Source organism: Pseudophryne corroboree, chromosome 4 (genome assembly GCF_028390025.1).
Source record: "Pseudophryne corroboree isolate aPseCor3 chromosome 4, aPseCor3.hap2, whole genome shotgun sequence".
In the NCBI taxonomy this organism is placed as follows: Eukaryota; Metazoa; Chordata; class Amphibia; order Anura; family Myobatrachidae; genus Pseudophryne; species Pseudophryne corroboree.
The window spans coordinates 522,305,007-522,545,572 of NC_086447.1; the positions used below are offsets into that span (position 1 = coordinate 522,305,007).

At 48.3% G+C, this 240,566-nt stretch overlaps 1 protein-coding gene across 2 annotated transcripts; it reads left to right on the top strand.

Moving 5' to 3' along the window:
- Window positions 1-8,028: 8,028 nt before the first annotated feature.
- On the top strand, window positions 8,029-162,596 carry LOC134909889 (heat shock factor protein 2-like). 2 transcript variants are annotated; one of them, XM_063917245.1, is made up of 12 exons: window positions 8,029-8,227; window positions 44,014-44,122; window positions 55,979-56,106; window positions 56,224-56,348; window positions 63,253-63,328; window positions 79,967-80,028; window positions 80,125-80,209; window positions 108,025-108,170; window positions 116,057-116,311; window positions 123,449-123,548; window positions 160,542-160,626; window positions 161,371-162,596. In XM_063917245.1, exons 1-12 carry the CDS (start codon window positions 8,135-8,137, stop codon window positions 161,634-161,636), a joined length of 1,530 nt encoding a protein of 509 aa, XP_063773315.1. In that variant the 5' UTR covers window positions 8,029-8,134; the 3' UTR covers window positions 161,637-162,596. The 2 variants fall into 2 exon arrangements, with proteins under 2 accessions (XP_063773315.1, XP_063773313.1); XM_063917243.1 differs by having other exon boundaries at window positions 8,030-8,227; window positions 123,449-123,554.
- The last annotated feature ends 77,970 nt before the right edge of the window (window positions 162,597-240,566 follow it).

Here is a 240,566-nt window from a genome sequence, read left to right on the forward strand (position 1 = left end):
GACTCCAGCCGTCCTGGAACATATTTTCAGGGCCCTGACAACATCTAGCAACTTGGAGTCCTCCAAGTCCCTAGTAGGTGCAAGGCACCATAATAAGCTGGTTCAGGTGAAACACTGACACCACCTTAGGGAGAGAACTGGGGACGAGTCCGCAGCTCTGCCCTGTCCGAATGGACAAACAGATATGGGCTTTTTTGAGAAAAAACCACCAATTTGACACTCGCCTGGTCCAGGCCAGGGCCAAGAGCATGGTCACTTTTCATGTGAGATGCTTCAAATCCACAGATTTGACTGGTTTTAAACCAATGTGATTTGAGGAATCCCAGAACTACGTTGAGATCCCACAGTGCCACTGGAGGCACAAAAGGGGGTTGTATATGCAATACTCCCTTGACAAACTTCTGGACTTCAGGAACTGAAGCCAATTCTTTCTGGAAGAAAATCGACAGGGCCGAAATTTTAACCTTAATGGACCCCAATTTGAGGCCCATAGACACTCCTGTTTGCAGGAAATGCAGGAAACGACCGAGTTGAAATTTCTTTGTGGGGCCTTCCTGGCCTCACACCACGCAACATATTTTCGCCACATGTGGTGATAATGTTGTGCGGTCACCTCCTTTCTGGCTTTGACCAGGGTAGGAATGACCTCTTCCGGAATGCCTTTTTCCCTTAGGATCCGGCTTTCCACCGCCATGCCGACAAAACGCAGCTGCGGTAAGTCTTGGAACAGACATGGTACTTGCTGAAGCAAGTCCCTTCTTAGTGGCAGAGGCCATAAGACCTCTGTAAGCATCTCTTGAAGTTCCGGGTACCAAGTCCTTCTTGGCCAATCCGGAGCCATGAGTATAGTTCTTACTCCTCTACGTCTTATAATTCTCAGCACCTTAGGTATGAGAAGCAGAGGAGGGAACACATACACCGACTGGTACACCCACGGTGTTACCAGAACGTCCACAGCTATTGCCTGAGGGTCTCTTGACCTGGCGCAATACCTGTCCCGTTTTTTGTTCAGACGGGACGCCATCATGTCCACCTTTGGTATTTCCCAACGGTTTACAATCATGTGGAAAAAACTTCCCGATGAAGTTTCCACTCTCCCGGGTGGAGGTCGTGCCTGCTGAGGAAGTCTGCTTCCCAGTTTCCATTCCCGGGATGAAACACTGCTGACAGTGCTATCACATGATTTTCCGCCCAGCGAAAAGTCCTTGCAGTTTTTGCCATTGCCCTCCTGCTTCTTGTGTCGCCCTGTCTGTTTACGTGGGCGACTGCCGTGATGTTTTTCCCACTGGATCAATACCGGCTGACCTTGAAGCAGAGGTCTTGCTAAGCTTAGAGCATTATAAATTTACCCTTAGCTCCAGTATATTTATGTGGAGAAAAGTCTCCAGACTTGATCACACTCCCTGGAAATTTTTTCCTTGTGTGACTGCTCCCCAGCCTCTCGGGCTGGGCTCCGTGGTCACCAGCATCCAATCCTGAATGCCGAATCTGCGGCCCTCTAGAAGATGAGCACTCTATAACCACCACAGGAGAGACACCCTTGTCCTTGGATATAGGGTTATCCGCTGATGCATCTGAAGATGCGATCCGGACCATTTGTCCAGCAGATCCCACTGAAAAGTTCTTGCGTGAAATCTGCCGAATGGAATTGCTTCGTAGGAAGCCACCATTTTTACCAGGACCCTTGTGCAATGATGCACTGTTTTTAGGAGGTTCCTGACTAGCTCGGATAACTCCCTGGCTTTCTCTTCCGGGAGAAACACCTTTTTCTGGACTGTGTCCAGAATCATCCCTAGGCACAGCAGACGTGTCGTCGGGATCAGCTGCGATTTTGGAATATTTAGAATCCACCCGTGCTGTTGTAGCAGTATCCTAGATAGTGCTACTCCGACCTCCAACTGTTCCCTGGACTATGCCCTTATCAGGAGATCGTCCAAGTAAGGGATAATTAAGACGCCTTTTCTTCGAAGAAGAATCATCATTTCGGCCATTACCTTGGTAAAGACCCGGGGTGCCGTGGACAATCCAAACGGCAGCGTCTGAAACTGATAGTGACAGTTCTGCACCACGAACCTGAGGTACCCTTAGTGAGAAGGGCAAATTTGGGACATAGAGGTAAGCATCCCTGATGTCCCGGGACACTATATAGTCCCCTTCTTCCTGGTTCGTTATCACTGCTCTGAGTGACTCCATCTTGATTTGAACCTTTGTAAGTGTTCAAAAAATTTTTTAGAATAAGTCTCACCTAGCCTTCTGGCTTCAGTACCACAATATAGTGTGGAATAATACCCCTTTTCTTGTAGTAGGAGGGGTAATTTAATTATCACCTGCTGGGAATACAGCTTGTGAATTTTTTTCCCATACTGCCTCCTTGTCGGAGGGAGACCTTGGTAAAGCAGACTTCAGGAGCCTGCGAAGGGGAAACGTCTCGACATTCCAATCTGTACCCCTGGGATTCTACTTGTAGGATCCAGGGGTCCTGTACGGTCTCAGCGCCATGCTGAGAACTTGTCAGAAGCGGTGGAACGCTTCTGTTCCTGGGAATGGGCTGCCTGCTGCAGTCTTCTTCCCTTTCCTCTATCCCTGGGCAGATATGATCTTATAGGGACGAAAGGACTGAGGCTGAAAAGACGGTGTCTTTTTCTGCAGAGATGTGACTTAGGGTAAAAACGGTGGATTTTCCAGCAGTTGCCGTGGCCACCAGATCCGATGGACCGACCCCAAATAACTCCTCTTCCTTTATACGGCAATACACCTTTGTGCCGTTTGGAATCTGCATCACCTGACCACTGTCGTGTCCATAACATCTTCTGGCAGTTATGGACATCGCATTTACTCTTGATGCCAGAGTGCAAATATCTCTCTGTGCATCTCGCATATATAGAAATGCATCCTTTAAATGCTCTATAGTCAATAAAATACTGTCCCTGTCAAGGGTATCAATATTTTTAGTCAGGGAATCCGACCAAGCCACCCCAGCTCTGCACATCCAGGCTGAGGCGATCGCTGGTCGCAGTATAACACCAGTATGTGTGTATATACTTTTTATGATATTTTCCAGCCTCCTGTCAGCTGGTCCTTGAGGACGGCCCTATCTATAGACGGTACCGCCACTTGTTTTGATAAGCGTGTGAGCGCCTTATCCACCCTAAGGGGTGTTTCCCAACGCGCCCTAACTTCTGGCGGGAAAAGGTATACCGCCCATAATTTTCTATCGGGGGGAACCCACGCATCATCACACACTTTATTTAATTTATCTGATTCAGGAAAAACTATGGTAGTTTTTTCACATCCCACATAATACCCTCTTTTGTGGTACTTGTAGTATCAGAAATATGTAACACCTCCTTCATTGCCTTTAACGTGTGGCCCTAATAAGGAATACGTTTGTTTATTCACCGTCGACACTGGATTCAGTGTCCCTGTCTGTGTCTGTGTCGACCGACTAAAGTAAACGGGCGTTTTAAAAACCCCTGACGGTGTTTTTGAGATGTCTGGACCGGTACTAATTGTTTGTCGGCCGTCTCATGTCGTCAACCGACCTTGCAGCGTGTTGACATTATCACGTAATTCCCTAAATAAGCCATCCATTCCGGTGTCGACTCCCTAGAGAGTGACATCACCATTACAGGCAATTGCTCCGCCTCCTCACCAACATCGTCCTCCTACATGTCGACACACACGTACCGACACACAGCACACACACAGGGAATGCTCTGATAGAGGACAGGACCCACTAGCCCTTTGGAGAGACAGAGGGAGAGTTAGCCAGCACACACCAAAAACGCTATAATTATATAGGGACAACCTTATATAAGTGTTTTCCCTTATAGCATTTTTTATATATTTCTAACGCCAAATTAGTGCCCCCCCTCTCTGTTTTAACCCTGTTTCTGTAGTGCAGTGCAGGGGAGAGCCTGGGAGCCTTCCCTCCAGCCTTTCTGTGAGGGAAAATGGCGCTGTGTGCTGAGGAGATAGGCCCCGCCCCTTTTTCGGCGGCCTCGTCTCCCGCTCTTAACGGATTCTGGCAGGGGTTAAATATCTCCATATAGCCTCCGGAGGCTATATGTGAGGTATTTTTAGCCAAAATAGGTATTCATTTGCCTCCCAGGGCGCCCCCCTCCCAGCGCCCTGCACCCTCAGTGACTGCCGTGTGAAGTGTGCTGAGAGGAAAATGGCGCACAGCTGCAGTGCTGTGCGCTACCTTTAGAAGACTGAGGAGTCTTCTGCCGCCGATTCTGGACCTCTTCTTACTTCAGCATCTGCAAGGGGGCCGGCGGCAAGGCTCCGGTGACCATCCAGGCTGTACCTGTGATCGTCCCTCTGGAGCTGATGTCCAGTAGCCAAGAAGCCAATCCATCCTGCACGCAGGTGAGTTCACTTCTTCTCCCCTAAGTCCCTCGTTGCAGTGATCCTGTTGCCAGCAGGACTCACTGTAAAGTAAAAAACCTAAGCTAAACTTTTCTAAGCAGCTCTTTAGGAGAGCCACCTAGATTGCACCCTTCTCGGCCGGGCACAAAAATCTAACTGGCTTGGAGGAGGGTCATAGGGGGAGGAGCCAGTGCACACCACCTGATCGGAAAGCTTTACTTTTGTGCCCTGTCTCCTGCGGAGCCGCTATTCCCCATGGTCCTTTCAGGAACCCCAGCATCCACTAGGACGATAGAGAAATTGGTCTTACCGAGCCGTCCGGCTTCGGTACCACAAATAGTGTGGAATAGTACCCCTTTCCCTGTTGTAGGAGGGGTACCTTGATTATCACCTGCTGGGAATACAGCTTGTGAATGGCTTCCAATACTGCCTCCCTGTCTGAGGGAGACGTCGGTAAAGCAGACTTTAGAAAACGGCAAGGGGGAGACGTCTCGAATTCCAATTTGTACCCCTGAGATACCACCTGAAGGATCCAGGGGTCCACTTGCGAGTGGGCCCACTGCGCACTGAACTTCTTGAGACGGGCCCCCACCGTGCCTGAGTCCGCTTGTAAAGCCCCAGCGTCATGCTGAGGACTTTGCGGAGGCGGGAGAGGGCTTTTGTTCCTGGGAACTGGCTGTTTGTTGCAGCCTTTTCCCTCTCCCTCTGCCACGGGGCAGAAATGAGGCGCCTTTTGCCCGCTTGCCCTTATGGGGCCGAAAGGACTGCGCCTGATAGTATGGCGTCTTCTTAGGTTGAGAAGCTACCTGGGGTAAAAATGTGGATTTTCCAGCAGTTGCTGTGGCTACCAGGTCTGATAGACCTACCCCAAATAACTCCTCCCCCTTATAAGGCAATACTTCCATGTGCCTTTTAGAATCCGCATCACCTGACCACTGCCGCGTCCATAAACCTCTTCTTGCAGAAATGGACAGCGCGCTAACTCTTGATGCCAGTCGGCAAATATCCCTCTGTGCATCACGCATATATAGAAATGCATCCTTCAAATGCTCTACAGTCAATAATATACTGTCCCTATCAAGGGTATCAATATTTTCAGTCAGGGAATCCGACAACGCCAGGCCCGCACTGCACATCCAGGCTGAGGCTATTGCTGGTCGCAGTATAACACCCATGTGAGAGTATATACATTTTAGGATATTCTCCAGCTTTCTATCGGCAGGTTCCTTAAGGGCGGCCGTATCAGGAGAGGGTAGTGCTACCTGTTTAGACAAGCGTGTGAGCGCTTTATCCACCCTTGGGGGTGTTTTCCAACGTGCCCTATCCTCTGGCGGGAAAGGGTACGATGCCAATAACCTTTTAGGAATTATCAGTTTTTTATCGGGGGAAACCCACGCCTCATCACACACTTCATTTAATTCCTCGGATACAGGAAAAACTACAGGCAGTTTTTTCTCACCAAACATTGGCCCTCATTCCGAGTTGATCGGTCGCAATGCGAATTTAGCAGAGTTACACACGCTAAGCCGCCGCCTACTGGGAGTGTATCTTAGCATTTTAAAATTGCGACCGATGTATTCGCAATATTGCGATCACAAACTACTTAGCAGTTTTAGAGTAGCTCCACACTTACTCTGCCTGTGCGATCAGTTCAGTGCTTGTCGTTCCTGGTTTGACGTCACAAACACACCCAGCGTTCGCCCAACCACTCCCCCGTTTCTCCGGCCACTCCTGCGTTTTTTTCCGGAAACGGTAGCGTTTTCAGCCACACGCCCATAAAACGCCGCGTTTCCGCCCAGTAACACCCATTTCCTGTCAATCACATTACGATCGCCGGAGCGATGAAAAAGCCGTGAGTAAAAATACTTTCTTCATAGCAAAGATACTTGGCGCAGTCGCAGTGCGAATATTACGCATGCGCACTAAGCGGAATTTCACTGCGATGCGATGAAAAATACCGAGCGAACGACTCGGAATGAGGGCCATAATACCCTTCTTAGTGGTACTTGTATTATCAGATATATGCAATACATTTTTCATTGCTTCAATCATGTAACGTGTGGCCCTAGTGGAAGTCACGTTTGTCTCCTCATCATCGACACTGGAGTCAGTATCCGTGTCTGTGTCTGCCATTTGAGGTAACGGGCGTTTTAAAGCCCCTGATGGCGTTTGAGACCCCTGGACAGGCACAAGCTGATTTGCCGGCTGTCTCATGTCGTCAACTGTCTGTCGTAAGGAGCTGACACTGTCACGCAGTTCCTTCCACAAGCTCATCCACTCAGGTGTCGACTCCCTAGGGGGTGACAACTGTATAATAGGCAATTGCTCCGCTTCCATCTCATTTTCCTCCTCAAACATGTCGACACAATCGTACCGACACACCGCACACACACAGGGAATGCTCTGATAGAGGACAGGACCCCACTAGTCCTTTGGGGAGACAGAGGGAGAGTATGCCAGCACACACCAGAGCGCTATATATATACAGGAATACCACTATCAAGTGTGCTTTTCCTTATATAGCTGCTGTTTATATAAAACTGCGCCAAATTAGTGCCCCCCCTCTCTTTTTTACCCTTTTCTGTAGTGCAGGACTGCAGGGGAGAGTCAGGGAGACGTCCTTCCAGCGGAGCTGAGATGGAAAATGGCGCCCGTGTGCTGAGGAGATAGGCTCCGCCCCCTTCTCGGCGGCCTTTTCTCCCGCATTTTTGGTAATTCTGGCAGGGGTTAAAATACACCCATATAGCCCTGGGGGTTATATGTGGTGTATTTATGCCAGCCAAGGTGTTTTACATTGCTGCTCAGGGCGCCCCCCCCCCTAGCGCCCTGCACCCTCAGTGACCGGAGTGTGAAGTGTGCCTGAGTAACAATGGCGCACAGCTGCAGTGCTGTGCGCTACCTTGTTGAAGACTGATGTCTTCTGCCGACGATTTTTCCGGACCTTTTCTTGCTTCTGGCTCTGTAAGGGGGCCGGCGGCGCGGCTCCGGGACCGAGCTCCGAGGCTGGGCCTGTGTTCGGTCCCTCTGGAGCTAATGGTGTCCAGTAGCCTAAGAAGCCCAATCCACTCTGCACGCAGGTGAGTTCGCTTCTTCTCCCCTTAGTCCCTCGAAGCAGTGAGCCTGTTGCCAGCAGGTCTCACTGAAAATAAAAAACCTAAACTTAAACTTTTCACTAAGAAGCTCAGGAGAGCCCCTAGTGTGCACCCTTCTCGGCCGGGCACAAAAATCTAACTGAGGCTTGGAGGAGGGTCATAGGGGGAGGAGCCAGTGCACACCAGGTAGTCCTAAAGCTTTTACTTTTGTGCCCAGTCTCCTGCGGAGCCGCTATTCCCCATGGTCCTTACGGAGTTCCCAGCATCCACTAGGACGTCAGAGAAATTGGGGTTCCCGGTCACTCAACGACGAAAACGACACCAAAAAAACATTAAAAACTCATTTTGACCTTTTTCCATGTCGACCAATTGGTGTTGACCTAAGGTGTGTCGACCTTTTTGTTCTCGACCTGGAGTCCCAGACCCGAGCACGCTACCTGTCCCTCCACGTGAGGTTGTGCCCGTTATGTAAAGTTATGTAAAGTAGAGTCCGACTCGAGCCGCACACTGTCAATTGTCCTATAATGGCTTCATCATTAGGGGGGCGTGTCCTAGAGGCGGGATGCTAGTGTGTACAGACTGCGCAGGCGCAGTAAGTCAGTCCTGCTCGCGCATCGCTCCGGGAGCTTGTGGTGTCGGCCTCTCAGTCAGTGGCGGCGCTGCCCGGGACAATGAAGCAGAACTCTAACGTACCGGCCTTCCTAAGCAAGCTTTGGACGCTGGTAGAGGACTCGGACACCAATGAGTTCATCACCTGGAGTCAGGTAACCGCCCGGGCCTGTGTGCCATGGCAGGACTACCATTTTGTCCCAGTGGCCTGGGCGCAGACATATTGGTACCTCCAGGCTCTGGCCCAGGTCACACTCTGCAGCTCATAGTAATGGCAGCGGTGCCTGCGGCCGCAACCTTACTTAGATGCAACTGTTACGGTGCCTGTATCTATCATGCAATGTGGGAGGGTTGATCTGGCCGCAGATGCAGTGCTCGTGCTCGCTAATACCGGGGCCCGCAGCCTGTTACCGTATACAGGGCCTGTCATACTCCGCGGTCCCCGCACACCACGCGCTCTGTTACTAGGAGATGAGTGACGCTGGCCGGCCTGAATGCTCATTCAGGTGACCTGTCAGGCGCCGCATCATTCTGCCCCAATAGGAAGATGGTGGGGGGACACATTAGCAGACTGATGCCTCCCGTCGCGGCGCTGTGCGTATACGAGCATGTCTGACTGTCCCGCACAGCACTGGCCGTATATGTGACCTTGTTGTGGGCTGAGCTGCCGGGTGCAGCCTGTGTGGGCACTTGTGTGTGTTTTTTTTTCTGCCAGTTATCTTACCTGGGTTACATGTATGACAAATACTGTCCATAACATACCCACGAGTCCTTCAGTGTGCCTTCTGCTCAGCACCACACCTGCCTCATACAGAAATGTTACCTTAAGCCTGGTACTCACTGAGATATGTCGTTTGATCCGGCGTTTTGGACCGACATATCACCTACATCTGTGTCTATGTTCAATATGTGTGCTCCCGTGGTTGTCGGGTTTGATGTGCTGCACATCAGACCAAGCTATATCGCTAGCGAATTGCTGCCTGTCATGCAGTGACTTTGCACTGCCAAACAGATGTCTTGACGATATTTCCATTATTTAAATTAGCCAGCGATCATTCTAGTGTGCCAACTTTCTGCCCACACCACATACAACGCAATGAAATGTGGCCCACCACAGCCAGATGAGTTACTGTTGGCCTGCCTGCGATCACTGCAGCATTTACTGTTCTGCACATGCGCAAGAAGATAGTGATAGAGATGGGGATATGTCCACGGGGGGTGTAGTGTTGTATGCCGGCGGCCGGGCTCCTGCCGACCAGCATACCGGTGCCGGGATCCCAACCGCCGGCATACCAACAGCGTGGCGAGCGCAAATGAGCCCCTTGCGGGCTTGCTGCGGGCACGGTGGCGCGCTATGCGTGCCACACTATTTATTCTCCCTCCAGGGAGGTCGTGGACCCCCAAAAGGGAGAAAAAGTGTCAGTATGCTGGCGCCGGTATTTTGTGCGCCGGAATCCCGACAGCCGGCAAACTGAAGACCACCCGTCCATGGGGGAGCTGCTGCACATGCCCGGCTGCCTTTGCAAAGCTCTGCCCCCTTCGCAGCCTGAAGCCACCACACCCTGCAGGTGTGTGTTCCCGACTGCCCTGTATTCCCAGCTGCCCTACTTGTAGGAGGATTCTTCTGGAATCTGGATAGAATGTCTTTCAATGAAGAAGGTAAATTGGATGGTGCTGGCACAGGGGTTGGAGGCTTAATAGACACAAGGAGGCACAGGGGGCTCTTGGCTGGAGGGGACACAAGGAGAAAGAGTAGATACCATGGGGCATGTGGCTGGAAAGGAGGGGGTAGAGGGGGGCTGAAAGTGACACTTTTTACTAGCTCACACTGATACACGTGTTATAGAGGAGTGGGGAACGTGCAGTGATAAATGATGGGGAATAACAAAGCTCCCAGCTAACACTGTTTAAAGTTGTTTTCTTCCTCATATTTGACATCTCTTTGATTACACTTAAGGGCCCTATACACGGGAGAGATGTGTGCTGAGCGAACCGCTCAGCACACATCTCTCCCGCCGCTCAGCACAGCGCGATGTGTGCTGGGCGGTGCGGGGGAGGACGGGGGGCCGCTCATTTCACCGGCAGGCTCAGTCTAGCGATGGCGATGTGCAGGGTCGCGCATCGCTATCGCTGAGGGGGGTACACACGAGTGATCTGTGCTTAAAATCTAAGCAATCTAGTCAGATTGCTTAGATGTTAAGCATGGATCTCTCTGTGAGTACCCCCCTTAAGTTTTTATTTCTTTCTTTCTGATAAAACCTTTCAAAATTGCATATTTTTCTCGCTTGTTCAGGGCTCAAGAGAAATTGTCGGGAAAGTGAGATTAATTGGCTGGTTGTTCCAGTATGTTAAGCTGCGTACACACTGGACCTATGTTTTTCCAAAATGCTATTTTGGAACTACCTATCGCTTCTATCACTCAGTGGGGTCGATTCAATTCACAGAAGTTGAAAGCTATTCAATACAGCGTCAAGTGTCACTCAATTGTCGGGAATTCTTCTCTCACCCCCGGGGATGAGAGAAGAAATCTGACAAAAGTGCTTCTGCGCGAGGCTGATTCTGTCGAGATTCAGCATCGCGGCGGGGAGTTAAGTCGGAGAATGCCCGTTTTCCTGACAATTCAACCTGTTAAGTCCGGGAGAACGGTCCTTCGCCGACTTAACTTGAGCTGAATTGAATAGCGACGGGAGCTAACTCCCGGCGCTATTCAACTGTCGGTGAATTGAATCGACCCCAGTGTGTATGCAGGATTGCAAATGCCTGCAACAGTCGCTAGGTTTGATGTTCTACACATCAAACCTAGTGATATCGCTAGAATCCTTGTTTATGCTAATGAAGGACAGAACGTGATTGTTCCATCCTTCATTAACATCGCTGCAGTGTGTAACTGCAATCTGAGTTGACGGGCATTTCCCAAATGCCCATCGTCCTGGTGTGTACTTAGCTTTTAGTGTGTATAGAACCTGCTCTTCCCACTCCATGGGGTCAATTCTATTCAGCGACAGTTGAATAGCGCCGGGTATTAGCTCCTGACTCTATTCATTTCAGCTCCAATTAAGTCGGCGATGGCCCGTTCTCGCAGACTAAACAGGTTGAATTGTCGGGAGAACGGGCATTCTCCGACTTAACTCCCCGGCGCGAGGCTGATTCCCGACAGAATAAGCCTCGCGGCGGCACTTTTGTCGGGTTTCTTCTCTCATCCCCCGGGGATATGAGAAGAATTCCCGACAATTGAGGGTAACTCGTCGCTGTATTGAATCCCGAGTTTGCTCCCGGCGCTTTTCAACTCTCAGTGAATTGAATCGACCCCCTTGTGTGTTATTGGGCTAACAATAATAAACCTGCTATTAGTAGAGCGATGTAGAGCTCATTTATTATTTTTAGGGGATGAGGTGAGAGGTTTTGCACAGTCTATAAATAATGCTATACCCGGGATTAGCGTTTTAAACCAAATGATTTCTTAAAACAATAAAAACACTCTGGTTTGTTTTACTATGCTGTGACAACTGGCTCAGTGCCGTGACATCTATTTTTTTTTATTTCTCTATCGTCCTAGTGGATGCTGGGGTTCCTGAAAGGACCATGGGGAATAGCGGCTCCGCAGGAGACAGGGCACAAAAAGTAAAGCTTTTCCAGATCAGGTGGTGTGCACTGGCTCCTCCCCCTATGACCCTCCTCCAGACTCCAGTTAGATTTTTGTGCCCGGCCGAGAAGGGTGCAATTCTAGGTGGCTCTCATAAAGAGCTGCTTAGAGAAAGTTTAGCTTAGGTTTTTTATTTTACAGTGATTCCTGCTGGCAACAGGATCACTGCAACGAGGGACAGAGGGGAGAAGAAGTGAACTCACCTGCGTGCAGGATGGATTGGCTTCTTGGCTACTGGACATCAGCTCCAGAGGGACGATCACAGGTACAGCCTGGATGGTCACCGGAGCCGCGCCGCCGGCCCCCTTGCAGATGCTGAAGTAAGAAGAGGTCCAGAATCGGCGGCTGAAGACTCCTGCAGTCTTCTAAAGGTAGCGCACAGCACTGCAGCTGTGCGCCATTTTCCTCTCAGCACACTTCACACGCAGTCACTGAGGGTGCAGGGCGCTGGGGGGGGGCGCCCTGGGAGGCAAATGTAAACCTATATAAAGGCTAAAAATACCTCACATATAGCCCCCAGAGGCTATATGGAGATATTTAACCCCTGCCTGTATTCACAAAATAGCGGGAGACGAGCCCGCCGAAAAAGGGGCGGGGCCTATCTCCTCAGCACACGGCGCCATTTCCTCTCACAGCTCCGCTGGTCAGGACGGCTCCCAGGTCTCTCCCCTGCACTGCACTACAGAAACAGGGTAAAACAGAGAGGGGGGGCAAATTTAATGGCAATATCTTGATATATATAAAGCAGCTATAAGGGAGCACTTATTATAAGGCTATCCCTGTCATATATAGCGCTTTTTGGTGTGTGCTGGCAGACTCTCCCTCTGTCTCCCCAAAGGGCTAGTGGGTCCTGTCTTCGTTTAGAGCATTCCCTGTGTGTCTGCTGTGTGTCGGTACGTGTGTGTCGACATGTATGAGGACGATATTGGTGTGGAGGCGGAGCAATTGCCAAATATGGGGATGTCACCTCCTAGGGGGTCGACACCAGAATGGATGCCTTTATTTATGGAATTACGGGATAGTGTCAACACGCTAAAGCAGTCGTTTGACGACATGAGGCGGCCGGACAATCAATTAGTGCCTGTCCAGGCGCCTCAAACACCGTCAGGGGCTGTAAAACGCCCTTTGCCTCAGTCGGTCGACACAGACCCAGACACAGGCACTGATTCCAGTGGTGACGGTGACGAATCAACCGTATTTTCCAGTAGGGCCACACGTTATATGATTTTGGCAATGAAGGAGGCGTTACATTTAGCTGATACTACAGGTACCACTAAACAGGGTATTATGTGGGGTGTGAAAAAACTACCTATAGTTTTTCCTGAATCAGAAGAATTAAATGACGTGTGTGATGAAGCGTGGGTTGCCCCTGATAAAAAGCTGATAATTTCAAAGAAATTATTGGCATTATACCCTTTCCCGCCAGAGGTTAGGGAGCGCTGGGAAACACCTCCTAGGGTGGACAAGGCGCTAACACGCTTATCAAAACAAGTGGCGTTACCTTCTCCTGAGACGGCCGCACTTAAAGATCCATCAGATAGGAGGATGGAAAATATCCAAAAAAGTATATACACACATGCAGGTGTTATACTACGACCAGCTATAGCGACTGCCTGGATGTGCAGTGCTGGGGTAGTTTGGTCAGAGTCCCTGATTGAAAATATTGATACCCTGGATAGGGACAATATTTTACTGTCGTTAGAACAAATAAAGGATGCATTTCTTTATATGCGTGATGCACAGAGGGATATCTGCACACTGGCATCACGGGTAAGTGCTATGTCCATTTCGGCCAGAAGAGCTTTATGGACGCGACAGTGGACAGGCGATGCGGATTCAAAACGGCATATGGAAGTTTTGCCGTATAAAGGGGAGGAGTTATTTGGAGTCGGTCTATCAGATTTGGTGGCCACGGCTACAGCCGGGAAATCCACCTTTCTACCTCAAGTCACTCCCCAACAGAAAAAGGCACCGACTTTTCAACCGCAGCCCTTTCGTTCCTTTAAAAATAAGAGAGCAAAGGGCTATTCATATCTGCCACGAGGCAGAGGTCGAGGGAAGAAACAGCAACAGGCAGCTCCTTCCCAGGAACAGAAGCCCTCCCCGGCTTCTACAAAAGCCTCAGCATGACGCTGGGGCTTCTCAAGCGGACTCGGGGACGGTGGGAGGTCGTCTCAAAAATTACAGCGCGCAGTGGGCTCACTCGCAGGTAGATCCCTGGATCCTGCAGATAATATCTCAGGGGTACAGGTTGGAATTAGAGACAGATCCACCTCGCCGTTTCCTGAAGTTGGCTTTACCAACGTCCCCTTCCGAAAGGGAGACTGTTTTGGAAGCCATTCACAAGCTGTACTCTCAGCAGGTGATAGTCAAGGTACCTCTTCTACAACAAGGGAAGGGGTATTATTCCACTCTATTTGTGGTACCGAAGCCGGATGGCTCGGTAAGGCCTATTCTAAATCTGAAGTCCTTGAACCTGTACATAAAGAAGTTCAAGTTCAAGATGGAGTCACTCAGAGCAGTGATAGCGAACCTGGAAGAAGGGGACTTTATGGTATCCTTGGACATCAAGGATGCGTATCTCCACGTTCCAATTTACCCCTCACACCAGGGGTACCTCAGGTTCGTTGTACAAAACTGTCACTATCAGTTTCAGACGCTGCCGTTTGGTTTGTCCACGGCACCTCGGGTCTTTACAATGGTAATGGCCGAGATGATGATTCTTCTTCGAAGAAAAGGCGTATTAATTATCCCATACTTGGACGATCTCCTAATAAGGGCAAGGTCCAGAGAACAGCTAGAGATGGGATTAGCAATATCTCAAGAGGTGCTAAAGCAGCACGGATGGATTCTGAATATTCCAAAATCCCAATTAATGCCGACAACTCGTCTGCTGTTCCTAGGGATGATTCTGGACACGGTTCAGAAAAAGGTTTTTCTTCCCGAGGAAAAAGCCAAGGAGTTATCCGACCTGGTCAGGAATCTCCTAAAACCAGGAAAGGTGTCTGTACATCAATGCACGCATCTTCAGATGCACCTGCGGATAACCCTGTCTCCAAGGACAAGGGTATCTCTTCTGTGGTGGTTGCAGAGGGCTCATCTATTGGAGGGCCGCAGATTCGGCATACAGGATTGGATCCTGGTGACCACGGACGCCAGCCTGAGAGGCTGGGGAGCAGTCACACAAGGAAGAAACTTCCAGGGAGTGTGGTCGAGCCTGGAAAAGTCTCCACATAAACATTCTGGAACTAAGAGCAATCTACAATGCTCTAAGCCAGGCGGAACCTCTGCTTCAAGAAAGACCGGTGTTGATCCAGTCGGACAACATCACGGCAGTCGCCCATGTAAACAGACAGGGCGGCACAAGAAGCAGGAGTGCAATGGCAGAAGCTGCCAGGATCCTTCGCTGGGCGGAGAATCACGTGATAGCACTGTCAGCAGTGTTCATCCCGGGAGTGGACAACTGGGAAGCAGACTTCCTCAGCAGACACGATCTTCACCCGGGAGAGTGGGGACTTCATCCAGAAGTTTTCCACATGCTAATAAACCGTTGGGAAAGACCAATGGTGGACATGATGGCGTCTCGCCTCAACAAAAAACTGGACAGGTATTGCGCCAGGTCAAGAGATCCGCAGGCAATAGCTGTGGACGCGCTGGTAACACCTTGGGTGTACCAGTCGGTGTATGTGTTTCCTCCTCTGCCTCTCATACCAAAGGTATTGAGAATCATACGGCAAAGCGGAGTAAGAACGATACTAGTGGCTCCGGATTGGCCAAGAAGGTCTTGGTACCCGGAACTTCAAGAGATGGTCACGGACGATCCGTGGCCTCTACCTCTAAGACAGGACCTGCTTCAGCAGGGACCGTGTCTATTCCAAGACTTACCGCGGCTGCGTTTGACGGCATGGCGGTTGAACGCCAGATCCTAAAAGGAAAAGGCATTCCAGAAGAAGTCATTCCTACCTTGATTAAGGCAAGAAAGGAAGTCACCGCGAAGCATTATCACCGCATTTGGCGGAAATATGTTGCGTGGTGCGAAGATCGGAGTGCTCCGACGGAGGAATTTCAACTGGGTCGTTTCCTACATTTCCTGCAATCAGGATTGTCTATGGGTCTCAAATTGGGATCTATTAAGGTTCAAATTTCGGCCCTGTCAATATTCTTCCAAAAAGAATTGGCCTCAGTTCCTGAGGTCCAGACTTTTGTCAAAGGAGTACTGCATATACAGCCTCCTGTGGTGCCTCCGGTGGCACCGTGGGATCTAAATGTAGTTTTAGATTTCCTCAAATCCCATTGGTTTGAACCACTAAAAAATGTGGATTTGAAATATCTCACATGGAAAGTGACTATGTTACTGGCCCTGGCGTCCGCCAGGAGAGTATCTGAACTGGCGGCTTTATCTTATAAAAGCCCTTATTTCTCTATCGTCCTAGTGGATGCTGGGGTTCCTGAAAGGACCATGGGGAATAGCGGCTCCGCAGGAGACAGGGCACAAAAAGTAAAGCTTTTCCAGATCAGGTGGTGTGCACTGGCTCCTCCCCCTATGACCCTCCTCCAGACTCCAGTTAGATTTTTGTGCCCGGCCGAGAAGGGTGCAATCTAGGTGGCTCTCCTAAAGAGCTGCTTAGAAAAAGTTTAGCTTAGGTTTTTTATTTTACAGTGAGTCCTGCTGGCAACAGGATCACTGCAACGAGGGACTGAGGGGAGAAGAAGTGAACTCACCTGCGTGCAGGATGGATTGGCTTCTTGGCTACTGGACATCAGCTCCAGAGGGACGATCACAGGTACAGCCTGGATGGTCACCGGAGCCGCGCCGCCGGCCCCCTTGCAGATGCTGAAGTCAGAAGAGGTCCAGAATCGGCGGCTGAAGACTCCTGCAGTCTTCTAAAGGTAGCGCACAGCACTGCAGCTGTGCGCCATTTTCCTCTCAGCACACTTCACACGCAGTCACTGAGGGTGCAGGGCGCTGGGGGGGGGCGCCCTGGGAGGCAAATGTAACCTATATAAAGGCTAAAAATACCTCACATATAGCCCCCAGAGGCTATATGGAGATATTTAACCCCTGCCTGGATTCACTAAATAGCGGGAGACGAGCCCGCCGGAAAAGGGGCGGGGCCTATCTCCTCAGCACACGGCGCCATTTCCTCTCACAGCTCCGCTGGTCAGGAAGGCTCCCAGGTCTCTCCCCTGCACTGCACTACAGAAACAGGGTAAAACAGAGAGGGGGGGCAAATTTATGGCGATATTTTGATATATATAAAGCAGCTATAAGGGAGCACTTATTATAAGGCTATCCCTGTTATATATAGCGCTTTTGGTGTGTGCTGGCAAACTCTCCCTCTGTCTCCCCAAAGGGCTAGTGGGTCCTGTCTTCGTTAGGAGCATTCCCTGTGTGTCTGCTGTGTGTCGGCACGTGTGTGTCGACATGTATGAGGACGATATTGGTGTGGAGGCGGAGCAATTGCCAAATATGAGGATGTCACCCCCTAGGGAGTCGACACCAGAATGGATGCCTTTATTTATGGAACTACGGGATAGTGTCAACACGCTAAAGCAGTCGTTTGACGACATGAGACGGCCGGACAATCAATTAGTGCCTGTCCAGGCGACTCAAACACCGTCAGGGGCTGTGAAACGCCCTTTGCCTCAGTCGGTCGACACAGACCCAGACGCAGGCACTGACTCCAGTGGTGACGGTGACGAATCAACCGTATTTTCCAGTAGGGCCACACGTTATATGATTTTGGCAATGAAGGAGGCGTTACATTTAGCTGATACTACAGGTACCACTAAACAGGGTATTATGTGGGGTGTGAAAAAACTACCTATAGTTTTTCCTGAATCAGAAGAATTAAATGACGTGTGTAATGAAGCGTGGGTTGCCCCTGATAAAAAGCTGATAATTTCAAAGAAATTATTGGCATTATACCCTTTCCCGCCAGAGGTTAGGGAGCGCTGGGAAACACCTCCTAGGGTGGACAAGGCGCTAACACGCTTATCTAAACAAGTGGCGTTACCCTCTCCTGAGACGGCCGCACTTAAAGATCCATCAGATAGGAGGATGGAAAATATCCAAAAAAGTATATACACACATGCAGGTGTTATACTACGACCAGCTATAGCGACTGCCTGGATGTGCAGTGCGGGGGTAGTTTGGTCAGAGTCCCTGATTGAAAATATTGATACCCTGGACAGGGACAATATTTTACTGTCGTTAGAACAAATAAAGGATGCATTTCTTTATATGCGTGATGCACAGAGGGATATCTGCACACTGGCATCACGGGTAAGTGCTATGTCCATTTCGGCCAGAAGAGCTTTATGGACGCGACAGTGGACAGGCGATGCGGATTCAAAACGACATATGGAAGTTTTGCCGTATAAAGGGGAGGAGTTATTTGGAGTCGGTCTATCAGATTTGGTGGCCACGGCTACAGCCGGGAAATCCACCTTTCTACCTCAAGTCACTCCCCAACAGAAAAAGGCACCGACTTTTCAACCGCAGCCCTTTCGTTCCTTTAAAAATAAGAGAGCAAAGGGCTATTCATATCTGCCACGAGGCAGAGGTCGAGGGAAGAGACAGCAACAGGCAGCTCCTTCCCAGGAACAGAAGCCTTCCCCGGCTTCTACAAAAGCCTCAGCATGACGCTGGGGCTTCTCAAGCGGACTCGGGGACGGTGGGTGGTCGTCTCAAAAATTACAGCGCGCAGTGGGCTCACTCGCAGGTAGATCCCTGGATCCTGCAGATAATATCTCAGGGGTACAGGTTGGAATTAGAGACAGATCCACCTCGCCGTTTCCTGAAGTCTGCTTTACCAACGTCCCCCTCCGAAAGGGAGACGGTTTTGGAAGCCATTCACAAGCTGTACTCTCAGCAGGTGATAGTCAAGGTACCTCTTCTACAACAAGGGAAGGGGTATTATTCCACTCTTTTTGTGGTACCGAAGCCGGATGGCTCGGTAAGGCCTATTCTAAATCTGAAGTCCTTGAACCTGTACATAAAGAAGTTCAAGTTCAAGATGGAGTCACTCAGAGCAGTGATAGCGAACCTGGAAGAAGGGGACTTTATGGTATCCTTGGACATCAAGGATGCGTATCTCCACGTTCCAATTTACCCCTCACACCAGGGGTACCTCAGGTTCGTTGTACAAAACTGTCACTATCAGTTTCAGACGCTGCCGTTTGGTTTGTCCACGGCACCTCGGGTCTTTACAATGGTAATGGCCGAGATGATGATTCTTCTTCGAAGAAAAGGCGTATTAATTATCCCATACTTGGACGATCTCCTAATAAGGGCAAGGTCCAGAGAACAGCTAGAGATGGGATTAGCAATATCTCAAGAGGTGCTAAAGCAGCACGGATGGATTCTGAATATTCCAAAATCCCAATTAATGCCGACAACTCGTCTGCTGTTCCTAGGGATGATTCTGGACACGGTTCAGAAAAAGGTTTTTCTTCCCGAGGAAAAAGCCAAGGAGTTATCCGACCTGGTCAGGAATCTCCTAAAACCAGGAAAGGTGTCTGTACATCAATGCACGCATCTTCAGATGCACCTGCGGATAACCCTGTCTCCAAGGACAAGGGTATCTCTTCTGTGGTGGTTGCAGAGGGCTCATCTATTGGAGGGCCGCAGATTCGGCATACAGGATTGGATCCTGGTGACCACGGACGCCAGCCTGAGAGGCTGGGGAGCAGTCACACAAGGAAGAAACTTCCAGGGAGTGTGGTCGAGCCTGGAAAAGTCTCCACATAAACATTCTGGAACTAAGAGCAATCTACAATGCTCTAAGCCAGGCGGAACCTCTGCTTCAAGAAAGACCGGTGTTGATCCAGTCGGACAACATCACGGCAGTCGCCCATGTAAACAGACAGGGCGGCACAAGAAGCAGGAGTGCAATGGCAGAAGCTGCCAGGATCCTTCGCTGGGCGGAGAATCACGTGATAGCACTGTCAGCAGTGTTCATCCCGGGAGTGGACAACTGGGAAGCAGACTTCCTCAGCAGACACGATCTTCACCCGGGAGAGTGGGGACTTCATCCAGAAGTTTTCCACATGCTAATAAACCGTTGGGAAAGACCAATGGTGGACATGATGGCGTCTCGCCTCAACAAAAAACTGGACAGGTATTGCGCCAGGTCAAGAGATCCGCAGGCAATAGCTGTGGACGCGCTGGTAACACCTTGGGTGTACCAGTCGGTGTATGTGTTTCCTCCTCTGCCTCTCATACCAAAGGTATTGAGAATCATACGGCAAAGCGGAGTAAGAACGATACTAGTGGCTCCGGATTGGCCAAGAAGGTCTTGGTACCCGGAACTTCAAGAGATGGTCACGGACGATCCGTGGCCTCTACCTCTAAGACAGGACCTGCTTCAGCAGGGACCGTGTCTATTCCAAGACTTACCGCGGCTGCGTTTGACGGCATGGCGGTTGAACGCCAGATCCTAAAAGGAAAAGGCATTCCAGAAGAAGTCATTCCTACCTTGATTAAGGCAAGAAAGGAAGTCACCGCGAAGCATTATCACCGCATTTGGCGGAAATATGTTGCGTGGTGCGAAGATCGGAGTGCTCCGACGGAGGAATTTCAACTGGGTCGTTTCCTACATTTCCTGCAATCAGGATTGTCTATGGGTCTCAAATTGGGATCTATTAAGGTTCAAATTTCGGCCCTGTCAATATTCTTCCAAAAAGAATTGGCCTCAGTTCCTGAGGTCCAGACTTTTGTCAAAGGAGTACTGCATATACAGCCTCCTGTGGTGCCTCCGGTGGCACCGTGGGATCTAAATGTAGTTTTAGATTTCCTCAAATCCCATTGGTTTGAACCACTAAAAAATGTGGATTTGAAATATCTCACATGGAAAGTGACTATGTTACTGGCCCTGGCGTCCGCCAGGAGAGTATCTGAACTGGCGGCTTTATCTTATAAAAGCCCTTATTTCTCTATCGTCCTAGTGGATGCTGGGGTTCCTGAAAGGACCATGGGGAATAGCGGCTCCGCAGGAGACAGGGCACAAAAAGTAAAGCTTTTCCAGATCAGGTGGTGTGCACTGGCTCCTCCCCCTATGACCCTCCTCCAGACTCCAGTTAGATTTTTGTGCCCGGCCGAGAAGGGTGCAATCTAGGTGGCTCTCCTAAAGAGCTGCTTAGAAAAAGTTTAGCTTAGGTTTTTTATTTTACAGTGAGTCCTGCTGGCAACAGGATCACTGCAACGAGGGACTGAGGGGAGAAGAAGTGAACTCACCTGCGTGCAGGATGGATTGGCTTCTTGGCTACTGGACATCAGCTCCAGAGGGACGATCACAGGTACAGCCTGGATGGTCACCGGAGCCGCGCCGCCGGCCCCCTTGCAGATGCTGAAGTCAGAAGAGGTCCAGAATCGGCGGCTGAAGACTCCTGCAGTCTTCTAAAGGTAGCGCACAGCACTGCAGCTGTGCGCCATTTTCCTCTCAGCACACTTCACACGCAGTCACTGAGGGTGCAGGGCGCTGGGGGGGGGCGCCCTGGGAGGCAAATGTAACCTATATAAAGGCTAAAAATACCTCACATATAGCCCCCAGAGGCTATATGGAGATATTTAACCCCTGCCTGGATTCACTAAATAGCGGGAGACGAGCCCGCCGGAAAAGGGGCGGGGCCTATCTCCTCAGCACACGGCGCCATTTCCTCTCACAGCTCCGCTGGTCAGGAAGGCTCCCAGGTCTCTCCCCTGCACTGCACTACAGAAACAGGGTAAAACAGAGAGGGGGGGCAAATTTATGGCGATATTTTGATATATATAAAGCAGCTATAAGGGAGCACTTATTATAAGGCTATCCCTGTTATATATAGCGCTTTTGGTGTGTGCTGGCAAACTCTCCCTCTGTCTCCCCAAAGGGCTAGTGGGTCCTGTCTTCGTTAGGAGCATTCCCTGTGTGTCTGCTGTGTGTCGGCACGTGTGTGTCGACATGTATGAGGACGATATTGGTGTGGAGGCGGAGCAATTGCCAAATATGAGGATGTCACCCCCTAGGGAGTCGACACCAGAATGGATGCCTTTATTTATGGAACTACGGGATAGTGTCAACACGCTAAAGCAGTCGTTTGACGACATGAGACGGCCGGACAATCAATTAGTGCCTGTCCAGGCGACTCAAACACCGTCAGGGGCTGTGAAACGCCCTTTGCCTCAGTCGGTCGACACAGACCCAGACGCAGGCACTGACTCCAGTGGTGACGGTGACGAATCAACCGTATTTTCCAGTAGGGCCACACGTTATATGATTTTGGCAATGAAGGAGGCGTTACATTTAGCTGATACTACAGGTACCACTAAACAGGGTATTATGTGGGGTGTGAAAAAACTACCTATAGTTTTTCCTGAATCAGAAGAATTAAATGACGTGTGTAATGAAGCGTGGGTTGCCCCTGATAAAAAGCTGATAATTTCAAAGAAATTATTGGCATTATACCCTTTCCCGCCAGAGGTTAGGGAGCGCTGGGAAACACCTCCTAGGGTGGACAAGGCGCTAACACGCTTATCTAAACAAGTGGCGTTACCCTCTCCTGAGACGGCCGCACTTAAAGATCCATCAGATAGGAGGATGGAAAATATCCAAAAAAGTATATACACACATGCAGGTGTTATACTACGACCAGCTATAGCGACTGCCTGGATGTGCAGTGCGGGGGTAGTTTGGTCAGAGTCCCTGATTGAAAATATTGATACCCTGGACAGGGACAATATTTTACTGTCGTTAGAACAAATAAAGGATGCATTTCTTTATATGCGTGATGCACAGAGGGATATCTGCACACTGGCATCACGGGTAAGTGCTATGTCCATTTCGGCCAGAAGAGCTTTATGGACGCGACAGTGGACAGGCGATGCGGATTCAAAACGACATATGGAAGTTTTGCCGTATAAAGGGGAGGAGTTATTTGGAGTCGGTCTATCAGATTTGGTGGCCACGGCTACAGCCGGGAAATCCACCTTTCTACCTCAAGTCACTCCCCAACAGAAAAAGGCACCGACTTTTCAACCGCAGCCCTTTCGTTCCTTTAAAAATAAGAGAGCAAAGGGCTATTCATATCTGCCACGAGGCAGAGGTCGAGGGAAGAGACAGCAACAGGCAGCTCCTTCCCAGGAACAGAAGCCTTCCCCGGCTTCTACAAAAGCCTCAGCATGACGCTGGGGCTTCTCAAGCGGACTCGGGGACGGTGGGTGGTCGTCTCAAAAATTACAGCGCGCAGTGGGCTCACTCGCAGGTAGATCCCTGGATCCTGCAGATAATATCTCAGGGGTACAGGTTGGAATTAGAGACAGATCCACCTCGCCGTTTCCTGAAGTCTGCTTTACCAACGTCCCCCTCCGAAAGGGAGACGGTTTTGGAAGCCATTCACAAGCTGTACTCTCAGCAGGTGATAGTCAAGGTACCTCTTCTACAACAAGGGAAGGGGTATTATTCCACTCTTTTTGTGGTACCGAAGCCGGATGGCTCGGTAAGGCCTATTCTAAATCTGAAGTCCTTGAACCTGTACATAAAGAAGTTCAAGATGGAGTCACTCAGAGCAGTGATAGCGAACCTGGAAGAGGGGGACTTTATGGTATCCTTGGACATCAAGGATGCGTATCTCCACGTTCCAATCTACCCCTCACACCAGGGGTACCTCAGGTTCGTTGTACAAAACTGTCACTATCAGTTTCAGACGCTGCCGTTCGGATTGTCCACGGCACCTCGGGTCTTTACAAAGGTAATGGCCGAGATGATGATTCTTCTTCGAAGAAAAGGCATATTAATTATCCCATACTTGGACGATCTCCTAATAAGGGCAAGGTCCAGAGAACAGCTAGAGATGGGATTAGCACTGTCGCAAGAAGTGCTAAAACAGCACGGGTGGATTCTGAATATTCCAAAATCCCAGTTAATGCCGACAACTCGTCTGCTGTTCCTAGGGATGATTCTGGACACGGTTCAGAAAAAGGTTTTTCTCCCGGAGGAAAAAGCCAAGGAGTTATCCGAGCTTGTCAGGAACCTCCTAAAACCAGGAAAGGTGTCTGTACATCAATGCACAAGAGTCCTGGGAAAAATGGTGGCTTCTTACGAAGCAATTCCATTCGGCAGATTCCACGCAAGAATTTTCCAAAGGGATCTGTTGGACAAATGGTCAGGGTCGCATCTTCAGATGCACCTGCGGATAACCCTGTCTCCAAGGACAAGGGTTTCTCTTCTGTGGTGGTTGCAGAGTGCTCATCTATTGGAGGGCCGCAGATTCGGCATACAGGATTGGATCCTGGTGACCACGGACGCCAGCCTGAGAGGCTGGGGAGCAGTCACACAAGGAAGAAACTTCCAGGGAGTATGGACGAGCCTGGAAACGTCTCTTCACATAAACATTCTGGAACTAAGAGCAATATACAATGCTCTAAGCCAGGCAGAACCTCTGCTTCAGGGAAAACCGGTGTTGATCCAGTCGGACAACATCACGGCAGTCGCCCATGTGAACAGACAGGGCGGCACAAGAAGCAGGAGTGCAATGGCAGAAGCTGCAAGGATTCTTCGCTGGGCAGAGAATCATGTGATAGCACTGTCAGCAGTGTTCATCCCGGGAGTGGACAACTGGGAAGCAGACTTCCTCAGCAGACACGATCTTCACCCGGGAGAGTGGGGACTTCATCCAGAAGTCTTCCACTTGCTGGTAACCCGTTGGGAAAGACCAATGGTGGACATGATGGCGTCTCGCCTCAACAAAAAACTGGACAGGTATTGCGCCAGGTCAAGAGATCCGCAGGCAATAGCTGTGGACGCGCTGGTAACGCCTTGGGTGTACCAGTCGGTGTATGTGTTTCCTCCTCTGCCTCTCATACCAAAAGTATTGAGAATTATACGGCAAAGAGGCGTAAGGACGATACTAGTGGTTCCGGATTGGCCAAGAAGGACTTGGTACCCGGAACTTCAAGAGATGATCACGGAAGATCCGTGGCCTCTACCTCTAAGGAGGGACTTGCTTCAGCAGGGTCCCTGTCTGTTTCAAGACTTACCGCGGCTGCGTTTGACGGCATGGCGGTTGAACGCCGGATCCTACAGGAAAAAGGCATGCCGGAAGAAGTCATTCCTACTTTGATTAAAGCAAGGAAGGAAGTAACCGTGCAACATTATCACCGAATTTGGCGAAAATATGTTGCGTGGTGCGAAGATCGGAGTGCTCCGACGGAGGAATTTCAACTGGGTCGATTCCTACATTTCCTGCAATCAGGATTGTCTATGGGTCTCAAATTGGGATCTATTAAGGTTCAAATTTCGGCCCTGTCGATTTTCTTTCAAAAAGAATTGGCTTCAGTCCCTGAAGTCCAGACCTTTGTTAAGGGAGTGCTACATATACAGCCTCCTGTGGCACCGTGGGATCTCAATGTGGTTTTGGACTTTCTAAAATCTCATTGGTTTGAACCACTAAAGAAGGTGGATTTGAAATATCTCACATGGAAAGTGACCATGCTTCTAGCCCTGGCTTCGGCCAGGAGAGTGTCAGAACTGGCAGCTTTATCTTACAAAAGCCCATATCTGATTTTCCATTCGGACAGGGCAGAACTGCGGACTCGTCCGCATTTTCTCCCTAAGGTGGTGTCAGCATTTCATCTGAACCAGCCTATTGTAGTGCCTGCGGCTACAAGTGACTTGGAGGACTCCAAGTTACTGGACGTTGTCAGAGCATTAAAAATATATATTGCAAGGACAGCTGGAGTCAGAAAATCTGACTCGTTGTTTATATTGTATGCACCCAACAAGATGGGTGCTCCTGCGTCTAAGCAGACGATTGCTCGTTGGATCTGTAGCACAATCCAACTTGCACATTCTGTGGCAGGCCTGCCACAGCCTAAATCTGTAAAGGCCCACTCCACAAGGAAGGTGGGCTCATCTTGGGCGGCTGCCCGAGGGGTCTCGGCATTACAACTTTGCCGAGCAGCTACGTGGTCAGGGGAGAACACGTTTGTAAAATTTTACAAATTTGATACTCTGGCTAAGGAGGACCTGGAGTTCTCTCATTCGGTGCTGCAGAGTCATCCGCACTCTCCCGCCCGTTTGGGAGCTTTGGTATAATCCCCATGGTCCTTTCAGGAACCCCAGCATCCACTAGGACGATAGAGAAAATAAGATTTTACTTACCGATAAATCTATTTCTCGGAGTCCGTAGTGGATGCTGGGCGCCCATCCCAAGTGCGGATTATCTGCATTACTTGTACATAGTTATTGTTAACTAATTCGGGTTATTGTTGAAGGAAGCCATCTTTCAGAGGCTCCGCTGTTATCATACTGTTAACTGGGTTTAGATCACAAGTTGTACGGTGTGATTGGTGTGGCTGGTATGAGTCTTACCCGGGATTCAAAATCCTCCCTTATTGTGTACGCTCGTCCGGGCACAGTACCTAACTGGAGTCTGGAGGAGGGTCATAGGGGGAGGAGCCAGTGCACACCACCTGATCTGGAAAAGCTTTACTTTTTGTGCCCTGTCTCCTGCGGAGCCGCTATTCCCCATGGTCCTTTCAGGAACCCCAGCATCCACTACGGACTCCGAGAAATAGAATTATCGGTAAGTAAATTCTTATTTTTTTTTTAAAGGCTATTATACTAAAAAACTAGTGTTTTTATTCAAAATGGTTAATGCCAGTGGCATGCCCAGTACTAATGCTTAATTCCTCCTTTTTTGCGTGTTTCTCTCAAAGTGCTTTTGCATTTTCCATTTTGTATTACAATTCAGATTTATTAATTATCATAAGTAATAAGTAGGACTAAAGGTGCATACACACTAGACGATATTTTAATGACATATCGTTATTGTACAGTCACTGTATCATTAACGATGTGCACTCCTTCGGGTCGTTAACGATATCACTTATCGTCCGAACATGCAGGTCAATCTGACGATATCGTCATAAACTGCATGTTCGGGGATGTGGCAGGGTGACGTCACTGAACTATATCGTTCAGTGTGTATGCTCTTTGTTGTTTGCATGGAAGTTCGAAGGCATACACTGATGGTATCGCTCATGGATATCCTCTACCTTTTACACACTCTGTGTGTACCCAGCTGTGACCCCTATGACCTCCTGTGAGGCGGGGGCGGCAGCGGTGGGTATGGCTCCTCTGCGGATCGGGAGGTTGTATTTACAGCTAAGATGCGACCTCCCGGCCACGACCGTTGCAGGAGTGTTTTAAGCTGTTTATTGGTTAACACTCCTGCATTGGTACAGAGTACACACATATACAATCAATGGCCATCCACCTGATATTGGGAGAATGGGCCGACGTTTGCATAGGGGTGTACCCAGCTTAAGTGTACTTTATATGTATAGTCTAGCTACACATATTCAAATGTAATAGGAATAATAGTAAAAAATTGGTTTTATTGAAAGATGTAGAATAAATCATATCAAACCCTAATAACATTATTAATGTTGATCAAGGTTTCTAATACATGATTAAATGTGTCCCCCCCCCCATTTAAACATTAATGCTAACGAGCTATTCCCACTCGTGGGTGTCCATGACCCCCATAGAGTGGGAATAGAAACCTGTGGTGAGTGCAGTGAGCTACCAAGCCCGCAGAGTAGCGAGCCCACAACGGGCCCTGTTGCGTTTGCACCCCCTGCTGGCATTCTGGCTGCCGGCATCCCATACACAACGCGTCTTGGATGTTGCTTTGTTATTTCTCTATCGTCCTAGTGGATGCTGGGGTTCCTGAAAGGACCATGGGGAATAGCGGCTCCGCAGGAGACAGGGCACAAAAAGTAAAGCTTTTCCGATCAGGTGGTGTGCACTGGCTCCTCCCCCTATGACCCTCCTCCAGACTCCAGTTAGATTTTTGTGCCCGGCCGAGAAGGGTGCAATCTAGGTGGCTCTCCTAAAGAGCTGCTTAGAGAAAGTTTAGCTAGGTTTTTTATGTTACAGTGATTCCTGCTGGCAACAGGATCACTGCAGCGAGGGACTGAGGGGAGAAGGAGTCAACTCACCTGCGTGCAGGATGGATTGGCTTCTTGGCTACTGGACATCAAGCTCCAGAGGGACGATCACAGGTACAGCCTGGATGGTCACCGGAGCCGCGCCGCCGGCCCCCTTGCAGATGCTGAAGACAGAAGAGGTCCAGAATCGGCGGCTGAAGACTCCTGCAGTCTTCTAAAGGTAGCGCACAGCACTGCAGCTGTGCGCCATTTTCCTCTCAGCACACTTCACACGGCAGTCACTGAGGGTGCAGGGCGCTGGGAGGGGGGCGCCCTGGGAGGCAAAATGAGTACCTATAAAGGCTAAAAATACCTCACATATAGCCCTAGAGGCTATATGGAGATATTTAACCCCTGCCTGATTTCTCAAAATAGCGGGAGACGAGCCCGCCGGAAAAGGGGCGGGGCCTATCTCCTCAGCACACGGCGCCATTTCCTCTCACAGCTCCGCTGGTCAGGACGGCTCCCAGGTCTCTCCCCTGCACTGCACTACAGAAACAGGGTAAAACAGAGAGGGGGGGCAAATTTATGGCGATATTTTTATATAACAAAGCAGCTATAGGGGAGCACTTATTATAAGGCTATCCCTGATATATATATATAGCGCTTTTGGTGTGTGCTGGCAAACTCTCCCTCTGTCTCCCCAAAGGGCTAGTGGGTCCTGTCTTCATTAGGAGCATTCCCTGTGTGTCTGCTGTGTGTCGGTACGTGTGTGTCGACATGTATGAGGACGATATTGGTGTGGAGGCGGAGCAATTGCCAAATATGGGGATGTCACCTCCTAGGGGGTCGACACCAGAATGGATGCCTTTATTTATGGAACTACGGGATAGTGTCAACACGCTAAAGCAGTCGTTTGACGACATGAGACGGCCGGACAATCAATTAGTGCCTGTCCAGGCGACTCAAACACCGTCAGGGGCTGTGAAACGCCCTTTGCCTCAGTCGGTCGACACAGACCCAGACACAGGCGATGACTCCAGTGGTGACGGTGACGAATCAACCGTATTTTCCAGTAGGGCCACACGTTATATGATTTTGGCAATGAAGGAGGCGTTACATTTAGCTGATACTACAGGTACCACTAAACAGGGTATTATGTGGGGTATGAAAAAACTACCTATAGTTTTTCCTGAATCAGAAGAACTAAATGACGTGTGTAATGAAGCGTGGGTTGCCCCTGATAAAAAGCTGATAATTTCAAAGAAATTATTGGCATTATACCCTTTCCCGCCAGAGGTTAGGGAGCGCTGGGAAACACCTCCTAGGGTGGACAAGGCGCTAACACGCTTATCTAAACAAGTGGCGTTACCCTCTCCTGAGACGGCCGCACTTAAAGATCCATCAGATAGGAGGATGGAAAATATCCAAAAAAGTATATACACACATGCAGGTGTTATACTACGACCAGCTGTAGCAACTGCCTGGATGGGCAGTGCGGGGGTAGTTTGGTCAGAATCCCTGATTGAAAATATTGATACCCTGGACAGGGACAATATTCTACTGTCGTTAGAACAAATAAAGGATGCATTTCTTTATATGCGTGATGCACAGAGGGATATATGCACACTGGCATCACGGGTAAGTGCTATGTCCATTTCGGCCAGAAGAGCTTTATGGACGCGACAGTGGACAGGCGATGCGGATTCAAAACGGCATATGGAAGTTTTGCCGTATAAGGGGGAGGAGTTATTTGGAGTCGGTCTATCAGATTTGGTGGCCACGGCTACAGCCGGGAAATCCACCTTTCTACCTCAAGTCACTCCCCAACAGAAAAAGGCACCGACTTTTCAACCGCAGCCCTTTCGTTCCTTTAAAAATAAGAGAGCAAAGGGCTATTCATATTTGCCACGAGGCAAAGGTCGAGGGAAGAGACAGCAACACGCAGCTCCTTCCCAGGATCAGAAGCCCTCCCCGGCTTCTACAAAAGCCTCAGCATGACGCTGGGGCTTCTCAAGCGGACTCGGGGACGGTGGGCGGTCGTCTCAAAAATTACAGCGCGCAGTGGGCTCACTCGCAAGTAGATCCCTGGATCCTGCAGATAATATCTCAGGGATACAGGTTGGAATTAGAGACAGATCCACCTCGCCGTTTCCTGAGGTCTGCTTTACCAACGTCCCCCTCCGAAAGGGAGACGGTGTTGGAAGCCATTCACAAGCTGTACTCTCAGCAGGTGATAGTCAAGGTACCTCTTCTGCAACAAGGGAAGGGGTATTATTCCACTCTTTTTGTGGTACCGAAGCCGGATGGCTCGGTAAGGCCTATTCTAAATCTGAAGTCCTTGAACCTGTACATAAAGAAGTTCAAGTTCAAAATGGAGTCACTCAGAGCAGTGATAGCGAACCTGGAAGAGGGGAACTTTATGGTATCCTTGGACATCAAGGATGCGTATCTCCACGTTCCAATTTACCCCTCACACCAGGGGTACCTCAGGTTCGTTGTACAAAACTGTCACTATCAGTTTCAGACGCTGCCGTTCGGATTGTCCACGGCACCTCGGATCTTTACAAAGGTAATGGCCGAGATGATGATTCTTCTTCGAAGAAAAGGCGTATTAATTATCCCATACTTGGACGATCTCCTAATAAGGGCGAGGTCCAGAGAACAGCTAGAGATGGGATTAGCACTGTCTCAAGAAGTGCTAAAACAGCACGGGTGGATTCTGAATATTCCAAAATCCCAGTTAATGCCGACAACTCGTCTGCTGTTCCTAGGGATGATTCTGGACACGGTTCAGAAAAAGGTTTTTCTCCCGGAGGAAAAAGCCAAGGAGTTATCCGAGCTTGTCAGGAACCTCCTAAAACCAGGAAAGGTGTCTGTACATCAATGCACAAGAGTCCTGGGAAAAATGGTGGCTTCTTACGAAGCGATTCCATTCGGCAGATTCCACGCAAGAATTTTCCAAAGGGATCTGTTGGACAAATGGTCAGGGTCGCATCTTCAGATGCACCTACGGATAACCCTGTCTCCAAGGACAAGGGTGTCTCTTCTGTGGTGGTTGCAGAGTGCTCATCTATTGGAGGGCCGCAGATTCGGCATACAGGATTGGATCCTGGTGACCACGGACGCCAGCCTGAGAGGCTGGGGAGCAGTCACACAAGGAAGAAACTTCCAGGGAGTATGGACGAGCCTGGAAACGTCTCTTCACATAAACATTCTGGAACTAAGAGCAATATACAATGCTCTAAACCAGGCAGAACCTCTGCTTCAGGGAAAACCGGTATTGATCCAGTCGGACAACATCACGGCAGTCGCCCATGTGAACAGACAGGGCGGCACAAGAAGCAGGAGGGCAATGGCAGAAGCTGCAAGGATTCTTCGCTGGGCAGAGAATCATGTGATAGCACTGTCAGCAGTGTTCATCCCGGGAGTGGACAACTGGGAAGCAGACTTCCTCAGCAGACACGATCTTCACCCGGGAGAGTGGGGACTTCATCCAGAAGTCTTCCACATGCTGGTAACCCGTTGGGAAAGACCAATGGTGGACATGATGGCGTCTCGCCTCAACAAAAAACTGGACAGGTATTGCGCCAGGTCAAGAGATCCGCAGGCAATAGCTGTGGACGCGCTGGTAACGCCTTGGGTGTACCAGTCGGTGTATGTGTTTCCTCCTCTGCCTCTCATACCAAAAGTATTGAGAATTATACGGCAAAGAGGCGTAAGAACGATACTAGTGGTTCCGGATTGGCCAAGGAGGACTTGGTACCCGGAACTTCAAGAGATGATCACGGAAGATCCGTGGCCTCTACCTCTAAGGAGGGACTTGCTTCAGCAGGGTCCCTGTCTGTTTCAAGACTTACCGCGGCTGCGTTTGACGGCATGGCGGTTGAACGCCGGATCCTAAAGGAAAGAGGCATGCCGGAAGAAGTCATTCCTACTTTGATTAAAGCAAGGAAGGAAGTAACCGTGCAACATTATCACCGAATTTGGCGAAAATATGTTGCGTGGTGCGAAGATCGGAGTGCTCCGACGGAGGAATTTCAACTGGGTCGATTCCTACATTTCCTGCAATCAGGATTGTCAATGGGTCTCAAATTGGGATCTATTAAGGTTCAAATTTCGGCCCTGTCGATTTTCTTTCAAAAAGAATTGGCTTCAGTCCCTGAAGTCCAGACCTTTGTTAAGGGAGTGCTGCATATACAGCCTCCTGTGGTGCCTCCAGTGGCACCGTGGGATCTAAATGTGGTTTTGGACTTCCTAAAATCTCATTGGTTTGAACCACTAAAAAAGGTGGATTTGAAATATCTCACATGGAAAGTGACCATGCTTCTAGCCCTGGCTTCTGCCAGGAGAGTGTCAGAATTGGCAGCTTTATCTTACAAAAGCCCATATCTGATTTTCCATTCGGACAGGGCAGAACTGCGAACTCGTCCGCATTTTCTCCCTAAGGTGGTGTCAGCATTTCATCTGAACCAGCCTATTGTAGTGCCTGCGGCTACAAGTGACTTGGAGGACTCCAAGTTACTGGACGTTGTCAGAGCATTAAAAATATATATTGCAAGGACAGCTGGAGTCAGAAAATCTGACTCGTTGTTTATATTGTATGCACCCAACAAGATGGGTGCTCCTGCGTCTAAGCAGACGATTGCTCGTTGGATCTGTAGCACAATCCAACTTGCACATTCTGTGGCAGGCTTGCCACAGCCTAAATCTGTAAAGGCCCACTCCACAAGGAAGGTGGGCTCATCTTGGGCGGCTGCCCGAGGGGTCTCGGCATTACAACTTTGCCGAGCAGCTACGTGGTCAGGGGAGAACACGTTTGTAAAATTTTACAAATTTGATACTCTGGCTAAGGAGGACCTGGAGTTCTCTCATTCGGTGCTGCAGAGTCATCCGCACTCTCCCGCCCGTTTGGGAGCTTTGGTATAATCCCCATGGTCCTTTCAGGAACCCCAGCATCCACTAGGACGATAGAGAAAATAAGATTTTACTTACCGATAAATCTATTTCTCGGAGTCCGTAGTGGATGCTGGGCGCCCATCCCAAGTGCGGATTATCTGCATAAGTTGTACATAGTTATTGTTAACTAATTCGGGTTATTGTTAAAGGAAGCCATCTTTCAGAGGCTCCGCTGTTATCATACTGTTAACTGGGTTTAGATCACAAGTTGTACGGTGTGATTGGTGTGGCTGGTATGAGTCTTACCCGGGATTCAAAATCCTCCCTTATTGTGTACGCTCGTCCGGGCACAGTACCTAACTGGAGTCTGGAGGAGGGTCATAGGGGGAGGAGCCAGTGCACACCACCTGATCGGAAAAGCTTTACTTTTTGTGCCCTGTCTCCTGCGGAGCCGCTATTCCCCATGGTCCTTTCAGGAACCCCAGCATCCACTACGGACTCCGAGAAATAGATTTATCGGTAAGTAAAATCTTATTTTATCAGTCAAGCAGGCAAAGGGTCTGAAGTTGATTCCAAGGGGTAGATTTACTAATGATTCTAAAAATGAAAAATGTTGGCGTTGCCCATATCAGATGTTAGCTTTCATGTTTATACTGTATCTTTGAAAACAATAGACTCTGGTTGTTATGTGTTACTGCTGCTTTTTATTTTTTAGAAGCTTTAGTAGATTTACCTCCGAGTCTGACGTTTGTATTTGGAAACTGTTGCCGTGAACCCACAACATGCGGTCAAAGGAGCTCTTCGTGCAAGGCCATCCTTAAGCTAAAAAAAAAAAAAAAAAATTAATCAGTGAGGTAGCTGGGACCTTAGGGAGGAATTCAATTGTTTGGCAGGTGCCCAACAGAGCAATTCAGGTGTTGCCTGTTTGGGTTCGTATGAGTCGGGAGGACACATTTCTGCCCGCATTCTCCTGAGGTGCTGAGCAGAATGGTGCAAAAAAATCTGTAGCTAGGCTCAACCTGATCTATTTGGGCGTGACAATTGATCCATGGGGCGCCCATTAATTATTGCACCACTGGCAACAATTTATTCACAATTGGAAACCACTGTGATAAAACAAAACTGGATATTAACAGTTATTATATGTAGGAAGGTACTGCTTACAAGCTATAGGGAAGTATGCATTGATACATAAGCATAGGTGTTAGCTATTGCTCCAGATTGCAAAGTTTCTTGGTGGGCTGTGTCGTAGCAAGAATTATGAGATACGCCAGGATCAGATGAAAAAGCATATATGGTTTATTCGCATCTAGGCCCAGATGGGTGTCAAGAGAGCACGCAGGATCAGTGAGACAATTTGGTTTACAGGGCTCACAGTTTATATAGTATATAATACACATTACATCAGCAATGGCTATGTGACAGAACACAATCCATCTTTATTACTGTCATCCAAATACAATACTTATTCTTAATTATGAGCATGGAAAGACCCCTGGGCAGTCACTTAGGGGCCACGAGTTAGTAATAGAGCACTATCCACCACTCTCTGCCCCCTAATGACGGAAAGAGGCCCTTTTTAGTAAGTTATGCACAGAAAGCATAATTAGCAGAAAACGGGTGGTCTTCAGGTTGCCGGCGGCCGGGCTCCCGAAGACCAGCATATCAGCGCCGGAATCCCGACATCTTTTCTCCCTCTTGGGTGTCCACGACCCTCCTGGAGGAAGAATAGATAGCGTGGCGAGCCCGCAAGGGGCTCATTTGCGCTCGCCCAGCTGTCTGTATGCCGGCGGTCGGGATTCCCGGCGCTGGTATGCCTGCCGCCGGAAGCCCGACCGCCGGCATCACATACTACACCCGCAGAAAACAGGTGCAGGGATCGATGAACACTTTTATATATGGTTCAGAATACATGTTTCTTGCACCCAGAATTACATTGATACACCTAGCTTAACCCTGTAACCATTAAGTCCCAATATAAGGGGTCCAAATTTCTGACAGCTGTATGATATCGCCACACAGCAATGTTGACCTGGGGTAAGGGGGATGATAAAATTGAATAAAGAGAACTGTATGTTAAGATCTGTGGACTGTACAGAGGAAATGTAATTAGTTTTCTCTAACGTCCTAGTGGATGCTGGGGACTCCGTAAGGACCATGGGGGGGAATAGACGGGCTCCGCAGGAGACAGGGCACTTTAAGAAAGAATTTGGATACTGGTGTGCTCTGACTCCTCCCTCTATGTCCCTCCTCCAGACCTCAGTTTGAATCTGTGCCCGGACGAGCTGGGTGCTACTTAGTGAGCTCTCCTGAGCTTGCTAAAAAGAAAGTATTTTGTTAGGTTTTTTTATTTTCAGAGAGATCTGCTGGCAACAGACTCTCTGCTACGTGGGACTGAGGGGAGAGAAGCAGCCCTACTCACTGAAGATAGGTCCTGCTTCTTAGGCTACTGGACACCATTAGCTCCAGAGGGATCGTACACAGGATCGCACCCTTGGTCGTCCGATCCCGGAGCTGCGCCGCCGTCCCCCTCGCAGAGCCGGAAGACAGAAGCCGGTGACAGAAGCAAGAAGACTTCGAAATCGGCGGCAGAAGACTCCAGTCTTCATATGAGGTAGCGCACAGCACTGCAGCTGTGCGCCATTGCTCCCACACTAAACCCACATACTCCGGTCACTGTAGGGTGCAGGGCGCAGGGGGGGGCGCCCTGGGCAGCAATTAGAGACCTCTTGGCAAAAGTGGACATATATACAGTTGGGCACTGTATATATCCATGGGCCCCCGCCATATTTTTACACAGAAACGCGGGACAGAAGCCTGCCGCTGAGGGGGCGGGGCTTCCTCACCAGCGCCATTTTCTCTCCACAGCTCCGCTGAGAGGAAGCTCCCCAGGCTCTCCCCTGCAGAATCACGGTAGAAGAGGGTAAAAAGAGAGGGGGGGCACATAAATTTGGCGCAAAAACAGTATATACAGCAGCTACTGGGTTAACACTAAGTTACTGTGTGATTCCTGGGACATATATAGCGCTGGGGTGTGTGCTGGCATACTCTCTCTCTGTCTCTCCAAAGGGCCTTATGGGGGAACTGTCTTCAGATGAGCATTCCCTGAGTGTGTGGTGTCGGTACGTGTGTGTCGACATGTCTGAGGTAAAAGGCTCCCCTAAGGAGGAGATAGAGCAAATATGTGTGTGTGAGGGTGTCTCCGTCGACAACGCCGACACCTGTTTGGATATGTGTAATTAAGTGCTAAGGTGAATTTATTGCACAAAAGATTAGAGAACAGACAGGAAATCTACCCATGTCTGTCCCTATGTCGCAGAGACCTTCAGAGTCTCTCAATGCTCACTATCCAAAATAATAGACACTGATATCGACACGGAGGTTGACTCCAGTGTCGACTACGATAATGCAAAGTTACAGCCAAAATGGCAGAAAAGTATTCAATATATGATTATTGTAATAAAAGATGATTTGCATATCACTGATGACTCATCTGTCCCTGACACAAGGGTACACATGTTTAAGGGGAAGAAAGCTGAGGTAAATTTCCCTCCTCTCATGATGAAAAAGAGCGGGAATCTCCAGACAAGAGACTGCAGTTTCCCACAAAGAATTCTCAGCTATTCTCAGGGATCCTGCAGATAGCGTGCACATTCTGGTACACTACTCAGACCGGCGATTGTGTCGGCATGGGTTTATAGCGCTGTGGCAGTGTGGACAGGTACCTTATCAGCAGAGATTGAGACCCTAGTATGTGTATGTGTGTGTGTGTATATATATATATATATATATATATATATATATATATATATATATATATATATATATATATATATATATATATATATATATATATATATGTCTTAAGAGATATATATAAAACATGCCCAAGGAGACATGAGTATACTGGGTCCTAGAGTCAAAGTTATGTCGATTTCTGCTTGACGTGTCCTGTAGAATATGCAATGGACAGATGATGCCGACTTAAGAGGCGTATGGAAGGCTGAGGATTGTGTGGAGAAGGGTTCTCGGACCTGGTCTCCACAGCTATAGCTGGTAATTCTGATATTTTGCCTTATATTCCTGCACAGCCTAGGAAAGCACGACATTATCAAATGCAGCCTTTCGAACAAAGAAACAAGAAAGTCCGAGGTGCGTCCTTTCTTGCCAGAGGCGGGGGCAGAGGAAAGAAGCTGCACAACACAGCTAGTTCCCAGGAACAGAAGTCCTCCCCGGCCTCTACAAAAATCCACCGCATGTCGCTGGGGCTCCACAGGCGGAGCTAGGCCCGGTGGGGGCACGCCTTCGTAAGTTCAGCCACAAGTGGGTTCACTCCCTGTTAGATCCCTGGGCAATAGATATTGTGTCTCAGGGATACAAGCTGGACTTTGAGAAGATGCCCCCTCACCGACGGCCCTGCCGGCTTCCCCCCACGAGAGGGAAACAGTGTTAACTGCAATTCACAAATTCTATCTTCAACAGGTGGTGGTCAAGGTTCCCCTCCTTCCCCTTCAACAAGGAGGGGGTTATTATTCGACCATGTGGTAGTCCCGAAACCGTACGGTTCGGTCAGACCCATATTGAATTTAAAATCCCTGAACATATACCTGAAAAGGTTCAAGTTCAAGATGGAATCGCTGAGAGCGGTCATTGCAAGCCTGAAAGGGGGAGATTTTATGGTGACTCGGGACATAAAGGATGCATACCTTCATGTCCCCATTTATCCACCTCATCAGGCGTACCTCAGAATTGCGGAACGGGATTGTCATTACCAATTTCAGACGTTGCCGTTTGGTCTCTCCACGGCCCCGAGAATGTTCACCAAGGTAATAGCGGAAATGATGGTGCTCCTGCGGAAGCAAGGTGTCACTATTATCACGTACTTAGACGATCTCCTCATAAAAGCGAGATCAAGAGAGCAGTGGCTGAACAGCGTATCACTTTCTCTGTAAGTGTAACGGCAACACGGCTGGATTCTATATATTCCAAAGTCTCTCCTAGGCATGATCCTAGACACAGACCAGAAAAGGGGTTATCTCCCGGTAGAGAGAGCTCAGGAGCTCGTGACACTGGTCAGGAATCTATTAAAACCAAAACAGGTGTCAGTGCATCACTGCACTCGAGTCCTGGGAAGAATGGTGGCATCATACGAGGCCATTCCCTTCGGCAGGTTCCATGCGAGGACCTTCCAATGGGACTTACTGGACAAGTGGTCCGGATCACATCTTCAGATGCATCGGTTAATCACCCTATCCCCCAGGGCCAGGGTGTCTCTCCTGTGGTGGCTGCAAAGTGCTCACCTTCTCGAAGGTCGCAGATTCGGCATTCAGGACTGGGTCCTGGTGACCACGGATGCAAGCCTCCGAGGGTGGGGGGCAGTCACATAGGGAAGAAATTTCCAAGGGCTGTGGTCAAGTCAGGAGACTTGCCTTCACATCAACATCCTGGAACTAAGTGCCATATACACCACCCTACGTCAAGCAGAGTCCCTGCTTCGCGACCAACCGGTTCTGATTCAGTTAGACAGTATCACCGCAGTGGCTCATGTAAACCACCAAGGCGGCACAAGGAGCAGGGTGGCGATTGCAGAAGCCACCAGAATTCTTCGCTGGGCGGAGAATCACGTAAGAGCACTGTCAGCAGTGTTCATTCCGGGAGTGGACAACTGGGCAGCAGACTTCCTCAGCAGGCACGACCTCCACCCGGGAGAGTGGGGACTTCATCAAGAAGTCTTCACGCAGATTGCAAGTCCGTGGGAACTGCCACAGGTGGACATGATGGCATCCCGCCTCAACAAAAAGCTACAGAGATATTGCGCCAGGTCAAGAGCCTCTCAGGCGATAGCTGTAGACGCACTAGTGACACCGTGGGTGTTCCAGTCGGTTTATGTATTTCCTCCTCTTCCTCTCATACCAAAGGTGCTGAGAATCATAAGAAAAAGAAGAGTGAGAACAATACTCATTGTTCTGGATTGGCCAAGTAGGACTTGGTATCCGGATCTGCAAGAAATGCTCACAGAGGACCCATGGCTTCTGCCTCTAAGACAGGACTTGTTGCAACAGGGGCCCTGTCTGTTCCAAGACTTACCGCGGCTGCGTTTGACGGCATGGCGGTTGAACGCCGGATCCTTGCAGAAAAAGGCATTCCGGATGAGGTCATTCCTACGCTGATAAAGGCTAGGAAGGACATGACGGCTAAACATTATCACCGTATATGGCGAAAATATGTTGCTTGGTGTGAGGCCAGGAATGCCCCTACGGAGGAATTCCAGCTGGGCCGTTTCCTTCACTTCCTACAGTCGGGAATGACTTTGGGCCTGAAATTGGGTTCCATTAAGGTCCAGATTTCGGCCCTATCCATTTTCTTTCAAAAAGAGCTGGCTTCTCTACCTGAAGTTCAGACGTTTGTAAAGGGAGTGCTGCATATTCAGCCCCCTTTTGTGCCCCCGGTGGCACCTTGGGATCTTAACGTGGTGTGGAGTTTCCTGAAATCCCACTGGTTTGAACCTCTCAAAACGGTGGAATTTAAATATCTCACGTGGAAGGTGGTCATGCTACTAGCATTGGCTTCGACTAGGCGTGTGTCAGAATTAGCGGCTTTGTCACATAAAAGCCCCTATCTGGTTTTCCATGCGGATAGAGCAGAGTTGCGGACCCGTCCACAATTCCTGCCAAAAGTGGTTTCATCTTTTCATATAAACCAACCTATTGTGGTGCCTGTGGCTACTACTGACTTGGAGGATTCCGAGTTGCTTGATGTGGTCAGGGCTTTGAAGGTTTATGTAGCCAGAATGGCTAGAGTCAGGAAAACAGACTCTTTGTTTATCCTGTATGCTTCCAACAAGCTTGGTGCGCCTGCTTCAAAGCAAACTATTGCTCGCTGGATCTGTAACACGATTCAGCAGGCTCATTCTGCGGCTGGATTGCCGCTGCCAAAATCAGTAAAAGCCCACTCCACAAGGAAGGTGGGCTCTTCTTGGGCGGCTGCCCGAGGGGTCTTGGCATTACAGCTTTGCCGAGCAGCTACTTGGTCAGGTTCGAACACTTTTGCAAAGTTCTACAAGTTTGATACCCTGGCTGAGGAGGACCTTGTGTTTGCTCATTCGGTGCTGCAGAGTCATCCGCACTCTCCCGCCCGTTTGTGAGCTTTGGTATAATCCCCATGGTCCTTACGGAGTCCCCAGCATCCACTAGGACGTTAGAGAAAATAAGATTTTACTTACCGGTAAATCTATTTCTCGTAGTCCGTAGTGGATGCTGGGCGCCCGTCCCAAGTGCGGACTTCTTCTGCAATGCTTGTATATAGTTATTGCTTAAATAAGGGTTATGTTATGGTTGCATCAGGGTTGACCTGTTGCTCTGTTGTTGTTCATACTGTTGACTGGGTATGTTTATCTCAAGTTATACGGTGTGATTGGTGTGGCTGGTATGAATCTTGCCCTGGATTTCCAAAATCCTTTCCTTGTACTGTCAGCTCTTCCGGGCACAGTTTCTCTAACTGAGGTCTGGAGGAGGGACATAGAGGGAGGAGCCAGAGCACACCAGACTCTAAATTTTTTCTTAAAGTGCCCATGTCTCCTGCGGAGCCCGTCTATTCCCCATGGTCCTTACGGAGTCCCCAGCATCCACTACGGACTACGAGAAATAGATTTTCTAAAATCTTATTTTCTTAGATGCATGTAGCAAGATTAAGAGACAGATTGAATGTTGTAAACAAAGGTTAGTTCAGAGTCGATGATGACACCTAGGCAGCGAGCTTGTGAGGTAGGATTGTTTGTCGAGTTCTCAACAGTGATAGAGATATCAGGTTGGTAACTGCTATTGGTCGGTAGAAATATAATGATTTCTGTTTTGGAAATATAGGGCCTAATTCAGACGTGATCGCAGCAAATTTGTTAGCAAATGGGCAAAACCATGTGCACTGCAGGGGGGGCAGATACAACGTGCAGAGAGCGTTAGATTTGGGTGTGGTGTGTTCAAACTGAAATCTAAATTGTAGTGCAAAAATGTAGCAGCCAGTATTTACCCTGCACAGAAACAATATAACCCATCCACATCTAACTCTCTCTCTGCACATGTTGTATCCACCCCCCCTGCAGTTCACATGGTTTTGCCCATTTGCTAACAAATTTGCTGCTGCGATCAGGTCTGAATTAGGCCCATTAAGGTTGAGGTGGCGAGATGACATCCAGAGGAAACATCGGAATTCAGTGACATGGACCAATACAGATGGTGACAAATTTGGGGAGGATAAGTAGATATCAGTATCATCCGTGTACAGATGATACTGAAATCCAAAAGACTGATTAGTTTGCCAAGAGATGTGGTAAAGACTGAGAAAGGCAGCGAACCGAAGACTGAGCCTTGCGATACTCCAGCTGATAGAGGTAGTGAAGACGAGTTGGATTCAGGGAAGCGGACATCATCTCTAAAGACTGTGAAGAAAGGGTGATGTAACAGTATAAGCATACATGACTTCCAATGTCACTGAGGGGCCGATGTATTATAGCGGCACAATCCGTGCCGCTATAATACACCTGCCCCTCAGTGTCATTGAAAGCCATGTATGCTTATACTGTTCCATCACACTTCCTGCTCCGCCTCATTATCAAGGCGAAGAAAGAAGCCACATGACAAAATGTATTATTTTGTCTGCCGGAGCTGGGGAATGAAAGCTCCTCCCTCCGGCAATTCCTACCTGAGCACACAGCGCATCAGCTTAGTGCTTATATGCTGTGTCTCTCCCCAGGCCGTCTCCTCTTGGCATGCGTGAGAACTTGCATGCAGCCCAGAGCCAGCAGCCAGGGACAGCGCTGTCCCTGGCTGTTTTGTATGAGCAACGACATCTGCAGCTATCAAAGTCGCTATCTGCAGGTGTCGGACTGACCGTTCATACATTTCCCTGCACATTGGCTTGCTCTCTTACATGCGCCCCTGTAACTTAAGCACACACTGCCACTGTAATACATGGGGAGAAGCAGTATGACCGCATATAACATGAGCCGATACCACTTCTCCATATCGCAGGATAATACATATACCCCTAAGACACTAATTATTCATGATGTGAGAAGCAGCCAGAAAAATTCTGAAGTGTATAGGGACATACTTGCTGTCTGCCATTTAATCACCTGATGTCCTATCATTCGGGCGTTTCACATTCTAAAGGCAGAAAGACTCGCAAACAAACAATAACTGAAGTAGCTGCATTAAAGCACTGGCAAACCATAACAATGGAGGAAATCCAGCATTTGATGATGTACATGGGTTCCCGACTTCAGACAGTCATTGCCTGCAAAGGATTCTCAACAAAGTATTAAAAATTAACATTTTATTTATAGTTATGTTACTTTTGTCCAATTACATTTAAGCACATGCAAATAGGGGACTATGTATAAAAATGGTTGCAATTCCTAAACCAGAGGTTCTCAAACGCGGTCCTTGAGGCTCCCCAACGGTCCAGGTTTTAGGTATATTCATGCCTCAGCGCAGATGATTAAATCAATTTGACTGAAGTGCTAATTGATTCACCTGTGGATAAGCATGGATAAACGTAAAACCTGGACCCTTGGAGTGCTTTGAGGATTGCATTTGAGTACCTGTCCTAAACGTTTTATATAATATTTTTGTTCAACCCCTTGAATTAAAGCAGAAAGTCTGCACCTTTGTTTAATTTCAAATCCATTGTGGTGGCTTACAGAACTAAAATTATGAAATTGTATCAGTGCCCAAATATATATGGACCTAATTGTAGGCTATCAAGTGAGCTATTATCGTGCAGTGAGTAAAATAGCACCTGTAGCATAGGTGTGCGCAGGGGGGGTGCCTGGTGCGCACAGGCACCTCCTAATGTCTGGAACCCCGATCTCCCATGCCTGATGCAGCGATCGCTGAGCAGGCGGATTACTGTCCCCTCTGCGCTGCACCCTGTCAGGAATGCATTACTGACTGGATGCCTGGGTTAATCAAGGGTGCAACTGACATCGGCTTTCAAATTCCCATCTCCACCTCCATGTACAAAAACAGTGTGATGTGACGTGATTACGACATGCTGCTCGCATGCCCACCCGTCACACCCGCCACATACACACCTCTCTCCTTCTATGCTATGCCAACGCCAGCCACTGATGAGGAGCAGCATGCAGCCAGCGTTCCTCTTAGGAATACAAATTCAATACTAGCAGACGGCCGGCGGCAGCATTGACACGTCACTCATTTTTCCAGCAGCATCAGTACTTGTCTGCGACAGTCAGTGTCAGTGAGTGACTGACTTGTAAGTAAGCTGGTGCAGCTTGCAGGGGAAAGAGAGGGGGAGCCAGACCAGGCTGAGGAGGAGCAGTGTAATTGCAGTGAGTGCCATCAGGGGTGTTTGTTTGGTGCACACCACAACATCTGACAATGTATCTGCTTTATTAGGATTGGTACAAAGATGGATATTTTATATGTATTGACCATCAATAGATGGTACTAAACACGCCCAAAAGGCGGTGCTAGAGACACACACACACACACACACACACACACACACACACACACACCCCCCCCCCCCCGACGGTGCACCCCCTAATAAAATGTGCTGCGCACGCCAGTGACCTGTAGGTGATATAAATAGTAAGCTGGCTGTCATTCTATACTATGAGTGCATACAGTGGACATGGACATCCAGATGTTCAGAATATGGATTTTCTGTAGACCAGTATTCTGATCAGTGGCGGACAAATGGAAAGTGTTTGAAGCAGTACACAGCAAAAGTTTGTGTGAGAATATATTTTTTTCTTTCTTTAAATTACTTACATGGTAGGTTTGTCAGGTTTTGTAGGGCCACATTGTACATCATCATCATTTAGGGCAGTGTTTCCTAAAGTCAATGCTCATGCCATCTTAACAATCTAGGTTTTAAGGACAGCCATGTTGAAGCATAAGTAACACAGGAGCAGATGTATTAAACTGGAGAAGGCATAAGGAAGTGATAAACAAGTGATAAGTGCAAGGTCATAAATGCACCAGCCAGTCAGCTCCTAACTGTAAATCTGCATATTGGAGCTGATTGGCTGGTGCGTTTATCGCCTTGCACTTATCACTTGTTTATCACATCCTTATGCCTTCTCCGGGTTAATACATCTGCCCCTTAATTAGTACCTCACTCATTTTGATCTAACTAGGCTTACCATACTATCCCTTTAAACTGAGACACTCGTGAATTTCACAGGTTCTAGGTCTGATTAAAACCAGGTGAAATGCTGGCTAGAATTAAGCCAGCCACAGACCTTGTGTAATTCATAAGTGTCTGGGTTTAAAGGAATAGTAAGTCTAGGTTCCTGGGTAGTGCTGCAGTAGTGAGCAGGCTAACAAAATTAGGAGGTTAGACAGGTGGTTGCTACTTGAGACTAAAATATTTTTTTAAGAAAAACACACTTATCAATGCCAGGCAATTACTACCTTTTCACTCTTTTAAATATGCAAATATTTTTTGTTTTTAATTGTTTTCAGAATGGGCAGAGTTTCTTGGTCCTCGATGAGCAACGGTTTGCTAAGGAGATTTTGCCTAAGTACTTCAAACACAATAACATGGCCAGCTTTGTGAGACAGCTAAACATGTGTAAGTATTATGGTTAATTTGCACATTACATAATTATAAAAGTCTCCTTGAAGTTAAAAATGTAAGATGGGTAACTAGAAGGTCCAAAAAAATCACAGCATCCTAGTGTAGTAGTTAGGATTACTGTCTGAGGTCATGAGGAGTTATATTCCTGACAAAGGCCAGTATGTGTGTAGTTTGTATGTGCCCCTATTTCTCTTACGTCCTAGAGCAGAGGTTCTCAAACTCGGTCCTCGGGGGCACACACAGTGCATGTTTTGCAGGTAACCCAGCAGGTGCACAAGTGTATGTATTACTCACTGACACATTTTAAAAGGTCCACAGGTGGAGCTAATTATTTCACTTGCGATTCTGTGAGGAGACCTGCAAAACATGCACTGTGTGTGCCCCCGAGGACCGAGTTTGAGAACCTCTGTCCTAGAGGATGCTGGGGACTCCAAAAGGACCATGGGGTATAGACGGGATCCGCAGGAGCTTGGGCACACTAAAAAGACTTAAGACTGGGTGTGAACTGGCTCCTCGCTCTATGCCTCTCCTCCAGACCTCAGTTAGACTTTGTGCCCAGGAGTGACTGGATGCACACCAGGGGAGCTCTCCTGAGTTTCTCTAGGAAAATACTTTTTGTTAGGTTTTTTATTTTCAGAGAGCCCTGCTGGCTACAGGCTCCTTGCAGCGTGGGAGTGAGGGGAGAGAAGCAGACCTACTTCTGTGAGTTTCAAGGCTCTGCTTCTCGGCTACTGAACACCATTAGCTCCAGAGGGTTCGATCACTTGGTGCGCCTAGCTGCTTGTTCCCGGAGCCACGCCGTCACCCCCTCACAGAAGTCAGAAGTCGGGTGAGTATGAGAAGAACAGAAGACTTCAGGACGGCAGAAGACTTCAGTGACGGAAGGTAAAGCACAGCGGTAACGCTGTGCTCCATGCTCCCACACACACATCACCAACGCTTGTCACTGGGTGCAGGGCGCTGGGGGGGGGGGCGCCCTGGGGGGCATGTTACTGAGCCGGCAAAAGATCATAGGTGCCGAGGCACTTTATTACAGACCCCCGCCGGGCATTTTTTGTATGTTTAAATTTGGCGGGCCGAAGCCGCCGGGAAGGGGGCGGAGCGTCGGTCCTCTGCTCACTCGCGCGCCATTTTCTCCCTACACAGCACCGAGGGAGAGACGCTGCCGGGTTCTCCACGTTTTCTGCAAGTATAGGGGGCATCTCCAGTGGGGAGCCGCTGTGGGGTACCAGTTGTGAATTATAAGGCAGTGCTGGGTACACTTAATCTTCTGTGTCCCAATACAGGCGCTAGGGTGTGAGCTGGCATACTCCCTCTGTCTCCTCTTCTGGGCTGAATTGTGGGCCTGTCACCTTGCTGGGACGGTTCTGGGTGTTGTGGGTGTCGGTACTGCGTGTCGACATGTCGAAACCTGAATGTTATTCACCAGAGGAGGTTATAGGAGGTGGGGATGCGGGGCTAGAGCTAGCACTCCTTACTACAATAAATTCCAATGTAGCTTCTTTATCTAAGAGCTTAGATAAGTCTGAGTCACAGACCCAGGTGTGGAAGAAATTTATGGAGGAGGCTTTATCTCAGGTACAGACCCCATCCGGGTCCCATAAGAGGCCTTTTACTCAGGTGGGGGATACGGATACCGACACGGACTCTGAGTCCGAGGTCGATTTCACTGAGGCGGCATTACATCCACGTTTGGTTAAGAGTATTCAGTACATGATTGTGCCTATAAAGGATGTGTTGCAGATTTCTGATGAACCCGCGGTGCAGGAAACAAGGATTTGCTTATTCAAGGGGAAGAAACCTGAGGTAAACTTTCCCCCCTCTCATGAAATGAATACTCTTTGTGAAAAGGCTTGGGAATCGCCGGATAAGAAATGGCAGATTCCTCAGAGGATTCTTATGGCGTATCCTTTTCCCTCTGATGACAGGGAAAAATTGGGAGACATCTCCAATCGTTGATAAAGCTCTATGCCGTTTGTCTAAGAAGGTGGCGCTTCAGTCTCCTGACACGGCAGCTCTCAAGGATCCGGCGGATCGCAAGTTGGAGACGTGTCTGAAGTCCATTTTTGCTAATACGGGTGCATTGCTCAGACCTGCTGTGGTGTCGGTATGGGTGAGTAGTGCTATTGCTAAATGGGCGGAGAATTTAGCTAGTGACATGGATACTCTTGATAAAGATAATGTCCTTCTAACTCTTGGTTATATTAAGGACGCTGCAGATTACCTGAAGGACGCGGCAAGGGACGTCTGTCTCTTGGGATCAAGGACCAATGCCATGTCGATATCTGCCAGGAGGGCCTTGTGGATCCATCAATGGAATGCTGATGCCGACTCCAAGAGGTCTATGGAAGCTCTACCCTTTAAAGGTACGGTCTTGTTTGGGGACGGCCTGGCGGACCTAGTCTCGACCGCGGGTAAGTCCTCTTTTCTTCCTTATGTTCCCACACAACAGAAGAAGGCACCACATCAGCAAATGCAGTCCTTTCGTCACAATAAATACAGGCGTGGAAAGGGTTCGTCTTTCCTCGCCTCAAAGGGTAGAGGACGGGGAAGAAAAATTCCTGCATCTCAGGGGCACAGGACCAGAAGTCCTCCCCGGCTGCTACCAAGTCCACCGCATGACGCTGGGGCTTCCCTGGGGGAGTCCGGACCGGTGGGGGGCCGTCTTCAGGTATTCAGCCAGGTCTGGATTCAATCAGACCTGGATCCTTGGGTGTTAGAAATAGTGTCTCAACGATACAAACTGGAGTTTCAGGAGATGCCCCCTCACCGGTTCTTCATTTCGGCATTACCAGTGGTTCTTCCGGACAGGGAGGTAGTCCGGGGGCCGTTCAAAAATTGTGTCTACAGAGGGTCATTGTTCCCGTCCCTCCGTCCTAGCGGGGGGAGGGCTTCTACTTGAGCCTATTTGTGGTACCGAAACCGGACGGTTCGGTCAGACCAATTCTAAATCTAAAATCCCTCAATCCATACTTGAAAGTCTTCAGGTTCAAGATGGAATCCCTTCGAGCGGTGATTGCCAGCCTGGAGGGGGGGGATGTTATGGCGTCAGTCGACATAAAGGATGCCTACTTACATGTGCCGATATATCCTCCGCATCAGGCTTTCCTCAGGTTTGCGATACAGGATTCTCATTACCAATTTCAGACGTTGCCGTTTGGGCTTTCCACGGCTCCGAGGATTTTCACCAAGGTCTTGGCGGAAATGATGGTTCTTCTTCGCAAACAAGGGGTTTCAATTATCCCGTACTTGGACGATCTCCTGATAAAGGCGAGGTCCAAGGAACGATTGCTGACAAGTGTAGAGTTGTCTCTATCGGTTCTGCGACAATACGGATGGGTCCCCAATTTGCCGAAATCCCAGTTGATTCCGACCACTCTGCTTCCTTTTCTGGGCATGATTCTGGACACTGAGTTACAGAAGGTATTCCTTCCAGAAGAAAAGGCTCTGGAATTGCAGACGATGGTCAGAGAACTCCTGAAGCCGACGAGTGTGTCGATCCATCATTGTACTCGGGTTCTGGGGAAGATGGTTGCGGCATACGAAGCCATTCCATACGGCAGATTTCACGCCGGCGTATTTCAGTGGGACTTGCTGAGCAAATGGTCCGGGTCTCACCTACACATTCACCGGAAGATAAGTCTATCTCCCAGAGCCAGAATTTCTCTCCTGTGGTGGCTACAAGCTCATCACCTGCTCGGGGGACGCCGATTCGGTATCCAGGATTGGGTACTTCTGACAACAGATGCAAGTCTCCGGGGCTGGGGCGCAGTCACCCAAGGAAGAAATTTCCAGGGAAAATGGTCGCTGCAGGAAGCCTGTCTCCACATAAATGTTCTAGAGTTAAGAGCCATTTACAACGGCCTGCTCCAAGCAAGAAGTCTTCTTCAGGGTCGACCGGTCCTGGTACAGTCAGACAACATCACAGCGGTGGCCCATATAAACCGGCAAGGCGGAACGAGGAGCAGAGCAGCAATAGCGGAGGCCACAAAGATACTTCGCTGGGCGGAACAACACGTCAGCGCACTGTCAGCAGTTTTCCTACCGGGGGTGGACAACTGGAAGCGGATTTCCTCAGCAGACACGACCTCCATCCGGGAGAGTGGGCTCTGCACCAAGAGGTATTTGCAGAAGTGATAAGACGCTGGGGAATTCCGTTGATTGACGTGATGGCGTCTCGGCTCAACAAGGAGCTTCCGAGGTATTGTTCCAGGTCAAGGGACCCACAAGCCACGGCGGTGGACGCCCTGGTGTCTCCGTGGGTCTTCCAGTCGGTGTATGTGTTCCCTCCTCTTCCTCTCATTCCAAAGGTGCTGGGGATCATTCGTCGAGCAAGGGTTCAGGCGATTCTCGTCGTCCCAGACTGGCCAAGAAGGGCCTGGTACCCGGATCTTCAGGACTTACTGGTGGAAGATCCTTGGCCGCTTCCTCTAAGAGAGGATCTGTTGTTACAGGGTCCATGCGTGTTTCCGGACTTACCGCGGCATGGAGGTTGAGCGCCAGATCTTAGCTCGTAAGGGTATTCCCAGGGAGGTCATTCCAACTCTCATTAAGGCTAGGAAAGAGGTTACGGCGAAACACTATCACCGTATCTGGAGGAAATATGTTTCCTGGTGTGAGGTTAAAAAGGCTCCTGCAGAGGATTTTCACTTGGGTCGTTTTCTCCACTTTTTACAGGCGGGTGTAGATGCAGGCCTAAAATTGGGTTCCATCAAAGTGCAAATTTCGGCTTTGTCTATTTTCTTTCAAAAAGAGTTGGCTGCCCTCCCAGAGGTTCAGACTTTTGTAAATGGTGTAATGCATATCAATCCACCTTTTGTACCGCCTGTAGCGCCATGGGACCTTGATGTCGTCTTACGGTTCCTCATGTCTTCCTGGTTTGAACCTTTGCGGACAGTTGAATTAAAATTTCTCACTTGGAAGGTAGTTATGCTTTTGGCGCTGGCATCTGCCAGGCGAGTATCGGAATTGGCAGCTTTATCTCATAAGAGCCCGTACTTGATTTTTCATGCGGATAGGGCGGAATTGAGGACTCGTCAACAATTTCTACCGAAGGTGGTTTCGTCATTTCACATTAACCAACCTATTGTGGTTCCGGTAGCTACGGAAGATGTGGCAATTCCAAAATCTCTGGATGTTGTAAGAGCGTTAAAAGTTTACGTTTCTAGGACAGCTGTTACTAGGAAAACTGAAGCGTTGTTTGTTTTGTATGCGGCCAACAAGGTTGGCCATCCCGCGTCAAAACAGACTATTGCACGCTGGATTTGTAGTACGATCTAGCAAGCTCATTCTTCGGTGGGGTTGCCGGTGCCGAAGTCGGTTAAAGCCCATTCTACCAGAAAGGTGGGCTCATCTTGGGCGGCTGCCCGAGGTGTTTCGGCACTACAGCTTTGCCGAGCGGCTACTTGGTCGGGTTCGAACACTTTTGCTAAATTCTATAAGTTCGATACCCTGGCCGATGAGGACCTGGCGTTTGCTCAGTCGGTGCTGCAGAGTCGTCCGCACTCTCCCGCCCGTTCTGGAGCTTTGGTATAATCCCCATGGTCCTTTTGGAGTCCCCAGCATCCTCTAGGACGTAAGAGAAAATAGGATTTTGGTACTCACCGTTAAATCCTTTTCTCTATCGTCCTAGTGGATGCTGGGGTTCCTGAAAGGACCATGGGGAATAGCGGCTCCGCAGGAGACAGGGCACAAAAAGTAAAGCTTTACGATCAGGTGGTGTGTACTGGCTCCTCCCCCTATGACCCTCCTCCAAGCCTCAGTTAGATTTTTGTGCCCGGCCGAGAAGGGTGCAATCTAGGTGGCTCTCCTAAAGAGCTGCTTAGAAAAGTTTAGCTTAGGTTTTTTATTTTACAGTGAGTCCTGCTGGCAACAGGATCACTGCAACGAGGGACTTAGGGGAGAAGAAGTGAACTCACCTGCGTGCAGGATGGATTGGCTTCTTGGCTACTGGACATCGGCTCCAGAGGGACGATCACAGGTACAGCCTGGATGGTCACCGGAGCCTTGCCGCCGGCCCCCTTGCAGATGCTGAAGTAAGAAGAGGTCCAGAATCGGCGGCAGAAGACTCCTCAGTCTTCTAAAGGTTGCGCACAGCACTGCAGCTGTGCGCCATTTTCCTCTCAGCACACTTCACACGGCAGTCACTGAGGGTGCAGGGCGCTGGGAGGGGGGCGCCCTGGGAGGCAAAATGAAAACCTATTTTGGCTAAAAATACCTCACATATAGCCTCCGGAGGCTATATGGAGATATTTAACCCCTGCCAGAATCCGTTAAGAGCGGGAGACGAGGCCGCCGAAAAAGGGGCGGGGCCTATCTCCTCAGCACACAGCGCCATTTTCCCTCACAGAAAGGCTGGAGGGAAGGCTCCCAGGCTCTCCCCTGCACTGCACTGCACTACAGAAACAGGGTTAAAACAGAGAGGGGGGGCACTAATTTGGCGTTAGAAATATATAATAAAGATGCTATAAGGGAAAACACTTATATAAGGTTGTCCCTATATAATTATAGCGTTTTTGGTGTGTGCTGGCAAACTCTCCCTCTGTCTCTCCAAAGGGCTAGTGGGTCCTGTCCTCTATCAGAGCATTCCCTGTGTGGGTGCTGTGTCGGTACGTGTGTGTCGACATGTATGAGGACGATGTTGGTGAGGAGGCGGAGCAATTGCCTGTAATGGTGATGTCACTCTCTAGGGAGTCGACACCGGAATGGATGGCTTATTTAGGGAATTACGTGATAATGTCAACACGCTGCAAGGTCGGTTGACGACATGAGACGGCCGACAAACAATTAGTACCGGTCCAGACGTCTCAAAAACACCGTCAGGGGTTTTAAAACGCCCGTTTACTTTAGTCGGTCGACACAGACACAGACAGGGACACTGAATCCAGTGTCGACGGTGAATAAACAAACGTATTCCTTATTAGGGCCACACGTTAAAGGCAATGAAGGAGGTGTTACATATTTCTGATACTACAAGTACCACAAAAGAGGGTATTATGTGGGATGTGAAAAAACTACCGTAGTTTTTCCTGAATCAGATAAATTAAATAAAGTGTGTGATGATGCGTGGGTTCCCCCCGATAGAAAATTAGGGGCGGTATACCCTTTCCCGCCAGAAGTTAGGGCGCGTTGGGAAACACCCCTTAGGGTGGCTAAGGCGCTCACACGGTTATCAAAACAAGTGGCGGTACCGTCTATAGATAGGGCCGTCCTCAAGGACCAGCTGACAGGAGGCTGGAAAATATCATAAAAAGTATATACACACATACTGGTGTTATACTGCGACCAGCGATCGCCTCAGCCTGGATGTGCAGAGCTGGGGTGGCTTGGTCGGATTCCCTGACTAAAAATATTGATACCCTTGACAGGGACAGTATTTTATTGACTATAGAGCATTTAAAGGATGCATTTCTATATATGCGAGATGCACAGAGGGATATTTGCACTCTGGCATCAAGAGTAAATGCGATGTCCATATCTGCCAGAAGATGTTATGGACACGACAGTGGTCAGGTGATGCAGATTCCAAACGGCACAAAGGTGTATTGCCGTATAAAGGAAGAGGAGTTATTTGGGGTCGGTCCATCGGACCTGGTGGCCACGGCAACTGCTGGAAAATCCACCGTTTTTACCCTAAGTCACATCTCTGCAGAAAAAGACACCGTCTTTTCAGCCTCAGTCCTTTCGTCCCTATAAGATCATATCTGCCCAGGGATAGAGGAAAGGGAAGAAGACTGCAGCAGGCAGCCCATTCCCAGGAACAGAAGCGTTCCACCGCTTCTGACAAGTTCTCAGCATGGCGCTGAGACCGTACAGGACCCCTGGATCCTACAAGTAGTATCCCAGGGGTACAGATTGGAATGTCGAGACGTTTCCCCTTCGCAGGCTCCTGAAGTCTGCTTTACCAAGGTCTCCCTCCGACAAGGAGGCAGTATGGGAAAAAATTCACAAGCTGTATTCCCAGCAGGTGATAATTAAATTACCTCTCCTACTACAAGAAAAGGGGTATTATTCCACACTATATTGTGGTACTGAAGCCAGAAGGCTAGGTGAGACTTATTCTAAAAAATTTTTGAACACTTACAAAGGTTCAAATCAAGATGGAGTCACTCAGAGCAGTGATAACGAACCAGGAAGAAGGGGACTATATAGTGTCCCGGGACATCAGGGATGCTTACCTCTATGTCCCAAATTTGCCCTTCTCACTAAGGGTACCTCAGGTTCGTGGTGCAGAACTGTCACTATCAGTTTCAGACGCTGCCGTTTGGATTGTCCACGGCACCCCGGGTCTTTACCAAGGTAATGGCCGAAATGATGATTCTTCTTCGAAGAAAAGGCGTCTTAATTATCCCTTACTTGGACGATCTCCTGATAAGGGCATAGTCCAGGGAACAGTTGGAGGTCGGAGTAGCACGATCTCGGATACTGCTACAACAGCACGGGTGGATTCTAAATATTCCAAAATCGCAGCTGATCCCGACGACACGTCTGCTGTGCCTAGGGATGATTCTGGACACAGTCCAGAAAAAGGTGTTTCTCCCGGAAGAGAAAGCCAGGGAGTTATCCGAGCTAGTCAGGAACCTCCTAAAAACAGTGCATCATTGCACAAGGGTCCTGGTAAAAATGGTCGCTTCCTACGAAGCAATTCCATTCGGCAGATTTCACGCAAGAACTTTTCAGTGGGATCTGCTGGACAAATGGTCCGGATCGCATCTTCAGATGCATCAGCGGATAACCCTATATCCAAGGACAAGGGTGTCTCTCCTGTGGTGGTTATAGAGTGCTCATCTTCTAGAGGGCCGCAGATTCGGCATTCAGGATTGGATGCTGGTGACCACGGAGCCCAGCCCGAGAGGCTGGGGAGCAGTCACACAAGGAAAAAATTTCCAGGGAGTGTGATCAAGTCTGGAGACTTTTCTCCACATAAATATACTGGAGCTAAGGGTAAAATTATAATGCTCTAAGCTTAGCAAGACCTCTGCTTCAAGGTCAGCCGGTATTGATCCAGTGGGAAAAACAGCACGGCAGTCGCCCACGTAAACAGACAGGGCGACACAAGAAGCAGGAGGGCAATGGCAAAAACTGCAAGGACTTTTCGCTGGGCGGAAAATCATGTGATAGCACTGTCAGCAGTGTTTCATCCCGGGAATGGAAACTGGGAAGCAGACTTCCTCAGCAGGCACGACCTCCACCCGGGAGAGTGGAAACTTCATCGGGAAGTTTTTTTCCACATGATTGTAAACCGTTGGGAAACACCAAAGGTGGACATGATGGCGTCCCGTCTGAACAAAAAACGGGACAGGTATTGCGCCAGGTCAAGAGACCCTCAGGCAATAGCTGTGGACGTTCTGGTAACACCGTGGGTGTACCAGTCGGTGTATGTGTTCCCTCCTCTGCTTCTCATACCTAAGGTGCTGAGAATTATAAGACGTAGAGGAGTAAGAACTATACTCATGGCTCCGGATTGGCCAAGAAGGACTTGGTACCCGGAACTTCAAGAGATGCTTACAGAGGTCTTATGGCCTCTGCTGCTAAGAAGGGATTTGCTTCAGCAAGTACCATGTCTGTTCCAAGACTTACCGCAGCTGCGTTTGTCGGCATGGCGGTGGAACGCCGGATCCTAAGGGAAAAAGGCATTCCGGAAGAGGTCATTCCTACCCTGGTCAAAGCCAGAAAGGAGGTGACCGCACAACATTATCACCACATGTGGCGAAAATATGTTGCGTGGTGTGAGGCCAGGATGGCCCCACAAAGAAATTTCAACTCGGTCGTTTCCTGCATTTCCTGCAAACAGGAGTGTCTATGGGCCGCAAATTGGGGTCCATTAAGGTTCAAATTTCGGCCCTGTCGATTTTCTTCCAGAAAGAATTGGCTTCAGTTCCTGAAGTCCAGAAGTTTGTCAAGGGAGTATTGCATATACAACCCCCTTTTGTGCCTCCAGTGTCACTGTGGGATCTCAACGTAGTTCTGGGATTCCTCAAATCACATTGGTTTAAAACCAGTCAAATCTGTGGATTTGAAGCATCTCACATGAAAAGTGACCATGCTCTTGGCCCTGGCCTGGACCAGGCGAGTGTCAAATTGGTGGTTTTTTCTCAAAAAAGCCCATATCTGTTTGTCCATTCGGACAGGGCAGAGCTGCGGACTCGTCCCCAGTTCTCTCCCTAAGGTGGTGTCAGTGTTTCACCTGAACCAGCTTATTGTGGTGCCTTGCACCTACTAGGGACTTGGAGGACTCCCAAGTTGCTAGATGTTGTCAGGGCCCTGAAAATATGTTCCAGGACGGCTGGAGTCAGGAAAACTGACTTGCTGTTATCCTGTATGCACCCAACAAACTGGGTGCTCTTGCTTCTAAGCAGACTATTGCTAGTTGGATGTGTAATACAATTCAGCTTGCACATTCTGTGGCAGGCCTGCCACAGCCAAAATATGTAAATGCCCATTCCACAAGGAAGGTGGGCTCATCTTGGGCGGCTGCCCGAGGGGTCTCGGCTTTACAACTTTGCCGAGCGGTTATTTAGTCAGGGGCAAACACGTTTGTAAAATCCTACAAATTTGATACCCTGGCTAAGGAGGACCTGGAGTTCTCTCATTCGGTGCTGCAGAGTCATCCGCACTCTCCCGCCCGTTTGGGAGCTTTGGTATTATCCCCATGGTCCTTTCAGGAACCCCAGCATCCACTAGGACGATAGAGAAAATAAGAATTTACTTACCGATAATTCTATTTCTCGGAGTCCGTAGTGGATGCTGGGCGCCCATCCCAAGTGCGGATTGTCTGCAATACTTGTACATAGTTACAAAAATCGGGTTATTATTGTTGTGAGCCATCTTTTCAGAGGCTCCGCTGTTATCATACTGTTAACTGGGTTCAGATCACAGGTTGTACAGTGTGATTGGTGTGGCTGGTATGAGTCTTACCCGGGATTCAAAATCCTTCCTTATTGTGTACGCTCGTCCGGGCACAGTACCTAACTGAGGCTTGGAGGAGGGTCATAGGGGGAGGAGCCAGTACACACCACCTGATCGTAAAGCTTTACTTTTTGTGCCCTGTCTCCTGCGGAGCCGCTATTCCCCATGGTCCTTTCAGGAACCCCAGCATCCACTACGGACTCCGAGAAATAGAATTATCGGTAAGTAAATTCTTATTTTCTCCTAGTCCGTAGAGGATGCTGGGCGCCCGTCCCAGTGCAGACTATTACTTGCATTATATATATTCTTACTGGTTAAGTTAGTTTATACACGACTTGTGTATTGGTTTGTTGCAGCTGGTTGCTGGAGTTTTATGCATACTGTTATCTGGTTTGGCGTTATTCCGGTTGTACGGTATGTTTATGGTGTGGGCTGGTAATTTGGTAGCCCTTAGTTAAAACAAAAATCTTTCCTTGTAATGTCCGTCTCTCCTGGGCACAGTTCCTATAACTGAGGTCTGGAGGAGGGGCATAGAGGGAGGAGCCAGTTCACACCCAGTCTTAAGTCTTTTTAGTGTGCCCAAGCTCCTGCGGATCCCGTCTATACCCCATGGTCCTTTTGGAGTCCCCAGCATCCTCTACGGACTAGGAGAAAAGGATTTAACGGTGAGTACCAAAATCCTATTTTTTGCGTGGGCTTCCTCACACTCCAGGTACATACTGGTCGGTTCACAGGCTTATGACCAAAAATAACCCTAGTGTATGTTTGTGTGTGTGTCTGGAAAGTGCTGCATAATGTGTGTGTGCTATATAAATAAAACTTGATAATTTAATGAATTTATTTAGCATTTAATGAAAGTGTGAAGCTCGCAAGCATTGTGTGTCTGAATGTTAAGGCGAATTTGTATTACTTTAGTCTACAAATGACTTTTGTTCCCCTTAGATGGCTTCAGGAAGGTTGTTCATGTGGACTCTGGAGTTATGAAGCAAGAGAGGGATGGTCCGGTTGAATTTCAACATCCATTCTTTATTCAGGGGCAAGATGAGTTATTAGAGAATATTAAGAGAAAGGTAATCGTGCCTGTCTATCACATAAATGAGGGAAAATAAAACTTAATATCACTGATGTGTGTTTTTAACAAAGTGAACTTCTTTGCTTGTGGACATTTTCTAATTTCATATTACTAGGTATCCTCTACAAGACCTGAAGAAGCTAAGGTGAGACAGGAAGACATATCTCAAATCTTGAGCAGTGCTGCAAAAGTTCAAGTCAAACAAGACACAATTGATTCAAGGCTTTTTACACTGAAAAGGTACATAATGCCTAAAGACTCAATTTAAGAGCTTATATTACATAAAAATGGTAAGGGGGGCTGGACTGCACACCCTAATTATAAACATAAGAGGTGATACCATGCTTGAGACATGTAGTTTCACACAAGATAATGCAGGTGCACACTATAAACACTAGTAATCAGAACAATTACAATCAATTCTACAATTTAACATTAAGTACAATTGAGGTTTTTAGCATAATTTCTCTTACGTTCAAGAGGATACTGGGGTCCATTTAGTACTATGGGGTATAGACGGGTCCACTAGGAGCCATGGGCACTTCAAGAATTTGATAGTGTGGGCTGGCTCCTCCCTCTATGCCCCTCCTACCAGACTGTTTAGAAAATGTGCCCAGATGAGCTGGTCACGCTGAAGGAAGCTCCTGAAGAGTTTTCTGCATTTATTTTCTGTTATTTTCAGGCAGGGCTGGTTCGTGGGACTTAGGGGGGGGAACGGCTCAACCTCTTGAAGGGTTAATGGGCCCGTTCCCTGCTGACAGGACACTGAGCTCCTGAGGGAACTATTCGCAAGCCCCACCACAGCGAGAGCGTACATTCCCGCAGCATGCTGCCACCCCTAACAGAGCCAGAAGAATGAAGAGTGGCAAGTACTGAACTGGCATCTCGATTAGCAGAGCGCCGGTCATTATGGCGGCACAAGGGTACGGAGACGCACTGCTTCTAAACGGGGCGGAATGCGTCTCCAGACACTGTACACAACTGTGTCTCAGTACACTGTACACAGTACCCAAACTGGCAAACACAGCCTTAACAGTTCTGCTCCATTTTAAGCACAAAAATTACCTCAGCCAGTGTTAAAAAACGGGAAGACCGCACGCCATTGAAGGGGCGGGGCTTCACTATGAGAGGATCCAGCAGCTTACCAGCCCCATTTTCCCTCTGCAGTGGACACGGACACTGACAGACATGGACGCGCAGCTTCTCTGGTGTGACTCCAAATTACCTCAGCGGTACCAGGGGGTCATAGCAGGGGGGGGAGCGACTATTAGTGTATTAAGTCCTCTATCAGGGTACTTAGTCTGCGACCCGGCTAAGCTTGGCATTAGTGGTAAGGGCGCGGTGGGGGCTGGCTCCAAACAACTTGTGCTTAACCTTTTCCTGTGCGTGTGTACTGTCACATTTACATTGTCAGGCAAAGAGAGTGTTTCTTGTACAGCGGAGTGTTTCTCTTCACCGGGGGGCTCACTACTGGGTACTCAGGGTTTACAGAATAGCGGCGCTGATTCAGAGTGTGTTAATTCTCTTAAAGGAATGATCTGCACTCTTTCTACAAAATTGTCCCGCAATGAGAAAGAGACGCAATACCTAAAACAGACTGTGGATGAGTTTATGAACAGAGACTCAGTCCCCAAAACAGCGTCTCAATCCCCACCCATTTGTCCGCAAAAGCGCTCTCTGGCCCATATCCTGCAGTCTGACTCTGACAGGTCAGACATGGAGGAGGGTGAGGTGGTTTTGGAGGGGGGGATGCGGCTCTGTCACAGGGAATAGATGCTCTTATAGAGGCTATCAGATGTTCTGCATATTCCTGATAAGGTGTCGGAGGAGTGTGAGGAATCTTATTTAATGTAAAAAAGAGGTCCTCAGTCACTTTTCCCGCGTCAAAGTAATTGAATACCCTGTTCGAAAAACCATGGGTTAATCCTGATGATAAATTTCAGATCCTAAAATGTTGCTCTCATCTTTTCCTTTTCCTCTTAAGGCATGGATTGGGAACCTTCGGCCCTCCAGCTGTTGTTGAACTACACATCCCAGCATGCCCTGCAACAGTTTTTGCATTGCCAAATAGCAAAACTGTTGCAAGGCATGCTGGTATGTGTAGTTTAACAACAGCTGGAGGGCCGAAGGTTCCCCATCCTTGTCTTAAGGATAGGAAAAAAATGGGAAAATCCACCAATAGTGGACACATCAGTCTCTAGACTGTCACGTAAAATTGTATTGCCTGTTCCTGGTGCAGCCTCCCTGAAAGACACTGCTGATCGTAAAATTGAGACTACGCTCAAATCATTGTACACAGCTGCTGGGGTGGCCCACTATTGCATGTGCGTGGATCACAAAAGCCATTGCAAAATTGTCAGGTAACCTAATGGAGGGGTTAGAGTCCTTGTCTAGGGGGGATGTTTTACTCCTGCAACATACTTTATGGTGGAATCCATAAAAAAAATAGGCTTGCTTAATGCGCGCTCCACCGCTATGGCAGTGTCGGCACGCAGGGGCTTGTGGCTACGCCAGTGGACTGCTAACACGGACTCTAGGAAAGGTGTGGAAGGCCTACCATTCACAGGAGAGACCTTATTTGGAGATGAACAAGACAAATGGATCTCACAGCTACTGCGGGTAAGTCTACGTATCTTCCTTCCGCAGCCCCCCCAACCAAGAAGACTTATTCAGCTTCTAAGTTGCAGTCCTTTCGGACGGCCAAGTTCAAGGGCAAATCCAGAGGTGCTTCTACGTCCTCCAGCGGCGCAAGAGGTAAACCACGCAAACCAGCAACTGCCAGTGCTCGGGAACAGAGCTCAGGCTCTGCTTCCTCAAAGCCTTCAGCATGACGGTGGACCGCAATGCCTGGAAGGCTGTCAGGTGGGAGCCCGACTATAATTCTTCAGTCAGATCTGGTCAAGTTCATGCCAGGATCCCTGGGTTATAGATCTTATTTCTCAGGGCTACAGACTGGAGTTCCAAGAGCTCCCACCTCACAGATTCTTCAAATCAGGCTTACCAGTTTCACAAGAGGCAAGTATAACTTTACAGCATGCTATCCAAAAGCTGGTACAGACTTAAGTCATTGTTCCAGTTCCACCTCATCTGCAAAACAAGGGGTATTATTCCAACTTGTTTGTAGTACATAAACCGGACGGTTCGGTAAGACCAATTTTGAACCTCAAGTCGTTGAACCCGTACTTATGAGTGTTCAAATTTAAGATGGAGTCTCTGAGAGCGGTGATCTCAGCTCTGGAGGAAGGGGAATTCCTAGTGTCTCTGGATATCAAGGATGCGTACATTCACATTCCGATCTGGCTGCCTCATCAGGCTTATCATGTACTGCAGGACTGTCATTATGAGTTCCAGGCCCTGCCATTTTGGTCTCTCCACGGCACCGAGGGTGTTCACCAAGGTGATGGCAGAGATGATGTTTCTACTCTGCAAACAGGGAGTGAACTTAGTTCCGTACCGGGACGATCTCCTGATTAAAAGCACTGTACAGGTAAGGTTGCTGGACAGCTTTGGTCTCTCAACCAAACTCCTCCACGATCATGGGAACCTTTGGAAATCTCACCTAGAGCCATCACGGAGGCTCCCATTCCTTTGAATGATACTGGACACGGAGTTGCAGAAAGTGTTTCTTCCGCTGAAAAAGGCATTGGTAATCCAGTCGATGGTTCGGAATGTCCTGAAGCCAAACCGAGTATCTGTGCATCTTTGCATTCGCCTTCTGGGGAAAATGGTGGCTTCTTACGAGGCACTTCAATAAGGAAGGTTTCACGCAAGACCCTTCCAGCTGAATCTGTTGGACAAATGGTCCGGATCGCATCTTCAGATGCACCAGAGGATTCGTCTATCGCCAAAAGCCAGGATCTCCCTTCTGTTGTGGCTACAGACTTCTCACCTCATCAAGGGTCGGAGGTTCGGAATTCAGAACTGGATTCTGTTAACCAAAGACGCAAGCCTCAGGTTGGGGAGCAGTCACTCGGGGTGCAGTTTCAAGGAAGATGGTCAAGTCAGGAAGTCATCCTTCCAATCAACATTCTGGAACTCTGCACTCTCCCACCCGGTTTGGGAGCTTTGGTACATCCCCATGGTACTAAATGGACCCCAGTATCCCCTAGGATGCAAGAGAAAATAGGATTTTTATTACCTACCGGTAAATCCTTTTCTCGTAGTCCGTAGAGCAGGCATGTCTAAACTGCAGCCCTCCTGCTGTTGTGAAACTACATATCCCAGCATGCCCTGACACAGTTTTGCTGTCAGAGAATGCAAAAGCTGTGTCAGGGCATGCTGGGATGTGTAGTTTCTCAACAGCTGGAGGGCTGCAGTTTGGACATGCATGCCGTAGAGGATACAGTGCTTCGTTCTTCCTGCACTGTTACTTGGTTAAGTAATGTTGGTTTAGCAGTTGCTGTTCCGGTTTCAAGTTTGGCTAGCTTGGCTTTCCTCTTGGGGTGGGTATGTGTGTGTGCTGGTTCCTAGTCTCACCACTATCCTTATCTATGCTTCTCTCTACGTATGTCCATCTCCTCTGGCACAGTTTCCTAGACTGAGTCTGATAGGATGGGCATAGAGGGAGGAGAAGCCCACACTATCAAATTCTTAGTGCCCATGGCTCCTAGTGGACCCGTCTATACCCCATGGTACTAAATGGACTCCAGTATTCTCTACGGACTACGAGAAAGATTTACCAGTAGGTAATCAAAATCCTATTTTTGGACAAAAATATGGGCTCACTATGCCACGACCAGGTGACCTCATCTGGTGGGTCCCTAACATTCCTAAGGTTCAAGTCCAGAACACTGGAAACCTTTTCCAAAAATTATGCTAACATCAATTTTACTCCATTTGAATTTGCAGAGTTTATTATAATTGTCTAATTACTAGTGTTCTTAATGCTTATAGTGTGCACCTGCATTTTTTTTTTTTCTGTATATAAAAAAAAAAAGTGCAAATGAAACGGATATCGTGTAAGGCATATGTGCTTTTATGTGAGGTGTTTGGTATTCATTATTAAGGCCTGGCAAACTTGCTTTTAATGTTTATAGTGCAAGAAGTAATTTAAAGGTAGGTTTATGTACACTTTTTTTTTAATTTTATTTTTCGGACAAGCTTTTGCTTTGTGTCCATTTTTTTACTGGCAGTTTGTCCCAAGTTTTAACCCTTCATACAATATAGTACATTTCTATGGCATCACTAATTAAATACGTTTCTTCAAGGAGGATTTGGGAACACACTTTGCTGTTAGAAGTGAGGATAAAGAATATAAGATTTGTCTGTTTTTAACAGGCATTTTCAGTTCCAATATGTACAATGGTGCTACTGATCTTGGTGTTTAGTAAATTATGCGTTGACAATTACACGTGTAGGGTGTGTGGCATAAAGATAACGAACAGTATTAACCTGGAGAAGTCATAAGGAAGTGTTAAACCAGTGATAAGTGCAAGGTGATAAACGCACCAGCCAATGAGCTCCAATATGTAAATTAACAGTTAGGAGCTGATTGGCTGGTGCGTTTATCACCTTGCACTTATCACTGGTTTATCACTTCCTTATGCCTTCTCCAGGTTAATATATCTGCCCCAATACTTAAGCAAATATATCTGCCTTCTAAAACGTCTGTATGTGTATACAACATACATATACATTTCTTTAAAATGAAACATGAAGTAACTCTTTATACTATGACTAATTTAGAGCTAATAGATCTAGCATATACATACTAATAATAAAACAGGAGATGCCTGACAATCTCTTAGAGACAGATTCAATTAGCCGCAGGCATTTACCATGCAGGAAAAAACAGGGGAGGGGGTTAGCGTCTGGCTTTTGAAAAATGTGAAATACATTTGAAACGTTGGAAGTGTCCGCTTCTGCTGTGAGCTTTTGTTTCTGCATTAATCCATGGATTGCTGCCTTCAACCATAATAAATAAATATATAGTGTGTGTGTGTATACACTTATGTATATGCACTTCATAATGGGTATCGAGGCCCAGATTTATCAAGCCTTGGAGAGTGATAGATTTCACAGTGATAAAGTACCAACCAATCCGCTCTTAACTGTCATGTTACAGGTTGTTTGATAAATGACAGTTGGGAGCTAATTGGTTGGTAATCTATCATCGTGCAATTTATCACTCTCAAAGGCTTCATAAATCTGGGCCCAAGTATCCAGGGCCTTCAATACTCTAAGGCTTGGGCCACACATAGCGTTTTCGCTGGACCCGTTTCAAAGGACCTGTTCAACAGGAAGAAATCTTTAGGATTCGCATGCGTGCCTTTTCACTGGATGCCGCAGAACAGGATCCCGCCAGTGCTGTGACGGTATTTTAAGTAGAACACAGTGTGGCACTGCTGCACTGTATGAACACATACATTGAAATCCGGTCGTCCTGTCATCCTGCTCAACCGCAGCATGCTGCAGTTGGATCCGGCCGGTGTGGCACTGCCGCATATGTTTAGACGGCCAGATAGTAAACCAAGTGCAGGCTCCTTCCTGTTGAACGGATCCTGAGAAACGGGTCAGGCGAAAACGCTGTGTGTGACCCAAACCTTACATACAGGCAGCACCATATATAAATAATGTACTCATACGCATTCTATAAAGTATATTATTAAAATTTAATTGGAGAAGGTGCTGTCCATCAATATGGAGTTTACCACATTACCTTTTCATACAAAAGTGAAAAGCCTAGCAAAGACGGTGCTGCTGTATATAAAATCTCCTCACCATAAGAAAACAAGGTACTAGAGCCGGTAACTATGTTGGAATCCATATGTATTAACCAAAAACCTAAAACATCAGGGAGTCGTATGTAATTAAACTTAAAAAAACAGATCTTGACCGACTGTCAGGAACATAAAACAAAGTTTCAGCTATAATTTGCATGTTTGCAAACGACTTAATTTCAAAAGATACTGACTCATGAACGAAGAAGTTCCTCTTAAATCTGTGACAACTGGACCTGTGCTATATATTCTATACCAGTCTGAAAGATCCAGCTACTCACCTGTTGGGCCTAGTGACTAAATATGCCTGTGTAAAGGAAGTGTTTGTAAATGTTGGACTTAGCTGATTGTCACTAACTGTCTTGCTTACTTATTAATCTAGTTCTTGTGGTGTACTTACAGCTTTTTGTGTGTTTCTTTTGCAGGGAAAATGAGGCATTATGGAGAGAAATTTCAGAACTTCGCACCAAACACTCTCAGCAGCAACAGGTTATTCGAAAAGTAAGATTTTTTTTTTTTTTTTTTTTTTCCATTGTTTATCAGGAGAGAGAATGGATAACAAAATACTAAGAAGATAAAAGTTTCTAGTCAAAAAAGCATTTGGGTAACTGATGCATTGGGCTGGCACTCGACCTCCTGGCTGTCGGGATCCCGGCACTCTGCATACAGGCGCTGGGTTACGACAACTATTTTCCCTCTTGGGGGAGTCTACGACACCACTGGAGAGAGAATAAATAGCGTGGCGCTTCATTATGCCCAAAGCGAGCTCTCAAGGGGCTCTTCTGCGCTCGCCCTGCTGCCAGCATTCCGGCGGTCGGGATCTCCGTGCCGGTTTGCTGGGTGCCGGGATCCCGAGCGCCGGTAATTCGTAATACACCCGATACATTGTGATGTACTTGCAGTTGATACATTCAAAATGTTAAGAGAAATAATAAGTACCATCTGTTTCTCCCTGCTGTTGTGTAGTATTGCAGGTACAGTATAACTTCTTTTAAGTTGAAAGCATATTTCCATAACACACTTTCTGCTCTTCAGAGAAATCACATACTCCAATGTACTGTAACTCAATGCACAATCCAGCAATCACTGTGCTGTCACAGGCACCATGGACGGGATGCAATGAAGACCGAGATCGCGGGATGCCGGATGATCCCGGACATTTTTTTTTTTAAAGGGGCAATCCTTTACAAAGTATGGCCTTGTAAACGATTGCCCCTTTAAAAAAATAAAAGCCAGAGATCATACGACATCCCGCACGTCCGGCGACTCAGTTACATCTCGTCCCATATCTCTCTTGCTTACAAAAATCCACAATTACTGCTAACTTTTCTCCTGTAGACCTACAAGTTATGTTGTGTTTTTTTGTTTGTTTTTTACAGCTTTCCCAGAGCACTTTATACAAACCTTTTTCACATCATGTAGTCACCATAGTTGATTCCTACCCTTCCATCTAAAAACATTGCTTATCACAGCACGGCTTATCACAGACTGCTTGGGGTTTGGGCTAGTGAGTCATTGGAGTGTGAATTCCTCTAAACAGCACAATGGAACACCTCTTCCTGCAGTGGAAAATGTTGTTTAAATTATCAGCGAGACCTTTATGCAGTGGTAAATAAGTTGATGTTTTTTTGCTGGTGTGAAGGGAAGCTATAGGTGCTGAATGTGGACCTCTTCAGAAGCCGACTTGCTACTTACAGCACACCAAATTTCCAATCTGTACAGTTTTTAGGTCTTTTCTCTCCTAAAATGTTCCTATCAAGGATAATGGAAGCTTGCACAATGATAGGTATAACGATAACAAATTGGCAAGAAATTATCACACAGAACTTTTTCTCAGGATAAATGTAGTTATTTTTTACTTAAATTCACAATGCTTACATTGGAAGTACTGTATCCTTATGAAGGATTTCCTTTACTTAACCAGCTAAAAATAATTTCCCGAAATTGTCTAATCTTTTTAATGATCAAATTACATAATAAACCTGTTTTTGGTATACATTTATGAACAAACATGCAGATTTGTTAATACAATTATGCTAAATATATATTGTATACTCCATGTTTTACACACACATGGATCAGCCATAACAGGCATAGCTGACCTGTGGCTCTCCAGCTGTTGTGAAACAGCAGAGCATGCTGGGATGTGTAGTTTCATAACAGCTGGTTTGCCACAGGTTAGTTAGGCCTGAGATATAATATTAAAACAACCTGCCTAATGTGTAGTTCCCCTTGTGCCACTAAAACAGCTCTCCATGCTTCAACAAGAATGTGTTCTGTGGTATCTGGCACCAAGATGCTGGAGGCCAAGCTAATACTTTGAGCTCCTTGTCATGTTCCTCAAACCATTCCTTAAAAACATTTCAGTGTGGCATGATGAATTATAGTGTTAGAAAAGAACACTGCTGTCACTGAATACAGTTTCCATGAAGGGGTGTACATCGTCTGCAACAATGTTTATGTAGGTTGTAGTGTCAAAATAACATCCACATGAATGCCAGGACCCAAAGTTTCCCAGCAGAACATTACACAGAACATCACCATGTCTCCACTGGCTTGCCTTCCTCCCATAGTGCATCCTGGTGCCATCCCATCCCCAGGTAAATGACAAACACTCCCAATCTGACCAATCTGTGGCTATGCTCATATGTTTTTCCTGAAACCTTTCTATCATAGCCAGCATTAACTTTTTCAGTAGTTTGTGCTACAGAGGTACACAGGCTAGTCTTTGCTTCCCACGCTCATTAGTTAGCCTTGTGCGCCCATAACCCAGTCTCTGGTTTGCTGGTGTCCATCATTGGGCCATTTTTGGTAGGTACTAATAGCTGCATAGTGGGATCAGCACACAATGCCTGCAGTTTTAGAGATGCTCTAATAATTTAACCCTTGTCAAACTTAGATTCTTACACTTGGCCATTTTTCCTACTTTCAACACATCAACTTCAGGAACGAAGTTCACTTGCTGCCATATATATCCCACCCCTTGATAGGTGCCATTGTAAGGAGTCAAAGTTTGTTCACTTCATCTGTCAGTGTGTTTAATATTGGTAAGAGAAGTGGTGATCCTGCACTGGCCTGTGTAAGATAAATATAAATCGTAGTTAAAAACCAATATTGGACAATTTCAGTTGAAAGTTAAATTTCATACATGCGTCCACTTGGCGGTGCGCCCAGAGACAGAAAGCAATGTAAAACAAAGAACAAGAGAAAGAAGACTGGTTTGGGCACACTCCTTACTGTAATGGTCAAAATAATGGATAAGTGTTAAGGTGTGTACACACGGTGAGATAAATCTGTAAGATTTTGACTATATAGTCAAAATCTTATGAAAAGTTAGTGCATATCTCAAGGTGTTAGGCAGCTTGCGATACAGATTCGATCCCGATGTGCGCTCCCGTGGGGTCGGTATCGTAAGGCTAGATTGACTGCAGGCAAGTCAATCGTGACTATCTAGTATAGTCAAAGTTGGCACTTAGTCAAAATTGTACATAAACAAAATCTCAAGCACAGATAGCCAAAATCTGTACTATCTGGGCTCTGGGGGAGTTCAAGGGAAATGGCATAGTCAAAATCGCCATACAAACCCAAAGAAGCTAAGTGCATTAGGGTGGGCATCCTGTGGAACCCAGTGTACCTCGCAGAAAGAGATTTAACCATGGTAAGTCTTGCCATAAATTTTCTTTTCTGCAGCGGGGTACACTCTGCTCCACAAGGAATATCCTAAAGCAGTTCTTCAAGGGAGGGGATGCACCTTAGCGGGGTATGAGAACCTGGCATCCAAAGGAAGCATCCTGGGAGGCGGAAGTATCAAAGGCATAGAACCTAATGAACGTGTTCACTGAGGACCAAGTAGCCGCCTTGCACAATTGTTCAGCGGAAGCGCCTCGGCGGGCCGCCCAAGAAGGTCCAACAGACCGAGTAGAATGGGCTTTGATAGCAGCAGGAGCTGGGAGTTCAGCCTGCGCATAGGCTTGTGCAATCACCATTCTAATCCATCTGGCCAAAGTTTGCTTATTCGCAGGCCAGCCACGTTTGTGAAAACCAAAAAGTACACAGAGGGTATCTGACCTCCTGATAGAGGCAGTCCTCTCCACGTAAATATGGAGATCTCGTACCACATGCAAAGACCTTTCTTTGGAGGACAAACCAGAAGAGATAAAAGCCGGAACCACAATCTCTTGGTTAAGATGGAAAGATGACACCACCTTAGGTTCTAAGAACTGCCCGTTCACGGTGAAAAATGAAAAAGGGTGGACGACAGGACAAAGCGCCCAAGTCCGACACCCTCCTAGCAGCGGCAATAGCCAGCAGAAACACAATTTTTTATGTCCACAGACTCAAGAGGTTCAAATGGAGAGCATTCAAGACAACATACAGATCCCATGGAGCCACAGGAGGGACATAGGGAGGCTGAATCCGTAAAACACCCTGAGTGAAAGTATGAACGTCAGAAATAGATGCAATTTTTCTCTGAAACCACACCGACAAGGCAGAAATATGAACCTTGAGGCAGGCCAGATGAAGGCCTAAGTCTAGGCCTTGTTGCAGAAAAGCCAAAAGTCTCTGGAAGTTTTGAACGTGTATGCATCATAATTTTTAGCAGCACACCAGGCGAAGTAAGAATTCCTGACCCTGTAATAAATCCGTGCAGAAGCCGGTTTGCGGGCCTTCAGCATAGTTTGAATAACCACCTCAGAGAATCCTTTGGTATAGGAGTGAAGCCTCATGAGCCACGCCGTCAAAGCCAGTCTGGCCAGGTCTGGGTAGACACAAGGGCCCTGAACGAGGAGGTCTGGGCATTGAGGAAGTAGAAGAGGACACTCTATCGAGAGACCAATGCCGTCTGAGCAACGCTGGAGCGACTAGAAGTAGTATTCCTCCTCCTTGCTTGAACTTCCGTATTACCCTTGGCAGGAGTGACACTGGAGGGAACACGTATGGCAGCCGAAAGTTGCATGGAATTGCTAATGCATCCACGTACGTTGCTTGAGAATACCTTGTCCTTTCTCCAAAGACCGAAACTTTGTGATTGTGTCGAGACGCCATCAGGTCTACATCTGGTAGGCCCCACTTGTCCACTAGGAGTTGAAAGACTTCCGGATGAAGACTCCACTCTCCGGCGTGAACGTTCCCGGAGTCCCAGTTGAGGACTCCAGGAATGAACACTGCCGATATTGCCTCCCAATAAAGGATTATTGATACTTCCAGCATTGCCATGCGGCTTCGAGTGCCGCCTTGATGATTTATGTACGCCACCGCGGTGGCGTTGTCTGATTGATACAGAACAGGCCTGTTCTATCAGAGGCAGGGCAAGCGTCAACGCATTGAACACTGCCCACAATTCCAGAATGTTTATCGAGAGGAGAGAGTGTTGCTCCAACACCGCGCCCCAACCCCGCAGACTGGCGTCCGTTGTCAGTAGGACCCAGTTGGAAATCCAGAAGAGACGGCCCTGCTCAACTGTTGGTCTTGTAGCCACCAGCTCAGTGACAGACGAACCTCCGGAGTCAAGATCATTTGAAACCTGATCCGATGGGGCAGGCCGTCCCACTTGGAAAGGATTAACCTCTGCAGAGGGCGGGAATGAAATTAAGCATACTCTACCGTGTCAAAAGACGACACCATGAGGCCTAGTACTTGCATCGCCGAGTGTATCGACACTCTTGGGCGAGAGAGGACGTATCTGATCTTGTCCTGAAGTTTCAGGACTTTCTGTGGCGACAGAAACAGTCTTTTGACTGTGTGTGTCCAGCAGTGCCCCCAGATGCACCATGCTCCGAGCAGGGGCCACCAGCGAGGACTTTTTCCAGTTGATGAGCCACCCGTGGGCATGTAGGAATTGGACCGTCGTCTCCAGATGACTGAGGAGAACATCGTGGGAGTTCGCCAAGATCAGCAAGACGTCCAGATACAGCAGGATCCTGATTCCCTGACTGCAGAGAAGGGCCGTCATCATGGCCATGACCTTTGTGAAGATCTGAGGGGCCGTGGCCAATCCAAATGGCAGAGCCTGGAATTGATCATGGAGGTTGCCAATAGCAAACCACAGATATTGTTGATGCGATACGGCAATAGGTATGTGCAGGTAAGCATCCTGTATGTCCAGGGATACCATATAGTCTTCGGGTTCCATGGCCAGTACAATAGAGCGCAGAGTTTCCATAGGGAATTTGGACACTCTCGCAAATTTGTTCAATGGTTTGAGGTTGAGTATAGGCCGGAAGGACTTATTTGGCTTCGGAACTAGAAACAGGGTCGAATAGTATCCCCTGCCTCTCTGGGACAGAGGCACCAACACTACGACTCCTGTGTCTAGGAGGGATTGCCCAACCAAGTGTAGAGCTTGCGCTTTCAACGTATCCGAAGGGATAACAGTCGAGCAGAACTGGCGAGGGGGATGTCTCTTGAAAGAGATTGTGTACCCGTGAGAGACAACTTCCCGCACCCAGGTGTCCGAAGTGGTCTTTAACCAGGCCTAGGCGTACTGCAGAAGTCTGCCTCCCACCCTGGGGTCTCCCAGTGGGAGGCCCGCCCCGTCATGCAGCAGGCTTGTCTTGTTTGGAAGCAGGCTGGTGGGCGGCCCAGGATTGTTTAGGTTTGGGCTTAGTGGATTTGGAAGTACAAGCCTGTCTCGGGTACGCCTGACCTTTTTGCTTTCCCTGAAGGTCGAAAGGAACGAAAAGTGATGCTCTTTGCCTCCGATGCAGAAGGATTAGTACTTGGGAGAAACGCAGCCTTAGCAGTCGCCAAGTCAGTCACAATCTTATTCAGATCCTCCCCAAAAAGGATGTCTCCCTTGAAAGGCAGCACCTCCAATTTTTTTTTGGAGTCTAAGTCCACCTTCCAGGACCCCAACCACAGAATTCGGCGAGCCAGTATAGACGTAGTAGACGCCTTGGCTGCCATTACACCTGCCTCAGAGGACACTTCCTGAATATAGTGGGAGGCTGTGGTAATATGAGACAGATATTGTCTGGCAGTGTCAGAAATATCCTGAGGCAGCTCATCCTCTAATGCCTGAACCCATGCTTCAATTCCTTTCGCAGCCCCAGAGGCTGCTATAGTGGGTCTATGTACAGCACCGGTAAGAGAGTAAATAGACTTCAGGCATTCCTCCACATGCTTATCCATCGGTTCCTTCAGTAATGTGACTGACATAGTAGATGACACCACAAGACGGGCGACATGATAGTCCACCGGTGGTGGAGTTTCCCCACTTGTTACTCAACTCCACAGTGATAGGATAGTGAGCTAGCATCATTTTAGATGGGGAAAATTTCTTTCCTGAAGATGACTAGGAGTCCTGACGTATATCAATTAAAAGGTCAGAATGTGGTAAGACTACTTTAGTAACCTTCCGACGTTTAAATTTATCAGGTTTCTTAGACGCAGTAGTGGGATCTATCTCATCATCAATTTGTAGAATCGGCTTTATAGCCTCCACTAGGTCAGGAACATCAACCTGGGTTGTAGATTCTTCGTCAGAAGCGACTGTATCAGTGTCTGATGGATAAGTATATTGCCCATCCTCATCAGAAGAATTATCTGAAATATTACTGGATTGTGAGGAGGAAGCGGCCCGCTTAGATTGCCCCTTAGATGACAGAGTGTCCGCCCAGGGAGGATTAACTACAGGGACAATATGTGGCTGCAATGGCACAGGAGGTCCCACGGGGGGCGTAAAAAGTGTCACAAGCATATTCAGCATACTTGAGAACGCTGCCCAAGGTGGTTCCTGACTGGCCACAGGTGCTAAGTGCTGACTGGGAGATGTATGGCACCCAGTGCCTGAGCCATCAGCTAAAACTTCCCCCTCAGGTAAATCTTTGGTTCAAGCACTGCATGATGCAGATTACCCGCCCTGTGTGGCAGACATTATAGGGAATATAGCCTTAGAGCGTAACAGTACAATATAGCCAGACAAACACAATACCTGCAAATAACCCCCTGATTTATGTGACCGTAAATACAGGACACAAACAGAGAATTAAAGCGGTATGAGGTGACTGTAATACACGGTAGAAAATACCAAACAGTAGATACTGTGTAGCACTATATATACAGTATATATGAGACCCCGACGCACCTAGCCCCTCAAGGTACAGAATATAGGGGGTAATTCCAAGTTGACCGCAGCAGGAATTTTGTTAGCAGTTGGGCAAAACCATGTGCACTGCAGGGGAGGCAGATTTAATATGTGCAGAGAGTTAGATTTGGGTGTGGTGTGTTCAATCTGCAATCTAATTTGCAGTGTAAAAATAAAGCAGCCAGTATTTACCCTGCACAGAAACAAAATAACCCACCCAAATCTAACTCTTTCTGCATATGTTATATCTGCCTCCCCTGCAGTGCACATGGTTTTGCCCAACTGCTAACAAAATTCCTGCTGCGATCAAGTTGGAATTACCCCCATTGTGATAGCAGTAAGTGTGATACACGAGAATGAAATCCACACAGCAGCTACAGGCACACTCAGTCACAGGTACAATGCAGAAGTTATTACAGATAAACAAAACTGCACTGGACAAGTAAAAAAATTATATATATATATATATATATATATATATATATATATATATATATATATATATATATATAATATAATATATATATATATATATATTACACAGTAGATACTGGATGTATATCACAGAATACTTGTACTAAACATTCAGATAGCAGTATACTTGTTCTTACCTAACACTGTCTAGAATGACATGTAGAATACTTAAGTGCCTGTAACATCATAGCGCTGATGAGGCAGGCAGATTTATAGAGGAGACAATGCCCTGGAGTCCTGGAGATCAGCCGCAGCTACTTTTAAAGATGACGCCAAAATCTGTCAGGGAGTGAGGGAGAGTGAAATGCAGTTCCAGGGCGGGAACACCAGCAGTAGACTGTGCCCGGAGCTGGGGGAGGGGCTACATGTTAGCGCCTTATTCTTTAGGCTGGTCCTTACCACCGGGTACTGTGGAGCCTATGTAAAACGGATTATTCAAAATCCAATATGTGCACCCTGCCCTTGTAGATATAGTGGGGTCCCTGTGCAGTACAGTTTCCACGCCAGTTGTCTTTTTTTTTTTTTTTCCCTCCCTCCCCTTCTTTGGTCCTCACATTATCTCTTCCACCGTTTCTTTTAAATCAAGTACTTTTTTTATTTGTTTTTTTTGACATTTATACATAACTCAAAACAAACATTAGCATTCTATTAACTGTAACAATTGCCATCAATAAAATTATATATGTTAAAATTCAACATTCTGTGTGTGCGTCAATTATATTCACTTAAAGTTTCTTATCAAACGATATCTGTGTAAAGAAGGACTAGGTGTCCAGTATCGGTCTGCCCAACCTTGTGCTGCACCAACGGTCCCACTTCTCTGTAAATTGAGAGGAGGAACCCCTTATCTTATACATATATCTCTCGTGTCGTATTACTGAATTTACCAACGCCCTCCATTGCTCCACCCTAGGCATGTCAGCTGAGAACCAAACCCTGGCAATGACAACCCTCGCCAGCGTAGTGAGACACAGGACATATTTGTACAGTACCACAGAGTGTGTTTCCTCAAGATCTAATCCAAACAGGCATAGGCCGGGGTCTAGTACGGGGAGGGATGGGGCAGTCATGGTTATATCACCCCATACCTTACGCCAGAAAAGGGAAATTGCAGGGCAGTCCCATAACAAATGCCAGAATCCGGCATCGGTCTCCCGGCATCTGGGGCAGCAAGAGTTATCTCTAATACCAGCCCTCTGCATAGTGACAGGAGTTCGATACACCCTGTGCAGAATGTAAAAAAAGACTTGTTTATATCGTATACATGGCGTAGTATATTTAGTGGAGCCCAGGATCTGGATCCACTGCTCCTGGGATAAAGGTCCCAAATCAGTCTCCCATTTGATGCGAAGTGTATTCAAATGGTCGTGACCATATTTATTATTCAAAGCAGTATATATGACAGATATTTTTCCCCTTCGATTAAGAGAAGTGAGCAACGCCTTAACGGGTGAATCTGCAATTGGAGGTGGGCCATGAGGAAACTGGGTCTGCACAGCATGTCTAAGTTGGAAGTACCGAAACAAGGCAGTGTTAGGTATATCAAATTCGAGTTTCAATTGCTGAAAAGACTTGAGCACTCCATCTTGGTAGAGTTGTTTTAGAGAGATTACACCCTTAGTTATCCAAATATTATCTGGAGATATCTTGTACAACTCTGAATACGTACTATTAAACCATAGCGGAGTACTGGTATCCTGCCCCTCCCAATCATATATAGTATGTGCATAGCGCCAGATTAGCAAGGCTTGGCGTAACAAGGGAGGCAAACCAGAAGCCGCACGGCCAGAAAGAAGGAGTTGAAGAGGAGAAAAGGAGAAAGCAGGAGAGCACCTCGCCCGCTCAGCCAGAAGACCCCCCATTGTTGGATCCAAGGAATCTCCAGTCCACTCACCAAGATGGGACATTTGCGCTGCTACGTAATATAGTCTCAGATTGGGAAGACTCGCACCCCCCGAGAGTTGTGACCTGCTCAGCGTTTTAATAGAGACTCTTGCTGGTTTATTACCCCATATAAATGAGGACATAACGCCCTCAATTATAGTGAAGACTTTTTTCGGGAGGTAGACCGGAGAGTTATGTAGGGCATATAGGAACTTTGGTTGCATTATCATTTTGAATAAATTAACCCGACCTAGGATAGACAGTGGTAGTTTTTTCCAGCTATGAGCCCTCTCTTTAAATGACATCGTAATGGGGTCAATATTTTGGGCCACATAACTACGTGCCATAGGGGTGATCCAGATACCCAAGTATTTAAACCGCAGCGTCCACTGCAAGGGGTACACTCCCCGGGTATTTTCAGGGAGAAGACCAGACAAGGGAAAAATATGCGATTTATCCCAGTTGATTAGTAAACCAGAAAAAACTCCAAATTCCTCCACTACCCGCAGCATAGCCTGCAAGGAGCCCTCGGAGTCCTGTAAGAAAAGGAGCATATCGTCTGCATACAGGGCCACAACATCCACATGACCCCCAACCTTAATACCCCTAATCTCGTCATTAGATCGTAGCAAGGCGGCCAACGGCTCCACGGCAATTGCGAACAGCGCAGGGGATAGGGGGCAACCCTGTCGAGTGCCCCTCTCCAACGCAAACATCTCCGACGTGAAACCATTGGCCGTCACACGGGCCATAGGCAAAAAATACAATAACTGGAGAAATTTAATAAAACGAGGGCCAAAAGCAAACTTCTCCAGTACCCCCCACAAATATGTCCACTCCACTGAGTCGAATGCTTTGGCTGCATCTAGGGACACCACCACCGCATCCAACTCCCCCAGATCACGCCTCTGTAGGTGACAAAACAGTCTACGTAAATTTTGGGCAGTTGACTTACCTGGCATAAATCCCGTCTGATCCGGGTGAATGATTGTTGTGATAACTAAGTTCAATCTAGATGCCAAGATCTTTGCCAGTATCTTGACATCCGTATTGAGGAGGGAAATAGGTCTGTAAGATTCGGGGCGTAGGGGGTCTTTTCCCGGTTTCAGCAAGACAATTATATTTGCCTCGGCCATAGAGCGAGGGAGAGTCCCGCCCTCCAACAATAGGTCAAATAATTGTAGAAGATAGGGGGCAAAAAAGCTGCTAAATTTCTTATAAACTTCACCCGGAAGTCCATCACAACCCGGTGCCTTAGACGCTGGAAGGGACAGGATCGCAGCGTTCACCTCCTCCAGAGTAATTGGTGCATCTAGAGCCCCAGAGTCTTCCTGGGACAGACAGGGCAAATCCAGCCGAGCAAAATATTCCCTCAATTGATCAGTGGAGTAAGTGGCTCGGGATGTATATAGCGAGGAATAGTAACTACGAAATGTCTCAGACACCGCCGAGCCAGAGTAACACATTTGGTCGTCAGAGTTCCTCACACATTGAATCATTGTTCTAGTAGATTCAGACCGAGCCAAAAAAGCTAAATAACTGCCATTCATCTCCGCCTGAAAATAGTGTGCATGTCCCGTAAAAAGGAGTCTACGCCTGGACTTCTCAAATAAGCAATCGGACCACTCTTCCTGCGCGTCTCGCCACAACAGTTCGTCAGAACGTAAATGGGTAGCTATATATTGGGATTCCAATTGCTGACATAGGGCCTCCAGTCTTATTTCCTTCTTTTTACTAGATAATTTAACCTCAGATATTCGTTTTATGAAGGAGCCCCTCTGGAACGCTTTGAAAGCGTCATGTTTGACCGCCAGTTCGGTGCAAGACAGATTACAAACCTGGAACCCCTCCCAGGCATTAACCAAATCCGCACCCTCCCCTAATAAGGTTAACCAGAAGGGATTAAGTTTCCACATTTTTGCACCGCGCTCCCAACCAACACTTACTGTAAGTGATACAGGAGAGTGATCCGATATACCCCTAGGAAGATAGTCCACCTCCAACACATCAGGGGACAAGTCAGGAGAAATCAAGATCAAATCAATGCGAGAGAAGGCATGATAGGTAGCGGAGTGGCAGGAGAACTGATTAGCCGTGGGATTGCGACTCCTCCATACATCCACTAACCCCAGTTCCCCCACCAGTCGTGCAAATGGAGTAGGGGATACAGAAGGGGAGGGAGAAGCAACCGACTCTCTCCATCTGTCCAGGGCATGATCCATCACATTGTTAAAATCCCCCAAGCATATCACTGGGGCAGCAGGGGATTGGGCTAGAAATCGGGCTGCATGACGCAGAACCTCATTGTTATATGGCGGGGGGACATAGACAGCTAATATGTGGAATAGTCTACGATTAATATGTGCGCGCAGAAAGACATATCTGCCATATTGATCTGTTTCACAGGAGTCTAGGTGAAATTGTATAGATTTTCTAATTAGTACAGAGACACCCCTAGCGCTACCTGAGAAAGTGGAGTGGTAAACATGACTAATCCAGGGTTTCTTGAGTGCCAGCACCTTACTTCCAAACAAATGGGTTTCAGAAAGACAAATTATGTCTGCCTGGTATTTTTTAACCTGAGTCAAGATCAACGATCTCTTAATCTTTTCGTTCAAACCCCTGACGTTCCAGCTGAGCAGGCGAAGCCCCCTAGAAACAGCAGACATAGAAAGTAGGCGAGAAAAGGGTGGCAGGATATATAAGAGAGACAATTATCAGAGCCCGGCCGTTCCGGGTCGCAGAGCAGTGTAGGCTGTGAATAGGGACACCCAGTCCCCCCATGTCCCTGGAAGCCGAGGAAATCAAAGCAATATCGTTCGCAAACATCGCTACACAACAGAGCACACACATAAGCAAAAATTGATGGCATGAAAAAAAACAAACTAACCCCCCCCACTCCCACCCTGTATCACCTTGGGAACTTAAGGTATACCTGGATCCCATAACTCCCACCAAATTAACTAAACTAAGGGATAGGGGCCTAACCAAGAATCCAAAGAAAAGCCCCTACACTATCTTCGGCACAGGCTCTCCATAGTATACCTATAGAAGTAGTGCCCTAACCCTGAAAAAACATATCTAGCAGCGTACCTCAACAGTAATACCAACATCGATATTAGGCTGCCCGACATTGCCCCATCAAAGCATTGCATATGCACCCACAGTGTGACTAGCATAATAAGAATATGAGACAGTGAGGCTTAACATTAAGAGAGCAATAAACCAACAATTGTGCAGTAACACGTCATCGAGGAGGGTGAGGCTGTCGTTCCAGCCATGCAGCAGCATCTTGAGGAGTTGAAAAAAAGTGAGTGGTGTTATCGAACACCACTCGCAGCCTGGCCGGAAACAGCATAGAGTATTGTATATTACGGTCACGGAGTTGACGTTTAATATGCAGAAACTGTGATCTACTCTTTTGCACCTCCAGGGCAAAATCAGGGAAAACAGATATATTATGTCCATCCAGTTGGAAAGGGCCCTGTGTCCGGGCCAGACGGAGTATAGCGTCGCGGTCCTTAAAATGTAGGAAACGGGCAATAAATGTTCTAGACGGAGCCCCGGGTGGCGGCATTCTAGGCGGGAGTCTGTGTGCTCTTTCCACTGCAAATTGAGAGGTAAATGCTTCTCTGCCCAATAAACTAATAAGCCAGGTTTCCAGAAATAATTCCGGGGTGGTGCCCTCCGCTCTTTCAGGGAGTCCAACAAAACGAATGTTGTTGCGCCGAAGTCTCCCCTCTATATCGGAAATTTTAGCCTGCATAGACACCATCTGGGTAGACAAGTCGGCCACTTTCGTCTGTAGGGGTGACGTATTATCTTCCAGAGTCGATATCCGATGTTCAGTTTCACCCACTCTTTCCCGGATTTTCTGTAGATCTTGTCTAAGCAGAGAGACGTCCGCCTGTACCTGCCCAATCTTGTCTGTGACCCTCTGTTCAGACGCTGAAATGGCCTGTAGTATTTGCTGGGTAGAGTGAATTTGCTCAGCGGGATCAGAGGTAGCAACCTCTGTCGCAGGCGAGGATGGGTCAGTGTCACCCTGCTTTGCCGAATGAGACGGCTGCTGCGACCTAGCATATTTCTCCAGTTTCGCCGCGGCGTTAGCCGCATTCTGGCCTCCTTTAACCATTGCAGCACTGGGCGCGTAGTCAGGGCCCCGAGGATATTACAGCAAAAAAGTCTCCAATCAGTATGGGATCAGCACAGGGGGCCACCTGGGTCAGGCAGATATGATAAACAATAATATAGCAGAGCAGAGCAGGCTTATAGGCACCCTGCAGAATATTCTGTGTACAGGGAGTATTTCTGCACGGAAGCTGATTTACGGGCACATGTGTGGCTATTGCAGAGATGCAGGAATCGTTCACAGGGTGTATTCTCCCTTTCTCATTCTTCACCCCTCCCCTCTCTGCAGCTATATATATATTTCTTAATATATGTGGGGAACCGCGTACAGGGAACCCCTCTGTAATTGTCTATTAAGCCCAGGAAGGAGAGGGAGGGGCAGCCCCAGCCGCAGCTCACTCAGCCGTACAGCACCGCAGGACGGAGAGGATGTCAGGTGCAGGGAGAAATGTGCGAGGCTGCAAGATGGCGGTTTTTCGCGGGCTTTCCTGCCCGCACTCACCCGTCCCCAGCACCTCCGCGGGGTTCCAGGCAAGTGCTGCCGCGATATGCCCGTTAGTCAGAGCCCTCCCAGTCTCGGTCCCCCGGCCGGAGGATCACGGCAAGTCCGCCGCTACAAGCGCCGTCACGTGTCTTCCCGGATAGAGAGGCAGGGAGCCGGGGCGTCACGCCGGAGGTGTCGGATACAGGGAGCCGCGCTGCACACCGGACCAGTGCGGGTATGTACAGGGGCAGTACACCTTCTTATGCCAGCTGGCAGGTCACAGGAGCCACGGGTTAGGGGAAAACGGGTGTTTAAACAGGATTTCTATGGAGAGCTAGATCTTCCCACTGCTACTCCATGCCTGTCCAAGCCACGCCCCTCCTCTTCCACCGTTTCTTGGTCTTTTTTTTTTTTTTTTTGGCCTGAGTTGGAATTTCCATCCGACAATGGACCAATTTTTATTATATTGTGGTGCACTCTCAATGGTGTGTCAGAAATATCAGCCATATTGTCCTACTACCGTACCTCAACGCGCATGCCCAACATAGTCTAATCTTGGAAGCAAAACGGTGGCGGGCTGGGTCAGTACTTGGAAGGGAGACCTCCAGGGAATACCCAGTGTAGTAGGTAGGTTATTCTGACGTATACACCAACAGCAGGATTACCACTCTTCTTTCAGAACCTAAAAGCAACTTTATTCCATATATGCCTCATATAGAAAGGGACTTTAAATATTGCGAACCCTGTGATGTAAAACCTATACTCAATTCTGTATAATTATCTTTAGCCACATTGCAGTCCAGTGAGTGGGTCTTCCCTCACACTAATTGACCCTTTTGGGCATTATTAATACAAATCCATTTTGTACTGATCCAAGGCAGACGGAGGTAGCATTCTGTCATATCTACTCTCCTATCTGAAATCACCTAATAGGTGATAGGATCAGAACATATTTTATATTTATATTAAAATTTATATCTTTCTTGGCGCCTCTTAGTTACTGGATATTATCCTTATTTTATTTTATCTGAAGAACTATAAAAAGTTAAGTTTTAATTCTAACACTTATCCATTATTTTGACCATTACAGTAAGGTGTGCGTCCAAACCAGAGTCTTCTTAATCTTGTTCTTAGTTTTACAGTGTTTTTAATATTATGGCTGGTCAAGTTATCGGTGTGTGTATAAAATATTACACACACATACAGTATGATAACCCGGCGGTCAGGAGATAAACGCCGGGATCCTGGCAACGAGTGTAGCGTGTCCCCTTGCGGAGTTGCTGCTTTCATGATCTATTCCCCCTTGGGTGGTGGCGTGGACCACCACCCAAGTAGGAAAACCAGCCCCGACCGCCGGTATTTCATCTGGTGTCGGGATTCCGGTTTCTGTATCCTGTCCGCGGTCAATTGACTGCCTCCCATACAGTATAATGTGTCTGTGTGTGGATCGGCTATGACTCGCTGCTCGCCGATCACAGCAGCCCGCCCAGCAGTGCCTTTAGCTGTTGGATGAGCCACGGGTGAGCAATCTTTTTAGGAAGTTGAAGGGAGATTGTTGCGGCAACTGAGGGGTCAGCCGGATTGGCAGAGCTCAGCAGCTATTGCAAGATTAGCCCCTAGCTGCCACCAGCAGGCTCCTCTGACATTTTCACCATACTTAGCGTGGTCTCATTTCATGCTACCACTTCAGACAAATGGTTAAAAATTTAACTACTACATTTTGCCCTTTCCTAAATCTATTCTTTTTCACCATTCATTGGTAAAATGTAAAGTCCTTTTATAGACTGCTTTTTCAAAGTACACTAATGTTAAAACATTCTGATGGGAACAAGCTTATCTATGTTCAGATTGAAGGGAGCAGGCTACCGTGGTATATTGTGTGAGGGATAGTTGGACAAACTAGAGGCACTGGCTTGTCACTAAATACTTACTGAATTTGTTTTGTTTTTATGTGCGTGTGTATGTGAGTCCTTTAAAATTACAGGGGGCATTTATCACATTCGTGCCCTTTTGAGAATGACAAAATACATGAATTACATTAAATAATGTTCAGATGTAAAATATTTTTTAAAATTTGCAGATTGTGCAGTTCATTGTGACCTTGGTGCAGAATAACAGATTAGTGAGTTTGAAGAGGAAACAGTAAGCACCTTGTTTTTATAATTTATACTGAGTCCATGTGATATAATCAAACTGTGTCTAACTTATTCCCCATTTTTCTTTTTTCATCAACTGAAGGCCATTACTTCTGAACACAAAAAGTTCTGCCAAAGCCACCATTTTACAGACCATGGTTAAGGAAACCGTTGAAGACAGCCGTCACGTAAGTCTCTGCAGTGCCTCTTTATAAGTGAAGTTAAGCTCCATGCAAACTGTTTTTGTATAATTATGTGGTATGTATATCTGTGTAGTCTTATTTGATCTGTTAATGCTGTTTTTTCATACGTCCTAGAGGATGCTGGGGATGTTTCAAGATCCATGGGGTATAGACTGGATCTGCAGGAGACATGGGCACACTATAAGACTTTGAGTGGGTGTGAACTGGCTCCTCCCTCTATGCCCCTCCTCCAGACTCCAGTTAGATTCTGTGCCCAGTGAGACTGGATGCACACTGAGGAGCTCTCCAGAGTTTCCCAGAAAAAGACTTTTATTAGGTTTATTATTTTCAGGAAGACCTGCTGGCAACAGGCTCCCTGCATCGTGGGAGTGAGGGGAGAGAAGCAGACCTACTTCTTCTGAGTTCAAAGGCTCTGCTTCTTAGGTTACTGGACACCATTAGCTCCAGAGGGTTCGATCACTTGGTACGCCTAGCTGCTTGTTCCCAGAGCCGCGCCGTCACCCCCCCTCACAAAGCCAGAAGACAGAAGCCGGGTGAGTATGAGAAGATCAGAAGACTTCAGTGACTGCAGAAGACGGCGTTTGAAGTACCGCTCTGCGCGCCATGCTGCCACACACAACTCAGCGGTGCAGGGCGCAGGGGGGGGGGCGCCCAGGGCAGCATGTACACCAAAAACGCCACTGGCATAAGACCTAACAGTGCCTAGGCACCAGTTAAGGGACCCCCGCCAGTATAAAGATAATTTTAAGCGGGACTGAAGCGCGCCATGTAGTGGGCAGGGCTTAGCCCACACAGCTCTGACCAGCGCCATTTTCTCTTCACAGAAGCTGCAGAGATACTGGCCCTGATCTCCACACTGCTGTACAAGTAACAGGGTGCAAAACGGGGGGGCACAAGTAATTTGGTGCTAAATTATATATATTAAAAGCGCTCACAGGTCTGGGCAGTCTTGTTACTTGCTCCAGTACCGGGATTGGCGCTGGGTGTGAGCTGGCAGAACTCTCTCTGTGTCTCTCTTGCAGGCTTTATTGTGGGTCTGTATCCTATAGCCCCAGTATGGTTGTGTGTGTCGACATGTCTGAGGCTGAATGCTCTCCCCAGGAGGAGGCTGGAGTGGGGACAGAAAATACTTAGTGACTGTGTCGGCACCGCCGACGGATGATTGGGTGAATATGTTGAGTATTTTAAACGCAAATGTGACTTGGTTGACTAAGAGATTTGATAAATCTGAGTCTAAGAACCAGACATGGAGGAAATCCATGGAATATGCTTTGTCACAGGCCCAGACCCCTTCGGGGTCACAGAAACATACATTTACCCAGATAGCGACACGGACTCTGATTCCAGTGTCGACTATAGTGATGCCAGATTACATCCAAAACTGGCTAAGAGTATTCAGTACATGATAGTGGCGATAAAAGACGTATTGCATATCACTGAGGACCCTGCTGTTCCTGATACTAGGGTCTGTATGTTTAAAGGAAAGAAACCTGAGGTAACGTTTCCTCCCTCTCATGAACTGAACGCACTTTTTGAAAAGGCTTGGGAAAATCCTGACAAAAAGATACATGTTCCCAAAAGAATTCCAGTGGCATATCCGTTCCCCTCTGGGGACAGGGAAAGGTGGGAGTCAATCACCACGGTAGACAAAGCTTTATCGCATCTATCCAAAAAGGTGGCGCTTCCGTCCCCTGACACGGCAGCCCTAAAGGATCTGGCGGATCGCAAGCAGGAGACGACATTGAAGGCCATTTTCGTTACTACGGGTGCATTACTCAGACCTGCTGTGGCGTCGGCGTGGGTGAGTAGTGCTATTGCTAAGTGGGCTAATAATTTAGCTTCTGATATGGATACCCTTGATAAGGATAACATTCTTTTGACTCTTGGTTATATGAAGGACGCTGCAGATTACCTAAAGGATGCGGCGAGGGATATTGGCCTCTTGGGATCAAGAGCCAATGCCATGGCGGTCTCGGCCAGGAGGGCGCTGTGGATTCATCAATGGAATGCTGATGCCGACTCCAAGAAAGCTATGGAAGCTCTTCCTTTTAAAGGTAGTGTCTTGTTTGGTGATGGCCTTGCTGATTTGGTGTCTACCGCTAATGCGGGTAAGTCATCTTTTTTTCCTTATGTTCCCACACAACAGAAAAAGGTGCCCCATTATCAGATGCAGTCCTTTCGGCCTAATAAATACAAAATAGGAAAGGACTCGTCCTTCCTCGCTTCAAAGGGTAGAGGAAGGGGAAAGAGGTCACCTGCCGTGTCTGGCACCCAGGACCAAAAGTCCTCCCCCGCCTCTACCAAGTCCACCGCATGATGCTGGGGCTCCCCTGCGGGAGTCCGTGCCGGTGGGGGGCAGTCTCCGATTCAGTCTGGTTTCAATCGGCCCTGGATCCTTGGGTCTTAGACATAGTGTCCCAAGGGTACAAACTGGAGTTTCAGGAGATACCCCCCCTGCTTTTTCAAGTCGGCCTTGCCAGTTTCTCTTCCGGACGGCTCGTTCAGACCGATTCTGAACCTAAAATCCCTCAATCCATACTTGAAAACTTTCAAGTTCAAGATGGAATCTCTTCGAGCTGTGATCTCCAGCCTAGAAGGGGAGATTTTATGGCGTCAGTCGACGTAAAGGATGCCTACTTACACGTCCCGATATATCCTCCCCATCAGGCCTTCCTAAGATTTGCGGTGCAGGATTGTCATTACCAATTTCAGACGTTGCCGTTTGGGCTTTCCGCGGCCCCGAGGGTTTTCACCAAGGTAATGGCGGAAATGATGGTACTCCTTCGCAAGCAGGGGGTCACAATTATCCCGTACTTGGACGATCTCCTAATAAAGGTGAGATCAAAGGAAAAGTTGCTAAGAAATGTGGAACTTTCCCTGTCGGTTCTGCGACATCACGGTTGGTTTCTAATTTTGCCAGAGTCTCAGTTGATCCAGACAACTCGACTGCCCTTCTTGGGCATGATTCTAGACACGGAACTACAGAGAGTGTTTCTTCTGGCGGACAAAGCTCTGGAAATCCAGACCATGGTCAAAGAGCTTCTGAGACCTGCATGAGTGTCGATTCATCAATGCACTCGAGTGCTAGGGAAGATGGTTGCCTGGGTGTTTCAGTAGGATCTGCTAAACAAATGGTCCGGGTCTCACCTGCACATGCACCGGAAAATAAGTCTATCTTCCAGGACCAGGATTTCTCTCCTGTGGTGGCTGCATGGTTCTCACCTTCTAGAGGGACGCCGATACGGAATCCAGGACTGGGTCCTGTTGACCACAGATGCAAGTCTCCGAGGCTTGGGTGCAGTCACACAAGAAAGATGTTTCCAGGGAAAATGGTCAAGCCAGGAATCTTGTCTCCACATAAAAGTTCTCGAGTTAAGAGCCATTTACAACGGCCTCCTGCAGGCGAAGAACCTTCTTGTCTTCTCCCTGTCCTGATCCAGTCGGACAACATAACAGCGGTGGTGTACGTAAACCGCCAAGGTGGAACGAAGAGCAGGGCGGCAATGGCGGAGGCCACGAGTTCTCCGCTGGGCGGAACAGCACGTGAGCGCTCTGTCAGCAGTCTTCCTTCCGGGCGCGGACAACTGGGAAGCAGACTTCCTCAGCAGACACGATCTCCATCCAGGAGAGTGGGCTCTTCATCAAGAGGTCTTTGCAGAAGTGACAAGGAATTGGGGAATTCCTCAAATAGACATGATGGCGTCTCGCCTCAACCAGAAGCTTCTGAAGTATTGTTCCAGGTCGAGGGACCCCCAAGCCAGTGCAGTGGACGCCCTGGTAACTCCGTGGGTGTTTCAGTCGGTGTATGTGTTCCCTCCTCTTCCTCTCATTCCAAGAGTGTTATAGATTATAAGACGAACAGGGGTTCAGGCAATACTAGTCGTTCCAGATTGGCCACGGAGGGCCTGGTATCCGGATCTTCAGGAGTTACTAGTAGAAGATCCTTGGCCGCTTCCTCTACGAGAGGACCTGTTACTGCAGGGGCCCTGTGTGTTTCCGGACTTACTGTGGCTGTGTTTGACGGCGTGGAGGTTGAACGCCAAATCCTAGCTCGGAAAGGTATTCCCGGGGAGGTCATCCCCACTCTCCTTAAGGCTAGGAAGGAGGTCACGGCAAAACATTATCACCGTATTTGGAGAGAATGTGTGTCGTGGTGTGAAACCAAAGCGGCTCCTGCGGAGGAGTTTCATTTGGGTCGTTTCCTCCATTTTTTGCAGGCAGGCGTGGATGCATGCCTGAAACTGGGTTCCATCAAAGTGCAGATTTCGGCTTTATCTATTTTCTTTCAAAAAGAATTGGCTGCCCTTGCTGAGGTTCAGACTTTCGTGAAGGGAGTGTTGCATATCCATCCTCCGTTTGTGGCACCGTGGGATCTTGAAGTGGTGTTACAGTTTCTTGTGTCTCACTGGTTTGAACCTTTGCGAAAGGTTGAGTTAAAGTTTCTCACTTGGAAAGTGGTCATGCTTTTGGCTCTGGCGTCTGCCAGACGAGTGTCAGAATTGGTGGCTTTGTCTCACAAGAGCCCATATTTGATTTTTCATGTGGATAGAGCGGAATTAAGGACTCGTCAACAATTTCTGCCGAAGGTGGTGTCTTCGTTTCACATTAATCAACCTATTGTGGTGCCTGTGGCTACGGATGCCGTGACGGTGCCAAGATCTCTTGATGTCGTGAGAGCTTTGAAAATTTGTCGCCGTAACGGCTCTTGTTAGGAAAACGGAGGCTCTGTTTGTCCTGTATGCGTCCAACAAGATTGGAAATCCTGCTTCCAAGCAGACTATTGCACGCTGGATTTGTAATACGATTCAGCACGCTCATTCTATGGCTGGATTGCCGTTGCCGAAGTCAGTGAAGGCCCGTTCTACCAGGAAGGTGGGCTCATCTTGGGCGGCTGCCCGTGGGGTCTCGGCACTACAACTTTGCCGAGCAGCTACGTGGTCAGGTTCAAACACTTTTGCGAAGTTCTACAAGTTTGATACCCTGGCTGATGAGGACCTCATGTTTGCTCAATCGGTGCTGCAGAGTCGTCCGCACTCTCCCGTCCGGTCTGGAGCTTTGATATAGACCCCATGGTCCTTTTGGAGTCCCCAGCATCCTCTAGGACGTAAGAGAAAATAGGATTTTAATACCTACCGGTAAATCCTTTTCTCCTAGTCCGTAGAGGATGCTGGGCTCCCATCCCAGTGTGGACTGTTTCTTGCAGTTGTATTGATACTTGTTGTTTTCGGTTGCACAAAGGTTGTGTATCAGTTATGTTCAGCTTGTTGCTGCTGTTAGTTCATACTGTTATCTGGTATTCCTGCTAATCCAGTTGTACGGTGTGTTTGTGGTGTGAGCTGGTATGTATCTCGCCCTTAGTTTACAAAAATCCTTTCCTTGAAATGTCCGTCTCCCCTGGGCACAGTTCCTATAACTGAGGTCTGGAGGAGGGGCATAGAGGGAGGAGCCAGTTCACACCCAGGCAAAGTCTTTTAGTGTGCCCATGTCTCCTGCGGATCCCGTCTATACCCCATGGTCCTTATGGAGTCCCCAGCATCCACTACGGACTAGGAGAAAAGGATTTACCGGTAGGTATTAAAATCCTATTTTCTCAGGCACACCACTGCTGTCATTCTCCAGGATCGCGTGGCTGCACTAAAGGGAGGCGGTAAGAGGGTCTCCCAGGTGGGACCCACCGGTAAATCGCGATCCGTCGTGGTCCCAGGAAATGGTTCGCGCCGCTTGTGTGGACACTGTTGCACAGGGACCCCACTATATCCACCAGGGCAAGGAGCACAGGTCGGATTTCTTAAAATCCGTTTGTAAAAGGCTCCACAGCACCCGGTGGTGAAGTCCAGCAGAGGGGATAAGGCACTGACCTGTAGCCCCTCCCCCAGCTCCGGGCGCCATCTTCTGCTGGTGTTCCCACCCTGAAGTTGCATCTCTTTCTCCCTCAATCCCTGAAGAGATTTTGGCACCATTATATAGCTGGGCTGACACTTAAGTATTCTACATGTCATTTTAGACAGTGTTAGTTAAGAACAGGTGTACTGCTATCTGATTATTTAGTACAAGTATTCTGTGATATACATCCAGTGTTTACTGTGCATTGTTAGATCTGTATACATACATACTTATATGTAATACTAGTCCAGTGCAGTTGTACTGTTTATATGTAATAATTTCTGCATTGTACCTGTGACTGAGTGTGCCTATAGCTGTGTGAATTCCTTTCTTGTGAATCACACGTTTTGCTATCACTATATTCTCTACCCTGGGAAACTAAATGCGTCAGGGTCTCATATAATATATAGCGCTACACAGGGTATGCTCTTTGTATTTCTTACTGTGTTTTTCAGTCACTCCACACCGCTTAAATCCTCTGTCTGTGCTCTGTGTTTACTGTGACAAAACACAGTGGATTGTTTGCTGGTTTTTGTGTTTGTCTGGCTAAATTGTACTGTTATGCCCTAAGGCTACATCCCATACAATGTCTGCTACACAGAGCGGGATATCCGCGGACGCTCCTGCATCATGCAGTGCTGTCGTTACGGATTCACCAGTGGGGAAAGTGTTAGCTGCTGGTTCAGGCGCTGGGTGTCGTACATCTCCCAGTCCGCCTGCGGCCAGTCAGGATCCACCTTGGGCAGCTTTTTCAAATATGCTGACTACGCTTGTAACGCGTCTTACGCCTGTGGGGCCTCCAGTGCCATTACAGCCACACATCTATCTACCCAGTTACAGCAATTAAATCAGACTTTGGTTAGCCAAAAGTCCACCCCACACCCCTCTGGGGCCAAGGGGTCATCTAAAAGGTCCATTTCCTCCTCACAATCCACTAATATTTTGGATAATTCTTCCGATGAGGATGGGGAATATACTGATCTGTCAGACCGTGATACAGTTGCATCTGATGCGGAATCTAGAACCCAGGTTGATGATCCTGACCTTGTGGAGGCTATCAAGCTGATTTTCTAGATTGATGATGACATTGAGCCTCCTGTTACGTCTAAGAAACCGAATAAGTTTAAGCGCCAGAAGGTTGCTAAAGTAGTTCTACCACATTCTGACCTTTTAATTGATATACGTCAGGAATCCTGTTCATCTTCAGGAAAGAAATTTTCCCTGTCTAAAAAGATGCAAGCCCATTATCCTATTCCTGCGGAGTTGAGTAACAAGTGAGAAACTCCACCGCCGGTGGTGCCATCTACTCTGCCTGTCACCACTGCCACCTCACTGAAGGAACCGACAGATAAGCGTGTGTAGGGATGCCTGAAGTCTATTTACACTCTTACCGGTGCTGCACATAGACCCACTATGGTGGCCTCTTGGGTGGCAAAAGGAATTGGATGCATGGGTTCAGCCAATTGAGGATGAGCTACCTCAGGATTTTCCTGACACTGCCAGACAATATCTGTCGTATATTACCACAGCCTCTCACTATATTCAGGATGCAGCCTCTGATGCAGGGGTCATGGCGGCCAAGGCTTTTACTACGTCTATCCTGACTCGTCGGATTCTGTGGTTGAGGTCCTGGAAGGTGGACTTAGACTCCAAAAAGAACTTGGAGGTGCTTCCTTTCAAGGAAGACATACTATTTGGGGAGGATCTGAACAAGATTGTGACTGACTTGGCGACAGCCAATACTGCGTTTCTCTGACGTCCTAGTGGATGCTGGGTACTCCGTAAGGACCATGGGGAATAGAAGGGCTCCGCAGGAGACTGGGCACTCTAAAGAAAAGATTAGGTACTACATCTGGTGTGCACTGGCTCCTCCCTCTATGCCCCTCCTCCAGACCTTAGTTAGAATCTGTGCCCGGCCAGAGCTGGTTGCACACTAGGGGCTCTCCTGAGCTTCCTAGAAAGAAAAGTATTTGTTAGGTTTTTTATTTTCAGTGAGATCTGCTGGCAACAGACTCACTGCTACGTGGGATTTAGGGGAGAGAAGCAAACCTACCTGCTTGCAGCTAGCTTGTGCTTCTAGGCTACTGGACACCATTAGCTCCAGAGGGATCGAACACAGGGCCCGACCTCGATCGTCCGTTCCCGGAGCCGCGCCGCCGTCCCCCTTGCAGAGTCAGAAGACGGAAGAAACCGGAGGAAATCGGCGGCTGAAGACTTCGGTCTTCATTGAGGTAGCGCACAGCACTGCAGCTGTGCGCTATTGCTCCCTATGCACACCACACACTCCGGTCACTGATGGGCGCTGGGGGGGGGGGGGGGGCGCCCTGGGCAGCAATTAGAGTACCTTACATGGCAAAAAGCACATAATACAGTCTAATAAACTGTATATGTGCATAATCCCCCGCCATAAAAGTATATAAAAAAGCGGGAGAAGTCCGCCGAGAAGGGGGCGGGGCTATCTCCCTCAGCACACCGGCGCCATTTTCTCTTCACAGCTCCGCTGGAAGACAGCTCCCCAGGCTCTCCCCTGCAGTTTCCAGGCTCAAAGGGTAAAAAAGAGAGGGGGGGCACTAAATTTAGGCGCAAACTGAGTATATTAAGCATCTATAGGGAAAATTCACTTTTGTTAGTGTAAATCCCTGTTTATATAGCGCTGTGGTGTGTGCTGGCATACTCTCTCTGTCTCCCCAAAGGACTTTGTGGGGTCCTGTCCTCAGTCAGAGCATTCCCTGTGTGTGTGTGCGGTGTGTCTGTACGGCTGTGTCGACATGTTTGATAAGGACGCTTACGTGGAGGCGGAGCAGGTGCCGATAAGTGTGATGTCGCCCCCTGCGGGGCCGACACCTGAGTGGATGGATATGTGGAAGGTATTAACCGACAGTGTCAACTCCTTACATAAAAGGTTCGATGACGCAGCTTTGGGACAGCCGGCATCTCAGCCCGCGCCTGCCCAGGCATCTCAGAGGCTGTCAGGGGCTCAAAAACGCCCGCTACCTCAGATGGCAGACACAGATGTCGACACGGAGTCTGACTCCAGTGTCGACGAGGATGAGACAAATATACAATCCACTAGGGCCATCCGATGCATGATTACGGCAATGAAAAATGTGTTGCACATTTCTGACATTAACCCGGTTACCACAAAAAAGGGTATTATGTTTGGGGAGAAAAAGCAGCCAGTGACTTTTCCCCCATCTGATGAGTTAAACGAATTGTGTGAAGAAGCGTGGGGTTCACCAGATAAGAAATTAGTAATTTCTAAGCGGTTACTAATGGCGTACCCTTTCCCGCCAACGGATAGGTTACGCTGGGAGACATCCCCTAAGGTGGACAAGGCGCTCACACGCTTATCAAAAAAGGTGGCACTGCCGTCTCAGGATACGGCCGCCTTAAAGGAGCCTGCAGATAGAAAGCAGGAGGCTATCCTGAAGTCTGTGTATACACACTCAGGTACTATACTGGGACCTGCTATTGCTTCAGCATGGATGTGCAGTGCTGCAGCAGTGTGGTCTGATTCCCTGTCTGATAACATTGATTCCCTTGACAGGGACACTATATTGCTAACCATAGAGCATATTAAAGACGTAGTCTTATATATGAGAGATGCACAGAGGGACATTTGCCGGCTGGCATCTAAAATTAATGCGATGTCCATTTCTGCCAGGAGAGTATTATGGACTCTGCAGTGGACGGGTGATGCTGATTCTAAAAGGCACATGGAAATTTTGCCTTATAAGGGTGAGGAATTGTTTGGGGACGGTCTTTCGGACCTCGTATCCACAGCAACAGCTGGGAAGTCGACTTTTTTACCTCAGGTTCCCTCACAGCCTAAGAAAGCACCGTATTATCAAGTACAGTCCTTTCGGCCTCAGAAATGCAAGCGGGTTAGAGGCGCGTCCTTTCTGCCCAGAGGCATGGGTAGAGGGAAAAAGCTGCACCATACAGCCAGTTCCCAAGAACAAAAATCCTCCCCTGCTTCCACTAAGTCCACCGCATGACGCTGGGGCTCCACATGTGGAGCCAGGTGCGGTGGGGGCCCGTCTCCGGAACTTCAGCGACCAGTGGGTTTGCTCACAGGTGGATCTCTGGGTTCTACAAGTGGTATCTCAGGGATACAAGCTGGAGTTCGAGACGTCTCCCCCTCGCCGTTACCTCAAATCAGCCGTGCCAGCTACTCCCCAGGACAGGGAGGTAGTACAGGCGGCAATTCACAAGCTGTACCTCCAGCAGGTGATAATAAAAGTTCCCCTCCTTCAACAGGGACGGGGTTACTATTCCACAATGTTTGTGGTACCGAAACCAGACGGTTCGGTGAGACCCATTCTAAATTTGAAATCCTTGAACACTTATATAAGGAAGTTCAAGTTCAAAATGGAATCGCTCAGGGTGGTTATTGCAAGCCTGGAAGAGGGGGATTACATGGTATCACTGGACATCAAGGATGCTTACCTACATGTCCCCATTTACCCACCTCACCAGGTGTACCTCCGTTTTGTGGTACAGGACTGCCATTACCAATTCCAGACGTTGCCGTTTGGTCTGTCCACGGCACCGAGGGTATTTACCAAAGTAATGGCCGAAATGATGATACTCCTTCGAAAGAAGTGAGTTATAATTATCCCGTACTTGGACGATCTCCTTATAAAGGCGAGGTCCAGGGAGCAGTTGTTGGTCGGAGTAGCACTATCTCAGGAAGTACTACAACAGCACGGCTGGATTCTGAATATCCCGAAGTCGCAGCTGGTTCCTACGACGCGTCTGCTGTTCCTGGGTATGATTCTGGACACAGAACAGAAGAAGGTGTTTCTCCCAGAGGAGAAGGCCAAGGAGTTGTCATCTCTGGTCAGAGACCTCCTAAAACCAAAACAGGTGTCTGTGCATCACTGCACGCGAGTCCTGGGAAAGATGGTAGCTTCTTACGAGGCAATTCCATTCGGCAGGTTCCATGCACGGATCTTTCAGTGGGATCTGTTAGACAAGTGGTCCGGATCGCATCTTCAGATGCATCGGCTGATCACCCTGTCCCCGAGGGCCAGAGTGTCTCTGCTGTGGTGGCTGCAGAGTGCTCATCTACTCTAGGGCCGCAGATTCGGCATACAGGACTGGGTCCTGGTGACCACGGATGCAAGCCTCCGAGGTTGGGGGGCAGTCACTCAGGGCAGAAACTTCCAAGGACAATGGTCGAGTCAGGAAGCTTCCCTACACACAAACATTCTGGAACTAAGGGCCATTTACAATGCCCTAAGTCAGGCAAAACCCCTGCTTCAAAACCAGCCGGTGCTGATTCAGTCAGACAACATCACGGCGGTCGCCCATTTAAACCGACAGGGCGGCACAAGAAGCAGGATGGCGATGGCAGAAGCCACAAGGATTCTCCGATGGGCGGAAAATCACGTGATAGCACTGTCAGCAGTGTTCATTCCGGGAGTGGACAACTGGGAAGCGGACTTCCTCAGCAGGCACGACCTCCACCCGGGAGAGTGGGGACTTCATCCAGAAGTCTTCCAGCTGATTGTAAATCGTTGGGAAAGGCCACAGGTGGACATGATGGCGTCCCGCCTCAACAAAAAGCTAAAAAGATATTGCGCCAGGTCAAGGGACCCTCAGGCGATAGCTGTGGACGCTCTAGTGACACCGTGGGTGTACCAGTCGGTTTATGTGTTCCCTCCTCTTCCTCTCATACCAAAGGTACTGAGGATAATAAGAAAGAGAGGAGTAAGAACTTTACTCTTCGTTCCGGATTGGCCAAGAAGGACTTGGTACCCGGAACTACAAGAAATGATCTCAGAGGACCCTTGGCCTCTGCCTCTCAGACAGGACCTGCTACAGCAGGGGCCCTGTCTGTTCCAAGACTTACCGCGGCTGCATTTGACGGCATGGCGGTTGAACGCCGGATCCTGATGGAAAAGGGCATTCCGGTTGAAGTCATTCCTAAGCTGATAAAAGCTAGGAAGGATGTGACAGCAAAACATTATCACCGCATATGGCGAAAATATGTTGCTTGGTGTGAGGCTATGAAGGCCCCAACAGAAGAATTTCAGCTGGGTCGATTTCTGCACTTCCTACAGTCAGGAGTGACAATGGGCCTAAAATTGGGATCCATTAAAGTCCAGATTTCGGCCCTGTCTATGTTCTTTCAAAAAGAACTGGCTACACTGCCTGAAGTTCAGACGTTTGTTAAGGGAGTGCTGCATATTCAGCCCCCTTTTGTGCCCCCAGTGGCACCTTGGGATCTCAACGTTGTGTTGGATTTCCTAAAAACACATTGGTTTGAGCCACTTCAGACCGTGGAGTTGAAATATCTCACGTGGAAAGTGGTCATGCTTTTGGCCTTGGCTTCGGCTAGGCGTGTGTCAGAATTGGCGGCTTTGTCATGCAAACGCCCCTATCTGATCTTCCATATGGACAGGGCAGAATTGAGGACTCGTCCCCAATTTCTCCCTAAGGTGGTATCAGCGTTTCATTTGAACCAACCTATTGTGGTGCCTGCGGCTACTCGGGACTTGGAGGCTTCCAAGTTGCTGGACGTAGTCCGGGCCCTGAAAATCTATGTTTCCAGGACGGCTAGAGTCAGAAAAACTGACTCGCTGTTTATCCTGCATGCACCCAACAAGCTGGGTGCTCCTGCTTCTAAGCAGACTATTGCTCGCTGGATCTGTTGCACGATTCAACTTGCACATTCTGCGGCTGGACTGCCGCATCCTAAATCGGTCAAAGCCCATTCCACAAGGAAGGTGGGCTCTTCTTGGGCGGCTGCCCGAGGGGTCTCGGCTTTACAACTTTGCCGAGCTGCTACCTGGTCGGGATCAAACACGTTTGCAAAGTTCTACAAGTTTGATACCCTGGCTGAGGAGGACCTTGAGTTTGCTCATTCGGTGCTGCAGAGTCATCCGCACTCTCCCGCCCGTTTGGGAGCTTTGGTATAATCCCCATGGTCCTTACGGAGTACCCAGCATCCACTAGGACGTCAGAGAAAATAAGATTTTACTCACCGGTAAATCTATTTCTCGTAGTCCGTAGTGGATGCTTGGAGCCCGTCCCAAGTGCGGAATTCTGCAATACTTGTATATAGTTATTGCTTAACTATAGGGTTTTTTGTTCTGAGCCATCCGTTTAATGAGGCTCAGTTGTTGTTCATACTGTTAACTGGGTATAATTATCACAAGTTGTACGGTGTGATTGGTGTGGCTGGTATGAGTCTTACCCTGGATTCCAAATCCTTTCCTTGTAATGTCAGCTCTTCCGGGCACAGTTTCCCCAACTGAGGTCTGGAGGAGGGGCATAGAGGGAGGAGCCAATGCATACCAAATGTAGTACCTAATCTTTTCTTTAGAGTGCCCAGTCTCCTGCGGAGCCCGTCTATTCCCCATGGTCCTTACGGAGTACCCAGCATCCACTACGGACTACGAGAAATAGATTTACCGGTGAGTAAAATCTTATTTTCTCCCAAGTACTAATCCTTCTGCTAAGAGTACAACTTTTCGTTCCTTTCGGCTTTCCAAGTAAAGCAAAAGGTCAGGCGTACCCGAGACAGGCTCGTACTTCCAAAACCACTAAGCCTAAATCTAAACAGTCCTGGGCTGCCCGTTTCCAAACAAGACGAGCCTGCCGCATGATGGGGTGGGCCTCCCCCTTGGGGACCCCAGGGTGTGAGGCTGACTTCTGCAGTTCGCCCAGACCTGGTTAAAGACCAATTCAGACGCCTGGGCACGGGAAGTTGTCTCTCACGGGTACGCAATCTTTCAAGAGACGTCCCCCTCGCCAGTTCTGTTCAATGGTTATCCCCACAGATCCGTTAAAAGCGCAAGCTCTACACCTGGTTGTACAATCCCTCCTGGATACAGGAGTGGTAGTGCCGGTACCTCTGTCCCAGAGAGGCAGGGGATACTATTCGACCTTGTTTCTAGTTCCGAAACCAAATGCGTCTTTCCGGCCTAATCTCAAATCATTGAACAGGTTTGTGAGAGTGTCCAAATTCTGTATAGAAACCCTACGCTCTATTGTGCTGGCCATGGAACCAGATGACTATATGGTATTCCTGGACATACCGGGTGCTTACCTGCACATACCTATTGCAATTTCGCATCAGCAATATCTGCGGTTTGCTATTGGCAACCTTCATTTTCAATTCCAGGCACTGCCATTTGGACTGGCCATTGCACCCCGGATTTTCACAGAGGTCATGGCTGGGATGACGGCCCTTCTCCGTTGTCAGGGAATCAGGATCCTGCCGTATCTAGACGACTTGCTGATTCTGGCAAACTCCCAAGATGTCCTCCTCAGTCAACTGGAGATGGCGGTCCAATTCCTACAAGCCCACGGGTGGCTTCATAAAATTTGAAGAAGTCCTCACTGGTCCCTGCTCGGTGCATGGTGCACCTAGGGGCACTGCTGGACACACACAGCCAAAGACTGTTTCTATATCCGGAAAAGGTCCTGAAACTTCAGGACAAGATCAGATGCTTCCTCTCTCGCCTAAGAGTGTCCATACACTCAGCGATGTAAGTACTATGCCTCATGGTGTACTCTCAATTTCATTCCCGTTCTCTGTAGAGGTTAATTCTTTCCAAATGGGATGGCCTGCCTCATCGGATCAGGTCTCAAATGATCTCCTTGACTCCAGAGGTTCGTCTGTCACTGAGCTGGTGGCTATAGGAACAACAGTTGAGCAGGGGCCGTCCCTTCTGGATCTCCAACTGGGTCCTCCTGACAACGAATGCCAGTCTGCGAGGTTGGGTCGCGGTGTTGGAGCAACACACTCTCCAGGGTCGGTGGACCAGGGAGAAATCTCTCCTCCCGATAAACATTCTGGAGTTGCGGGCAGTGTTCGATGCGTTGACACTGACCCTGCCTCTGGTACAGAAACAGGCCTGTTCAAGTACAATCAGAAAACACCATCAAGGTGGCACTTGAAGCCTACAATCCTACAATGGGCGGAACGCCACCTGCCAGCCATATCGGCAGTGTTCATTCAGGGAGTCTTCAACTAGGAAGCGGACTTCCTCAGTCGTCAGGATGTGCACGCCGGAGAGTGGAGTCTTCATCCCGAAGTCTTTCAACTCCTAGTGGACAAGTGGGGCCTACCAGATGTAGACCTGATGGCGTCTCGACACAATCAGAAGGTTCCAGTCTTCGGAGCAAGGACAAGGGATCCTCAGCAGCGTTTGTGGACACACTGGCAATTCCATGGAACTTTCGGTTACCATACGTGTTCCCTCCAGTGTCACTCCTGCCCAGGGTTCTGCGGAAGTTCAAGCAAGAAAGAGGAATACTACTTCTAGCCACTCCAGCGTGGCCCAGACGGCATTGGTTCTCAGACCTGCAGGGTCTCTCGATAGAGCGTCCTCTTCTACTTCCTCAACGCCCAGACCACCTCGTTCAGGGCCCTTGTGTCTACACGGACCTGGCCAGACTGGCTTTGACGGCGTGGCTCTTGAAGCATCACTCCTGAGAGCAAAAGGATTCTCTGAGGCGGTCATTCAAACTATGTTGAAAGCCCGTTAACTGGCTTCGGCTCGGATTTATTACAGGGTCTGGAATTCTTCACATGGTGTGCTGCTAAGAATTATGACACATACACTTTCAAAACTTCCAGACTTTTGGCTTTTCTACAACAAGGCCTAGACTTGGGCCTTCGTCTGGCCTCCCTCAAGGTTCACATCTCTGCATTGTCGGTGTGGTTTCAGAGATAAATTGCGTCTCTTCCTGACGTTCACACTTTCACTCGGTGTTACACGGATTCAGCTTCCTTATGTCCCTCCTGTGGCTCCGTGGGATCTGTCTTCGTCTTAAATGCCCTGGAAGAATCTCCATTTGAACCTATTGAGTCTGTGGACCTTAAATGCCTTATGCTTAAGGTCGTGTTTCTGTTGGCTGTTGCCTCTGCTACGAGGGTGTCGGACTTGGGCGCTTTGTCCTGTCGTCCACCCTTTCTGATTTTTCACCGTGACAGGGCAGTTCTTCGCACTCACCCAGGTTATTTGCCTATGGTGGTATCTTTTCAGCTTAACCAGGAGATTGTGGTTCTGGCCTTCATCTCTTCTGGTTTGTTCTCCAGAGAAAGGTCTTTGGATGTGGTACGGGCTTCCAGTATTTATGTGGAAAGGACTGCCTCTATCAGGTCAGATTCCCTTTTTGTACTTTTTGGTTTTCACAAACGTGGCTGGCCTGCGAATAAGCAAACCTTAGCCATATGGATTAGAATGGTGATTGCACAAGCCTATGCGCAGGCTGGGCTCCCAGCTCCTGCTGCTATCAAAGCCCATTCTACTCGGTCTGTTGGACATTCTAGGGGGGCCCACCGTGGCGCGTCCGCAGAACAATTGTGCAATGCGGCTACGTGCTCCTCAGTGAACATGTTCATCAGGTTCTATGCCTTTAATACTTCCGCCTCCCAGGATGCTTCCTTTGGACATCGGGTTCTTGTGCCCGCTACAGTGCGTCCCCTCCCATGAGGAACTGCTTTAGGACATCCCCGATGTTATTCCCTGTGGAACACCAGTGCAGAAAAGGAGATTTATGGTAGACTTAACATTGTCAAATGTCTTTCTGCGAGGTACACTGGATTCCACAGGGCCCCACCCTGACACACTTAGCTTCTTTTGGGTTTGTATGGCATTAGCCGCTAGTCCCTTCTCCTGTCGTGAGAGTGTGGGTCTATGTGACTAACATCTACCGTCTCTCTTACCTGCTACTGCATTGGACTGGTTAACAAAACTGATCTCCAGTGCCTGGAGGCAGGGCTGTAGAGGAGGCGGTGCAGTGCATCCTGGGAACAGTCAAAGCTTTAGCCTGTTGGTGCCTCAGATCAAGATCCAACTCTACACCCCCTGATGATATTCCCTGTGGAATCCAGTGTACCCCGCTGCAGAAAGAGATTTAACAATGGTAAATCTTACCCTAAATCTCCTTTTCCTGGGCATAGCCTGGCAGGTGTCAGAACTGGAGGTTGTCTTACAGATCTTCTTAATTTTCTATCTTCTGCAGTAAATTATTATTTCTCTTACGTCCTAGAGGATGCTGGGGACTCCGTAAGGACCATGGGGTATAGACGGGCTCCGCAGGAGACATAGGCACTATAAAGAACTTTAGAATGGGTGTGCACTGGCTCCTCCCTCTATGCCCCTCCTCCAGACCTCAGTTAGATCCTGTGCCCAGAGGAGACTGGGTGCATTACAGGGGAGCTCTCCTGTTTTTCTCTGAAAGAATTTTGTTAGGTTTTTATTTTGAGGGAGCACTGCTTGCAACAGGCTCCCTGCATCGTGGGACTGAGGGGAGGAAAGCAGACCTACTTAAGTGATAGGCTCTGCTTCTTAGGCTACTGGACTCCATTAGCTCCAGAGGGTCGGAAACACAGGTCTCACCCTCGCCGTTCGTCCCGGAGCCGCGCCGCCGTCCTCCTCACAGAGCCGGAAGATAGAAGCCGGGTGAGTAGAAGAAGAAAGAAGACTTCAAAGGCGGCAGAAAACTTCAGTTCTTCAGTGAGGTAACGCTGCGCGCCATTGCTCCCACACACACACACACACACACACACACACACACACACACACACACACACACACACAACAGCGGGCACTGTAAGGGTGCAGGGCGCAGGGGGGGCGCCCTGGGCAGCAATTAATAGCCTCAAGGTACACTGGCAGATGTACAGATACTGCGGAGGCAGTATATTATTAACACCCGCCAGTCTGTTGATTATTTGAGCGGGACCGAAGCCTGCCGCTGAGGTGGCAGGGCTTGATCCTCCAGCACTAACCAGCGCCATTTTCTCCACAGCACATGCAGAGAAGCTGGCTCCCCGGACTCTCCCCTGCTGAACACTGTCACAGAGGGCAAAAAAGAGGGGGGGGGCACATGTAATTGGCGCAATGAGTGTTATTATATATATTTTTATATAAAAGTGCTGTCCTAACTGGGATTTTATTCCAGGGTCTGGTGGCGCTGGGTGTGTGCTGGCATACTCTCTCTGTCTCTCCAAAGGGCGGAACTGTCTCCATATAGTTATTTCCCTGAGTGTGTGGGGATGTTGGTACGTGTGTGTCGGCATGTCTGAAGCGGAAGGCTCTTCTAGGGAGGAGGTGGAGCATATGATTGTGGTGTCTCCGTCGGCAACGCCGACACCTGACTGGTTGGGTATGTGGAATGTTTTAAATGCAAATGTGGCTTTATTACATAAGAGATTGGACAAAGCAGAGTCCAGGGATAAAGCAGGGAGTCAATCCATGGCTTTAACTGTGTCACAGGGCCCTTCTGGGTCTCAGAAACGCCCACTGTCCCAAGTAGCAGACACTGATACCGACACGGATTCTGACTCCAGTGTCGACTACGATGATGCAAGGTTACACCCAAGGGTGGCCAAAAGTATTCATTACATGATTATTGCAATAAAAGATGTTTTGCATATCACAGATGACCCCTCTGTACCTGACACGAGGGTACACATGTTTAAGGAAAAGAAGCCTGAGGTAACTTTTCCCCCATCTCATGAGCTTGGGAAACTCCAGACAAGAAACTGCAGATTCCCAAGAGAATTCTTATGGCGTATCCTTTCCCGGCAAAGGACAGGGGTACGGTTGGAATCCTCGCCCAGGGTGGACAAGGTGTTAACGCGCTTGTCCAAAAAGGTGGCGCTGCCGTCTCCAGATACGGCAGCCCTCAGAGATCCTGCTGATCGCAGGCAGGAAACTACCTTGAAGTCAATTTATACACATACGGGTACCTTGCTCAGACCGACAATAGCGTCGGCTTGGGTTTGTAGCGCTGTGGCGGCTTGGACGGATACCTTTTCAGCTGACATTGATACCCTGGATAGGGATTCCATTTTATTGACCTTGGGTCACATTAAAGACGCAGTCCTATATATGAGAGATGCTCAGAGAGACATTGGCCTGCTGGGTTCGAGAGCCAACGCTATGGCGATTTCTGCTAGGCGAGCCATGTGGACCCGCCAATGGATGGGTGATGCCGACTCAGAAGCATATGGAGGTTTTGCCTTTCAAAGGGGAGGACTTATTTGGGGAAGGTCTCACGGACCTGGTTTCCACAGCTACTGCAGGTAAATCTACTTTTTTACCTTATGTTTCCTCACAGCAAAAGAAAACGCCACAATATCAGATGCAGTCCTTTCGGTCGCATAAGTCCAGAAGAGGTCGGGGCTCTTCCTTCCTCGCCAGAGGTAAGGGTAGAGGGAAAAAACTGCTGGCTACGGCTAGTTCCCAGGAGCAGAAGTCCTCCCCGACTTCTACTAAATCCACCGCATGACGCTGGGGCTCCGCTGAGGGAGTCCGCCCTGGTGGGGGCACGTCTTCGACTCTTCAGCCACGTCTGGGTTCAATCAGAGGTGGATCCCTGGGCAATGGAAATTGTATCCCAGGGTTACAAGCTGGAATTCGAAGACGTGCCTCCTCGCCGGTTTTTCAAATCGGCCTTACCAGCTTCCTCCCCAGAAAGGGAGATAGTTTTAGCTGCAATTCAAAAGCTGTGTCTTCAACAAGTGGTTGTCAAGGTTCGCCTACTTCAACAGGGGAAGGGGTACTATTCAACCCTGTTTGTGGTCCCGAAGCCGGATGGCTCGGTCAGACCCATTCTAAATTTAAAATCCCTAAACCTGTACTTGAAAAGGTTCAAATTCAAGATGGAATCGCTCAGGGCGGTTATCGCCAGCCTGGAAGGGGGGAATTTTATGGTGTCACTAGACATAAAGGATGCATATCTTCATGTCCCCATATATCCTCCTCATCAGGCGTACCTGAGATTCGCGGTACAGGACTGTCATTACCAGTTTCAGACGTTGCCGTTTGGGCTTTCCACGGCCCCGAGGATTTTCACCAAGGTGATGGCGGAGATGATGGTGCTCCTGCGCAGGCAGGGAGTCACAATTATCCCGTATTTGGATGATCTCCTGATAAAAGCGAGATCGAGAGAACAGTTGCTGCAAAGTGTGTCGCTCTCCCTAAGAGTGCTGCAGCAACACGGCTGGATTCTCAATCTACCAAAGTCACAGTTGGTTCCAACGACCCGGTTGACTTTATTGGGCATGATTCTGGACATGGAACAAAAGAGGGTTTTTCTCCTGATGGAAAAAGCCCAGGAACTCCAGAACTTGGTCAGAGACCTGTTGAAACCGAAATGTGTGTCGGTCTATCGATGCACTCGAGTACTGGGGAAAATGGTGGCGTCCTACGAGGCCATTCCCTTCGGCAGGTTTCATGCGAGGACTTTTCAGTGGGACCTTCTGGACAAGTGATCCGGGTCCCATCTACACAATCATCAAAAAATCAGCCTGTACCCCAGGGCCAGGGTGTCTCTCCTGTGGTGGCTGCAGAGTGCTCACCTTCTAGAGGGTCGCAGGTTCGGCATTCAGGACTGGGTTCTGGTGACCACGGACGCGAGCTTCCGAGGATGGGGAGCAGTCACACAAGGAAGAAACGTCCAGGGACTATGGTCAAGCCAGGAGACTTGTCTGCACATCAACGTACTGGAATTAAGGGCCACATACAACGGCCTGCGTCAGGCGGAGAATCTTCTTCGCGACCTACCGGTTCTGATTCAGTCAGACAACGTCGCAGCCATGGCTCATGTAAACCGCCAAGGCGGAACAAGAAGCAGAGTGGCAATGGCGGAAGCCACCAGGATTCTTCGCTGGGCGGAAAATCATGTAAGCGCTTTGACAGCAGTCTTCATTCCGGGAGTGGACAACTGGGAAGCAGACTGCTTCTTAGGCTACTGGACACCATTAGCTCCAGAGGGTCGGAACGCAGGTCTCACCCTCGCCGTTCGTCCCGGAGCCGCGCCGCCGTCCTCCTCCCAGAGCCGGAAGATAGAAGCCGGGTGAGTATAAGAAGAAAGAAGACTTCAAAGGCGGCAGAAGACTTCAGATCTTCACTGAGGTAACGCTGCGCGCCATTGCTCCCCACACACACACACACACACACACACACACACACACACGTGCACACACGCACGCAAAGCATGGGTGCAGGGGGGCAGCAATAAACACCTCAATTTAATCTGGCAGCAAGTTTAGATACTGCAGGGGCAGTATGTTATAAAACCCCCGCCAGTATAAAGATATGAGCGGGACCGAAGCCCGCCGTCGAGGGGGCGGGGCTTGATCCTCCAGCACTAACCAGCGCCATTTTCTCCACAGCATGCTGCAGAGAATCTGCTCCCGGACTCTCCCCTGCTGCACACAGTAAAAGGGGGCAAAAACGAGGGGGGGGGGGGGCACATTATTTGGTGCAAATATTATATGTTAAAAGCGCTATTTAGACTGGGACTATTGTTTTCGGTATATTGTGGCGCTGGGTGTGTGCTGGCATACTCTCTCTCTGTCTCTCCAAAGGGCCTTATTGTGGGTCAGTCCCCATATTTCAGTTATCCCAGTGTGTGTGGGGGTGTCAGTACGTGTGTGCCGACATGTCTGAAGCGGAAGGCTTGTTTAGGGAGGATGCAGAGCAGATGGTGATCGTGTCTCCGTCGGCACAGCCAACACCGGATTGGGTGGACATGTGGAATGTTTTAAAATGCTAATGTGAATTTATTACATAAGAGATTGGACGAAGCAGTGTCCAGGGACAGAGCAGGGAGTCAATCCAGGGCTTTGACTGTGTCACAAGACCCATCAGGGTCACATAAACGTCCCCTTTCCCAGATAGCAGACACTGATACCGACACGGATTCCGACTCCAGTGTCGACTGTGATGATGCACGGTTGCACCCAAGAGTATTCAATGTATGATTATTGCAATAAAAGATGTTTTGCATATCACGGAGGACCCCTCTGTCCCAGACACGAGGGTCTGCATGTTTAAGGAGAAGAAACCTGAGGTAACGTTTCCCCCATCTCATGAGCTGAACGCTTTTTGAAAAGGTTTGGAAAACTCCAGACAAGAGACTGCAGGTTCCCAAGAGAATTATTATAGCGTATCCTTTTCCCGCGAAGGACAGGTTACGGTGGAAATCCTCGCCCACGGTGGACAAGGCCTTGACGCGCTTGTCCAAGAAGGTTGCACTACCGTCCCCGGACGCGGCAGCCCTCAAGGATCCTGCGGATCGCAGACAGGAAACTACCTTAAAATCAATTTATGCGACTTCGGGTGCCCTGCTCAGACCGGCAGTGGCGTCTGCATGGGTGGGTACCGCTATTGCAGCGGGGGCAGATAACTTGTCATCTGACATAGACACCCTAGATAAAGATAGTATTTTGTTGACCTTGGGTCACATTAAGGACACAGCCTTATATATGAGAGAGGCTGCGAGAGATATTGGGCTGTGGGGTTCAAGAGCCAATGCCATGGCAGTTTCTGCTAGAAGGTCCCTGTGGACCCGTCAATGGACAGGTGATGCGGATTCACAGAGACATATGGAGGCTTTGCCTTACAAAGGTGAAGTGTTATTTGGGGACGGCCTCGCGGATCTGGTTTCCACGGCTACCGCGGGTAAGTCTTCTTTTTTTGCCTTAAGTTCCCCCACTGCAAAAGAAAACACCTCAATACCAGATGCAGTCCTTTCAGGCGCATAAGTTCAAAAAGGGTCGGGGCTCTTCCTTCCTCGCCAGAGGTAGAGGGAAAAGAACTCCAGCTACGGCTAGTTCCCAGGAACAAAAGTCCTCTCCAGCCTCTACAAAATCCACCGCATGACGCTGGGGCTCCGCTGCGGGAGTCCGCACCGGTGGGGGCACGTCTTCGGCTCTTCAGCAAAGTCTGGGTTCAGTCGGACTTGGATCCTTGGGTGGTCGATATAGTATCCCAAGGCTACAAACTGGAGTTTGAAGATGTGCCTCCACGACGATTTTTCAAATCTGCCTGGCCAGCTTCCCCCCAGAGAGGGAAATAGTTTCAGCTGCCATACAAAAGCTGTGTCAACAGCAGGTGATTATCGAGGTTCCCCTAGTGCAACAGGGGAAAGGGTTTTATTCAACCCTATTTGTGGTCCCGAAGCCGGATGGTTCGGTCAGACCAATTCTGGATCTAAAATCCCTGGACCTATATTGGAAAAGGTTAAAATTCAAGATGGAATCTCTCCGGGCAGTGATCTCCAGCCTGGAAGGGGGGGATTTTATGGTGTCACTGGACATAAAGGATGCATACCTTCATGTCCCTATATATCCGCCTTATCAGGCGTACCTGAGATTCGCTGTACAGGATTGTCATTACCAGTTTCAGACGTTGCCGTTTGGGCTTTCCACGGCCCCGAGAATTTTCATTAAGGTAATGGCGGAAAGCAAGCAAGGAGTCACAATTATCCCATACTTGGACGATCTCCTGATAAAGGCAAGATCAAGAGATCAGTTGCTAAAAAGCGTGGCTCTCTCCCTGAGAGTACTACAACAACACGGCTGGATTCTAAATCTACCAAAGTCGCAGTTGGTTCCGACAACTCTGCTGTCATTTTTGAGCATGGTTCTGGACACGAAAAAAAAAAAGGGGGGGGGGGGGATTTCTCCCAGTGGAAAAAGCCCAGGAACTCCAGAACATGGTCAAGGACCTGCTAAAACCAAAAAGAGTGTCAGTTCATCAGTGCACTCGAGTATTGGGAAAGATGGTGGCGGCCTACGAGGCCGTTCCGTTCCGCAGGTTCCATGCGAGAACTTTTCAGTGGGACCTTCTGGACAAGTGGTCAGGGTCCCATCTACAAATGCATCGGAGAATAAGCCTGTCCCCCAGGGCCAGGGTATCTCTCTTGTGGTGGCTCCAGATCAATGTGCTGGAGTTAAAGGCCATATACAACGGCCTACTACTAGCGGGGAATCTTCTTCGCAACCTACCCGTTCTGATTCAGTCAGACAACGTCACAGCCGTGGCGCATGTAAACCGCCAGGGCGGGACAAGGTGCAGAGCAGCAATGTCAGAAGCCACCAGGATACTTCGCTGGGCAGAAATCATGTAAGTTCTGTGTCAGCAGTCTTCTTTCCGGGAGTAGATAACTGGGAAGCAGACTTCCTCAGCAGACACGATCTCCATCCAGGAGAGTGGGGGCTTCTTCAAGAGGTCTTTGCAGAGGTAACAAGTCGTTGGGGACTTCCTCAAATAGACATGATGGCGTCACGCCTCAACAAGAAGCTTCGGAAGTATTGTTCCAGGTCGAGAGACCCTCAGGCAGTGGCGGTGGACGCCCTAATGACACCGTGGGTGTTTCAGTCGGTCTATGTGTTTCCCCCACTTCCACTCATCTCAAAAGTATTGAGAATCATGAGAAAAACAAGAGTGCGGACAATTCTCATTGTCCCAGATTGGCCTCGAAGGGCCTGGTATTCAGCTCTTCAGGAAATGCTCAGAAGATCCGTGGCCTCTTCCTCCCAGGGAGGACCTGTTGCAACAGGGGCCCTGTGTGTTCCAAGACTTACCGCGGTTGCGTTTGACGGCATGGCGGTTGAACACCAAATCCTAGCTAGGAAAGGTATTCCGGGGGAAGTCATCCCTACTCTGATCAAGGCTAGGAAGGAAGTAACGGCGAAGCATTATCACCGTATCTGGGGAAATATGTATATTGGTGTGAAGCCAAGAATGCTCCTACGGAGGATTTTCAGCTGGGTCGTTTTCTCCACTTCCTGCAGACAGGAGTGGATATGGGCCTCAAGTTAGGCTTCATCAAGGTGCAGATTTTGGCCTTATCTATTTTCTTTCAGAAGGAATTGGCTGCTCTCCCAGAAGTCCAGACTTTTGTAAAGGGAGTGCTGCACATCCAGCCACCTTTTGTGCCCCCAGTGGCACCGTGGGACCTTAACGTGGTGTTACAGTTCCTTAAATCACACTGGTTTGAACCTCTTCAAACGGTTGACTTAAAATTTCTCACTTGGAAAGTAGTCATGTTGTTGGCCTTGGCATCTGCAAGGCAGGTGTCCGAATTGGCGACTTTGTCTCACAAGAGCCCCTATCTGATTTTCCATGTGGATCGGGCGGAGTTAAGAACTCGCCCTCAGTTTCTACCTTAGGTGGTTTCGTCGTTTCATATGAACCAACCTATTGTGGTGCCTGTTGCTACGGGTGACTTGGAGGATTCCAAGTCCCTTGAGGTAGTCAGGGCCTTAAAAATGTATGTAGCCAGGACGGCTAGAGTTAGGACAACAGAGGCACTGTTTGTCCTGTATGCAGCCAACGAGGTTGGCGCTCCTGCTTCAAGGCAGACTATTGCTCGCTGGATCTGTAATACGATTCAGCAGGCTCATGCTACGGCTGCTACGGCTGGATTGCCGTTACCAAATTCGCTAAAGGCCCATTCCACTAGGAAGGTGGGCTTCTTCTTGGGCAGCTGCCCGAGGGGTGTCGGCATTACAGCTTTGCCGAGCAGCTGCTTGGTCGGGTTCAAACACCTTTGCAAATTTCTACTAGTTTGATACCCTGGCTGATGAGGACCTCATGTTTGCTCAATCGGTGCTGCAGAGACATCCGCACTCTCCTGCCCGGTCTGGAGCTTTGGTATAATCCCCATGGTCCTTACGGAGACCCCAGCATCCTCTAGGACATAAGAGAAAATAAGATTTTAAACCTACCGGTAAAAATTTTTCTCCTAGTCCGTAGAGGATGCTGGGCGCCCGTCCCGGTGCGGACAAATTCTGCAAGGCTTGTATATAGTTGCTGACATAAGGGTTATGTTACAGTTGAGATCAGTCTTTGGCTGATGTTGTTTGGTTCATACGGTTAACTGGTTTGGTATATTCCATGTTGTACGGTATGTATGGTGTGGGCTGGTATGTATCTTGCCCTTAGATTAACAAAAATCCTTTCCTCGTACTGTCAGTTTCCTCTGGGCACAGTCCTAACTGAGGTCTGGAGGAGCCAGTGCACACCCATTCTAAAGTCTTTACAGTGCCCATGTCTCCTGCGGAGCCGTCTATACCCCCATGGTCCTTACGGAGTCCCCAGCATCCTCTACGGACTAGGAGAAAAAGATTTACCTGTAGGTTTAAAATCTTATATCTTTTTTTTTTTTAGGTAGTTTTTAAATTCCACTTTAAAGGCATTGTGTTTCTGGCATTAGGTCAGAATTCATCTTCAGAGTAAGAGGAGTAACTGGATGTTGTCAGAGTATTAAAGATACAGTAGAAGACACCTTGTGTTTAGAATGCTCATGGCCTGGTGGTCTTGTCTGATGCGTCTGAAACAGGTTGTACTGTGTGTAAACAAACTATAGCTAGATTAGTGGTCACTTCTGTGATTCATCACTCCCATTGTAGTGGGAAACCTGTTTTACAGATGTATCCTTATACATCTGCTGCAGTCGCGCTGAACAGCCCTTCTTGGCACGCCAGGTCCCGTGCTACTGTTGCAGTTTGGTGTCTATTTTTTGTCTCTCTGCAAAAGTTGCAACTAAATTGCAATGTTATATGACACACCAGGAGACTGTGTTGATTTAATTATATATACGACATATCTGCATGCGAAATGCTACGACGCAGCGGCTGTGACATTTTGCTATTCCAAGTACCGTTTTGCTTTAGTGGAGATTAATGAGCGCTTTGTGCCATCAGCCATGCTTGAGTTAAGCCAAGGAGACCAAAATGCTGTATTGATTTCTCAAGCTTGCATATTCTCCCCTGCATCCTATCATACTTGTGAAGGCAGGGTAACGTTGCTATTTTCGGCATCCCTATTCCTGGGGTACTCGCCTTGATGTCCACCTCCCTGTATGCAGGTCCTACATCTTTTCTACTGCTTTAATTGTTACAAGCAGGGTGCTCCATCCATCTAATTTCTCACAATGGTTTAGCCTGATAAGCACAGAGCAATTGAGGTTAGTGATTTCCTCCCTAGGCTTCAAGAAATTAGCTATTGCATCAAACATAAACAAAAAAAATAAAATCTATTTTGGAGTGATATTAGGCCCATATGGAAAAAGAATAGACATCCAGAATGGTCGTTTCTGAACTACCAATATATGCTCAATGTTCCCTTTCTGCTACCTAGGTGGTGGTTCTGTATGGTGTCACTGTAGCAGATATGTAAACTAGCTCTGTGCTTTTCCATCCATATGTTTTGTTATATCTTGCAAAGCTGTTTATTCTGTGTTTTGGCCACAGAGTTATGCAGTCTTGTTGGCTGGCTGCCATGGGTCTTTGACATAACATACTGGTTTTGTTAGTTGAAACTATGGGCTACTTACAGCAGTGAAGATGTCTACAACGATTCTAAATCAGATTACCGTATTTACTTGAGTATAAACTGAGTTTTTCAGCACATTTTTTGTGCTGAAAAGGCCCCCCCTCGGCTTATACTCGAGTGATGCTCCGCCACTGATCTCTGCTGCCTGGGAAGGAGGGACACGGAGGGCACAGCGCGCGCCTCTCCTGTGTCCCTCCTGCGTCTCCGGAGGCAGCGGCGGGTCTATTAAATGAAGTACCCATTCGTGAGCTCTGATTGGCTCACGAACCGGCACTTAATTTAACAGACCTGCCGGAGACCCAGGAGGGACACAGGAGAGTCGCGCGCTGTGCCCTCCGTCTCCCTCCTTCACAAAACAGCGGGGAGCAGGGAGGGGAAGTTGTACCTGGCACTGGGGGAGCATATTTGGCACTTGGGTGTGGGGCATATGTGGCACTGAGGGGGCATAGGTGGCACTGGGAGAGCATAGGTGTACCTGGCACTGGGGGTATTTGTGTACCTGGCAGTGGGGGGCATATTTGGCACTGGGGGCATGTGTGTACCTAGCACTGGGAGCACGGCCCTAGCAACAAGCTTGAAACACAGCATTTCCCACCCTAGGCTTATACTCGAGTCAATACATTTTCCCAGTTTTTTGTGGTAAAATTAGGTGCCTCGGCTTATATTCGGGTCGACTTTTACTCGAGTATATACGGTAAGCTTCTTTTTTTTTATGGCTTGCTCTCCCACCCAGTAAAAAAGGTGAAGATTTTCTGCATCAACATTTCAATTAAAAAATATTTCCATGTGGTAACGATGGGTATTAATGTTTTGTAGGTCCCACATAGGACAGAAGGTTTGAATAGAGGAGACATTTCTGAAGATATTGTTATTTATGACATAACGGACAACTTAGAGGATGATGTAGATAGAACTGGGGACACGTCTGAAAATCCTAAGATCCATTCTTCTGACACATCAAAGTAAGTGAACTGTTTTTTAAGCATCTATTTATTTCCATGAAATCTCGAGTATTAGATTATATAAGTGAAAAACAACTTTATCCTCTGCCTTTCTTAGTATTTTGGTGGAGGAACCTTGCCTTGATCCACAACCCTTTTTTTTTTTTTTTTTTTTTTTTAAATCTAATGAGGGGTTTGATAACTCTGCCGCTCGCCCATGGCAATTCTTCTGTTTCCAGAGCAAAATATTATAGATGGTGGGGCTGTAAATGAAAGCAAATATGGTGGTATAGCTTTGTAAAATATGGCATGCCAAGAGGTATATTGTGAACGTCTGGTTAATGCATCATTTATTTATTTTTTTATAGCTTGTTTTGGAATATGTCAGTTTGTTTCTGCCTATTCTACATTTCAGAGCTAAAACATTGATTGCTATGTAAGGGTGTGTACACAACGGTGAGGTTTTTTTCTTTCGATTTTGACTATATAGTCCAAATCGCAAGGTGTTATGCCACTTGCGATCCCGATGCGCGGTCCCGCCAGATCGGTATCGCAAGAAAAGATAGACTGTGCAGGCAAGTCCATCCTTGCTAGATCGGTGTACTATCTAGTTAATCTCACATGTCAATTACATCTCACATAAGCCAAAATCGTAAGCACACATAGTCCATATCTCAAGAAAAGTTAGTCAAAATCGGTGGTGCTGGGCTCCGGGGAGTTCAGGGGAAATCGCAAAGTGAAAATCAGGCATAGCAAGGATCTCACCATGTGCACACACCCTAAATTTCAGATTATTTGGAGAAAAGGACTAAGGACCTGTAGTGTACTTTATAAATCGGCAGCACTTTTGTTCAGTTTTAAAATGTTTATTAAATCTATTGAAAATATTATAGCTAAGGTAATTTCTTTTCAAACTCAAGTCTCCATTTGCTTCCAGCAAATACAACTATAAACATGGACGTTTCTAATAGCTCCCAGGCTTTTCATGGTCACAGTTGGATAATTTATTTTCATTTTGTTTCATGAATTTAAACTCCATATAAAATTTACTGCCCTCATGAGAGCATACTGATTAGTCTAAAGAGCTAAATGGCCAGTGAGGAACCCACAAAAAAAAAAAAAAATCTAATACACAGTTCATCACACAAATGTTACTTCCTGAGAGCAATACAATACTTAAGGGTCATTCCATGAAAACAGGGACATGTAACGTTTGTTACCAGTTTTTCAATCCTATCTATCAAAGCATCTAACAATGACAAGATGCCAAGCATTGCATCAAAATTAAAGCATATTCTGTACCATACAAACAACATTTACTTTGCACAAAATATTCCAAACACATTCTCAAATATATTTCACATGATCTGTTTAGTCAAAATGTAACGTTTGTTACCATGGATTGACCCTTAACAGAAAATGCTGTTTTGCGGTCAAAGTTGCTGAGAATGACTGGTGTATACGCTGTCAAAATGTGTACAATTGTCTGGATTGGAGTGAATATCTTGATTCACTGTATGTTGATGACTGCTAAGTAGGAACGTTTCATTCTGCTATTGCCTTTACATTTGTGTCTACTAGTAAATAAATGGACCTGACATCTGTTACCTCAGCAGGTTCCCCAGTGCCAGCCCACCCCTGACAATATACTTGGCACTGATGTTACTGGTAGTCTTATCTCCCATCTGTGCAGGATGCACACAGTGGAAGCTGAGGCACACACAGTGCACGTTAAGTGTGATGTGCACCACCTCGGCTGCAGTTAGTTTAACGTGCCCGATGATCTCATTTGAAATTGAGGTCCAGTTTTTACATGTCTACACTAGTAAGTAAATGGACCTGGCACCTGCCTAATTACATCAGACTCTCTTCTGCCTCCTCCAGACCTATTATTCTTACCAATCCCCGTTCCTCTTCTCTTCTCTGGGCCACTGTTTGGTGTGGCGTGCACATGCATCAGCCGCAATTACGTCATACCAATGTTTGTGATTACCTAATATATATCTGGATCCGATATTTTTTTTTTTTAATAGATAGATGTAAACAGATTACATTTATGTGACTCGTCTAAGCTGAGAATTTAGTTTTTCTCTGACGTCCTAGTGGATGCTGGGAACTCCGTAAGGACCATGGGGAATAGACGGGCTCCGCAGGAGACTGGGCACTCTAAAAGAAAGATTAGGTACTATCTGGTGTGCACTGGCTCCTCCCACTATGACCCTCCTCCAGACCTCTGTTAGATTTCTGTGCCCTGCCGAGCTGGATGCACACTAGGGGCTCTCCTGAGCGCCTAGAAAGAAAGTTTATTTTAGGTTTTTTATTTTACAGTGAGACCTGCTGGCAACAGGCTCACTGCATCGAGGGACTAAGGGGAGAAGAAGCGAACCTACCTGCTTGCAGCTAGCTTGGGCTTCTTAGGCTACTGGACACCATTAGCTCCAGAGGGATCGACCGAATGGAACTGGCCTTGGTGTTCGTTCCCGGAGCCGCACCGCCGTCCCCCTTACAGAGCCAGAAGCAAGAAGAGGTCCGGAAAATCGGCGGCAGAAGACATCAGTCTTCACCAAGGTAGCGCACAGCACTGCAGCTGTGCGCCATTGCTCCTCATACACACTTCACACTCCGGTCACTGAGGGTGCAGGGCGCTGGGGGGGGGCGCCCTGAGCAGCAATAAAAACACCTTGGCTGGCAAATATATCACAATATATAGCCCCAGAGGCTATATATGTGATAAATACCCCTGCCAGAATCCATAAAAAAGCGGGAGAAAAGTCTGCGACAAAGGGGCGGTGCTATCTCCCTCAGCACACTGGCGCCATTTTCTCTTCACAGTGCAGCTGGAAGACAGCTCCCCAGGCTCTCCCCTGTAGTTTGCAGGCTCAAAGGGTTAAAAAGAGAGGGGGGGGCACTAAATTTAGGCGCAATATTGTATATACAAGCAGCTATTGGGAAAAATTCACTCAATATAGTGTTAATCCCTAAATTATATAGCGCTCTGGTGTGTGCTGGCATACTCTCTCTCTGTCTCCCCAAAGGGCTGTGTTGGGGTCCTGTCCTCAGTCAGAGCATTCCCTGTGTGTGTGCGATGTGTCGGTACGGCTGTGTCGACACGTTTGATGAGGAGGCTTATGTGGTGGCAGAGCAGATGCCGATAAATGTGATGTCGCCCCCTGTGGGGCCGACACCAGAGTGGATGGATAGGTGGAAGGTATAAACCGACAGTGTCAACTCCTTACATAAAAGGCTGGATGACGTAACAGCTGTGGGACAGCCGGCTTCTCAGCCCGCGCCTGCCCAGGCGTCTCAAAGGCCATCAGGGGCTCAAAAACGCCCGCTCCCTCAGATGGCAGACACAGATGTCGACACGGAGTCTGACTCCAGTGTCGACGAGGTTGAGACATATACACAATCCACTAGGAACATCTGTTACATGATCCCGGCAATAAAAAATGTGTTACACATTTCTGACATTAACCCAAGTACCACTAAAAAAGGGTTTTATGTTTGGGGAGAAAAAGCAGGCAGTGTTTTGTTCCCCCATCAAATGAGTGAATGAAGTGTGAAAAAGCGTGGGTTCCCCCGATAAGAAACTGGTAATTTCTAAAAAGTTACTGATGGCGTACCCTTTCCCGCCAGAGGATAAGTTACGCTGGGAGATATCCCCTAGGGTGGATAAGGCGCTCACGTTTGTCAAAAAAGGTGGCACTGCCGTCTTAGGATACGGCCACTTTGAAGGTACCTGCTGATAAAAAGCAGGAGGCTATCCTGAAGTCTGTATTTACACACTCAGGTACTAGACAGACCTGCAGATAGTGCTGCTGCAGCGTGGTCTGTGACCCTGTCAAACAGGGATACTATTTTGCGAACATAAGAGCATATTAAAGACGTCGTCTTATATATGAGGGATGCACAGAGGGATATTTTGCCGGCTGGCATCCAGAATTAATGCAATGTCCATTCTGTCAGGAGGGTATTAGAGACCCGACACTGGACAGGTGATGCTGACTTTAAAAGGCACATAGAGCCTTATAAGGGTGAGGAATTGTTTGGGGATGGTCTCTGGGACCTCGTATCCACAGCAACAGCTGGGAAGAAAATTTTTTACCTCGGGTTTCCTCACAGCCTAAGAAAGCACTGTATTATCAGGTACAGTCCTTTCGGCTTCAGAAAAGCAAGCGGGTCAAAGGCGCTTCCTTTCTGCACAGAGACGAGGGAAGAGGGAAAAAAGCTGCACCAGTCAGCCAGTTCCCAGAATCAAAATTCTTCCCCCGCTTCCTCTGAGTCCACCGCATGACGCGGGGGCTCCACAGGCGTAGCCAGGTACGGTGGGGGGCCGCCTCAAAAATTTCAGCGATCAGTGGGCTTGCTCACAGGTGGATCCCTGGATCCTTCAAGTAGTATCTCAGGGGTACAAGCTGGAATTCGAGGCGTCTCCCCCCCGCCGTTTCCTCAAATCTGCCTTGCCAACAACTCCCTCAGGCAGGGAGGCTGTGCTAGAGGCAATTCACAAGCTGTATTCCCAGCAGGTGATAGTCAAGGTGCCCCTACTTCAACAAGGACGGGGTTACTATTCCACACTGTTTGTGGTACCGAAACCGGACGGTTCGGTGAGACCCATTTTAAATTTTAAATCCTTGAACACATACATAAAAAAAATTCAAGTTCAAGATGGAATCGCTCAGGGCGGTTATTGCAAGCCTGGAGGAGGGGGGATTACATGGTATCCCTGGACATCAAGGATGCTTACCTACATGTCCCCATTTACCATCCTCACCAGGAGTACCTATGATTTGTGGTACAGGATTGCCATTACCAATTCAAAACACTGCCGTTTGGACTGTCCACGGCACCGAGGGTCTTTACCAAGGTAATGGCAGAAATGATGATACTCCTTCGAAAAAAGGGAGTTTTAATTATCCCGTACTTGGACGATCTCCTTATAAAGGCGAGGTCCAAGGAGCAGTTGTTGGTCGGAGTAGCACTATCTCGGGAAGTGCTACAACAGCACGGATGGATTCTATACATTCCAAAGTCACAGCTGGTTCCTACCACACGCCTACTGTTCCTGGGGATGGTTCTGGACACAGAACAGAAAAAAGTGTTTCTCCCGCAGGAGAAAGCCAAGGAGCTGTCATCTCTAGTCAGAGACCTCCTGAAACCAAAACAGGTATCGGTGCATCACTGCACACGAGTCCTGGGAAAAATGGTAGCTTCTTACGAAGCAAAATTCCATTTGGCAGGTTCCATGCAAGAACCTTTCAGTGGGACCTCTTGGACAAGTGGTCGGGATCGCATCTTCAGATGCATCGGCTGATAACCCTGTCTCCAAGGACCAGGGTATCTCTACTGTGGTGGCTGCAGAGTGCTCATCTTCAAGAGGGCCGCAGATTCGGCATACAGGACTGGGTCCTGGTAACAACGGATGCCAGCCTTCGAGGCTGGGGGGCAGTCACACAGGGAAGAAATTTCCAAGGACTTTGGTCAAGTCAGGAGTCGTCCCTACACATAAATATTCTGGAACTGAGGGCCATTTACAATGCCCTAAGTCTGACAAGGCCTCTGCTTCAAAACCAGCCGGTACTGATCCAATCAGACAACATCACGGCAGTCGCCCATGTAAACCGACAGGGCGGCACAAGAAGCAGGATGGCGATGGCAGAAGCCATAAGGATTCTCCGATGGGCGGAAAATCACGTCTTAGCACTGTCAGCAGTGTTCATTCCGGGAGTGGTCAACTGGGAAGCAGACTTCCTCAGCAGACACGACCTACACCCGGGAGAGTGGGGACTTCATCCAGAAGTCTTCCAACTGTTGGTAAACCGTTGGGAAAGGCCACAGGTGGACATGATGGCGTCCCGCCTAAACAAAAAACTAGATATTGCGCCAGGTCAAGGGACCCTCAGGCAATAGCTGTGGACGCTCTAGTGACACCGTGGGTGTACCAGTCGGTTTATGTATTCCCTCCTCTGCCTCTCATACCAAAGGTACTGAGAATAATAAGAAAACGAGGAGTAAGAACGATACTCGTGGTTCCGGATGGGCCAAGAAGAGCTTGGTACCCAGAACTTCAAGAAATGATATCAGAGGACCCATGGCCTCTACCGCTCAGACAGGATCTGCTACAGCAGGGGCCCTGTCTGTTCCAAGACTTACCGCGGCTGCGTTTGATGGCATGGCGGTTGAATTCCGGATCCTAAAGGAAAAGGGCATTCCGGAGTAAGTCATTCCTACGCTGATAAAAGCCAGGAAAGAAGTAACCGCAAACCATTATCACCGTATTTGGCGAAAATATGTTGCGTGGTGTGAGGCCAGGAAGGCCCCAACAGAGGAATTTCAGCTGGGTCGTTTTCTGCACTTCCTACAGTCAGGAGTGACTATGGGCCTAAACTTGGGTTCCATTAAGGTCCAGATTTCGGCTCTGTCGATTTTCTTCCAGAAAGAACTGGCTTCACTGCCTGGAGTTCAGACATTTGTAAAGGGAGTGCTACATATTCAGCCCCCTTTTGTGCCTCCTGTGGCACCTTGGGATCTCAACGTGGTGTTGAGTTTCCTAAAATCACATTGGTTTGAGCCACTTAAAACTGTGGATTTGAAATATCTCACGTGGAAAGTGGTCATGTTATTGGCCTTGGCTTCGGCCAGGCGTGTGTCAGAATTGGTGGCTTTGTCATGTAAAAGCCCTTATCTGATTTTCCATATGGATAGGGCAGAATTGAGGACTCGTCCCCAGTTTCTCCCTAAGGTGGTATCAGCTTTTCACTTGAACCAACCTATTGTAGTGCCTGCGGCTACTAGGGACTTGGAAGATTCCAAGTTACTGGACGTAGTCAGGGCCTTAAAAATTTATATTTCCAGGACGGCTGGAGTCAGGAAAACTGACTCGCTTTTTATCCTGTAGGCACCCAACAAAATAGGTGCTCCTGCTTCTAAGCAGACTATTGCTCGCTGAATTTGTAGCACAATTCAGCTGGAGCATTCTGCGGCTGGATTGCCGCATCCTAAATCAGTAAAAGCCCATTCCACGAGGAAAGTGGGCCCATCTTGGGCGGCTGCCCGAGGGGTCTCGGCTTTACAACTTTGCCGAGCTACAACTTGGTCAGGGGCAAACACGTTTGCAAAATTCTACAATTTTGATACCCTGGCTGAGGAGGACCTTGAGTTCTCTCATTCGGTGCTGCAGAGTCATCCGCACTCTCCCGCCCGTTTGGGAGCTTTGGTATAATCCCCATGGTCCTTACGGAGTTCCCAGCATCCACTAGGACGTCAGAGAAAATAAGATTTTACTCACCGGTAAATCTATTTCTCGTAGTCCGTAGTGGATGCTGGGCGCCCATCCCAAGTGCGGATTGTCTGCAATACTTGTATGTAGTTATTGCCTAACTAAGGGTTATTGTTGAGCCATCTGTTGAGAGGCTCAGTTATATTTCATACTGTTAACTGGGTATAGTATCACGAATTATACGGTGTGGCTGGTATGAGTCTTACCCGGGATTCAAAATCCTTCCTTATTGTGTCAGCTCTTCCGGGCACAGTATCCTAACTGAGGTCTGGAGGAGGGTCATAGTGGGAGGAGCCAGTGCACACCAGATAGTACCTAATCTTTCTTTTAGAGTGCCCAGTCTCCTGCGGAGCCCGTCTATTCCCCATGGTCCTTACGGAGTTCCCAGCATCCACTACGGACTACGAGAAATAGATTTACCGGTGAGTAAAATCTTATTATCTAGAATTTGATTTTGGGTATCAATATTTTGATCTGTTGGAAGCGCTTCATGTAGAACTAAAAGAAAACTGACAGCTAAGCATTTTCTCCAACGTACCCCCCCCCCCAACCACACAAACAAAACAAAAAAAATAGATTGTGGTAAATTAAAGTTATAAAAAAACAATCTGCATTGTTTCTTTACCAGCGATCGTCTTTCACCTGAAATTGTTATAGTGGAGGATGACAGTGAGGATGAAGATTCTACAGTTGTTCAAGAAAGAACTTCAGAGGAGATGCGGTCACTGAGCCCAGTCGGTGAGAACATTTCAAGCCCATTGATGTCTGGTGCTGTGCAACTGAATAACCATTCTTCACTTACCACAGAAGACCCTGTTTCTATGATGGATTCCATTCTTAATGAAAGTGGTGTTATTTCTCAAAATATTAATCTTCTTGGAAAGTGAGTCTTTTTTGAGTATTTTTGTGTGTATATATAAGAGTTCTGACAAGTTCGCAAATGTATAGCTGTAAAAGTGCTACATACCTCATTGTTGAATATCACCGTGGTCTACTTTTAAAGTATTCACCTTAGAAAAGTATGCACCGATGCCAGCACCTAGTCCATCCTTCAAATCAAAATGTTTTTTTCATTTTATTTTTTGTGTGCAGCTCTTATTGATATTTTTTTGAGGTACAGATATAAGCAGGTAATTTAGTTGTACCACTAAATGAAGTGGCCAGAGATCCTCAGTCTGTAAACCAGTCCGTGTGTGTTCCTCTTTATGCAAAAGTGAAAAAATAAAAAAAGTGACTGCATATTTTGGGGGATGCATAGGAAACATTTTCCATAATAAAAACCTAGTTCTGTTTAACCACTTGCCTTGCATGGTCGCATCAGATGCGACCATACCAGCAAGTGCTTCATCTGACCTGGTCGCACAGGATGTGATCAGTTGGATAGAAAGTGTTACCAGCGACATGGAAGAGAAACGTCCCTCCCCTGTCCGTCTGCCTGCCTGCACTCTCCCCCAATGTTTGCCATTCTGCCGATCATTGCTGATAGGCCAGCACGGCAGGACCGCCCACTCAGTGGCTGCAGCCGCTGGGAAAGTGTAAAACAACCCCCCCCAAGCCACCCCCAGCACCCCACTGTGTACCTGGCAGCTGTCTGGGGTGTAAAAAGTAACATTGCGATGGTCGCAATGTTACCGAATTTCCCAACCAATATTCTGATGTTTGATAATTTTCTTTTTCTCTAACGTCCTAGTGGATGCTGGGGACTCCGTAAGGACTATGGGGAATAGACGGGCTCCGCAGGAGACATGGGCACTTTAAGAAAGAATTTAGATTCTGGTGTGCTCTGGCTCCTCCTTCTATGTCCCTCCTCCAGACCTCAGTTTTGAATCTGTGCCCGGACGAGCTGGGTGCTGCTCAGTGAGCTCTCCTGAGCTTGCTGTAAGAAAGTATTTTGTTAGGTTTTTTTATTTTCAGGGAGCTCTGCTGGCAACAGACTCCCTGCATCGTGGGACTGATGGGAGAGAAGCAGCCCTACTCTCTGCAGATAGGTCCTGCTTCTTAGGCTACTGGACACCATTAGCTCCAGAGGGATCGTACACAGGATCTCACCCTCGTCGTCCGATCCCAGAGCCGCGCCGCCGTCCTTCTCGCAGAGATGGAAGACAGAAGCCGGGTGAGCATAAGAAGCAAGAAGACTTCGAAATCGGCGGCAGAAGACTCCAGTCTTCACTGAGGTAGCGCACAGCACTGCAGCTGTGCGCCATTGCTCCCACACACACCCACATACTCCGGTCACTGTAAGGGTGCAGGGCGCAGGGGGGGGCGCCCTGGGCAGCAATTAGGACCTCTTTGGCAAAAGTTTGCATAATATACAGTTGGGCACTGTAAATATGTATGAGCCCCCGCCAAGAAAATGTATATTTAAGCGGGACAGAAGCCCGCCTTCGAGGGGGCGTGGTTTCTTCCTCAGCACTCACCAGCTCCATGTTTTTTCTCCACAGCACCGCTGAGAGGAAGCTCCCCAGCCTCTCCCCTGCAGATACACGGTAGAAGAGGGTAAAAAGAGGGGGGGGGGGCACATAATTAGGCGCAAAAATCAATGTAAACAGCAGCTACTGGGTTAACATTAAGTTACTGTGTTATTCCTGGGTTAATAGCGCTGGGGTGTGTGCTGGCATTCTCTCTCTCTCTCTCTCTCTCTCTCTCTCTCTCTCTCCAATGGGCCTTGTGGGGGAATTGTCTTCAGATGAGCATTCCCTGAGTGTGTGGTTTGTCGGTACGTGTGTGTCGACATGTCTGAGGTAAAAGGCTCCCCTAAGGAGAAGATGGAGCAAATGTGCGTGTGAGGGGTGTCTCCGTCGACACCTGTTTGGATATGTGTAATTAAGTGCTAAGGTGAAATTATTGCACAAAAGATTAGAGAACAGACAGGGAATCGACCCATGTCTGTCCTTATGTCGAAGAGACCTTCAGAGTCTCTCAATGATCACTATCCAAAATAATAGACACTGATATCGACACGGAGTCTGACTCCAGTGTCGACTACGATAATGCAAAGTTACAGCCAAAATGGCAGGAAAGTATTCAATATATGATTATTGTAATAAAAGATGATTTGCATATCACTGATGACTCATCTGTCCCTGACACAAGGGTACACATGTTTATGGGGAAGAAAGCTGAGCTAAATTTCCCTCCTCTCATGATGAAAAAGAGCGTGAATCTTCAGACAAGAGACTGCAGTTTCCCACAAAGAATTCTAAGGGAGTATCCTTTCCCTATTAGGGCCAGGATACGATGGGAATCTTCCCCTAGGGTGTCACGTTTGCCCAAAAGGTAGCCCTGATTTAACAGCTATCCTCAGGGATCCTGCAGATAGCGTGCACATTCTGGTACACTACTCAGACCGGCGATTGTGTCGGCATGGGTTTATAGCGCTGTAGCAGCGTGGTCTCAGCAGAAATTGAGACCCTAGTATGTATGTGTGATATATATATGTATATGTATGTATGTATGTATATATGTATGGATAGATAGATATTAAAGATGCTGTCTTAAGAGATATAGAGAGATATATATATATATATGTAAAACATGCCCAAAGAGACATTAGTCTACTGGGTTCTAGAGTCAACGCTATGTCGATTTCTGCTTGACGTGTCCTGTAGAATATGCAATGGACAGGTGATGCCGACTTAAGAGGCATATGGAAGGCTGAGGATTGTGTGGAGGAGGGATCTCGGACCTGGTCTCCACAGCTATAGCTGGTAATTCGGATCTTTTGCCTTATATTCCTGCACAGCCTAGGCACGACATTATCAAATGCAGCCTTTCGATCACAAAGAAACCAGAAAGTCCGAGGTGCGTCCTTTCTTGGCAGGGGCAGAGGAAAGAAGCTGCACAACACAGCTAGTTCCCAGGAACAGAAGTCCTCCCCGGCCTCTACAAAATCCACCGCATGTCGCTGGGGCTCCACAGGTGGAGCTAGGCCCGGTGGGGGCACGTCTTCGTAATTTCAGCCACAAGTGGGTTCACTCCCTGTTGGATCCCTGGGCAATTGATATTGTGTCTCAGGGATACAAGCTGGACTTTGAGGAGATGACCCTCACCGACGGCCCTGCCGGCTTCCCCCCACGAGAGGGAAATAATGTTAACTGCAATTCACAAATTGTATCTTCAACAGGTGGTGGTCAAGGTTCCCCTCCTTCAACAAGGAGGGGGTTATTATTCGACCATGTTGTAGTCCACGAAACCGGACGGTTCGGTCAGACCCATATTGAATTTAAAATCCCTGAACATATACCTGAAAAGGTTCAAGTTCAAGATGGAATCGCTAAGAGCGGTCATCGCAAGCCTGAAAGGGGGAGATTTTATGGTGTCTCTGGACATAAAGCATGCATACCTTCATGTCCCCATTTATCCACCTCATCAGGCGTACCTCAGATTTGCGGTACAGGATTGTCATTACCAATTTCAGACGTTGCCGTTTGGTCTCCCCACGGCCCCGAGAATCTTCACCAAGGTAATGGCGGAAATGATGGTGCTCCTGCGGAAGCAAGGTGTCACAATTATCCAGTACTTGGACGATCTCCTCATAAAGGCGAGATTAAGAGAGCAGTTGCTGAACAGCGTATCACTTTCTCTGGAAGTATAATGGCAACACGGCTGGATTCTAAATATTCCAAAGTCGCAGTTGATTCCTACGACCCGTCTTTCCTGGGCATGATTCTGGACACAGACCAGAAGAGGGTTTATCTCCCGAGGGAGAAGGCTCAGGAGCTCATGACACTGGTCAGAAACCTATTAAAACCAAAACAGGTGTCGGTGCATCACTGCACGCGAGTCCAGGGAAAAATGGTGGCATCATACGAGGCCATTCCCTTCGGCAGGTTCCATGCGAGGACCTTTCAATGGGATCTACTGGACAAATGGTCCGGATCACATCTTCAGATGCATTGGTTAATCACCCTATCCCCCAGGGCCAGGGTGTCTCTCCTGTGGTGGCTGCAGAGTGCTCACCTTCTGGAGGGCCGCAGATTCGGCATTCAGGACTGGGTCCTGGTGACCACGGATGCAAGCCTCCGAGGGTGGGGGGCAGTCACACAGGGAAGAAATTCCAAGGTCTGTGGTCAAGTCAGGAGACTTGCCTTCACATCAACATCCTGGAACTAAGGGCCATATACAACGCCCTACGTCAAGCAGAGTCCCTGCTTCGCGACCAACCGGTTCTGATTCAGTCAGATAACATCACCGCAGTGGCTCATGTAAACAGCCAAGGCGGCACAAGGAGCAGGGTGGCGATGGTAGAAGCCACCAGAATTCTTCGCTGGGCGGAGAATCACGTAAGCGCACTGTCAGCAGTGTTCATTCCGGGAGTGGACAACTGGGAAGCAGACTTCCTCAGCAGACACGACCTCCACCCGGGAGAGTGGGGACTTCATCAAGAAGTCTTCAAACAAATTGCAAGTCGGTGGGAACTGCCACAGGTAGACATGATGGCATCCCGCCTCAACAAAAAGCTACAGAAGTATTGCGCCAGGTCAAGAGACCCTCAGGCGATAGCTGTGGACGCACTGGTGACGCCGTGGGTGTTCCAGTCGGTCTGTGTATTTCCTCCTCTTCCTCTCATACCCAAGGTGCTGAGAATCATAAGAAAAAGAGGAGTGAGAACAATACTCATTGTTCCGGATTGGCCAAGAAGGACTTGGTATCCAGATCTGCAAGAAATGCTCACAGAGGACCCATGGCCTCTGCCTCTAAGACAGGACTTGTTGCAACAGGGGCCCTGTCTGTTCCAAGACTTACCGTGGCTGCGTTTGACGGCATGGCGGTTGAACGCCGGATCCTAGCAGAAAAAGGCATTCCGGATGAGGTCATTCCTACGCTGATAAAGGCTAGGAAGGACGTGACCGCTCAACATTATCACCGTATATGGCGAAAATATGTTGCTTGGTGTGAGGCCAGGAATGCCCCTACGGAGGAATTCCAGCTGGGCCGTTTCCTTCACTTCCTGCAGTCGGGAGTGACTGGGCTTAAAATTGGGTTCCATTAAGGTCCAGATTTCTGCCCTATCCATTTTCTTTCAAAAAGAACTTGGGAGTGCTGCACATTCAGCCCCCTTTTGTGCCTCCAGTGGCACCTTGGGATCTTAACGTTGTGTTGAGTTTCCTGAAATCACACTGGTTTGAACCACTCAAAACGGTGGAATTGAAATATCTCACGTGGAAGGTGGTCATGCTACTAGCCTTGGCTTCGGCTAGGCGTGTGTCAGAATTGGCGGCTTTGTCACATAAAAGCCCTTATCTGGTTTTCCATGCGGATAGAGCAGAATTGCGGACCCGCCCACAATTTCTGCCGAAAGTGGTTTCATCCTTTCATATAAACCAACCTATTGTGGTGCCTGTGGCTACTACTGACTTGGAGGATTCCGAGTTGCTTGATGTGGTCAGGGCTTTGAAGGTTTATGTTGCCAGAACGGCTAGGGTCAGGAAAACAGAGCCTTTGTTTATCCTGTATGCTTCCAACAAGCTTGGTGCTCCTGCTTCAAAGCAAACTATTGGTCGCTGGATCTGTAACACGATTCAGCAGGCTCATTCTGTGGCTGGATTGCCGCTGCCAAAATCAGTTAAGGCCCATTCCACTAGGAAGGTGGGCTCTTCTTGGGCGGCTGCCCGAGGGGTCCTCTGCATTACAGCTGTGCCGAGCGGCTTCTTGGTCAGGTTCAAACACTTTTGCAAAGTTCTACAAGTTTGATACCCTGGCTGAGGAGGACCTTGTGTTTGCTCACTCGGTGCTGCAGAGTCATCCGCACTCTCCCGCCCGTTTGGGAGCTTTGGTATAATCCCCATGGTCCTTACGGAGTCCCCAGCATCCACTAGGACGTTAGAGAAAATAAGATTTTACTTACCGGTAAATCTATTTCTCGTAGTCCGTAGTGGATGCTGGGCGCCCGTCCCAAGTGCGGACTTATTCTGCAATACTTGTATATAGTTATTGCTGCAATAAGGGCTATGTTATTGTTGCATCAGGGTTGAACTGATGCTCTGTTGTTCATACTGTTGACTGGGTAAGTTTATCACAAGTTATATGGTGTGGCTGGTATGTATCTTGCCCTGGATTACCAAAATCCTTTCCTTGTACTGTCAGCTCTTCCGGGCACAGTTTCTCTAACTGAGGTCTGGAGGAGGGACATAGAGGGAGGAGCCAGAGCACACCAGAATCTAAATTCTTTCTTTAAAGTGCCCATGTCTCCTGCGGAGCCAGTCTATTCCCCATGGTCCTTACGGAGTCCCCAGCATCCACTACGGACTACAAGAAATAGATTTACCGGTAAGTAAAATCTTATTTTTTGTTTACTTTTTTGTATTTTAATGTATTTATTTATTTTTTCCCTTCACTAATTCACCTGATTCATTCATAACAAAAAGCAACAATTTCTGATCCTTTTTTTTTGGGGGGGGGGGGGGGGGGGGGAATTGTCCGTTAAGTGGTAAAGCATGTGTATATGGAGAGGAGTGAAAACATTCTGTTTGAAGGGCTTGTCCAAGGTGGAGGATGCTGCCTATTTACTATGGTTGCAGCACGTTAATTGAGGGGTCATCTTCTAAACCTTGACAGAGCAAATTATTCTTTGTAGTTGAGCCTGAGAGCGGAGTGAAGGAATCACTATTCCGTTTGGGCAGGTGTAGGTGGCTAATATGGGCTAGAACTGTCTGATAGGAAAGGATCAATTAGCCTGCTGAGAATGTCCATTACTGCAGCATGTTGAAGAGCACCAAATGTAAAAGCCTACATTGACCTCTTCCAAATGCATTTCCCAACATGTCTAATGATAATACTTATGATTACTTGACTTCATTGACCTACTTTATAAGGCATGTGTTTTGGGACCACAAATGTTGCAATAGGCCAATTGTTTGGTTTTGCAGTCTGCATAGTTAACTGTTTTTTAGGGGGGGAAGGTTTGTTTAATGTGTCTCTTGGTTTTGTTTTTCTCTTTCCAGGCATATAAATATGATACAGAATGCATATAAATTATATACATTTTGACCCTTTTTTTTGTGTCATCTTATGTTTCCAGAGTTGAACTGTTGGATTATTTAGACAGCATTGATTGCACATTAGAAGATTTCAAAGCATTACTTTCTGGACGCCAGTTCAGCATAGATCGAGATCTGCTGGTAGATGTATGAAACAATGTATTTCAATTTCCCAATTTTATATATATATATATATATATATATATATATATATATATATATATATATATATAAATAATATATTTTTTATTATTAATAAAAAAAAATATTATAATAATAATAATTTTTTTTTGTTTGTTTGTTTTTTTTGCTATATATTGTAAAAATTAGACACATGCTTATTTTAAGAGGAAATTTTGAAAGTACTAGAAGTATTAACAAATGTCTATGGGCTCTATTTTATTCTGCGCAATGTTAATAGTGCCAGGAAGGAGGTCTTGGAGCTATTCAAATAATCGCTCTTTTATGCCTGACTAGAGCATTTCTGCCCGCACCCCTCCTGAGGTGCAAGCATTCATTCGCCTAAAATAGTGCCGCAGTGCTGTTTTCTTCCTTTTGCGTGGCACAAACAGCATCATGGCATGCACTCTGAGAATTACTGTTCTCGCAATTAAACACCCGGTTTAAGGCACGAGAACGGACGACATCTGACTAGAAATGAGAACTGTTTAATAGCTTCGGGACCTCCTTCCCAGCACTATTAACATAGTGCAGGATTGAATCGAGCCCAATAAGGTTTTTTTTTGTTTTTTGTTTTTTAAACGGTTCTTGAACAAATATGAAAAATTACAAATATTTATACATGTTTCCTAAAACATTATACACTGTACTGTATTTACTTCTGTGTTTTTGCAAAGCTGCATGTTGCTTATTTGGCTAATTTCTGTGCTATTTTAATATACAGAAATTCCATGAAAAAAAGGTTATTGAATCCACTGCATTCTAGAGGGGTGGGGGGATTAAAAAATGTTTCCACCCATGGATGCCACTAGATGTTTACTGATGAAGCAGTTCAATTGTTTCTCTGTATGAGCATGCATGCATTTGTGGAAGGGGGGGGGGCGGTTTGGGGTGGTACATTTCAGCTTGTAGCCTTCTGAGGTGGAGAGCTTAAATCTGCGAAGACTCCATGGTTTGGGTGCTAAAACGGGAGTTTGACCGCCTGACCAGGACTTTAGACGGGTTTAGCAGCTATTCGTGAGTAAACCCTGTCTGGGCGCATTTAAAGTGATGGGTCCCCAATCAGAGCAACAATTCAATTGCTCCAAAGGGCACTCATTACTTTTAGGAGCCCATTGAATCACCCCCTAGGACTACAGTGATGCTTGAAAGTTTGTATACTATTAAGAATTTTCTGCATATATGCGTATTGCGTGTATTCTGTTCTTCAGTTAAGTTAGTCTGGTGGGCCATTCAAAAAGCAAATTTTTTTCTCTGACGTCCTAGTGGATGCTGGGAACTCCGTAAGGACCATGGGGAATAGCGGGCTCCGAAGGAGGCTGGGCACTCTAGAAAGATTTCAGACTACCTGGTGTGCACTGGCTCCTCCCACTATGACCCTCCTCCAAGCCTCAGTTAGAATTCGTGCCCGGCCGAGGTTGGATGCACACTAGGGGCTCTCCTGAGCTATTAGAAAGAATAGACTTAGGTTTTTTATTTTCAGTGAGACCTGCTGGCAACAGGCTCACTGCAGCGAGGGACTAAGGGGAGAAGAAGCGAACTCGCCTGCTTGCAGCCGGATTGGGCTTCTTAGGCTACTGGACACCATTAGCTCCAGAGGGATCGACCGCAGGCCCAGTCCTTGGTGTTCGGTCCCGGAGCAGCGCCGCCGTCCCCCTTACAGAGCCAGAAGCAAGAAGATGGTCCGGAAAATCGGCGGCATGAAGACTCTGTCTTCACCAAGGTAGCGCACAGCACTGCAGCTGTGCGCCATTGCTCCTCTCACACTTCACACTCCGGTCACTGAGGGTGCAGGGTGCTGGGGGGGGGGGGGGGCGCCCTGAGGCAGCAATAATAACACCGTGGCTGGCTAAAATACCTCAATATATAACCCCAGAGGCTATATATGAGGTAAATACCCCTGCCAGAATTCCATAAAAAGCGGGAGAATAGGCAGCGAAAAAGGGGCGGAGCCTATCTCCTCAGCACACTGGCGCCATTTTTCCCTCACAGCTCGGCTGGAAGGAAGCTCCCTGGCTCTTCCCTGCAATATACAGTAACAGTAAGAGGGAAAAGAGAGGGGGGGGCATTAAATTTGGCAGTATATATACATATTTCTCTATCGTCCTAGTGGATGCTGGGGTTCCTGAAAGGACCATGGGGAATAGCGGCTCCGCAGGAGACAGGGCACAAAAAGTAAAGCTTTTCCGATCAGGTGGTGTGCACTGGCTCCTCCCCCTATGACCCTCCTCCAGACTCCAGTTAGATTTTTGTGCCCGGCCGAGAAGGGTGCAATCTAGGTGGCTCTCCTAAAGAGCTGCTTAGAGAAAGTTTAGCTAGGTTTTTTATGTTACAGTGATTCCTGCTGGCAACAGGATCACTGCAGCGAGGGACTGAGGGGAGAAGGAGTCAACTCACCTGCGTGCAGGATGGATTGGCTTCTTGGCTACTGGACATCAAGCTCCAGAGGGACGATCACAGGTACAGCCTGGATGGTCACCGGAGCCGCGCCGCCGGCCCCCTTGCAGATGCTGAAGACAGAAGAGGTCCAGAATCGGCGGCTGAAGACTCCTGCAGTCTTCTAAAGGTAGCGCACAGCACTGCAGCTGTGCGCCATTTTCCTCTCAGCACACTTCACACGGCAGTCACTGAGGGTGCAGGGCGCTGGGAGGGGGGCGCCCTGGGAGGCAAAATGAGTACCTATAAAGGCTAAAAATACCTCACATATAGCCCTAGAGGCTATATGGAGATATTTAACCCCTGCCTGATTTCTCAAAATAGCGGGAGACGAGCCCGCCGGAAAAGGGGCGGGGCCTATCTCCTCAGCACACGGCGCCATTTCCTCTCACAGCTCCGCTGGTCAGGACGGCTCCCAGGTCTCTCCCCTGCACTGCACTACAGAAACAGGGTAAAACAGAGAGGGGGGGCAAATTTATGGCGATATTTTTATATAACAAAGCAGCTATAGGGGAGCACTTATTATAAGGCTATCCCTGATATATATATAGCGCTTTTGGTGTGTGCTGGCAAACTCTCCCTCTGTCTCCCCAAAGGGCTAGTGGGTCCTGTCTTCATTAGGAGCATTCCCTGTGTGTCTGCTGTGTGTCGGTACGTGTGTGTCGACATGTATGAGGACGATATTGGTGTGGAGGCGGAGCAATTGCCAAATATGGGGATGTCACCTCCTAGGGGGTCGACACCAGAATGGATGCCTTTATTTATGGAACTACGGGATAGTGTCAACACGCTAAAGCAGTCGTTTGACGACATGAGACGGCCGGACAATCAATTAGTGCCTGTCCAGGCGACTCAAACACCGTCAGGGGCTGTGAAACGCCCTTTGCCTCAGTCGGTCGACACAGACCCAGACACAGGCGATGACTCCAGTGGTGACGGTGACGAATCAACCGTATTTTCCAGTAGGGCCACACGTTATATGATTTTGGCAATGAAGGAGGCGTTACATTTAGCTGATACTACAGGTACCACTAAACAGGGTATTATGTGGGGTATGAAAAAACTACCTATAGTTTTTCCTGAATCAGAAGAACTAAATGACGTGTGTAATGAAGCGTGGGTTGCCCCTGATAAAAAGCTGATAATTTCAAAGAAATTATTGGCATTATACCCTTTCCCGCCAGAGGTTAGGGAGCGCTGGGAAACACCTCCTAGGGTGGACAAGGCGCTAACACGCTTATCTAAACAAGTGGCGTTACCCTCTCCTGAGACGGCCGCACTTAAAGATCCATCAGATAGGAGGATGGAAAATATCCAAAAAAGTATATACACACATGCAGGTGTTATACTACGACCAGCTGTAGCAACTGCCTGGATGGGCAGTGCGGGGGTAGTTTGGTCAGAATCCCTGATTGAAAATATTGATACCCTGGACAGGGACAATATTTTACTGTCGTTAGAACAAATAAAGGATGCATTTCTTTATATGCGTGATGCACAGAGGGATATATGCACACTGGCATCACGGGTAAGTGCTATGTCCATTTCGGCCAGAAGAGCTTTATGGACGCGACAGTGGACAGGCGATGCGGATTCAAAACGGCATATGGAAGTTTTGCCGTATAAGGGGGAGGAGTTATTTGGAGTCGGTCTATCAGATTTGGTGGCCACGGCTACAGCCGGGAAATCCACCTTTCTACCTCAAGTCACTCCCCAACAGAAAAAGGCACCGACTTTTCAACCGCAGCCCTTTCGTTCCTTTAAAAATAAGAGAGCAAAGGGCTATTCATATTTGCCACGAGGCAAAGGTCGAGGGAAGAGACAGCAACACGCAGCTCCTTCCCAGGATCAGAAGCCCTCCCCGGCTTCTACAAAAGCCTCAGCATGACGCTGGGGCTTCTCAAGCGGACTCGGGGACGGTGGGCGGTCGTCTCAAAAATTACAGCGCGCAGTGGGCTCACTCGCAAGTAGATCCCTGGATCCTGCAGATAATATCTCAGGGATACAGGTTGGAATTAGAGACAGATCCACCTCGCCGTTTCCTGAGGTCTGCTTTACCAACGTCCCCCTCCGAAAGGGAGACGGTGTTGGAAGCCATTCACAAGCTGTACTCTCAGCAGGTGATAGTCAAGGTACCTCTTCTGCAACAAGGGAAGGGGTATTATTCCACTCTTTTTGTGGTACCGAAGCCGGATGGCTCGGTAAGGCCTATTCTAAATCTGAAGTCCTTGAACCTGTACATAAAGAAGTTCAAGTTCAAAATGGAGTCACTCAGAGCAGTGATAGCGAACCTGGAAGAGGGGAACTTTATGGTATCCTTGGACATCAAGGATGCGTATCTCCACGTTCCAATTTACCCCTCACACCAGGGGTACCTCAGGTTCGTTGTACAAAACTGTCACTATCAGTTTCAGACGCTGCCGTTCGGATTGTCCACGGCACCTCGGATCTTTACAAAGGTAATGGCCGAGATGATGATTCTTCTTCGAAGAAAAGGCGTATTAATTATCCCATACTTGGACGATCTCCTAATAAGGGCGAGGTCCAGAGAACAGCTAGAGATGGGATTAGCACTGTCTCAAGAAGTGCTAAAACAGCACGGGTGGATTCTGAATATTCCAAAATCCCAGTTAATGCCGACAACTCGTCTGCTGTTCCTAGGGATGATTCTGGACACGGTTCAGAAAAAGGTTTTTCTCCCGGAGGAAAAAGCCAAGGAGTTATCCGAGCTTGTCAGGAACCTCCTAAAACCAGGAAAGGTGTCTGTACATCAATGCACAAGAGTCCTGGGAAAAATGGTGGCTTCTTACGAAGCGATTCCATTCGGCAGATTCCACACAAGAATTTTCCAAAGGGATCTGTTGGACAAATGGTCAGGGTCGCATCTTCAGATGCACCTACGGATAACCCTGTCTCCAAGGACAAGGGTGTCTCTTCTGTGGTGGTTGCAGAGTGCTCATCTATTGGAGGGCCGCAGATTCGGCATACAGGATTGGATCCTGGTGACCACGGACGCCAGCCTGAGAGGCTGGGGAGCAGTCACACAAGGAAGAAACTTCCAGGGAGTATGGACGAGCCTGGAAACGTCTCTTCACATAAACATTCTGGAACTAAGAGCAATATACAATGCTCTAAACCAGGCAGAACCTCTGCTTCAGGGAAAACCGGTATTGATCCAGTCGGACAACATCACGGCAGTCGCCCATGTGAACAGACAGGGCGGCACAAGAAGCAGGAGGGCAATGGCAGAAGCTGCAAGGATTCTTCGCTGGGCAGAGAATCATGTGATAGCACTGTCAGCAGTGTTCATCCCGGGAGTGGACAACTGGGAAGCAGACTTCCTCAGCAGACACGATCTTCACCCGGGAGAGTGGGGACTTCATCCAGAAGTCTTCCACATGCTGGTAACCCGTTGGGAAAGACCAATGGTGGACATGATGGCGTCTCGCCTCAACAAAAAACTGGACAGGTATTGCGCCAGGTCAAGAGATCCGCAGGCAATAGCTGTGGACGCGCTGGTAACGCCTTGGGTGTACCAGCCGGTGTATGTGTTTCCTCCTCTGCCTCTCATACCAAAAGTATTGAGAATTATACGGCAAAGAGGCGTAAGAACGATACTAGTGGTTCCGGATTGGCCAAGGAGGACTTGGTACCCGGAACTTCAAGAGATGATCACGGAAGATCCGTGGCCTCTACCTCTAAGGAGGGACTTGCTTCAGCAGGGTCCCTGTCTGTTTCAAGACTTACCGCGGCTGCGTTTGACGGCATGGCGGTTGAACGCCGGATCCTAAAGGAAAGAGGCATGCCGGAAGAAGTCATTCCTACTTTGATTAAAGCAAGGAAGGAAGTAACCGTGCAACATTATCACCGAATTTGGCGAAAATATGTTGCGTGGTGCGAAGATCGGAGTGCTCCGACGGAGGAATTTCAACTGGGTCGATTCCTACATTTCCTGCAATCAGGATTGTCAATGGGTCTCAAATTGGGATCTATTAAGGTTCAAATTTCGGCCCTGTCGATTTTCTTTCAAAAAGAATTGGCTTCAGTCCCTGAAGTCCAGACCTTTGTTAAGGGAGTGCTGCATATACAGCCTCCTGTGGTGCCTCCAGTGGCACCGTGGGATCTAAATGTGGTTTTGGACTTCCTAAAATCTCATTGGTTTGAACCACTAAAAAAGGTGGATTTGAAATATCTCACATGGAAAGTGACCATGCTTCTAGCCCTGGCTTCTGCCAGGAGAGTGTCAGAATTGGCAGCTTTATCTTACAAAAGCCCATATCTGATTTTCCATTCGGACAGGGCAGAACTGCGAACTCGTCCGCATTTTCTCCCTAAGGTGGTGTCAGCATTTCATCTGAACCAGCCTATTGTAGTGCCTGCGGCTACAAGTGACTTGGAGGACTCCAAGTTACTGGACGTTGTCAGAGCATTAAAAATATATATTGCAAGGACAGCTGGAGTCAGAAAATCTGACTCGTTGTTTATATTGTATGCACCCAACAAGATGGGTGCTCCTGCGTCTAAGCAGACGATTGCTCGTTGGATCTGTAGCACAATCCAACTTGCACATTCTGTGGCAGGCTTGCCACAGCCTAAATCTGTAAAGGCCCACTCCACAAGGAAGGTGGGCTCATCTTGGGCGGCTGCCCGAGGGGTCTCGGCATTACAACTTTGCCGAGCAGCTACGTGGTCAGGGGAGACCACGTTTGTAAAATTTTACAAATTTGATACTCTGGCTAAGGAGGACCTGGAGTTCTCTCATTCGGTGCTGCAGAGTCATCCGCACTCTCCCGCCCGTTTGGGAGCTTTGGTATAATCCCCATGGTCCTTTCAGGAACCCCAGCATCCACTAGGACGATAGAGAAAATAAGATTTTACTTACCGATAAATCTATTTCTCGGAGTCCGTAGTGGATGCTGGGCGCCCATCCCAAGTGCGGATTATCTGCATAAGTTGTACATAGTTATTGTTAACTAATTCGGGTTATTGTTAAAGGAAGCCATCTTTCAGAGGCTCCGCTGTTATCATACTGTTAACTGGGTTTAGATCACAAGTTGTACGGTGTGATTGGTGTGGCTGGTATGAGTCTTACCCGGGATTCAAAATCCTCCCTTATTGTGTACGCTCGTCCGGGCACAGTACCTAACTGGAGTCTGGAGGAGGGTCATAGGGGGAGGAGCCAGTGCACACCACCTGATCGGAAAAGCTTTACTTTTTGTGCCCTGTCTCCTGCGGAGCCGCTATTCCCCATGGTCCTTTCAGGAACCCCAGCATCCACTACGGACTCCGAGAAATAGATTTATCGGTAAGTAAAATCTTATTATTATATGAAAAGCAGCTATTAGGGACATAACTCAGTTAGTCCCTGTATATATATATATATAGCGCTCTGGTGTGTGCTGGCATACTCTCACTCTGTCCCCCCAAAGGGCTTTTTGTGGGTCCTGTCCTCTGTTGAGCATTCCCTGTGTGTGTGGGGTGTGTCGGTACGGCTGTGTCGACATGTTTGATGAGGATAATGAGGTGGAGGCGGAGCAGATGCATTTTGAAGGGACGTCACCCCCTGCGGGGCAGACACCCGAGTGGATGAACTTATGGAAAGAAATGAGTGCACGTATAGATTCTTTACATAAGAAATTTGACGACATGCCAAATGTGGGACAGCCGGGATCTCAGCTCGTGCCTGTCCAGGTGCCTCAGGGGTCGTCAGGGGCTCTAAAACGCCCGCTACCTCAGTTTGCAGACCCGGATGTCGACACGGATACTGATAAGTGTCGACGACGATGAGTCAAACCTAATGCCTGTCAGGGCCATTCACTGCATGATTGAGGCAATGAAAGTTGTTAAACATTTCTGATTTACATCCAGGTACCACAAAAAAGTGTATTATGTTTGGGGAGAAAAAACTACCCGTAGTTTTTCCCCCATCAGATGAACTAAATGAAGTGTGTGAAGAAGCGTGGCTTTTCCCTGATAAAAAATTTGTAATTCCTAAGAAGGTACTAATGGCGTTCCCTTTCCCGCCAGAGGATAGGTCACGTTGGGAAACACCACCTAGGGTGGATAAAGCGCTCACACGTTTGTCAAAAAAGGTGGCACTACCCTTTCAGGATACGGCCGCCCTTAAGGAGCCTGCTGATAGAAAGCAGGAGGCAATCCTGAAGTCTTTATACACACACTCAGGCATTATACTTAGACCAGCTATTGCGTCAGCTTGGATGTGCAGTGCTGCCGCTGCATGGTCAGAAAAACTGTCAGAAAATATTGACACACTAGACAGAGACACTATTCTGCTAACGATTGACCATATAAAAGATTCAGTCTTATATATGAGAGATGCACAGAGGGAAATTTGCCGGCTGGCATCTAAAGTAAGTGCATTGTCTATCTCTGCTAGGAGATGCTTATGGACTCGTCAGTGGACGGGAGATGCAGATTCCAAGAGGCACATGGAAGTTTTGCCTTATAAAGGGGAGGAATTATTTGGGGATGGTCTCTCCGACCTAGTTTCCACAGCAACGTCTGGGAAGTCAGCATTTTTACCCCATGTTCCCTCACAGCCTAAGAAGGCGCCATTTTATCAGGTTCAGTCCTTTCGGACCCAGAAAAGCAAGCGTGGAAAAGGAGGGTCTTTTCTGTCTAGAGGCAGAGGTAGGGGAAAAAGGCTGCAACAGACAGCAGGTTCCCAGGAACAAAAGTCCTCCCCCGCTTCCTCTTCCAAGTCCGCCGCATGACGGTGGGGCTCCACAGGTGGAGCCAGGTACGGTGGGGGCCCGCCTCAGAAATTTCAGCGATCAGTGGGCTCGCTCACAGGTGGATCCCTGGATCCTTCAAGTAGTATCTCAGGGATACATGCTGGAATTCGAGGCGGCTCCGCCCCACCGGTTCCTAAAATCTGCCTTGCCGATTGCTCCCTCAGACAGGGAGGCGGTGCTAGCGGCAATTCACAAGCTGTATTCCCAGCAGGTGATAATCAAGGTACCCCTACTTCAACAAGGCCGGGGTTACTATTCCACACTATTTGTGGTACCGAAGCCGGACGGTTCGGTGAGACCCATTTTAAATTTGAAATCCTTGAACATGTACATAAAAAAATTCAAGTTCAAGATGGAATCGCTCAGGGCGGTTATTGCAAGCCTGGACGAGGGGGATTACATGGTTTCCCTGGACATCAAGGATGCTTACCTGCATGTCCCCATTTACCATCCTCACCAGGAGTACCTCAGATTTGTGGTACAGGATTGCCATTACCAATTCCAGACGCTGCCGTTTGGACTCTCCACGGCACCAAGGGTATTTTACCAAGGTTATGGCGGAAATGATGATACTCCTTCGAAGAAAGGGAGTTTTAATTATCCCGTACTTGGACGATCTCCTAATAAAGGCACGGTCCAAAGAACAGTTGTTGGTGGGAGTAGCACTATCTCAGGAAGTGCTGAACCAGCACGGCTGGATTCTGAATATCCAAAAGTCACAGCTGGTCCCGACGACACGTCTACTGTTCCTGGGGATGATTCTGGACACAGTCCAGAAAAAAGTGTTTCTCCCGGAGGAGAAAGCCAGGGAGTTGTCTTCTCTAGTCAGAGACCTCCTGAAACCAAAACAGGTATCGGTGCATCACTGCACGCGGGTCTTGGGAAAGATGGTAGCTTCTTACGAAGCAATTCCATTCGGCAGGTTCCATGCCAGAATCTTTCAGTGGGACCTGTTGGACAAGTGGTCCGGATCGCATCTTCAGATGCATCGCTTGATAACCCTGTCTGCAAGAACCAGGGTGTCTCTTCTGTGGTGGCTGCAGAGTGCTCATCTTCTGGAGGGTCGCAGATTCGGCATTCAGGACTGGGTCCTGGTGACCACGGATGCCAGCCTGCGAGGCTGGGGGGCAGTCACAAAGGGAAGAAACTTCCAAGGACTATGGACAAGTCAGGAGACTTCCCTTCACATAAATATTCTGGAACTAAGGGCCATCTACAATGCCCTAAGTCAAGCAAAATCCCTGCTCCTACACCAGCCGGTGCTGATCCAGTCAGACAACATCACGGCAGTCGCCCATGTGAATCGACAGGGCGGCACAAGAAGCAGGGTGGCAAGGATAGAAGCCACAAGAATTCTCCGATGGGCGGAAAATCATGTACTAGCACTGTCAGCAGTGTTCATTCCGGGAGTGGACAACTGGGAAGCAGACTTCCTCAGCAGACACGACCTCCACCCGGGAGAGTGGGGACTTCATCCAGAAGTCTTCCAAATGATTGTACATCAGTGGGGTCGTCCACAGGTGGACATGATGGCGTCCCGCCTAAACAAAAAACGAGAGGTATTGCGCCAGGTCAAGAGACCCTCAAGCGATAGCTGTGGACGCTCTGGTGACACCGTGGGTGTACCAGTCAGTTTGTGTTCCCTCCGCTGCCTCTCATACCAAAGGTATTGAGAATAATAAGAAAGCGAGGAGTAAACACAATTCTCGTGGTTCCGGATTGGCCAAGAAGAACATGGTACCCGGAACTTCAAGAGATGATCTCAGAGGACCCGTGGCCTCTGCCGCTAAGACGAGACCTGCTACAGCAGGGGCCCTGTCTGTTCCAAGACTTACCGCGGCTGCGTTTGACGGCATGGCGGTTGAACGCCGGATCCTGAAAGAAAAGGGCATTCCGGAGGAAGTCATTCCTACGCTTATTAAAGCCAGGAAAGAGGTTACAGCAAATCATTATCACCGCATATGGTGGAAATATGTTGCATGGTGTGAGGCCGAAAAGGCCCCAACTGAGGAATTTCAACTAGGTCGATTTCTGCATTTCCTGCAAGCAGGAGTGAATATGGGCCTAAAACTGGGTTCCATTAAGGTACAGATCTCGGCTCTATCGATTTTCTTTCAGAAAGAACTAGCTTCAGTACCTGAAGTTCAGACATTTGTAAAGGGAGTGCTGCATATTCAGCCCCCATATGTGCCTCCTGTGGCACCTTGGGATCTCAACGTGGTGTTGAGTTTCTTAAAATCACATTGGTTTGAACCACTAAAAACCGTGGATCTGAAATATCTCACGTGGAAGGTGGTCATGTTATTGGCCTTGGCTTCTGCCAGGCGAGTATCAGAATTGGCGGCTTTGTCTTATAAAAGCCCTTATCTGATTTTCCATATGGATAGGGCAGAATTGAGGACTCGTCCCCAGTTTCTCCCTAAGGTGGTGTCAGCGTTTCATTTGAACCAGCCTATTGTGGTGCCTGCGGCCACTAGGGACTTGGAGGACTCCAAGTTGTTAGACGTGGTCAGGGCCCTGAAAATATGTTTCCAGGACGGCTGGAGTCAGAAAATCTGACTCGCTGTTTATCCTATATGCACCCAACAAGCTGGGTGCTCCTGCTTCTAAGCAGACTATTGCTCGTTGGATTTGTAGTACAATTCAACTTGCACATTCTGTGGCAGGCCTGCCACAGCCAAAATCTGTCAATGCCCATTCCACAAGGAAGGTGGGCTCATCTTGGGCGGCTGCCCGAGGGGTCTCGGCTTTACAACTTTGCCGAGCTGCTACTTGGTCAGGGGCAAACACGTTTGCAAAATTCTATAAATTTGATACCCTGGCTGAGGAGGACCTGGAGTTCTCTCATTCGGTGTTGCAGAGTCATCCGCACTCTCCCGCCCGTTTGGGAGCTTTGGTATAATCCCCATGGTCCTTACGGAGTTCCCAGCATCCACTAGGACGTCAGAGAAAATAAGAATTTACTCACCGGTAATTCTATTTCTCATAGTCCGTAGTGGATGCTGGGCGCCCATCCCAAGTGCGGTTTATCTGCAATACTTGTACATAGTTATTGTTAACTAAATCGGGTTATTGTTGAGCCATCTGTTGAGAGGCTCAGTTGTTTCATACTGTTAACTGGGTTTCATATCACGAGTTGTACGGTGTGATTGGTGTGGCTGGTATGAGTCTTACCCGGGATTCAAAATCCTTCCTTATTGTGTACGCTCGTCCGGGCACAGTATCCTAACTGAGGCTTGGAGGAGGGTCATAGTGGGAGGAGCCAGTGCACACCAGGTAGTCTGAAATCTTTCTAGAGTGCCCAGCCTCCTTCGGAGCCCGCTATTCCCCATGGTCCTTACGGAGTTCCCAGCATCCACTACGGACTACGAGAAATAGAATTACCGGTGAGTAAATTCTTATTTTTTTTTCATACGTCCTAGAGGATGTTGGGGTCACTTCAAGAACCATGGGGTATAGACGGGATCCGCGGGAGACATGGGCACTTTAAGACTTTCAAATGGTGTGACCTGGCTCCTCCCTCTATGCCCCGACTCCAGTTTAGAATCTGTGCCCAGTGAGACTGGATGCACTCTGAGGAACTCTACTGAGTTTCTCGGAAAATACTTTGTTAGGTTTTTTATGTTCAGGGAGCCCTGCTGGCAACAGTCTCCCTGCATCGTAGGACTTAGGGGAGAAAGTCAGACCTACTTCTGTGAGTTTAAAGCTCTGCGTCTTTGGCTACAGGACACCATTAGCTCCAGAGGGTCTGATCGCTAGGTACGCCTAGATGCCCGTTCCCAGAGCCCGCCGTCACCCCCCTTGCAGTGCCAGAAGTCAGAAGACAGGTGAGTAGAAAGAAGATCAGAAGACTTCAGTGACTGCCTTCTGAGGTACCGCACAGCGATCGCTGTGCGCCATGCTCCCACTACACAAGGCACTAAAGGGGGGGGGCGCGCCCGCGCCCTGGGCAGCATGTAAATCCTAATTTTGACACTGACAAGAGGGGACATTAGTGCCAAGGCACTGTCCTAACCCCCGCCAGTATAAATATTTGTTGAAAATTGCGGGAAGGAAGCGCGCCATTAAGGGACCGGAGCTTCTTCCTCACAGCTCACATGCACGGCGCAGGGGGGCGCCCGGGGCAACATAAATCCTTGTTTATGGCAAAAGGCACACTGTCCTACCCAAGCCAGGATAATTAACTATTGAGTTAAGATCGGGAGAAGCGCGCCATTAAGGGGGCGGGGCTTCTTCCTCACTAAGCCAGCACACTAATCAGCGCCACTTTCTCCTCAAGAGAAACGCTGGTCCTCCCTTCACTACTGACGTGTGTCAGGGTGCAAGGGGGGGTGATGTATATGATGTTTGTATTATGTATAAAAGCGCTGCAGGTCTGTTTTCAATGTAATGTTTTACAGATGGGTGTGCTTGGCGCTCAGGTGTGAGATGGCTTTTCTTTTCGGTGTCCATCCGACAGAGGTCTGATCCCTATAAGTCCCAGTGTGTGTGGGACATGTCTGAGGCAGGGAGTTCCTCCCTGGAGGAAGCTATTTTAGGGACACAGAGTGGTAAGGTGGTGATGCTACCGATACACCAAGAGCCTGCATGGGTGAAGAAATATAGTTTTCACCTTTCGGATCGCCGTCTCTCTTAGTGAAGCCGTGTCAGGTGCAGGAATAATTACCTTCTTTTTCACCCTAGACAGTGCACTATTTAACACAGGGGGTGACTGCTGGGAAAGAAAATATTAAGCTCGTGGGAGGGAGTCTTATTTGATCTATTTCCCTGGAATCCCTATCGGCGACACAGGACTCAGAGTCCGTGTCGGTAGCAGTAGTCATAACATTTATAAATGGACCTAATATGTGACCCAGAGAAGGTCGCCTGCAGATAGAAGAACAAAATGCTGACAAAACACATCTTCTACATTACCAGCATGCAGCATTAGATATAGCCTTATCTAATCTTTGATATGATGCATACTACCACGTATTTCTCTGACGTCCTAAGTGGATGCTGGGGACTCCGTCAGGACCATGGGGATTAGCGGCTCCGCAGGAGACAGGGCACAAAACTAAAGCTTTAGGATCAGGTGGTGTGTACTGGCTCCTCCCCCTATGACCCTCCTCCAAGCCTCAGTTAGGTTTTTGTGCCCGTCCGAGCAGGGTGCAATCTAGGTGGCTCTCTTAAGGAGCTGCTTAGAAAAAGTTTTTAGGTTTCTTATTTTCAGTGAGTCCTGCTGGCAACAGGCTCACTGCATCGAGGGACTTAGGGGAGAGAAGTTCAACTCACCTGCGTGCAGGATGGATTGGCTTCTTAGGCTACTGGACACCATTAGCTCCAGAGGGAGTCGGAACACAGGTCTCACCCTCGGGTTCGTCCCGGAGCCGCGCCGCCGACCCCCCTTGCAGATGCTGAAGATTGAAGGTCCAGAAACCGGCGGCAGAAAGCTTTTCAGTCTTCATGAAGGTAGCGCACAGCACTGCAGTTGTGCGCCATTGTTGTCACACACTTCACACCAACGGTCACGGAGGGTGCAGGGCGTTGCTGGGGGCGCCCTGGGCAGCAATGTATAATACCTTATTCTGGCTAAAAATACATCACATATAGCCCCTGGAGGCTATATGGATGTATTTAACCCCTGCCAGGTCTCAGAAAAACGGGAGAAGTAGCCCGCCGAAAAGGGGGCGGGGCCTATTCTCCTCAGCACACAGCGCCATTTTCCCTCACAGAAATGCTGGTGGGAAGGCTCCCAGGCTCTCCCCTGCACTGCACTACAGAAACAGGGTTAAAACAGAGAGGGGGGGCACTTATTTGGCTATATGTATATATATATATATATATATATTAAAATGCTATAAGGGAAAAACACTTATATAAAGGTTGTCCCTGTATAATATAGCGTTTTTGGTGTGTGCTGGCAAACTCTCCCTCTGTCTCCCCAAAGGGCTAGTGGGGTCCTGTCCTCTATCAGAGCATTCCCTGTGTGTGTGCTGTGTGTCGGTACTTGTGTGTCGACACGTATGAGGACGATGTTGGTGAGGAGGCGGAGCAATTGCCGGTAATGGTGATGTCACGCTCTAGGGAGTCGACACCGGAATGGATGGCTTATTTAAGGAATTACGTGATAATGTCAACACGCTGCAAGGTCGGTTGACGACATGAGACGGCCGGCAAACCAATTAGTACCTGTCCAGGCGTCTAAAACACCGTCAGGGGCGTTAAAACGTCCTTTTTACCTCAGTCGGTCGACACAGACACGGACACTGACTCCAGTGTCGACGGTGAAGAAACAAACGTATTTTCCTTTAGGGCCACACGTTACTTGTTAAGGGCAATGAAGGAGATGTTACATATTTCTGATACTACAAGTACCACAAAAAAGGGTATTATGTGGAGTGTGAAAAAACTACATGTGGTTTTTCCTGAATCAGAAAAATTAAATGAAGTGTGTGATGATGCGTGGGTTTCCCCCGATAGAAAATTATTGGCGGTATACCCTTTCCCGCCAGAAGTTATGGCGCGTTGGGAAACGCACCTTAGGGTGGATAAGGCGCTCACACGCTTATAAAAACAAGTGGCGTTACCGTCTCCAGATACGGACGCCCTCAAGGAGCCAACTGATAGGAGGTTGGAAAATATCCTAAAAGTATATACACACATACTGGTGTTATACTGCGACCAGCGATCGCCTCAGCCTGGATGGGCAGCGCTGGGGTGGCTTGGTCGGATTCCCTGACTGGAAATATTGATACCCTTGACAGGGACAGTATTTTATTGACTATAGAGCATTTAAAGAATGCATTTCTATATATGCGAGATGCACAGAGGGATATTTGCACTCTGGCATCAAGAGTAAGTGCGATGTCCATATCTGCCAGATGATGTTTATGGACACGACAGTGGTCAGGTGATGCAGATTCCAAACGGCACATGGAAGTGTTGCCGTATAAAGGGGAGGAGTTATTTGGGGTCGGTCCATCGGACCTGGTGGCCACGGCAACAGCTAGAAAATCCACCTTTTTTACCCCAAGTCACATCTCAGCAGAAAAAGACATAGTCTTTTCAGCCTCAGTCCTTTCGTCCCCATAATATCTGCCCAGGGATAGAGGTAAGGGAAGAAGACTGCAGCAGGCAGCCCATTCCCAGGAACAGAAGCCTTCCACCGCTTCTGCCAAGTCCTCAGCATGACGCTGGGGCCGTAAAAACAGGTGCGGTGGGGGGTCGTCTCAAGAGTTTCAGCACGCAGTGGGCTCACTCGCAAGTGGACCCCTGGATCCTACAAGTAGTATCCCAGGGGTACAGATTGGAAATTCGAGACGTCTCCCCCTCGCAGGTTCCTGAAGTTTGCTTTACCAACGTCTACCTCCGACAGGGAGGCAGTATTGGAAACAACTCACAAGCTGTATTCCCAGCAGGTGATAATCAAAGTACCCCTCCTACAACAAGTAAAGGGGTATTATTCCACACTATATTGTGGTACTGAAGCCAGACGGCTCGGTGAGACCTATTCTAAATGGAGTCACTCAGAGCAGTGATAGCGAACCAGGAAGAAGGGGACTATATGGTGTCCCTGGACATCAAGGATGCTTACCTCCATGTCCAAATTTGCCCTTCTCACAAAGGGTACCTCAGGTTCGTGGTACAAAACTGTCACTATCAGTTTCAGACGCTGCCGTTTGGTTTGTCCACGGCACCCCGGGTCTTTACCAAGGTAATGGCCGAAATGATGATTCTTCTTCAAAGAAAAGGCGTCTTAATTATCCCTTACTTGGACGATCTCCTGATAAGGGCAAGGTCCAGAGAACAGTTGGAGGTCTGAGTAGCACTATCTCAAGTAGTTCTACGACAGCACGGGTGGATTCTAAATATTCCAAAATCGCAGCTGTCTCCGACGACACGTCTGCTGTCCCTAGGGATGATTCTGGACACAGTCCAGAAAAAGGTGTTTCTCCCGGAGGAGAAAGCCAGGGAGTTATCCGAGCTAGTCAGGAACCTCCAAAAACCAGGAAAAGTGTCAGTGCATCATTGCACAAGGGTCCTGGGAAAATTGGTGGCTTCTTACGAAGCGATTCCATTCGGCAGATTTCACGCAAGAACTTTTCAGTGGAATCTGCTGGACAAATGGTCCGGATCGCATCTTCAGATGCATCAGCGGATAACCCTGTCTCCAAGGACAAGGGTGTCTCTTCTGTGGTGGCTGCAGAGTGCTCATCTACTAAAGGGCCACAGTTATGCATTCAGGACTGGGTCCTGGTGACCATGGATTCCAGCTTGAAAGGCTGGGGAACAGTCACACAGGGAAAAAAATTCCAGGGAGTGTGATCAAGTCTGGGGACTTCTCTCCGCATAAATATACTGGAGCTAAGAGCAATTTACAATGCTCTAAGCTTAGCAAGACCTCTGCTTCAAGGTCAGCCGGTATTGATCCAGTGGGACAACATCACGGCAGTCGCCCACGTAAACAGACAGGGCGGCACAAGAAGCAGGAGGACAATGGCAGAAACTGCAAGGATTCTTCGCTGGGCGGAAAATCATGTGATAGCACTGTCAGCAGTGTTTCATTCCGGGAGTGGACAACTGGGAAGCAGACTTCCTCAGCACGACCTCCACCCGGGAGAGTGGGGACTTCATCGAGAAGTTTTTTCCACATGATTGTGCACCGTTGGGAAAGACCAAAGGTGGACATGATGGCGTCCCGCCTGAACAAAAAACTGGACAGGTATTGTGCCAGGTCAAGAGACCCTCAGGCAATAGCTGTGGACGTTCTGGTAACACCAGGGGTGTACCAGTCGGTGTATGTGTTCCCTCCTCTGCTTCTCATACCAAAGGTACTGAGAATTATAAGACGTAGAGGAGTAAGAACTATACTCGTGGCTCCGGATGGGCCAAGAAGGACTTGGTACCCGGAACTTCAAGAGATGCTCACAGAGGACTCAGGGCCTCTGCCGATAAGAAGGGACTTGTTTCAGCAAGTACCATGTCTGTTCCAAGACTTACCGCGGCTGCGTTTGACGGCATGGCGGTTGAACGCCGGATCCTAAGGGAAAAAGGCATTCCGGAAGAGGTCATTCCTACCCTGGTCAAAGCCAGGAAGGAGGTGACCGCACAACATTATCACCACATGTGGCGAAAATATGTTGCGTGGTGTGAGGCCAGGAAGGCCCCACGAAGAAATTTCAACTCGGTCGATTCCTGCATTTCCTGCAAACAGGAGTGTCTATGGGCCTCAAATTGGGGTCCATTAAGGTTCAAATTTCGGCCCTGTCGATTTTTTTCCAGAAAGAATTGGCTTCAGTTCCTGAAGTCCAGAAATTTGACAAGGGAGTACTGCATATACAACCCCCTTTTGTGCCTCCAGTGGCACTGTGGGATCTCAACGTAGTCCTGGGATTCCTCAAATCACGTTGGTTTAAACCGCTCAAATCTGTGGATTTGAAATATCTCACATGGAAAGTGACCATGATGTTGGCCCTGGCCTCGGCCAGGCGAGTGTCAGAATTGGCGGCTTTGTCTCACAAAAGCCCATATCTGATTGTCCATTCGGACAGGGGAGAGCTGCGGACTCGTCCCCAGTTTCTCCCTAAGTTGGTGTCAGCGTTTCATCTGAACCAGCTTATTGTGGTACCTGCGGCTATTAGAGACTTGGAGGACTCCAAGTTGCTAGATGTTGTCAGGGCCCTGAAAAATATAGATTTCCAGGACGGCTGGAGTCAGGAAAACTGACTTGCTGTTATCCTGTATGCACCCAAAAAACTGGGTGCTCTTGCTTCTAAGCAGACGATTGCTAGTTGAATGTGTAGTACAATTCAGCTTGCACATTCTGTGGCAGGACTGCCACAGCCAAAATATATAAATGCCCATTCCACAAGGAAGGTGGGCTCATCTTGGGCGACTGCCCGAGGGGTCTCGGCTTTACAACTTTGCCGAGCTGCTACTTGGTCAGGAGCAAATACGTTTGTAAAATTCTACAAATTTGATATCCTGGCTGAGGAGGACCTGGAGTTCTCTCACTCGGTGCTGCAGAGTCATCCGCACTCTCCCGCCCGTTTGGGAGCTTTGGTATAATCCCCATGGTCCTGACGGAGTCCCCAGCATCCACTTAGGACGTCAGAGAAAATAAGATTTTACTTACCGATAAATCTATTTCTCGTAGTCCGTAGTGGATGCTGGGCGCCCATCCCAAGTGCGGATTGTCTGCAATACTTGTACATAGTTGTTGTTACAAAAAAATCGGGTTGTTATTGTTGTGAGCCGTCTGTTCAGAGGCTCCTACGTTTGTCATACTGTTAACTGGATTCAGATCACAAGTTATACGGTGTGATTGGTGTGGCTGGTATGAGTCTTACCCGGGATTCAATATCCTTCCTTATTGTGTACGCTCGTCCGGGCACAGTATCCTAACTGAGGCTTGGAGGAGGGTCATAGGGGGAGGAGCCAGTACACACCACCTGATCCTAAAGCTTTAGTTTTGTGCCCGGTCTCCTGCGGAGCCGCTAATCCCCATGGTCCTGACGGAGTCCCCAGCATCCACTACGGACTACGAGAAATAGATTTATCGGTAAGTAAAATCTTATTTAAAATCCATTTATGTTGAAAAGAGTGCACTGCTGAGGTCCACTATTGCTTGCACGTGGGTGTCTCGCAGTATTAAAATAAAGTATGGTAAAAAAGCGTGTCATCAGAAATTGACACGATTGATAAAGATGAGAATATGGAGGATCTCCTATACAAAGGTGAGGCCTTATTTGGTGAGGATCTGGAGATGTTGGTCTCGGCGGCTACCGCAGGTAAGTCGACATTTTTGCCACCTGCACGGGCAAAAAGGATCACCCTCACATGCAGCCCTTTGTTTCGGCCCAGTAAGTACAGCGAGAAGATGTCTACAACGGCTTCAGGTTACCTAGAACAGAAGTCTACCCCTGCTTCTGCCAAATCCACAGCAGTACGCTGGGGATCCCTCGCGAGAGATAGTTCGGGGGGGGGGGGGGGTACGTCTAAAAAAACTGCCTAGTCTGGATTGGAGTCAATCTGACATGGATCCTCGGGTGTTAAACAAAAAAAAAAGTGTCCCAGGAGTACAAACTGGAGTTTCAAGATGTTTCCCCATGTTGAATTTTAATATTGACCTTGCCAGCGTCTCTTCCAAAAAGAGAAGCACTTATAACGGTAATTCAAATTTTATGTCAGAACCAGGGCATAGTCCTCGTGGCTGGGTCACGACAAAGGAAGGGGTTTATTCAAGCCTCTTTATAGTTCCGAAATCGGACGGCTCGGTTTGACAGATCCTGAACCCCAAAAAAATAAATTAAAAAAATCTGAATCTCTACTTGAAACGGTTCAAGTTCCAGTTGGAGTCACTGGGTGCAGTGTTTCCAGTCTGGAGGAGGGGGATTACAGGGAGTCAGTTGACGTAAAGGATGCTTACCTGCATGTTCCAATTTCTCCTCCTTACCAGGCTTATCTGAGATTCAGAATTGCCATTACAATTCCTGACGTTACCTGTTGGTTTTCTCCACGGCGCCGAAGGTTTTCACCACAGTGATGGTGGAAATGATGGTCTTCCTGCGTCAAGAAGGAGTCCATTAAATTCCTTATCTAGAAGATCTCCTGATAAAGGCGAGATCCAGTGAGCGCTTGGTACAAAAACATCTCACTCTCCCTGTCCATACTCCAACAACACGGTTGGATCATAAATTTTCAAGGAAAGATTATTAGTTTTTTGGAATGATTCTGGACAGGGTAGTTCAAAGTTTTTCTTCCGGTGGAAAAGGCTATGGAAATCAAGAAAATGGTAATACTAGGCTGAAACCATTAAGAGTGTCGGTCCATCGGTGCAAAGATGGTGACGGCCTACGAGGCCATACAGTTTGGTAGGTTCCATGCCAGGGTATTCCAGTGGGACCTGTCAAATTAGTGCAATATATGTTTAATATAAAAGTGCTGCAGGTTTGGGGGCATTCTATAATGTTCAGAACTGTTGCTTAAGCGCTGGGTTATGAGCTGGCAAACTCTATCTGTGTCTCTCTGATATGTTTGGTACACGTGTGTCAGCATGTCTGAAGCGGAGTGCTTCCCACAAATGGCTGTGGGATTGACCCTGTCGGCACGGCCGACTCCTGATGGTACTTGGCTCATGTGTGTGAACATGTAGGTGGATGAATATTTTTCCTAAGTGAAAACTATATTAGGGACACAGACGCGGGTGGGTGGCCCTGTCGGCACCACCGATATATAACTGGTTAAAAAGTTGCATGTTAATGTGATACATATCAGAAAGGTGTGTGTGTGTGTGTGTGTGTGTGTGTGTGTGTGTGTGTGTGTGTGTATATATGTATGTGTACGTATGTATGTGTATATCTTGTACCTACCTGTGTGTGTGTGTGTATATATATATATATATATATATATATATATATATATATATTATTGTGTTATATATATATATATATATATATATATATATTGTTATATATATATATATATATAATTTATTTTTTAATGTATAATATATATTGGGTTGAATAAATCGGTGTAATAAACGCAGGAATATCTCTGGATGTCTTGTTCATAGCTATGTTTTCCTCAGACCCCTCGGGGTCGCAAACAGGTTATTTTGCCCAGTTACTACTCCCTTATACCGACACAGATGCTAATTCCAGTGTCGACCATAATGCTTCCTGATGAGATTTCCACAAAAAAAAAAAAAGAGCATTTAGTACATGATTAGTACATAATAAGGACGTATTAACGTCACTGTGGACCCTGCTGTTCCGAACAAAGGGGTCTGTGTGTGTATGTATGTATGTGTGTGTGTGTGTGTGTGTGTGTGTGTGTGTGTGTGTGTGTGTGTGTGTGTGTGTATATATATATATATATATATATATATATATATATATGTGTGTGTGTGTTTATAATACTGCTGAAGTAACATTCTTCATTCTCGTGTGCTGAGCGCTCTGTTTGAGAAGGTCTGGGTCAGCCCTGACAAGATGATTTCAAATCCTCAAGAGGATTCAGATTGTTTATTCTTTCTCTATCGTCCTAGTGGATGCTGGGGTTCCTGAAAGGACCATGGGGAATAGCGGCTCCGCAGGAGACAGGGCACAAAAAGTAAAGCTTTACGATCAGGTGGTGTGTACTGGCTCCTCCCCCTATGAACCTCCTCCAGACTCCAGTTAGATTTTTGTGCCCGGCCGAGAAGGGTGCAATCTAGGTGGCTCTCCTAAAGAGCTGCTTAGAAAAGTTTAGCTTAGGTTTTTTATTTTACAGTGAGTCCTGCTGGCAACAGGATCACTGCAACGAGGGACTTAGGGGAGAAGAAGTGAACTCACCTGCGTGAGTGGATGGATGGATTGGCTTCTTGGCTACTGGACATCAGCTCCAGAGGGACGATCACAGGTACAGCCTGGATGGTCACCGGAGCCTTGCCGCCGGCCCCCTTGCAGATGCTGAAATAAGAAGAGGTCCAGAATCGGCGGCAGAAGACTCCTCAGTCTTCTAAAGGTAGCGCACAGCACTGCAGCTGTGCGCCATTTTCCTCTCAGCACACTTCACACGGCAGTCACTGAGGGTGCAGGGCGCTGGGAGGGGGGGCGCCCTGGGAGGCAAATGAAAACCTATTTTGGCTAAAAATACCTCACATATAGCCTCCGGAGGCTATATGGAGATATTTAACCCCTGCCAGAATCCGTTAAGAGCGGGAGACGAGGCCGCCGAAAAAGGGGCGGGGCCTATCTCCTCAGCACACAGCGCCATTTTCCCTCACAGAAAGGCTGGAGGGAAGGCTCCCAGGCTCTCCCCTGCACTGCACTACAGAAACAGGGTTAAAACAGAGAGGGGGGGCATTAATTTGGCGTTAGAAATATATAAAAAAGATGCTATAAGGGAAAACACTTATATAAGGTTGTCCCTATATAATTATAGCGTTTTTGGTGTGTGCTGGAAAACTCTCCCTCTGTCTCTCCAAAGGGCTAGTGGGTCCTGTCCTCTATCAGAGCATTCCCTGTGTGTGTGCTGTGTCGGTTCGTGTGTGTCGACATGTATGAGGACGATGTTGGTGAGGAGGCGGAGCAATTGCCTGTAATGGTGATGTCACTCTCTAGGGAGTCGACACCGGAATGGATGGCTTATTTAGGGAATTACGTGATAATGTCAACACGCTGCAAGGTCGGTTGACGACATGAGACGGCCGACAAACAATTAGTACCGGTCCAGACGTCTCAAAAACACCGTCAGGGGTTTTAAAACGCCCGTTTACTTTAGTCGGTCGACACAGACACAGACAGGGACACTGAATCCAGTGTCGACGGTGAATAAACAAACGTATTCCTTATTAGGGCCACACGTTAAGGGCAATGAAGGAGGTGTTACATATTTCTGATACTACAAGTACCACAAAAGAGGGTATTATGTGGGATGTGAAAAAACTACCGTAGTTTTTCCTGAATCAGATAAATTAAATAAAGTGTGTGATGATGCGTGGGTTCCCCCCGATAGAAAATTATGGGCGGTATACCCTTTCCCGCCAGAAGTTAGGGCGCGTTGGGAAACACCCCTTAGGGTGGATAAGGCGCTCACACGCTTATCAAAACAAGTGGCGGTACCGTCTATAGATAGGGCCGTCCTCAAGGACCAGCTGACAGGAGGCTGGAAAATATCATAAAAAGTATATACACACATACTGGTGTTATACTGCGACCAGCGATCGCCTCAGCCTGGATGTGCAGAGCTGGGGTGGCTTGGTCGGATTCCCTGACTAAAAATATTGATACCCTTGACAGGGACAGTATTTTATTGACTATAGAGCATTTAAAGGATGCATTTCTATATATGCGAGATGCACAGAGGGATATTTGCACTCTGGCATCAAGAGTAAATGCGATGTCCATATCTGCCAGAAGATGTTATGGACACGACAGTGGTCAGGTGATGCAGATTCCAAACGGCACAAAGGTGTATTGCCGTATAAAGGAAGAGGAGTTATTTGGGGTCGGTCCATCGGACCTGGTGGCCACGGCAACTGCTGGAAAATCCACCGTTTTTACCCTAAGTCACATCTCTGCAGAAAAAGACACCGTCTTTTCAGCCTCAGTCCTTTCGTCCCTATAAGATCATATCTGCCCAGGGATAGAGGAAAGGGAAGAAGACTGCAGCAGGCAGCCCATTCCCAGGAACAGAAGCGTTCCACCGCTTCTGACAAGTTCTCAGCATGGCGCTGAGACCGTACAGGACCCCTGGATCCTACAAGTAGTATCCCAGGGGTACAGATTGGAATGTCGAGACGTTTCCCCTTCGCAGGCTCCTGAAGTCTGCTTTACCAAGGTCTCCCTCCGACAAGGAGGCAGTATGGGAAAAAATTCACAAGCTGTATTCCCAGCAGGTGATAATTAAATTACCCCTCCTACTACAAGAAAAGGGGGTATTATTCCACACTATATTGTGGTACTGAAGCCAGAAGGCTAGGTGAGACTTATTCTAAATCTAAAAAATTTTGAACACTTACAAAGGTTCAAATCAAGATGGAGTCACTCAGAGCAGTGATAACGAACCAGAAGGGGACTATATAGTGTCCCGGGACATCAGGGATGCTTACCTCTATGTCCCAAATTTGCCCTTCTCACTAAGGGTACCTCAGGTTCGTGGTGCAGAACTGTCACTATCAGTTTCAGACGCTGCCGTTTGGATTGTCCACGGCACCCCGGGTCTTTACCAAGGTAATGGCCGAAATGATGATTCTTCTTCGAAGAAAAGGCGTCTTAATTATCCCTTACTTGGACGATCTCCTGATAAGGGCATAGTCCAGGGAACAGTTGGAGGTCGGAGTAGCACTATCTCGGATACTGCTACAACAGCACGGCTGGATTCTAAATATTCCAAAATCGCAGCTGATCCCGACGACACGTCTGCTGTGCCTAGGGATGATTCTGGACACAGTCCAGAAAAAGGTGTTTCTCCCGGAAGAGAAAGCCAGGGAGTTATCCGAGCTAGTCAGGAACCTCCTAAAAACAGTGCATCATTGCACAAGGGTCCTGGTAAAAATGGTGGCTTCCTACGAAGCAATTCCATTCGGCAGATTTCACGCAAGAACTTTTCAGTGGGATCTGCTGGACAAATGGTCAGGATCGCATCTTCAGATGCATCAGCGGATAACCCTATATCCAAGGACAAGGGTGTCTCTCCTGTGGTGGTTATAGAGTGCTCATCTTCTAGAGGGCCGCAGATTCGGCATTCAGGATTGGATGCTGGTGACCACGGAGGCCAGCCCGAGAGGCTGGGGAGCAGTCACACAAGGAAAAAATTTCCAGGGAGTGTGATCAAGTCTGGAGACTTTTCTCCACATAAATATACTGGAGCTAAGGGTAAATTTATAATGCTCTAAGCTTAGCAAGACCTCTGCTTCAAGGTCAGCCGGTATTGATCCAGTGGGAAAAACATCACGGCAGTCGCCCACGTAAACAGACAGGGCGACACAAGAAGCAGGAGGGCAATGGCAAAAACTGCAAGGACTTTTCGCTGGGCGGAAAATCATGTGATAGCACTGTCAGCAGTGTTTCATCCCGGGAATGGAAACTGGGAAGCAGACTTCCTCAGCAGGCACGACCTCCACCCGGGAGAGTGGAAACTTCATCGGGAAGTTTTTTCCACATGATTGTAAACCGTTGGGAAATACCAAAGGTGGACATGATGGCGTCCCGTCTGAACAAAAAACGGGACAGGTATTGCGCCAGGTCAAGAGACCCTCAGGCAATAGCTGTGGACGTTCTGGTAACACCGTGGGTGTACCAGTCGGTGTATGTGTTCCCTCCTCTGCTTCTCATACCTAAGGTGCTGAGAATTATAAGACGTAGAGGAGTAAGAACTATACTCATGGCTCCGGATTGGCCAAGAAGGACTTGGTACCCGGAACTTCAAGAGATGCTTACAGAGGTCTTATGGCCTCTGCCGCTAAGAAGGGACTTGCTTCAGCAAGTACCATGTCTGTTCCAAGACTTACCGCAGCTGCGTTTGTCGGCATGGCGGTGGAACGCCGGATCCTAAGGGAAAAAGGCATTCCGGAAGAGGTCATTCCTACCCTGGTCAAAGCCAGAAAGGAGGTGACCGCACAACATTATCACCACATGTGGCGAAAACATGTTGCGTGGTGTGAGGCCAGGAAGGCCCCACAAAGAAATTTCAACTCGGTCGATTCCTGCATTTCCTGCAAACAGGAGTGTCTATGGGCCTCAAATTGGGGTCCATTAAGGTTCAAATTTCGGCCCTGTCAATTTTCTTCCAGAAAGAATTGGCTTCAGTTCCTGAAGTCCAGAACTTTGTCAAGGGAGTATTGCATATACAACCCTCTTTTGTGCCTCCAGTGGCACTGTGGGATCTCAACGTAGTTCTGGGATTCCTCAAATCACATTGGTTTAAAACCAGTCAAATCTGTGGATTTGAAGCATCTCACATGGAAAGTGACCATGCTCTTGGCCCTGGCCTGGACCAGGCGAGTGTCAAATTGGTGGTTTTTTTCTCAAAAAAGCCCATATTTGTTTGTCCATTCGGACAGGGCAGAGCTGCGGACTCGTCCCCAGTTCTCTCCCTAAGGTGGTGTCAGTGTTTCACCTGAACCAGCTTATTGTGGTGCCTTGCACCTACTAGGGACTTGGAGGACTCCAAGTTGCTAGATGTTGTCAGGGCCCTGAAAATATAGGTTCCAGGACGGCTGGAGTCAGGAAAACTGACTTGCTGTTATCCTGTATGCACCCAACAAACTGGGTGCTCTTGCTTTTAAGCAGACTATTGCTAGTTGGATGTGTAATACAATTCAGCTTGCACATTCTGTGGCAGGCCTGCCACAGCCAAAATATGTAAATGCCCATTCCACAAGGAAGGTGGGCTCATCTTGGGCGGCTGCCCGAGGGGTCTCGGCTTTACAACTTTGCCGAGCGGCTATTTAGTCAGGGGCAAACACGTTTGTAAAATCCTACAAATTTGATAACCTGGCTAAGGAGGACCTGGAGTTCTCTCATTCGGTGCTGCAGAGTCATCCGCACTCTCCCGCCCGTTTGGGAGCTTTGGTATAATCCCCATGGTCCTTTCAGGAACCCCAGCATCCACTAGGACGATAGAGAAAATAAGAATTTACTTACCGATAATTCTATTTCTCTGAGTCCGTAGTGGATGCTGGGCGCCCATCCCAAGTGCGGATTATCTGCAATACTTGTACATAGTTACAAAAATCGGGTTATTATTGTTGTGAGCCATCTTTTCAGAGGCTCTGCTGTTATCATACTGTTAACTGGGTTCAGATCACAAGTTGTACGGTGTGATTGGTGTGGCTGGTATGAGTCTTACCCGGGATTCAAAATTCCTCCCTTATTGTGTACGCTCGTCCGGGCACAGTACCTAACTGGAGTCTGGAGGAGGGTCATAGGGGGAGGAGCCAGTACACACCACCTGATCGTAAAGCTTTACTTTTTGTGCCCTGTCTCCTGCGGAGCCGCTATTCCCCATGGTCCTTTCAGGAACCCCAGCATCCACTACGGACTCCGAGAAATAGAATTATCGGTAAGTAAATTCTTATTTTTCCCGCCGTGGATAGAATAAAGTGGGTGTCACCCCCTGTTCTGCACGGGGCCCTGTCACAAAACCAGCGGATCATATGTATGAAGCTACGTTATTTTCTAGTTATGTGTCCACGCGTACGTCGGTTAGACCTGCCATTACATGCGCATGGGGAGTAGTAGTATTCAAAAATGGTCGGTTGCCTGGTCATCCGTTATAGATACCCTGGGGAGAGATGGGATACTCCTTACGTTGGGTCACGGACGGGGAGGTAGTATGCGACGCAACACAAGAGTTGTGTCAGGATCAGGTCATGGTCCTGGTGTACCCTGTCACTGTTATTCAAGCCTCTTCGTGCTCCCGAAGCCAGACGGCTAGGTCAGACCAATCCTAAAGCTGACATCCCTTAATTTCTATTTAAAGAAATTCAAATCCAAGATGGAATCTCTCAGGGCAGTGAGAGCCAATCTGAAAAAAGAATAAAGGAGGTCTAATTATATTTCTCCTTCATCCACTAGGGGACACTGGAGTGCAGTTACAATGGGGAAATAGTAGGCAGTAACTGGGAGCTGGCACTTTAAAATTCTAACACTGTGGCTAGATCCTCCCCTACTATGTCCCCCCTCCAAGCCAGTCTTTGTTTTGTGCCCAGAGAAAGCTTCTCTGAAGAAATTTTTTTTTCTTTTCTTCTTTCTTGCACTCACAGACTGGCAGCTCTGCACTGTGGGAGCTGCCGGCGGAGTCCCATCGCAGCTGCGTGCGGCTCGGGATGGGCCCCGGGGCTGAAGAAGACACTGAGCTCTCCGGAGCTGGCCAGACACCGCTGCGTGCGGCGCGTGTCGAGGCCGCTCCGTCGGCAGAAGATTCCGGCAGCGGTAAGTATAGGGGCCGGACACCACTGCGTGCAGCGCGTGGCGGGGCCACTCCATCGGTCAGACCAGCAGCGGTGAGTATGTAACTGCTCAATTTACTTTGGCCAGCATAGAGCTGTTGGCTTGCAGTCCGAGTTCAAATGCCTCTCCGTGTGCTTTTCTCACTTCCCCGCTTGCTTCCCGCTGCTCTCTTTACTTTACTTTACTTAATTTATTTTATCTGGGGCCGCCCGCCCATCCGTCCGTCCACCCGCCTGCCCGCCCCTTGCAGCTCCCGGCTCGGCGCGGCTCACAGAACCGGCACGGAGATACCGCTGGAGCCGCGCTGCAGTTTCAAATCTGGCGCCATTACGGGAGGGGGCGGAGCTTAATCTCGCTCTCTTCCGCCGGGCTCAGCACGCACTGGCAGCCATTTTCCAACGCTGCAGCGCGGTGAAGGGGACAGTCTGAGCACAGTGAGCTGTTTCAGTGGGGAAGGGGGGCAAACTAGAGTGGCACTGTAGTTTATGCATAGCCCCTTACTCTGCACAGTATTGTGCAGGATTTATAGGTCTGCTGTGGTTGCGCTCTCCCTGCTCTCCCCCAACCCCCCCCCCCCCCTCCCTTTCTGCTTGTTGCTGTGTGTGGGGAGTGTGACAAGGTCTGCCATGGCTGGTAAAGGCTCAAAGGCAGCACAGAAAGTTTTACAATGCCAGAAGTGTTCTGTAGAATTCTCCCAGGGCCAGGCTGATAATTCCCTTTTATGTGGGGATTGTGTCAGAGCCTTCTGCTCAGCCCTCATTAGAGACCCTGAGCACCCCAACATGGACAACTCAACTCACTGAGGTTATGTCCCTGTTGACTGGGGAACTGAAGGCCTCTCGGGAAGATAGAGATGCGGTCTGGGTCCGACAGCTTGTCACGGTACCGGAGCCAGAACCAGCATGGGCGGTTTCCCTGGCGAAATCAGTTGAAGGGCTCTCTAGGGCGGTAATCCCTTCCCAAGCCCCGTCCTGTGGTCCCCCCCCTCCCCACAGGCTTCTAAAAAGAGATTGCTAGCCTCTGTGTTGCAGGAATCTGAAGATGATATGCCTCAATTAGATGAGGCGGTGGTAGATCTACAGGATACTGATGACGATCAGGTGTATGAGGACTCTGAACCAGTAGCTCAGGGTATTGAGGCGCTTATTACTGCTATTCGCTCGGTATTACAGGTGGAAGAGACGGAGCAGGACGCCTTACGCCCTTCAAGGTTTGGCACCAACCAATGCTTGCCGGTGACTTTTCCTGTTTCGGAGGAGCTAGATGCGCTCATCACGGCAGCCTGGAAACATCCAGACGCGAAGTTTCAGGTATCAAGAAAAATGTTGTCTTACTATCCTTTTCCCGCAGATAGCAGGACGCGTTATGAGACCTCCCCGATTGTGGATCCTTCGGTGTCTCATCTGTCCAAGAAGACGGTTCTGCCGGTTCCGGGAGCGACTTCGCTTAAAGAGGCGTCAGATAGGAAATTGGAATCCACCTTGAAGATTGGGTCAACAAGGCGATGGAGGCTTGGGCAGAGCAATTGTCCTCTGGAATTCGGGACGATTTGCCGGCGGATCAACTGATACAGTTGGCGGAACACATCCGTGAATCAGCCCTTTATCTTTACGAGGCTTCCAAGGACATCTGTATTCTCGGTGCTAGGATTTCCGCTTTAGCAATTTCCGCCCGCAGAGCTCTCTGGCTGCGGCAGTGGCAGGCGGATACGGAGTCCAAGCGGGCAGCAGAAGCGTTGCACTTTACGGGAGAGGTCCTGTTCGGTAAGGGTCTGGATGATGGATCTCTCAGGCCACCGGAGGTAAGTCGACTTATCTTCCTTCTGCTTCTCCAGCCCCTCGCGGGCCATATAGGGGTCTCTCCTTTCGGGCCCCTTCCAGGTTTCGAGGCCAGGGGAGGAGCTTCCGCCTCCTGTGGCCATAGGGGTAGAGGCAGAGGTTCCACAGCCTCAACCCAGTCAGAGGTTAAATCCTCCACCACTACCACCGCATGACGAGCTTCCCTCCCACCTGGGAGACCACAGGGTGGGAGATCGTCTGTGGGACTTCAAGGAAGTCTGGGTACAGTCCTGCCCAGATGCTTGGGTCAGGGATCTCATCACTTGCGGTTACAAGCTCGATTTTCAGACCCGTCCGTCCCGGCGGTTTTTCACCACGGGTTTACCAGTTTCCGACAGAGGAGTTGCCTTGCAGGCAGCAGTCCAGAAGCTTCTAGCCGCAAGGGTACTGATCAGAAACAGGGCTATTACTCAAGCCTGTTTCTCGTACCGAAGCCGGACGGCTTGGTCAGGCCAATCCTGAACTTGAAGGATCTCAATCAGTATTTGAGAGTTTTCAAGTTCAAGATGGAGTCCCTCCAGTCTGTTATTGCGGGTTTGGTGCAAAACGAGTTTCTGGCGTCCTTAGACATCAAGGATGCATACTTACATGTTCCCATTTGGCCTCCTCATCAGGCTTTTCTCCCGTTCGCGATACAGGACGCTCATTTCCAGTTCCAGGCCCTTCCGTTCGGTCTCTCTTCTGCTCCCAGTGTGTTCACAAAGGTCATGGCGGTCATGATGGCCCTACTTCGGAAGCAGGGTGTGACGATTGTTCCCTATCTGGACGATCTGCTCATAAAGGCGCGCTCGGAGTTTTTACTTCAGTATATCCAGATAATGCAGGGCCTTCTGATTCGGCACGGGTGGATCCTGAACTTCCCGAAGTCTCACTTATGCCCCTCACAACAGTTGCTGTTTTTGGGGACGATTCTCGACATGGTCCGTCAGAGGGTTTTCCTTCCTCAGGACAAGATCCTGTCTCTGCAGACGCTGGTAAGATCGGTACTTCGACACCATCGGGTGTCAGTGTATCTGTGCATTCGCCTTCTGGGAAAGATGGTAGCGGCGTTCGAAGCTCTTCCGTACGGTCGCTTCCACTCTCGACCGTTTCAGCTGTGTCTTCTTCATCAGTGGTCAGGATCTCATCTGTTCCTTCATCAGCGGGTGACGTTATCTCCAAAGGCACGGTCATCGCTTCTCTGGTGGCTCCAGTCGGCAAATCTGTTGGAAGGAAGGCGGTTCGGAGTGTGGGATTGGACTCTTCTCACCACGGATGCAAGTCTGCGAGGTTGGGGGGCAGTGACTCTCGAACATCTGTTCCTGGGTCGCTGGTCGATCCACGAATCCACTCTCCCGATAAACATTCTCGAACTACGGGCAGTATACAACGCCCTACTTCAGGCACATCACCTACTGAGCGGTCAGGGTTCAATCCGACAACGCCACGACGGTAGCGTACATCAACCGTCAGGGCGGCACTCGCAGCCGTGCAGCGATGAGGGAGGTCACCAACATACTTCTCTGGGCGGAGGAGTATGCTCTGTCCTTCTCGGCGATATTCATTCCAGGAGTGGAGAATTGGGAAGCAGATTACCTCAGCCGACAGGACATGCACCCGGGAGAGTGGTCACTCCATCCCCAGGTGTTTTGTCAGCTGGTCCGCCGGTGGGGAAAACTACAGATCGGCCTTATGGCGTCCCATCTGAACCATCAGCTGCTTCTTTATTACTCTCGAACGAGGGACCCGGCGGCGGCGGGCGTGAATGCCCTCACGGCTCCTTGGAATTTCCAGTACGTTTACCTCTTTCCTCCCTTCCCGCTGTTGCCTCGGGTTCTACAACGCATCAAGAGAAAAAACGAACTGGTCCTCCTGGTGGCTCCAGATTGGCCACGCAGGACTTGGTACTCCACCCTACACCTGTTTTCAGTAGCCAAGCCTTGGCCCCTGCCACTACGGGACGATCTTCTGCAACAGGGTCCTTTTCTTTATCCAGACTTACGCAGGCTACGTTTGACGGCGTGGCTGTTGAGAAGGCCATCTTGAAAAGGGGATTCCTAGTACGGTTATTCCTACTATGCTTCGGGCTAGAAAGTCAGTCACATTGACTCACTACTACCGCATTTAGAAGGCTTATGTAGCCTGGTGTGAACGTCGACAATTTTCTCCTTCAGTTTTTCGCTTGGCCCGCCTTCTCAGTTTTTTTTCGGCAGGCTTAAGACTGGGTTCACTAAAGGTGCAGGTCTCTGCTCTTTCGGTTTTCTTCCAGAAAAAGTTAGCATTGCTGCCGGAAGTTTAGACTTTCTTTCAGGGGGTTTTACGAATACAGCCTCCCTTTCGCCCTCTGACAGCACCATGGGACCTCAATCTGGTCCTCTCTTTTCTGCAATCCTCGTTGTTTGAGCCTCTGGAGTCAGTGGAGATGAAATATCTCACCTGGAAGGTGGTTCTTCTCCTGGCTCTCGCTACGGCTAGACGGGTATCGGAATTTGGGGCTCTCTTGTCGTCCTCCTTACCTGGTGTTTCATGCTGATAGGGCCGAGCTCCGTACTCGCATGTCTTTTCTACCTAAGGTGGTGTCCGATTTTCACATCAATCAGCCACTTGTGGTTCCGGCTCTCTCGGTGGACTCTCCAGATTCAAGATCATTGGACGTGGTCAGGGCGCTCAAGATCTATGTGGATAGGACTAAGGCTAGTCGGTAGTCCGATTCCTTATTTGTTCTATACGATGCTGCCCGCCGTGGTTGGCCGGCTTCTAAGCAGACTTTGTCACGATGGATTCGGCTGACCATCGGACAAGCTTATTTGGCAGCTTCTCGGTAACCTCCGGCTTCAATTTCAGCGCACTCTAGGCGCTCTGTGGGACCTTCGTGGGAGGCTGCCTGTGGGGTCTCCATGACTTCTTTATGTCGGGCGGCTACTTGGTCGGTCCGACATACGTTTGTCAAATTCTACAGGTTTGACACTTTGCGGCCTCTGCGTCACAGTTTGGCCGAGCGGTTTTACAGGACTCTCAGCGCTCTCCCGCCCTTCTTGGGAGCTCTGGGACGTCCCCATTGTAACTGCGCTCCAGTGTCCCCTAGTGGATGAAGGAGAAATCAGGATTTTGGTACTTACCGATAAATCCCTTTCTCCGATTCCACAGGGGACACTGGACGCCCATACAGCGCTGTTTCCTCCTTTTTCGCTTAACGGTTCGCAGATCACTATGTGACTGCTTGTTTGGTTCAGGTTAACCTTTTGTTAGGTTAGGTACCAAGTTGGTTTTTCGTGTTATCCTGGTTTACATGGCGGCGTTAACCTCCTCTACTTTAACGTTAGTTTATTCCAGCTCTCCTCGGGCACAGTTTTACGTAGACTGTCTTGGAGGGGGGGCATAGTAGGGGAGGAGCTAGCCAGTGTTAGAATTTTAAAGTGCCAGCTCCCAGTTACTGCCTACTTTTTCCCCATTGCAACTGCGCTCCAGTGTCCCCTGTGGAATCTGAGAAAGGGATTTATCGGTAACTACCAAAATCCTGATTTTCCTCCGCATTAGATTTACCTGAGGTTTGCTATTCAGGATGGTCATTACCAATTTCACCAGGGTGATGGCGGTAATGATGGTTCTCCTTCTCTAGTACGGAGTCGCATATATCCCGTACTGGGACGGTCTCCTGATAACGGCGAGATCAAGAAACCAGTTGGTACAAATCGTTGCACTCTCCCTGACAGTTCTTCAACAACAGGGTTGGCTCCTGAACTTGCCAGAATCACTGATGGCCCATCGACACAGTTGTCGATTTTGGGAATAATACTAGATAATACAGAGTTTTTTCTTCCAGTGGAAAAGGCTCTGGAGATCCAGAGTCTGGTCATACAAATTCCGAGACCAGCTGGAGTGTCAATCCATCAATACATTAGAAAAGATGGTTGCGGCCTACATTGCCATTCAGTTGGCAGGTTCCTTGCCAAGGTGTTCTAGTGGGTCCTGTTGGACGAGGGGTCCGGTTCCCACCTACACATGCACTGGAAGATAATCCTGTTGTCAAAAGCCAGGATTTCGCTCCTGTGGTGGCTCCACACCTCACACTTACTAGAGACGCAGGTTTGGGATTCAGGACTGGGTCCTGGTAACCACGGATGCAAGTCTCCGAGGCTGGGGAGCTGTCACTCAAGAGAAAAGCTTCCAAGAAAAAAAAATGCTAAAGTCGGGAAGCCTGCCTTCACATGAATATGCTGGAATTGAGAGCCATTTACAACGGCTTTCAACAGGCGGTACATCTTCTTTAAGATCACCCCGTGCAGATCCAGTTGGATAAGGTAACAGCAAGGCGGAACAAAAAGCAGAGCGGAAATGGCAGAGGTGACGAAGATCCTCCTCTGGGCAGAAAAATATGTAAGGGCTCTGTCGGCAATTTTCATTCCGGTGGACAACTGGAAAGCATACTTCCTCAGCAGACACGATCTACGTCCAGGTGAGTGGGACCTCCACCAAGAAGTCTTCGCAGAGGTGACAAGTCTTTGGGGAGTTCCTCCAGTAGACAGGATGACTTCAGCAAACATTGTTCCAGGTCAAGAGACCCTCGGCAATAGCAGTAGATGCTCTGGTGACCCAGTGGCTATTCCGGTAAGTGTATACTTCCACTGATGCCACAAGTTCTCGGGATAATAAGAACAACGGTTCGGGCAATTTTCACTGCCCCAGACTGGCCAAGGAGGGCTTGGTGCCCAGATCTTCAGGAGTTGATCATTAAAAGATACTGGGCCTTTTTCTCTTCGCGAGGACCTACTACGTGCTTGTATCTAGACTTGCTGCGGCTACATTTGACGGCATGACTGTTGAGCGCCGAATCCTACCCCGAAAGGGTATTCCCAAGGAAGTCTTCCCCACTCTTATTCAGGCCAGGAAAGGAGTAACGTCTAAACCATAGGTTCTCAAACTCGGTCCTCGGGAGCCCACACAGTGCATGTTTTGCAGGTAACCCAGCAGGTGCACAGGTGTATTAATTACTCACTGACACATTTTAAAAGGTCCACAGGTGGAGCTAATTATTTCACTTGCGATTCTGTGAGGAGACCTGCAAAACATGCACTGTGTGGGCCCCCGAGGACCGAGTTTGAGAACCTCTGGTCTAAACATTACCACCGTTTTTGGAGAAAATATGTGTCTTGGTGTGAATCCAAGAATGTTTCAGCTTCCCTTCCGGAAGTTCAGTTTTGCGTGAAAGACGTGTTGCTCGTCCACCCTTCATTTGTGTCTCCAGGGGCACCTTGGGATCGTAATGTGGTGTTGCAGTTCCTTCAATCACATTGGTTTACACCTTTCCGGAAGGTGGAGTTGAAATTCCTCACTTGGAAAGTGGTCATCCTATTGGCCTTGGCATCTGCAAGGCGGGTGTCTGAGTTAGTGGCCTTGTCTCACAAGAGCCCTTATTTGATCTTCTAGGAAGATAGAGCTGAATTGAGGCCACGTCAGCAATTTCTACCGAAGGTGGTTTCCTCTTTCCACATCAACCAACCTATTGTGGTGCCTGAGGCTTCTGACGCTCATTCCACGGCTGGATTGCCGTTACCGGTATTGGTGAAAGCCCATTCTACTAGAAAGGTGGGCTCATCCTGGGCGGCTGTCCGGGGGGTCTCGGCATTGCAATGCTGAGCAGCTACTTGGTCGGGGTCAAACACATTTCCAAAGTTCTACAAGTTTGACACCTTGGCCGATGAAGACCTTAAGTTTGGTCAATCGGTGCTGCAGAGTCATCCGCACTCTCCCGCCCGTTCTAGAGCTTTGGTATAAACCCCATGGTTCTTGAAGTGACCCCAGCATCCTCTAGGACGTATGAGAAAATACGATTTTAATACCTACCGGTAAATCCTTTTCTCTTAGTCCATAGAGGATGCTGGGCGCCCATCCCAGTGCGTACTGTATCTGCAGTTATTGGTTGTGTTACGGTTTTTTGTCAGCATAGTGCTGAAAATTCTTCATGCCATTGGCTTGTGTTCTATTGAATGCCACGTTCTGTGGCATGCTTGAGGTGTGAGCTGGTAAGATGCTCACCGTGTTTTAACTAGAGATGAGCGGGTTCGGTTTTACTCTGTTCTCAAAATGGCATCTTATTGGCTATCCAAAACACGTGACATCCGTGAGCCAATAAGATGCCGTTTTGAGAACTGAGTAAAACCGAACCCACTCATCTCTAGTTTTAACAATAAATCCTTTTCCTCGAAATGTCTGTCTCCCTGGGCACAGCTTCCTTAAACTGGAGTCTGGAGGAGGGGCATAGAGGGAGGAGCCAGGTCACACCCTTTGAAAGTCTTAAAGTGCCCATGTATCCTGCGGATCCCGTCTATACCCCATGGTTCTTGAAGTGACCCCAGCATCTTCTACGGACTAAAAGAAAAGGCTTTACCGGTAGGTATTAAAATCCTATTATTACTGTAGATCCGCTCTTAAATTCTGTTATTATTTGTAAGCAATACTGTTTTGTAAACTGTCAAACCTGCTCTGGATATGTCCTAAACAAGAACATTTTGTTTTCTGGTACAGCTAGAAACCAAAGGAATGGAGTCACTAAGAAGCAGTGAAATTATTACAGAACCAGCAAATGGCGATGAAGGTAGCCAGAAATCAGGTTAGTGGGGTTCTATCTATTAATGTATTCTCTTACAGTCTTAAGCCCCGTACACACTGGATGATACACTAGACGATATGAACAATAACTACATTTTTTTTAAAAAACCTATTCATCAATATCTTTCAGTTTGTATGCACTGGTGATCTCCCCTAATTGGCAATCAGCGATATAGCACTGATTGAGAATTAGGGGAGGTCTCCCAGTCTGTACGGGGATTTACACTAGAGTGCACTGCACAAATAAAGCAGCCAAAAAACTTGTTTCATAATCTAGCTCCTTTTGAAATCAATGGATGCTAAGCTTTTTTAAAATCTGATTGTACTAGTGATCTTGTAATAACCAATGCCCACATATTCAAACCCTTTAGGGTTAGTAAAACTTGTCACTGGAGGATGCTGTACTTCAAGTTTGAACCTGAACTTTACTGTTCTACTGACATTGATGTTTGAGTCCCCTGAAGTTTTGTGACTTGTACATAATATCGTATGGAAATAGGTGGTGGCATATTGCATTGGCACCATATAAATACAGGAAGAGAAAAAAAAAAAAAAATCCCCAAATTAAACCATTCAGAATTGCATTCAGGAACTGATCTAAGGATAAATTAGTAGAAACTGCTTAATTGAGATTTGTGTGTGCATGTAGTGAGCAGTTGAAATATAACCTGTTATGCAATTTCACATCAATATGCAAATCATTATCAACCCTTTGTGGTAATCTGTTTGGCTTTTGTATCTGCAGACAAACAGCTTGTACAATATACAACTTATCCACTTATGGCTTTCCTCGATGGAGATTCTGTTAACTTCACATCAGAAGCACAGGCTGTCAAAGCAAATGAATTGGGCAATCTTCTAGAGTCTAGCCTAGACTCTGCACCAACACAGAGTAAACTAGTGCGCCTAGAGCCGCTGACTGAAGCCGAGGCCAGCGAAGCCACCCTGTTTTATTTATGTGAACTTGCCCCCATGCCTTCGGACAGTGATATGTCTCTATTAGACAACTGAACTCTTGGCATACTGTACATCTGTATATATTCATCAAAATGATGAAGTATTTATTTGAAGTATCATTTTGATACTGTGTTTGTGTGTTTTTTCGGTTTTCCCCTTCTGTTTTGCATTTTTTAGACAGATTGGGATTTCACATTTTGTTATGCACAGAAACTATTTGCCCGCTAGTTTTAGTCAAAATGATGATTTGGGGGTTTTTTGTTTTTTATTTATAACATTGGTTTTATAATTCAACTTTAGCGCCATTAAATCATGTTGAGATAGAGATCTATAAATTTAAGTTGTTCTACAATGTGTGAAAAAAAGACTGATGAGGCACAAGCACTTATAAGACTGAACCCTCTTTAAATAGAGTTCAAAATGGTGTTTTATACCAGCAGCCATCACTATGTCATGTGCGGTGCACCTATTGTTACATCTGTGGTACTTGAGTAGTTGATGCATATGTATACAAACCATACGGTATGAAGCGCTGTGTAAAATGTGAGCTAGGAATATAAGTGCCTGTCCTTCTGTTTTTTAGTGTGCGTTTTTAAAAGGCAGTTTGTTTCGAGGGACCAATGAAAATGACTGTTCAGTTATACAGTGGGTCTTTTATGTAAACCCATTAATGCACTACAGTACTTCCTGAAGTTGGCTTTATAATAACAGTTGCATGTTTTACGTAAATAAACAGATCTGTCCATCTATATGGAATCTGATGTTTATGATGCTTGTTTTGTATAATTGCCAATGATTTGGAGAATTGGGTTACTTGCACTTGTCACGTGACTGCACGCTACTAATTGAAATTCTTCACGAGTTCAGTGTAATTTAAATCTGCTCGAAGGCAATTTTATTATTTTTAATTTTTTTTATACTGTTTTGATTACAAATACAATTAAAGAACTATGTTTTACCAGAAGCTGTTTTGCTCCTGTAGTTAAGTAATAAAACTTTTCTATTTTACAGTGATTTGTATTCCTCCCTTGATTTATTTATATACTAAATACAACCTAAGCGTGACTCCTTTCCTATAGTGCAGGGGTGGGGAACCTTTTTTCTACCGAGGGCCATTTGGATATTTATAAAATCCTTCGGGGGCCATACAAGTCTGCCCCCGCGCGCGCCCAAAAAATGGGTGTGGCCAGTTAAAATGGGACGTGATACACATATGCCCCCAATAGTGCAGTGCCAGATCCACAATTGCCCCCACAGTGCCAGGTATACAAATGCCCCTCACAGTGCCAGGTATACAGATGCCCCCACAGTGCCAGGTATACAAATGCCCCCACAGTGCCGGGCATACAAATGCCCCTCACAGTGCCGGGCATACAAATGCCCCTCACAGTGCCGGGCATACAAATGCCCCTCACAGTGCCAGGTTTACAAATGCCCCTTACAGTGCCAGGTATACAAATGCCCCTTACAGTGCCAGGTATACAAATGCCCCTTACAGTGCCAGGTATACAAATGCCCCTTACAGTGCCAGGTATACAAATGCCCCTTACAGTGCCAGGTATACAAATGCCCCTCACAGTGCCAGGTATACAGATGCCCCTCACAGTGCCAGGTATACAGATGCCCCTCACAGTGCCAGGTATACAGATGCCCCTCACAGTGCCAGGTATACAGATGTCCCCACAGTGCCAGGTATACAGATGCCCCCCCCCCCCCCCCCCCCCCCCCCGTCTCGCTTACCGCTCCTTTCGGCGGGTACACGGAGGAGAGCGCGACTATGTTGGGCGGCGGCGTGTAAGACTTGAAACCAGCCGCCGGTTCGAGAGCCAATCAGGAGCCGCGGCTGCCGGTCCGCGAGCTCTGATTGGCTCACGAACCGGCGGCTGGTTTCAAGTCCTACACGCCGCTACCGCCCGACAATAGCCGCTCTCTCCTCCGTGTGGTGACAGCTGAGACACGCTGCCGCCGGACTGTGCGGCGGCGTGTCTCACTGAGAGGAGCGGGTGGGCCGGACCAAACGGCTTCGCTGGCCTTATACGGCCCGCGGGCCGGAGGTTCCCCACCCCTGCTATAGTGTGTCTTGTTCATAGAAATTCTTTAATAGTCATTAAATGACTACATTTGTCATTGCTGTCAAATGGTATTTGGAATCGGACCACTATTTGGTTGACCCAGTTATGTTATCTGAAAACTGTTTTAAAATGACTCCTTTGTCCAATAGATTACTATGTATAATTAATGTTCTCAGTCATCCAATCTGAGGGACACTGCTAAAATGGGTCTGTATTGAAAATGCAAGAGCTGAGCGCTTAATAAGTTAATACTTTCTCTTACGTCCTAGAGGGTACTGGGGTTCCATTTAGCACCATGGGGTTATAGACTGGTCCACTAGGAGCCATGGGCACTTTAAGAATTTGATGGTGTGGGCTGGCTCCTCCTGCTATGTCCCTCCTACCAGACTCTTTAGAAAATGTACTCTGAGGCGCCGGTCACGCTTATGGAAGCTCCTGAAGAGTTTTCTGCATTTTATTTTATGTTTGTTATTTTCAGGCAGGGGTGGTTGGCACCAGCCTGCCTGCTTTGTAGGACTTAGGGGGGGAGCGGGAGTTTGGGAACGGCCCAACCTCTTGTAGAGTTAATGCTCCCGTTCCCCGCTGACAGGACACTGAGCTACTGAGGGAATTATTCGCAAGCCCCACCATGGCGAGCATACATTCCCGCAGAATGCTGCCACCCCTAACAGAGCCAGAAGAATGAAGAGTGGTGAGTATTAAGCCGGCGTCCCGACTAGCGGGTCGCCGGCCTTTATGGCGGCATGATGGTACGGAGAAGCACGGCTTCTAACCGAGACGGAATGCGTCTTCAGACACAGTACACAGCTGCTTCTCAGTACACTGTACACACTGGCAAAAACCGTTTTAGAACATTTTTCTCTCCATTTTAAGCAACAGATTACCTCAGCCAGTATAAAAAAAAGTGGGAAGACCGCTCGCTATTGAAGGGGTGGGGCTCCACTATGAGAGGATCCAGCAGCTTACCAGTGCCATTTCTCCTTCATCCACTAGGGGCCACTGGAGCGTAGTTACAATGGGGAAATAGTAGGCAGTAATTGGGAGCTGGCACTTTAAAATTCTAACACTGTGGCTAGCTCCTCCCCTACTATCTCCCCTCCAAGCCAGTCTTAGTTTAGTGCCCGAGGTAGCTGGTTCACTTGGGTTTAGCTGAAGAATTTTTTCTTTATTATTTTATTTTTCTTTCTTACACACACAGACTGGCAGCTCTGCCACTGCCAGTCTGCACCGCGGAAGCTGCCGGCGGGGTCCCATCGCAGCTGCGTGCGGCTCGGGATGGGCCCCGGCTGAGGGAGACACTGAGCTCTCCTGAGTTGGCGGACACCGCTGCGTGCGGCGCGTGTCGGGACCACTCCATCCAGCAGAAGATTCCGGCAGCGGTGAGTATCAAAAGTGGCCGGACACCGTTGCGTGCGGCGCGTGTCGGGGCCGATCAGTCGAGCAAGACACCGCTGAGTGCGGCGCCTGACGACACTACATCAAGCGGTGAGTACAATTCTTCCCCCCCTCCAGACTGATGTAGGATCTTTCTTGATTTAATGTACTCAGAAGGGCGCACTTACTGATTTAAACTGGGCGCCATTATGTGGGGGGCGGAGCTTCAGCCCGCTCTGTAAGCGGGCTCAGCGCTCTAAGCTACCCGGCAGGCAGCCGGGTGATATATATATTACAGCCCCGCGGGTAATACATATCCCCGCGGGTAACAGTGCGGTTGTAATTACGGAGCAGGGGGGCGGAGCTAACTCCCGCTCCGTTCGGCGGGCTCAGGCTCTCCTCTCCCCGGCCGCATACAGGCGGCCGGGGGATACACACTTATGCTACAAGCAAAGGCGGCCGGGGGTTACATAAGCACCGCTCCCCGGCCGCAGCATACACCGCTCCCAGCCGCAGCATACAGGCGGCCGGGGAGATACATTTACACCCCTCCCCGGCCGCAGCATACAGGTGGCCGGGGGTTACATTACAATTGACACCTCCGGCCGCAGCATACAGGCGGCCGGGGGATACACACTTATGCTACAAGCAAAGGCGGCCGGGGGTTACATAAGTACCGCTCCCCGGCCACAGCATACACCGCTCCCCGGCCGCAGCATACAGGCGGCCGGGGAGATACATTTACATAAGCACCCCTCCCCGGCCGCAGCATACAGGCGGCCGGGGGTTACATTACAATTGACACCTCCGGCCGCAGCATACAGGCGGCCGGGGGTTACATTACAATTGACACCTCCGGCCGCAGCATACAGGCGGCCGGAGGAGACTTGGCGCTTTCCGCTGAAGATGCAGCGGATTTGAATTGGGCGCCAAAGTGGGGGGGCGGAGCTAACTCCCGCTCTGTACGGCGGGCTCTCTCCGCTCCCCTTGCCGCTGCTGCAGGACGTGACGCCGCGCCACAGTCCCCCGCTCCCCGGGCCGCTGAAAGCTCCCTAGTCATAGTATAAGGTATGAGGGGGGGAGGGGGTGATGACTTATAACCCGCTTTACTCAGCGGGCTCCCCGGCGGCTCCCAGCTCGGCCTGTCTCTGGGGTTTTCAGTCTGTCTATGCACTGCTGAAATATAGCTACATTCCTTCCTGCCCGGTATTTTATACATAGAGATCAGGGAACCTGCTCTATTACAGGAGCTGGGGCTCAGCTCTTTAATAATAAAAAATTTACTGTGCACTATTTCTTTACTCTACAAATACACAGTATTTATTTACCCTATTAGGTTCACATAGAGAGTATATATCTACCCGGTTGGGTTCACTGTGGTGTGTCTATGTATGTATGTATGTATATATATATAGATATGTTTGTATATATATTTAAGTGTGTGTGAGCTGTATATAGATATGTGCATACAATAATGCATAGGGGATAAAACAAGAAATACCATTTTCCCCCATCTTTTCTCACAGGCTGGCCACCATTCTGGAAAGCCAGCGGAACCTACAGGAAACATCTGGTGCACCTAAATTAGCGGTACTCTACATACAGGGCGGGGTGTTGCCTTCCCTTTATTATTCCTTTGGTGTGACTAGTTACTAATACTATTAGTAATTTGGGGAATGTGCGTAAGGCATCAGACAGATAACGCTGTGACTCAGTACGCTAGTAGCGGGTATCTGTACAGGGGGGGGAGATCCTATAGCCTAGGGCTAAGACTCCTGTCCCACGGCGCAGCGCTACTGGTTCAGGTCTCCGCTGCTCCACAAAGTTTATTTGAATCGTGTCGGTCACTATACATTATAGTGCAGACTTTACATAGGGCTGTGTTTATTTAACCGCCTTTTCTCCTTTCGTTTGTCTCACCTGGGATAGTCCAAGAACTCCCTCTTAGGTGTGAAGTATGCGGTGGAGCCATCTGCATAGCCCTCCACGCACCCGCGGGACACTCCTGTTTGAACAGCTCAGATTATACAGGTAATGTCGCTGTTAACCAGAGACCTTGTACGTCATTTCACCTCTCCAGGTTTCTAAAGGAACCTTGCTAACCTTCCATGTGACCATACTAATGATGTCTGTTTTCTATGGAGTCTAAACCAGTGTCTCAGAATATCCAGGTGCATTATACAGCAGTTCGTCTGATACTGCAGGTGAAAGAGGTGGACACGTCAAGTCCCTCAGGGGTCGACGCCGATGACGAAATGACAGCGACTGGTCCAGTTTCGGATGAGCTGGGCGGGCTCCGGTAGGCGACCGGCAGACACCCGAATACACAATTTCAGGTATCAAACAATGTTTGTTTTCCTATCCTTTCCCCGCAGACGGCAGGGAAGGGTATCAGAACCTCTCCAGGGTATACCCCTCGATGTATCGCTGGTCCAACAAGCTGCCGTTTTCCTGAGGAAACCTGGCTCAGGGATCCATCGAAGACATATATACGGCAGCAGGGTTCTACCTGGTCCGGAGCAGGTAGGTTATGGAACAATTGTCCTCTAGGTTACAGGATGTTTCGCATCAGGATCAATGGAGACTTTGGTACAGGTCAGAATCACGATTCTGCGTTATGTTTCTTTGGAGATCTCCACGTCTGCAGGCTCGGAACCTGCATTTTCGCTTGGGCTGTCCTAACCCGACGACCTCTGGGGCTGCGACAGTGACAGGTGAACATGAAAACCTACGGGGCAGATGGTTCAGGGAAGGAACTTTCTGCAGGATTTCTTGAACCATTGGAGGTAAGTCCACTTTGCTTTCTCCTACTACTGCTCCAGCTCCAAGACAGACCTTTACCGGTTTTTCCTTTAGATTTTTCCGTGCCCTTTCAAGCTTTCGACTCCACACGGGAGATATCTCAGTAGCCAGGGGATCTCAGGGTAAAAAGGCTGAAGCAGAGGTTCAACATCCTCGGTCCAGTCTGATTTTAGGTCATCCTATACACCCACTACAGGTCAGACTTTCCTACCACCTGGAGGGTCCCAGGGTAGGCGCAGGTCGGTGGGAGAAGGCTTGGGCGGTTACAGACTAGATTTGGGGTACAACCGTCTCAGGAGTCACTCGGCATGGATCGGCCGATTTACGATGACAAGAGAGTCATACTGCAGGCGGCGCTCCATATGCTTCTAACCGCAGAGGGTGTTGATCCCTGTTTCTCTAACGTCCTAGTGGATGCTGGGGACTCCGTCAGGACCATGGGGAATAGCGGCTCCGCAGGAGACAGGGCACAAAAGCAAGCTTTTAGGATCACATGGTGTGTACTGGCTCCTCCCCCTATGACCCTCCTCCAAGCCTCAGTTAGGTTTTTGTGCCCGGCCGAGAAGGGTGCAATCTAGGTGGCTCTCTTAAAGAGTTGCTTAGAAAAAGTTTTTAGGTTCTTTATTTTCAGTGAGTCCTGCTGGCAACAGGCTCACTGCATCGAGGGACTTAGGGGAGAGATTTTCAACTCACCTGCGTGCAGGATGGATTGGATTCTTAGGCTACTGGACATAGCTCCAGAGGGAGTCGGAACACAGGGCTCGCCCTGGGGTTCGTCCCGGAGCCGCGCCGCCGACCCCCCTTGCAGATGCTGAAGATGAAGAGGTCCGGAACCAGGCGGCAGAAGACTCTCAGTCTTCATCAGGTAGCGCACAGCACTGCAGCTGTGCGCCATTGTTGTCAGCACACTTCACACAGCGGTCACGGAGGGTGCAGGGCGCTGGGGGGGGGCGCCCTGGGCAGCAATGTATAATACCTGTATGGCGAAAAATACATCACATATAGCCCTTGAGGCTATATGGATGTATTTAACCCCTGCCAGATATCTAAAACTCCGGAGAAGAAGCCCGCCGAAAAGGGGGCGGGGCCTATTCTCCTCAGCACACCGCGCCATTTTCCCTCACAGAAAGGCTGGTGGGAAGGCTCCCATGATCTCCCCTGCACTGCACTACAGAAACAGGGTTAAAACAGAGAGGGGGGGCACTGATTTGGCGATATGTATATATATTAAAATGCTATAAAAGGAACACTTATATAAAGGTTGTCCCTGGATAATTATAGCGTTTTGGTGTGTGCTGGCAAACTCTCCCTCTGTCTCCCCAAAGGGCTAGTGGGTCCTGTCCTCTATCAGAGCATTCCCTATGTGTGTGCTGTATGTCGGTACGTGTGTGTCGACATGTATGAGGAAAATATTGGTGAGGAGGCGGAGCAAATTGCCTGTAATGGTGATGTCACTCTCTAGGGAGTCGACACCGGAATGGATGGCTTATTTATGGAAATTACGTGACAATGTCAACACGCTGCAAGCCGGTTGACGACATGAGAGGGCCGGCGAACAAATTAGTATCTGTCCAGGCGTCTCAAACACCGTCAGGGGCTGTAAAATGCCCATTTACCTCAGTCGGTCGACACAGACCCAGACACGGACACTGATTTCAGTGTCGACGGTGAAGAAACAAACGTATTTTCTTTTAGGGCCACACGTTAAGGGCAATGAAGGAGGTGTTACATATTTCTGATACTCCAAGTACCACAAAAAAGGGTATTATGTGTGAGGTGAAAAAACTTCCTGTAGTTTTTCCTGAATCAGATAAATTAAATGAAGTGTGTGATGATGCGTGGGTTTCCCCCGATAGAAAATTATTGGCGGTATACCCTTTCCCGCCAGAAGTTAAGGCGCGGTGGGAAACACCCCTCAGGGTGGATAAGGCGCTCACACGCTTATCAGAACAAGTGGCGGTACCATCTACGGATAGGGCCGTACTTAAGGAGCCAGCTGATAGGAGGCTGAAAAATATCCTAAAAAGTATACACACACATGCTGGTGTTATACTGCGACCAGCGATCGCCTCAGCCTGGATGTGCAGAGCTGAGGTGGCTTGGTCGGATTCCCTGACTAAAAATATTGATACCTTTGACAGGGACAGTATTTTATTGACTATAGAGCATTTAAAGGATGCATTTCTATATATGCGAGATGCGCAGAGGGATATTTGCACTCTGGCATCAAGAGTAAATGCGATGTCCATATCTGCAAGAAGATGTTTATGGACACGACAGTGGTCAGGTGATGCAGATTCCAAACGGCACAAAGATGTATTGCCGTATAAAGGGGAGGAGTTATTTGGGGTCGGTCCATGGGACCTGGTGGCCAGGGCAACTGCTGGAAAATCCACAGTTTTTTACCCTAAGTCACATCTCTGCAGAAAAAGACACCGTCTTTTCAGCCTCAGTCCTTTCGTCCCTATAAGAGTCATATCTGCCCAGGGATAGAGGAAAGGGAAGAAGACTGCAGCAGGCAGCCCATTCCCAGGAACAGAAGCCCTCCACCGCTTCTACCAAGTTCTCAGCATGACGCTGGGACCGTACAGGACCCCTGGATCCTACAAGTAGTATCCAAGGGGTACAGATTGGAATGTCGAGAGGTTTCCCCCCTCGCAGGTTCCTGTAGTCTGCTGTACCAATGTCTCCCTCCGACAGGGAGGCAGTATTGAAAACAATTCACAAGCTGTATTCCCAGCAGGTGATAATAAAATTACCCCTCCGACAACAAGGAAAGGGGTATTACTCCACACTATATGGTGGTACTGAAGGCTAGGTGAGACCTATTCTAAATCTGAAAAATTTGAACACTTGCAAGGGTTCAAATCCAGATGGAGTCACTCAGAGCAGTGATAGCAAAGAACAAGGGGACTATATGGTGTCCCGGGACATCAGGGATGCTTACCTCCATGTCCCAAAATTTGCCTTTTCTCACCAAGGGTACCTCAGGTTCGTGGTACAGAACTGTCACTATCAGTTTCAAGACGATGCCGTTGGATTGTCCAAGGCACCCCGGGTCCTTACCAAGGTAATGACCGAAAGGAGGATTCGTCTTCAAAGAAAATGGACGACCTCCTGATAAGAACAAGGTCCAGAGAACAGTTGGAGGTCGGAGTAGCACTATCTCAAGTAGTTCTACGACAGCACGGGTGGATTCTAAATATTCCAAAACCGCAGTTGTTCCGACGACACGTCTGCTGGTCCTAGGGATGATTCTGGACACAGTCCAGGAAAAGGTGTTTCTCCCAGAGGAGAAAGCCAGGGAGTTATCCGAGCTAATCGGGATCCTCCTAAAACCAGGAAAAGTGTCAGTGCATCATTGCACAAGAGTCCTGGTAAAAATGGTGGCTTATTACGAAGCGCTTCCATTCGGCAGATTTCACGCAAGAACTCTTCAGTGGGATCTGCTGGACAAATGGTCCTGATCGCATCTTCAGATGCATCAGCGGATAACCCTATATCAAAGGACAAGGGTGTCTCTCCTGTGGTGATTACAGAGTGCTCATCTTCTAGAGGGCCGCAGATTCGGCATTCAGGATTGGATGCTGGTGACCACGGAGGCCAGCCTGAGAGGCTGGGGAGCAGTCACACAAGGAGTGTGATCAAGTCTGGAGAATTCTCTCCACATAAATATACTGGAGCTAAGAGCAAATTTATAATGCTCTAAGCTTAGCAAGACCTCTGCTTCAAGGTCAGCCGGTATTGATCCAGTGGGATAACATCACGGCAGTCGCCCACGTAAACAGAAAGGGCGGCACAAGAAGCAGGAGGGCAGTGGCAAAACTGCAAGGATTTTTCGCTAGGCGGAAAATCATGTGATAGCACTGTCAGCAGTGTTCATTCCGGGAGTGGACGACTGGGAAGCAGACTTCCTCAGCAGGCACGACCTCCACCCGGGGGAGTGGGAACTTCATCGGGAAGTTTTCCGCATGATTGTGAACCGTTGGGAAAGACCAAAGGTGGACATGATGGCGTCCCGCCCGAACAAAAAATGGGACAGGTATTGCGCCAGGTCACGAGACCTTCAGGCGATAGCTGTGGACGTCCTGGTAACACCGTTGGTGTAACAGTCGGTGTATGTGTTCCCTCCTCTGCTTCTCATAACCAAGGTATTGAGAATTATAAGACATAGAGGAGTAAGAACTATACTCGTGGCTCCGGATTGGCCAAGAGGGACTTGGTAACCGGAACTTCAAGAGATGCTCACAGAGGACTAATGGCCTCGGGAGCTAAGAAGGGATTTGCTTTCAGCAAGTACCATGTCTGTTCCAAGAGGAACCGTGGCATCGGCCTTTAAGAAAGGACCTGCTCCAGCAGGGACCTTGTCTGTTCCAAGACTTACCGCGACTGCGTTTGACGGCATGGCGGTTTGAACGCCGGATCCTAAGGGAAAAGGCATTCCGGAAGAGGTCATACCTACCCTGGTCAAAGCCAGGAAGGAGGTGACCGCACAACGTTATCACCACATGTGGTAAAAATATGTTGCGTGGGTGAGGCCAGGAAGGCCCCACGAAAAAATTTCAACTAGGTCGATTTCTGCACTTCCTGCAAACAGGAGTGTCTATGAGCCTCAAATTGGGGTCCATTAAGGTTCAAGTTTCGGCCCTATAGATTTTCTTCCAGAAAGAATTGGCTTCAGTTCCTGAAGTCCAGACGTTTGTCAAGGGAGTATTGCATATACAGCCCTTGTGTGCCTCCAGTGGCACCGTGGGATCTCAACGTAGTGTTGGGATTCCTCAAATCATATTGGTTTGACCCACTCAAATCTGTGGATTTGAAATATCTCACATGAAAAGTGACCATGCTGTTGGCTCTGGCCTCGGCCAGGCGATTGTCAAAATTGGCGGCTTTGTCTTACAAAAGCCCATATTTGATTTTCCATTCGGACAGGGCAGAACTGCGGACTCGTCCCCAGTTTCTTCCTAAGGTGGTGTCAGCGTTTCACCTGAAACAACCTATTGTGGTGCCTGCGGCTACTAGGGACTTGGAGGACTCCAAGTTGCTAGACGTTGTCAGGGCCCTGAAAAAAAAAAAAAATATATATATATATATATATATATATATATATATATATATATATATATATATATATATATATATATATATATATATATATATATATAATTCCAGGACGGCTGGAGTCAGAAAGTCTGACTTGCTGTTTATATTGTAGGCACCCAAAAAACTGGGTGCTCCTGCTTCTAAGCAGACTATTGCTCGTTGGATTTGAAGTACAATTCAGCTTGCACATTCTGTGGCAGGCCTGCCACAGCCAAAATCTGTAAATGCCCATTCCACAAGGAAGGGGGCTCATCTTGGGCGGCTGCCCGAGGGGTCTCGGCTTTACAACTTTGCCGAGCAGCTACTTGGTCAGGGGCAAACACGTTTGCAAAATTCTACAAATTTGATACCCTGGCTGAGGAGGACCTGGAGTTCTCTCATTCGGTGCTGCAGAGTCATCCGCACTCTCCCGCCCGTTTGGGAGCTTTGGTATAATCCCCATGGTCCTGACGGAGTCCCCAGCATCCACTAGGACGTTAGAGAAAATAAGATTTTACTTACCGATAAATCTATTTCTCATAGTCCGTAGTGGATGCTGGGCGCCCATCCCAAGTGCGGATTGTCTGCATTACTTGTACATAGTTATTGTTACAAAAAATCGGGTTATTATTGTTGTGAGCCATCTTTTTTAGAGGCTACTTCATTGTTATCATACTGTTAACTGGGTTCAAATCACAAGTTGTACGGTGTGATTGGTGTGGCTGGTATGAGTCTTACCCGGGATTCAAGATCCTTCCTTATTGTGTACGCTCGTCCGGGCACAGTACCTAACTGAGGCTTGGAGGAGGGTCATAGGGGGAGGAGCCAGTACACACCATGTGATCCTAAAAGCTTGCTTTTGTGCCCCGTCTCCTGCGGAGCCGCTATTCCCCATGGTCCTGACGGAGTCCCCAGCATCCACTACGGACTATGAGAAATAGATTTATCGGTAAGTAAAATCTTATTTTTTGAATCGGGACAGTTCTCAGGCCTTTGTTTTCTTTTCACGTTCCGAAGCCAGTTGGCTCGGCCAGGCCTATTCTGGCCTTAGAATCCTTTCAGTCGGTGATTGCTAGTTTGAACAAGACAGGGAGTTTTACGTGTCCCTTGTCTTCAGAGATGCCTGTTTACTGATTTCGGTTGGTTTTCCTCATCGGGCTTTTCTCAGATTCGCATTACAGGATTCTCATTTTCACTGTCAGTCCTTTCCTTTCGTTCTCTCTTCCGATCCCACAGGGTTCAGGAAGTTCGCAGAATAACTCTTTTTCAAAGGCAGGAGGTGACGTTGGTTCCCTAATGGGACAATCTACTGCTACTATCCCACTCTGTACATTAGGGGATTCTGAATGTCTGGAGGATCCAGAAGCTTCTGGTTCGACACAGATCCAATTTATGCTCCTCATAGACGTTTTCTCAACACAGTCAGGCTGCGACGTAATGAGTGGTCGCCTACACTCCCCTCTGAGCGGAGGACAACAATCTTCTTTCCACCAGGTCAAACTCCCGGATGAGGGAACATTCCCCGGAGTTTTGTCAGCTGGTCCGCTGTAGGCGGAGATTTCGGATCGACCTCAGGGCGTTCGGACTGACTCTTTAACCCTTTACTACTCTCGGACGTGAGCTCTGGCGGCAATAGCCGAGGATGCCCTCAGGGTTCCTGGGAGTTTCGGGTTATTCTATCCTGCCTCCTTTTCTATTTCTACCTCACGGTCGATAACACAGGAGGGGAATATGCGTACTAGTCCTCTCGGTGGCTCTGGTTGGGCCTAGCATGATTTGAAGATACAGCTACACCTGTTGTCAGTAGAGGAGCCTTGGCTCCTACCTTGACGGGGCTGTCTACTTCAACAGGGTCCTTTTCTTTGTTCATCTTACGCTGGTTTCGTTTGACCGTGTGACTGTTCACGAGACCTCAGAAGGGAAGAGTTCCCTAGTTCGGTTAGGCCTACTGGGCCCCGATTTCAGAAGTCTGTTACCTCTTCTCGCTTTTGCCACTTTTGGAAAACTTTAATGGACATAATAAGGAAAAAAGGGGTTTTCCCCTTCTTTCAGTTACCATTCAGCCGCCATCCTTAGTTTCTCTGGGAGGTTTTGCTCGGCTGTGCTTCAAACCACATTGACCTGAATTTTAGGTCTCTTCCTTTTTTTTCGGTTTTCTTCCAAAAGAGATTGACCTAGCGGCCGTAAATTCGTGCTCTTTTTCAGGGAGCACTCTATTGACAACTCCCCCGGCCGTAACTTCGTGCTCTTTTTCAGGGAGCACTCTATTGACATCTCCCCCGGCTGAGCTTCGGCCTCAGCGGTCGTCCCTTCCAGTGGGGATGTCCGTTTTTCATATAAATCTGACACTAGTGTCTTTCAGTCCTCTTTGAATGTTGTCAGGGCTCGCCGACTCTCTCTACAGAGATCTTAGGCTATTTGACAAAGTGTTTTTCCTCTTTGTTCTGTACGAGGCTCCCGTACTAAATAGCAGGGGTCCCAGCATAGGCTGGGCTATTGGATACATCTGACCATCAGACAGTCTTCTTGGCGGTTGCTCGAGAGCCTCCGTTTTCCATTTCAGCGCACTTTACGCGCGTTGTGGGACCTTTGTGGGCAGCTGCCCGTGGGGTCTCCACGAATACTTTGTCGGGCGGCGACTGGGTCGGACCGACATTCGTTTTGTCAAATTCTACAAGTTTGACACTTTTGCGGCCTCTGCATCACAGTTTGGCCGAGCGGTTTTACAGGACTCTCAGTGCTCTCCCACCCGTTTTGGGAGCTCTGGGACGTCCCCATTGTAACTACGCTCCAGTGGCCCCTAGTGGATGAAGGAGAAATCAGGATTTTGGTACTTACCGATAAATCCCTTTCTCCGATTCCACAGGGGCCACTGGACGCCCGCCCAGCGCTGTTCCTCCTTGTTTTTTGCTTAACGGTTTGCAGATCACCATATGACTGCTTGTTGAGTTCAGGCTAGCCTGGTTTTTGTCAGGTTCTGTTCCAGGTTTGGTTTGGGTTATCCTGGTTTACAGGGCGTCATTAACCTCCTCTACCTTAAGGTTTGTTTATTCCAGCTCTCCTCGGGCACAGTTTTATGTAGACTGGCTTGGAGGGGAGATAGTAGGGGAGGAGCTAGCCACAGTGTTAGAATTTTAAAGTGCCAGCTCCCAATTACTGCCTACTATTTCCCCATTGTAACTACGCTACAGTGGCCCCTGTGGAATCGGAGAAAGGGATTTATCGGTAAGTACCAAAATCCTGATTTTCACTCTGCAGTGGACAGAGACGCTGACTGACAGGGATGCGCAGCTCCTCCGGTGTGATTCCAGATTACCTCAGCGGTACCAGGGGGTTATAGCGGGAGGGGGGGAGCGACTGTTAGTGTACTAAGTCCTCTATCAGGGTACTTAGTCTGCGGCCCGGCTAAGCTTGGCATTAGCGATAAGGGCGCAGTGGGGGCTGGCTTCAAATAAGCGTCTCCCTGAAGGTCTCTTTGTGGGTTAATTGTGCTTAACCTTTTCCTGTATGTGTGCTGTCACATTGTCAGGCAAAGAGTGTGTTTCTTGTACAGCGGAGTGTTCCTCTTCACCAGGGGGCTCACTACTGGGTACTCAGGTCAGTGCACCTTCCCAGAATAGCGGGGCTGAACTGGAATGGGTCAGTTACATTAAGGGAATGATCTCAAATATTTCTACAAAACTATCCCGCAATGAGAAAGAGATGCAATACTTAAGACAGACTGTGGATGAGTTCATGAATAGAGACTCGGTCCACAAACCAGCGTCTCAATCCCCTCCCATTTGTCCGCAAAAACGATCTCTGGCCCATATCCTGCAGTCCGACTCTGACTGGTCAGATATGGAGGAGGGTAAGTTGGATTTGGAGGGGAGGGGGGGGTGCTACTTTGTCGCAGGGAATAGAGGGTTTTATAGAGACTATCAGAGATGTTCTGCAAATTCCTGATAGTGTCAGAGGAGTGTGAGGTGTCTTATCTTAATGTAAAAAAGAAATCCTCAGTCACTTTTCCTGCGTCAAAGGAATTGAATACACTGTTTAAAGAACCGTGGGTTAATCCTGATAAGAAATTTCAAATCCCTAAAAGGTTACTCTCATCTTTTACTTTTCCTCTGGAGGATAGGAAAAAATGGGAAAATCCACCGATAGTGGACGCATCAGTCTCTAGGCTGTCAAGAAAAATTGTATTGCCTGTCCCTGGTGCAGCCTCCCTAAAAGACAGGGCTGATCATAAAATTGAGACTATACTCAAATCATTGTACACAGCTGCTGGGGTGGCCCAGAGACTCACTATTGCATGTGCGTGGATCACAAAAGCCATTGCTGAATGGTCAGGTAACCTAATTATAAACAATATATACAATTTCCTAGCGCTTGTAAATTCAATCGTTCCACTCGTTTTTTAGAATATGATTATAGCTGCTCCCAAAGTAGGTACTGCTGGAATACCAAACAAGAATTAGCATAAAAAAAGGGGGGATATAATGATATCAGGAAGCGCTATAATCAAATATCATTTAATTTATTTAAAAATAGTACTATACAATACATATATCAAAAATGTAGACATATAACTATTAAAATAAATATCTCAACTGTGTCTGTATGATTATATTCGTCCGTTCATTGGTGGTACATACCATTCATATTGTTTTTAGGGAGTCTTGGTATATTATGCTCTTATACGGAGATAAGTGCAATAAGAGCATAATATACCAAGACTCCCTAAAAACAATATGAATGGTATGTACCACCAATGAACGGACGAATATAATCATACAGACACAGTTGAGATATTTATTTTAATAGTTATATGTCTACATTTTTGATATATGTATTGTATAGTACTATTTTTAAATAAATTAAATGATATTTGATTATAGCGCTTCCTGATATCATTATATCCCCCCTTTTTTTAGGTAACCTAATTGAGGGGTTAGATTCCTTGTCTAGGGGGGATGTTTTACTCCTGCAGCATATACAGGACTCTGCGAACTTTATGGTGGAAGCCATAAAAGAGATTGAAATTATACAAGAAATACAAGGATAGTGGACCACTGCGCTCACAGCGGCTGCAGTTTTGTAGAACCCTGGTGTCACTCAACACCATATATCCTGAACATTAGCTAAAAAAATGGTAACTATCAAACTGCGCACAGCTTATGGAAGTGAATATGTCAGTCTATGATGTTGATCAGAAGGTTATGGACCAATGTTCCTCTATTCTTCTATCTTTCCTTCCAATCTTTTTCTTTTCTTACTTCCGAAGAGTCCCCTTCAAATTTATCGAATGTCCCTCAAAAACAAGGAAATAACAATATTGTGTAGCAGTTCCTGGATTTGAGTGATTCTCTGAGTAATCTGGTTCGATAAGATGGCTCGTACCGTACTCACGTCTGAACGGTGGGATTCACACACATAAAGGTTTCTTTTTGGGAAAGTTTTCTCCTGACTAGATTTGGTCGTGTTCTCTCAAATCCTCGTCAAGTGGTGTCCCAACATAAAAAATACCGAGGAGAAAAGATATCCTAATTAATGGATACCCCACGGTATAATATATTCAGTCAGTCACACTGTCGACCGGAGAGATGGACTCGCGTACCGTACTCACACTCAGTGTATTCAATATACCCATAAAGGTATCTTTTAACTGTAATTCATACTCCAACAGATAAAATAAAAAGACGTAGATGGGCAGGCGTACCCCACTTACAATCTTCTATGATGTTGTCTTGCCCGTAGCGGTTTCTTTTTCCACTTTCTTCCCAGGAAGTGGAACTCCACTATCGGCTCCCAATCTCGGTATAATGGAAATATATATCGAAAAATGGAAGTTTAATAAAAAGGAGTTTTATTGAATTCAAACAATAAAAGTATCAGCAATGGGGCAGAAAAAAACTCTAATAGGCCGACAAGAAGATGTTGATAACCATTCAAAAAAAGGTGAAATAGATCCGGATTACCTCACCTCAAAGGATGGTAGTCTGGAAGGTCTACAGGTGATGTCTGTCCCTCACACCAACGCGTTTCGACCAGAGGGTCTTTTTCAAGGTGTGTTAAGAGGGAGATTGTAGTTCTATTTATACCCCATGATTTCTGACAGGCGGCTGATAGAGCAGGCGGCAGAGGAGGGATGGCGATGTCCCGGCGGATAGCTGGAGCAGTCAGGCTGAATGACTCACAGTCAGTCATAAAAGAGATTGGTTTGCTTAATGCACGCACCACCGCTGTGGCTGTGTCAGCACGCAGGGGCTTGTGGCTACGCCAGTGGACTGCTGATGCGGACTCCAGGAAAGGCGTGGAAGGCCTACCATTCACAGGAAAGCCCTTGTTTGGAATGAACTAGACAAATGGATCTCCTAAGCTACTGCGGGTAAGTCTACGTATCTTCCTTCCGCAGCTGCCCCAGCCAGGAAAGTATATTCAGTTTCAAATTTACAGTTCTTTTGGACAGCCAAGTTTAAGGGAAAATCCAAAGGTGCTTCTACAGCCTCCAGAGGCGCAAGAGGTAAACCACGCAAACCAGCAACTGCAGGTGTTCAGGAACAGAGCTCAGGCTCTGCTTCCTCAAAGTCTTCAGCATGACGGTGGGAGCCCGACTACAATTCTTCAGTCACATCTGGTCAAGTTCATGCCGGGATCCCTAGGTAATAGATCTCATTTCCCAGGGCTACAGACTGGAGTTCTAAGAGCTCCCACCTCACAGATTCTTCACATCAGGCTTACCAGCTTCACAAGAGGCAAGTATAACTTTACAGCAGGCCATCCAAAAACTGGTACAGACAAAAGTCATTGTTCCAGTTCCACCTCATCTATACAACAAGGGGTATTATTCCAACTTGTTTATAGTACCGAAACCGGACGGTTCGGTACGACCAATTCTGAACCTCAAGTCCTTGAACCTGTTCTTAAGAGTGTTCAAGTTCAAGATGGAGTCTCTGAGAGCAGTGATCTCAGGTCTGGAGGAAGGGGAATTGCTAATGTCTCTGAATATCAAGGATGCGTACCTTCACATTCCGATCTGGCCACCTCATCAGGCTTATCTACGGTTTGCATTACAGGACTGTCGCTACCAGTTCCAGGCTCTGCCATTTGGTCTCTCCATGGCACCGAGGGTGTTAACCAAAGTGATGGCAGAGATGATGTTTATTCTCCGCAAGCAGGGAGTGAACATAAATTCCGTACCGGGACGATCTTCTGGTAAAGGCGCCGTCCAGGGAGAGGTTGCTGGACAGCATTGGCCTCTCAACCAAACTTCTCCAGGATCACAGGTGGATTCTGAACCTTTCCGAAATCTCACCTAGAGCCAACACGGAGGCTCCCATTCCTGGGAATGATACTGGACACGGAGTCACAGAAACTGTTCCTTCTGTTTGAAAAGGCATTGGTAATCCAGTCGATGGTTCGGGATGTCCTGGCACCAACCTGGCTATCGGTGCATCTATGCATTCGTCTTCTGGAGAAAATGGTGGCCTCTTACGAGGCGCTTCAATACGGAAGGTTTCACGCAAGACACTTCCAGCTTGATCTGTTGGACAAGTGGTTCGAATTGCATCTTCACATGCACCAGAGGATTCGTCTGTCGCCAAAAGCCAGGATCTCCCTTCCTTCTGTGGTGACTACAGACCTCTCACCTCATCAAGGTTCGGAATTCAGGACTGGATCCTGTTAACCACGGATACAAGCCTCCGAGGTTGGGGAGCAGTCACCCAGGGGGTGCAAGGAAGATGGTCAAGTCAGGAAGTCATCCTTCCAATCAACATTCTGGAACTCAGGGCCATATACCACACCCTTCTGCAGGACTCTTATCTTCAGGATCGGGCCAATCCAGTCCAGTCGGACAATGTGACGGCAGTGACGTACATAAACAGATCGGAACGAAAAGCAGAGCAGCAATGTCAGGGGTGTCAAGAATTCTCTGGGCAGAAAAAAAACGCTGTAGCGTTGTCAGTGATCTTCATTCCGGGAGTAGACAACTAGGAAGCAGACTTCCTCAGCAGACACGACCTGCACCAGAGGGAGTGGGGCCTTCACCCAGAAGTGTTCAGGTGCTTGACACGTTGGTGGGGATATCCCCAAATCGTCATGATGGCCTCTCGTCTCAACAAGAAGCTCAAGAGGTATTGTTCCAGGGCGAGAGACCCACAGGCAGTGGCGGTAGACACTCTGACGACTCCATGGGTCTATCAGAGGGTGTATGTGTTTCCTCCACTTCCTCTGATCCCAAGAATTCTCAAAAGAATAAAAAGGGAAAAGGTTCAAGCAATACTCATTGCTTTGGACTGGCCAAGAAGGGCCTGATACGCGGACCTTCTAGAGATGCTCCTCAACGATCCGTGGCCTCTACCTCTTCGCGAGGATCTTCTGCAACAGGGTCCATTCATCTATCAGGACTTACCGCGGCTACGTTTGACGACATGGAAGTTGAACAACTGATTCTAGCCAGAAGAGGGATCCCTAATAACGTTATCCCGACTCTGATCCAAGCCAGGAAGGGGGTAACTTCTAAACATTACCTCCGTATTTGGAAGAAATACGTCTCTTGGTGTGAGAGCAGAACTTATTCTGCGGTGGAATTTCACCTGGGGCATTTCCTGCTTTTTCTGCAGGCAGGTGTGTATGTGGGCCTATGTCTGGGCTCCATAAAAGTACAGATTTCGGCCTTGTCCATTTTGTTTCAGAAACAATTGGCTTCTCTCCCTGAGGTCCAGACATTTTTGAAAGGTGTTCTGCGCATCCAAACTCCCTTTGTGCCTCCCACGGCACCTTGGGATTTCAATTTGGTGCTGCAGTTCCTCCAATCGGACTGGTTTGAACAATTACAGGAGGTGGATGTAAAACATCTTACGTGGAAGACAGTCACACTATTGGCCTTGGCTTCTGCAAGACGTGTGTCGGAGCTGGGGACTTTGTGTTACAAGAGCCCCTATTTGATTTTTCATGAGGACAGAGCTGAACTCAGAACTCGTCAGCGATTTATTCCGAAAGTGGTGTCTGCATTTCAAATCAACCAACCTATTGTGTTTCCGGTTATCACAGACACTTCCACGATTTCAGAGTTGTGAGGCCTTTTCAAGGTATACATAAAGAGGACAGCTGTTCGTTTTATATGATCCCATTGATTGGGATGATGATCCCAATATGATTGGGTGTTCTGCTTCAAAGCAGACAATTGCACGCTGGATCAGGCTCACTATCCAGCATGCTTATTCCTAGCAGGCTTGCCGGTTCCAAAATGTGTACAGGCCCACTCTTCTAGGTCGGTGGGTTCTTCCGGGCGGCTGCCCGGGGTGTCTCGGCTTTACAGCTTTGCCGAGCAGTTTTTGGTCAGGTTCGAACACATTTGCTAAGTTTCACAAGTTCGATACTTTGGCCTCTGAGGACCTTCAGTTTCGTCAATCAGTTCTGCAGGAAACTCGGCACTCTCCCATCCGGTTTGGGAGCTTTGGTACATCCCCATGGTACTAAATGGAACCAGAGTATCCTCTAGGACGTAAGAGAAAATATGATTTTCTCATATGTCCTAGAGGATGCTAAGGTCCATTTCTTGACCATGGGGTATAGACAGTTCCGCAGGAACTATGGGCACTCTAAGATTTTTCAAAGGGTGTGAACTGGCTCCTCCCTCTATGCCCCTCCTCCAGACCTCAATTTTAGAAATGTGCCCAGGCAGATTGGATGCACTCCGGGGGAGCGCTACTGAGTTTCTCTGAAAAGACTTATGTTAGGTTTTTTGTTTTCAGGGAGAACTGCTGGCAACAGTCTCCCTGCTTCATGGGACTGAGTGGGCAGAAGTAGGAACCAACTTCCTAAAGAGTTTCATGGCTCTGCTTCTGGCTGACTGGACACCATTAGCTCCTGAAGGGTACTGAACGCTAGCCGTCTCTAGATGCTCACTCCCACAGCGCGCCGTCACCCCCCTCACAGAGCCAGAAGTCAGAAGACAGGTGAGTGTTGGAAGATGAATCTTCAATCAAGATAGTGACAGTACAGCCGGCTGGCGGGAGCGCAGCGCGCCATTGCTGCCCACATATACACAGAGCACTGCGGGGGGGGGCAGGCACCCTGGCCAGCAAATAACCTTGTAAACTGGCTAAAAGGGGGCATAAGATGCCACGGCACAGCCCTACCCCCGCCAGTATAAATATTAGGTGAAAAGTCTCTGAGGGGAAACGTGCCATTGCGGGGGCGGAGCTTCCTCCTCAGTCAGCCAGCACACTGCTCAGCGCCATTTTCTCTCCTCCGCTGCAGAGACAACGCTGGTCCTCCTCCACTACTGAATATAAGTATCAGGGTGCAAAACAAGGAGGGGCATAGTGAATTTGGTGTTTTACAGGGTGTATTTACACTATAAAAAAGCGCTTGTGTCAGTGGGCATTTTGTGTTCACAGACATTGTGTGCTGGGGTTGTGAACTGGCTGCTCCTAACTGTCCTTATAACAGATTTTACTGTGGGTCTGTCCCCTATAAGTCCCAGTCTGTGTGTGGTATGTGTGTGCACGACAGTGAGATGTCTGAGGCAGGGAGTTCTTCCCCTGAGGAAGCCATTTTAGGGACACAGAGTTGTAATGTGGTGGCGCTGCCGGCACACCAAGAGCCTGCATGGGTGAAAGAAATACGTGATAGTGTGCATCATATCAATAGCAGATTAGATAAGTCTGAATCTCATGCAGAATGCTGGAGAAAATCTGTGGAAGATGTGATTTTTCAAGGTTCTGAATTCCAACCGCAGGCGACACCCCGCTGGGTCACATAAAAGGCCGTTTGCAAATATTGTAAATACTGATACCGACACAGACTCTGATTCCTGTGTCGACGATAGTGACTCGAGGGAAATAGATCATAAATTGGCGAAAAATATACAATACAGGTTGAGTCTCCCTTATCCAAAATGCTCAGGACCAGAGGCATTTTGGATATGGGATTTTTCCGTATTTTGGAATAATTGCATACCATAATGAGATATCATGGTGATGGGACCTAAATCTAAGCACAGAATGCATTTATGTTTCATATACACCTTATACACACAGCCTGAAGGTCATTTTAGCCAATATTTTTTATAACTTTGTGCATTAAACAAAGTGTGTGTACATTCACACATTTCATTTATGTTTCATATACACCTTATACACACAGCCTGAAGGTCATTTAATACAATATTTTTAATAACTTTGTGTATTAAACAAAGTTTGTGTATATTGAGCCATCAAAAAACAAAGGTTTCACTATCTCACTCAAAAAAGTCTGTATTTCGGAATATTCCGTATTTCGGAATATTTGGATATGGGATACTCAACCTGTATATGATTGTGGCTATAAGGGAAGTTTTGGAAGTTACAGAAGCTCCTCCTGTACCTCAGGAGAAGGCCTATTTCTATAAAGAAAGGAAATCTAAGGTTGTTTTCCCTCCTTCCCACGAGCTAAATGCTCTCTTTGAAGGGGTGGGGGTGAATCCTGAAAATAAATTTCGCGTTCCCAAAAGGATTCAGATGGCTTATCCTTTTCCGTTAGAGGACAGGAAAAAATGGGAGTCACCCCCGGTGTTAGACAGTGCCCTGTCTAGATTGACAAAGAAGGGGATTCTCCCGGCACCTGGGATGGCTTCGCTAAAGGAGCCGGCAGACCGCAAAATGGAGACTACATTAAAATCCATTTATGTTGCCAATGGTTCACTGCTCAGGCCCACAATTGCTTGCGCGTGGGTGATTCGTGCGATTGAAAAATGGTCAGACAACTAGTCATCAGAAATTGACACGATTGATGAAGATGAGATACTCCTAAAGTTAGGTAATATCAAAAACGCGGCCGCATACATGTTAGAAGCGAAGAAGGATATTGGACTCTTGGGTTCAACAGCCGCTACCATGGCAGTATCGGCGGGCGTTATGGATTCGCCAGTGGAACGCGGATGCGGATTCCAAAAAGAATATGTAGGCTCTCCGATATAAAGGTGAGGCCTTATTTGGTGATGGGTTGGATGCGTTAGTCTCGGCGGCTACCGCAGGTAAGTCGACATTTTTGCCGTATACTCCTGCACTGGCAAAAAAGACGCATCCCTCTCACATGCAGTCCTTTCGGCCCAACAAATACAAAAAGGCCAAAGGTTCCCCCTTCTTTGCAGGTAGGGGAAGGGGAAAAGGAAAGAAGTCTGCAGCGTCTCCAGGATCCCAGGAGCAGAAGTCAACCCCTACTTCTGCCAAATCTACAGCATGACGCTGGGGCTCCCTTGCGGGAGGCCGCTCGGGTGGTCGCACGTCTGAAACTGTTCAGTCAAGGTTGGATTCAATCTGGCCTGGACCCATGGGTTTTACAAATAGTATCCCAGGGGTACAAGCTGGAGTTTCAAGACGTCCCCCACGTGCCAATTTTTCAAATCGACCTTGCCAGCTTCTCTTCCAAAAAGAGAGGCAGTAACAACAGCAATTCAAAAGTTATGTCAGGATCAGGTCATAATCCTGGTACCCTTGTCGCAACAAGAAGGGTTTTATTCAAGCCTCTTTGTAGTTCCAAAGCCGGACGGCTCGGTCAGACCAATTTCTCTAACGTCCTAGTGGATGCTGGGAACTCCGTAAGGACCATGGGGAGTAGCGGGCTCCGAAGGAGGCTGGGCACTCTAGAAAGATCTTAGACTACCTGGTGTGCACTGGCTCCTCCCACTATGACCCTCCTCCAAGCCTCAGTTAGATTTCGTGCCCGGCCGAGGTTGGATGCACACTAGGGGCTCTCCTGAGCTCTTAGAAAGTAATAGTCTTAGATTTTTTTATTTTCAGTGAGACCTGCTGGCAACAGGCTCACTGCAGCGAGGGACTAAGGGGAGAAGAAGCGAACTCGCCTGCTTGCAGCCGGATTGGGCTTCTTAGGCTACTGGACACCATTAGCTCCAGAGGGATCGACCGCAGGCCCAGCCTTGATGTTCGGTCCCGGAGCCGCGCCGCCGTCCCCCTTACAGAGCCAGAAGCAAGAAGATGGTCCGGAAAATCGGCGGCATGAAGACTCTGTCTTCACCAAGGTAGCGCACAGCACTGCAGCTGTGCGCCATTGCTCCTCTCACACACTTCACACTTCGGTCACTGAGGGTGCAGGGCGCTGGGGGGGGCGCCCTGAGGCAGCAATAAAAACACCTTGGCTGGCTAAAATACCTCAATATATGGCCCCAGGGGCTATATATGAGGTAAATACCCCTGCCAGAATTCCATAAAAAACGGGAGAATAGGCCGCGAAAAAGGGGCGGAGCCTATCTCCTCAGCACACTGGCGCCATTTTCCCTCACAGCTCCGCTGGAAGGAAGCTCCCTAGCTCTCCCCTGCAGTCTACAAAGGGTTAATAAAGAGAGGGGGGGCACTAAATTTAGGCGCAGTATACATTATATATAAAAACAGCAGCTATAGGGGACATAACTCAGTTAGTCCCTGCACTATATAGCGCTCTGGTGTGTGCTGGCATACTCTCACTCTGTCCCCCCAAAGGGCTTTTGTGGGTCCTGTCCTCGTTTAGAGCATTCCCTGTGTGTCTGCGGTGTGTCGGTACGGCTGTGTCGACATGTTGAATGAGGAGGCTTATATGGTGACGGAACAGAGGCCGATATATGTGATGTCGCCGACACCAGAGTGGATAGATAGGTAAAAGGTATTAACCGACAGTGTCAACTCCTTACATAAAAGGGTGGATGACGTAACAGCTGTGGTACAGCCGGCTTCGCAGCCCGCGCCTGCCCAGGCGTCTCAAAGGCCATCAGGGGCTCAAAAACGCCCGCTCTCTCAGATGGCAGACACAGATGTCGACACGGAGTCTGACTCCAGTGTCGACAAGGTGGAGACATATACACAATCCACTAGGAACATCCGTGACTTGATCCCGGCAATAAAAAATGTGTTATACATTTCTGACTTTAACCCAAGCACCTCTATAAATGGGTTTTAGGTTTGGGGAGAAAAAACAGGCAGTGTTTTGTTCCCCCATCAGATGAATAAATGAAGTGTGTGAAAAGCGTGGGTTCCCCCGTTAAGAAACTGGTAATTTATAAAAAGTTACTGATGGCGTACCCTTTCCCGCCAGGAGGATAAGTTACGCTGGGAGATATCCCCTAGGGTGGATAAGGAGCTCACACGTTTGTCAAAAAAGGTGGCACTGCCGTCTTAGGATACGGCCACTTTAATAGGTACCTGTTGATAAAAAACAGGAGGCTATCCTGAAGTCTGTATTTACACACTCAGGTACTAGACTGAGACCTGCAGATAGTGCTGCTGCAGCGTGGTCGATGACCCTGTCAAACAGGGATACTAGTTGGCAAACATAAAAACATATTAAAGACGTTGTCTTATATATGGGGGATGCACAGAGGGATATTTTGCCGGCTGGCATCCAAAATAAATGTAATGTCCATTCTGTCAGGAGGGTTTTAGAGACCTGTCACTGGACAGGTGATGCTGACTTAAAAAGCGCATAGAGAGCCTTATAAGGGTGAGGAATTATTTGGGGATGGTCTCTGGGACCTCGTATCCACAGCAACTGCTGGGAAGAAATAATTTTACCTCAGGTTTCCTCACAGACAAAGGTACAGTCCTTTCGGCTTCAGAAAAGCAAGCGGGTCAAATGGCGCTTCCTTTCTGTACAGAGACAAGGGTAGAGGGAAAAAGCTGCACCAGTCAGCCTGTTCCCAGAATCAAGATTCTTCCCCCGCCTCCTGTGAGTACACACCATGACGCGGGTGCTCCACAGGTGTAGCCAGGTACGGTGGGGGGCCATCTCAAAAATTTCAGCAATTAGTGGGCTCGCTCACAGGTGGATCCCTGTTTCTTTCAAGTAGTATTTCAGGGGTACAAGCTGGAATTCGAGATGTCTCCCCCCAGCCGTTTCCTAAAATATGCCTTGCTGACAACTCCCTCAGGCAGGGAGGCTGTGCTAGAGGCAATTAATAAGCGGTATTCCCAGCAGGTAATACTCAAGGTGCCCCTACTTCAACAAGGACGGGGTTACTATTCCACACGGGTTGGGGTACCGAAACCGCATGGTTCGGTGTGACCCATTTTATATTTAAAATCCTTGAACATAAAAAAAAATTCAAGTTCAAGATGGAATCGCTCAGGGCGGTTATTGCAAGCCTGGACGAGGGGGATTACATGGTATCCCGGGACATCAAGGATGCTTACCTGCATGTCCCCATTTACCATCCTCGCCAGGAGTACCTCAGATTTGTGGTACAGGATTACCATTACCAAGTCCAGACACTGCCGTTTGGACTGTACATGGCACCGAGGGTGTTTTATCAAGGTAATGGCCGAAATGATGATACTCCTTCGAAAAAAGGGAGTTGTAATTATCCCGTACTTGGACAATCTCGTTATAAGGGCGAGGTCCAAGGAGCAGTTGGTAGTCGGGGTAGCACTATTTTGGAAAGTGCTACAACAGCATAGTTGGATTCTAAACAGTCCAAAGTCACAGCTGGTTCCTATGACACGTCTACTGTTCCTGGGGATGGTTCTAGACATAAACCAGAAATAGTGTTTCTCCCGGAGGAAAAAGCCAAGGAGTTGTCATCTCTAGTCAGAGACCTCCTGAAACCAAAATAGGTAGCGGTGCATCATTGCACGCGAGTCCTGGGAAAAATGGTAGCTTCCTACGAAGCAATCCCATTAGGCAGGTTCCATACAAGAACTTTTCAGAGGGACCTGTTGGACAAGTGGTCCGGATCGCATCTTCCGATGCATAGGCTGATAACCCTGTCTCCAAGGACCAGGGTATCTCTACTGTGGTGGCTGCAGAGTGCCCATCTTCAAGAGGGCCGCAGGTTCGGCATACAGGACTAGGTCCTAGTGACCATGGATTCCAGCCTTTGAGGCTGGGGGGCAGTCACACAGGGAAGAAACTTCCAGGGACTTTGGTCAAGTCAGGTTATTTCCCTACACATAAATATTCTGGATCTGAGGGCCATTTACAATGCCCTGAGGCCAGCAAGGCCTCTGTTTCAAAACCAGCCGGTACTGATCCAATCAGACAACATCACGGCAGTCGCCCATGTAAACCAACAGGGCGGCACAAGAAGCAGGATGGCGATGGCAGAAGCCACAAGGATTCTCCGATAGGCGGAAAATCATGTGTTAGCACTGTCAGCAGTGTTCATTCCCGGAGTGGACAACTGGGAAGCAGATCTTCTCAACAGACACGACCTCCACCCGGGAGAATGGGGACTTCCTCCAGAAGTCTTCCAATAGGATTGTACACCATTGGGAAAGGCCACAGGTGGACATGATGGCGTCCCGCCTCAACAAAAAGCTATAAAAGATATTGCACCAGGTCAAGGGACCCTCAGGCGATAGCTATGGACGCTCTGGTAACACCGTGGGTGTACCAGTCGGTTTATGTGTTCTCCCCTCTGCCTCTCATACCAAAGGTACTGAGAATAATAAGAAGGCGAGGAGTAAGAACGATACTCGTGGATGGCCAAGAAGAGCTTGGTACCCAGAACTTCAAGAATTTATATCAGAGGACCCATGGCCTCTGCCACTCAGACAGGACCTGCGGCAGCAGGGGCCCGGTCTGTTCCAAGACTTACCGCGGCTGCGTTTGACGGCATGGCGGTTGAACGCCGGATCCTGAAGGAAAAGGGCATTCCGGAGGAAGTCATTCCTACGCTTACTAAAGCCAGGAAAGAGGTTACAGCAACTCATTATCACCGCATATGGCGAAAATATGTTGCAATGTGTGAGGCCGAAAGGGCCCCAACAGAGGAATTTCAACTAGGTCGATTTCTGCATTTCCTGCAAGCAGGAGTTAATATGGGCCTAAAACTAGGCTCCATTAAAGTACAGATCTCGGCTCTGTCGATTTTCTTTCAAAAAGAACTAGCTTCAGTACCTGAAGTTCAGATATTTATAAAAGGAGTGCTGCATAGTCAGCCCCCGTTTGTGCCTCCTGTGGCACCTTGGGATCTCAACGTGGTGTTGAGTTTTCTTAAAATCACATTGGTTTGTACCACTAAAAACCGTGGATCTGAAATATCTCACGTGGAAGGTGGTTATGTTATTGGCCTTGGCTTCTGCCAGGCGAGTATCAGAATTGGCGGCTTTGTCTTGTAAAAGCCCTTATTTGATTTTCCATATGGATAGGGCAGAATTGAGGACTCGTCCCCAGTTTCTCCCAAAGGTGGTGTCAGCGTTTCACCTGAACCAGCCTATTGTGGTGCCTGCGGCTACTAGGGACTTGGAGGACTCCAAGTTGCTAGACGTTGTCAGGGCACTGAAAATATGTTTCCAGAACGGCTAGAGTCAGAAAATCTGACTCGCTGTTTATCCTATATGCACCTAACAAGCTGGGTGCTCCTGCTTCTAAGCAGACTATTGCTCGTTGGATTTGTAGTACAATTCAGCTTGCACATACTGTGGCAGGCCTGCCACAGCCAAAATCTGTCAATGCCCATTCCACAAGGAAGGTGGGCTCATCTTGGGCGGCTGCCCGAGGGGTCTCGGCTTTACAACTTTGCCGAGCAGCTACTTGGTCAGGGGCAAACACGTTTGCAAAATTCTATAAATTTGATACCCTGGCTGAGGAAGACCTGGAGTTCTCTCATTCGGTGCTGCAGAGTCATCCGCACTCTCCCGCCCGTTTGGGAGCTTTGGTATAATCCCCATGGTCCTTACGGAGTTCCCAGCATCCACTAGGACGTTAGAGAAAATAAGAATTTACTCACCGGTAATTCTATTTCTCGTAGTCCGTAGTGGATGCTGGGCGCCCATCCCAAGTGCGGTTTATCTGCATTACTTGTACATAGTTATTGTTAACTAAATCGGGTTATTGTTGAGCCATCTGTTGAGAGGCTCTATTGTTTCATACTGTTAACTGTGTTTCATATCACGAGTTGTACGGTGTGATTGGTGTGGCTGGTATGAGTCTTACCCGGGATTCAAAATCCTTCCTTATTGTGTACGCTCGTCCGGGCACAGTACCTAACTGAGGCTTGGAGGAGGGTCATAGTGGGAGGAGCCAGTGCACACCAGGTAGTCTAATATCTTTCTAGAGTGCCCAGCCTCCTTCGGAGCCCGCTACTCCCCATGGTCCTTACGGAGTTCCCAGCATCCACTACGGACTACGAGAAATAAAATTACCGGTGAGTAAATTCTTATTTTTAAACCTAAAAAATCTGAATCTCTACTTGAAAAGGTTCAAGTTCAAAATGGAAGCACTGAGGGCAGTGATTTCCAGTCTGGAGGAGGGGGACTTCATGGTGTCGGTAGACATAAAGGATGCTTACCTGCATGTTCCCATTTATCCTCCTCACCAGGCTTATCTGAGATTCGCGGTTCAGGACTGCCATTACCAGTTCCAGACGTTGCCTTTTGGTCTCTCCACGGCGCCGAGGATATTCACCAAGGTGATGGCGGAGATGATGGTCCTCCTTCGTCAAAAAGGAGTCAATATAATTCCTTATCTGGACGATCTCCTGATCAAGGCGAGATCAGGGAGCAGTTGCTGCAGAACATCACACTCCCTGTCCATACTAATAAATTTTCCAAATTCTCAGTTGGATTCGACGACGAGATTGTCCTTTCTCGGGATGATACTGGACACAGAAGTTCAGAGAGTATTTCTTCCTGTGGAAAAGGCTCTGGAGATCAAGAGTATGGTCAAACAGATACTGAAACCAACAAGTGTGTCGATCCATCAGTGCATTCGGTTGTTTGGAAAGATGGTGGCTGCCTACGAGGCCATACAGTTTGGCAGATTTCATGCCAGAGTATTCCAATGGGACCTGTTGGACAAGTGGTCCGGATCCCACCTACACATGCACAGGAAGATAATCCTGTTGTCAAAAGCCAGGATTTCGCTCCTGTGGTGCCTGCACAGTTCTCACCTACTAGAGGGACGCAGATTCGGGATTGGGTCCTGATAACCACTGATGCAAGTCTCCGAGGCTGGGAGCTGTCACTCGAGGGGAAAGCTTCCAAGGAAACTGGTCAAGTCAGGAAGCCTGCCTTCACATAAACGTTCTGGAGTTGAGAGCCATTTACAATGGCCATCTACAAGCTGTGCATCTTCTTCAAGATCATCCCGTGCAGATCCAGTCGGACAATGTAACAGCAGTCGCGTACATAAACTGGCAAGGTGGAACGAAAAGCAGAGCAGCAATGGCAGAGGTGTCAAGAATTCTCCTCTGGGCAGAAAGACATGTCAGAGCACTGTCAGCAATTTTCATTCCGGGAGTGGACAACTGGGAAGCAGACTTCCTCAGCAGACACAATCTCCATCCAGGAGAGTGGGGCCTCCACCAAGAAGTCTTCGCAGAGGTGACATCTCTGGGGCGTTCCTCAAGTAGACATGATGGCATCTCGTATCCACAAGTAGCTTCAGAGATATTGTTCCAGGTCGAGAGACCCTCAAGCAATAGCAGTGGATGCACTGGTGGCCCAGTGGATATTCCGGTCAGTGTATGTCTTCCCTCCGCTTCCGCTGATCCCAAAAGTTCTCAAGATAATAAGAACAAGAGTTTGAGCAATCTTCATTGCCCCAGACTGGCCAAGGAGGGCTTGGCACCCAGATCTTCAGGAGTTGCTCATAGAAGATCCTCGACTTCTTCCTCCTTGCAAGGACCTGCTACAGTAGGGGCCGTGCGTGTATCAAGACTTACCGCGGCTTCGTTTGACGGCATGGCTGTTGAGTGCTGGATCCTAGCCCAAAAGGGTATTCCCAAGGAAGTCATTGCACTCTTGTTCAGGCCAGGAAAGGAGTTACGTCTAAACATTACCACCGTATTTGGAGAAAATATATATCTTGGTGTGAATCCAAGAAGGCTCCTACGGAAGAGTTTGAGTTGGGACGTTTTCTCCATTTTCTTCAGGCTGGTGTGGATGCGGGCCTTAGATTTGGGGTCAATCAAGGTCCAGATTTCGGCCTTATCGGTTTTCTTTCAAAAACAACTGGCTTCTCTTCCAGAAGTTCAGACCTTTGTGAAAGGGGTTTTGCACATCCAGTCTCCATTGGCACCATGGGACCTTAATGTGATGTTGCAGTTCCTTCAATCGAGTTGGTTTGAACCTCTACAGGAGATAGTTTGAAGTTTCTCACTTGGAAAGTGTTGATGCTTTTAGCCTTGGCATCAGCAAGGTGGGTGTCTGAGTTGGGGGCCTTGTCTCACAAGAGCCCTTACCTGATCTTCCATGAAGATAGGGCGGAGTTGAGAACTCGCCAACATTTTCTTCCGAAGGTGGTTTAATCTTTCCACATAAACCAACCTATTGTGGTGCCAGTGGCTACTGACACGTTCACGGAGTCAAAGTCTTTAGATGTGGTTAGGGCTTTGAAGATTTATGTTGCTAGAACAGCTCGGATACGGAAAACAGAGGCTCTGTTTGTCGTGTATGCTCCCAAGAAGATTGGGTGTCCTGCTTCCAAGCAGACCATTGCGCGCTGGATCAGAGGTACGATTCAGCACGCTCATTCTTCGGGTGGGTTGCCCTTGCCGAAGTCTGTGAAGGCCCATTCTACTAGGAAGGTGGGCTCGTCCTGGACGGCTGCCCGGGGGTCTCGGCATTACAACTTTGCGAGCTGCTACTTGGTCAGGGTCAAACACTTTTGCTAAATTTTATAAGTTTGACACTTTTTGGCCTCTGAGGACCTCAAGTTTGGTCAATCGGTGCTGCAGGGTCATCCGCACTCTTCCGCCCGTACTGGAGCTTTGGTATAAACCCCATGGTCATGAAATGGATCCCAGCATCCTCTAGGACGTATGAGAAAACAGGATTTTAATACCTACCGGTAAATCCTTTTCTCCTAGTCCGTAGAGGATGCTGGGCGCCCGACCCAGTGCGTACTTTTCCTGCAGTTTTGTTCAGTTAGTTACACAAGTTGTTTCACTTGTTTTCAGCATGTTGCTGTAAATGGTTCGTGCCTGCTGGCGTGTCATGTTGAATGCCATGTGCGGCATGGTTGAGGTGTGAGCTGGTATGAATCTCACCATTAGTTTAAAAGTAAATCCTTTCCTCGAAATGTCCGTCTCCCTGGGCACAGTTCCTATAACTGAGGTCTGGAGGAGGGGCATAGAGGGAGGAGCCAGTTCACACCCTTTGAAAAGTCTTAAAGTGCCCATGGCTCCGGCGGAACCATCTATACCCCATGGTCATGAAATGGACCCCAGCATCCTCTACGGACTAGGAGAAAAGGATTTACCAGTAGGTATTAAAATCCTGTTTTAATTACCTACCGGTAAATCCTTTTCTCGTAGTCCGTAGAGGATACTGGGTGCCCGCCTGGTGCATTGTTCTTCCTGCACTGTTACTTGGTTAAGTACTGTTGGTTCAGCTGCTGCTGTTCCTGTTTAAAGTTGGATTAGCTTAGCTTTCCTCTGTGTGTGCTGGTGCTGAATCTCACCACTATCTTTATCCTTCTCTCAATGTATATCTGTCTCCTCGGGCACAGTTTCCTAGACTAAGTCTTGTAAGAGTGGCAGAGAGGGAGGAGCCAGCCCACACTATCAAATTCTTAAAGTGCCCATAGCGCCTAGTAGTTCTGTCTATACCTCCATGGTACTAAATGGAACCCCAGTATCCTCTACGGATTAGGAGAAAAGGATTTACAGGTAGGTAATTAAAATCCTATTTACTTTGAGGGAACTCCTATGCACATGTTCCTTTTTCTTTGTGGGCTTTCTGCCAATGATCCATTTCTTCACGCAGTGGATCACGGAGCAGAGGAAATACTTACATGGCCAAGCCCCTGGTAGTTCTTCCTTAACCCAGCTTGGGTTGTGGAGTGAGTTCTTCATTTGTTTTGGGGAAAGGTATAACCTTCTTTTTCAGTTATGCATTTGATGAGTATTATCGATTGAAGCCATTGTCCAAAACTTAGTAGTTCTTTTGGTCCATTTTCACCTTCTAATCTTTGAAGACTAGTTAATCGTGGACAAGGAGTTCTTAACATCCACGTTCTATGGCTTGTGGGTCAATCATTTCAATGATGTGTATTTGGATTCCAAGCTGGGAAGGACATCTCTACCTTAAGCTGGCTGTACGTCCCAGTCATTTTAGAGACGATTGCATGATTTAGATGCATTGGAATGGTAATAGGATTTTAATTAATTACCTACCGGTAAATCCTTTTCTCGTAGTCAATAAGGGATAAAGGGGAGACTTAGTACGATGGGGTATAGATGGGGTCCAAAGGAGCTGGTGCCATTTAAATTTCTTTAACTGGGTGTACTGGCTTCTCCCCTCTATGCTCCCCTCCCACAGGCAGTTATAGGTAAAACAGTGCCCGAAGGAGAAAGAACATACTTGAGAGAAGGAATAAAACAATGAAGAGTGGTGAGATTTACACACTAGCACACCACTAACATAAAAACGACCAGCAACGGCTGGCAACAAAACAGCAACAACTGCACAGGTAACCATATAAAGAGAACCTGCAGAAAAGTCACTGCACAGTGGCGGGCGCCCAATATCCCTTATTGACTACGAGAAAAGGATTTACCTGTAGGTAATTAAAATCCTATATTCTCTAGCATCCATAAGGGATATTGGGAAGACGTGGTATGATGGGGACGTCCAAAAGCTTCCAGAACAGGGGAAGGGGGGGAATTGTGCGGAGACGTCTGCAGCACCGCCTGCCCAAACTGGGAATCCTCTTTGGCCAAGGTATCAAACCTGTGAAACTTAACAAAGGTGTTCTTCCCTGACCAGGTAGCAGCTCCGAATAGCTGCAATGCCGAGACACCACTGCCAGCCAACCAAGAAGAGCCCACCGATCTAGTAGAGTGGGCTTTCAGAGACTTAGGAACAGGTAAGGCTGCCGACACATAGGCCTGTTGGATAGTAAGTCAAAGCCAACAAGCAATGGACTGCTTCGAAGCAGGGCAACCCTTTTTCTGCGCATCATATAGCACGAACAAGGAATCTGTCTTTCTGATTCGAGTCGTACTCTTGACATAGATCTTCAAGGCTCCCACAGCATCCAATGCCTCCGGAGGAGCAGAAGTGCCAGAACTTGACGGAACCACAATAGGCTGATTCAAGTGGAACGCAGAGACGACCTTCGGCAGGAACTGCTGCCTAGTCCTGAGCTCCGCTCTGTCCTCATAAAAGAACAAGTAGGGGGTTTTACACGATAAGGCCCCCAATTCTGAGACACGCCTAGCAGAAGCCAGGGCCAGTAACATCACTTCCATGTGAGGTACTTGTCTTCCACCATGATCAGAGGTTCAAACCAGGAGGACTGTAGAAATTCCAACACTACATTCAAATCCCAGGGTCCCGTGTGCGGCACAAAGGAAATTTGTATGTGAAGTACCCCTTGCAAGAAGGTCTGAACTTTTGGCAACACTTCCAATTTCTTCTGAAGAAAATTGAGAGAGCTGAAATCTGGACCCTAATGGAACCCAGACATAAGGCCTTAGCCATACCAGCTTGTAGGAAACATCCCAAGTGGAATTTATTCCTCGCACCAAGAGGCATATCTTCTCCAGATAGGATAGTGTTTTGACGTCACAGGTTTCCTGGCCTGAAACATGGTAGCAATAACCTTTTTGGAAAGGCCTTTGTGAGGATGTTCCGCTCAACCTCCATGCCGTCAAACGAAGCCACCGTAAGTCCCGGTAGACGAACAGTCCTTGTTGAAGATCTCTTCTCAGTGGCAGAGGCCAGGGTTCTTCAATGGACATGTCACATACTAAGCCCTCCGAGGCCAATCCGGGGCAATCAGAATTGCCTGGACTCTTTGATTCCTGATTCACTTGAGCACCCTTGAGAACAATGGAATCAGTGGAAACAGGTAGACCAGGCGGTAAGGCCATGGCGATGTAAGGGCATCTACTGCCCTCGCCTGAGGGTCCCTGGTTCGTGAGCAGTACCAACAAAGCTTCTTGAGTCGAGAAGCCATCATGTCTATTTGTGGGCAACCCCACCGGGTGATGATCTGCTGAAATACCTGATGGTGAAGCACTGAGCTCCTGAGGGGATAGAACGTTCCCCACCACAGGGGATCGCTCATCCCGGCAGCATGCCGCCACCCCCTTAGAGTCAGAAGATCAGTGGCGAATGAGTCACCGGCCTTCCTAGCAAGCGGGGAGCCGGTGTGAAGATGCACTGCGGGGCTCAGCGATACATAGTGAGGGGCACCCATAGCCAGCACCTACGCTGACCTCTCAAGCCTGTCAGGGTCCCGGGATCGCTGCCAGCACAATTCTTCAGGCCAGTATAATCTCCAGAAGAGCGGGAAGACAGCGCCATTAAGAGGGCAGAGCTCCTCAGAGCGGACCCAGCAGCATTCAGCACCATTTTCCTGCCTGCAGAAACGCTGTCCGAGAAGAGCAGTCCCTCCAGAGCAACTCCAGCTATCTCTCATGGTACCAGGGGGTGGTAGAAGGGGGAGGGAGGCTGCGTAAAGACTGTGTAACCTATTATGGTGCACAGTCAGCGCTGGTTGGGGTCTCCCTATACCATTGAAAGCGCTGTGTGTCGATTGGCTCCAATCTCTGTTTCTCTCTTGCCATTCTTGGGGGTGAAACTCTGTCTAGCCTCCCGTGTGTGTGTGTGGTCTCCATTTAGCTATGTCCAGGGACTCTGTGTCATATGCTGCAGAGGATATGTCCTCTCAGGATGATCTCATTCCATGTAATCAGGATTGCACTGTTTTAGCGCAGAAACCAGCAAGGGAGCCTGAATGGTTATCCTCTATCAAATCTATGATAACTCACATTTCTACTAGGGTTGCACAAAATGAATCTGCAACTCAGGTTTTACAGAACTCTATGGCAGTTTGGTCCGGTTCTGTTTCCTCAGGGACCCCTCTGTTGGTTCCCACAAACGTGCTCTTGCCCAGATTATGCAAGATAACACGGATACCGATTCTGACACGGCAGACAGTGATGAGGATGTGCTCAGGGGGGCCGCATCTCTTGCAAAAGGGGTGCAGTTGACGATATAGGCTGTCAGGGATGTGTTAAATATTGCTGATACATCACCTGAGCAGGTTGAGGAGGCTTACTTCACTGACCATAAGAAAGCCTTGCTAACCTTCCCTGAGTCCAAAGAATTAAATGCTATTTTTGAGAAAGCATGGGAAACCCCAGATAAAAAATTCCAGATCCCGAGAAGGGTTCTGGTTACTTCCCCCCCCCCCCCTTCTCTGTGTGGATAGGAAAAAATGGGAAAACCCACCCATAGTTGATGCGTCTGTATCCAGACTCTCGAAAAAGGTGGTTTTACCTGTCCCAGTATCTACCGTCTTAAAGGAGCCGGCTGATCGCAAAATTGATACTACGCTCAAATCCATATACACGGCTTCAGGGGTGATACTATGTCCTATTATTGCCTGTGCATGGATTTCCAAAGCCATAGTAAAGTGGTCAGGCACGTTACTTGAGGATTTGGATACAATGGATAAAAGTGACGTTGAATTGTTTTTACGTAACGTGCAGGATATATGGTGGAATCCATGAAAGACCTGGGTTCAATGGCTGCAGGAATATCTTCCATGTCGGTCTCAGCTCGTTGAGGAATGTGGCTGTGCCAGTGGTCTACCGACGCGGAATCCAGGAGGTGTGTAGAGACCCTACCCTACACAGGTCAGGCTCCCTCTGGGGATGCGTGGATCTCCACGGCTACAGTGGGTAAGTCACCTTTTCTCCTCTCAGCTGCACCTGCTACGAAGAAACCATTTTCTTCAGCTGCCTCACAGTCCTTTTCGGGTTACTAAAACAAGAAAGGCCAAACCGTCCAACACCTTCTTTAGAGGAGGTCGACCAAAATCCAAGGAACCTGCTGCCGCGGGTTCCCGGGAACAGAAGCCTGCTTCAGGTACGCCAAAGTCCTCAGCATGACGGTGGACCGCACGGCCCCGAGGTAGGGCCAGTGGGGGCGAGACTCAGACATTTCAGTCACGTCTGGGTGTCGTCCGGCCTGGATCCCTGGGTACAAGATATTGTGGTCCAGGGGTACCAGCTGGAATTTCAGGATCTCCCTCCTCACCGGTTCTTCAAATCAGGCTTGCCAGCAGACAGGGCTACCTTACAGGGAGCCATCCAGAAGTTGGTGGAGGCACAGGTTATTCTACCAGTTCCTCCCCAGATGCAAAACAAAGGTTACTATTCAAACCTTTTCGTGGTACCGAACCCATTCTGAACTTAAAATCACTAAACCCCTTTCTGAGGGAGTTCAAGTTCAAAATGGAGTCTCTAAGAGCGGTGATATCAGGTCTGGAGGAGGGGGAATTCCTGGTATCCCTGGTTATCAAGGATGCGTACCTCCACATTCCGATTTGACAGCCGCATCAAGCTTATTTTGGATTCGCACTGTTGGACTGTCATTTTCAATTCCAGGCCCTGCCATTTGGCCTCTCCACAGCACTGAGAGTATTCACCAAGGTGATGGCGGAAATGATGGTTTTCCTCCGCAGACAGGGGGTGAACATAATTCCATATCTGGATGATCTGCTGATAAAGGCATCGTCCAAAGAGAAGCTGTTACAGTATATAGCTCTCACGACCCAACTTCTCAAGGAACATGGTTGAAGCCTGAATCTTCAAAAATCACATTTGGAACCAACCAAGAAGTTGTCATTTCTGGGAATGATCCTCGACACGGAAGTGCAGAGGGTGTTTCCTCCAGAGGAAAAAGCGTTGGTGATACAAGTCTCCGGGGCTGTGGCACAGTCACTCGAGGGGAAACCTTCCAAGGGAGATTGTCAAGTCTGGAAGCCAACCTGCCGATAAACATTCTGGAATTGAGCCGTCCACAACGGGCTTCTCCAAGCGGCCCATCTTCTGAGAAATCGGGCCATTCAAGTGCAGTGGGACAATGTAACGACAGTAGCTTACATAAACCGACAAGGCAGAACAAAGAGCAGAGCTGCAATGTCAGAGGTAACAAGAATCATCCTCTGGGCAGAAAAACAATCGTTGGCGCTGTCAGCGATCTTCATTTTGGGAGTAGACAACTGGGAAGCGGACTTCCTCAGCAGACACAATCTCCATCCAGGAGAGTGGGGCCTCCATCCGGAGGTGTTCACAGAAGTGACAAGTCTTTGGGGTGTACCTCAAATAGACATGATGGCCTCTCGTCTCAACAAGAAGCTTCGGCGGTATTGTTCCAGGTCGAGGGACCCGCAAGCCGTGGCGGTGGCCGCCCTAGTTACTCCGTGGATGTTCCAGTCGGTGTACGTGTTTCCTCCACTTCCACTCATAAAAATCATAAGGAGAACAAAAGTTCAGGCAATCCTCATTGCTCCGGACTGGCCAAGAAGGGCTTGGTACGCTGATCATCTGGATCTACTGCTAGAAGAGCCGAGGCCTCTTCCTTTTCTTGAGGACCTGCTGCAGCAGGGGCCGTTCGCTTATCAAGACTTACCGCTGCTACGTTTGACTGCATGGAGGCTGAATGCCTGATACTAGCTCGGAAGGGCATTCCGAACAAAGTCATTTCTACCCTGATACAGGCTAGGAAAGGAGTAATGTCTAAACACTATCATCGCATTTGGAAAAAGTATGCATCTTGGTGTGAATCCAAGAAATTGCCTACGGTGGAGTTTCAACTGGGATGTTTTCTCCTCTTCCTTCAAGCAGGTGTGGATATGGCCCTATCCATTCTCTTCCAAAAACAGTTGGCTGCACTCCCTGAGGTTCAGACTTTTTTGAAGGGAGTTCTGCACATCCAGCCTCCCTTCGTGCTGCCTACGGCGTCCTAGGATCTTACCGTGGTGTTGCAGTTCCTCCAGTCGGACTGGTTTGAGCCTCTACAGGAGGTTGAGGTCAAGTTTCTCACGTGGAAGGCTGTCACTTTGTTGGCCTTGGCTTCTGCTAGACGTGTGTCGGAGTTGGGGGCTTTGCCATTTAAAAGCCCATACTTGATCTTCCATGAAGATAGAGCTGAGCTCCGGACACGTCCACAGTTCCTTCCGATGGTTGTGTCGGCATTTCTGATTAACCAACCTATTGTGGTGCCAGTTGCTACTGACTCCTCAATTTCATCGAAGTCCTTGGATGTTGTAAGGGCTCTGAAAATCTATGTGAAGAGGACTTCTGTCACAGAAAATCGGACTCTGTTTGTCCTGTATGATCCCAAGAAACTTGGGTGTCCTGCTTCTAAGCAGACGATCTCTCGTTGGATCAGGTTCACTATCCAGCATGCGTATTCTACGGCAGGTTTGCTGTGTCCTACATCTGCTATGGCCCACTCTACTCGTAAGGTGGGTCGCTGCCCGGTGTCTCGGCTTTACAGCTTTTCCGAGCGGCTACTTGGTCTGGGTCGAACACGTTTGCAAAGTTCTACATGTTCGATACTTTGGCCGCTGAAGACCTCAAGTTTGGTCAATCAGTTCTGCAGGAGTCTCCGCGCTCTCCCTCCCATTCTGGGAGCTTTGGTACATCCCCATGGTACTAATGTGGACCCCAGCATCCTCTAAGACGTAAGAGAAAATAGGATTTTAATTATCTACCGGTAAATCCTTTTCTTGTAGTCCGTAGAGGATGCTGGGCGCCCGCCCAGCGCTTCGTGATCCTGCAGTGGAAACTTGGTTCAGTACTGCTTAGTTCTTGGTAAGTACGGTTTCGTTACCTGTGGCACTGCTGAGGTGTTATGGAAGACCAGGATGCTTCAATAGTGGCCTTCAGCTCTTCTGCATTATTCTGTCTCATGTCTCTCATCTTTCTCTTGGCAGTGCCCTATAGATTCTCTATGGGGTTCAGGTCAGGCGAGTTTGCTGGCCAATCCAGCACAGTAATTCCATGGTCATTGAACCAGGTTTTGGTACTTTTGGCAGTGTGGGCAGGTGCCAAGTCCTGCTGGAAAATGAAGTCAGCATCTCCATGAAGCTTGTCTGCTGAAGGAATCATGAAGTGCTCTAAAATGTCCTGGTAGACTGCTGCGTTGACTCTGGACTTAATAAAGCACAGTGGACCAACACCAGCAGATGACACGGCTCCCCAAATCAACACAGACTGTGGAAGCTTCATACTGGACTTCAAGCATCTTGGATTGTGTGCCTCTCCATTCTTCCTCCATACTGTGGGACCTTGGTTTCCAAATGAGATGCAAAATTTGCTCTCATCAGAAAAGAGGACTTTGGACTTTGTCAGGAAAAGGCCATTCAAAAGTGTGGGGGAGCTTTACAAGGAGTGGACTGAGGCTGGAGTTAGTGCCACCACACACAGACGGATCCTGGACATGGGCTTCAAATAACGTATTCCTCTTGTCAAGCCGCTCCTGAACAACAAACAACGTCAGAAGCGTCTTACCTGGGCTAAATAAATAATTGTTATGGTAGACTTACCATTGATAACTATTTCTCCTAAGTCCACAGGATAACATTGGGATATGAGGTAGCGACAGCGGATTGGCACCAAACAATCGAAGCTGTCGGCCTCCCAGAATGCAACAGGCCCATCCCTATATCCCCGCCTCTTGGCTCAGGCAAATCCGTTTTCCAAAGCTCAAGGCAGGAGCATCATAGAGAGCCCTAATCAGGCGAGAAGGACACACATGCACACCCTTCCGTACAAGAAGAAAGAGGTTAGTAAGTGAATGGATCCTCAAATCAGGTGCGTCAGGGTGGGATTCCTGTGGACTTAGGAGAAAGAGTTATCAACGGTAAGACTACCATAATGATTATTTCTCCTGCAGGGTCCACAGGATAACACTGGGATGTCCCACAGCAATTTAATGGTGGGGACGCTCCTGATTAGACAGGAGAATCCTTTGCCCAAATTCAGTGTCCTGAGTGGCAAAGGTATCAAAGACATAATGTCTAATGAATGTGCTAATGGAAGACCATGTGGCTGCTTTACAAAGCTGTTCTGCTGAAGCACCACGTTGTGCTGCCCATTACGGACCTACCTTACGAGTAGAGTGAGCAAAGACATTAGCCAGAACAGGGAGATCAGCTTGAGAATATGCTTCTGAAATAGTCATTCGAAGCCACCTCGCCAGTATCTGCTTGTCAGCAGGCCATTCTCTCTTGTGAAGTCCATAGAGAACGAAGAGTGTCTGTTTCTCTGATGGCACTGGTATGATACACGAAGATCCTTAAAGCACGGACTACGTCCAACGATGCATCACCCGCAGAAAGGTCCAGCCCTTGGAAGGCCGGGACTACAATTTCTTCGTTAAGGTGGAATTTAGACACCACCTTATGAAGATACCCAGATTTGGTTCTGAGAACCACTCTATCTGGATAAAAAAAATCAGAAAAGGAGGGAGACATAACAATGACCCTAAATCTGAAACTCTTCTAGCTGGAAGCAATCGCCAGTAGAGAGAGAACTTTAGCTGTCAACCATTTAAGATCCACTCGTTTTAGTGGTTCAAATGGGGCAACTTGAAGGGCCTTTAGGACTAAGCTTAAATTCCAAAGCACTGTAGGAGGAACAAAAGGAGGTTGAATGTGCAACATTCCCTGGAAAAAAATGTACACATCCTGTAGGTTATCAATTTTCTTTTAGAACCATACAGTCAATGCTGACACTTGCATCTCAAGGAAGGCACACTTAGACTTGTGTCCATTTCTAATACCCTTTTCACATCTCCAATGCTGGTTCCCACCCGCAAATTAGAAACGGGTCCTTCTCGAGTGGGATCCAGCATTGGAGACTCTCCTACCTCTTTCTGCTGGCTTCCAGACCCGACATATTGCCGGGTCGGTTGCCATAGCGGCGGGGGGCGGAGGTGGAGCTGGTAGATGAGCTCATTTCAGCGCTGCCTCTCCCTATTTTGTAAACGGGTCCCGGGTCATCTCGACCCGGGATTCCATTTACAGAGCCACTGACCCGGTATTCAACCCGGTAATAACACCGCTTATAACCCGGGTTGAATTACCGGGTCTGGCAACTTGGGAAATCCGACATGGCGCTTTCACACAGCACACGGACCCGTGTTGACCCGGCAATATGCCGGGTCAATACCGGGTTATTTGTGCGGTGTGAAAGGGGTATAACTGAAGGAATGCTAGGACTCTGGAAACTCTGAAAGACCTAAGATCAAATTTCCGGTCACTGCACCACTAACTATAGACTTGCCATATTCGGTGATAAATGCGAGCTGAGGAAAGTTTCCTTGCTCTGAGCATTGTTCGAATTACCTGCTGTGAGAATCCTCTTGCTTTCAGGATGGAAGTCTCAAGAGACACACCGTCAAAGACAGTCGATCCAGATGCTTGTGATAGCAAGGACCCTGAGACAGTAGATCTGGACATTGAGGGAGTAGGAATGGAACATCCATCGACAGCCTCTGCAGATCTGTGTACCAATGTCTTCTGGGCCAAAGCGGAGCTAATAGTATCATGGCGCCCCTTCCTTATTTTGCCCTTCGCATTACCCTGGATACAGGGCGATTGGTGGAAACACATAGGCCAGATGAAAGTCCCATCTCACTGACAGAGCATCCACGAAGATCGCTTTGGGATCCTTTGTTCTTGATCCGTATGCGGGAACTTTGTTGTTCTGATGGGACGCCATGAGATCTATCTCTGGTAACCCCCACTTGTCTACCAGAACTTGGAAGACCTCGAGGTGTAAAGCCCATTCGTTTGCATGAATGACGTGTCGACTCATGGCTGGATGATGAAGTTCTACCCACTTTAACGTGTGACTTACCTCCTTCATTGCGTTTTGGCTGCGGGTTCCTCCCTGATGTTTGAGGTACGCTACTGCCGTTGCATTTTCCTAGCAGATTTGGACTGGTTTCCCCTGAAGGATGTCCTTTGCCTGAATAAGTGCCATATATATGGCCCGAAGTTCCAATATATTTATTGGCAGGCAACTTTCTTTCTTGGTCCACTGCTCCAGGAAGCAACTCCTTCCTGATACTGCTTCCCTTTGTCCAGATAGGATGTCTGTAGCCACCAGGCTAATAACTTCCTTTCTCCCCAGCCCTGAAGGCTGGCATCCATTGTCAGAATTTCCCAATCTGATATCCGAAAGGGTCTCCTGCCGCACCAAACAAAAAACTGATTTGCCTGAGCCAGGCGGCAGGGATATAGTGACGGGCCCGCTGCATTCTGGGAGGCCGAAAGCTTTGATCGTTTGGTGCCAATCTGCTGTTGCTACCTCATATCCCAATGTTATCCTGTGGATAACCTGTGGACCTTGCAGGAGAAAAAAGATAATTTATGGGGTATTGCCAAGAGAAAGATGAGAGACATGAGACCGAACAATGCAGAAGAGCTGAAAGCCATTCCACGCCGCATTGAGGCAGTAATTCATGCAAAATGGGCCCAAACCAAGTACTAAGTACATATGCATGATTATACTTTTCAAAGGTCCGACACTTCGGTATTTAAAATCTTTTCTCTGACGTCCTAGTGGATGCTGGGACTCCGTAAGGACCATGGGGAATAGCGGCTCCGCAGGAGACAGGGCACAAAATAAAAGCTTAAGGATCAGGTGGTGTGCACTGGCTCCTCCCCCTATGACCCTCCTCCAAGCCCCAGTTAGATTTTTGTGCCCGGCCGAGAAGGGTGCAATCTAGGTGGCTCTCCTGAGCTGCTTAGAATAAAAGTTTAGTTTAGGTTTTTTTATTTTCAGTGAGTCCTGCTGGCAACAGGCTCACTGCATCGTGGGACTAAGGGGAGAAGAAACGGACTCACCTGAGTGCAGAGTGGATCGGGTTTCTTAGGCTACTGGACATTAGCTCCAGAGGGACGATCACAGGTTCAGCCTGGATGGGTCACCGGAGCCGCGCCGCCGTCCCCCTTACAGAGCCAGAAGAGACGAAGAGGTCCGGTGAAATCGGCGGCAGAAGACATCCTGTCTTCAGTCTAAGGTAGCGCACAGCACCGCAGCTGTGCGCCATTGCTCTCAGCACGCTTCACACTCCGGTCACTGAGGGTGCAGGGCGCTGGGGGGGAGCGCCCTGAGACGCAATATAACAATATACCTTAGGTGGCAAAAAGAATACATCACATATAGCTCCTGGGCTATAGGGATGTATTTTAATCCCCTGCCATTTTTACACAAAAAAGCGGGAGATAAGGACGTCGTGAAGGGGCGGAGCCTATCTCCTCAGCACACAAGCGCCATTTTCCCTCACAGCTCCGCTGGAAGGACGGCTCCCTGACTCTCCCCTGCAGTCCTGCTTCAGAATCAGGGTAAAAAAGAGAAGGGGGGGCATTTTTGGCAGCAAATAACGATAATAACAGCAGCTATAAGGGAATAACACTTATATAAGGTTATCCCTGTGTATATATATATATATATATATATATATATATATATATATATATATATATATATATATATAGCGCTGGGTGTGTGCTGGCAGACTCTCCCTCTGTCTCTCCAAAGGGCTAAGTGGGGTCCTGTCCTCTATCAGAGCATTCCCGGTGTGTGTGCTGTGTGTCGGTACGCGTGTGTCGACATGTATGAGGAGGAAAATGATGTGGAGGCGGAGCAGTTGCCTGTGTTGGTGATGTCACCCCCTAGGGAGTCGACACCTGACTGGATGATTGTATTTAAACAATTAAGTGAAAATGTCAGCAATTTGCAAAAAACTGTTGACGACATGAGACAGCCGGCAAATCAATTAGTGCCTGTCCAGGCGTCTCAGACACCGTCAGGGGCGCTAAAACGCCCGTTACCTCAGTGGGTCGACACAGACCCTGACACAGATACTGAGTCTAGTGTCGACGGTGACGAGACAAACGTAATGTCCAGTAGGGCCACACGTTACATGATCACGGCAATGAAAGAGGCATTGAACCTTTCTGACACTACAAGTACCACAAAGAAGGGTATTATGTGGGGTGAGAAAAAACTACCAATAGTTTTTCCTGAATCAGAGGAAATAAATGAGGTGTGTGAAAAAGCGTGGGTTTCCCCCGATAAAAAACAGCTAATTTCTAAAAAATTATTAGCATTATATCCCTTCCCGCCAGAGGTTAGGGCGCGTTGGGAAACACCCCCTAGGGTAGATAAGGCGCTCACACGTTTATCTAAACAAGTAGCGTTACCGACTCCTGATACGGCCACCCTCAAAGAACCAGCTGATAGAAGGCTGGAAAATATCCTAAAAAGTATATACACACATACTGGTGTTATACTGCGACCAGCAATCGCCTCAGCCTGGATGTGCAGTGCTGGAGTCGCATGGTCGGATTCCCTGACTGAGAATATTGATACCCTGGATAGGGACAATATTTTGTTAACTATAGAACATTTAAAGGATGCATTACTATATATGCGTGATGCACAGAGGGATATTTGCACCCTGGCATCAAGAGTAAGTGCTATGTCCATCTCTGCCAGAAGAGCGTTATGGACGCGACAGTGGTCAGGGGATGCGGATTCCAAACGGCACATGGAAGTATTGCCGTATAAAGGGGAGGAGTTATTTGGGGCTGGTCTATCGGACCTGGTGGCCACGGCAACGGCTGGAAAATCCACCTTTTTACCCCAGGTCACTCCACATCAGCAGAAAAAGACACCGTCTTTTCAAACTCAGTCCTTTCGTTCCCATAAGTACAAGCGAGCAAAAGGCCACTCTTTTCTGCCCCGGGGCAGAGGAAGAGGAAAAAGACTGCACCATGCAGCCGCTTCACAGGAGCAGAAGCCCTCCCCTGCTTCTGCCAAGTCTTCAGCATGACGCTGGGGCTTTACAAGCAGACTCAGATATGGTGGGGGCCCGTCTCAAGAATTTCAACGCGCAGTGGGCTCACTCGCAAGTGGATCCCTGGATTCTACAGGTAGTATCGCAAGGGTACAAACTGGAATTCGAGGCGTTTCCCCCTCGTCGGTTCCTGAAGTCTGCTTTACCAAAGTCTCCCTCCGACAGGGAGGCAGTTTTGGAAGCCATTCACAAGCTGTATTCCCAGCAGGTGATAATCAAGGTACCCCTCCTGCAACAAGGGAAGGGGTATTATTCCACGCTGTTTGTGGTACCGAAGCCGGACGGCTCGGTGAGACCAATTTTAAATCTGAAATCCTTGAACACTTACATAAAAAGGTTCAAATTCAAGATGGAGTCACTCAGAGCAGTGATAGCGAACCTGGAAGAAGGGGACTATATGGTGTCTCTGGACATCAAAGATGCTTATCTCCACGTCCCAATATACCCTTCTCACCAAGGGTACCTCAGGTTTGTAGTACAAAACTGTCATTATCAGTTTCAGACGCTGCCGTTTGGATTGTCCACTGCACCTCGGGTCTTTACCAAGGTAATGGCCGAAATGATGATTCTTCTACGAAGAAAAGGCATTTTAATTATCCCTTACTTGGACGATCTCCTGATAAGGGCAAGATCCAGGGAACAGTTAGAAGTCGGAGTAGCACTATCTCAGGTAGTGTTACGTCAGCACGGGTGGATTCTAAATATTCCAAAATCGCAGCTGATTCCAACGACACGTCTACTGTTCCTAGGAATGATTCTGGACACAGTCCAGAAGAAGGTGTTTCTCCCGGAGGAGAAGGCCAGGGAGTTATCCGAGCTAGTCAGGAACCTCCTAAAACCAGGCCAGGTCTCAGTGCATCAGTGCACGAGGGTCCTGGGAAAAATGGTGGCTTCTTACGAAGCGATTCCATTCGGAAGATTCCATGCAAGAACATTTCAGTGGGATCTACTGGACAAATGGTCCGGATCGCATCTGCAGATGCATCAGCGGATAACCCTGTCGCCAAGGACAAGGGTGTCTCTCCTGTGGTGGCTGCAGAGTGCTCATCTACTAGAGGGCCGCAGATTTGGCATTCAGGATTGGATCCTGGTAACCACGGATGCCAGCCTGAGAGGCTGGGGAGCAGTCACACAGGGAAGGAATTTCCAGGGCTTGTGGTCAAGCATGGAAACATCTCTTCATATAAACATTCTGGAACTAAGGGCCATTTACAATGCCGTAAGTCAAGCAAAACCTCTGCTTCAGGGTCAGGCGGTGTTGATCCAATCGGACAACATCACGTCAGTCGCCCACGTAAACAGACAGGGCGGCACGAGAAGCAGGAGGGCAATGGCAGAAGCTGCAAGGATTCTTCGCTGGGCGGAAAATCATGTGATAGCACTGTCAGCAGTGTTCATTCCGGGAGTGGACAACTGGGAAGCAGACTTCCTCAGCAGACACGACCTTCACCCGGGAGAGTGGGGACTTCACCCAGAAGTCTTCCACCTGATTGTAAACCGTTGGGAAAAACCAAAGGTGGACATTATGCCGTCACGTCTAAACAAAAAACTGGACAGATATTGCGCCAGGTCAAGGGACCCTCAGGCAATAGCAGTGGACGCTCTGGTAACGCCGTGGGTGTACCAGTCAGTGTATGTGTTCCCTCCTCTGCCTCTCATACCAAAAGTACTGAGAATCAGAAGAAAGAGAGGAGTAAGAACTATACTCGTGGTCCCGGATTGGCCAAGAAGGACTTGGTACCCGGAACTTCAAGAGATGCTCACGGACGAACCGTGGCCTCTACCTCTAAGACAGGACCTGCTACTGCAGGGGCCTTGTCTGTTTCAAGACTTACCGCGGCTGCGTTTGACGGCATGGAGGTTGAACGCCGGATCCTGAGGGAAAAAGACATTCCAGAAGAAGTCATTCCTACTCTGGTCAAAGCCAGGAAGGACGTAACCGCAAAACATTATCACCGCATTTGGCGTAAATATGTTGCGTGGTGTGAGGCCAAGAGGGCCCCTACAGAGGAATTTCAACTGGGTCGTTTCCTTCATTTCCTGCAAACAGGACTGTCTATGGGCCTAAAATTAGGGTCCATTAAGGTTCAAATTTCGGCCCTGTCGATTTTCTTCCAAAAAGAACTGGCTTCAGTACCTGAAGTTCAGACATTTGTAAAAGGGGTGCTGCACATACAGCCTCCTTTTGTGCCTCCAGTGGCACCTTGGGATCTCAATGTGGTGTTGAGTTTTCTAAAGTCACATTGGTTTGAACCACTTTCCACTGTGGACTTAAAATATCTCACATGGAAGGTGTCGATGCTGTTAGCCTTGGCTTCAGCCAGGCGTGTGTCAGAATTGGCGGCTTTATCATATAAAAGCCCTTACTTAATTTTTCATTCTGACAGGGCGGAATTGAGGACTCGTCCTCAATTTCTACCTAAGGTGGTTTCTGCATTTCACATGAACCAACCTATTGTGGTACCTGCGGCTACCAGGGACTTAGAGGACTCTAAGTTGCTTGACGTTGTCAGGGCCTTGAAAATATATGTTTCCAGGACGGCTGGAGTCAGAAAATCTGACTCGCTGTTTATCCTGTATGCACCTAACAAACTGGGTGCTCCTGCTTCTAAGCAGACGATTGCTCGTTGGATTTGTAGTACAATTCAGCTTGCACATTCTGTGGCAGGATTGCCACAGCCAAAATCAGTAAAAGCCCATTCCACAAGGAAAGTGGGCTCATCTTGGGCGGCTGCCCGAGGGGTCTCGGCTTTACAACTTTGCCGAGCAGCTACTTGGTCAGGGGCAAACACGTTTGCTAAATTCTACAAATTTGATACCCTGGCTGAGGAGGACCTGGAGTTCTCTCATTCGGTGCTGCAGAGTCATCCGCACTCTCCCGCCCGTTTGGGAGCTTTGGTATAATCCCCATGGTCCTTACGGAGTCCCAGCATCCACTAGGACGTCAGAGAAAATAAGATTTTACTTACCGATAAATCTATTTCTCATAGTCCGTAGTGGATGCTGGGCGCCCATCCCTAGTGCGGATTGTCTGCAATACTTGTATATAGTTATTGTTACAAAAATTCGGGTTATTATTGTTGTGAGCCATCTTTTCAGAGGCTCCCTTGCGTTTATCATACTGTTAACTGGGTTCAGATCACAAGTTGTACGGTGTGATTGGTGTGGCTGGTATGAGTCTTACCCGGGATTCAATATCCTTCCTTATTATGTACGCTCGTCCGGGCACAGTATCCTAACTGAGGCTTGGAGGAGGGTCATAGGGGGAGGAGCCAGTGCACACCACCTGATCCTTAAGCTTTTATTTTGTGCCCTGTCTCCTGCGGAGCCGCTATTCCCCATGGTCCTTACGGAGTCCCAGCATCCACTACGGACTATGAGAAATAGATTTATCGGTAAGTAAAATCTTATTTTTTTTATTGATTTTATGTAATATTCTAATTTTTTGAGTTTCACCTGTATATGACCTCAATATTTTTCTAATACGTTCTCCTCTGTTAGGTTAATGTATTTAACCTTTTGCAGTTGTGTGAAACTGAAATAATGGAAAATTATTTTCCACACACAATTGTAATTTCATGTAATTACTTCTGATTTTCTTTTTCGATTACAAAGTTCAGTGTCATCCTCCTCAAATTTATTTCTGTTTTAGAATCCGTTTCTTGACAGTCAGAATTCCAACCACCCTGTTGCATCAGTCTCCTGTCTTCTACATTTTTCACACATGCCTTTAAAAAACAGCTGTTTAACCTAATCTATCTCTGTTAGCCTTGACTCATACTAGAGGACAAAAGCATCATCCATTCCACACTAGCTGTAGCCTTCTACTCTGAGGACTATGGATATCTAAGCTCAGAGTGGGGGTCAGCCAGGTGAACCGGACGGATGGGATGGTTACCGGTCTCTTAAGGCGTTAGAGCCGCTTCCTCGCTGCAGGACCACCACCCTGAGAGGTTGTTGGTACCGCAGGGCATTGCGCCTTGGTGAACACAATCGCAGCACGCTCCTAACAGCCTGAAGGTGAGAAGAGTGGCGAGTACAAACCCAGGGTCCTCCGGTTCTTGGTGTGGGGCAATCACAGGGGTGGCATACGGAACCCTCCCTGTGGGGGAGCCGCTATAGCCCCCTGTGTACACTGGCAGCGGTGGTGAAAACTAGCATTTATGTGATGTTTTACACTGAATAGGAGACAATAAGATTTTACTCACCGGTAAATCTATTTCTCGTAGTCCGTAGTGGATGCTGGGACTCCGTAAGGACCATGGGAATTAGCGGCTCCGCAGGAGACTGGGCACAACTAAAGAAAGCTTTAGGACTACCTGGTGTGCACTGGCTCCTCCCACTAAGACCCTCCTCCAGACCTCAGTTAGGATACTGTGCCCGGAAGAGCTGACACAATAAGGAAGGATTTTGAATCCCGGGTAAGACTCATACCAGCCACACCAATCACACCGTATAACTCGTGATACTATACCCAGTTAACAGTATGAAATATAACTGAGCCTCTCAACAGATGGCTCAACAATAACCCTTTAGTTAGGCAATAACTATATACAAGTATTGCAGACAATCCGCACTTGGGATGGGCGCCCAGCATCCACTACGGACTACGAGAAATAGATTTACCGGTGAGTACAATCTTATTTTCTCTGACGTCCTAAGTGGATGCTGGGACTCCGTAAGGACCATGGGGATTATACCAAAGCTCCCAAACGGGCGGGAGAGTGCGGATGACTCTGCAGCACCGAATGAGCAAACTCTGGGTCCTCCTCAGCCAGGGTATCAAACTTGTAGACTCTTACAAAAATGTTCTAACCCGACCAAGTAACAGCTCGGCAAAGTTGTAAAGCCGAGACCCCTCGGGCAGCCGCCCAAGAAGAGCCCACTTTCCTCGTGGAATGGGCTTTTACAGATTTAGGGTGCGGCAGTCCAGCCGTAGAATGTGCAAGTTGAATCGTGCTACAGATCCAGCGAGCAGTTGGGTGCATACAGGAGAAATAGCGAGTCAGTTTTCCTGACTCCAGCTGTCCTGGAAACATATACTTTTCAGGGCCCTGACTACGTCCAGTAACTTGGAATCCTCCAAGTCCCAAGTAGCCGCAGGCACTACAATAGGTTGGTTCACATGAAAAACTGATACCACCTTAGGAAGGAATTGGGAACGAGTCCTCAATTCCGCCTTATCCATATAAAATACAGATAAGGGCTTTTGTATGACAAAGCCGCCAATTCTGATACACGCCTGGCCGACGCCAAGGCCCACAGAATGACCACTTTCCACGTGAGGTATTATAGCTCCACGGATTTAAGTGGCTCAACCCAATGCGACTTCAGGAAATCCAACACCACGTTGAGATCCCACGGTGCCACTGGAGGCACAAACGGGGGCTGACTATGCAGCACTCCCTTAACAAAAGTCTGAACTTCAAGCAGTGAAGCCAGTTCAATTTTGGAAGAAAATCGATAGAGCCGAAATCTGGACCTTAATGGAACCCATTTTTAGGCCCATAGACACCTCTGACTGTAGGAAGTGCAGAAATCGACCTAGCTGAAATTTCTCCTTTGGGGCCTTCCTGGCCTCACAGTACGCAACATATTTCCGCCATATGCGGTGATAATGGTTTGCGTTCACTTCTTTCCTAGCTTTAAATAGCGTAGGGATAACTTCCTCCGGAATTCCCTTTTCCTTCAGGATCCGGCGTTCAACCGCCATGCCGTCAAACGCAGCCGCGGTACGTCTTGGAACAGACAGGCCCCCTGCTGCAGCAGGTCCTGTCTGAGCGGCAGAGGCCATGGGTCCTCTGAGATCATTTCTTGGAGTTCTGGTTACCAAGCTCTTCTTGGCCAACCCGGAACAATGAGTATAGTTCTTACTCCTCTCCTTCTTATTCTCATTACCCTGGGTAAGAGAGGCAGAGAAGGGAACACATACACCGACTGGTACACCCACTGTGTTACCAGAGCGTCCACAGCTATCGCCTGAGGGTCCTTGACCTGGCGCAATATCTTTGTAACTTTTAGTTGAGACGGGACGCCATCATGTCCACCTGTGGCCTTTCCCAACGGTGTACAATCATTTGGAAGACTTCTGGATGAAGTCCCCACTCTCCCGGGTGGAGGTCGTGTCTTCTGACATTCGTCCTGAGGAAGTCTCCGGTTGCCAAGGAGACGAAACGCGTTGACGCCCACTTTCCGAAGTTCAGCTGTTCGGCACTACCTGCTGACCCATCTTGCTAAACTGTCTCACAGCCAACGATCTCCACAGCTACATCCCAATACGGCTTGGTTACACGCCGGGCGCTCCGGCCAGCGGCTCTCGGCGAGGGTGCTGACGTCCGTCCAAGTGCTGTGCTGCAGACGTCAGGTTCTCTTCCTACCTGTACCGAGTGAGTGATATTGGCCGCTGTACTAAGGTCTAACACCCGGCTTGAAGAGATTGCCATTACCACAGACGTCCAGCTTTCCGCTCTCCCGTACCGAGTGACTGCTACTGGCCTCCGCAGTGAGGTCTAACACCTGGTTTGAGGAGGTGGGTTCTTTGGAGATCTTCATACAGGTTAATAAGAACTTTATCTATCCGGAATGTAGCCGTGAAAAATATACGGCCTGTTCATAACCAGCTTTAATCAGTTTTATTAAACTGCATACCCATTGATGTGCACATATATATTAACGGATCCGGTTTATCCATACTCTCAGAAATCTGCACATGGGTAAATATACCTCAATATACACAAAAGCTCATTATTAAATAAAGCTGTGATTATTTTTTACGAGACATTTATTAATCACTGGGACGCCAGTGTACTTTCATTCATCATCTTTTTAGTAATATAACAAAGATATTTTATCTCATTATATGCTATACTAATTGTGATTATAGATTAATTGTTGTTTAATACATGCTGCTTATTTGTACAAAATGTATACTGCTTTTTAATATTAGATAAAGAATTTATTGTTATACTTTCACAGTTCTACTGAGTCAATTATTCTGTATGACAGACTGCACACTATAGTTTAATTAGATACAGTGGTTATATAGCGCAGAGTATACAATTCTCTTTTTGTGTCTTCTGAGAGAGTCTGCTTCTCAGTTGTCCACTCCGGGAATGAACACTGCTGACAGTGCTAACACATGATTTTCCGCCCATCGGAGAATCCTTGTGGCTTCTGCCATCGCCATCCTGCTTCTTGTGCCGCCCTGTTGGTTTACATGAGCGACCACCGTGATGTTGTCTGACTGGATCAGCACCGGCCGGTGTTGAAACAGGGGTCTAGCCTGACTTAGGGCATTGTAAATGGCCCTTAGTTCCAGAATATTTATGTGTAGGGAAGTCTCCTGACTTTTCCATAGCCTTGGAAGTTTTCTTCCCTGTGTGACTGCCCCCCAGCCTCGAAGGCTGGCATCCGTGGTCACCAGGACCCAGTCCTGTATGCCGAATCTGTGGCCCCCTAGAAGATGAGCACTCTGCAGCCACCACAACAGCGACACCCTGGCCCTTGGAGACAGGGTTATCCGCCGATGCATCTGAAGATGCGACCCGGACCACTTGTCCAACAGATCCCACTGGAAAATCCTTGCATGGGACCTGGCGAATGGAATTTCTTCGTAAGAAGCTACCATCTTTCCCAGGGCTCGCGTGCATTGATGCACGGACACCTGTATACGTATTAGGAGGTCTCTGTCTAGAGACGACAACTCCTTGGACTTCTCCTCCGGGAGAAACCCTTTTTATCCTGTTCTGTGTCCAGAACCATACCCAGGAACAGTAGACGCGTCGTAGGAACCAGCTGCGACTTTGGAATATTCAGAATCCAGCCGTGCTGTTGTAGCACTTCCCGAGATAGTGCTACTCCGACGAACAACTGCTCCCTGGACCTCGCCTTTATAAGGAGATCGTCCAAGTACGGGATAATTATTTCGGCCATTACCTTGGTAAATACCTCGGTGCCGGGGACAGACCAACGGCAACGTCTGGAATTGGTAATGACAATCCTGTACCACAATTTTGAGGTACTCCTGGTGAAGAGGGTAAATAGGGACATGCAGGTAAGCATCCTTGATGTCCAGTGATACCATGAAATTCTCCAGGCTTGCAATAATCGCCCTGAGCGATTCCATTTTGAACTTGAACCTTCGTATATAAGTGTTCAAGGCTTTCAATTTTAGAATGGGTCTCACCGAACCGTCTGGTTTCGGTACCACAACAATTTGGAATAGTAACCCCGGCCTTGTTGAAGGAGGGGTACCTTGATTTCACCTGCTGGAAGTACAGCTTGTGAATTGCCGCCAGTACTACCTTTCTCCGAGGGCAGCAGGCAAGGCTGATGTGAGGTAACGGCGAGGGGGAGTCGCCTCGAACTCCAGCCTGTATCCCTGTGATACTATTTGCAGAACCTAGGGATCCACCTGTGGGCAAGCCCACTGGTCCCTGAAGTTCCCGAGACGCGCCCCTACCGCACCTGTCTCCACCTGTGGAGCCCCAGCGTCATGCGGTGGACTCAGAGGAAGCGGGGGAAGATTTTTGATCCTGGGAACTGGCTGTCTGGTGCAGCTTTTTCCTTCTTCCCTTGTCTCTGTGCAGAAAGGAAGCGCCTTTGACCTGCTTGCTTTTCTGAAGCCGAAAGGACTGTACCTAAAAATACGGTGCTTTCTTAGGCTGTGAGGAAACCTGAGGTAAAAAAATTTCTTCCCAGCTGTTGCTGTGGATACGAGGTCCCAGAGACCATCCCCAAACAATTCCTCACCCTTATAAGGCAGAATCTCTATGTGCCTTTTAAAAGCAGCATCACCTGTCCACTGCCGGGTTTCTAATACCCTCCTGGCAGAATGGACATTGCATTAATTCTGGATGCCAGCCGGCAAATATCCCTCTGTGCATCCTTCATATATAAGACGACGTCTTTAATATGCTCTATGTTAGCAAAATATTATCCCTGTCTAGGGTATTATATTATCTGACAGGGTATCAGACCACGCTGCAGCAGCACTATTTATGCTGAGGCAATTGCAGGACTCAGTATAGAACCTGAGTGTGTATATACAGACTACAGGATAGCCTCCTGCTTTTTATCAGCAGGCTCCTTCAAGGTGGCCGTATCCTAAGACGGCAGTGCCACCTTTTTTGACAAACGTGTGAGCGCCTTATCCACCCTAAGGGATATCTCCCAACGTGACCTATCCTCTGGCGGGAAAGGGTACGCCATCAGTAACTTTTTAGAAATTACCAGTTTCTTATCGGGGGAACCCACGCTTCTTTACACACTTCATTCATTCATCTGATGGGGGAACAAAACACTGGCTGCTTTTTCTCCCCAAAAATAAAACCCCTTTTATGTGGTACTTGGGTTCATGTCAGAAATGCGTAACACATTTTTCATTGCCGAGATCATGTAACGGATGTTCCTAGTGGATTGTGTATATGTCTCAACCTCGTCGACACTGGAGTCAGACTCCGTGCCGACATGTCTGCCATCTGAGGTAACGGGCGTTTGAGCCCCTGATGGCCTTTGAGACGCCTGGGCAGGCGCGGGCTGAGAAGCCGGCTGTCCTACAGCTGTTACGTCATCCAGCCTTTTATGTAAGGAGTTGACATTGTTGGTTAATACCTTCCACCTATCCATCCACTCTGGTGTCGGCCCCACAGGGGGCGACATCCCATTTATCGGCCTCTGCTCCGCCTCCACGTAACCTTCCTCATCCAACATGTCGACACAGCCGTACCGACACACCGCACACATACAGGGAATGCTCTGACTGAGGACAGGACCCCACAAAGTCCTTTGGGGAGACAGAGAGAGAGTATGCCAGCACACACCAGAGCGCTATATAATGCAGGGATTAACACTATAACTGAGTGATTTTTCCCCCAATAGCTGCTTGTATACATATATCGCGCCTAAATTTAGTGCCCCCCCTCTCTTTTTAACCCTTTGAGCCGGAAAACTACAGGGGAGAGCCTGGGGAGCTGTCTTCCAGCTGCACTGTGAAGAAAAAATGGCACCAGTGTGCTGAGGGAGAAGCCCCGCCCCTTTTTCGGCTGACTTTTCTCCCGCTTTTTTATGGATTCTGGCAGGGGTAATTTATCACATATATAGCCCTGGGACTATATATTGTGATGATTTGCCAGCCAAGGTGTCTTATATTGCCCTCAGGGCGCCCCCCCCAGCGCCCTGCACCCATCAGTGACCGGAGTGTGAGGTGTACATGAGGAGCAATGGCGCACAGCTGCAGTGCTGTGCGCTACCTTGGTGAAGACAGAGTCTTCATGCCGCCGATTTTCCGGAACACTTCTTGCTTCTGGCTCTGTAAGGGGGACGGCGGTGCGGCTCCGGGAACGAACACCAAGGTCGGGTCCTGCGGTCGATCCCTCTGGAGCTAATGGTGTCCAGTAGCCTAAGAAGCCCAAACTACCACCTGTTAGGTAGGTTCGCTTCTTCTCCCCTTAGTCCCTCGCTGCAGTGAGTCTGTTGCCAGCAGATCTCACTGTAAAATAAAAAACCTAAATATACTTTCTTTCTAGGAGCTCAGGAGAGCCCCTAGTGTGCATCCAGCTCAGCCGGGCACAAGAATCTAACTGAGGTCTGGAGGAGGGTCTTAGTGGGAGGAGCCAGTGCACACCAGGTAGTCCTAAAGCTTTCTTTAGTTGTGCCCAGTCTCCTGCGGAGCCGCTAATCCCCATGGTCCTTACGGAGTCCCAGCATCCACTTAGGACGTCAGAGAAATTGGGGGTAATTCTGAGTTGATCGCAGCAGGAACTTTGTTAGCAGTTGGGCAAAACCATGTGCACTGCAGGGGAGGCAGATATAACGTGTGCAGAGAGAGATAGATTTGGGTGTGGTGAGTTCAATCTGCAATCTAAGTTGCAGTGTAAAAATAAAGCAGCCAGTATTTACCCTGCACAGAAACAAAATAACCCAACCAAATCTAACTCTCTCTACAAATTTTATATCTGCCCCCCCCACCCCCCCTGCAGTGCACATGGTTTTGCCCAACTGCTAAAAAATTTCCTGCTGCGATCAACTTGGAATTACCCCGATTGCTAGTATAAATAACTACATAGTTACTCCTCCAGACACTCAAGGATACTCAGAAAACTGGTACAGGGGTGTAAAGAAGAGGGAGAGCCGCTATTGTACACGATTAGTGTCCTGAAAGGACAAGAACTCCGGTGTTTCACCGTGATATATATACAGCTTGCAGTTTCACCGAGCCTGGCAAGCTTGGGTTTGCTGTTTCCCTCTCATTCTATGTCTCCTCCTCACATACAGTAAGGCAGGCTTGCTATTGTAATACGTGTGTGTTGTCTACTGTAAACATTGTCAAACACCAATGATGCAGTGTATGTCACACCAGATTCTCTCCCTCTTCCCTATCATGTGAACAATGCAGTCAGTCCTCCCAGGTTAGTGAGGAGGATGGGGGGGAGGGTCATAACCATCCTGGCTGAGTGCCATAAAAACTATAATGGCAGATATGTCATCCCAGCGCACTGCTAATACTCAGAAGACACAACAGCTGCAGCAGTCTGTCGCAGACCTAGCTGCAAAGGCAGATTATAAACAACCCCCCTCCCTAGTTCAGGGCTACATAAACGTGGGCTGCCTGATTTACTCTCAGATGCTGAGGAAGAGGTAGCGGAGGAGGAGGGGGAGGAATTAGATCCTACTATGGAGGATTCAACTTCTGCACTGGGTATTGAGCCCCTCATACTGGCTATTGGATGTGTTCAAAAATCCCTTTAGAAGACGCTGCAGCACCGCCGTCGTTTTTCTTAGCACAGAAAAAACTCAGTGTCCCTTTCCCTGATGCTCCGCAACTAGATGACATGTTTAAGCAAGCCTGGAAAAATTCTGATAAAAAATATCAGGTGACAAAAAGGTTTTTGCATACTTTCCCATTTGCCCCAGGAGGTAGGAAAAATTGGGAAGAACCCCCAGCCATGGACATATCAGTCTCCCACCCATCTTAAAAAAAGGTGGTACTGCCGGGCTCCTTTACATTTAAGGACCCTGGGGATACAAAAATAGAGACTACACTAAAAATATATGTTATGGTAAGAACTTACCGTTGATAACAGTATTTCTCCTGTGTCCACAGGTTCCACAGGATAACAATGGGATATGATGGAGCGATAGCGGATTGGCACCAAACGATCACCAGCTTTCAGTCCTCCCAGGATGCAACGGGCCCGTCCATATATCCACGCCCACTGGCTCAAGCAAATCAGTTGGATTCCAAAGCAATTAGGCAGGAGCATCATGTAGAGCCCTATTTAGGCAAAAAGAACACACATGCACACCCTTCCATACAAGAAGGAAGAGGTTTAGTGAGTAGAAAGATCCTCAAATCAGGTGCATCAGGGTGGAATCCCTGTGGACATAGGAGAATACCGTTATCAACGGTAAGTTTTTACCATAGCGTATATTTCTCCGGCTGGGTCAACAGGTTATCCACGGGATAACAATGGGATTTCCCAAAGCAATTTAGTGGTGGGGACGCTCCTGATTGGACGGGAGAACCTTACGCCTGAATTCAGCATCATGAGACCATGTGGCTGCCTTACATATCTGTTCTGCTGAAGCACCATGTTGTGCTGCCCATGAAGGACCTACCTTACGTGTAGAGTGAGCAGACACATTAGCCGGAACAGGGAGATCAGCTCGAGAATATGCTTCTGAAATCGTAATTTGAAGCCATCTTGCTAGCGTCTGTTTAGTAGCAGGCCATCCTCTCTCGTGAAATCCGTAGAGAACGAAGAGAAACTGTCTTTCTGATGGCACTGGTACGATCCACGTAGATTCTTAATGCCCAGACTACGGGCAGCGACACTTATCCCGCAGAAAGTCCCGATACCTGAAAAGCCGGGACTACAAGTTCTTCATTAAAGTGGAATTTAGATACCACCTTCGGAAGATACCCAGACCTAGTTCTGAGAACTACTTTATCTGGATAAAAAAATCAGAAAAGGAGAACGACAAGACAGTGCTCCTACATCTGACACTCTTCAAGCTGATGCCATAGTCAGTAGAAAGAGAACTTTAGCTGTCAACAATTTAAGATCCACTTTATGAAGTTCAAACGGAGCAACTTGAAGAGCTTTGAGAACTAAACTTAAGTCCCAAGGCACTGTAGGAGGAACAAAAAGCGGTTGAATGCACAGCATTCCCTGGAAAAAAGTACGCACATCCTGTAAATTGGCAATTTTCTTTTGGAACCATACAGTTAATGTTGATACTTGCACTCTCAAGGAAGCCACCTTCAAACCCTTATCCATTCCTGCTTGAAGAAATTCTAAGACCCTGGAAACTTGGAAAGATTTTGGGTCTATATTTCTTTCACTGCACCAATGAATATAGGCATACCATATTCGGTGATAAATGCGAGCTGAGGGTTTCCTTGCGCTGAGCATAGTTTGAATTACCTGTTGTGAGAATCCTCTTGAATTCAGGATAGAGGTTTCAAGAGCCATGCTGTCAATGACCGTCGATCCAGATGCCTGTGATAACAAGGACCGTGCATCAGTAGATCTGGACGTTGAGGGAGCAGAATTGGCGCATCCATCGACATCCTCTGCAGATCTATGTACCAATGCCTTCTGGGCCAAGCCTGAGCTATTAGAATCACGGCACCCTTTGCTTGTTTTATTTTCCTCCCCACCCTGGGTAGCAGGATGATTGGAGGAAACAGATATGCCAGATGAAAGTCCCATTTCACTGACAAGGCGTCCACAAAGATCGCTCCGGGATCCTTTGTTCTTGACCCATATTCTGGCACTTTGTTGTTCAGACGGGACGCCATGAGATCTATATATGGCAAACCCCACTTGTCTACCAGAGTCTGAAATACTTCCGGGTGTAGAGCCCATTCGCTTTCTTGAATGGTGTGTCGACTGAGAAAGTCCGCTTCCCAGTTTAGGACTCCTGGAACGAACACTGCGGACAATGCTGGAAGATGGAGTTCTGCCCACTTTAGTATGTGACTTACCTCCTTCATTGCTTTTTTGCTGCGAGTTCCTCCCTGACGGTTGAGGTACGCTACTGCCGTTGCATTGTCTGAGCGGATCTGGACTAGTTTTCCTTGCAGAGTGTCCTTTGCCTGAATCAGTGCCATGTATATGAACCGAAGTTCCAACAGGTTTATTGGCAGGCAACTTTCTTCTTTGGTCCATTGTCCCTGGAACCATAATTTTCCAGACACTGCTACCCAGCCCTGAAGACTGGCATCTGTTGTCAGGATCTCCCAATTTGATATCCAAAAGGGTCTCCCCTTGTCTAGATGGGTTGTCTGTAGCCACCAGGCTAATGACTTTCTTACATTTTCTGAAAGTACTATGGTCTGTTTCTTTATTGTCTGATGTACTCCATTCCATCTGGCCAGAATCAGACACTGCAGAGGTCTTGAGTGGAATTGTGCATACTCCACCATGTCGGATGTTGACACCATCAAACCCATCCTTCGCATTGCTGAATGAATTGATATTGTTTGACTGTGTAACAACTCCTGAGTCCTTAACTGCAGCTTGGATATCTTGTTCCGAGGTAAAAATATTTTCTGCAGACTTGAATCCAATACAGCCCCCAAGTGAATCATCCGTTATGACGGAATCAGAGATTACTTTGCCCAATTTATGAGCCATCCGTGGCTCCTGTAGACAAGCTATTGTCTGTTGGACATAGCCCAGGAGCAATTCCTGGGATTGTGCCAGGATTAAAAGGTCGTCGAGGTATGGAAAAATTCTTATCCTCTGTTTGCGGAGATAAGATGCCATAACCAACATAATTTTGGTAAATACTCTGGAGGCTGTGGCAAACCCAAAGGGTAAAGCCTGGAACTGAAAATGCTGCTGGAGGATGGCGAACCTGAGATAACACTGATGAGACAGTGCTATAGGAACATGTAGGTAAGCATCCTATATATCCAGGGATACCATATAATACCCTGGTTCCATGGCCAAAACTATGGAGCGTAACGTCTCCATGTGGAACCGCGGTACCCAAATGTATTTGTTTAGCATTTTGAGATTGAGAATGGGCCGAAATGACCCATTTGGTTTCTGAACCAAAAATAAGATTTTAATCACCGGTAAATCTATTTCTCGTAGTCCGTAGTGGATGCTGGGACTCCGTAAGGACCATGGGGAATAACGGCTCCGCAGGAGACTGGGCACAACTAAAGAAAGCTTTAGGACTACCTGGTGTGCACTGGCTCCTCCCACTATGACCCTCCTCCAGACCTCAGTTAGGATACTGTGCCCGGAAGAGCTGACACAATAAGGAAGGATTTTGAATCCCGGGTAAGACTCATACCAGCCACACCAATCACACCGTATAACTCGTGATACTATACCCAGTTAACAGTATGAAATATAACTGAGCCTCTCAACAGATGGCTCAACAATAACCCTTTAGTTAGGCAATAACTATAAACAAGTATTGCAGACAATCCGCACTTGGGATGGGCGCCCAGCATCCACTACGGACTACGAGAAATAGATTTACCGGTGAGTAAAATCTTATTTTCTCTGACGTCCTAAGTGGATGCTGGGACTCCGTAAGGACCATGAGGATTATACCAAAGCTCCCAAACGGGCGGGAGAGTGCGGATGACTCTGCAGCACCGAATGAGCAAACTCTAGGTCCTCCTCAGCCAGGGTATCAAACTTGTAGACTCTTGCAAAAATGTTTGAACCCGACCAAGTAACAGCTCGGCAAATTTGTAAAGCCGAGACCCCTCGGGCAGCCGACCAAGAAGAGCCCACTTTCCTCGTGGAATGGGCTTGTACAGATTAAGAGTGCGGCAGTCCAGCCGCAGAATGTGCAAGTTGAATTGTGCTACAGATCCAGCGAGCAATAGTCTGCTTAGAAGCAGGAGCACCCAGCTTGTTGAGTGCATACAGGATAAATAGCGAGTCAGTTTTCCTGACTCCAGCCGTCCTGGAAACATATACTTTTCAGGCCTGACTACGTCCAGTAACTTGGAATCCTCCAAGTCCCAAGTAGCCGCAGGCACCACAATAGGTTGGTTCACATGAAAAACTGATACCACCTTAGGAAGGAATTGGGAACGAGTCCTCAATTCCGCCTTATCCATATAAAATACAGATAAGGGCTTTTGTATGACAAAGCCGCCAATTCTGACACACGCCTGGCCGACGCCAAGGCCCACAGCATGACCACTTTCCACGTGAGGTATTGTAGCTCCACGGATTTAAGTGGCTCAACCCAATGCAACTTCAGGAAATCCAACACCACGTTGAGATCCCACGGTGCCACTGGAGGCACAAACGGGGGCTGACTATGCAGCAATCCCTTAACAAAAGTCTGAACTTCAGGCAGTGAAGCCAGTTCTATTTTGGAAGAAAATCGATAGAGCAGAAATCTGGACCTTAATGGAACCCAATTTTAGGCCCATAGTCACCTCTGACTGTAGGAAGTGCAGAAATCGACCTAGCTGAAATTCCTCCGTTGGGGCCTTCCTGGCCTCACAGCACGCAACATATTTCCGCCATATGCGGTGATAATGGTTTGCGTTCACTTCTTTCCTAGCTTTAAATAGCGTAGGGATAACTTCCTCCGGAATGCCCTTTTCCTTCAGGATCCGGCGTTTAACCGCCATGCCGTCAAACGCAGCCGCGGTACGTCTTGGAACAGACAGGCCCCCTGCTGCAGCAGGTCCTGTCTGAGCGGCAGAGGCCATGGGTCCTCTGAGATCATTTCTTGGAGTTCTGGGCACCAAGCTCTTCTTGGCCAACCCGGAACAATGAGTATAGTTCTTACTCCTCTCCTTCTTATTATTCTCATTACCCTGGGTAAGAGAGGCAGAGAAGGGAACACATACACCGACTGGTACACCCACGGTGTTACCAGAGCGTCCACAGCTATCGCCTGAGGGTCCCTTGACCTGGCGCAATATCTTTGTAGCTTTTTGTTGAGGCGGGACGCCATCATGTCCACCTGTGGCCTTTCCCAACGGTGTACAATCATTTGGAAGACTTCTGGATGAAGTTCCCACTCTCCAGGGTGGAGGTCGTGTCTTCTGAGAAAGTCTGCTTCTCAGTTGTCCACCCCGGGAATGAACACTGCTGACAGTGCTAACACATGATTTTCCGCCCATCGGAGAATCCTTGTGGCTTCTGCCATCGCCATCCTGCTTCTTGTGCCGCCCTGTCGGTTTACATGAGCGACCGCCGTGATGTTGTCTGACTGGATCAGCACCGCCGGTGTTGAAGCAGGGGACTAGCCTGACTTAGGGCACTGTAAATGGCCCTTAGTTCCAGAATATTTATGGGTAGGGAAGTCTCCTGACTTGACCATAGTCCTTGGAAGTTTCTTCCCTGTGTGACTGTCCCCCAGCCTCGAAGGCTGGCATCCGTGGTCACCAGGACCCAGTCCTGTATGCCGAATCTGCGGCCCCCTAGAAGATGAGCACTCTGCAGCCACCACAACAGCGACACCCTGGCCCTTGGAGACAGGGTTATCCGCCGATGCATCTGAAGATGCGACCCGGACCACTTGTCCAACAGATCCCACTGGAAGATCCTTGCATGGGACCTGGCAAATGGAATTTCTTCGTAAGAAGCTACCATCTTTCCCAGGGCTCGCGTGCATTGATGCACCGACACCTGTATTTGTATTAGGAGGTCTCTGTCTAGAGACGACAACTCCTTGGACTTCTCCTCCGGGAGAAACCCTTTTTATCCTGTTCTGTGTCCAGAACCATACCCAGGAACAGTAGACGCGTCGTAGGAACCAGCTGCGACTTTGGAATATTCAGAATCGAGCCGTGCTGTTGTAGCACTTCCCGAGATAGTGCTACTCCGACGAACAACTGCTCCCTGGACCTCGCCTTTATAAGGAGATCGTCTAAGTACGGGATAATTATTTCGGCCATTACCTTGGTAAATACCTCGGTGCCGGGGACAGACCAACGGCAACGTCTGGAATTGGTAATGACAATCTTGTACCACAATTTTGAGGTACTCCTGGTGAAGAGGGTAAATAGGGACATGCAGGTAAGCATCCTTGATGTCCAGTGATACCATGAAATTCTCCAGGCTTGCAATAATCGCCCTGAGCGATTCCATTTTGAACTTGAACCTTCGTATATAAGTGTTCAAGGATTTCAATTTTAGAATGGGTCTCACCGAACCGTCTGGTTTCGGTACCACAACATTTTGGAATAGTAACCCCAGCCTTGTTGAAGGATGGGTACCTTGATTTCACCTGCTGGAAGTACAGCTTGTGAATTGCCGCCAGTACTGCCTCCCTTTCTCCGAGGGCAGCAGGCAAGGCTGATGCGAGGTAACGGCGAGGGGGAGTCGCCTCGAACTCCAGCCTGTATCCCTGTGATTCTACTTGCAGAACCTAGGGATCCACCTGTGGGCAAACCCACTGGTCCCTGAAGTTCCCAAGACGCGCCCCCACCGCACCTGTCTCCACCTGTGGAGCCCCAGCGTCATGCGGTGGACTCAGAGGAAGCGGGGGAAGATTTTTGATCCTGGGAACTGGCTGTCTGGTGCAGCTTTTTCCTTCTTCCCTTGTCTCTGTGCAGAAAGGAAGCGCCTTTGACCCGCTTGCTTTTCTGAAGCCGAAAGGACTGTACCTGAAAATACGGTGCTTTCTTAGGCTGTGAGGAAACCTGAGGTAAAAAAATTTCTTCCCAGCTGTTGCTGTGGATACGAGGTCCCAGAGACCATCCCCAAACAATTCCTCACCCTTATAAGGCAGAATCTCCATATGCCGTTTAAAGGCAGCATCACCTGTCCACTGCCGGGTTTCTAATACCCTCCTGGCAGAATGGACATTGCATTAATTCTGGATGCCAGCCGGCAAATATCCCTCTGTGCATCCTTCATATATAAGACGACATCTTTAATATGCTCTATGTTAGCAAAATATTATCACTGTCTAGGGTATTAATATTATCTGACAGAGTATCAGACCACGCTGCAGCAGCACTATTTATGCTGAGGCAATTGCCGGTCTCAGTATAGAAACTGAGTGTGTATATACAGACTTCAGGATAGCCTCCTGCTTTTTATCAGCAGGCTCCTTCAAGGTGGCCGTATCCTAAGACGGCAGTGCCACCTTTTTTGACAAAAGTGTGAGCGCCTTATCCACCCTAGGGGATATCTCCCAACATGACCTATCCTCTGGCGGGAAAGGGTACGCCATCAGTAACTTTTTAGAAATTACCAGTTTCTTATCGGGGGAACCCACACTTCTTTACACACTTCATTCACTCATCTGATGGGGGAACAAAACACTGGCTGCTTTTTCTCCCCAAAAATAAAACCCCTTTTATGTGGTACTTGGGTTCATGTCAGAAATGTGTAACACATTTTTCATTGCCGAGATCATGTAACGGATGTTCCTAGTGGATTGTGTATATATCTCAACCTCGTCGACACTGGAGTCAGACTCCGTGTCGACATCTGTGTCTGCCATCTGAGGTAACGGGCGTTTGAGCCCCTGATGGCCTTTGAGACGCCTGGGCAGGCGCGGGCTGAGAAGCCGGCTGTCCTACAGCTGTTACGTCATCCAGCCTTTTATGTAAGGAGTTGACATTGTCGGTTAATACCTTCCACCTATCCATCCACTCTGGTGTCGGCCCCACAGGGGGCGACATCCCATTTATCGGCCTCTGCTCCGCCTCCACGTAACCTTCCTCATCCAACATGTCGAGACACCGCACACACAGGGAATGCTCTGACTGAGGACAGGACCCCACAAAGTCCTTTGGGGAGACAGAGAGAGAGTATGCCAGCACACACCAGAGCGCTATATAATGCAGGGATTAACACTATAACGGAGTGATTTTTTCCCCCAATAGCTGCTTGTATACATATATTGCGCCTAAATTTAGTGCCCCCACTCTCTCTTTAACCCTTTTAGCCTGAAAACTACAGGGGAGAGCCTGGGAAGCTGTCTTCCAGCTGTACTGTGAAGAAAAAATGGCGCCAGTGTGCTGAGGGAGATAGCTCCGCCCCTTTTTCGGCTGACTTTTCTCCCGCTTTTTTATGGATTCTGGCAGGGGTATTTATCACATATATAGCCTCTGGGGCTATATATTGTGATGATTTTGCCAGGCAAGGTGTTTATATTGCTGCTCAGGGCGCCCCCCCCCCAGCGCCCTGCACCCATCAGTGACCGCAGTGTGAGGTGTGCAAGAGGAGCAATGGCGCACAGCTGCAGTGCTGTGCGCTACCTTGTTGAAGACAGGAGTCTTCTGCCGCCGATTTTCCGGATCACTTCTTGCTTCTGGCTCTGTAAGGGGGCCGGCGGCGCGGCTCCGGGACCGAACATCAATGGCCGGTTCCATGCGGTCGATCCCTCTGGAGCTAATGGTATCCAGTAGCCTAAGAAGCCCAAGCTACCACCAGTTAGGTAGGTTCGCTTCTTCTCCCCTTAGTCCCTCGCTGCAGTGAGTCTGTTGCCAGCAGATTTCACTGTAAAATAAAAAACCTAAAATATACTTTCTCTCTAGGAGCTCAGGAGAGCCCCTAGTGTGCATCCAGCTCAGCCGGGCACAAGATTCTAACTGAGGTCTGGAGGAGGGTCATAGTGGGAGGAGCCAGTGCACACCAGGTAGTCCTAAAGCTTTCTTTAGTTGTGCCCAGTCTCCTGCGGAGCCTTTATTCCCCATGGTCCTTACGGAGTCCCAGCATCCACTTAGGACGTCAGAGAAAACAGGTTGGAGTAAAATCCCTGCCCTCATTGCGCAGGGGGTACTGGAATTACTCCTGACTGAAGCAATTTCTGAACTGCTTCTTGCAGGGCTCTGGCCTTCGCCTCTACCCGAGATGGGCTGGTGCAGAAGAACCTTAGAGGAGGCTGCTTCTTGAAAGGAAAAACATAACCCAGAGATACCGCTTCTTGCACCCAGGCATCTGTTGTAGACTGCTGTTATATCTGTGCAAAATGAAGAAGTCGGCCCCCTACCCTGGGGTCCCCCAGGCGGAGGCCTGCACCATCAGGCTGATGGCTTATCTTCTGGTTTGGAAGCTGGCCCTCTGGTGGCCCAATGTTTCTTTGCCTTACCAAACTTATTGTATTGGGGCTGCTTACATTCACTTTTTCCTTTTGCTTTTCCTTGTGACCGAAATGGCCGAAAAACTGGACCCTTAGGCCTGGGATTATATGTTTCAAGAAACCTGATTTTCTTGCATTCTACTTCTGCTTCCAGAATATCTGTCAATTCCTTACCAAATAGAATATTCCCAGCAAAAGGCAAAGATTCCAGAACCTGTTTTGATTCTGAATCAGCTTTCCATGTACATAACCAAACTGCTCTACGAGCAGCTACTATAGTTCCCATATCTATTGCTGCTTCTTCCAAGAATACTGCAGCCTGTTTCATGTGAGCTATATGGGATTCTTGATCCCTAGAAGGTGCTGAAAGCCCATCTTCCAGTACCTCAGCCCATTCAGCTACTGCTTTTGCCATCCAAGCTGAAGCCATGGCTGGCCTTAGGAATGCCCCCGACAGAGAAAATATGGTTTTCAAAACCCCATCAACTCTCCTGTCTGTGACATCATCTAATGACGTTGACAGCAAAGGCAATATAGATTTTCGCACTAATCGAATGACATGCGTATCTACTTTAGGAGGCACTTCCTTTTTTAAACAGTCCCCAGTTGGAAATGGATAATTTGAATCCCATTTTCTGGGAATTCTGTATTTTTTATCGGGTGTAGCCCAAGCTTCTTCCATGATTTCCGTCAGCTGATCTGATCCTGGAAACTCTATCCTAACTGTTTTGGGACATTTAAACACAGGTGCCTTAATTTTTAACACCGGCTCTACTGAATCCTCTAAGAACAGAATAGCCTTCATTGCTCCAATTAATTCAGCTACATCCACTGAGCGGATACCCTCTACCTGTTCTTCGTATGCTGAAGCAGAGTAGATAGGATAAAACATCAGATGATGATAGCTCTATGTAGCCTGTGAATTTGATGATTTATTTCCACTCTATCAGCTTGTTTCATTGGAGAAGCGGTTGGTGATATACCGTAGGAAGGGAGCTGCATGTATGGGTTAATCGTGTACCCTACTCTTGGTATTGAAGCTGTAGGAATTACCCGTTCAGCTATACTGGACAAGGTCTGTGCAAACACTGACCAAGGTGGATCTACCTGACGCTGAACAGGGATCTGCCTTGTAATCTGCTGAAAAGCAAAACAATTTGCACATAAACCATCCTGTACCAGTTCCTGAGAGGATAATACGGTTTTGCAGGACAAACATATTATTTTTTTTGGTATTATTGCCAGTGTAACCTCGTCACTTTTGCCGCTCTTAGACATGATAAATAATCAGCACTTCCACAGTGTACTACACAATTGTAGACTGTAATCACTTTACCCTTTAAAGTGATAACATTCTGACCCTACCCATGCACCAGCATTGAGGCTCAGGAGAAACCACTGACAAACATATATAAAGTCAGCAATCACACTAGCAGTCAAGTCACATGTTATATATTAGTCATATGAGCATATTATCAACAAACACATTTCAAAGTATGTAGGAGTACATACAGGTTGAGTATCCCTTATCCAAAATGCTTGGGACCAGAGGTATTTTGGATATGGGATTTTTCCGTATTTTGGAATAATTGCATACCAAAATGAGATATCATGGTGATGGGACCTAAATCTAAGCACAGAATGCATTTATGTTTCATATACACCTTATACACACAGCCTGAAGGTCATTTTAGCCAATATATTTTATAACTTTGTGCATTAAACAAAGTGTGTGTACATTCACACAATTCATTTATGTTTCATATACACCTTATACACACAGCCTGAAGGTCATTTAATACAATATTTTTAATAACATTGTGTATTAAACAAAGTTTGTGTACATTGAGCCAACAAAAAACAAAGGTTTCACTATCTCATTCTCACTCAAAAAAGTCTGTATTTCGGAATATTCCGTATTTCGGAATATTTGGATATGGGATACTCAACCTGTATTATGCATTCTGTTCTATACAGATCTTAACGTATTCAGACGCAATGCGAAGAAAATTACAGTAATGTACACAGACTGATATGCAATGGGCACTAAACTTAACTATTCATACTAACAAAAAGTAGATAAAAATTTAGTGCTGTATAACCCATACTCAGTAGAGTGGGATACAGGGAGACTCACCTCACTTCCAAGATCGATCAATACATTAAGGCACAGGTTCTCAAACTCGGTCCTCAGGACCCCACACAGTGCATGTTTTGCAGGTCTCCTCACAGAATCACAAGTGAAATAATTAGCTCCACCTGTGGACCTTTTAAAATGGGCCAGTGAGTAATTAATACACCTGTGCACTTGCTGGGTTACCTGCAAAACATGCACTGTGTGGGGTCCTGAGGACAGAGTTTGAGAACCCCTGCATTAAGGAATGCTGAGTGGATCCAGACGCTACTAGTGTACACTGTCGCTCCTGGAACTTAAGGCGAACACAGACGCACTGTGCACACATACGCTCCGGTCACACTGTACTGCGATCGGGTCTCCTCGCGGTAGCTTTTTAATGAACACAGACACAGCGGCTTATGTAGTGTGGAGTCTCTTCCCTTCTCATGGGAGTGGCTATTCGGGGTTGAGTTAGATACGTGGATGTCTAAGGTTACTGCGGGAAAATCCTCTGGGGCTCCGCAAAGCTAGACGTTCCTACCCGGGGCCGTCTACCCAGTCCTTTCGGACTACCAGATTTAGAGCTAGGGCCAGAGGTGCCTCCAATGCAACGAGAGGCACCAGAGGTAAGACAAGAAAACCAGCAGCTGCAGTTTCTCAGGAACAGAGCCCCAGTTCAGCTTCCACTAAGGCCTCAGCATGACGGTGCCCACCTACCCCGAGGGGTTCTCGAGGTGGGAGCTCGACTGCTTCACTTCAGCCGCATCTGGGAAAGCTCCTGCCAGGATGCCTGGGTAATGGACATCATTTCTCAGGGCTACAAGCTGGAGTTTGAAAGCACTCCTCCCCAACGATTTTTCAAACAGAGCTTACCAGTTTTGGAGGCTACACGAGTTACGCTGCAACAGGCCATCCTAAAGTTGGTCCAGTCCCAAGTCATTGTTCCAGTGCCACTACAACAACAATGAAAGGGTTACTAGAACCTGAGTGATTGCGGGACTGGAAGAACGGGAGTTCATAGTCTCGCTGGATATAAAGGACGCCTATCTCCATATCCCGATTTGGCTGAGTCACCAGGCTTACCTGCGGTTTGCCCTGCTGAACGATCACTACCAGTTCCAGGCGCTACCGTTCGGCCTGTCCACAGCTCCAAGGGTTTTCACAAAGGTGATGGTGGAGATGATGTTCCAGCTCCAGGGGGTCAATATTGTCCCTTACCTGGACGATCTTCTGATAAAAGAGATCCAGGGAGCTTTTATTGCTCCATATAGACCACACTGCTCAGCTTCTGTCACACCATGGGTGGATTCTCAATTTACAGAAGTCCCACCTGGAGTCTACTCAGTAGCTCCTGTTCCTGAGAATGTTTCTAGATCTGGGAGGAACACCTTCTGAGCCACCATGAGGACAAAGCGAGAACACTCCAGGAGATGATCCAGTTCTACGGCCTATTCAGATTTCCATCCATCTTTGCATAAAACTGTTGGGGAAAATGGTAGCCTAATTTGAGGCGATCTAATATGGAAGGTTCCATGCCGGAACATTTCAATTGGGTCTCCTGAGCAAATGGTCCGGTTCACATCTTCATATGCACCAGATAACACGGTTGTCACCTCAAGCCAGGATTTCCCTCCTGAGGTGGATACAGTCCTCAAACCTACTAAAGGGTCGAAGTTTTGGGATCCAGGATTGGCTCCTCCTCACGACAGATGTGAGTCTGAGAGGATGGGGAGTGGTCACCCAAGGGTCTCAGTTCCAGGGCAGGTGGTCAGCCGACGAAGTCCTGCTTTCGGATCAATATTCTGGAACTTCGGGCAATTTAAAATGCTCTGCTTCAGGCCTCTCCTCTGCTCAGAGATCATGTGATCCAGGTTCAGTCAGACGTCACGGCGGTGGATTACATAAATCGATGAGGGACAAAAAGCAGAGCCTGCATGCGAGAAGTGTCTAAGATACTCCTCTGGGCAGAAAGAAATGCAAGAGCAATATCCGCAATCTTTATTCCGGGAGTGGACAACTGGGAAGCGGACTTCCTGAGTAGTCACAAACTCCACCCAGGAGAGTGTGGTCCCCACCAACAGGTGTTTCAGCAGATGGACCTGTGGGGCTGCCCACAAATGAACATAATGGCTTTTCGACTCAACAAGAAGCTTTGCTGGTATTGCTCAGGCACCGTCAGGCTAGGGCAGTGGACGCACTAACGTCGCCTTGGCCTTACCGGCTGGTCTACCTGTTTCCCCCGATTCCATTGCTTCCAATGGTGCTAAAGCGAATCGGGAATCAAAGAGTCCAGGCAATTCTGATTGCCCCGGATTGGCCTCGGAGGGCGTGGTACACAGAACTTCTGGACATGTCCTTCGAAGACCCTTGGCCTCTGCCAATGAGAAGAGATCTTCAACAAGGGCCGTTCGTCTACCCGGACTTACGGCTACTTCGTTTGACGGCATGAAGGTTGAGCAGCACATCCTAACTCACAAAGGCCTTTCCAAAAAGGTTATTGCTACCATGGTTCAGGCCAGGAAGCCTGTGACGTCAAACCACTATCATCACATCTGGAAACGATATGTCTCTTGGTGCGAGGAACGCACGTATCTATCTGCAGAGTTCCACTTGGGATGTTTCTTACGTTTCCTGCAGGCTCGTGTGGATAAGGGCTTCTATAAAAGTCCAGATTTCAGCTCTCTATTTTCTTCCAGAAGAAACTGGCAGTGTTGCCTGAAGTTCAGACCTTCTTGCAAGGGGTACTTCACATGCAACCTCCTTTTGTGCCACCCACGGCACCCTGGGATTTAAATATAGTGTTGGATTTTCTACAGTCCTCCTGGTTTGAACCTCTGATGACGGTAGAAGACAAGTACCTCACGTGGAAGACGGTGATGTTACTGGCCCTGGCTTCTGCTTGACATGTTTCAGAATTGGGGGCCCTATCGTGTAAAAGTCCATACTTGGTCTTTTACAAGGACAGAGCTGAGCTCAGGACTAAGCAGCAGTTCTTGCACAAAGTTGTCTCTGCGTTCCACTTGAATCAACCAGTTGTTGTGCCAGAAGTTGGCGGGACTTCTGCTCCTCCGGAGTCGTCGGATGCTGTGCGAGCCCTTGAAGATTTATATCAAAAGGACGGCTCGGATAAGAAAGACTGATTCCTTATTTGTGCTCTATGATGCAAAGAAAAAAGGTTGCCTTGCCTTTAAGCAGTCCATTGGTCGTTGGCTTAGGTTGACTATACAACAATCCTATGTGTCGGCAGCCTTACCTGTTCCACAGTCTCTGAAGGCCCACTCTACGAGATCAGTGGGGTCTTCCTGGTCGGCTGCCCGTGGAGTTGCAACTATGCCGAGCTGCTACCTGGTCGGGGAAGAACACCTTTGTGAAGTTCTACAGGTTTGATACCCTGGCCAAAGAGGATACGCACTTTCCCGCCCATTCTGGAAGCTTAGGGACATCCCCATCGTATCCCTTATGGAAGTTAGAGAAAATAGCACTTTAATACCTACCGGTAAATCCTTTTCTCGTAGTCCATAAGGAATACTGGGCGCCCACCTCAGTGCGTTGACGTGTCTTCTCTGCAGGTTTTTTCTTTTCGAAAAGTTTACCTGTTCAGCTGTTGCTGGTCGTTCTATGTTATTGGTGTGCTGGTTTTGAATCTCACCACTCATTGTTATGTTCCTTCTCTCAAGTATGTCCATTCTCCTTCGGGCACAGTTTTACTTATACTGGCTGTAAGAGGGGGCATAGAGGGGAGGAGCCACCACACCCAGTTGAAAATATTTTAAGTGCACCAGCTCCTTTGGACCCCATCTATACCCCATCGTATTAAACGAACCCCAGTAACCCTTATTGACTACGAGAAAAGGATTTACCGGTAGGTATTAAAATAAGATTTTACTTACCGATAAATCTATTTCTCGTAGTCCGTAGTGGATGCTGGGACTCCGTCAGGACCATGGGGATTAGCGGCTCCGCAGGAGACAGGGCACAAAAATAAAAGCTTTAGGACTAGGTGGTGTGCACTGGCTCCTCCCCCTATGACCCTCCTCCAAGCCTCAGTTAGGATACTGTGCCCGGACGAGCGTACACAATAAGGAAGGATTTTGAATCCCGGGTAAGACTCATACCAGCCACACCAATCACACCGTACAACCTGTGATCTGAACCCAGTTAACAGTATGACAAACGTAGGAGCCTCTGAACAGACGGCTCACAACAATAACAACCCGATTTTTTTGTAACAATAACTATGTACAAGTATTGCAGACAATCCGCACTTGGGATGGGCGCCCAGCATCCACTACGGACTACGAGAAATAGATTTATCGGTAAGTAAAATCTTATTTTCTCTGACGTCCTAGTGGATGCTGGGACTCCGTCAGGACCATGGGGATTATACCAAAGCTCCCAAACGGGCGGGAGAGTGCGGATGACTCTGCAGCACCGAATGAGAGAACTCCAGGTCCTCTTTAGCCAGGGTATCAAATTTGTAGAATTTTACAAACGTGTTCTCCCCCGACCACGTAGCTGCTCGGCAGAGTTCTAATGCCGAGACCCCTCGGGCAGCCGCCCAAGATGAGCCCACCTTCCTTGTGGAATGGGCCTTGATAGATTTAGGCTGTGGCAGGCCTGCCACAGAATGTGCAAGTTGAATTGTGCTACAAATCCAACGAGCAATCGTCTGCTTAGAAGCAGGAGCACCCAGCTTGTTGGGTGCATACAGTATAAACAGCGAGTCAGATTTTCTGACTCCAGCCGTCCTTGAAATATATATTTTCAATGCCCTGACAACGTCCAGCAACTTGGAATCCTCCAAATCGCTAGTAGCCGCAGGCACCACAATAGGCTGGTTCAGGTGAAACGCTGAAACCACCTTAGGCAGAAACTGAGGACGCGTCCGCAGTTCTGCCCTGTCCGAATGGAAAATCAGATATGGGCTTTTATACGATAAAGCCGCCAATTCTGACACTCTCCTGGCTGAAGCCAGGGCCAGTAGCATGGTTACTTTCCATGTAAGATATTTCAAATCCACCGATTTGAGTGGCTCAAACCAATGGGATTTGAGAAAATCCAAAACTACATTAAGATCCCACGGAGCCACTGGGGGCACAACCGGGGGCTGTATATGTAGTACTCCTTTTACAAAAGTCTGGACTTCAGGAACTGAAGCCAATTCTTTCTGGAAGAAAATAGACAGGGCCGAAATTTGAACCTTAATGGACCCTAATTTGAGGCCCATAGACAATCCTGTTTGCAGGAAATGTAGGAATCGACCCAGTTGAAATTCCTCCGTCGGGGCCTTCCTGGCCTCACACCACGCAACATATTTTCTCCAAATGCGGTGATAATGTTGTGCAGTCACCTCCTTCCTGGCTTTTACCAGGGTAGGGATGACCTCTTCCGGAATGCCTTTTTCCCTTAGAATTCGGCGTTCAACCGCCATGCAGTCAAACGCAGCCGCGGTAAGTCTTGGAATAGACACGGTCCCTGCTGAAGCAGGTCCCGTCTTAGAGGTAGAGGCCACGGATCTTCCGTGAGCATCTCCTGAAGTTCCGGGTACCAAGTTCTTCTTGGCCAATCCGGAGCCACGAGTATCGTTCTTACTCCCCTTTGCCGTATAATTCTCAGTACTTTTGGTATGAGAGGCAGAGGAGGAAACACATACACTGACTGGAACACCCACGGTGTTACCAGAGCGTCCACAGCTATTGCCTGAGGGTCTCTTGACCTGGCACAATACCTGTCCAGTTTTTTGTTGAGGCGGGACGCCATCATATCCACCTTTGGTTTTTCCCAACGGTTCACAATCATGTGGAAGACTTCTGGATGAAGTCCCCACTCTCCCGGGTGTAGATCGTGTCTGCTGAGGAAGTCCGCTTCCCAGTTGTCCACTCCCGGAATGAACACTGCTGACAGTGCTATCACATGATCTTCCGCCCAGCGAAGAATCCTTGCAGCTTCTGCCATTGCCCTCCTGCTTCTTGTGCCGCCCTGTCTGTTGACGTGGGCGACTGCCGTGATGTTGTCCGACTGGATCAACACCGGCTGACCCTGAAGCAGGGGTTTTGCCAGGCTTAGAGCATTGTAAATCGCTCTTAGCTCCAGTATATTTATGTGAAGAGACATCTCCAGGCTTGACCACACTCCCTGGAAGTTTCTTCCCTGTGTGACCGCTCCCCAGCCTCTCAGACTGGCATCCGTGGTCACCAGGACCCAGTCCTGTATGCCGAATTTGCGGCCCTCTAACAGATGAGCACTCTGCAACCACCACAGAAGAGACACCCTTGTCCGTGGAGACAAAGTTATCCGCTGATGCATCTGCAGATGCGATCCGGACCATTTGTCCAGCAGATCCCACTGAAAAGTTCGTGCGTGGAATCTGCCGAATGGAATCGCTTCGTAAGAAGCCACCATTTTTCCCAGGACTCTTGTGCATTGATGCACAGACACTTTTCCTGGTTTTAGGAGGTTCCTGACAAGTTCGGATAACTCCCTGGCTTTCTCCTCCGGAAGAAACACCTTTTTCTGAACCGTGTCCAGAATCATTCCCAGGAACAGCAGACGTGTCGTCGGGGTCAATTGAGATTTTGGAAAATTCAGAATCCACCCGTGCTGTTGCAGCACTACTTGGGTTAGTGCTACTACGTCCTCCAGCTGTTCTCTGGACCTTGCCCTTAGCAGGAGATCGTCCAAGTAAGGGATAATTAATACGCCTTTTCTTCGCAGAAGAAACATCATTTCGGCCATTACCTTGGTAAAGACCCGAGGTGCCGTGGACAATCCAAACGGCAGCGTCTGAAACTGATAATGACAGTTTTGCACCACGAACCTGAGGTACCCTTGATGTGAAGGGCAAATTGGGACATGCAGGTAAGCATCCTTGATGTCCAGGGACACCATAAAGTCCCCTTCTTCCAGATTCGCTATCACTGCTCTGAGTGACTCCATCTTGAACTTTTGTATGTACAGGTTCAAAGATTTCAGATTTAGAATAGGTCTTACCGAGCCGTCCGGCTTCGGTACCACAAATAGTGTGGAATAATACCCCTTTCCCTGTTGTAGGAGGGGTACCTTGACTATCACCTGCTGAGAATACAGCTTGTGAATGGCTTCCAATACCGTCGCCCTGTCTGAGGGAGACGTTGGCAGAGCAGACTTTAGGAACCGGCGAGGGGGAGACTTCTCGAATTCCAACCTGTAACCCTGAGATACTACCTGCAGGATCCAGGGGTCCACCTGTGAGTGAGCCCACTGTGCGCTGAAATTCTTGAGTCGACCCCCCACCGCCCCTGAGTCCGCTTGTAAAGCCCCAATGTCATGCTGAGGGCTTTGCAGAAGCCGGGGAGGGCTTCTGCTCCTGGGAGGGAGCTGCTTGGTGCACTCTCTTACCCTTTCCTTTGCCTCGGGGCAGATATGACTGTCCTTTTGCCCGCTTGTTCTTATAGGAACGAAAGGACTGCGGCTGAAAAGACGGTGTCTTTTTCTGTTGGGAGGGGACCTGAGGTAAAAAGGTGGATTTCCCGGCTGTTGCCGTGGCCACCAAACCCGATAGACCGACCCCAAATAATTCCTCCCCTTTATACGGCAATACTTCCATATGCCGTTTGGAATCCGCATCACCTGACCACTGTCGCGTCCATAAACTTCTTCTGGCAGATATGGACATCGCACTTACTCTCGATGCCAGAGTGCAAATATCCCTCTGAGCATCTCGCATATAAAGAAAAGCATCCTTTAATTGCTCTATAGTCAATAAAATACTGTCCCTATCCAGGGTATCAATATTTTCAGTCAGGGAATCCGACCAAACCACCCCAGCACTGCACATCCATGCTGAGGCGATGGCTGGTCGCAGTATAACACCAGTATGAGTGTATATACTTTTCAGGGTAGTTTCCAGCCTCCTATCAGCTGGATCCTTGAGGGCGGCCGTTTCAGGAGACGGTAACGCCACTTGTTTTGATAAGCGTGTGAGTGCCTTATCCACCCTAGGGGGTGTTTCCCAGCGCGCCCTAACCTCTGGCGGGAAAGGATATAATGCCAATAACTTCTTTGAAATTAGCAGTTTTCTATCGGGGTTAACCCACGCTTCATCACACACTTCATTCAATTCCTCTGATTCAGGAAAAACTACAGGTAGTTTTTTCAGACCCCACATAATACCCCTTTTTGTGGTACTTGCAGTATCAGAGATATGCAAAGCCTCCTTCATTGCCGTGATCATATAACGTGTGGCCCTACTGGAAAATACGTTTGTTTCTTCACCGTCGACACTAGATTCGGTGTCCGTGTCTGGGTCTGTGTCGACCGACTGAGGTAAAGGGCGTTTTACAGCCCCTGACGGTGTCTGAGACGCCTGGACAGGTACTAACTGGTTTGCCGGCCGTCTCATGTCGTCAACTGATTTTTGTAACGTGCTGACATTATCACGTAATTCCATAAACAAAGCCATCCATTCCGGTGTCGACTCCCTAGGGGGTGATATCACCATTACCGGCAATTGCTCCGCCTCCACACCAACATTGTCCTCATACATGTCGACACACACGTACCGACACACAGCAGACACACAGGGAATGCTCTTATCGAAGACAGGACCCCACTAGCCCTTTGGGGAGACAGAGGGAGAGTTTGCCAGCACACACCCAAGCGCTATAAATATATAGGAACAACCCTACAGAAGTGTTGTTTCCTTTATAGCAGCTTAATATATCAATATCGCCAAAAAAGTGCCCCCCCTCTCTGTTTTTTTTTACCCTGTTTCTGTAGTGCAGTGCAGGGGAGAGTCCTGGGAGCCTTCCTCGCAGCGGAGCTGTGCAGGAAAATGGCGCTGTGTGCTGAGGAGATAGGCCCCGCCCCCTATTTCGGCGGGCTCTTCTCCCGGTGTTTGTGAGACCTGGCAGGGGTTAAATACATCCATATAGCCCCAGGGGCTATATGTGATGTATTTTTAGCCAGAACAAGGTATTATCATTGCTGCCCAGGGTGCCCCCCCCAGCGCCCTGCACCCTCAGTGACCGCTGGTGTGAAGTGTGCTGACAACAATGGCGCACAGCTGCAGTGCTGTGCGCTACCTCATGAAGACTGAAAAGTCTTCTGCCGCCGGTTTCTGGACCTCTTCACTTTTCGGCATCTGCAAGGGGGTCGGCGGCGCGGCTCCGGGACTGGACTCCATGGCTGGGCCTGTGTGCGATCCCTCTGGAGCTAATGGTGTCCAGTAGCCTAAGAAGCCAATCCATCCTGCACGCAGGTGAGTTCACTTCTTCTCCCCTAAGTCCCTCGTTGCAGTGAGCCTGTTGCCAGCAGGACTCACTGAAAATAAAAAACTTAATAACTTTTTCTAAGCAGCTCTTTAGGAGAACCACCTAGATTGCACCCTGCTCGGACGGGCACAAAAACCTAACTGAGGCTTGGAGGAGGGTCATAGGGGGAGGAGCCAGTGCACACCACCTAGTCCTAAAGCTTTTATTTTTGTGCCCTGTCTCCTGCGGAGCCGCTAATCCCCATGGTCCTGACGGAGTCCCAGCATCCACTAGGACGTCAGAGAAAATCCAATATTTTTTTTAAAAGTCGGATTGACATTGTCAGAACCGGGGTGATGAGGAGGGTGAGCGAGGGGGAGATGAGACAGGGGAGGGCGGACACGTCATGACGGCGAGTATGTGACGGGGACCATGTGAGGAGAGGTATGGGGATGAGTGAGTAGTGGAGCGTGGACGGGTGAGGAGAGGAAACAGCAGCAGCATGGACGGACAGACACCGGCGCTTAGCATAGAGGACCCACTCGCCAGACGCGACAGAACGGGGTTTGAGCAGCGTCTGCCTCCCCAGGTACTTGTGACAGTTGTCTGGAGCGGCCACTCATCAAATACTGACCTGTAGGATCCTATCCGTCGGAAAGGATCCGACAGGTATTGAATACACCCCTCAGCCATGA

Bases quoted from the DNA above. Each gene is read 5' to 3' on its own strand.
- LOC134909889 (XM_063917243.1), top strand. From the start codon at position 8,135: ATGAAGCAGAACTCTAACGTACCGGCCTTCCTAAGCAAGCTTTGGACG. The intron at 63,329-79,966 runs GTAAGATTTTTT...TAAAATTTGCAG, and splicing joins AGCAACAGGTTATTCGAAAA to ATTGTGCAGTTCATTGTGAC. The intron at 108,171-116,056 runs GTAAGTGAACTG...TTTCTTTACCAG, and splicing joins CATTCTTCTGACACATCAAA to CGATCGTCTTTCACCTGAAA.